This window comes from Heptranchias perlo, chromosome 5, assembly GCF_035084215.1.
Source record: "Heptranchias perlo isolate sHepPer1 chromosome 5, sHepPer1.hap1, whole genome shotgun sequence".
Lineage (NCBI taxonomy): Eukaryota > Metazoa > Chordata > Chondrichthyes > Hexanchiformes > Hexanchidae > Heptranchias > Heptranchias perlo.
The window spans coordinates 44472193-44760550 of record NC_090329.1 but is presented as its reverse complement, the minus strand read 5'-3'; the positions used below and the strand labels follow the sequence as shown (position 1 = coordinate 44760550).

Sequence of the window (288358 nt, the reverse complement as noted above, 5' to 3'; positions counted from 1 at the left end):
ACCCCAGAGAAATGGCGCAAATGCTATTTTCGTCATTTTCCCCGAGGTTTCTGTTGTTCTCCCGCCAAAGTTATGGTGGATGAGCAGGAGAACTCCCATGGGAATTTGCCCCCTTTGTATAAGAACGAATAGGTATAAAATGTTTAGAAATCCTCTCACATTTGGTCAATAAATCTAATGCTGATGTTATCGAACTGATATCCTAGAAATATAAGCTAAGAAGACAGCCATTTAGCCAGCTCCACATCAGAGCTATTTATTCTAATCCATTTCTCTGCTCTTTTCTTGTACTCTTTAATATTTTTTTCCTCAATTGTTTACTTCATTCACTCTTAATGTCACAGTCACTCAACTTCGATGGCCACCTGTGATAATTCACTCCATAGTTTATTCTTTTTCACAAAAGATTTTCTAACCTCCCCTTTCTTCTTCTAATTGTAATCTTACATTTATCCCTCTTTGTTACCGATTTACCAACCAGTGAAAATAACCTTTTACCATTTACTCTCTCAAACCCTTTTGTAATTTTGAACACTTCTTTTAACATCCCCTTTACCTACTTTACCCTCGTGAATACAGCCCTAGTTTTACAAATTTCTCATCATAGCTATATCTTTTCATCTTTCGTACTATCTTAGTGAATTTACATTATACCTTTTCAATGACTCCAATATCCTTTCTATGATAGGATATCCAAAACAACAGAGTCCTCCAACTGTAGCCTAACCAATGTCTTGTACAAATTCATCAGTGTCTCCTGCTTTTGTTTTCAGTGTCCCTATGTGTAAAAGCCAGAATTCTATATTCCCTTTTCAAGGCTTTTTCAAACTGCATTTTAGGGAATTATATATTTGGGCCTTTAGATCTTTCTGTCCCTCCATTCCACTGAGAATTTTACTTTTTAGATTATATTTCCATTCTCTTCTTTTTCCTAAAATGTGTCCCTTTTACAGTCACATATCAGCCCTAACCTGTTTAGATCTCGCAGCCTTCTGCATTCTTCCTTACAGTTTGCAATGGCACTTGGTTTGGTAATGTCAGCAAATTTTGCTATTCTTTCCATGCCCATCTCCAAATCATATTTGCATACGGAAAACAAGAGGTTCCAACAGAGATTCCTAGGGACACAACTAGCTACATCCTGCCAATCTGAGAAACATCCCTCTCTACTCCTATTAATTGCTTTCTATCCTTCTGCCATCTCTTGACCCATCCTACCACTTTACCTTTAATGTTATAGGCCTTAGTCATTCCAACAAATGACTTATTTGGTATATTATGAAATGCTTTTTGAAAGCCTAAATATATCAACACCTGCTGCATTCTCTTTATCTAGGCATTCTACAATTTTCTGGAAAACTTAGTTCAACAAATCTTATGGCCTTTTGCCCTTAGGAGTTTAATCATATTAGAATGAGACTGATCCAAACAAAAAATCAGAAGACTACTCCTGGGTCATTTTATGGTTCGATTTGAATGAACACAGAAATCATTTCACTGCACATTCACATCACTATGATAAATTGTTGCAATTGATTCATTTATTTGTTTCTTTCAAACTAATTGAACACTTACACTGTATTGGACACATAAAAACTGCATTGCATGCATACTAAAATATTGCTTTTAAATTATTTTGGCTATATAATAACATTTCTATAAAACACAAATCTGAATTATCCATGGTGCTGAATTATCCATGGTGCTGTACAACCCTGATAATATGAAAGTTGTTTATTTGTGCTTAAAAGTACAAATTATCCAGTAATTCAAATTAAGGAATAAGACTTTACCCTAATTTTATTGTTAAAAAAAATCAAATTATCCAGTAACTTTAATTAAGCAACTTTGGGTTATCAGTGGACTATATAGTTATTGGACTGCGCAATGACTGGATTATTTATAAACGACATAAGGACTAGTTGTCCTGATAACTTCAAAACCTTGACTGTCCTTCATACAGCTGATGCCAGTTCTGATTAGGTTTAGGATTCACTTTCCACCCCTTTCCTATGACAGGCCTTTAATGAGGCTTTCATCCATTTTAAGATGGAGCAAGGCACAGAGTAACAGTAATGACAGACGAAAAGTCAATTAGCATTTTTTACCAATCTTTCTCATCTGTATGGTCACTTCTGTTTTATCATCAAACTGTACACCCAGGGAAAAATATGATCCTAGGCAATGTCAAGCTTGAATTTAAAAGCGTGGAGATTGTAAGAAAAAGAAAAGACAGAGGGAAGTAAAGAGCTCCAAAATCTTGAGGTACCTGGGAAGAATGGGCCCGATATTTGTGGGAAGGCAATGATGGTGCGGGCGAACGCGGTAGTGTGAGGGAAACACAGCAAGGCCAGGGACGCGGAGGTCCTGCCGAATTTAATGGCAGGGCCTCATTATAATTTTTTTCTTCTGTTTCACGCCCGGCAACCAGTGATCGCGGGTCAGCCATCAGTCAGGGGGTATCGGTGATCGCGGGTCAGCCATCAATTGGGGGGGATCGGTGATCGCGGGTCAGCCATCAATTGGGGGGGATCGGTGATCGCGGGTCAGCCATCAATTGGGGGGGATCGGTGATCACGGATCAGCCGTCAGTTGGGGGGATCGGTGATCGCGGGTCAGCCATCAATTGGGGGGGATCGGTGATCACAGATCAGCCGTCAGTTGGGGGGATCGGTGATCGCGGATCAGCCGTCAGTTGGGGGGATCGGTGATCGCGGGTCAGCCATCAATTGGGGGGGATCGGTGATCACGGATCAGCCGTCAGTTGGGGGGGATCGGTGAGTGCGGGTCAGCCATCAATTGGGGGGGATCGGTGATCACGGATCAGCCGTCAGTTGGGGGGGATCGGTGATCGCGGGTCAGCCATCAATTGGGGGGGATCGGTGATCGCGGATCAGCCGTCAGTTGGGGGGGATCGGTGATCGCGGGTCAGCCATCAATTGGGGGGGATCGGTGATCGCGGGTCAGCCATCAATTGGGGGGGATTGGTGATCGCGGGTCAGCCATCAATTGGGGGGGATCGGTGATCGCGTGTCAGCCATCAATTGGGGGGGGGATCAGTGATCACGGATCAGCCATCAGCCAGGGGGTATCGGTGATCACGGGTCAGCCATCAGTCAGGGGGTATCGGAGATCACGGGTCAGCCATCAATTGGGGGGGATCGGTGATCGCGGATCAGCCGTCAGTTGGGGGGATCGGTGATCGCGGGTCAGCCATCAATTGGTGGGGATCGGTGATCACGGGTCAGGCTTCAGTTGGGGGGATCGGTGATCGCGGGTCAGCCATCAATTGGGGGGGATCAGTGATCACGGGTCAGGCTTCAGTTGAGGGGGGATCGGTGATCACGGGTCAGGCTTCAGTTGAGGGGGGTCGGTAATCGCGATCACGAGGTAAGCTTCAGTTGGGGGAGGGGGTCAGACATCAGTTGGCGGAGTCAGTGGGCTTCAATTGTGCGGGGTGGGTCGGCCGATCACGGCAGGGGATAGAGAGAGGCTGCAATCTCGCAACCCCCTGCTGTAAAACGATAACAGGCATGTATGCTTTGGGTTGGTGATGCGTTCCCCATTTTTTATGGTTTATCCCAACCTCTCGACCTCCTCCCACCTGTCATTTGGAGGGGGTTAATATCGAGGCCAGTGAGTTTGAGTAGGAGACTGTTGAAATCAAAATTCATCACACAGTGAGGAAGCAAAGAGGAGGAAGAACATGTGTGATGAAATATTTGCAAGTTAGGAGAAATAATAGAACATTCAGAGAAACACTGACCAATGTAGCATTGATAATATTTGATAGAAATCAAGAAGGTTGCAATAGAGAGAGAGAAAAATTGATTGCTGGAACAGAGAGGGAGATCAGCTATCAGACAACAATCTTACTGTAAACTGAAAATTGTTTGCTGTTGAAAGCTGTAACCTGCCACAGAGTACATTACAAGTCATTTAGGCAGCAATAATCCCAAAGATAATTATATCAATTAATCAGATGAATATTAATGCATTCAGCATTACTACTGCTCTGTCTTGATATAGGTCTTGAATAAAACTCAATTAATCCTACAGGCCATTCATCTGTAGCCACTATTGCATTGTTCTTTTCTCTAGTTCATTGCAAGACATGAAGCAAAACACTACTGAAACACAATTAATGATCAAATTAAGATTGTAACAACTGAAAAATGAAAGCTTACTAATAATTCTTTTTAATGCATTATTGGTGGCTAAAATGCAAATAAAGGGAAATTGTGAATTAAATCTTCCCCCATCACAATGGTAGAGCGCATTTGAATGCCAACACAGTGGGAATTAGAGAATCCCTCCTGCATCTCCCCTGCCAGTCCTCCCCATGTCTCTGTATCATCAGTCTCAGGTAGGAAGGTGTTGACTACAGTCCAGACACCTCTCTCCAGTGACCATCCTCAGGCCACTGTCTACCTGTTACTTCCTGGCTGAGTGCAGGTTTGGTAGAGTTATGTGAGCAGCTGTTTGCTCCCAGCCTGCTCATACATAAGTAGACATGGAGAAAATTATTGTAGCTGTTTGTGAAGACTGGCTTTCCAATGGCGACATTGGGTCCAAGTTTTTGATTTAGTTTGGAGACTGTTTTAAAATCCTTGGTTTTTTAGAGCCACTTCTTAGATCACACCAACACCAAAATGGAACAGCTCTGAGCAGGCATTACCTGAATTTAAGATGTTAGCCACAATTTTAACCTAACGCACCAGGCGGGAGTGGGACGGATTCAGCTTGGACGCCTGTTTTACATCCCGCCCAATTTTACGCTCCATGAACTTCTATGCAGCGTAAAATTGTGTGGAGTATGAAACAGGTGTTGTAATGCTAGGTAGTGAAGTCTATACAGACTGTCTGTTCAAATCTTCAAAGTTTGTGCTGATAAATTGGGATACAGCTATGTTATTGAAGTCTCAAAGTCAATCTGTATAAGAAATAAGCAATTCATGGGTCGGTACTAGCACCACTGCTTTTCTGGATATATATTAATGATTTGGACTTGGGTGTACAGGGCACAATTTCAAAATTTGCAGATGACACAAAATTTGGAAGTGTAGTGAGCAGTGAGGAGGATAGTGATAGACTTTAAGAGGACACGGACAGGCTGGTGGAATGGGCGGACACATGGCAGATGAAATTTAATGCAGAGAAGTGCGAGGTGATACATTTTGGTAGGATAAACGAGAAGAGGCAATATAAACGAAAGGGTACAATTCTAAAGGGGGTCCATCTCAGCCTCCTCCCGATATCCCCACCATCACAGAAGCCAGATGTGATATCAAGAAATGGCTGAGTGCACTGGATACAACAAAGGTTATGGGCCCCGACAACATCCCGGCTGTAGTGCTGAAGACTTGTGCTCCAGAACTAGTCGCGCCTCGCCAAGCCGTTCCAGTACAGCTACAAAACTGGCAACTACCTGACAATGTGAAAAATTGCCCAGGCATGTCCTGTCCACAAAAAAAGGACAAATCCAATCTGGCCAATTACCGCCTCATCAGTCTACTCTCAATCATCAGCAAAGTGATGGAAGATGTCGTCGACAGTGCTATCAAGTGGCACTTACTCACCAATAACCTGCTCAGAATGCTCAGTTTGGGTTCCACCAGGACCACTCGGCTCCAGACCTCATTATAGCCTTGGTCCAAACATGGACAAAAGAGCTGAATTCCAGAGGTGAGGTAGAGTGACTGCCCTTGACATCAAGGCAGCATTTGACCGAGTGTGGGACCAAGGAGCCCTAGTAAAATTGAAGTCAATGGGAATCAGGGGGAAAACTCTCCAGTGGCTGAAGTCATACCTAGCACAAAGGAAGATGGTAGTGATTGTTGGAGGCCAATCATCTCAGCCCCAGGACATCACTGCAGGAGTTCCTCAGGGCAGTGTCCTAGGCCCAACCATCTTCAGCTGCTTCATCAATGACCTTCCCTCCATCATAAGGTCAGAAATGGGGATGTTCACTGATGATTGCACAGTGTTCAGTTCCATTCGTAACCACTCAGATAATGAAGCAGTCCATGCCCGCATGCAGCAAGACCTGGACAACATCCAGGCTTGGGCTGATAAGTGGCAAGTAACATTTGTGCCACACAAGTGCCAGACAATGACCATCTCCAACAAGAGAGAGACTAACCACCTCCTCTTGACATTCAACGGCATTACCATCACTGAATCCCCCACCATCAACATCCTGGGGGTCACCATTGACCTGAAACTTAATTGAACCAGCCTTATAAATACTGTGGCTACAAGAGCTGGTCAGAGGCTGGGTATTCTGCGGAGAGTGACTCACCTCCTGACTCCTCAAAGCCTTTCCACCATCTACAAGGCACAAGTCAGGAGAATGATGGAATACTTTCCACTTGCCTGGATGAGTGCAGCTCCAACAACTCTCAAGAAGCTAGACACCATGCAGGACAAAGCAGCCTGCTTTGTTGGCATCCCATCCACCACCCTAAACATTCACACCCTTCACCATCGGCACAACATGGATGCAGTGTGTACCATCTACAGGATGCACTGCAGCAACTCACCAAGGCTTCTTCGACAGCACCTCCCAAACCCGCAACCTCTACCACCGAGAAGGACAAGGGCAGCAGGCACACGGGAACAACACTACCTGCAAGTCACACACCATCCCGACTTGGAAATATATCGCCGTTCCTTCATCGTTGCTGGGTTGAAATCCTGGAACTCCCTACCTAACAGCACTGTAGGAGAACCTTCACCACACAGACTGCCGCAGTTCAAGAAGGCAGCTCACCACCACCTTCTCAAGGGCAACTAGGGATGGGCATTAAATGCTGGCCTAGGCAGCCACGCCCACATCCCATGAACGAATGAAAAAAAAGGAACAGAGAGACCTACGGGTATATGTGCACAGGTCGTTGATGATTGCAGGGCAAGTTGAGAAAGTGATTGAAAAAGCATATTGTATTCTGGGCTTTATAAGTAGAGGCATAGTGTACTAAAGCAAGGAGGTTATGATGAACCTTTATAAAACACTGATTCGGCCACAACTGGAGTATTGTGTCCAATTCCGGGCACTTCAATTTAGGAAGGATGTAAAGGCATTAGAGAGGATGCAGAAAAGATTTACTGAAATGGTTCCAGAGATCAGGGACTTCAGTTACGTGGATAGACTGGAGAAGCTGGGATTGTTTTCCTTAGGCAGGGAGGGTTGAGAGAAGATTTGAAAGAAGTATACAAAATCATTAGGGATCTGGACAGAGTAGATAGAGAGAAACTCTTCCCATTGGTGGAAGGGTTGAGAACTAGAGGGCACAGATTTAAGGTGATTGGCAAAAGAACCAAAGGTGACATGAGGAAAAGCTTTTTTACGCAGCGAATGATTAAGATCTGGAATGCACTGCCTGAAGGGATGGTGGAGGCAGATTCAATCATGGCTTTCAAAAGGGAATTGGATAAGTACTTGAAGGAAAATAATTTGCAGGGCTATGGGGAAAGGGCGGGTGAGTGGGACTAACTGGATTGCTCTTGCACAGTCGGCAGGGGCTTGACAGGCCGAATGGCCTCCTTCCATGCTGTAACCATTCTATGATTCTAATTTATAGTCATTTTATGTAATGCTACTCTAATTATCATGCCATATTGTTTGGCTGTTCCCAGCTGTTGAAATTATTTTACTGTTACTTAAAACTCATTTTTGTTAGATCATTGAGGAAGTGATTCTAACCTATGAGGTGTTCTTAAAAAATAAATAATGAATTGTTACCTCTATCCGATTTTATCCATACTGCTGGTATTAACATCATATAAACGCACAAAATGAACCAATTATCTTGTTAACACTACACATTGGACTGGCCTGAGCTAAAGTTCAGCTCTCTTCTATTGCTACCATAAAGGGTTGCACATTCTAAAACCTGCCACTGGCTGTACTTTTTCAGTACACATCAGATTGAAATCATAGAATCATAGAATCATAGAAGTTACAACATGGAAACAGGCCCTTCGGCCCAACATGTCCATGTCGCCCAGTTTATACCACTAAGCTAGTCCCAATTGCCTGCACTTGGCCCATATCCCTCTATACCCATCTTACCCATGTAACTGTCCAAATGCATTTTAAAGGACAAAATTGTACCCGCCTGTACTACTGCCTCTGGCAGCTCGTTCCAGACATTCACCACCCTTTGAGTGAAAAAATTGCCCCTCTGGACCCTTTTGTATCTCTCCCCTCTCACCTTAAATCTATGCCCCCTCGTTATAGACTCCCCTACCTTTGGGAAAAGATTTTGACTATCTACCTTATCTATGCCCCTCATTATTTTATAGACTTCTATAAGATCACCCCTTAACCTCCTACTCTCCAGGGAAAAAAGTCCCAGTCTGTCTAACCTCTCCCTATAAGTCAAACCATCAAGTCCCGGTAGCATCCTAGTAAATCTTTTTTGCACTCTTTCTAGTTTAATAGTATCCTTTCTATAATAGGGTGACCAGAACTGTACACAGTACTCCAAGTGTGGCCTCACCAATGCCCTGTACAACTTCAACAAGACATCCCAACTCCTGCATTCAATGTTCTGACCAATGAAACCAAGCATGCCGAATGCCTTCTTCACCACCCTATCCACCTGTGACTCCACTTTCAAGGAGCTATGAACCTGTACTCCTAGATCTCTTTGTTCTATAACTCTCCCCAACGCCCTACCATTAACGGAGTAGGTCCTGGCCCGATTCGATCTACCAAAATGCATCACCTCACATTTATCTAAATTAAACTCCATCGGCCCACTGGCCCAATGTATCAAGATCCCGTTGCAATCCTAGATAACCTTCTTCACTGTCCACAATGCCACCAATCTTGGTGTCATCTGCAAACTTACTAACCATGCCTCCTAAATTCTCACCCAAATCATTAATATAAATAACAAATAACAGCGGACCCAGCACCGATCCCTGAGGCACACCGCTGGACACAGGCATCCAGTTTGAAAAATAACCCTCTACAACCACCCTCTGTCTTCTGTCGTCAAGCCAATTTTGTATCCAATTGGCTACCTCACCTTGGATCCCATGAGATTTAACCTTATGTAACAACCTACCATGCGGTACCTTGTCAAAGGCTTTGCTGAAGTCCATGTAGACCACGTCTACTGCACAACCCTCATCTATCTTCTTGGTTACCCCTTCAAAAAACTCAATCAAATTCGTGAGACATGATTTTCCTCTCACAAAACCATGCTGACTGTTCCTAATTAGTCCCTGCCTCTCCAAATGCCTGTAGATCCTGTCCCTCAGAATACCCTCTAACAACTTACCCACTACAGATGTCAGGCTCACCTGTCTGTAGTTCCCAGGCTTTTCCCTGCCTCCCTTCTTAAACAAAGGCACAACATTTGCTACCCTCCAATCTTCAGGCACCTCACCTGTAGCGGTGGATGATTCAAATATCTCTGCTAGGGGACCCGCAATTTCCTCCCTAACCTCCCATAACGTCCTGGGATACATTTCATCAGGTCCCGGAGATTTATCTACCTTGATGCGCGTTCAGACTTCCAGCACCTCCCTCTCTGTAATATGTACACTCCTCAAGACATCACTATTTATTTCCCCAAGTTCCCTAACATCCATGCCTTTCTCAACCGTAAATACCGATGTGAAATATTCATTCAGGATCTCACACATCTCTTGTGGTTCCGCACATAGATGACCTTGTTGATCCTTAAGAGGCCCTACTCTCTCCCTAGTTACTCTTTTGCCCTTTATGTATTTGTAGAAGCTCGTTGGAATCTCCTTTGCCTTATCTGCCAAAGCAATCTCATGTCCCCTTTTTGCCCTCCTGATTTCTCTCTTAACTCTACTCCGGCAATCTCTATACTCTTCAAGGGATCCACTTGATCCCAGCTGCCTATGCATGTCATATGCCTCCTTTTTGACTAGAGCCTCAATCTCCCGAGTCATCCAAGGTTCCCTACTTCTACCAGCCTTGCCCTTCACTTTATAAGGAATGTGCTTACCCTGAACCCTGGTTAACAAACTTTTGAAAGCCTCCCACTTACCAGACGTCCCTTTGCCTGCCAACAGACTCTCCCAATCAACTTCTGAAAGTTCCTGTCTAATACCATCAAAATTGGCCTATCCCCAATTTAGAATTTTAACTTTTGGGCCAGACCTATCCTTCTCCATAGCTATCTTAAAACGAATGGAATTATGATCACTGGTCCCAAAGTGATCCCTCACTAACACTTCTGTCACCTGCCCTTCCTTATTTCCCAAGAGGAGGTCAAGTTTTGCCCCCTCTGTCGTCGGGCCATCCACATACTGAATGAGAAATTCCTCCTGAATACACTCAACAAATTTCTCTCCATCCAAGCCCCTAATGCTATGGCTGTCCCAGTCAATGTTGGGAAAGTTAAAGTCCCCTACTATTACCACCCTATTTTTCTTGCAGCTGTCTGTAATCTCCTTACATATTTGCTCCTCAATTTCCTGTTGACTATTTGGGGGTCTGTAGTACAATCCTATCAAAGTGATCTCTCCCTTCTTATTTTTCAGTTCTACCCATATGGACTCCGTGGGCGAACCCTCGGATATATCCTCTCTCACTACTGCCGTGAAGTTCTCCCTAATCAAGAACGCAACTCCTCCTCCTCTCTTACCTCCTGCTCTATCTTTCCTATAGCATCTGTACCCTGGAACATTGAGCTGCCAGTCCTGCCCCTCCCTTAGCCATGTTTCAGTAATAGCTATAACATCCCAGTCCCATGTACCCATCCATGCCCTGAGTTCATCTGCCTTGCCCATCAGACTTCTTGCATTGAAATAAATGCAGTTTAATCTCGACTTCCCTTGGTCTTTGCCCTGCTTTGTCAGACCATCTGTCCGGTCATGTTCTGTACACTCTCCCTTACTGCCTTTTGTTTCTGTCACCACTTTATTTCCCACTGACTTCCTGCATCGGTTCCCATCCCCCTGCCACATTAGTTTAAACCCTCCCCAACAGCACTCGCAAACACTCCCCCTAGGACATTGGTTCCAGTCCTGCCCAGATGCAAACCGCCCAATTTGTACTGGTCCTACCTCCCCCAGAACCGGTTCCAATGGCCCAGGAATTTGAATCCCTCCCTCTTGCACCATCTCTCAAGCCACGTATTCATCCTAGCTATCCTGTCATTCCTACTCTGACTTGCCCGTGGCACTGGTAGCAATCCTGAGATTACTACCTTTGAGGTCCTACTTTTTAGTTTAACTCCTAGCTCCCTAAATTCAGCTTGTAGGACCTCATCCTGTTTTTTAGCTATATCGTTGGTGCCTATATGCACCACGACAAATGGCTGTTCACCCTCCCCCTCCAGAATGTCCTGCAGCTGCTCCGAGACATCCTTGACCCTTGCACCAGGGAGGCAACATACCATCCTGGAGTCTCGGTTGCGTCCGCAGAAACGCCTGTCTATTCCCCTTACAATCGAGTCCCCTATCACTATAGCTCTGCCACTCTTTTTCCTGCCCTCCTGTGCAGCAGAGCCAGCCACGGTGCCATGAACCTAGCCACTGCCACCTTCCCCTGGTGAGCCATCTCCCCCAACAGTATCCAAAACGGTATACCTGTTTTGGAGGGAGATGACCGCAGGGGACCCCTGCACTGCCTTCCTACTCTTCCTCTGTCTGTTGGTCACCCATTCACTATCTCCCTCAGTAATTTTTATCTGCGGTGTGACCAACTCACTGAACGTGCTATCCACGACTTTCTCAGCATCGCGGATGCTCCAAAGTGAGTCCATCCGCAGCTCCAGAGCCGTCAAGCGGTCAAACAGTAGCTGCAGCTGGACACACTTCCCGCAGGTGAAGGAATCAGGGATACAGGAAGGATCCCTGAATTCCCACATCCCACAAGAGGAACATGACACGGCTGTGGGATCTCCTGCCATGACTTAACCCTTAAGTTAGCTTAACAACAACTACAATGTCAAGAGAAAAAAAAGGAAAGAAAAACTACTTACCACTCCCTTTAAGGAGTTTACTCCTTTAAATTGTTCTTAATTTAGAGAATGTTAACTACACTAGGGACCTTGATTCACTAAAAAAAAACGCTACTTCCTATAAGACCTGCAGACCTTCCCTTTCTTTTTACTTTAGTTACTGTAGATAAGGAGAAATACTCACCTGAACCTACTCAACAATCAGGTGCCTCCCCTGTGTCGTGTCCCGATCTGATTCCTGACGTCACTTCGAACTCGGTCGCAGCTCCCTCCGCTCGGCTCCTCTCAGCTGTTCTCAGCGCTCTGAAATCCCGCCTTTTATCGGACGCTCCCTCCGCTCCGCTCCTCTCACACAAGTGCTGGCAGAAACACCAATCCTGATTATCACTGACAACATCATGCAGACGTACATTAGATGAGTACCCAAACCTCTTGGTTTGTGTCATGATTTTCAATGCACAAGTAATAATGTTCAAATAATACATTGCAGGGAATCTCCTGATGCATGTGCATGTGAGGGAGATTAGGATTAATACTACTGGGTTTGAGTTACAACTTGTACAACTTGTATTTGATAACATTAGACTTTTTAAAAATTCATTCATGGGATATGGGCATCGCTGGCAAGGCCAGCATTTTTGCCCATCCCTAATTGCCCTTGACAACATGGTGGTGAGCCACCTCTTGAACCGTTGCAGTCCGTGTGAAGGTTCTCCCACAATGCTGCTAAGTAGGGAGTTCCAGGATTTTGACCCAGCGACGATGAAGGAACGGGGATATATTTCCAAGTCAGGGTGGTGTGTGACTTGGAGGGGAACATGCAGGTGATGGTGTTCCCATGCGCCTGATGCCCTTGTCCTTCCAGGTGGTAGAAGTTGCAGGTTTGGGAGGTGCTGTCGAAGAAGCCTTGGTGAGTTGCTGCAGTGCATCCTGTGGATGGTACACAATGCAGCCATGTTGCACCAGTAGTGAAGGGAGTGAATGTTTAGGGTGGTGGATGGTTGCCAATTAAGTGGGCTGCTTTGTCCTGGATGGTTTCGAGCTTCTTGAGTGTTGTTGGAGCTGCACTCGTCCAGGCAAGTGGAGAGTATTCCATCACACTCCTGACTTGTGGCTTGTAGATGGTGCAAAAGCTTTGGGGAGTCAGGAGGTGAGTCACTCACCATGGAATACCCAGCCTCTGACCTGCTCTTGTAGCCATAGTATTTATGTGGCTGGTCCAGTTTCGTTTCTGGTCAATGGTGACCCCCAGGATGTTGATGGTGGGGAATTCAGTGATGGCAATGCCGTTGAATGTCAAGGGGAGGTGGTTAGACTCTCTCTTGTTGGAGATGGTCATTGCCTGGCACTTGTGTGGCACGAATGTTACTTGCCACTTATCAGCCCAAGCCTGGATTTTGTCCAGGTCTTGCTGCATGTGGGGATGGACTGCTTCATTATCTGAGTGGTTGCGAATGGAACTGAACACTGTGCAATCATCAGCAAACATCCCACTTCTCACCTTATGATGGAGGGAAGGTTATTGATGAAGCAGCTGAAGATTGACTATTGACAATTGATTATTGAAAATAAACCTACCGCCACGCTGTTCAGACTTGATACATTCTGCAAACACTTTGTAATTTTAACAGGAACTCTTAAACGTGTTGGTATTTTCAGGATTTGGTGAGAGATATCATAAAATGATATGTTCTTGCTCCAATAAAAATTTGAATGATACTTTATGTGGTGGAAAATACTTAGCAGTTTGTTTGGACTAGGATTTGCTCCTCTTTTATAGTTTATTAAAGGATAGAGAAAGTGTCTTAGTGGAAACAGCCCATCACAAATAAAATGTTCCTTTTGTCCTGTCATTTGCCTTAAGCAATCACTGTAAAAATATACAGGAAATAAATCAATATTGGAACAAATGCACCTTGAAAGCCACGAATCCCATTAACACCACTCTGGTTTACTGGCATGTAATTATTTTATGATTTGGTTGAAAGAAGCATTCACAATATATTTTCACATAATTAATTCTCTCCTTCACTAGACCTTCTCATTATAGTAAACCACAGCAACAGCAGTAGCATTATTGGCCCATCCTGTGGACTGATGAATATCAGTGCCACATTTGTCAGACTTGGGTAATTGAATTGGTGACACAGCAATTTCTTTTTTCTTCAGTTTAATTGTAGGCCAGGGACATCAATCTCATCTTAACACTTCCTGTGGAAAGAGTTAACAAATTATCTTCAACCCTCATCTACCTACTTATTCAAACTCAGGAGTTGAACTAATAACCCTCTTGTACCTTTGAGCTTTTTCCATTGAACATTAGTCACCAATACGGCTTCCCTTCCCTAAGGCAAAGCTTTATAGCACAGTGGAATTCGGCAAGATCAGGTTTCCTGATTCTTTTTCCTGAAAAATTACTGTAATGTTTTGTTCCTCAAAACGTTCATTTTTTTTCTAATTTTCACCTGAATTTTACCTTTTTGCATTTTATCACGGTCTGACTAAAAGCCAGTTTTTTTTAATTTGAACTGGAAATCCAGCTTTTAGATAGCCAAAAGCCTGTGCTTTCCCTTCATGCCTTGAAACAATTCTGCTTCGAAGGCTGAGTAAAATACATTTATCTGTTAAACACTCAATCCAACACTAACACAAACCAATTTTTTTTTTATTCGTTCATGGGATGTGGGCAGCATTTATTGCCCATCCCGAATTGCCCTTGAGAAGGTGGTGGTGAGCCGCCTTCTTAAACCGCTGCAGTCCGTGTGATGCGTACATTAATTTCTGTAGTAAACAATTTTACAACCCCAGTCCATCACCGGCATCTCCACATCATACATTAATTTCAACTGTGTATGATCAGTTTTCTTTTTGGATTTCCACCAAATTTTTGCCTGGTTTATATTTTTCTTTTTTTTTTATTTCCCCACTGCATTAGCTAAAGACTTTGTAGGGAACTGTAATGATATGAATTACTCTGACTTTGACTTAGTCTGCCCCACTCAATAACAGGCCTATTAATCTTAGGTTTTCCAGGGATCGCTGTCAGACCTTTTTGGTGGCAGGCACATTCAAGTTTGCAACGTGAGTTTGGTATAGGCATATTGTGTATGTCTGATTGGGTCTAGAATTTTAAAGTTGGTTCTGCTAAGGGTTTTTGTTCCCCACAAGAACATTGACTGTATGGAGCCTACAAATTTAAATTGATTCCCAGTTTTTCAAACCATAGATTTGTTCTGAAACATCTTTTGTAATTGGTCAATAGCTTAGTAGTAGATCTGCAAAGATTTCCTCAATAATTATAGGAAATCAGACATTACATCCCCCTGTCACATCCAGTATATCCACTCACAACAAAAACTAATTACATGTTAAATTCATTTGGGTGTAACTTCAAGATTGAAGTATCCATAGCCACGATATATCCATGTGGGTCCTTCCCTCCCTTCTCAACCTTGGCTCAGTGGTAGCATTCTCATCTCTGAGTCAGACTGTTGTGAGTTCAAGTCCCACTCCAGCGACTTGAGCACACAATCCAGGCTGACACTTCAGTGTAGTACTGTGGGAGTGCTGCACCATTGGAGGCCTGCAATTTCCAGATGAAATGTTAAAACAAAGCCCGATCTGCCCTCTCAGGTAGACGTAAAAGATTCTATGGCATTATTTGAAGAAGAGTAGGGGAGCTCTCCCTGTGTTCTTGCCAATATTTATACCTCAACCAACATCACTAAAAACAGATTATCTGGTCATTTATTTCATTGCTGTTTGCACAAATTGTCTGCCACGTTTTCCTACATTACAACAGTGACTTCACTTCAAAAATATTTAATTGACTATGAAGCACTTTGTGACGTCCTGGGTTCATGAAAGATGCTGTATAAATGCGAGTGATTTCCTTTCCTATCCTCATCAGGCTTAATTTTTTGAGGAAACCTCAGAAAATGCGGCTATGGAACTATCCCCCTGTAGATAGAAAGGCAATTGAGGTAGTTCTAACATGTCAAGACAAATGATATTGGTTGAATTTGGGCCACTGTTAGGTCCTAAGCAATTTTACTTAGCAGGTTCTGCATTATAAAGAGGATCTCAAATTCTCTCATCATGTAGGTCACAAGAGTAGATTGCTGCATCTGAAGATCTGGGCCTGGTTTGCTGTCTCAGTTATGCTCCCCAATAATTACCATCCTAAATCTAATGTTAGCTTATATCAAAAATCATGGAATCAGTGCTTCAATAATTGGTGATGTAATTGATCCTGCTCCTCTGAGACAGTTAAAGCCTCAGGGATCACAGAATCGTACAGCACAAAAGGAGACCATTCAGCCCATCATGCCTGTGCTGTGTCTTTGAAAGAGCCATCCAATTAGTCCAACTCCCCTGCTCTTTCCCCAAAGCCCTGTTTTCCTTTCCAAGTATTTATTCAATTCCCTTTTGAAAGTTACTATTGAATCTGCTTCCACCACCCTTTCAGGCAGTGCATTTCAGATCATAGCAACTCATTGCATTAAAAAAATTCTCCTCATCTCCCCTCTGATTCTTTTGCCAAATATCTTAAATCTGTTCCCATTGTTTACCGCCCCTCCTACCAGTGGAAACAATTTATCCTCATTTACTCTATCAAAACCCTTCATAATTTTGAACACCTCGATCAAATCTCCCCTTAATTTTTTCTGCTCTAAGGAGAACAATCCCAGCTTCTATAGTCTCTCCACATAACTGAAGTCCCTCTTCCCTGGTATCGGTCTAGTAAATCTCCTCTTCACCCTCTCCAAGGCCTTGACATCCTTCCTAAAGTATAGTGCCCAGAATTGGACACAATACTCCAGCTGAGGATTAACCTTTATAAAGGTTTAGCATAATTCCTTGCTGCTGATGGATGCAGCAGAGCTGGATGAAAACTTCTCATCTGCAGAGACGCAAAGAACATTTTCCCATTAATCACGTAAGACTAAACATGCACTGCTAATGCAGAGTAGCTGCTGCAGATTCCTCGACTAAAATAAGATATGTGGTGGTAGAAACTAGCAATGTCATGACTCAGAGCAAATATACAATGTGGTGTAACACCGATTCATACATTCTACGCAGGACCCAGCTTCAATCCTTGGTCTATACAGAGTTTGTGAATCTCAGCCAAGGTAGCACTCATATTGTTACAGTTGTGCTTAGTGTTGTCAGGCTAGTGAAAGGAAAAATCAGTCAAGGTTCCTACTCCTGATTGTTATTCATCGAGCCATTCAGGTACTATGCAGGCAGGGGCATGATCAAACTTGACTGTGATGGTCCTCACTGTGAAATAGCATTCTGACATTCACTGCCTAAGCTTACACATGAAGAATGGTCACAGGTGAAGTCGTAGAAAGGTGGACCAGTGAACCCGCATGAATCACCCACCTTTGGAACAGCAAATGGAAAGAGAATAATCATTACAGGGAAAACTGGAGAAGAATCAACTAAAAGGCAAGAAGGGAGAATAAAGAAGAGAAAGATATCAAAAAGTCCACATTGCATGAATAATGAGCAGGAAAAGGTTAAATGTACGAGTGCAAGGAAAATATTATAATTAACCAGATGATATTCTCATTAGCTATTAAATGAGAGGTAGGCAAACAGCAGTTGATAGTTGTTTCATGGACGTCTGCTGAAGCTGGCGCAACAGTGGCACAATTAACACAGATAAAACCACTTAATTATGTCAGCAAGGCATTCATTAAGGGATGTTTTCATAATAATTAGAAATTATTTAGAAGTTCCATAAAAATCCAATTGAATCTCTGTGATTCAAAGCTGTTGCATTTAAAATTCAGGAACAGAAAACAGTGTGAGACAACGATAAAGATAACAACTTAACAGGGATGCCATAATTTGTGTGAAGAGTAGCCTTTAAAACAAACGGAACCAAATTAAAACACAGTAGGACAGCCTGCAGGTGATGGGTGTTATCTAGTTTCCAGGAGATTAGATAGGCAATCAAATGATCTATCTAACCTTAGAATCTCCATTATTCTTCTGTGGGAAATTGCTTTCCCTGGCATAAAACGAGAAAGAAAATCAAGCGCAGTGTGAAACAAGCTGCCAATTCACTCCGAGCCCATTTCGCGCTGATAACGAAAACCAATTTCACCCCTGTAGCACACTATGCAGTCAGTCTTCTAAGATGTTGCTCATTTGAAATTTGAAAAATATTTTGTCCTTCTCTTCCTCTGCCTCCCTACTCATCTCAAACTCTCTTTTTGTGCTTTCTACTTTTACATCTCTCTTTTTGTCTCAGTAAGCCTCTCTCACACTTCAGTTGTCTCACTGGGGTGGATCTTATGAATTACTCTTCCTGGCCCAGAGCTTTGCATGATGGGAGCGCATATAGGGAACTCAAGCAGGCATCTCAGCTGCAGGTAGTTATTAATATTGATTACTTGTCACTTTTCTAAATGGTCTTTACCTATATTGATGCGTGTTTGCTTTTGAAACGGTAAGTGGGTTGGCATCTTTTGTGCAGTACTGACATCCAAAATTAAATAAGTTATTTTAAGAAATCATTCTGATTCTTCTGGCACATAAAGGTTTTATCAACATTATTCTCTGAGAAGGCTAAGATATTCTTTTCCCACAAAAATCACTTCTTGAATTATTGTTTTGTAAATGAATTATCATCACTTAAAAAAATATTGAGGGTGAATTTCCACCAGGGTTCTCCTGATCATCTGCCATAACTTCAGCAGAAGAGCCGCGGATACTCCAGAAAAATGGTGTAAACACCATTCACCAGAACTCACGTGGCTCCTTCGCTGAAGTTATGGTGAACACGAGGGGGAATCTCAGCAGACGTTCACCCCCAAAATGATTTCAATGTGCTTAACAATTGCTATTTTTAGACACAGACCCTAATCAGATTCATGTTTCATTATTTCTGTTGATAGATTGCTATTAACTCTCAGCTGGCTGTTTAAAATACAAATTCCTTGATTACTGGTAATTATTTTTCATATGAAACATGGTATTTCAGACGTGATGCAGAAAACAAAATTAGCCAAAAAACAAAAATAAAAAGTATGTGTTTTCAACTAGATTACTTTTTGTAAACGTGGGTACTTATTATGGGAATTATAGTGGGGGGGGGGATTTTTCAATGGAATGCCCCAAGGATCAGTGTTGGGACCCCTTCTGTTGCTAATTTGAATTAACAATTTTGATTTACAAGCTCCATGCAAAGTAGTCAAGTTTGTAGATAGCACATACTATGAAAATTAAGTATTTTAGAAATGATGTCAAAATAGCCAAAGATGAAGTTGAAAAAGATAGTTTTGGACACATGGGGCTCGATTTTAAAAGTAAAAAATGGGTGGATGGGGGCGGGGGGGCATTGAAAATTGCCACCATTTCAGCCCCGCCCCCAATCTGCCTTCAACCCGCCCATTTCCAGTTTTCACGGGGGCAGAACGAGGGATGAGCGGCCAATCCGCTCTCAGGAGGCGGGTCAGGCCTTAAAACCTTTCAAGGAGGCATCAGGCCTCCATTTTTAACTATTTCCCCATTTCAACCCCGGAGGGCCGGGATTCCTGGGCCTTCTGTTTTATGCCTCGTGAAAGGAGGTGAGAAGGTCCGAGACTGCAGGTAAGTACCTAGAAAGGCACAGCCTGTGGGCCCGGAGGAGCAGAAGTGCCTCCCTCAGGCCCAACACGCCTACCTGCACTGATACCCCACACACCCCCGGATCGCGGCCCCCTGCCCGATCGTGGACTCCCAACCCTGACCCCCCGACCCCAATCCTCCCCCTCCGACCCCGATCATCCTCCCCCTCTGACCCTGACCCCAATCCTCCAACCTCAAGCCCGACCCCGATCATCCGACCCCAATCCTCTGACCCCGACCCTGATCATCCGACCCCGATCCCCCGATTCCTGTCCTGGATCCTCTGACCCCCAACCTTCCCCTTTAACAATCGCAAACCCCACGATGACCCCCAATCCCAACCCCTGTGCCCACCTATGCCCACCTATGCCCACCTGTGTCCCTTGTCTACCTATGTCCATTGCCCACCCATGCCCCTTGCCCACCTGTGCCCCCCCCGTCCCACCTCCCCTCCATGCAAACAAAGACTTACCTGCAGACTGACCTGCAGACATCCTCTCCTTGGCTGGTCTCCCATCTGACTGAGACCAGCCTGTCAATCAGCTGGTCAGTCGGACGGAAAACCGACAAAAAAAAAGAAAAGACGTCCTTATGTTAAAATCGTAAGGACATCCGGGAAACCCGTACTGATGGGTTTCCTGGCCTCAAATTGACCCCCGTGCTCCCTTCCTGGCTCCATTTGAAAATTGAGCCCATGGTGTTGAGGGATGGGAGGGGGCGCGCAGGGTGCATTCCCTGGGCCTGAATGGCGAGGCCCGAGGAGCCTCAGATATTGGGGCGAGCTGCGAAAAGTAAGAGGCAGCTCGCCCAATGAAGTGTGTTTGAAGATCGGGCTGTTAGGACGCTAGCAGGGGCCTTCAGGTAAGTGAGGAAGGGGGGCCACTATGCTGTGAGGTAGCTGTGAGTGGGGGCTGATTGGTGGCCGGGTGATCAGTAGTCAGTGCGATGGCGGCCTCTGTTATTTGAATATCAGGTGAGAAGAGCACTCTTGTTCCTCCTGGCTCCACATCCAGGTAAGTACATTTTGTAAACTTACATTGTTGGTTGCGGCTTGGATTTCCAGAGCATAGTCTCAGGGCAAACCAATCTCGCAGTGGGGGCCTCAACAGGAGTTAGGCCCATTATTTGCATATGCCTTGGGCCTCCTCATGATAATGCCGGTGGGCTGCGGGCACCAAACGGGCGATATTTGGGGCCTGACCACAGGTGAGCTCGGGGTGGGGGGGAGGCGATCAGGAGGGGGGCGTGTTGTGAGCCAGCAGCAGCTGCAGTCTTGATGTGGTGGCAGGAAGAACATGCTCCTCTTAGCTCCACATTAAGGGGTAGAAACTTGATAGCATTTTGCCCAGTTTTCGAACACAAAATGGGCATTGGATTTTGAGGTGGAACGTCCTATGTCAGAAGTGCGCATGAACTGCGGCAGTCGCCATATTGCTTAAGGCATTCCTTAGGAGTCCATGGCGGGTGCCTGAAATGAACATTGGGTTCATTAAAATATTTAAATAGGGATCCTGTGCTTGTATATGGACACTTTTGGGAAATTGGTGTCTGGGAGCATTTGATTTGATCATTCTTACGCCTGCCCAGGAAAACATGGCGGGAACACTCAGGAAACAGGCTGCAGCAGCGATATCGAAAAGGATCCTCACCTTCATTAAGGTAAGTCCCTGGATCGTCGTTTCAGGCTGCTGGGGATTATTGGAGCCAATCTCAGGCTTTTTTGACTGAGTTGGGGAAATTTTTGATACTACACAGCTGTTAGAAAACTGACTTTTGGCGGAAGCTGCCATTATTTTACTTCATTGGCTGCAGTAGTACCAGGAAATATGGTGATACACCAGGGGGAACAGCAGCAGCAGCGAAAAAGGCAGCACAGACCTGCGGATGCTCAAAGAAGAGGGCGAAGGATTCAAGGGTAAATGCAAGGAAGACTTACAGGATGCGGGTCTTCCAGAACAGAATGTCATACCTGAACATGACAGAGGGGCAGTGTATGAGGAGGCTCTGCTTCAGCAGGCAGGCAGTCACTGACCTACATCATCTGTTGTAGCGGAAAGTGGAGCCAAACACCAGGGCACGCACAGCACTGCCTGTGGCTGTAAAGAAAATGGTGGCCCTCAACTTCCATGCCACAGGATCTTTCCAGGCTGTAACAGGTGGCATTAGCAACATCAGTTAGTTTGCTGTCCATATGGCCATCAGACAGATGATAGATCCCTGCTTTACAAGGAGACAGCAATACATCACCTTCCCCATAAAAGCTGACGGTCAGGAGGAGAGAGCTCTTGGATTTGCCCACATCGCTGGATTTCCTCAGGGCACAATTGACTGTATATGTGTTGTCCTCTATTCTCCCCATCATGAACCAGCCATGCTTTATAACAGGGAAGGGTTCCATTCCCTGAATGTTCAACTGGTTTGTGACAACAGGCAGTAAATAATATAGGTCTGTGTCCGATTTCCTGGCAGTAGTCATGATACCTTCATACTGCATCAGTCCTCAATCCTCCCTGTCTGCGACCCAGGCCAGCGGGTGTCATGTGTAGCGATGATTCAATGAGAGCCACACTAGAACAAGAGCTCTCATTGAGCAAACTATGAGGATCCTCAAACAAAGTTTCTGGGGGGTGATTTTAACCCCCAGGAATGGGTGGGTTGGGAGCGGATGAGAGTTTAAAATAGTTGTTTTTTGGGTCGCGACCACAAACCCGTCTTCACCTCCGGGTTTAACATGGGCAATAAAAGTACAGGCTTCCCACTGGGAATGTAAAGTCTGAAAATTTTGAGGTTGCGACCCAAAAAAACTATTTTCAACTCCTACGCAGGGCTTCCCACCATTACGTTTGTCATCGTTGCAGCCGTTTTATGCCCGTGAAACGGGAAGAACGATGTTGGATTTCTACCCCAATGAACAATATTGACAGTTCTAAATTTCTCTTCAGAGTCCAGAGGAATTTCTCGAAATTTGCAACTTCCTTCTTTCGTGATTCAGCTTCTCTTTGTTGAACTCACTCCACTAACACACAAAGCAGCTTAGCTTGAAGGAGGTGACACTTATTCAACAACCTTTGGTCTCCAGTGCCACAGTGCGGTAATCCAAGTTTTCCCACCTTCCTCTCCTTCATCAGTATTCAGTGTTTGTAGTTCCACTCTGAGGCCCAGATCAATAACAAAAATTGAGGAGAGATTTTTTTTTTGCTGTCAGTATGTCTTTGGCTTTCTTGATGCTAGTCAACCATTTGATTTTGCTGTCGGCTGAAATGGGAATAATTCTTGTATCAATCAATTCATGCTTTAATACAAATTTACAACTACATATTGCATCAATGAAGAGTTATCGTTCTTTTAATATTGAAATGAATAATATTCTTGCACCTAAAAAGAATGCATCATAGTCACTGGTCGCAACTGTGGAAAAAAAAGCTACTAGAAATCTAAAATTATATTATGGCCCTGTTCCTTCGCCCTCCAATTTTTGGTATGTTAATAGAATGTATTCAGCTATGTACCCTAACAAGTACTACAGCATAGCAGAAAAGCTTCATTTAGTTGCATGCACTGAGGTTATGAAAAGGGTTAGGTTGGCGATCGGGAGGGGAGGTGGGCAATGAGGAGCGGGGAGGTCGGCAATCGGGAGGGAGGTGGTCGGTAATTGTGGGGGAGGTTGTCAATCGGGGGGCTGGGGATGGGAGGCTGGAGATGGGGGTTGGAGGAGGCTAAAGGCTTCCTTGAGGGGTCTGGGGGGGAGTACTCCTACTCCTCCTGGCCAACAAGGGGTGCTAAAAGAGGCAGCTCCCGCCTCCGTTTTACTGCTGAGCTTCCCGACCCTGGGAAACCCGTGCAGCACCAATTAATTTCAAATGGGATTCTTAATTGCACTGTAGGAGCATGATTTAAATATATTAATAAGCGTCCTGTGTCTCCACGGCGGGACACTTGGACGCCCACTATCCGCCGCCAAAAAAATGGCGGCACGCGTGCACAGCATGTTGGGGTCGGGTGATGTGCATTTCACTTTTTAACTGCCCTCCCAGCCCCTGACCCTCTCCTGCCCGTCCTGAGTGGGGGTTAATATCTAGGCCAACATTTCAGGTCGATGACCTTTCATCAGAACTGGAAGAAATAAGAGATTTAACAGTTTATAAGCAAGTACAGAGCCAGGGAAAAAGCGGGGGGTGGGGGGAGGAGAGAGGAAAGATCAAAGAGGAAGATCTGTGATAGTTGGTCATCGACCTGAAATATTGACCTCAATATTAACCAACCCCCCACCCCAAATTTTTAAACGGGGAATGCGTCCCCAACCTACTGTTTTTACGGCAGTGAGTTTCGGGGCATCCAAATGTCCCGCCCACAAGAGGCAGGACACTTCATTAACATATTTAAATCAGGCTCCCATAGTGCCATTGGGAGTCCGATTTAAATTTTACAGTTGCTGCACAGGTTTCCCAGGGGTCAGGAAACCCGGCAGTGAAAGGGAGGCGGGAACTGCCGACTCCACAAGGTAAGTGCCTTTCACAGCACTCCTTGTGGGCCAGGAGGAGCAGGAGTGCTCCCACCAGACCCTCAAGGAAGACTTTGGCCTCCCTTCTGCCGACCACAAGCTCTCTCTTCCCCCATGCCCCGATCGTTTGCTCCCTCCCCCCCTCCCGATTGCCAAGGACCATCCCCATGGGTTCAGGAGCTGCGGGGTGAGAAACAGAAGGAAAAAAATTATAATTAAGTCCTGTTGATAAATTCGCCACAGATGCTGCCTGACCTGCTTAGTGTTTCCAGCATTCTCTGTTTTTATTTCAGGCTTCCAGCATCTGCGGTATTTAGCTTTTGTTTTATGGAAACAAAGCCACTGGATGTGAGACCAAAGTATTCCAACATCGTTTGTTGTATATGTTGGTTTAATTCATGTGATTTGATTCATCTTGTTTATTAAAAGTTGGTTTCCCAATGTTCTCAAGTGTCCTGCAAATGGCTTTCATTTTAGTATGATATATAACTTAAAGTATAATATATAGGCCCAGAAATTCAGGAGTGCCTATTTTCGGGCATGCGGGGGAGGGCGAAGCATAAATACCCTGCGTCAGAATGGTAAGGTCCAAGGCTCCCAGATATTGGGCCGCGGACCTCATTGTAATGGAGCCAGCATGGCGCAACAGCCCACTGGCAAAGACTGGAGAAAAATTGGGCCAGCCCTCAGGTGACTGGGCCAGACGTCAGATCGGGGAAGGAGGGGGGTGAGACAACTTGGGGCCGGGGGTCAGGCCAGGGCTTGGAGGGCCTGTAGTGGCCAAGGGGTGGGGGCAGGGTCGTGATCGGGTCGGGGGGCCTGTAGTGGCAGGGAGGCGGGGTCGTGATCGGGTCGGGGGGCCTGTAGTGGCGGGGGGGGCAGAGTCGTAATCGGGTCGGGGGGCCTGTAGTGACGGGGGGTCGGGGTTGTGATCGGGTCAGGGAGCCTGTAGTGGCAGGGGAACGGGACTCTTGTTTGGGTCGGGGGGCTTGCAGTACCGGGGTGGTGGAGTCGAGATCAGATCAGGAGGCCTGTAATCCTGGGAGGGCAGGGGTTGCGATCGGGTCGGGAGCCAGCAGTCCTGGGGCGGCGGGGGTCGCAATCGGGTTGGGAGGCTGTGTTCGCATGGGGAAGGCAGGGTCGGGATTGGGTCAAGGGGCCTGTAGTCCTGGGGGGGGGGGGGTTTGCAATCAGGTCAGAAGGCTGTATTCGCTGGGAGCAGGGGGCCGGGAGCGGGTCGGGGGCTGTATTTGTGGGGGGCAGGATCGGGTCGGGGGGCCTGTAGTTGCTGGGGGCAGAGTCGAGTGGGGGGGGGGAGCAGGAGCATGGGAGTTACAGGGTCAGGGCCTGGGGGGAGAGAGATGGCTGGCGGGGGGGAGACTTCGGGGCTGGGGATCGGGGTGCCTGGAGAGTGGGCGATCGGGGATCAGGAGAGGTGGCCGGGGCGGGGAGAGGGGTGAAAGATGGGGGGGATTGGGGGTCAGTAGCAGTGGCGATTGGAAGGGTGGTTAAATGTGGGGCCGGGAAGAGCATTTCTGCCCCTGCTGGCTCCACATTTAGGTAAGTTACTTACTTTTTTTGTTGCAGGCGATCGCAAGGGTTGTTTTCCCTGTGTACAGCTGGCACCGGCTGCCTCAGGGCAAACCAATCTTGGAGAGGGGGGTCTCAAGCAGGCGTTAGGCCCCTTCTTTGCATATGTTAAGGGCCTAAAGCCTGCTTCAGTAATGTGTAAAGGACACCTCTTGTTTGTTCTTACCCATAATGGCGGGCGGCGCACTTCCGGCTGAAAGTGTGCACGAGCTTACTGTCCGCCATTTTGGGGCCTTAGGTGCAGCGCTTGATGCAATTTCTAGCCCATAATTTATACTTGGAAATTTACAGGAATAGTTCTCTTTTGAACTACTTTAGACAGGCTATTACATTAAAGTTATTATTAATGAAAACAACGGCATATAAAGTTTTACTGTATACTGGACAAACCACATATAATTTGTGGTAGCACATCCTTTTGAAAAGCCGTTTATGTGTTCAAAGGGATCATATAAAAAACTTTAATGACCAGGGACTGTTCTCAATTTTTGTTTCTTTGAGAATCAACAACTTACATCTTTAATATAGCAAGAAAGATGTAATAGATTCTTAGGTTTGAAATTCCACATGAAAACAAAATTGATAGCAATTCATGTATCCTTCCGCAAAAAGTAAATAATGATTATATTTCATGTCTGCACAGTCTGCAGTAAATCTCTTCATTTTGTTTGACAATGGTCGTATTATTTGCCATTTCATTTACGTAACATCAATTTATTTTAAATGGAATATTTCAAAAGCATAATGTTGCTTTAGAATTGGCAATTAAATAAACAGCTAGCAAGGGCTTTCCACAATGATCAATGGTATCAAGACTGAGATGAAAATTACATAGAGCGTACAGCACAGAAATAGGCTATTCAGCCCAACTGGTCTGTGCCGGTGTTTATGCTCCACACAAGAATGGATTACGCATGTATCCTGGAAGACAGGCTAACTCAATACCGAGAGCAGTCAATACAGAACAATTGGTTTACTTAATTGAAATTTTTTTTTTCTCAAAATCAATGTTTTAATTGAATTAAAATGGCCCCTGAATCTATCCACTAGCTAAGTTTATCATCATCATTGTTACTCAATGGGAAGCCTCATAAAAATTGAATTTGTGACCCTTTCCTTAAACTTTGAGACATAAAATTATGTATACACTAACTCACAGCAAATACTCAGCGTTTTAATTCTCCATAAGACCGTAAGAGATAGGAGCAGGAGTAGGCCATTCGGCCCCTTGAGCCTGCTCCGCCATTTAATGAGATCATGGCTGATCTGATTTTTATCTCAACTCCACTTTCCTGCCTTTTCCCCATATCGTTTAACTCCCTTGCTGATCAAAAATTTGTCTAACTCACCCTTGAATGTATTGAATGACTCAGCCTCCACAGCTTTTTGGGGTAAAGAATTCCAAAGATTCACGACCCTCTGGGAGAAGAAATTCATCCTTATTTCCATTGGCCATCCTGTGCTGTATATGGCCATCACGGGCTTTCTGTGCCCATTTTTGCAGCACCACATTGCCAAATAGTGGGTGCCATGACATGAGAATGCTGGAGACTGAAGCTGCTTTGGAAGTGGGCTTTGATCACTGTCTCCTGTAGTTCGGGTCTCCTGCAGCCAGATGAAGGTGAAACTGCTGGTTTTGTTAGACTGGCCAGGAGGTTTTAGTGCCTGCCATCGGTCTATCTGTACCTAATAAAAGCACTGCAGTGGCAGCTGTGTGATCTTTGCTCTGTATAGGAACACCCTTTGATGTCTCAACATGTATATACCCAGTCCCACATACATTTTGTATGTCATGATGTCACAAACTAATGACACCATGATACAATTAAGTTAAGGATGTGCAGTGGCCAATTTGTCACAGTCACTCTGCACATGCACCTCCCTGTTGCAGTCAGTTCACGAAGACCTGTGGCAGGATTTAGAGTTAAATTTAGAAGAGTGGTGCTCTTAAGCTGCTCTCCTAAGACCCAGCCTATAAAATAGAAGTATTTGTGTTTCACTGCCAGCTACTAAATGCAACTAAAATTTAATGATAAGTGTATACTGGCCTCCCAGTGAGAAGTGCTTTTACACTTTTTAATCATTTTCTCACCTCTCACGCTGCAGATATACTCCACTTTTGCATTGCTGAGAATTAGTTTCTGCCTTGTAGTAAGGCAAAAGTGACAGTAAAACTTAGAAGTCAGATTCCAACCCTACTCCGAAGTGGAATGGGACTGCCAAGGGGAAGTTATCTCACACTGCTTATGAAATATAATTCCAGTGCAGTATCAAAGCCAAGCTTACAAACTGTTCCTGAGAACTATATAAAGTTACACAAAGTTCTAAATGCTTTAAGAAAGTGGATGCTTCTGCCTGCAATCCCAAGACATTTAAAGTTTACCAGTCAGGAGTGGAGCTCTGTGCATGTAAGTAATAACACATGCCCCAAGCTCTCTCCTGACTACTAAAGTGAAATTTCCAACCTGTCAGTATAAATCAGAGACTGCCAGGCTGAAACAGATACTGATGTTAGTGATCGGAGATTGCAGCTAAGCTATAACTACAACATCATCAGGACACCTTAAAATCTAATCAAGTAGTCGTAAAAAATCAAATAGGTACAAAATTATTATTCACTTTGGTATTCCTGTATTTATTTTTATGTTTAATATTTTTGAATATTTTTATTAAATTTTGACAGCTGATAAGATCATTGGCGGAACTGAATGTGGAACCCAAGAATATGATGGAACTAAAGGAACAAATTGTTGAAGTATATTTACCAGTGTTAGTTTAGCTCTCTTTCATGGTTGTGTTCAAAATCACTTCCAAGCTAGTTTGCTTACAGATATCAGTACTCACTGTTGAAAGGGAAATTGTTTTCATGAAACTTTTTCTCAATTGTTCACAGATATACGATATGATCATATAAATCACTTTAACGCACATCATCATTCCAATGTTTTATGAAGTCATCTTGGAGAAGCACATCAACCTCCTGGGCCTGACTAAAAACTGGCTTATTGCTGCCAACTTCTTCCCTTCATTGAGGCTGGTCTCCCTAACATCACAGTTCATCATTCGTCCACACCACCACAGGAACAGCATTTCCAGATCCCACCTTGGCTTATCCTACTATCTTCCAACTCCTTCTTCACGTTTGAACACCTGACAACCTGCCACTCCTCCCATCTCTCCTTTAAGATCTCCCTTGTCAATTGCGCCCCCCCACCCCAAGGCCCTTCTTCGCCAAAATCACCTCTCTCCTATCAAATCTTAGTCTCTGCATTGAACAATTCCTCATTGTCAGTGACTTTACCCGTCAACTGAATTCTTCTTACCCCATCTCCACCAACTTCTAAACTATGCTCACCTTGCTCAACCTAATGCTCCACATTAACTTCCACAGCCACACACGTTGGTCATCTCCTTAATTGTGTCATCATCAGTAACAGTGCAGTCTTTATCATTCAAAGAGCAGTTTCTGGACACTTCCTCATCTCCATTTTACTAAACATGCTCCTGCCTGCCATTACTCCTCCATCATCACTTTCCACTTTAATAAAAATGATCCCAAGTCACTCTCAAATACCCTTTCAACATCCAACCTCCTTCTCGAAATTGCTTGTGTGGCACTGCTCTCTGGTGATCCCATTTATAACTGTCCCAATGCACATATTACATTGCCTCCAATTACTTCTCCTCTGCCTACATGGTCACCTCCAGGGAACCCCAGGGTTCCATCATTGGTCTCCTCTTATTAATCATTTATGTGCTACCCCTTAGTGCAAGCTTTTGACATAGTCATGAAAAAAAGGCACATCTCTTTCAGCTCTACTCCTTCTCCAAACAAAAGAAAATGTTTGTTGCTTATCTTTATACCTCTCAAGAGCAATAGCATTTAAACAGAAGAAAATTAGACAGGAGTGTCAAAATGAATGATAATTGTTTGCATTTTTCACCCACCCGCCTAAACCATCGTGCCCAGAGAGGCATTCATGCCTCACTTTTGCAGAGAATTAGTGGATGCACAGGGGCTCCCATTCCCAAAGGAAGCTGGGACTGTAGCTGTCACTTTTGTGCCCCCTATCTCTTCCATCTTGTGATATCATGTAAGAGGATTGAGATGCTTTTTGAGCCTTTTCAAAGCAATTTTTGAACTCCTATTCTATCATTTTCCATTGAATTATCCATATTTCATCAAAGTTTCATCAACACGCAACTTTTCATTCCTATTGCTGGGGAGCTGTAAATAATCACATAAATATGTCGACACATGAAAATTGAGTGCTATTAGCACATTATCATTCTGGAAAGATTTGCCTCATTTCTTAACCATTTAGAACTAACTTAAGCAGGTACACGAAAATTGGCTCCTTTATGTTCTTAACATCATCACATTATTTGCACAAATAAGATGTGTGAATGCCTGACTAATCATAATGCTGGATGCTTCTCCAAATCAGTATTTTATGCTTTTGGTAGTACTGCATGAAGAACAGCTTGCCAAGGTGATCAACAGCCATCGTAACCTGATTCAGTGTACCCACCAAAGTGCCATCAACTGTATCTGCAACCAGTTTTGCATCTACCATGGGGCATTGACTTCATGGGATCAGGGTCAGCTGAGAGGTCCATGCAGAGCTATGCCCTATGCTACAATGACACCTGCAGTAGATGGCTTTCACAGTAACAGTGCCAGTCAGTTATGGTCTGATAAACGTCTCCATCTCCATCCAGGCAGCTGCAGTGCCGACCTATGAAGATGTTGCCATGGCCTGGCCAGCAGGCCTTCCTCACAACCACCTCACACAGCACCACCTCCGTTCCAGCACTTATTGAACTGGGAATAAGGTGCTGGGCTACTCACTCACTCATCTGCTGACTCATGGCTGCATCTTTGGTTTGCTTTCCTTTCATAGAATCATAGAATGGTTACAGGCCATTTTGGCCTGTCATTTTTGTGCCCTCTATCTCTTCCGTCTTGAGATAGCCTGTAAGAGGATTGAGATGCTTTTTGAGCCTTTTCAAAGCAATTTTTGTCCTCCTATTCTATCATTTTCCATTGAATTATCCATATTTCATCAAAGTTTCATCAACACGCAACTTTTCATTCCTATTGCTGGGGAGCTGTAAATAATCACATAAATATGTTGACACATGAAAATTGAGTGCTATTAGCACATTACCAATCTGGAAAGATTTACATAATTTCTTAACCATTTAGAACTGAGTTAAACAGATACATGAAAATTAGCTCCTTTATGTTCTCAACATCATCACATTAGTTGCATTTGACATCGGCATGTACCGACCACCATAAAAGCGATGCTTAACTCTTCTCTAAATCCACCAAATGGCAATAATTCATCAACAATGCAAGTTTATTGCATATGTCCTCCAGGACTGGGAAAATTCCAGTCACCAATTCACCCTGGGAAGTTACTTTCCACCTTTACTGAGCTGAGCAATAATGACACTCACCAGCTGGCTAGCAACCGCCATACTGTTATACTAGATTATTCATGGCTGTTGTTGTTCTTCCTTAACCTAGTAACTAGCTTCTCATTTTTACCAAATGAATATTTTGTTCCTCTTCAGGTTTAATGCCCAGTGGTCAAAGTTCAAGAACAGATCTGGGGGAGTAAAATATTAAATGAGATCAAAATGAGTTCTACATGCCAAGTGCTGAGTAACATTGAAAACATTTTCCAGCACTGATATCTACACAAAGTACACTGACACATTTGATATTTCTATCTCCATATTAGGAAATGAGAGCCAACATTACCTACATTACATACACTGAGAATTTTACGAGGCATTAAGTTGGACATGTGGTGAATATCTTTTATTTAAAGGAGCTGCATGGCTTAATTTGGCATTATGAGCAGGAGAATTATTTACATTGTGATTCTATTCCTAACAATCTGTCAAGCAAAGATGTGTTTATGTAAAATGTTTTTAAAAATCTTATAAGCGAGCGCTCCAAGATAACACTCTACAGTGGCTTCAATCTCCTGTGATGTGAAAATGGCCCCACCCTGACAATATGTAAAGAAAAAAAATGTTGTTCTTGGGATGTGAGTGTTGCTGGCAAGGCCCGTGTCACGTTTTAGGAATCTTTTTGACCATTTTTTCACAAAAAGGATTTGGAAAGATAATTACTTTTAATAAGAACATAAGAAATAGGAGGAGGAGAAGGCCATTAGTCCTCTCGAGCCTGCTCCGCCATTTAATAAGATCATGGCTGATCTTCGACCTCAACTCCACTTTCCCACCCTATCCCCATATCCCTTAATTCCCTTAATGTCCAAATAGCCATTGATCTCAGTCTTGTATACACTCAACAACTGAGCATCCACAGCCCTCTGGGGTAGAGAATTCGAAATGTTGCATTTTTAAAAGCATAGGAAGTTCTGTGGGTTCTGCCACTCTTTCAACTTTAGCAGAAGAGCTAAGGAAACCCAGAAAAATTGAGTTACCATGAAAAGGGGAGCAAATAGAAGGAAATTACGGTGGGGAAATAGACACTGAGTTAGTGGAATATAAGATCAACTCCTAGGGGGTGATTTTAAACCCCAAGAACGGGTGGGTTGGGGCCGGGTGAGAGTTGAAAATAATTGTTTTTTGGGTCGCGACTGCAACCCGGCTTTATTTCCGGATTTAACGTCGGCGCGTAAAAGTACAGGCTTCCCACTGGGAATGCAAAGTCCGAAAATTTTGCGGTTGCGACCCAAAAAACCAACTATTTTCAACTCCCCCCCCCCGCTCCCAATTCACCCGTTCTTGGGGTTTAAAATCACCCCCCAGTCTTCAAACTCCAAAACTCCAACCATATTGTATATTATTTTCCAAAACAAACTGGCTGACATTCATACAGATAAATATGTATAATGAAGATGTCAGTTTGAGTGAAGTTTATAGCTTCTCCTTCTTAATTTCTAAATTGGATATGGGTTTCCTGAATTCCCAGGATTTCCTCAGACCATTATTGTTGATGTTTGTCCAAGTAATAATGCCAATGCCCTGAAATGCACTACATGCACGGTCTGCCCTGTCTTCAAAAGCTCAGAATAGAACTCTGTGAAGCTAGCTCTGATAAATGGCCCCTGTGACTTCTTAAGATGTGGCCTAACTGTTGCCTTTGGCTTGTTTTACTGTCTGCAATGTCTTCCTTGAGCTTCACGATTTGAACAACATCTTTCAGATCAGAGAGTTCAAAGAGAAGTTGTTTCTCTTTTCACCCAGTTTGTTACATTTGTAAAGGACAGAAAGCACCAAATAATTTTGAGTAGAGTGGGTATTAGCCTAAGTACACGGTCACAGAAGTGATGTTTTATGAGAAATCATAATCAATATAAACATTCTGTGAAATGGTGATTACAATTATATTATCTGTGGGAGTATCTCTCCTTTTACATTACAGTTAAACTTGAGAAAGCAAATAGCTTAAATAACTTACACTTAGAATTGCTTTAACAGATTTGTACAGCATGGACTGATGAATGCAGTTTTCTCAGACCTGGGGCACAATTTTAAAAGGGAAAAATGGGTGGGTTGGGGGTGGTGGGGCATTCAAAATCGCAACCATTTAAACTGGGAGCAGCCTTCCCCCTGGGCTGCTCCATGCTGTAATTTGTTCCATTGGTTGCAGCATCTGCCAGTGGAGGACTGCCCCTTTAACTAGAGAGCCTCCAGCTGACAGATCGTACTGCGCATGCGCAGCCCGCCCGACGCGCAGACCAGCAGCGCAGAGCCCCGGAGGAGCAGGTAAGTGATTCCAATTAGTGGATTGCCTGCTACGATCGCGCGGGCAACCCACTAATTTCACCGGGCGCGGAGGCCACGCACCCGAAACCCAACCCGCCGGAAACCCGCAGGCCTGCTAAAATCAGGCCCAATGTATTTGGTTGTGAAGCAAATCTTCTGAAGGAAGAGCCAAGTGAAAATGAAGAGATTCCCCAGAGAGAGGGATAGAAAATCTGAAATTCAGCCAGAGATCTTCTTGTTGATGAAGGCTCCAGAACAGGTTGTTTGTCCATCATTTTAGGTAGGAATAACAAAGGGAATAAAAACAGAAAATGGTAGTCCATCAGCATCTGAAAAGAGGAAAGATAGCTTAACATTTTGAGTAGAGATGCTTCATCAGAACTCAAATGGCAAAGGGGGCTGGAGGTTGGGTGGGTGTGTGGAAGGATAAATTAAAATGAGGACAGTACGGGTGATAATTTTACTTCTGACTCCATGACTGGAGGGAGCTACTGTTAAAGAAACCAATGTCAGCATCATTGTTAAACAGGATTAGTGAGCGGTCTGTACCAAATCTGAAAGAAAGTTTTCTTTGTAAAGGATGACTTTTTTGATTTGAAATAGTTTTAGCAAATTTATGAGGCATTTATGAGAAACTGAGACATTAAACAAAGCTCAGCTATAGATACGAGAGTGTTATAAATTTGGACCTGCTTTAGATATCTTCTCTGATTCAGTGCCATCAGGCATTACTGTAAGCAATTTCACATCCCTTTTGTTCTGGAGTTGGCTCACAGTTGCCAATATAAACTTATACAGTAATGTAACCCAGCAAATATAAAAATGTGTTCTCCCTTGACATACAAACTGGATATTCATGTCGTTGACATTTGCCCTAATATTTGATTCTCCAATCTCTCAGGAAGTAGACTCTTTAACTTTAGAGAGATGGGACCAGAACAAAACATTAAGCTGTTTTATTTCTCAGACAGAAAATGAACATAAAGAGCAACAGTTATGATTGAATTGACTTAATTCAATCAGTACAAGTTGTCTTCATGTAATAATATAAAATAATGAAGAAGTTATGCTTCCCCACATCAATGGCTTGTCTTGCTTAACTTAAATAAAATAACTTCTAACTATCCTCTTGCATCCTTACCTTCTGGCCAATAGCCTGCCCTAAAAGATTTTTTAAAAATAAACTTAATGTTTGTGTGTGATATTGTCCATATTTTATCTCTTTGTATTGCCAATTAGAGGAGAGGCCTATGCCAGACAACCACTAACAAGCATCTGGGGCCAATGACTTCCCAACGCAGTGGGTGTGAGCTGTTTAGCGATTACTGAGATAGGTTAATAAATTGTATATTGTTTTCAGTCTTTGGAGAAACAGCCTCAATGCCCCAATATTAGCATTTTAACCATCTTTTTAAAAACGTCTGTCAGTACACTTTGCTTTAAATCCCCAATGTTTAAATGTATCTCTTTTCCAAACCCTTTCTGTGGAAAAATGGTCAAAAATGTTCCAAAGCGTGACAGATCTATAGGTAAACCTCTACATTAACTAAACTGATAAAAACAGCAGTTCAGACCTGGCTGTGTATGAGCAGCTATGCTCTGAGCTTTGAAGGAAGCAGGAGCAGCGAATAGTGTGTGATCAGTATAACTTGATTAGTTTAACCGACAGAGTATTCAATACAACTCACTCACGTTGACAGCTAAACTATAATACGGGCATAACCCAATTGATAGCTATTTTGCTTAGGGGGACAGATCAGCATCCTTTCCTACACGGCCTTCCCTCTTGCCTCTCCTCAATCATCCAGCTGGATGGGACTGCCCTTGCCTGATCCCATTCTTATCTATCCAGTCGCAGCCAGAGAATCACCTGCAATGGCTTCCCTTTCCACTCCCATACCGTTACCTCTGGAGTTCCCCCAAGGATTTATCCTTGGCTCTCTCCTATTTCTCATCTACATGCTGCCCCTCGGCAACATCATCCGAAAACACGTCAGATTCCATATGAACGCTGGCGTCACCCAGCTCTACCTCACCGCCACTTCTCTCGACCCCTCCGCTGTCTTTCATTTGTCACACTGCTTGTTCGATAATCAAAAATTTCCTCCAACTAAATATTGGGAAGACAGAAGCCATTGTCTTTGGTCTCCACCACAAACTCTGTTCCCTAGCCACCAACTCCATCCCTCTCCCTGGCCACTGTCTGAGGCTGAACTAGACCGTTCACAACCTTGGCGTCCTATTTGACCCTGAGATGAGCTTCCGACCACATATCCACTCCATCACCAAGACCGCCTCCTTCCACCTCCGTAACATCACTCATCTCCACCCCTGCCTCAGCTCATCTGCTGCTGAAACCCTCATCCATGTTTTTGTTACCTCCAGACTCGACTATTCCAATGTTCTCCTAGCCGGCCTCCCATCTTCCACCCTCCATAAACTTGAGCTCAACCAAAACTCTGCTGCCCATATCCTAATGGGTCAGCCATTTAGGACTGAGATGAGGAGAAATTTCTTTACTCTGTGGGGTTGGGAATCTTTGGAATTCTCTACACAGAGGGCTGCAGATGCTCAGTCATTGAGTATATTCAAGGCTGAGATAGATAGATTTTTGGACTCTAAGGGAATCAAGGGATATGGGGATCGGGCTGGAAAGTGGCGTTGAGGTCAAAGATCAGCCATGATCTTATTGAATGGTGAAGCAGGCTCGAGGGGCCATATGGCCTACTCCTGCTCCTATTTCTTATGTTCTTATGTTCTTATAACTTGCACCAAGTCCCGTTCTCCCATCACCCCTGTGCTCGCTGACCTACATTGGCTCCCGGTCCGGGACGCCTCAATTTTAAAATTCTCATCCTTGTTTTCAAATCCCTCCATGACTTCACCCCTCCCTATCTCTGTAACCTCCTACAACCCTACAACCCTCCGAGATCGCTGCGCTCCTCCAATTCTTGCCACTTGCGCATCCTCGATTTTAATCACTCCACCATTGGCGGCCGTGCCTTCAGCTGCCTAGGCCCTAAGGTCTAGAATTCTCTCCCTAAACCTCTCTGCCTCTCCACCTCTCTCTCCTCCTTTAAGAGGCTACTTAAAACCTTCCTCTTTGACCAAGCTTTTGGTCACCTATCCTAACATCTCTTTATGTGGCTCGGTGTCAAATTTTGTTTAATAATGCTCCTGTGAAGCGCCTTGGGATGTTTTACTACATTATAGGCGCTATATAAATGCAAGTTGTTGTTGACACAGAGATAATAAATTGCTCATATGCAACTCTTCAGAATGCACATCTGTTGCAGAGTTAGTAAAAGATTATCTTATGAACTTTTAGTTAATCTGTGATGCATAAAAAATTATTAATCATGGGTTTGCTCATTCCTGGGCCCCAGCCACATTCTGTTAATTTTGCCCCAGTTGTTACTTTTCAGGGTATCCAAGATAGATGACAGCTGAGATGTTAGGTGAGCAGGTCTGTATTTATGTGGATTAATACGCTCAAACAAAATAGGCAAATTTCCTAAAACAACCTTTCTTAATTTGTTTCAGTTGATGCGGACTGACACTATGGTTGATGATTCCTACCATCTCTTCCACAAAATCCTGCAAATAAAAATTGCCATGAAGTACTTGTGCCACAAGGTGCAATACAGAATGTGCTTCTACCATTCTCAGGATGTGCTTCTACTGATAGATCAGAAGCTGCTCTAAAGTACAGCCCTTCTTATGTCAGACACAACGGGGATAGCAAGACATTCTTCTTTAGAAGGGTATATGGAGTTGTTGGGGGTAATTTTATCTTTCGGCATCGGAATACAACAGACGATATTGGATGGGTTGCCTGTTATACACCCTACCAGATTTTCCTCTCCATTTAAGTCAACAGAGAGGAAAATCAGGCGCGGTGTGTAATGGGCTTCCCCTCCGATATCACCTGCTTTACATCATCGCCGAAAGTCAAAATGACCTCCAACAACTCCATATACCTTTCTAACGAAGAATGTCTTGTTATCAAAAAACAGCAGCAGGCTTTTCAAAACCAACATATTGGTGCTTCTAATCCTGTTCATGCATCAACACCAGGCCCATCGGATTTAGAAAAGTTTTATTAATTTCTATCACCATATATGTTTTCTTGTGCATAATTCTGGGGGCTAGGTTTTATGTTAACGATTATTGCTGAATCATTCTAGGTTTAAGTCCATTCACTGACACATTTGACCGGGCTATATCATCTACTGATAATGTCTTCATGTGCAGGGCTTGATTAGTAATTTTATTACATTCCTTATAGCAACTTTGGAAGTTTTTCTCTAATATCTATAATCTCTCAAACGTATTTAGGACAAATGAAACATGATGTCAATCTGTGCAATCCTTTGTTAAATATTTGAATGAAAAAACGCATATGGCTATCTAATGAAAACTGTGTGACAAATTCACTTCAAAAATCCCTTTATCTGCAGTTTTTAAGGAGGCACTGTATTCATAGAAAAGCGTTTGCAGACAAAAAAGTTTGCCAAACACACTAGGCAGTGACATAAGTCACCACAACACATCACTGCTTCACTTGTTACAATATTGTCATGACATGGCTCCTGTGGGTTTGCTCCCTCCTAAACAATAAAAAGATTACCATATTTTTCTGTGAAAGTAGTGTCGCTTTAAATTACAGATTTTTTTACAGGTGTGAGTTCACTTTTTTTCATCAGGAATCTTCACCTTTCCTGCAGACAGCCCCAGGTGTTACAATACTGATATAACCTCAAGATATCAAGACCACTTATTTGTAATGGAGAAAACTCACCATTTATAATAGAGAAATTGCAGACACAGAAGTTTCTGAAACAACATCCAGAGAGTTTTGACAGACCACTGTAACTTGCCAGTGCTTCTGGCAATCAGCCAAATCACACATTCTGCTGTAGCACAACAAAGTAGGAGATTCTACATAGATCAAAATTAGTTTCATTGTTGCTTGTCACCCCGCTTGTTGAATGCTGCCAATGTTATTATAATTTTTGTCAATATGCTGAGTCATATTTTGCAAGTCACTATTGGCAAGCCTTCCCTCCACCTCACTCCCATGTTTATCCTCATTCTACTAGATCACCTCCTGACTCCCCAAAGCCTTTCCACCATCTACAAGGCACAAGTCAGGAGTGTGATGGAATACTCTCCACTTGCCTGGATGAGTGCAGCTTCAACAACACTCAAGAAGCTCGACACCATCCAGGACAAAGCAGCCCACTTGATTGGCACCCCATCCACCACCCTAAACATTCACTCCCTTCACCACCGGCGCACTGTGGCTGCAGTGTGTACCATCCACAAGATGCACTGCAGCAACTCGCCAAGGCTTCTTCGACAGCACTTCCCAAACCCACGACCTCTACCACCTAGAAGGACAAGAGCAGCAGGCACATGGGAACAACACCACCTGCACGTTCCCCTCCAAGTCACACACCATCCCGACTTGGAAATATATCGCTGTTCCTTCATCGTCGCTGGGTCAAAATCCTGGAACTCCCTTCCTAATAGCACTGTGGGAGAACCTTCACCACACGGACTGCAACGGTTCAAGAAGGCAGCTCACCACCACCTTCTCAAGGGCAATTAGGGATGGGCAATAAATGCTGGCCTTGCCAGTGACGCCCACATCCCCAGAACGAATAAAAAAAAACTCTTTCTGATTAATACCAGCACACTGTAGCAAGCATTAGAAAACAAGGCCTCAGTTGGTCATGTTTTCCACCTCCCTCCAGCCTCTATTCATGCTTTACCTTCCTCTTCATCCCCAACCTCTAACTGTGCTCTACCTTTCTCCTCCCCCTCTCACCATCCAATCCTGCTCTACCTTCCCCCTCTATCCCACTCCACTCTATTTCCACCCTCTGGCCTCCAGCATTGGGGTCCTCCTTTTGTCATACTCCAATTATCCCACCCCGCCCCGCCATTCTCTAATCTCATGTAACCAAATACTGCACCTGGTGTTGACCATCTTGTGCAATGCCATGGGAGATCGACTCGTATGTGTGTATATGTTTTTTTGAGAAGAGCAATGGTGCGAACACTGGCCCCTACATGTAATAATTACTTTAGACAGAAACAAATCTTGAACGTATGTAAATTTACATATAAATATATGAGAGAATGCAACTCCAATTGGTGGTTCTTCATGCTTAGATAAAGCCATCTTCTGATAATCATCTTGTAACCATAGCTTTTGCATGAAATCGTTTATTTTTACATGGGAAAGTTTTCATGTCAGGACGGGGACAGAGTGATTTACTACTGTTACATCATTCCAATCTGACGTTTAAAGTTTTTGAGCCTATGTTGCCATTTATAGCTCAAATAAAAACAACTCATCCTTAAATCTCCCTCTTTCATGGTCAGGAAACAGCTAGGCTCCACCTAACAGCTCACACCAAGGACACAGCTGAGATCACGTAATTGCAATGTAGGGAATCACATATGAAAACCTGCGTCATACATCAGGATGTAAACAGCAGTTTGTTAGCACCGCTGTCAACGGGGAGGTGAAAACATCATTGGCACCAGTGCTAAAAGAAACCTGCAATTTGCTTTGGTGTCAAGCTTAACATTGGTTTTGAACTACTGCATACATTGTTTATCCTGTAGTAACAAGTCAAAAGAGCTCATTCAATTTGAAATAGCTAAATACGTGAAAATGGCAATACCATGATGGGTGCACACTGTTAAGACAGCACAATCTTCGGGAAAAGGTTTGGCAAATAGTTTATTTGTTTGCTTTCAAACACACAGCACTGTTACATAAATTGCATCGAAAGCTCTTCTAGCTCTTCTCCCTCGCAAACAAAAAAAGTACGCCAAATAATTTTCCCCAAAGATACTTCCTCTTTAAGAACAAAGCAAGGTGAAAAAGAGAAATGAAATAAGCACATTAATAATGCAACACAAAGCTTCAGAGCCATTATTCAAAACAATGCTATTTGCTAACAGCAGGATGGAAGTGCTCCTATTGTCCCAGCTGCACACTAAAACCTTTTTACTTCAGACAAAAATGAGAACCATTTCAACCCTGTAAAAGTCCTGTTATTGTGTTTAATATGGTAATAACAGACAAGGGACACGATTTTAAAAGGGAAAAATGGATGGGTTGGGGGCGAGGGGGCAATCAAATTTGTTGTTTTTGGGAGCGGGCAGACATCCCGGCTGGAACCCGCACATTTTTGAATGAGACTCAGGCAAATTTATGTGCGTGCGTTCAGCAATCACCAGGAAGTCCCGCCCCCACTTAAATCTGGTGGGCCGATAATTAAAGGAGCAAATCTACTTCATTGAGGTACTTAAGGTAGTTTATTGTTTGTGTATTGGATAGTTAAAAAGATCTTAACATTGCCTGGGCCGCTTTCCCACAGCTTCCGATTCACGCCTGCTAAAACTCAGCGGGAAGGACCAGGTCAGTGAAAAATAAACTAAATAAATTAAATAAAATTACATTTCCCATTGCAAACAAATTAAATAGATGTACTTTAAAAAACAATATTGCCTGGAACCCCTCCCCCACTCTGATCCTGATGTCCGATGTGTGCCCTCTGATCCTGATGTCCGATGTGTGCCCTCTGATCCTGATGTCCGATGTGTGCCCTCTGATCCTGATGTCCGATGTGTGCCCTCTGATCCTGATGTCCGATGTGTGCCCTCTGATCCTGATGTCCGATGTGTGCCCTCAGATCCTGATGTCCGATGTGTGCCCTCTGATCCTGATGTCCGATGTGTGCCCTCTGATCCTGATGTCCGATGTGTGCCCTCTGATCCTGATGTCCGATGTGTGCCCTCTGATCCTGATGTCCGATGTGTGCCCTCTGATCCTGATGTCCGATGTGTGCCCTCTGATCCTGATGTCCGATGTGTGCCCTCTGATCCTGATGTCCGATGTGTGCCCTCTGATCCTGATGTCCGATGTGTGCCCTCTGATCCTGATGTCCGATGTGTGCCCTCTGATCCTGATGTCCGATGTGTGCCCTCAGATCCTGATGTCCGATGTGTGCCCTCTGATCCTGATGTCCGATGTGTGCCCTCTGATCCTGATGTCCGATGTGTGCCCTCTGATCCTGATGTCCGATGTGTGCCCTCTGATCCTGATGTCCGATGTGTGCCCTCTGATCCTGATGTCCGATGTGTGCCCTCTGATCCTGATGTCCGATGTGTGCCCTCTGATCCTGATGTCCGATGTGTGCCCTCTGATCCTGATGTCCGATGTGTGCCCTCTGATCCTGATGTCCGATATGTCCACTCTGATCCTGATGTCCGATATGTCCACTCTAATCGTTGTTCCCCCCCCCAATTTCTATCTTAACTGCCGATAAGGTCTCTTTCTCTCTCTTCCCACCGCCCCCCCACCCCACCCCAGATGTGTAGCTCCTGTCGGCAGCCAGCCTATCAATCAGGCTGGCTGCCGGGCGCGAAACCCAAAAGAGGCTTTTATTGGCCTCATTCGCAAACCGCCTACTTCCCTTCCGGATTTGGCGCCCGCTAATCAACATTCCCCCCACCCCCTGGACTCTTCCCGCCCGCATATTAAAATTGTGCCCCAGATGTCTAAATACAGAAACTGGATTGAATATAGTACCAGATAAAACTGTGCTGTTCCCTTGGTATTCCTACTTTAAATGCACACTCACAAAGTGATGCTTGTTCTGCACTGATATGAACATTTATCAGAAGGGCACATGTGATGACTATTTTCATTATATCACGACCCCTGTTTAAATCAACAATGACCTCTAGTGTTATTGGATGATTTATATTTTGGACCTAATTAAATGCTTTTGAATCTGAATGTATCATAGGAATAAGTTAATTATAAATGCATTTACAAAGCTCAACCAACTGAAAAGTAAATTACAGTTAGTCAGTATAACTCATTAAAAAGAACTCATAAATTTCACCTGTTTTTTATTTGCTATTTAAACTTTATGACAAATGCAAGTAAAAAGATTTGTTAAATTACTTGTGCAGAGTTCAGTTTTCATTGAGAAAAACATACACTTGAAGAACTGATTTAAGGCTTCATAAAAATGTTAACACCAAATTAAAAGGAATATCCGCCTAGTAATTGGATCGTGCCGGAATCCGCACTTCCGGTACGGAATGAGCGCCTGCATGCCGTCTGCTATATAGGACCCTTAGGTGCCCGTTTTACGCATGTAAAAAGGACGCAGTGCGATCCAATTCCCAGGCCTTCTTTTGCCAAAATATTTTACAATACAGTCTGAATATGGGAAATCTTGTTCTGTAATGCTTCTGTCTTAATTGGTGTGTTGGTCAGTATGTACTAATCTATAACAGCCCCTGCTCACTTACCGTATCTCTCAGTGTATTGCCAGTGATACTAACGTAACATTTGTGATAGTTAACAGAATGTGGAAACTTTAATGATCAAAAGTTCGCATTTTCCTCATGGTATTAAATCCACTGGATGTTGACTAGCACACTACCTAAGCCGATTATGATATTTTCTGAATTTGTTTTGAGCATGAAATATGATCTATAAATCATGCTTAATTGATGCAAAGTAATGTTTTATATAAAATTTTATATAGCAAATCATCAGTGACAAGGGAAAATATATGATATTACATTTTATGTAGTAAAATGATGAAATTAGTAGTTAATGTCATTAGTAACTTATATGGCTCAATTTTAAAATGAAAGTTCAGGTGCGTTAGGGGCGGTGGGGGGGGCAAAGAAAATCGTGATTTTATTTGGAGTGGGCAGGATTTCTGGCTCCAACCCGCTGAAGAACGTGTACCACCCAGTGTCATCTGGGTGCGCACACCGTTCCTGAACCTGGAAGTCCCGCCAGCTTGTAATATTTAAAGCAGCAAATGTGAGGTACTTAAGATAGTTTATTTTTTGCCTTTTGCACAGTTAAAAAGATTTTGACCTTAACTGGGAGGCTTTCCCATGGCTTCCGATTGACGCCTGGTGAAACCGGGCGGGAAGGACAAGATCAGTGAAAAATAAACTAAATTAAATAAAATTACGTTTTGCATTGTAAAAAAATAAATAAACATACCTTACAAACGATGTCACCTGCACCCCCACCCCTCCGATGTCCGATGTCACCTGCACCCACCCCTCCGAGGTCTGATGTCACCTGTACCTCCCCTCCGATATCTGATGTCACCTGCACCCCCCCCTCTGATATCCGATGTCTTCCCCCCCATTCCGATCTTTGTCGCCACCCACCCCCCCAGTCTCTCTCCCAATGGCCGATGAGGTCTCTCTTTCTCCACCCCCTCTCCCTCAGATGTGCAGCTCCTGTCGGCAGCCAGTCTGTCAATGAAGGCTTTAATTGGCCTCATTAGAGTTGCGATCGCAACCTGCCTACTTCCCTTCTGGGTTTGGCGCCTGCAAATCAACCCCCACCTCGGACTCTTCCCACTGGCATATTAAAATTGTGCCCACAGTCTTAGATAAGGTGCATCTCTTGATGATTAATTTTATTGAAATGAACCTTCAGTAGGCCTTCACTAGGCCAACATTCTTTGACTAAAAAGGCACATCATGTGAGGCTGACCCTACAATTTTAATAGACAGTTTCCTAGAAGTAAATGGAATTAGGGGTTACGGGGAGCGGGCAGGAAATTGGACATGAATTTAGATTTGAGGTTAGGATCAGATCAGCCATGATCTTATTGAATGGCGGAGCAGGCTCGAGGGGCCGATTGGCCTACTCCTGCTCCTATTTCTTATGTTCTTATGTTCTTACAATGCCATTATCTTGACTACCGGGGCCTCTAAGGAGGTCTGACTGATGATAGACGTCACCTGCATAACGTCAGATTCCACATGTACATTGATGACACTCAGCTCTACCTCACAACCACCATCTCTTTTGACCCCTCCACTTCCTCTGTGTTGTCAGTCTGCTTGTCAGACATCCAGTCCTGAACGATTAGAAATTTCCCCAATTAAATATTGAGAAGACCAAACCATTATCTTTGGCCCCGGCCACAAACTCCATTCCCTTGCAACCGACTCCAACCCCCACCTGACCACCGCCTCAGACTGAACCAAACTGCTCACAACCTCGGTGTCCTTTTTGACCCTAAATTGAGGTTCCAACGCCATATGCTCTCCATCACAAAGAGTGCCTACTTGCAGCTCCGTAACATCTCCCGTCTCCACCCTGCCTCAGCCCATCTGTTGCTGAAACTCTTGTACAACAATAACAACAGTTGCATCGAGATTGTTGAAGGGCAGACAGATTGACCTGAGAGAGGGCGAAAACCTGCTTGGCTAACTGAATAATATAATAAAAGAATATTATGTTGTTAAGCAGCTGATGTAAGATAAATGGCACAGCAGGCATGATATATTCTGATCTTTTTTGGGTAACTCCCTCTTTCCAATTGATATAACTTAGCAGGGTGGGGGAGGAACTCTTGTGTTCCTGTATGTCCTTTATGCTGCAGTTTTATTGCAACGAGTGATTTCACACTGGTTCAATTTTAAGAATGTTGCAAGCCCACAGGACTGAGCAATACTGCTCTCAAATCAGGGCAGAGCAAGCTGCATACTTATTGTTTTACATACCCATGCAAGAGTTCTGCTTGCCAGCACCAAAATAGCAATAGGACGTTTAGTGTTGGTAAAAAGGTCGGCTGCCCTGCCTGCCAGAAACAAATTTAAAATTTGGGACCTGTTTCAAATCTGCCTCCACCACCTGCCCAACACCTCCTCCCCCCAACAGCCACATTCATTTCTGGTCGCTGCTCCCGGATATAATCTTATCTCAAAAATAGCCGATGGTATTTTCAGTGCTCACAGACAATAGTTTCATTTATTTTTGACTTTAGCCCATAGGCCCAACAATATAACATGGTGTCTTCCTTCCCCTTCACATTCCTCCCCTTCATCTGATGTGGATCCAGCTCTCCTCTGGCAACCTTTGATTATCTCTCCCAATCAGGGCCTCTAACTCTCTTCTGTCCTTTAACTTTGGTCGACTTTACCCCTCTCCCCTCTTTCCCCAGCCTTCAGTACTGTTCTGTCTTTCCTCCCCCCCAGACCTCTAATTTAGCTCGACCGCCCAGCCCCAGCCTCCATCCTGCTTTACCTTCCTACTCCCCTGTCCAATCTCTAACCCAGCCTCTGACCCTGCTCTACGTCCTGCATGCCCTTACCCAGCTCTGTCTACCTCATTTCCCCCCCCCCGCCCCCCAGCATCTAAACCTTTTCTGGCTCCCCTTACCTTCCCTTCCCCTCCCCGGCCTCTTACTCCAATCTACCTTCTCCCCCTTGCTTCTTCTGGCCTCCAGTGTCACAGTTGTCCCTCAGCTCTGGTCCAATTAATCCCCGCCATGTAACCCTACTTGATCTAAAGACTGCACTTGGTCTTGATTCTCCATGTGCAATGCCATGGGAGGTCAACTACTAAATAAATAACTCAGTGCATGCAATATAGTGGACAGGCCAGACCTGTAGGAGAAGAGCAGTTGACAATCTATAAGTGCATAAATTTTTTGTCCAATAAAGAACATGAGTGATTGGCATCAAAGTAGTCAGGGGCAGAACTAAGGTCAAAGGGTTAGGGGGGTCAAAGTCTAGATTTTGGCTGATGTGACACAACACAACCACGATGATTCCTCCAACATCACATTGCCAATTGTATCTTACTCAAAACCGCAACATTCGGGAGTTTAATAGTTAAGTGAGTAAATTATTTACAGTCAGTTTTGGTCATGTCATGACTTTTAAGATTAGCCAACCTCAAAGTGATTTGGGGGTCATGACCCCCACCTGACCCCCACACTGGCTCCACCACTGAAAGTAGCAATGTGCTCAATTGCTGATCAGGTTTAGACAGAATTCAAGGTAGTTCAGGGGAATCTGGGGTCCTCAAACACCTAAATCTGGCCTTGCGTATTTGGAGTAAAATCTAAACCTGAATAATATTTCTGGCAGAGCATGAGGAAAGTGACTAGTAGAATGGCAGGAGGTTGACTCCAGAACAGTAATGAAACACATCGAGGTAGAAATTGGTCATCGTTGTGCCTGTTTTCCGAATGACCAATTTTTCAAGGCTATGGCCTGTGCCCCAAGGACACCTGAAAAATGTTCATATTGGCCTTGGACAATTTTCAGATGTCCACGGCGGTCGCCTAAAATAGGCGTTAAGCTCCTTGTATAAACTAATGAGGGCCAAACGCCTGTCTTGGAACCACTTAGCGAAATTGGGCTGCCCTGAGCGGAGCAGATGGCTGGCGCGGGTGCGACCTAGCAAGCGTCTGTCACCAAAAAGGTAAGTTTACATTTATTTTTAATTCGTGTGGAGCCAGGAGGAGTAGGAGTGCCCATCCTGGCACTTACCTGAGGGCTGCTGCCCGCGAGGCAGACAGCCCAAAATTGATTTTCTGAAATGGGTGAGCTGCCTGTGAGGCCCAAGGCCCAATTTTGGGTTGGCCTCAGGCTTGCTTGTTGAGATGTGCAGCTGCGATCCTGGATCCAAAAACAGGTGCAGATGAATTTCTACCCCATCTACTTTAATAAATATACATTGCATAAATAAACAATCCCTTCGATGTAATTATTTAGATTGTTTCTCCTTAGTTCCCAAGTTCATGCTTTAATTTGCAAGATGGTGATAGAAACATGTGATCTGCAGCACCAAGTGGAATCCTGCAGGTGCCCTTCTACAGCTGGATTTACACAGGGAGCTAGGTGCAAATCTGAGTAAACAATGGGCCATAATTTTCTGTGGCTTGGCATTTAATGGTGTCTGCCGTTGGTTAGACTTGCCCTTGCACATTTAGGTTTTCAAATGTTTTGCGTGGCAAGTTGCTGGAGGAACTCGCGATGGAAACATCGCAGCGAGGGAAAGAGGGCATCTGGGACCTGAGTGAACAACTGTGTATCTCCTTAACCATTCAGATTGCAGGATTGTGAAATAAACAGCGCATGGACTGAGAAAGAAGTGTGAATTAGAGTGGGTGAATTCAATGTCAAATCAGGTACAGAGAGAGAAATAAAGGGAGGGAAAGAAAGATTGGATTAAGAGAGAGAGAAAAAAGAGACAGAAAGGAAAAGTAAAAAAGCAAGTTTTTAAAATTTAAACTTTTACATTTTTGAAACCTCCGACAACAATTAAAACCTGAAGGAATGAGACTCCAAACTTTTAATGGTTCATTTTCAGTGCCAGAGAGGTTGACTGGCAATAATTAACACTTATCACACCATTAAAAGGGTATTTACACCAAAATGGATAAGACTTAACTTTCTGTGGTGAGTTTAGTTTATATCCACCGTGCAAATACAGGAACATCGCACCACTCAATGCATTTTAATGGTGAGGCAGACAACAAGATGTCATTTTCGTGAAGCTAACGGAAGACCAGCGCAACACAGACCTTTGGATATTTGAGTTTAACCGTGCATCTGCCCCTCGCCTGAAGTTGCTGTACCGTTTGTGCATAAATAACAGTGAGTGCCATTAGCCTCACTGTTATTTTGACAGGAAAATCTGGGCCATCAAGAATTTGTTATTGTACTTTCAATTTTCTCTTGATTTGCTATATGGTAGATGATGGTAAATGGGAACCTGATTGGTATAGAGTCATAGAATTATATAGCACAGAAGGAGGCCATTCGGCCCATCGTTTCTGTGCCAGCTCTTTGAAAGAACTATCCAATTAGTCCCACTCTCCTGCTCTTTCCCTAAAGCCCTGCAAATTTCTCCTTATTCTACAATGCATTGCAAATGTCTGACTATACGCCTGACTTTATGCAGTCAGTTACATTATCTAAAGATGAAAATCACATCTTCCAACTGCATTATTTCAATTGCAATATCCTGACATTAAACACTGAAACAAGCAGTGGTGGCATGCAAGATTCCCAAACTGACAAAATCACTCGTTTACTGGTTTTACAAAAAATCTCATGCCCATCCCAAATACTGGACTGAATCCCACTATTTTAACACTGCAGATTCAAGGGCACAATGTGAGGAGACTATTTACGTGTTTGAGAAATCTTTTTTTTTCATTCCAGCTCCCAATCGTGTTCCTGACTGGTAATGAGCGCCATCTGCTGGTCATCATCTGTACTCTTGAACAGCTGACAACTAACTGAGCAACAATAGATATGAAACATAGGGCTCGATTTTCGGACGTCCAAGACGGCGGGTTCGTGGTGGGGAGGTTCTGAAAATCGGGGATTCCCGGGGCGGGTCCGGAGCCCGGCTCCAACCCACCCACTTCTGGGTTCCCCAGTGACGCGCTTAGATGCGCGCGCAGCCCCCGCATGTGGGACTCCCGCCGGCAATTAAAGCCGGCGGGATCCCACTTAAACCAATTAATTACATAGTTCAGGTTGTTTGCAGACCTGATTGACATGATATTTTAGGAGGGGTGGGATTTTCAACTCAACTGAGACTGTTTCCCGTACTGGGGGAAACACTCCCAGTTGAAATGGACGTGTTGCAGCCACCAGCCCGTGGCAGCTGCAAAGGTCCATTTGACAGGTGGTGGGGGGGAGACCCTCACTCATTGCAGGAGGCCATTCTGTCACTTGGGACAAAGTTTGGCCTCCACCACCCTCCTCCTAACAATAAAATTCACCAACTTGCATCTCAACCCCAGTGTGCAGATACATTTACCTACCTTGCATACCCCCTCAAACGTACATCTGCTGGATGGGGGCCGCCATAGCTGCAGTCATGACCTCCCTGCAGGACGAACAGCATCACCAGCCTCGCCGGCCACGCCGTCCACCTCTGACACGTGGAGCTCCGCAACATAATGCTGTGACACATCCACCTGCACAGCAGGAGGGAGGGCAACCGCAGAGAGAGATGCGTCGCAGAAGGCACGACCCTCGCCACAGGGTCCACAGACCGAGGATCAGCTTCCTGGACCTCTTTGAGGAGCAGTGCATACAGAGGCTCAGAGTCACTCGACATGTAGTCGTGGATATCTGCAGCCTCCTTCACGTCAAGCTGCTCCCAGCTGGCCCAAGCACCATCTTCTTACCTGTCGCTGTCAAAGTCACCACTGCCCTCAACAACTTCTCCTCCGCATCCTTCCAGGGTGCCACCGGGGACATCGCCGACGTCTCTCAGTCGTCTGCACATAAGAGCCCTGCAAATATACCTACACCCACTCTGCAGTGACACAATGGGTGGCATCAGTTGTGGGTCTTCATAGTGATCCTCAGGAAAGGGCATTATTGCACAAACCAGACAAGATTCGCAAAGACGTGGCAGTAGTGGTGACAATATAATATGTAATGTGAGTTGATCAGAAATCAAATATAAGTAAAAACCATGACAAACCCTCAAACACCCTTGTACATCCCCTTCATGCTCACAACACGTTTGCCTTACGCTTCCTACTGCACATATGTGATGCATGCCCTGTGGCTGCTGCACAGGTAGTGGCAGGTTGAGTGAGGCTGACCGTGAAAGAGATGCATGAGAGGGTGAGTATGAGATAGAGCCATGAGATTGTATGAGGATTGGGTTGAGTGGTAGTGGCGGGATGAGTACTGGCGAGGTGAGTAAATGCAGGTAAGATGAGGATGAGGTTTGAGTGGGTGTGAGGAGTGATGTGACAGAGTAGTGTTGGCAGTGCAGAAGGAGATGTGGGGTGGGGGCGGTGATGTGGCAGACGGAGTGTAGGGGAATGAGTAAGTTTACTCACTTCGGCGGACCTACTTAGGTCATTGCAGCGCCTCCTGCACTGTATGCAGGTGCAAGATATGTTGGTGGTGCTGGTGACCTCCTCTGCCACCTCGAGCCAGGCCTTCTTGGTAGCAGAGGCAGGAAACTTCCTCCCATCCGCCGGGGAGAAGATCTCTGTCCTCCCCCTCCTCCTCACTCCATCTAGTAAGATCTGGAGTTCGACATCATTAAACTGGGAGCAGCCTTCCCCCTGGGCTGCTCCATGCTGTAATTTTGCCTATTTTCTACAGCATTAGTCAGTGGAGGACTGCCCCTTTAAATAGGGCTCCTCCAGCTGACAGCCTATGATGCGGCTGTGCAGTCTGCCCGCTGCGGAGCTTTCCCATGCGCCCTGTCGACCCCCCACTGCCAACCCGCCTCCCTCCTAAAATTGAGCCCATAAACTCAGAATTAAAAGGTAAGTGTCCCTCGCTATACGTAATGTCAGCAGTTTTACACCACCAATCAACTTATGTAAAATGGTCTTTCTAAAATCACTTTCTCTGGGATACCTTTTACTTCAGCAGAGAAACAAAACCACTGTCAACTTCAATGAACTTAAAAAAAAACTGCTAGGAAATGTGCCTCTTAGTGAAACCAATCTTTATACCAAAATGTTCATTTGAAGACTGATGCAAGGCAATTCAGTTTGATGATATGTGACTATTTTAGCACAATATATTAGGAATTTTATTTAGGTTTTGGAACTGGTCCCTAACAATCAGACAATCATGTATTTTATGCTTTAATATTAATTTGGCAGGTCATTTTTTGGGGCTTTTTATACATTGTTTATTGGGTGACTGAATAACTTCAAAACCATAGACAATCAAATAAGAGGCACGTGTGGAATATATTGTAGCAGCTGCAACGAATCTTATTCCAATTTGTTTCGAATTTTATTTGAATTCCAGAGGATAGCCTTTTCCTGACCCTTTAAAAAATATGGCAAAGAATTCGATCTACGTAAAGAACAATCCACTACAACATTGTCAAGGCATCTGAATCCAGAGCTTAGATTCAGCTTCCATAACACTGCAGTCATTTCCTTGCACAGCTTCAGTTAAGACTGTGGCAGGGAGCCTACTTTTACTGCTTTGTCAATACCGCTGTTGAGCTGACCACCAAGAGGTGGTTCATCCACCTTCCCCTGGGTGAAACCTTCTGACCTTTGTTTGACGGTTACTCTGGTTGGAAACTTTCCACTTGGGGACGACAGGTACAAAAACAGAAGCCTCTGCTCCTGAATAGGACAGATTAAAGCACTGTTCTTACCTGCTTTGAATTTTTTGAGCTGTAGCATGTGTGCTTAAACAACTGAAGCTCAATACTGCCTTGAGTCCATAAAGGATGGGTATAGTCTGAAATGATCAAATAGTACGTAAGATACAATGGTCCCAGTGCTGTGGGGTGAATGCTATCGGTGAAAGAACACGGGCCATGAAGATGTAGAAAAGGATGGAGTATTCTAGATGTTGTTTAAATAACCTCAGGGAATTGTTAGTACAAACCTTTCCTCGGGTGATGAAATGGGCTGGGTAGAACCTATGATGGGGTACATTGAAAATGATCTGGGGAAAGAACAGGCTCAGATGGCTGAATGATATCTTCTCATTCTTAAGTCTCATGTTTTCTTATGATCTGAAAACTCAGAAACATTTCAACAGATTGAATATAAAGTGCATAAATTAAAAGAAAACATTAATTTTCATCTTACTAAAGGTCGATGGAACAGCCATGGAAATTTGATTATTTTAAAGTGTTTTTTTGAGGGGAAAATAAAATAAATGGGACACATTGAGAGATAAATGTTTCCTATTGACAGTACTTACTTGGAGAATTACCTTCTCCTTTAATTTGATTTAATTTGAGGAATGCACTATCCTTAACCCTTATCACATCCATTCCACCATTTTGAAATGATGTAAACATGGTAGTTAATTGAAAAGTAGTGGCAATATCCCCAAGACAGTTACAGAGCTTTGTGGAATTGAACAACTGCCTGCTAAATTCCAAAGGAGCTGTCAGTCATGCACATAACTTTAAAAAATCACACAGTTGTTTATATTTGAATTGTATGGCTTCATCCCTCCCTCAAGGTATCTGCTCATAAACCAAACTAACCAGTAGTCCTTACAATATTGTATGGTGTTAGTTTGGAATCTGATTCTGAATGTAGCTGTGATTGTAGAAGGAAGGAAGGATTGAGGGAGGTAAGGAGTGCCACAGTTTTGAGGTCCTAGGATCAGAATGCAGGAGACTGTATGACGTGTTGTAATTTCAACACAGTGGGGATATAGGGATGAGAGTGTGTAAGGTGACATAACTGGAGCTTAAAAGGAACAAGAGAGGAAAGTTGAGAGGAACAGTGATATAACAAAATAGAGAAAGCCTACAATGAGGGAAAGAAGGATCTCCTAGCTGAAAACAAGCTTTTTCTTTTCTTCTGTCCATGAGTGTGAGAGAGGTGCTCAGACAGCTACTCCAGATAAGGGAGCAGTATTCAACTTATGAGGACCAGAAGATAGGGCTACTGGAGACTCAAGAGGTCAGCATTTGTGACTTATTTTCAATTATGTTGTTTTTGCCAAAGTTCATTTACAGATGTTATGAGCTAAGATGCACTTGGCTTCAATGCTGTGGGTCTTTTACGCATCAGTTACTTCACAACACAGATAAAAGGATTAGAGCAAAGGGAGCAGCTGGGCCAGGGGAAAAGAACACAGAATTATCTATGTAACTTAAATTGTGAGTTGCACTGAAATACATTGTCACATGACTTGCATACCAAACCATCATGACAAATGTAATACAGGGATTTCTGCCTTTTTTTTCTATATAACTCACCTTCTAAAAAAAGTGAATTTAAAATAAAATTGCTGGACTATAACTTGGTGTTGTAAAATTGTTTACAATTGTCAACCCCAGTCCATCACCGGCATCTCCACATCTAAAAAAAGGTTTAGCAAACGGTGTTCCACAAAATGAGTATCTCTAAGTTCAGGATAGATATGTCAATGTTGCAAACACTTCGACATATACCCTGTGCATAAAACTACTGATTAATTGGACTTCATTCTAACATGAGGCAATTCTTCTCAGAGAAACATTCAAGATAAACATTTTGCAGTAAAATCATTAAGTCAGTTCCTTTCGCAGTAGCTGTTACTGCGGTTCTGTATAGCTTTAATTCAATTTTTGATGGAGCTATATACATCTGACTTTGCAGAAAAAGAAAGTATAATGAAGTGTATATGTGAACTGAACATTTGTTTGGGGAAATAAACTGGTAACATGGGACTTGCCAATATGTTAGGTCACAATGACTTTATTGATTTTGCCGTTCAAATATCAATACTGATTTGTCATTGACCTTCAAATATCTTGCCCTAACATCCTAGTCACATAATTCTAAGGACTAGGATTTTTTTTTTAACAGAGGGTCTTCTATGGCACTGTTATGATTTTATGAACTCCTTTTCTTTTATTTCAAATGTTCATCCTGTCAGAATGTGTGAGTCAGCCTGCACTGAGTTGTTAATAAAAGTGAAGCAGAGAAAGCAGGTCACCAGTGTAATTGGTTCCATGAGAGGAATTAGCTGAATTGGGCACACAGGCCAATTCCCACCACAAAGCGATCCAATAGGATCACAGCTGCCCCTCACCAGAAGCACTGGAACAGCTGCAAGAGGAAGAAAGAAAGGTTGAGGCAGCTACGTGTTACAGTCTAAGGGCAATTTTCACCTGCCTGCCAGCTCATTCACGCTGAAACTCAGGGTGGTCTGTAGATGAAAATTTTAAAAGAAAATCTCCTGTTCGTTGGCAGCCCGATGCCTGCCTGGTTTAAGTTTCAAGTGGGCCTCAAAATGGGTGCTCAGCGATCTTGCCTGAAACAGGGGGACCCTTATTTCAATATTTAAATTGGGGTGCTACGTTGGTTGTTTGACACTGACACCACTTTCATGTACCAATGGGTGGTGCGTGTGCCACATACGCTCCACCCAGTGGCACACAGTATTGAGTGGCCTAACCAGCGGTCTTTAAAGGCACCACTGCAGGCCACTCAAAAACAGTTCAGTTTCAGATTTAAAAGTGATTTATGTGGGGTCAGTGGCCCCCTTAAAAATCGGTGCCCATGATGCCCGACCCTCCGTGGCCCACCTCTGGGACCGCCTCCCCCGTCCCCTCCTTTCATCTACCTGCACTGACTGGGCACCACACTGGACCCGCTGGACTGTTGTCCATCCCTAATCGGTGATCTGCTCCAGTTACATGAGCAGCTCACCAATGGCATTGACTGCTCCTAGGCCACTTGTCAGGTGCTGGGCTATCATAGATGTCAGCGAGGTTGCCATATGCACCACCGATGCTGCAACAAAGAAAACGTTTCTATAATGTTCTCACAAATGAGGGCTGTGGGCTCCAGAATCACAGTTGTCACACATCTGTGGAAACTGACCTCAGTGCCTGCACATGGGCATGATGTTCCTCAAACTTTTCCTTTCAGTATCTATGAGATCTGGATCCCATGAATTCAAAGCCAGGGGAAACCTATTCCTTGGCTTCTGCTGGGAAGCTGGCACATCCTCACCCACTCCCCACCCCTTCAACTCCCTCATGTACTCTATGATTCATCCAGTGCCACATCTTCATTGACACTAACTACTTCCCTTAGGTCAAAGTACTTGAGCTGGTGTGTGGGAGTGAGAAAGCTGGTGATACAGGAGGTGATACGGAGGGGGTTAGGGCACAAAAACATAAGGCAGGATCTTGACCCAAGAACCCTTACCTGGCTTGCTCCTTAACATCCTCATTTTCTATATCATCATCATAATCTACCAGGAAGAGATTCCTTCCCTCGGTCTGCTCCTGCCCACCATTATTTTCCTCTACATCATGTTCTACTGCCTCCACTCTTTTGCTGTGATGCAGAAAAGAAGGGCAGAAGTTCAGAATAGGTGAGCATAACTCCTTAAGATGAAGGAGACAGTGAAGGTTGAGGAGGATTATGGCTGACTTCACAAGGATGCCACAGTGAATTTCTAGGTCAGCATCCAACAGCCTGCGGCCTGCACTGTCCCACCAACTCTCATGGCTTGAGTGGAGAGCTTAATGGCCTGCTCCTTATAGGGATTCAGCCCTCTAATGTCTGGTATGCCCCCTCCGGTCCCCTGCCTTTCAAAGGCATTGTGCACAAGGTTCACCTGCAACATGGTTCAGTGCATAGGTGAGAGCTAACATGTGAGGATGTTTCCCAGGTGACATTGGAAGAAGAAGTTTTAAGCTTGCACATGTAAGTACTTCCTCCCAGGGAAGCTGGCAACATCTCTTGTAAGATACAGAATTAATGAACCCCTGAACCACAGTGGAGTGTGAAGGAATGACTTATGCAGCTAGTTATTTTAGAGGTTGAGAGATGAAGACAATTCGCCCTCTTAATTTTGCAATATCTAAGTCCAGTTTGAGACTTAGATATTTCAAAATTAAGAGGGCCAATTAGAAATTATGCTTAGCTTTAACTTAGACAGTTGTCTACCACACTGTCCACCAGCGTACTGAGAGGCAACTTAAAAAATACTTAACAGTGTCCCAGACTATTCCAGATAATCTAGTTCTAGAAACGATAACCCCTAGTTAACTTCACTATTCCTTTCAATTACTGTCAATATGCTGCTCTAGTCAGCTCAACCTGTGAAAGGACACTAGAAAGCAAAAAGGATCACACTGCTAAATGTCAGGTTGAGACATACGTATAATGTGGGAAGAAATAAACAACCTTTTCGTGAAAGAAATTGCAAATAGCCCAGGATGGAACTGTGCTTAGCAGTGAGAGGGGAACAGAGGGTACCTCTGAAACTGACTCTGAACTTCACATATACCATGCATCGCTCCTCTCTCAGCATAAATCTCTCAGAGAGATAGTCACCTTGAAAAAGGAGGTAAGTCATAGCATGTGAAGCATTGACAACAAGGGCACTAGGAATGGTGGTAAAGTAAAAGGGAGAGGCAATAAGGTCGAAGTGAATTGCAGCATAGGAGAGGCACCAGCGGTAAGGTGAGATGATTCAGCAGCAAGATTGAAAATACACTTCCCTGCACTAGGAAAGGGGCTGATCTGTGAGCATGTGGCAGCAAGTCGGCAGAACCAGGTGTAAAAAAGTCTTTTCATAATCTCGCGAGATCTAATGGCCAATGGAAAAGGCCAACTTTGGAAATTGTGCAACAAAGATCTAGTACAACTAAGCGTTCAGTGAGACAAGAACTGGATCTACTTTTCAGGCTGTCCTGGTCCTTTTGAACCTGTAGAAAATAGATGCTCCTATGTGTTTCTATGTTTAACTGTACATCCATAAATAGTTAGGAACTCTGTAATTAACCGAAGGGTAATCTAAAGTCCAACATTGCCCACCATTATGCGTTACTAGAGCATGCAAAGATCACTGAAGCTCTGAACTTTTATTTTACTTTGCTTTAGGTATCTTGTACTCATTCCTCCCTCCTCCCCCCACCACCATCACCATCACATCCCAGCAGCAACATAAGCCAACCATGATATTTTTGTAAATACCAAGGGCTAGAAATACCAAGGGCTAGTGTCCGTTGTGTAGGCACCATGCGGCCTCCTGAAGTTCCAAAATGGCATCCGGGATGCGCGCGCATGCTTCTAGCATGACGTGTGCTGGACGCCATCTTGTTAAAGGTGTTTGCGCAGGCGCAGAGAATGAAACAGCATGTAAAGTAAGGAATTCAGTGTGCTAAGCTGATTTAAAGGGATAGACACCATTTTGGCACTTAATGCTGCAGCCAACGACCACAACCAGCTAAACATGTCCTAGACGACATGGAGGACCCCCACCAGCGCTATTTAAAGGGACCATTCAGGATTTACAGATTAGTTTCTGGATTATTGCTTCTGGCTGCTGATGCATTTGTACCTGTTTTTGGAGGTCTTCTATGCTTGAATACTAGGACTAGGGGACCAGGGGACATAATCTAACATTTAGAGCCAGGACTTACAAGAGTGAAGTTAGGAGACGCTTCTACGCGCAAAGGGTGGGAGAAGTTTGGAACGCTCTTCCGCAAACGGTAGGTGATGCTAGCTCAATTATTAATTTTAAGTCTGAGATTGATAGATGTTTGTTAACCAAGGGTATTAAGGGATATGGGGCTAAGGCGGGTATATGGAGATAGGTCACAGATCAATCATGATCTTCTTAAATGGCGGAACAAGCTCGAGGGGCTAAATGCCACTGTCACTCACTGCCTCCTATTATGTGCCACCTTCTCCTTCAAGAAATCGGAACATGTGTCGGTGAGTGTCCTGCAGGATGTTTGGGTGATGTGCCTGCCATGGTTGAATAGCTGCCAGTCTGTGCGACCTGTGACTTGTGGATGTGTGGCTTGCAGCAGTGGTAATGTGTGAGGGTGAGAGGAAGCATCTGATTGAAAGAGTTGAGTATTGATTGAAGGGATTTGTTGGTACGTGGGTGATGGGAGGTGTAGTGTGTGGAGCAGTGGATGTGGCTAGTGGTGCAGTTGGTAGGAGATGCCACTTCACAATTGACCTCACTCACCTTGACCACTTGTGTCAAAACATTGAACTTCTTCCCGCGCTGCATCCATGTGCGTGGTGCCATGCGCCTGGCATTGACTTCGTCCCCTATGGGGGGAGCACATGTTAGGAGGGCCTCTTGCCCTCCTGCGGATGTAGGATGTCCCTCCTTCTGTCCACCTCTTGCACCAAGGCCTCTAGTGCATCAGTAGAGAACCTTGGTGCATGCTCTCTCGCAGGCCTAGTACAAACTCAAATCGGCAGATTGATGGGGTCTGGTGTGCAGATTGGAGAATGTGGGATTTAGTAGTGCACAGCCTTTATTCAATGTTTTAACATAACTCAACAGTTTGTAAACATAGGGATGAGACCTGCATCTGTGTTTCTCGTGTGCAATGTCTGATCTCCGTTCAGACTCCGTGCAGACCTGTATCTTATTTTTTGCAAATAAAAGGTGGAAGCTTCCTTTAAGAGGTGCAGCCTGCCTTTAAGAGATGCGAGCAAGTCACCGGAGATTTGGGCCCCCCAGCTGGTGAGAAGTGGCGAGAACGGAGAAAATAGAGAGACGAACACAGCCAAGCCTCCACGCTGCGCATCAATCAGGTAAATGAAGTTGCAGCATCAATCTAGCGTACTGGCTGCATCAGTACCGCCGGGCGGAAGCGAATCACGCACTGCGATGCCCGTGCCCAGATTCGGGGGTTAATCAATTTACCCCCCAAGTCTTCCAAAAGCTCTGAGAGTAATCAATTGCACCCAATTGGTTCTTAGACAAGGTGCACACACTGAGACCTTTGAGATTATGAAACACTTCTGTTCCATGGCCATGCATGCAGTCTCTGATACCAAGTGGGGAATTTTAACCCCCAAGGTCGAGTGGGTTAGGGGCGGGTGGAAAGGTAAAAATGTAAAACTTCTCAAACCTGACCCCAACCTGCCTCCAACGTGCCTATTTCCGTTTTTAACGGAGGCACGTTTGGTTGTGTGCAAGTAACCTGCTCGTCAGAGGTGGGTCGATGATTATTATCACATGAGGTGCATTTGAAGAGATTTCAACAGGGATTTGAATTTAAGGCCTCCATCACGGGTTTCCCGGGGCTCGGGAAACTCACCGGTGAAACGGAGGTGAGATTGAGTGGCACTTCATGTTCTGATTGCCGGATGTGAATAAAGGCTCAGTGCTTACAGCTGCTTTCTCAGTTCCCTCTGGCAAACATCTTGCAGAGAGTTCTTGCGATCATAGACATGTTTCAGAAGTTTGGAGGTTTTCAGACGGCCATCAGGATGGAGGGGGGGTGGGCGCCATGGGTGCTTTCGATAGGACATCGGACGAGGAAGACAATCACCATCCACGGCAGCAACGTCGTGCTGTGGTAAGATCCGCAGGTGCACAAGAGAGAGGTGCACAACACAGATATGGACAACACGGATCTGGAGAATGGAATGGAGAACAGCAAAGAGGGGAACAGAATGGAGAACAGCAAAGAGGAGAACAGAATGGAGAACAGCAGAGAGGAGAGCAACAGAGGGGCTGAGGTGGCAGGAGGCACTACCCACATTAGAGGGTCTGCAGACAGAGGCTGCGCTCCCTTGTCCTGTCTGAGGAGCAGTGCTTACGCAGGCTCAGATTGAGCCGGCAGGTGGTCACAGACATCTGCAGCCTACTTCAAGGAGAGCTGCCCCCTGCTGGACCTGGTGGCTGCACATTGCCCGTTGCAATGAAAGTCAGCACTACCCTCAATTTCTTTGCTGCTTCCAGTACGCCACCAGAGACATCTCCAGGGTCTCTCAGTCGTTTGCACACAAATGTATAAGGCAGGTAACGGATAGGTTGTTTGCCAGGGCGTCCACTTATGTGAACTTCTCCCGTGACAACAATAGCCAGATCGAGCGGGCAGTTGGTTTCAATTTCACACACGTGGCAATTCGAGGATCACCACATGAACCAAGAGTTTTTATCAACTGCAAGGGATTTCATTCCATCAATACACAGCTGGTGTGGCACCACAGGAAGATGTTCATGCAGGTGTGCCAGTACCTTACAAAGTTGCTGCTGTACCTCAATCATTCTCATGCTCAACGATGGCCCCCAGGGTTCAGCATCTGTGTCCAGCTGAGCAGAGCTTGGAGAGGAGTGCGCCCTCTGAGGCGGATTCTCCACAGCTCCTCCTGCCACCAGTGTCTGCTCGTGCACACTTGTGAATTGTGAATCACCAGGTGAAAACCCAACTAACTGTCTAACAGGACCCACCAAAGTGCTAGTATTTGCAATGGTGCATAGCTGTACGTTCTGGAAGGTGCACCCTCAGAAGGAATGAGGTCCTCTGAGGGATCGTCATCAGGAAAGTCCACAGACTGTTGCTCTACCTGTGAAGGCCCTGGAAGACAAAAGAAATGGATATGAATTAATCCTGGCAAAGTAACAATCTTGACAATCACCATACTCAGGTTTCTCGTTATTCAGTAATTTATGATTTAAAGTCAGTATGTGTGTCAGAGATATTTTTAATTCTGTCACCAGGCATCTGTGAGTTCCCAATCTCTCCAACTCCAATTGACAGGGACACAGATGTGCCACTTATCTCCATGGCCTCCTCCTCCGCATCTGTCAGCTGGACTATTTGTGGTGGGCCACCTCCAGTCCTCTCCCTCTCCCTTGTATTTTGCGCTCTCTTCTCCTACAAGGGGCGAAAGAACAGAACTGTGAGTGACTGCAGGTGATGTATTCACCCGATGGATGCAGTGCATTCGGTGAGGGTGACTATCAGACAGATGCATCACATTGCTTAAGGATTGAGGTGAGTGGCAGCGGTGGATGGATAAATGGGGAGGTGATGAAGTGCATAAAAGGTGAAGGGTCGTTCTGTAAAATTTAAGTAGGTATGAGGAGTGATGTGATGGAGTACTCTTGGCAAGACAGAGTGAGAGTGGGGGTAGGTGATGGGTGTTGTACATCACAGGATGTAGGTGAATCAGCAACTGTACTCACTGTTCCTGACCTGGTTAGGTCACTTAACCGCTTCCTGCACTGCATCCAAGACTGGGGCACTGTGCTCCTGCTGCTCACCTCCTCAGCCACCTCCAACCTCGCCTTCTTGGTGAGAGCAGCAGATTTCTTCCTCCCATTGCTGGAGAAAATTATCTCCCTCCTGCTCCTCACTGCGTTCTGCACTGGGATCAATAAATCTGGTTGCTGGCCCTGCTCATCCTGAATCCAGCTTCACTAACTCTCACCGTCTCCTTCCAAAAACTCCTGGCTCCTCCAAATTCTATTTTTGCATTGGCCCTTTAAATAGTTGAGTTGAGATCGCGTCATGCGGGTGTTCATTACGCCCGCTGTCGCAGCTTGGAGAAGTGAAACCAGGAAGGAAAAAGCTAATTAAGCAATCAAGTTGAAATCGGACATTCCGACCCCTAATTATATTCTGGGTCCACCCCCCCTCTCCCCTGGCTCGGAGCATACCTTTGCATTAATATTGCGGCCCAACTGTACAATCACAAACTCTGGTTGTTCATTTTGATGGGTTAGCTCATGACTCATGCATACTGCACATGCATTCGCCCACACAAGATTACAGGAGGTGGATGTCGATTAAATACAATTGTGCCTGGCAGGCTGTTGTAGGATTGTGTGGGTAGTGCATTGTTTTTGTGATTTATTTTCTCTTTATTCTCAATTGGGCAAAGGATACAGCTTCAAACCTTGGCTAATGATTCTCCCCTCTCAAAGGCATTAACCATCCTAATTTTCCCATTGCTAAAAGGCATAATGATATGCACCACACTACTCCATTAATGTTCAAGAGTGTCTGCAATTTTAGTTAGGTGCTTAAACCAAGGTGGCTGTGAGCTATAATATACTCCACCCTAACAGCAATCTCCAGGTTCCCAGATATTACACAGATTCCTGTTTGACAGGAAAACCTACTTAAAATTTGACCAGCAAAAGGAAAAATAATGATTAAAATCAGAGTTTGAGACCAACCACTAAAAAGAAAAACATTCAGTATCAAATAAAAGATTTACCTTCTTTATAATTCTCCACATCTAATGGCCTTTAGGGAACGAAACCTGCCGTCCTTATCCAGTCTGGCCTATATGTGATTTCAGATCCACACCAACGTGATTGACTCTTAACTGCCCTATGAAATGGCCGAACAAGCCACTCAATTGTATCAAATTCCTACCAAAAAGAATAAGAAGAATAAAACCGGACAGACCACTTGGTTGCGACGTGGGCATTGAATTCAGACATGACAAAGGCAGACCCAGCCCAGTCGACCCTGCAACATCATCCTCACTAACATCTGTGGACTGGTTTGGAGAGCTGTCCCACAAATTAGTCAACCAACAGCCTGACATTGTTATGCTCACAGAATCATATCTATCAGCAGACATCCCAAACTCCTCCATTCCTGGATATGTCCTGACCCACCGACAGGACAGACCCACTAAAGGAGATACAGTAGTTTACAGTTGGGTGGGAGTGGTCCTGGGAGGCCTCAACATTGAGTCCAGATCCCATGAAGTCTCATGGCTTCAGGTCAAACGTGGCAAGGAAATCTCCTGCTGATTACCACCTACTGTCCTCCCTCAGCTGATGAATCAGTACTCCTCCATGTTGAATATCACTTGGAGGAAGCACTGAGAGCAGCAAGGGCACAGAATGTACTCTGAATGTACTTTAAGCCCACCGACCGAGCTGGCCGAGTCCTGAAGGACAGAGCTACCAGACTGGGCTTGCGGCAGGTGGTGAAAGAACCAACACGAGGGAATAACCTACTTGACCTTGTCCTCACCAACCTACCTATCTCAGATGCATCTATTCATGACAGTATTAGTAGGAGTGACCTCATGGAAACGAAGTCCCGTCTTCACACTGAGGACACCCTCCATCATGTCATGTGACACTACCACAGGGCTAAGCGGGATAGTTTGAGAACAGATCCAGCAGCTCAAAACTGGGCATCATTGAGTTGCTGTCAACTGTCAGCAGCAGCAGAATTGTATACCATTGCAATCTATAACCTCATGGCCTGGCATATCCCTCACTCCTCCATCACCAACAGGCCAGATGACCAACTCTGGTTCAATGAAGAGTGTAAAAGAGCATGCTGGGACCATCATCAGGGGTAGTAGAAAATAAGGTGCCAATCTAGTAAACCTGCACCACAGGACTACATGCATGCTAAACAGCGGAAACAGCATGCTATAGACAGGGCTAAGCAATCCCACAACCAACGGATCGGATCAAAGTTCTGCAGTCCTGCTGCATCCATTCACAAATGGTGGTGGGCAATTATGGAATTAATGGGATGAGGAACATCCCGATCCTCAATGATGGTGGAGCCCAGCATGTGAGTACAAAAGACAAGGCTGAAGTGTTTGTAACCATCTTCAGCCAGAAATGCCGAGTGGATGATTCTTCTCGGCCTCCTCCCGAGATCCCCACTATCATAGATGTCAGTCTTCAGCCAATTTGATTCACTCACCACGATATCAAGTAATGCCTGAGTGAACTGGACAAAGCAAAGGCTACAGGCCCCGACAACATCCCGGATGAAGAGCTGAAGACCTGTGCTCCAGAACTAGCAGCCCCTCTAGCCAAGCTGTTCCAGCACAACTACAAAACTCACATCTACCTGACAATGTGGAAAATTGCCCAGGTATGTCCTGTCGATAAAAGCTGAACAAATCCAACCCAGCCAATTACCGTCCTATCAGTCTACTCTCAACCATCAACAAAGTGATGGAGGCAGTCCTCAACAGTGCTATCAAGAGGCACTTATCACCAATAAGCTGCTCACCGATGCTCAGTTTGCATTCTGCCAGGACCACTCGGCTCCAGACCTCATTACTGCCTTGGTCCAAACATGGACAAAAGAGGATTGCAGAGGTGAGGTGAGAGACTCTGCCCTTGTCATCAAGGCAGCATTTGACCAAGTGTGGCATGAAGGAGCCCTAGTAAAACTGAAGTCAATGGGGATCAGGGGGAAAACTTTTCAGTGTCTGGAGTCATACCTGTTCGCTGATGATTCAAAAGTGTTTGGCTCTATTCGTTATTTCTCAGCTAATGAAGCAGTCCGTGCCTGCATCCAGAAAGACCTGGACAACATCCAGGCTTGGGCTGATAAGTGGCAAATAACATTCATGCCACACAAGTGCCAGGCAATGACCATTTCCAACAAGAGAGAGTCTAACCGCCTCCCTATGACATTCAATGGCATTAACATTGCCGAGTCCCCCACCATCAACATCCTGGAGGTCTCCATTGACCAGAAACTCAACTGGACCAGCCACATAAATACAGTGGCTACTAGAGCAGGTCAGAGGCTGGGTATTCTGTGGTGAGTGGCTCATCTCCTGACGGCCCAAAACCTCTCCACCACCTGCAAGGCACAAGTCAGGAGTGTGATGGAACAGTCTCCATTTGCCTGGATTACCACCAGACTGTTCACAACCTCAGTGTCCTATTCAATCCTAAGCTGAGTTTCCAACCCCATATCCTCTTCATCACAAAGGCTTCCTATTTCCACCTTCATAACATTACCCGCCTTCACCCCTACATCAGCCCATCTGCTGCAGAAACCCCCATCCATACCTTTATCACCTCCAGACTCAACTAGTCCAATGCTCTCCTGGCCAGCATCCTACCCTACACCCTTCAGCTCAACCAAAACTCTGTTGCCCATATCCTATCCCTGAACAAGTCCAGCTTATCCATCACCTCTGTCCTCATGACCTATATTGACGCCCAGTCGCACAAGGCCTCAAATTTAATTGTTATCCTTGTTTTTAAGTCTCTTCATGGCCTCACCCATCCCTATCTCTGTAATCTACTCCTGTCCTATAGCCCCTGCCCCAAACTCTCCATTCCTCTGACTCTGACCTCTTGTGCATCTCCCCCAGCGCCCCACGATTGGCAGCCACGCCTTCAGCTGCCTAGGCCCCACACTCTGACATTCCACCACCTCTCCACCCCCTCTCCTAATTTAAGATCCTCCATAAAACCCATCTCTTCAACCAAGCTTATAGTCACCCAAACCAAATACCTTCTTCTTTGGTTCACTGCACATTTTTTTCTTTACTCTTCTGTGGAGCACATTGGGATGTTTTTTCTGTGTTATAGGTGCGATATAAATGTAAGTTGTTGTTGTTGGTGGAAAAAAGATGCAGCGGAACAATTGGCACAAACACTTATGAAAATCCAAGTGCCAGCAACTACTCCCCGAAAGTGAATAAGAGCGGTCAAAAAAATGGCTGAAATAAACTTACCTGAACATGGCAATGCCATTTAAATGAATTTCTGTATACTTTTGATAATCTAGTGATCCTGGATACATGGGGATCCTATTTTACATGGGCATAATTATGAATGGACGTCTCTGCCCACATTTTAATATTTAAATTAAGCTCTCATCTGTCTTCTTCAGTGGCTGGAAAATGTCACTTGAAGTAACGTGGGTAGAGATCCAGGTAACAGAGTAGCTTCCCCTGCCCAAAAACAAACTTGGGACTTCATGCTTCACACATTTGCATTGCCATTTAATTTCATAAAGTTCAATATGCACTGGAATACACTGCCTGAAAGGATAGTGGAAGCAGATTCAATAGTAACTTTCAAAAGGGAATTGGATAAATACTTGAAGGGGAAAAATTTACAGGGCTTTGGTGAAAGAGCTGGGGAGTGGGACTAATTGGATAGCTGAGCTATCAATGGAATCCCTCTTTCACGATTGCCCAAATGTCCTCCTTCTGAGCTGTATGATTCTATGATTCCATAAGCTTTAAGCACTCCACTTTCTGTTGTTTCACCGGTGAGTGATTATTTAAATTGTTAATCCTTTCTGTTTGTGCCTATAAGAAGGATAGATTTATAGATGTGCTTGAGTAATCTCTTTAATATATACAAGGGTTACATGGCCAAGGAAAAGCAAATACTTCTGTTAGAAATTTATTTTAAGTATTTAAATCAATGCCTCTTTGTGTTTTCAGGACATTTAAATCCCTTAGGTGTTTTCCATTATTTCCTGCCAATAGATAAATGAACGGATATTAGTGCAAGAAGATTCTGGAGTGTAATCCTTTTCCTTACATTTACAAAGAATAGTATTTTATGTCTTGACTGTTTACCAAGTGGGAATTAGTGAAAGCAGGTCAAAAGTTAAATATCACCATTTCGCAGTACAACCTGGCTGAATATGCAGCAGGACAGATATTTCATAGGTCATCCCAAGAGTCCACTTTCAGCTGTACAATACCTGTTTTTGAACTGTTTCCACATAAAATTTAGACAATTTAGATTTGCTTTTGTTCATTATAAAAATACAAGACATTTCAAATAAACAAACGGTGTTGGTATTTATAGCATTGCAAATATTTGGAATGTAAAATCAACAACCACAGAAGTAGAAAAAGAAAACTAAAATGACAGTGATCATTCCTTTTTTCATGGGAGTGGTCATAGAATCATAGAATGGTTACAGCACGGAAGGAGGCCATTCGGCCCATTGAGCCCATGCTGGCTGATTGTAAGAGCAATCCAGTTAGTCCCATTTCCCTGCTCTTTCCCTGTAGCCCTGCAAAGTTTTTCCCTTGAAGTATTTATCCAATTCCTTTTTGAAAGCCACGATTGAACCTGCTTCCACCACCCTTTCAGGCAGTGCATTCCAGATCATAATGTTCATTGCATAAAAATGCTTTTCCTAATGTCGCCTTTGGTTCTTTTGCCAATCACTTTAAATCTATCTCCTCTGGTTCTTGACCCTTCCGCCAATGGGAATAGGTCCTTCTTATTTACTTTACCTAAACCCTTCATAACTTTGAACACTTCTATCAAATCTGCTCTTAACCTTCTCTGCTCTAAGGAGAACAGCCCCACCTTCTCCAGTCTGACCGTGTAACTGAAGTCCCTCATTCCTGGAACCATTCTAGTAAATCTTTTCTGCACCCTCTCTAAGGCCTTCACACTCTTCCTAAAGTGCGGTGCCCAGAATTGGACACAGTACACCAGCTGTGGCCGAACCAATGTTTTATAAAGGTTCAACATAACTTCCTTGCTTTTGTACTCTATAGGGGTGATTTTAAACCCCAAGAATGGGTGGGTTGGGGGCAGATGGGAGTTGAAAATAGTTGTTTTTTGGGTCGCAACCGCAACTCGGCTTTATTTCGGGGTTTAACGTCGGCGCAGAAAAGTACAGGCTTCCCACTGGGAATGCCAAGTCCAAAAATGTTGCGGTTGCGACCCAAAAAAACAACTCACCTGTTCTTGGGGTTTAAAATCACCCCCCTATGTCTCTATTTATAAAGCCCAGGATCCTGTATACATTTTTAACCGTTTTCTCAACTTGTCCTGCCACCTTCAAAGATTTCTGCACAGGTCTCTCTGTTCCCGCACCCCCTTTAGAATTGTACCATTTAGTTTATATTGCCTCTCCTCATTCTTCCTGCCAAAATGTATCATTTCGCACTTCTCTGTTAAATTTAATCCGCCCATTCCACCAGCGCGTTTATGTCCTCTTGAAGTCACTGTTTACTACTCTTCCAAGTTTTGTGTCATCTGCAAATTTTGAAATTGTGCCCTGTACACCTAAGTCCAAGTCATCAATATATATCAAAAAAAGCAGTGATCCTAGTGCCGACCCCTGGGGAACACCACTATATACCTTCCTCCCGTCCGAAAAACAACCGTTCACCACTACTCTCTGTTTCCTATCACTTAGCAAATTTCATATCCATGCTGCCACTGCCCCTTTTATTTCATGGGCATCAGTTTTGCTGACAAGCCCATTATGTGGCACTTTACCAAATGGCCTTTGAAAGTCCATGTACACAACATTAACCACATTGCCCTTATCAACCCTCTCTGTTACCTCATCAAAAAACTCAATCACGTTAGTTAAACACGGTTTGCCTTTAACAAATCCATGCTGGCTTTCCTTTATTAATCCACACTTGTCCAAGTGACTATTAATTTTGTTCCGGTTTATCGTTTCTAAAAGTTTCCCCACCACCGAGGTTAAACTGATCGGCCTGTTGCCGGGTTTATCCTTGCACCCTTTTTTGAACAAGTCTCCAGTCCTTTGGCACCACTCCCATATCTAAGGAGGATTGGAAGATTATGGCCAGCACCTCTACAATTTCCACCCTTACTTCCCTCAGTAACCTAGCATGCATCCCATCCGGACTGGGTGACTTATCTACTTTTAGTACAGCCAGCCTTTCTAGAACCTCCTCTTTATCAATTTTTGGCTCAACTACCACCTCTTTTACTGTGACTTTGGCAGCATCTTCTTCCTTGGTAAAGTCAGTTGCAAAGTATTAATTTAGTATCTCAGCCATGCCCTCTGCCTCCATGCGTAGATCTCCTTTTTGGTCCCTAATCGGCCCCACCCGTCCTCTTACTACCCGTTAACTATTTCTATGCCTGTAGAAGACTTTTGGATTCCCTTTTATGTTAGCCGCCAGTCTATTCTCATATTCTCTCTTTACCCCTCATTTCTTTTTTCAGTTCTCTGTACTTTCTATATTCAGCCTGGTTCTCAATTGTATTATCAACCTGACATCTGCCATACTCCCTCTTTTTCTGCTTCATCTTGCTCTCCATCTCTTACATCATCTAGGGAGCTCTGGCTTTAGTTGCCCTACCTTTTCCCCTCATGGGAATGTACCTAGACTGTACCCGAACCATCTCCTCTTTAAAGGCCGCCCATTGTTCGATTACAGTTTTGCCTGTCAATCTTTGATTCCAATTTACCCGGGCCAGATCTGTTCTCAACCCACTGAAATTGGCCCTCCACCAATTAAGTATTTTTACTCTAGATTGCTCCTTGTCCTTTTCCATAACTAATCTAAACCTTATGATACTATGATCACTGTTCCCTAAATGTTCCCCCACTGACACTTGTTCCACTTGACCCACTTCATTCCCCATAAAGGACTTGTTCAATCTAAACCTTAATGAAATTGATTAGTTTAATCACCTGTGTTATACCATTGCTCTAAATTGGAAGGCGCAGTGTTGTTCCTCTCGAATGAATGGTGGGTGAATTTGAGAACATTAAATTATATGGAAGCTTCAAATGAAGCCTCCAGGTAAGCCTAAACAAGATTTTCCTGCTGCTGTTGTTGCAGTTATCTATGGTCCACGATTTTGATGTATTGAACCATTTGTTGGGTGTGCTCAGTGAAGTTAGATTTGTGAGCCAATTTACTGGTGTGGGCAGCAACAGAATGGTTTTTGTGATCTAACAGATTGGTTAGGTATAATATCTTTCCAGCATTTTCCATTTTTATTTCAGATTTCTAGTATTTTTTTCCTTTTTATCTCTCCTATTCTCTTGCTTTTTTCTGTGTATCTTTCTGATGCCTTTAACTGCCTTAAATATTTTCCCACCAGTTTATTCTTTTAATGCCCTTATATTACCTCAGTGAGATGACCTTTGTATATAAGCCATTGGTTTTCACCTTTTCAAAAAGCCTATTTTCTGGTCATTCAACCCACTACATCCTCTCGGTGACAGGAGTCAGAGTTCCTGATTCATGGGTCCATATGTTGTTCTCTGCTCCTTTTTTTTTGTTCTGTCCCATTTAATTACCAGTTTCCAGCTCTGATGATAGGTCTACACCTGAGATATTAATCTGTCTTTTCTCATTGCAGATGGACCTATTGTAAATCCAGCAAATTTTATGTTTTTATTTCAGATTTGCAGCTTTTACCTTTTTCCTTTTATATATGGCTGTGATCGTTCTTGAAGATGATTTACAGGCAACGATAATCTAAAAAAATAATATGATTCTTTATGTCAAAATAAAACCTACTCATCCTTACTACAGAAAAAAAATTGGAGTTGCATCTTGCCATATCTATTTGTATCCTGACAGACCTTGTCATAGTGTCTCTGTGATATCCATAAAAGAGTTAATCCCTGTGAATGGTCATCTCATTAATGAAGGATTCCACAGCAGAATTACATTTCAGCAGAGGCTGCTTTATCTGCTGCTCTGCAACCATAGTTTCAGTGAAATCCTTTCATTTTGGTGTAGAATATTAATGTGCATAATATATTTGTATTCAATTTCTGCTTGGCTGGAAAGCCCACAGATCGGAACATAGGTTCTTCACAACAACTAAAATGAGTGCCTAGAAATGTTGCAAAGCTCTATGGTGCAAAGGCCTAATTGTTAGTGATTCTTTGGATTCCCAAAAGTACCTTTTCTTCTTCAGCAGTTGATAATTCATTGACAAGTTGATCACTGACGGACAGAGGTTAATCTGGTGAATAGCATGGAACTTCTGTTACTCGTGAACTAAGGGAGGAATATTACAATAATATATTAATGGAATTTAAATGAATCTTCCATTATTATTAGCAGACTCTCCAGGCACCTGATAATGTAATTTTGAAAGCTAAAGAAAAAAAATGTAATAACTGCTCAACTAATGTCACTGTCAGGCTGCAAATTATGAACATTAAATGGAATGATGTAATATTAGGACAGGTGTCCAGATTAGGATTATCAGGGTTAAAATGTATGTGATTCTGTAGGTTCCATCTCCCATTTCTCTCCCCTCTCCCTGAAAAAAGATCACCACTTGGCCCCAACCTTCCAGTCATTATAGACTAGAAATTATTGTGGGTGACATTAATGCTTGAATGATTAACATCTTTGTCTGATTCCTTTGTCTCCTATTTTAGCAGAGACATTAACCCATTTAAAATAAATACATAAGGCCTACTTTAAAGTAACAACACAAAGAAATACCATATGAGGGCATTAAGCGTTCATCTGCTAATATTGTCGTCAGTAATTTATAGGATTGACCATTGACCAGAAACTTAACTGGACCAGCCACATAAATACTGTGGTTACAAGAGCAGGTCAGAAGCTGGGTATTCTGTGGCGAGTGACTCACCTCCTGACTCCCCAAAGCCTTTCCACCATCTACAAAGCACAAGTCAGGAGTGTGATGGAATACTCTCCACTTGCCTGGATGAGTGCAGCTCCAACAACACTCAAGAAGCTCGACACCATCCAGGACAAAGCAGCCCGCTTGATTGACACCCCATCCACCACCCTAAACATTCACTCCCTTCACCACCGGCGCACAGTGGCTGCAGTGTGTACCATCCACAGGAACTCGCCAAGGCTCCTTCGACAGCACCTCCCAAACCTGCGACCTGTACCACCTAGAAGCACAAGGGCAGCATCCCGACTTGGAAATATATCGCCGTTCCTTCATTGTCGCTGGGTCAAAATCCTGGAACTCCCTACCGAACAGCACTGTGGGAGAACCTTCACCACACGGACTGCAGCGGTTCAAGAAGGCGGCTCACCACCACCTTCTCAAGGGCAATTAGGGATGGGCAATAAATGCTGGCCTCGCCAGCGACGCCCACATCCCATGAACGAATAAAAATAAATTATAGGATTATAGTTTGTGCTCATAATGTAACTGCACTAGTTACAATCTGCGCTGCCTTGAAGCTAAGGTCAATCCCATTGGCCTCTATTTTAAACCCCCCTCCCCCCCTCCCCCCCCACCTCCGATGGACAGGAAAATGTTGGGTGGAGGGTTAAAATCTTAAAAATTGAAATTCTGCCTCCAACCCACCTCCAAACCACTGCATTCCTGGCTGCTATAATATTAACAGCAGCGATTCAGGCCCTGGACGAGGCTCCCGCTAAAAGCACGCAGTGGCCTACTTTAGATTCAAACGTCGCGGCTGTAATTTTACGGTCCATGCAGAGGGAGCCCCCACACAGACACATGGCAAGAGGAGCCGACTGGCCGGAAGAGGCCCAGGTAAGTTTCAAAACTTTCCCTCTCTTTGAACTCCATGTGGGCCAGGAGGAGCAGGAGTGTTCCATCGAGGCCCCACCAGGAATCCAGTAGAGATGGCTATCATTCTAAAGGTGCTTTATTATCTACTTTACACTAATAAAATTGAATAGCCAGCCACCATTCATTGTCCAGGTTCACATGTGAGCAATGGCCCCATAGAATCTGTGGTATTATACCCTGGCATGAGTCATCACCTTCAGAAAAGAGGAGAAAACTTGCAATGAAAACCAATAACATTGGTCTCCTTTTATAAGGGAAATAAACTGAACATTTAAAGGCAATTCATTTAAATTGAATTTTTTTCTTTTTTTGTTATTATATTAACATTCGTAGGATAATAATGCACCATAGAAATCTATTCTCCTGGATCCTGATAGTATGTATTTTGTGTTCATGAAGGTGAAGATGTCATTGCTGCACAAAGCAACAAATATCAGCATTGAGCATCCCAAATTTAGGTATACATTGGTTAGGTACATCACTGGAACCCAGTGCGATATTTCCATCTAGTACACTGACTAATCTTGTAATAGTTTGAGGGAGGCAGCCAATTTAGAGATAATTAATTTATGGGTTTTTTTTTGTTGTGGAGTTGCATGCATTAGGATCTGGCAAAACATTGGGGATGTTTTAAATTTAAAAGCAGCCCTCCTAATTAGTATTTTTCAACCATATGAAAAATGATCAAAGATTACATGCAGAAAATATTCTGGCAGTGACTAAAAGAACCAGCTGAAGTCCAATCAGCATCAAGAATCAAACTGAATAGAGTATATTTGATTGGGTAACTGTGCAAGACCATTTTTATCCTATTATTGAGAAAGATCATATAACTCATGGGTGATGAACTCACAAATTAGCTACAGAAGCATTCCGCAATGTGGGATTAAATCAGGTTCATGTCCAGATGAAGCACTGGGCCCAGACAAAATACACCTGAGTATTAAAGGAAGTGCAGATAAAAATTAACAACAGTTTACCTGACACGTTTAAAAAATTGTTACATTTATGAGAAATTTCTCAGGATTGCAGCTGGATAATGCCATTTTTTAAAAGGGAAAAAATACCAATAGTCAGTTTAATATAAGATGTAAGGAATATCACTTCCTCAAAGAAGTTGTGATGTGGAGATGCCGGTGATGGACTGGGGTTGACAAATGTAAAGAATCTTACAACACCAGGTTATAGTCCAACAATTTTATTTGAAAATCACAAGCTTTCGGAAGCTTTCTCCTTCGTCCTGACGAAGGAGAAAGCCTCCGAAAGCTTGTGATTTTCAAATAAAATTGTTGGACTATAACCTGGTGTTGTAAGATTCTTTACATTTGTCAAAGAAGTTGAGAAGATTTGAGCAGGAGTATCTGCCCTTTCAGAATCTATGTTGACTGCCGTTTACTAATTAATTATTAAAGAAATATTCCTCAAATTTACACCTGACAATCAATTTCATAATTTTACATGTAATAGAAGTGAGACTATTGGGTCTATAGTTACTTGTGTCTATTTTGTTGCCCTATTTGAATATGGCATCACACTAGCCTTTTTAAACTACTGGTATCTTCCCAGTGCCCAGTAACTCCCTCGTGACAATTGTCAATGCCTCACAAATCTCCTCCTAGTCTCCCTCAGCAGTAGTTAAATACCATCTGTCTCTAGTAATGTATTTGTTTTGAGCCCTTTCAGTCTATCCAGGGCTTCCATCTCATTTATATCAAAGTAATTGATTTATTCAGGTTATTGTTTGTGGGGTGGGGGGGGCACGTTGTTTATGTCTTCCCATGTTAAAACTTGGAGGAAGTAATCATTCAGAATATTTACTATTTTGTGTTCATTCTCAGTTTGGAGGCTGTTTGCATCTTTCAGTGCTGTCACCTCTTCTCTGACTGCCCTCTTACTGTTGTAGCACTGAAAGAATTCCTTACTGTCATGTTTAGTCACTGCTGCTCTGCTTTTTTTTAGTTCTCTCTTTGCCCCTCCAATCGCTCTTTTAACTAATTTCTATATGATCTTATGTTCATTCCAGTGACCCTCTTTCCCTTTATAATTACTTATAGTATACATATTCCAGTAGGAACATGGAAATCAAGTATCTCATGGAACTCAGTAACATTGAATTACACTAGTGGTTGTTTAAAAGACACATATAATATTGCTGTGCATGTTTGCTAACTCCTAAGTGAAAATACTGAAGTATTTTTGTTTTGCACTCAAGTTGATTATTTGCTCTGAAGCAAAAGCCTCACTGAGTTATAAGGAAACAATCCAAGCAATGGATTCAGATAAATGACATAACAAGGGAAATTCCAAGTGGTTTACATTCATCTTCTTTTCCTGAAGATTGGATTACTGCTTTAAATTTGCTAAAAGGTACTTGTTATAATATCTATAAGGTTAGGAATTTTGCTGACAGATTCTTATCATTGCAGATACACATTACTGTTGCCATTTGAAGATATTACGAGGCATAAGATCCAAAGTACATTGATATTACATTGCAGGACCTAGATGTGCAGTATTAACTGGTTAATTTGAGTCAAAATTCACCTTCTTGAATAGATTATAATTAAATACCATATCCATGACAATGCATTTATATTGTGCGTTCATGACTGTGGGTGATCTTAAGTGTAATTGACTGCATAGGTGACTAGGTATGTGGGTAAGAGACTGCCTAATTGTGTTGATGGGTGAAACTAATGGGTGAACAACTGTGGGCTGGTGAAACGTTGACTATGGCTGATTGTATGGATGGCTGAACACTGAATGCAGGGGGGTGGATGGGTGAAAGGCTGTGTGGGAGAGAGTGTGTATGACTATGCAGTGGAGGTGTTTGGACTGAATTTTATTGAATTCATTTTGTTTTGTTACGGTAATATTATTGACAGAGAGGTGGCCTCGATAGCTAGTTCATCTCCAAAGGACAAGAAGCAAAGTCATATAATATCTATTTAATATTTATCTATATTATATATTAACATTCATAACTGGGTCAGGACATTAGATTTCAAAATATTTTGAAAACACTATGAGAAAATTCATTATTAAAGGGTCCACATTTGCCTAGAATATTTGTCATGTTTGGATGTGGTGCTATGATTGCTGTTTCAAATATTAAGTGCTTTGCTTGTGAACAACCGTTATATGACTGTCTCCCTTTATGTACATCTGTTCTACTTCTATCCCTCTTAAAGCAAAACCAGGTCAGTAAGAGCTGAAAATATTGGAAGACTGGAGCCTTGATACCATGAGTTCCACCAGGACCACTGGGCTCCAGACCTCATTGCAGCTGTGGTGCAAACATGGTCACAAGAGCAGAATTGTGAGGGTGAGAGTGACTACCCTTGACATCAAGGCAGGATTTGACCGAGTGTAACACCAAGGAGCCCTAGTAAAACTGATGTAAGATCATAAGACCATAAGAGATAGGAGCAGGAGTAGGCCTTTCGGCCCCTCGAGCCTGCTCCGCCATTCTTCTAAACTCCAATGAGTATAGACCCAACCTGTTCAATCTTTCCTCATAAGACAACCCTTCCATACCTGGAATCAACCTAGTGAGCCTTCTCTGAGCTGCCTCCAATGCAAGTATGTCCTTCCTTAAATAAGGGCTCCAGAACTGTACGCAGTACTCCAGGTGTGGTCTCACCAGCACCCCGTACAGTTGTAGCATGACTTCCCTGCTTTTATACTCCATCCACCTAGAAATAAAGGCCAATATTCCGTTTGCCTTCCGGATTACCTGCTGCACCTGTATGTTGACATTTTGTGTTTCATGTACGAATTCACCCAGATCCCTCTGTACCGCAGCATTTTGTAGTATTTCTCCATTCAAATAATATTTTGCTTTTTGATTTTTCCTCCCAAAGTGGATGACTTCACATTTTCCCACATTATATTCCATCTGCCAAATTTTTGCCCATTCGCTTAACCTGTCAATATCCCTTTGCAGACACTTTGTGTCCTCATCGCAACTTGCTTTTCCCCTATGTCAATGGGGATCAGGGGGAAAACTCTCCAGTGATTGGTGTCTTACCTGGTGCAAAGGAAGATGGCTGTGGTTGTTGCAGGCCAATCATCTCAGCCTCAGGACATCTCTGCAGGAGTTCCTCAGGGCAGCATCTTAGGCCCAACCATCTTCAGCTGCTTCATCAATGACCTTCCCTCCATCATAAGGTCAAAAGTGGGGCTGTTCGCTGATGATTGCAAGGTGTTCAGCTCCATTCGCAATTCCTCAGATAATGAAGCAGCCCAAGCAAATTTGTCACACTGTAATTACACCCTCCCCCAGTGGAGGCAATACACCACCAGCACTGGCAGGATGGTGTAATAACAACATCAAAGAAAAAACTTGCTTTTCATGACCTCAGGATGTCCCAAAGCGCTTCACAGCCAATGTGAAGTGTAATCACTGTTGTATTTTAGGGAAACACATGATGTTTATACAGGTAGTTTCTATTATAAATGTGGACATAGGAATTTATAATGGAAATATAAAAATAAGGACAGAATGTATGATTTTAAAATGGGCACTGAATTACATCTGTGCACCTGGGTTCAAGTCTCACCCACCTGTGAGCCCGCTACACCTGAAAATTATACTTGTTATTGACACCCTGTGTGCAGTGCCATGGGTGATTGATTAGTACATATGATAAATATAAATGCAATTATCTATCTAGCGTCACCTCTTGGCCTCAAATTACAGCTCCATAGTTCACCAAACTGCTTCTCAAAACTTGCTTGCCTTCTCTACCATCGCAAGACATGCTTAAAAACAAGTATATAACAAAAAGATTGTTGCCAACATGAAGAGTTCTCTGGAATGGAGAAATGCCAACATACAATCTACTAACCTGTACGTGCTATCTTGCATTCCTGTAGCATGTCTTGGGAGGAATGAATTGTATATGCATGAGCTCCTCAAAGAAAAAAATCTTACTTTGCTAGCAATGCCAAACTTCACACATCCATGCGATAGAAATAAAAACACAAACAATGGCTCTGGACTTGGAAAATGTGCGTAGAGGAAGCAAAGTATCCTTTATTTCTACGAGTGGACTTAAGCATGTAATGAGCTTGCACAAGTTATGAACATCCCTGGAAATGACAGTATGCCAAAATACTTTCCCTGTAAATTGAACCAAGAGGAGATCCTATTTTAAGTTCCAAGGAAAGGCTGGAAACCATATCTGACACAGCAGCTGAGTTCCAGCAAGCAGGAAATAATAATGGACTTAAAACTGCAATCACTGGGTAGGTACAGACAGAAACCCTCTATTATTACCTCATTCTATTACCAAATCATAGTGGCTAACTAGAATAAGGGTCATGAAGGCAGAGTTAAAATACGGTGGATCAAGCAGAGCAAAGCCAAAATAGGATCAGGGCTCCTGTCTAGTCCAGGATACAAAGAAATCATAGAGCTAAGCCGACCCAGATGTTGTATTCTAATCAGATTCAGCATCAGGGTTGAAACCCACAGCAGTGGCCTGCACTATGCACTAGAGACATGATTAATGTGGTTATAGTACACTGTACAAATGGGGACCATGTTGTAATTAAAATACTTTTTGCTCAGATTGGATGCATGGAACTAAGGTACAGATCAGAGATCTTCTGCATGCAAGATAAGTGTTTAAAGTGCTTTGTTTGAATTAAGAGATGTGATTTTACTCCAGGTTAGCATTTCAACTGACAAAATTGATTTATATTGTATGTGTGTATGTTGTGCCTATTGCTGCAGCCCTATTTTGTCTTAATAAATAGCTTTACAATTACATTTTCTTTAAGTTTAGTAAAAAAAATGGGTTTCCTTATGCTTTGCATTACTTACTCCATCAACATGTTCTTTTAATTTATATATATATATTCATTTTTGTTATAGATTGGTCGAAAATAAAATGTCTAATTTGCTAAAAGCAAAATATTGCAGTTGGTGGAAATTTGAAATAAAAATAGAAAATGCTGGAAATACTCAGCAGGTCAGGCAGCATCTATGGAGAAAGGAAAAAGGATAGGATAATGTTTCAGGTCTATGACCTTTTATCAGAAATGTTTGATTTGCTCTTCCTTATAATAGCAGATGAATGCCTTAGTAGTATTCATAACAGCCAATTAAATCCTGATTAAGAACAACACAAGCTATGATCATAAATCACTTTAAGGAATTTTATTATCAAAAGAGCTGTTGCTGCACACCGCTGCCACGAGATGGTGCTACAAATGAATACTCAGCCCGCAGACGAGCTGCTCTGAGCAGGACTTTGGGTTTTTTTTTGGCAAAATAAAAAGCACTTCCACAATATGTCAGTGTTGCTTATTAACACGTTACGTTCTGCTCCACATGATTGCAGCAGAAAATTTGATAACTAGGAAGGAAAAAAAATTGGTGCGACCGTAATGCCGTCCAATCAATCAACCCCCCCCCCCCCCAACCCCCGAAAGACTCGGGGCGTGTAGTTCTGCCCCTTTTGATTGATCTGCGGCTGGGTGCTCCGTTATGGAACTCCAGTTCCCGGGGACCCTGCGGGCTGTCAATCAGAAGGGCGGCTCGTCCAATGAGGTGCGCGCTAGGCGGATCCCCGGGCCGGGCTCGCGCACTGGGCTCTGCTGTAGCGATTGGGGAGGGGGTGAGAGGCACTCGGTGCAGCACCGTTAACAAGCAGCGAGAGGGAAACCAATTCATGGCCACCCGAATATACAGAGAGACGCAGACCTAAAACACTGATGGTTTCAACGTGAGACTGCAAGGGAATATAAACAGACACGGGTAAGGGTTTTTTTTTTTATCTTCCACACACCCCCCCCCCTTTTCTGCTCCATCCCATTTGAAAAATGCCCTGTAGTGGGAAAGGAAAGTAGTGATTAACAGCGCAGAGTCCGCTGTGTGAGAAGAAGAGCCGGAGGAATCCGCTTTTTGAGGCTTGCTGGCACGAAGTTATTGATGAAACTGCTCCGGGGAAAAGTACATTAAGTAGGCATTTGGTTCGTAGACTAAGAGGTGGCTTGGGCCACTTACCCAGTGCAGCCGCATGGTTTTCTGTGCCCCTTCTTCGCCTCGCCCCCCCCCCTCCTCCCCCCATTATTGTTGCCTCTACTTTAAGTTTTATGAGAGCCTTGAGCGCGTTCAAATAATTTTTTTTAACTTCTGCCCATTATGCCAGATTTAAATCGGAACAGTATGGTTTCATCCTGCGCACTGGTATGATGAGCATTGACATTGCTCCACATCTTGACACGGGGAAGGCCGAGAGGGATGGCAATGCATTGATCTCATTTTGCCACAGTGGCATTTCTTGTTGCCTGGAGATTAGCAGAATAGTTCAAAGCTGATCTCTAGTGTATCCAGCAGTGATATTTGTCACATTGAAATGAATATAGTTTGAAGACTTCTTTTAAAAATGGGTTAATTGTGGCACAAAGATTTGGGCAAATAATGTTGTGCGACAGCAGCACCGGCTCTGCTTTGCAGTGAGGTAATTTGAACAATGTTATCTTGCTTACATGTGCTGGGTTACACTCTTTTATGTGGTCAGAGGCCTTCTGGTTTCCTTATATTTGAGGTGTCACTGAGCTATGTGCTATATGTGTGCAGCGGTCTTCTGAGTTTTGGAGGAGTTGTGCTTAGTGTGCGTCCTGTTTCAACCAGCTGCACACAGAAATCTAATTGCAAGTGAACATATTCTGTTATGAGGGGGAGGAGGTGGGGATGGGGAGATCGGATATGCTGGCAGTTAGATTAAGTTTATGGTGCATTGTCAGTTTCAGCTGTTATATTGGAGCAAACAGCATTATTGTGCAGCGAGCTCACTACCCCCTTTATTGAAAGCATGATTGGCGATTTTGATTTTTTTTTGTGCTGACATCTGTGTAAATTCATCACTGGCTTGATATATTTAACAGTGTATGTATACTGCCTTTAATTTAGAATTTGCTGTAAATTTTGTTTGGTAATGCTCCTGTGAAGCGCCTTGGGACGTTTTACTACGTTGGAGGTGCTATATAAATGAAAGTTGTTGTTGTAAATGAGGATTCACTATAGTCTTTCCTGCATTCATTCATTTATTTGCTTCTCCATTCAAAATGTCACCATGTAATTAAGTTTTTTTTGAAAAAATCTTCCCTTTACTGCAGCTTTTCTACATCCCTCCATCACATAGTCACTTTAATTTCATCAACTCTTTCAAACATGATTTCACCATATTTCTTTGTTATCTTTCCTCATTTAACCAGTTTCAACCTGTGTGGCTTCCATGTGTATCCCATCAATCCGAAAGGACTTTTCCTCCATCCCAGCTACTCCTGTTAGGTTTGTCATTCTCACACATACTAACATGTCTGCCTCTTCTCATTATCATTTGTACCTCTAATTCTTCATCATCGCTACTTCATTCATATTCCTTCTTTGGAATGCTGGTCTCATTGTCGATTTAAACTGAACCTGGGGAGCATGTTTGTTTAGTTGAAATCACTCATTGTGTAGTAATAATCATACCACATGTAATAATATCTCCATGGAGATAAAATGCCAATTGAGATCAAGGGAGGGGGGGGGGGGATTTACAGTAACATCACTGCTTTGCGAACTGTTTGTGAAATTAGATCCTATTTAAACCTAAATGTACTTTTACTATTTTTATTTACTTACCCAACCCCAAGTTTAAAAAATACACGTTTAAAAATGGTGGAATATGATCTATATCTCCCTTGTGATGCTGATCATTACTCAAATATGACTGTTTATTGCCAATTCATGGGATGTAATTCTTATCCCATGGCTCCTTGTTATGCATCTTTTATTCTACTTTGCTTAATAAGCTAATTCAAACATCTGAATTGTTGTTGTAATTGTTTGCAGCTTTGTGTAATGTTTTCAAGCTCGACCTGAATAATGACTATAGAGTAAACAAATTATCGGACCAGTGACTTTATTATTTTTTTAAGTACCTGTGTCTTTACACGTTGGGGGAAAAAAATCAGAAAATAACACCTTGTTTAAAGGCAAGTCGACAAATAGTGTCAAAAATTGCCTATTAGCCAGCAGTATGAGTATAAATGATTCCTTGGATAGCACTGAGAAGTAGGATGTTATGTTTATATTATAGGTGACTGAATTTAATCTAGATAATTTTGTAGAAATCTATTGCATGTTAATTACATTGTTCAAATTTGTATACTGGAAGAAGCTTTGGATTACATATTTGATTTCAGGAAATGTACTGCAGTAAGAGGATTCAACAATTTACGTTGTTGAGATATGTTCTGAGAAGTCTGTGACATGTTACTTTTAAAAAAAAATCTGACCTGTTCGATTATATCTTGTCAGACAAGTTCACTTCATTTTTTGGCACATTTCCCACAGATATTTGCCTTGTTGTGATTTTTTTTTCTTTTAAGGACGAGCACTCTGGTTCTCAACTGCACCATCAGCTAGTGAGCAAAATGCTGATGATGTAAATGTCTTCAATTTTGCTTTGGCATTACCTTCCCAGCTGTAGTGCAGCAACATTCTGCCAATATGTTAACATTAAAATGCTCACATGGATAATAGAAATAAATAACAGGTCATGGAAATTATTGGCATTGCTGATAATTTTTGAAACTGCTTTAAAATTTAATTTATAGGTTTTAGTATTGTTCAATATTATTTAACTCATCAATATTTTCTACAACTGCACATCCATTCTCTACAACCGTAATGCTAGTGGGTTTTTCTGTATCTATCATGCTGGGACAGAGAACTGTTTAAATGAGGACAGTTGGCTTATTTTGTATGGAAAAATAGGTTATTGTGGAAAATCCTGGAGGTAGGTTAGGTACGTAAGATATCGTGGAACAAGGAAAGGTTATTTGGCCCTATGAACCCATTTCTTTCACAGACAAGGTACTCTGTCCAACCCATTTAATTTCTTGAGGAAACGTACCAGAAAGCTTTCCGTTGCCCCACAAAAGGTAAATCAAGCAACCTGCAAAATGCCTCTCTAACCTTACACTATAAGCCTAAAATCAATTTGCTCTTTGGTATGACATTTTGCATAATCCCAGCATATTGGGAAACATCATGTACGACACAGCATTTTATTAACGCCATCTACTGATCATTCCAACCTGAAATCCAGTCCTTTTTTTTTAAAGCTTAACGTTAGCATAGCGTTTAATGTTTTATCCAATATTCATTACTCTGTGAATGCAAAATATTCTAATCTCATGACTGGAGATGCTGGAAATCTGAAACAGAAAATGATGGAAACCACTCAGCAGGCCAGGCAGCATCTGTGGAGAAAGGGAAAAAAGTTAACATTTCAGGTACAATCCTTTGTCAGAACTGAATACCTGAAACCTTAACTTTTTTTTCCATTCTCCACAGATACTGCCTGACCTGCTGAGCAGCATTTTATGTTTGTGATCCTAATTTCAAGTCTTGTTTGAGGTTTTTTAATTTTGTACTTTTTAAAATTTTGTGCTTACAGTCGAAGTTAAATAATTTGCTTGAATATGTATATTCTCCTTTCCTCTTGATATTTTAGAACCCGGATCTTGTTTTTGGTCAGTTTTTTTTTCTCCAGTGAAATAAGTTTAGTTCTGTTGGCCTCTCTTCACAACTTAGAATTCAAAGTCTAAGAACTATCCTTTTTCTTTAGCTCACCAGTGTTCTCCCTCCTCCTGAAGGTGTTGATTCCTTATCGAGATTTAGTGCCTTGAGCATCTTCAACATCTCATCCGCATTGCCATTATTCCTATGTAAACGCTGACAGCAAGTATAGGCAGGCTGTTTGACTGCAGGGGGCATCATGGATGAGTACGTGCCTGTCTTCATCTAACGTCCTCCAGCAAGGGTTGCTGGATAGCAATTAGAAGTTGGATCAATTTTCTCCTCCCCTAAACTGGGGTGAGAAGGCCAGTTGTATTGCCATGACTGCTGCTCTGGCTGAGATCAATTAACTTGGCACAGACCAGAGATTGATTCTAGGATCTTCCTGGGCCTTTATGGCTCAGCTGCTCGCAGGTTAAATTCTTTCAGCAATCTGAGAGTCTAAGAATCATCCTCGTTGCTCTCGCTGAATCCTCCCAGTGTCATAAATGTACTATTCAAGGTTATATGTTCAAAATTTCACGAAGTGTCCAAATTTGGAAAATTCTGATGATTACACAGAATTAACAGCACAGAAATGGTCCTTTTTGTCCAACTGGGCTATGACTGTGTTTGTGCTCCTCACGAGCCTCCTCCTATGCTACTGCATCTAATCCTATCTGCATATCTTTCTCCCTCATTCACTTATCTAGCTGCCCCTTAAATGCATGTGTAATGTTTTAGTAAAATGCCCTTGGAATGTGTCCTAGTAATATAGCCTTGTTGATAACTTCGCATTGACTCTATACTTTTAGTGAGCCACTAGAAGATCTTCCTTAGAGAGGGTGCAACGAAGGTTCACTAGATTGATTCCTGGGATGAGAGCGTTCTCCTATGAGGAGAGATTGATTAAAATAGAGTAGAGAAGAATGAGAGGTGATCTCATTGAAACATAAGATTCTGAGGGGGCTTGAAAGGGTAGATGCTGAGAGGTTGTTTCCCTTGGCTGGAGAGTCTACAACTAGAGGGCATAGTCGCAGGATAAGGGGTCGGCCATTTAAGACTGAGATGAGGAGGAATTTCTTCACTCACGGTTGTGAATCTTTGGAATTCTCTACCCCAGTGAATGCTGAGTCATTGAATATATTCAAAGCTGAGATAGATAAATGTTTGGACTCTAAGGGAATCAAGGGATATGGGGATCGGGCAGGAAAGTGGAGTTGAGGTTGAAGATCAGCCATGATCTGATTGAATAGCAGAGCAGGCTCGAGCGGCCGTATGGCCTACTCCTGCTCCTATTTCTTATGTTCTCCCGTGGCACTGCAAATGGAGAGTCAAGACCCAGTGCAGACTTGCGGTTAAGTAGGGTTATAAGGATAATTGGACCAAGGCGCCCAGACATAATTCAGACTCCATTTTGAAGTCATGCATTTTGCCCTATTTTAAAAAAAAAATTCTATTATAAATTCCTTTGTCCACATTTATAATGGAAATTGCCTATGTAAATTTTTTACGCTATGATTACCCCCTCATCCAAGAGGTGGTACTGCAGTCCCTCCACCAGGGAGCGGGGAGAAAGGTGTATCTTTGAAGTTAGCCGTTTTAAAGTTACATATATCTGGCCCCACGGTCTCATTATTTCTGAAACCCAGATTCTGTTGAACTTGATTTTTATGTGGTTGCTGTCCATTTAAGGATGCCACAACTTCCAGTTCTTGTATGTTGCCTGTGTAAATATATAAATTGGTTAGAGGGGGGAAAAAAACCTAGATCTGCAAGCAAGACCCTAAATGAAATAAAGTTAAGAAACAAGGAAGAACAGATGTAAGAAATCTTGTAGGGAGAAAGAGGAATGGGCTTGCTGGACCAAATACAGGAACATACAGGAACATGCAGAAACATGCTGAAAGGTTGGTCAGAGGGGCAAAGAGAGGCATGGAATAAAGCATTGTCATGGACACAACCAATAGTGTTAAATGCTTTCATTACTTCAAATGTAAGAGGGCGCTCAGAGAAGAGGTGAGAACCATTAATGATTCCCTGAGGCTTCAACAGATGATGAGCATAAGAGAGTTCGTATTTTGTGTGATTACTTCCTCCAAATGTTCACAAGGGAAGATGCAAGTGGCATGCCCTCCCTAAGCAAAATTGATGATTGATCTAAACGAGGTGGGAGTCTTAGCCTAGCTGAAACAGCTCAAAGTAAATAAATCCCCACGGATGGATGGTCTTTATCCCAGAACGTTGGAGAAGCCACGCAGGAGATTTGGGTGTCATTATGAGGGAATTACTAGGGAGGTAACAGTAGATTGAAAGTAGGTTAATCGGTGCCCATTTTCAAAAAAGGAGATAAAGCAGAAATGGGCAACTGCAGACCTATTAGTCTTACCTCAATACTGTATAAAAATATTGGAATTGATAATCGGGAGTAAATTTGAGGTTTACTTGTATAATCGATCAAAAGGCAGTCAGCATGAATTCAGAAGGGAAAGATTCTGCCTTGACTTCTTGGAAGAAGTGATATCCCAAGTCTACTCTACAAAGACCTACTGTGTGGTATGCCTTGACTTCCAAAAGGCACTTGACAAAGTTCCACGTGAAAGGCTTATTAATTAAGTTGAAGCTATGGGGATTCCTGGAAAATCTTTAAAAATGGAAAAGAAATTGCTTGAAGGGTAGAAAATAACTGGACAATGGGTACTTGTTAGAGGAGGTGTGAGTGCGTGCGAGATTTGCAAACGATGCCAATCTAGGATGTGCAGTGGATTTGGACGAAGTCTCTCAGAAATTACAGAATGTGTTGGACGAAATGTGTATGTGGGTAGAGTGATGGCGGATGACATTTAATGCAGACAAATTTAAAGTACCGCACATTGGGAGGAAAATGGGCAGCATGTACTCCAAGAATGGCTTTGAAATAGGTACGGATAAAGTTTAAAGAGAACCGGGAGTCTCAGTAGACTCGATGGTCAGCATGTCTAATCAGGGAATGTAAGAAAGCTAAAACAATGGTAAACCTTGAGTATTACTTTGAATGAAATTGCAAGAGTAGAACAAGTGGACATAGGTTCAATCTCGTAAAAGGCAAATTAGGACTGATATCAGGAGGTTCTGCTCAGAGTGATCAATACATGGAGTGTACATCGATAGAATAGTACAGCAAGAACTCTGGAATTATTAAGTAACATTAAGATGACACAATGAGGGGCATGTAAGGTCTTTCTGGATGGATGCACTAAGATGGGTCAAATAGTTTTCGTCATCCATAATTATCTTGTGATATACATTTCTCCTATGACGGTAAGTCAGATGAATTGTTTTATAAGGACAGGAGCATTATATTGTGCAAAATAGAATGTAAGTGTGTGTCTCCTTAATGTTGGGAGGTGTAATTGCCTTGCATTCTTGGAATGAATGGTGGGTTCACTTGGAGGTCAAGTTGCAGATGACATCACTAGCTTTCTTTGGTTGACAGGTTAATTAAAAAGTTGGAGGTATTGTGGAAGCAGTATATTCGTGGAGAGAGAATTGAAACACAGTATTTTAAAATGGTTTTGCTTCCATGAGAGTCAAGTTCAGGAAGAAAAAAGCATAAATGATCAAAGTTGTAAGAGTAATTGCTTTAAAAAGTTGAAAACATTCCTACATTTACAACTTGCTTGGAACTGTTAAATTGTTTTAGTTTGTTTTAGCTTCTCCATAGTCTGTTAGAGTGCTTGGGAAAGTGGAAGGATGAGCTTGGATTGAATTATATGGGAAGAATGATCAAATCTGGGGGTGGAAAGTACTGTGGGTAGTATTGGGGTAATTGGAGAAGTGAGTAATCAACTTGAGCAGCATGGGGTAGTAAGAATTTGTTTGAAGTAAGTGGGTAATTTTGGAAGGAGTGTTTAGTGTATAGGTGAAGGGTACTGTGTATAGGCGTAGTGAGTAGCTGAAGCGGTGGATAGTGAGTACGGGGGAGAGGGTAGCTGAAGGGGGAAGAGAGAAGTTTCGATGGTAGCTAGTGGGCATGTGAATAGTTTGTAGATGGGTGGTGGATGTACGAGGTAGTAATAGATATCAGTGGGGAAGTTGACAGAGGCCAGAATGTGGCATGCAAGACAGGTAAACCTAGCAATTTGAAATAAATATAAATGGAGAGGTTTAGCATTCGGTGGACAAAGGGCTATGGAGGGCTGGAGAGAAGAAGACCTACGTGGACCGAGAAAGCCATCGAGGAGTGCAGAGGGAGCATTGCCAAAGTGGATACTGGCAGCCATGGAGGAAGAGCAGGGCTGAAGCAGCTGGAAATACATAGTGGAACCAAGTAGATATGAGAGGGAACCAAATGGAAATAAATCAATTTAAATGAGGAAGAATGGAGAAGGAGAAGGTAGAGATAGCAGGGCTGAAGCAGAAACGGAGTTGAGGAGCGAGATCAGTGAGGAAGCAGAAAGTGCTCTTTATTCGCAGAGAACACGCTTCACCCAATTTAATGAGTAAAATAATAGCTTTTAATAGGCAAGCAATTAACAACTTAGGTTCGAAAAATGGGATTTCTCCAAATAAATTATTATTTATGGGTTGTTGCTGATAGGTCCGTCCAACTTGTTTTTTTATTTTTGAACTTGGCAAGGATTATTTACAACTGAGTTGTTTGCTAGGCCATTTTAGAAGGCATTAGGAGTCAACCACGTAGTAGGATTGAATTCACTGGTAAGCCAGGCTCCCTTCCTTGAAGGATATTAGTGAGTTAGTTGGGTTTTTATGGCAATCCAGAACCATTCATGGTGCTATTTCACAGTTTATTGAATTAAATGGTGAGATTTGAACTCAACCTCTGGGTTGCTGGTCCAGTACTAGAATCACTAGAATACTTGTTGAATGCAAATATTTAACTCTTCAGCATTTCTTATTAAAGTGCATTTAGCAACGTTTCTTAAAAATGTAGTAAGTGAACTTTGAAAGACTGTAAGTACACTGAATTACCTAATTTATTGGTTTAAAGTATTGAAGTACAGGAAAAATAATATAAAAATACAACTTCGGTATGAATTTAAAAGCTCAAGTTATACTTGATGTTCGTAGTATCTTAAACTAAAATAAACCTCGTGCTATTATACTTCAATACCATTTTGAGACTTGTAGCTGCTTACATTGAAGTAGGATGGTAGATTTGAATTTGTCTGTTGCCTCCATGTTGCACATATGTCCAAATGCCAGTTAAGTTTAACATTGATAAAGAACTGATGGAGTGCTCTGCAAGGAGTAGTCGGCTCCTTATTAACATGAAAAGGGCAAAATCATGCTTCAGAGTTTGCTTTGCAGCGGTTGCCTTTACACTTCACACCCGAGTTGTAACAAGTATGAAACCAATTGGCATTGACACAAAATATGCAGGTATCATCAGTATTGAGGTAAGACTAATCGGTCTGTAGTTGCCCACATCTGCTTTGTCACCTTCTTTGAAAATGGGCACCAATTAACCTATTTTCATTCTACTGGTACCTCCCTCCCTTCCCCTGTCCTAGCCCTGAACTCGCACCTTTCTCTAGTTTCTCTCCTATCTCTCCATATGTCCTTTCTGAGCTCATCTTGACCACGAGACCCACCTCCTGTTCCCTTGACCCTATTCCCACCAAACTACTGACCACCCAAATTCCTTTCCTGCCCCCATGTTACTGATATTAATGGTTCCCTCTCCTCGGGTACTGTCCCCCTCCCCTTCAAATCTGCCGTCATCACCCCCCCCCCCCCCCCCCCCCACCCCTTCAAAAAACCCAACCACGATCCCTCTGTCCTTGCAAACTACCGTCCAATCTCCCTTTCCTTTCAAGTCCTTGACAATCTTTTCTGCAACTCTATGTTTGAACATAAGAAATAGGAGGAGGAGGAGGAGGAGGAGGAGTAGGTTGTGCGGCCCATTGAGCTTGCTCTGCCATTCAATAATATCTGGCTGACCTTCTACCTCAACTCCACTTTCCCACCCTATCTCCATATGCCTTGATTCCCTTAGTGTTCAAAAATCTATCGAATCCCTCCAATCAGGTTTCTGCCCTGCCATAGTACTGAAACTGCCCTTATCAAAGTCACATCACATCCCATGTGACTGTGACCATGGTGAACTATCCCACCTCATCCTTCTTGAACTGTCTGCAACCTTTGACATAGTTGACCACACCGTACTCTTCCACCGCCTCTCCACTGTCGTCCAGCTAGGTGGGACTACTTGCCTGGTCCCATTCTTATCTGTCCACTTGTAGCAGGAGAATCACCTGCAATGGCTTCTCTTCCTGCTCCCGCTCAGTTAACTCTGGAGTCCCCAAGGATCTATCCTTGGCCCCCTCCTATTTCTCATCTAATTGCTGCCCCTCGACGACATCGTTCAAAAACACATCAGATTCCACATGTACGCTGACGACACCCAGCTCTACCTCACCACCACCTCTCTCGACCCCTCGTTTGTCACACTACTTGTCAGAGTGAAAATTTCCTCCAACTAATATTGGGAAGACCGAAGCCATTGTCTTTGGTCTACGCCGCAAACTCCGTTCCCGAGCCACCAACTCCGTCACTCTCCCTGGCCACTGTCTGAGGCTGAAACAGACCATTCACAATCTTTGTGCCCTATTTGACCCTGAGATGAACTTCCAACCACATTTTAAAAGTACTGTGTCAGCATGATACAAATGAAAACAAATCATCAAAATCATGTATTTTTAAAAAAAGCCCTTCTCAACCGTATGATATTTTCTGTGTGACATGTATACAATTGAGCCAAGCTGAAAAACAAGTGAACCAGAGGGTTAACAAGCATTTTCAACTGGTATTCTTTGGTCTAATTTTCATTTTATTCTATTTATTTATTGAATTAATTGAGCTGAATAATTTAACTATAATTTTTCAAAATGTGTGGAAATACAGCAGCACTCCTATGGAGTCACGCAGACTAGGAATGTTCCAGGTTCAATCCCTCATCTGCACCGACTTCGCTGATTTGAGCTGGGTGGCATTGGAGGCGCTACAGTTAGCTTCAGAGTCACTTGCCTAGGATTTCTTATTTATTATAGAACAAAGAGATCTAAGAGTACAGGTTCATAGCTCCTTGAAAGTGGAGTCACAGGTGGATAGGGTGGTGGTGAAGGCATTCGGCATGCTTGGTTTCATTGGTCAGAACATTGAATACAGGAGTTGGGATGTCTTGTTGAAGTTGTACAAGACATTAGTAAGGCCACACTTGGAATACTGTGTACAGTTCTGGTCACCCTATTATAGAAAGGATATTATTAAACTAGAAAGAGTGCAGAAAAGATTTACTAGGATGCTACCGGGACTTGATGGTTTGACTTATAGGGAGAGGTTGGATAGACTGAGACTTTTTTCCCTGGCAAGTAGGAGGTTTCGGGGTGATCTTATAGAAGTCTATAAAATAATGAGGGGCATAGATAAGGTAGATAGTCAAAATCTTTTCCCAAAGGTAGGGGAGTCTGTAACGAGGGGGCATAGATTTAAGGTGAGAGGGGAGAAATACAAAAGGGTCCAGAGGGGCAATTTTGTCACTCAAAGGGTGGTGAGTGTCTGGAACGAGCTGCCAGAGGCAGTAGTAGAGGCGGGTACAATTTTGTCTTTTAAAAAGCATTTGGACAGTTACATGGGTAAGATGGGTAAAGAGGAATATGGGCCAAGTGCAGGCAATTGGGACTAGCTTAGTGGTATAAACTGGGCGACATGGACATGTTGGGCCGAAGGGCCTGTTTCCTTGTTGTAAACTTCTCTGATTCTATATGCGCTCTATTACCAAGACCGCTTACTTCCATCTCTGAAACATCACCCGCCTCCGCCCCCGCCTCAGCTCATCTGCTGCTGAAACCCTCATCCATGCCTTTGTTACCTCTAGACTCAACTATTTCAATGCTCTCCTAGCCAGCCTCCCATCTTCCACTCTCCATAAACTTGAGCTCATCCAAAACTCTGCTACCCGTGTCCTAACTCGCACCAAGTCCCGTTCTCCCATCACCCTTGTGTTTGTTGACCTACATTGGCTCTTGGTCCGGGAACACCTCGATTTTTAAAATCCTCGTCCTTATTTTCGGATCCGTCCATGGCCTTGCCCCTCCCTATCTCTGTAACCTCCTCCAGCCCTACAACTCTCCGAAGCCTCTGCGCTCCTCCAATTCCTGCCTATTGCGCATTCCCAGTTTTAATCGGGCCACCGTTGGCGGCTGTGCCTTCTGCTGCCTAAGCCCTAAGCTCTGGAATTCCCTCCTTAAACCACTCCGCCTCTCTACCTCTCTCTCCTCCTTTAAGACACTACTTAAAACCTACCTCTTTGTCCAAGCTTTTGATCACCTGTCCTAAGATCTCCTTATGTGACTCAATGTCAAATTTTGTTTGATAATGCTCCTGTGAAGCGCCTTGGGACTTTTTACTACGTTAAAGGCGCTATATAAATGCAAGTTGTTGTTGCAACGGAGATCCTTTTTATAGTCTTTAATCAAACATTTTAGTTATGTAGGTACTTTATTGTAATGTGTCTTCCAATATTAAGTTTGTCCTACCAAACCCAAATTGACCAATAAATAGACTTTTTAGTAAAAGAAATAAATACATTTTGGATGTACAGGGCTAAGTTCCAGCGTTGCCTGGGAAAGTTTAAAGGCCGGAAAGAGTAGACTTTGTTCTACCGTAGCTCTAATTTCTAAGCATGGTGTGTTTGAAAGGCAGCGACAGTGTGAATAATTTCCGAAGTTTGTAGTCTCCGTTACAGGGCTCAGGTTTGATGTGAGCCTTCTGCTAAATACTGAATTGTTTTCAGTGTTGTGAGCCAAGCTTTAGCATAGAGCAGGCACTTCCTTTGAGGGCCGCGGTTGATTTCTCAGCATCCCTGCATTCAGTCCTAACATTGCCATCGGTCTTCCTTTGATTCTGATAACTTTGCTAAGAACATTTGCTAATGATACAGCAGCTGTCAGCAAATTTGTACTGAGTTCAAAAAAAATAAAATTTGAGCCCAAGTAGGTGACCGTGTCAGTTCCATGACTGATTTCCCTTATGTAATGAAAGCGTTTGATTATATTCTTTGTGATTTGGTGTTTCCTCTTTCACAGTGCTTTGTCTGAACTACCCGAGCCTGTTATGAGTATAGTATGCTACTTCCTTGTCTGATGACTGAAAGATGGCCTGTACTCTTAAAAGTAAAAAACTAAGGTGGCTTCATGACTGGAATAGAGATTTTGATATTTATTTTAGTTTTGAGGAGAAAGAGTGTAAATAAAAGTTAAGATGTACACAGTCTATAGAGGACTAATCATTATTTGGTTTCCAAATGAAAACTATTCCAGCTATGACTTACTTGACTATGTGCTGAGACATTGTAAGCTCTAGGAACTTGTTTAATGTGCCCTTATGCTTTATTTTCATATTTTTTTTGTAATAGCTCATTATTGTTGAAAATAAATGAAGTCATTGTTTAATCCAGGATATTGGTAAAGCAATATCCAGTGTAAGTGCAATGATGGTAACTATCAGCAGATTTTACTGCAGTAAGGACAAAGTAACAAACCTCTCTCAACATCTCGAAAAAAGGTTTGTGAAAGTGATAAAATACACTAAACTAATTGCAGGCCTCCCATTCTTTGTGGGACTAAGGGAGGAATTTGTTTTTAAAACTGTCCAAAAAAGATAGCCTTGGTGTGTAACTGGTTAATTGTCCTCCGGAATCTGAGAGATGCATGCTCTGAAATAAAAACAGAACATGTTCGAAATACACAGCAGGACTGTTGGCATCTGAAAAGAAAAATCAACATTCTGGGTGGAGTTCTTAGTTGTGGTAACGGTGTGAGCAGTTCACGAGAATACTGTGTCATACAAGAAGCCTATCTCAGCCCTGAAGCACATTGGCTTGAGCCTGATTTTTTTTTTATATAACTTATCGGCTGCCTGTTGTGGTTTACTGTACAATCTGTTATGAAGAAATCGTCAGACATATTTGCCTCACATTTAAGACCAGCAAAATTGCATGTAAATGGGAAAATTGGCAATTATATTATTGCAAGAAGAATTTGTCATTATTCATGATCCATCTGCTTCAACATTTTACCGGTGTGAGCATTTCTAATTGGGCAGTAATAAAGCAGCCAATCTGATGGAATATGGATGATTTTAGATGCAATTAAATGACAACGTGCAAAGTATGTGTGATGCACCAATTATTTTATTTTGACAGTACTTTGCTTTCAGTTTCGTAGTATAAGTCACTTGAAAGCCCTGCTCACATTGCAAATGACTAATGAAGATTGTTGTTCTTTACTGTGGTAATATCACAGCAAACATCATTGCCATCATTGTTTTCCAATATATGTTTTCTGAAGGTTGCAAATATGTGGAAGAAAGTAGCAGTTAGGCCTGAAATTGATTGTCATAACTGAGAACTACCAGTGGAATGTGACCTTTGTGCTTTTGTGCAGCAATTCTTTACTGGGGAGAAGTTTTTGATTTTCATTGTGTCACTAGGCTTATTCGTTTATTCGGATAAATTGCACCTAAGCCGGTATGTGTGATATACTTTTTGTTCAATACTCTTAAATCATCACCTCAAATTACTTATACCACCATCAGACCTAAAATCACTAGTATGACAATGTAGGAGTTCACTGTTTCCTTTAGGCATTGCCTACCTACTGCTGTGTTTCACAATTCAAGTGAATGGACATTTCAGACATTTACACTGCTTTACTGAAATCCTAGTGACAATACAGGATTGGTTCTTATGTAGTGAAGCATAATACAGTGAGTTGAAAAGGGTCTGGCCCAGGTGGATTGGAATCAAAGATTAGGAGGTAAAACAGTAAATGAGCAATGGGAAGCCTTTGAAGAAGAGAGAGGTTGAGTACAGACTAGACACATTCCCATGAGGGGGAAAGGAAGGGCATCCAAAGCTAGATCTCCCTGGATGACTAAAGATATAGAGATTAAAATGAAACAGAAAAAGGAGGCTTATGATAAATGTCAGATTCACAATTCAGTGGAGAACCAAGATGAATATTAAAAAGTACAGAGAACTGAAAAAGGAAAAAAGAGATTGTATGAGAATAGATTAGCGGCTAACATAAAAGGGAAGCCAAAAGTCTTTTGTAAACATATAAATAATAAAAGGGTAGTTAAAGGAAGGGTGGGGCCAATCAGGGACCAAAAAGGAGATCATCTTGTGGAGGCAGAGGGCATGGCTGAGGCACTAAATGATTACTTTGCATATGTCGTCACTAAAGAAGAGGCTGCCAATGCCACAGCAAAGGAGGGGGTAGTAGAAAAATTGAATAGGATAAAAATAGATAGAGGAGGTAATAAATAAAAGGTTTGCAGTAGTCAAAGTAGAAAAGTTACCCTGTCCGGATGGGTTGCATCCTAGGTTACTGAGGGAAGTAAGGGTGGAAATTGTGGATGCTCTGGCCACAATCTTTCAATCCTCCTTGGATATGGGCGTGATGCCAGAGGACTGGAAGATTGCAAATGTTACACTCCTGAGAGGGATAAACCTGATAATTACAGGCCAGTCAGTGGTGGGGAAACTTTTCGAGACAATAATCCGGGACTAAATTAATTGGCACTTGGAAAAATATGGGTTAATAAATGAAAGCCAGCACGGATTTTCTAAAGGCAAATCGTGTTTGACTAACTTAATTGAGTTCTTTGATGAAGTAATGGAGAGGGTTGATGAGGGTAGTGTGGTTGATTTGTGTATGGACTTTCAAAAGGCGTTTGATAAAGTACCACATAATAGACTTGTAAGCAAAATTGAAGCCCATGGGATTAAAGGGACAGTGGTAGCATGGATACAAAATTGGCTAGGGTGCAGCAAGCAGAGAGAAGCGGTGAACGGTTGTTTTTCAAACTGGAGGGAAGTATTCAATGGTGGTCCCCAGGGGTCAGTATTAGGACAGTGAGGAGGCAGTAACAGACTCCAGGACAGACACATGGCAGATGAAATTTACCGTAGAGAATTGTGAAGTGATTCATTTTGGTAGGAACAATGATAAGAGGCAATATAAATTAATTGGTACAATTTTAAAGGGAGCGCAAGAACAGAGAGACCAGAGGGTGTACAAAAACAAATCTTTGAAGGTGGCAGGACAAATTGAGAAGGCTGTTTAAAAAGGTATGAGATCCTTGGTTTTATAAAATAGAGGCATAACTGTATAAAATCAAGGAAGTTATGCTAAACCTTTATAAAACACTAGTTAAGCCCCAGCTGGAATATCGTAGCCAATTCTGGGCACCACACTTTAGGAAGGACGTCAAAGCCTTAGAGAGGATGCAGAGGACATTTAGTGGAATGGTACCAGTGATGAAAGACTTCAGTGATGTGGACAGACTAGAGAAACTGGGATTGTTCTCCTTAGAGCAGAGAAGGTTAAGGGAAGATTTAATGGAGGTTTTCAAAATCATGAAGGGTTTTGATAGAGTAGATAAGGAGAAATTGTTTCTAGTTACCGATCCTTCTGTAACCAGAGAACACAGATTTAAGGTGATTGGCAAAAGAACCAGAGGTGACATGAAGGGAAAAAAAATTATGCAGTGAGCTGTTATGATCTGGAATGGTGGTAGAAGCAGATTCAATAATAACTTTCAAAAGGGAATTGGATAAATACTTGAAAGGGGAAAATTTGTAGGGCTATGGGAAAGAGCAAGGGAGTGGGACTAATTGAATCGTTCTTTCAAATCCCGTACAGGCATGATGGGCTGAATGGCCTCCTTCTGTGCTTTATCATTCTATAATTCTATGAAGTGTATGGACAATTCAGACATTTTACATTATGCTTTACTGAAATCCTAGTGACAGTACAGGATTGGTTCTAATGTTGTGAAGCATACAGATGCTGCAACGGCGGTACTGGCATTGTGTATTCATTGATATACCAGACTCCTGGTGTAAAGTATTTGCCATTTATTTTCATGTATAAACAAGAGATAAAGCAGCAACGACCTTGGAACTCTGTCTACTGTACATGAATATATTTTTAAAAGGACCCACAATAGTTCTGTATAATGTTTTGCAAAGTGTGCTGCACTCCCCTGTGTCGGTAACATTGCACCTTACTTGTCAGGGTGTGCATATAGAAATGAAAGAAAGTTTGACAGTTATTGGAAATGTTGTGCTCACAAGCATCTGGAAACACTTTCATGTATTTAAAGAAGCAATCTTTTTTTCTTCAGCTTGCAGATGTTTAAGAATTTGGTTTCTACAGAAATGTGGGGAAATAAAGCCTGAAAATAGAATGAAAAGCTTCTAATTTGTAAAATGCTACTTAATCTCAGTGGTTTGTCGGATGGAATATCTGCCCCTTTTAACTTTGAGAGATTATTTTGAAAGTAAAACAACATATGCATTATCCTTAAAGCTGAGTGGCAGGCATCAAACTCAGCAAATGTAGACAGTATTGCTGTTTCATGTACACTCCTGTACAGATCCATCTCAATGTTTTTGCCATCTTTCTTTGTTAATACAAGTAAAGATCAAGTAATAGTGTAGTAATTTCATTCATTGGTTGCTGCCTGCAGTACATACAAACAGGATATCTGAGATGCAGCAGATTTTAATGCCATTGCTGCATATGTGTTTTCAGTAATATTCTGGATCCATTGGTGAGGTACGGATTGGAGTGGAGAAATCAAGCCATCCTAGCCTTTTCCCAACACTGAGTAAACTCTGAATAGCAAAAGTATTAGGGAAAAAATGAAACATCAAAATATTCAACTTTTTGAATTTAGTTTTATTAGGTGAAAGTATTGTTGACCGGAGGTTACAGGTTACGGTTATTGACTTAGCACAAAGAGGAGAAGAGTCAATTCTCTCTCAACTCTCAATTCGCTTTATTCACGCCGTTAGATCATGTATAAGCTATATGTATGTCTGGTTAGATATAGACATGCAGTTTGCAACAGGTTATACAGTTTTATACTAGGATCTAAACTCACACCCACTAGGTTTCTCTGACACTCCGAGTGGTCACAGAATATAAAGGATAATACCCGAAAAGGAGAGCTGACGCTCGCCAGGCGTTCCGTTCTCTCTCTCTCTCTCTCTCGACGTCGTCTCTACGTTCCTGACGTAGGGTCTTCCACTTCCGCGATGGTTGGTCTCCGGAGTCTTCGCTCTGGCTTCACGCCCCAGATTCTTCATTCTTATTCCGAATCTTATCTCTTCAAGCTGTGCTGTCTCTCTCTCCCGTTGGTTTAGGCTTGCTTGCCTAGTCTGTGTCTTCTCCTCATTGGCTCTGTCCCAAGGACTTGGGTAGCATTACCTCATTACTCCTTTTCTAAATAAGGACTTGTGTCTTATCACATCTCCTTTTTTGTCTTTCACAAAACTTAGCTAATTCAAACCGGTTCCAGCCAGCTCAGGCCAGCGACTGAACTCAGGTTACTTCAGTTCAAAAGTTGCTTTTGCCTGTGTGTCAGCAGCTGGGAATCTCAGTAGTTTCTGCAACCCCTGGCAACAGTATCTTGCACAGAAAAACAGGTTTGTGGCCCTATGAGAGAGATGCCATCTCAGACCTATTCAGGCTCGTTTGTCAGATGGCTAAGTGGGCCGTTTGGTGTTGTTTTGAGCCATACGAAACAGGAAGGTCCAAGGATTGATCCCTGTTCTGTGCTAAGTTAGCTGACCTCAGTCAGGGAAGCAGGTAGTGAGACTCCAGAGCCAGCTTCAATGCTGCTCAGTTAGGGAGAGGAAAATCAGCTCTTGATTATTATCCAGTAACCATGCAGCAAAGTGTACATGTGCGAATGTCGGGTGAGAACATGATCGGGCTTGATATCACACCTTCACTCACTCTGGGGTCCCACATAAAGAATAGCAACTTGGGTAGTGACATACTAGAGATGTGTAGGTTCCTGTGGAACCATCTGAGCACATGTCACCACCATCAGGAGAAAAGCAAATTTGAGGAAGGATGATCTATTCACACTTCCTTTTATGTCTTAAGATTAATGAAGAAAAGCATGCTGGCTGTTTGTAATTTCAGGACGCTGGACTTTTTTCAGGTTTGCATTAGAGGAAGTTCCTGCAGGAAGAGACCATGGATACAATATTAAGGAGCGGTGTGTGCGAGTCACAGCAATTTCTGACCCAATATGTCATTGGATTTTACTTTGTGTAATGTGATTTCTTTACAGAACTCACTTAGTTCTTACCAAGTAGACATTCTAAATTCTGAGATGGATCCAAGATGTCAATAGTGCTTAAAGCTTCACGACTCCACAGTTGCTTAAAAAATGTTTCCATCGATGAGTAATGGCAAGTAGGGACTACAGAGAGGCATCGGTTTAAAAATAATAATTTCTATCTAAAGCCATGTGTTCTGAAGGTAGTCACAGTTTTCCATTAAATGTTAATTTCAGGTGTAACACACTGCTTGACCTCCTTTCTACACCTGGGGTTTCTTTTGTCATACAGTCAAACACAAGGTGTAGAGCTGGTCGGAAATTGTTGTGATCTGATGCTGAAAGAACATTTGAAGTGGTCTGGCTCTTCAGCTCTTTCCTGTGCATTGGAGAAACTATTCGGAGCAGATGCGGCTATAAAACATCAACAGGTATTTCTGTCGAGTTGGTAAAATAATTGCTGTGCAATTTATAAATTTCTTTTCAAAACATCTTACTAAACAAGAGTAGTCTGTTTAAAGTACATTTGGGTGGGGTGGGGCAGATGCTGACTCGCACAGCGAGTTAACATACTACTTTCAGCTGAGTTATCAGTTCAAATTCATTCTAGAGTAATGGTGTGAAAACTATGGTGGGGAGGTCCTATGTCTCAACCTAGTTCTTTGTGGGCATGTGCATACAGCACAGAATTTCCCCTAATTTGGCACTAAAATTGGTAAAGGACAGAAGAATGGCTGATGTGAGGAATGGAAATGACACGCTGCATTATCTGGCGCTCATGCTAGATAGGAGATCAAATTGGGGCACTGTGCAGTTTTCAAGTATTCTTGACAATGCAGCTGATTACTGTACCTTCCCCAGTGGCTAGTGAAAGTCTACATAAGCCAGCAAGAGCATAATCACTTTGCTGCTACGTATAGAAGAGTTGAGTTACTCATTTCACTGGTGAACAGTCCTGCACATCCAGTCATGAATGGTGGTGGACAATTAAACAACTAACAGGAGGAGGAGGCTCTGTAAACATCCCCATCCTCAATGATGTCTTTTGCACGTGAGTGCAAAAGACAAGGCTGAAGCGTTTGCAACTATCTTCAGCCAGAAGTGCCGAGTAGATGATCCATCTCGGCCTCCTCCCGATATCCCCACCATCACAGAAGCTAGTCTTCAGCTAATTCGATTCACTCCACGTGATATCAAGAAACGGCTGAGTGCACTGGATACAGCAAAGGCTACGGGCCCCGACATAGTGCTGAAGACTTGTGCTCCAGAACCAGCCGTGCCTCTAGCCAAGCTGTTTCAGTACAGCTACAACACTGGCATCTACCCGACAATGTGGAAAATTGCCCAGGTATGTCCTATCCACAAAAAGCAGGACAAATCCAATCGGCATTTACTGCCCCACCAGTCTACTCTCAATCACCAGCAAAGTGATGGAAGGTGTCGTCGACAGTGCTATCAAGCGGCACCTGCTCACCGATGCTCCGTTTGGGTTCCGCCAGGACCATTCGGCTGCAGACCTCATTACAGCCTTGGTCCAAACGTGGAAAAATAGAGCTAAATTCCAGAGGTGAGATGAGAGTAACTGCCCTTGACATCAAGGCAGCATTTGACAGAGTGTGGCACCAAGGAGCCCTAGTAAAATTGAAGTCAATGGGAATCGGGGAAAACTCTCCAGTGGCTGGAGTCATACCTAGCACAAAGGAAGATGGTAGTGGTTGTTGGAGGCCAATCACCTCAGCCCCAGGACATTGCTGCAGGAGTTCATCAGGGCAGTGTCCTAGGCCCAGCCATCTTCAGCTGCTTCATCAATGACCTTCCCTCCATCATAAGGTCAGAAATGGGGATGTTCGCTGATAATTGCATAGTGTTCAGTTCCATTCGCAACCCCTCAGATAATGAAGCAGTCCGTGCCCGCATGCAGCAAGACCTGGAAAAAAATCCAGGCTTGGGCTGATAATTGGCAAGTAACATTCGCGCCAGACAAGTGCCAGGCAATGACCATCTCCAACAAGAGAGAGTCTAACCACCTCCCCTTGACATTCAACGGCATTACCATCGCCGAATCCCCCATCAACATCCTGGGGGTCACCATTGACCAGAAACTTAACTGGACCAGCCATATAAATACTGTGGCTACAAGAGCAGGTCAGAGGCTGGGTATTCTGCGGCAAGTGACTTACCTCCTGACTCCCCAAAGCCTTCCTACCATCCACAAGGCAGAACTCAGGAGTGTGATGGAATACTTTCCACTTGCCTGGATGAGTGCAGCTCCAACAATACTCATGAAGCTCGACCCCATCCAGGACAAAGCAGCCCGCTTGATTGGCACCCCATCCACCACCCTAAACGTTCACTTTTTTTCACCAGCAGCTCACAGGTGCTGGAGTGTGTACCATCCACAGGATGCACTGCAGCAACTCGCCTAGGCTTCTTTGACAGCACCTCCCAAACCTGCGACCTCTACCACCTAGAAGGACAAGGACAAGGGCAACAGGCACATGGGAACAATACCACCTGCACGTTCCCCTCTAAATTACACACCATCCCGACTTGGAAATATATCGCCGTTCCTTCATTGTCGCTGGGTCAAAATCCTGGAACTCCCTTTTTAACAGCACTGTGGGAGAACCTTCACCTCACGGTCTGCAGCGGTTCAAGAAGGCAGCTCACCACCACCTTCTCAAGGGCAATTAGAGATGGGCAGTAGATGCTCTCCTTGCCAGCGACGCCCGCATCCCATGAACGAATTTTAAAAAAACAGAAAATATCACTGCCTTTGATGATAAGCCCTTTCATCATTATGAAGTAAGTGTTAGCCTGGCTCAGTTGTTATTGAATCAAAACATTGCAAGTTCATGTCCCACTCCACTACTTGAACACATAAGATAAACTGGTGGGTCATTGCAGTACTGGGGGAGTGCTACGTTTTTAGAGGTACTGTCTGTCAGATGAAATGCTAAATCAAGGTGCAGTCTGCTGGTTCCTGTGGTTCAAGTGGATGCCAAAGATCTCATGACACTATTCGAAGACTATTAGCAAGCTCTCCTGGTGCCCTAGCCACCATTCCTCCCTCAAACAGCACCACCAAAAACAAGCTAACTGGTCTTTCCTGTTTGTGGAATCTTGCTGTGTGCAGTATGGCTGCTGTGTTCATCTATACAACAACAGTCACTGTGCTTCAAAGTAATCAATTGTCTATGAAGTTCTCTGGGATGTTCTTAGTGAGAGCTATGATAAGGTCTATATAAATGGAAATTCCTTCTAAGGGTGCAACCATGGTGGGAGAGGGGTCATTTTCCTCGCCTTCCCCAAATGATTTTGTGATGGATTATGTCCCCCCCCCTCCTCCCTGTTCCAGATCTCAGAAATTGCCCCTTGATGTTTCTCTCTCCCCTCACCCAACTCTTAATATATGATTGTGTCTCTGCCCATTGAATCCATCTCTGTTGGTGAGGTGTATGACCTCTGGTAGCAGCACCTTCTTTATTTACATTGCTGGCTTGCAAGTGGGTGCAAATTGTCAAAGTAAATGCAGCATTCCTGCCATTGGCCTTGCTCTACCACACCTGACACTGGGTGCCTGAAATGGTAAAGTGTTGCATTTGCCAACACTAACGGCGTTCACCATGATGACCATGTAAATTAGCCAAAATAAAACACATGTTAATGAACTTTTCTTGATGCGCTGGTCATACAGAAGCTTATTCCTCTAGCTCAAGAGTGTCTAAACTTTTTTGATTTTGTGAGCTACATAGGTTCTACATGGATCCTTGTGAGCTGCATATAAAGTTTAAATCAATGTTCCCATCATTTTTAATGTACTTCAAGCTGCAGATTTTAACAGATCTAGGTGTTCTGATATAGGATTTATCCACCATGAGGCAACAATACCACCGACATCCTTATTCACACCTCCACAGCCAAGAAATTAGAACAGGACAAATGGGAAAAATATAAGTGCAAATAGGCTTTGTGGATCAAATTGACAGGGTTCATGGGTTCGATATAGCTCATGGCCTGTAGTTTGGACACCCTGTTCTAGCTGGTTGAACATGAAGTGCACTTATGATAATGACTGTGTGAGAGTGTTAATAATGGGGCAGCAGGTTTCAGGTGACACTTTGTCAAAACCATCTACAGCCTACTCACTTCCAGTAAGAATCAATTTAGCTTTTACTGCTTTAATGCATAATTAATGTGACAAAGTGATTACAACACAGTAGGAAGTACATTCAGTTCGTCCATTCCCAAATTTTGTTAGTAATTAAAAGGAGAGTTTTCTCACTTTTAGTTCTGTTCTAGATAAAAGCAGTAAATTCCATTTTCAATCTATTTCATTGCTGGATCTTATTCTACTCCCTAATTTTTTTAATAAAATAATCAATCTCCAATAATAACATAAAAGTGGGCTGTAATGGGTAGGGATTAACTTTTTACTATTTGCTTTTTTTTGCAAACATATTAAAAGGATGAGAAAAGACAATCAGATCCATCACACTCCATCTCGCTAACTATGAAACCTTGCATGTTCGCCTACCCCCTAACAATGCTATCTCCTGGGATAGGCAGAAACCCAGAGGAGGGGCAGGGGGAGGGGGGGAGGAAAGCTGGGTAATTCCTCTCTGATTCCTAAAGACGATAAAGCAGCTTGCATGAGACCTTGGTAGCCCATAAACTCCTCATGGTCACAACTATTCCGTTGTATAACTCTTCTTTCAGGAGCTTATTAAATTCCCTCTTAATTAACTGCAGCAAATTTTACCCAATGCATGTGTAAGTAGTTTGTTCCAGAGGGCGTTAACTCACTGTGAAAATAAATATTTTGTGCCATCTAACCTAACTTTTTGCCTCCAGTTTTTATAGGATGAATCTCTAATCCTACCAACCCTTTCCATCTCAAATAACCTGTCTAACCAGACTAAGTCGAAAGCTTTCATTTTAAAATCCTTAATCATATCCCTTCTATGCTTGCTTTTCTGCAAAGTAAATAACCCTAATTCTTGGAGTCTGTTCTCTCAATTTGCAATCTAAAGTTAACTTTCATCCTGGTCGTCATCCTTGGTTACTTCTCCAGCATCTCAATATTTATTCATTGTGCGGGCATCAAAAGTGGGCATAATATTCCCAAGGGCAGACATACCAGAGGCTTATATAACTTCCCAAGTGATTATAAATCACATCTTAATAGCCGCTGGACAACAGATGCCAAACTCACGCGCCTATAATTACCAGGGTCTGATTTCTTCCTCATAAATAATGGGACCGCATGAGCCTTCCCCCAATCCATGTGTACCAACCCAGACCTCAGTGTACTATTGAATATATGAGCCAGTAACTCACATAAGACATCCTCCATTTCCTTTAGCACTCCAGAGTAAATGAAGTTAGATCCAGCAGGACTATACCTTCAAACGCACTAATCTAAAACCATTTCTAAAAGTGGTTCAGTCTCGACAAAAGTCCATTAATAGAGAAACTGTTTTTATTTCTTAATTAGTAGGGAAATGCACCTTTGTGGGAACATTCCAAATATCTGTTGTACCAGTGGAAATGGTTGAGTTTATTAATTAAATGAATGGGTTGGAAATGATTGTATCGTGTTTAATCTTCCACTACATCACTTCCGATGATCTCTGCTGGTGAGAGGTGCAGGTTTCAAACGATAGCGAGTAGCATCAAAAGTTCCCCAGAGTGTTGCACTGCTTCATAGCCATTGATTGTGTGTTGTTACTCTTATTAGGAGGAAGGGAGCATAAGGTTTTGTTAGATATTTAAGCCATGGAGTAACATGTGGGTTTCCACCAGCAGTTTCTCACATGGTGAGCTTACAATATCATCAGTCTTGTGTTGGAGAGGTATGGAGGCTGGGTGCAGTGTTTGGCTCTTGATACCAAGACACGGGAAATCTCTTTTCTAAAAAAAAGAGACTTTGGAAGGAAAGAAAATCATATTAAGTGCTTAACAGGATAGAGGGAATTCTGTGCCTTGTGATACTGTAGTCTCAAGACAACCTCACTTGTTGCACTACTAATTTATGAATGCCTCATAGACCCCTGGTGTATGAGAGTGTTGACGCTGTTCTTTCAAAAATAAGAACTCTTTTCGACCTGCGTTATAGATTATTTATTGCTTTTTCAAAGATTGGTAGATTTTTTTTTCAAGCTGTATTATGTCTGGATTGGATAGCTATGCAGACCTGGCTTCCATCTTTAGGTGAGCTCCTGCTGGTTCTTGGTTTAGTTAATTCCCGGAGCGGAAGCGCTTATCTTTGATGGGGAGATTGAAAAGATGTAAACTCGATTAATCCTAATTCTATCATTTCGTTCAGTTTGGAGTGGACATGCCAGCCTTGAGGTGTGGCCCAGAATTCCCCCTTGCACCTGGCTGAAGGAGGAAATGTGAAGGTATGATGGCATCATGCAAGAGGTGGTGGGAGGGGTGGGGGGCACTTACGCAATCACCATCTAACCTCGTAAGTTTTTAGATGTCATGCATAGAGGAAAAACCTTGTTCAAAAAATCTGAGTCTCTCCAAAAGTCAGCATATAAGTAGCCTTATACAGAATACTTTAATCCATGTGTGTAGATTCTAGGTTCAGCAGTGTATATGTTCTCAATAAGCCAAGATCTGAATGAACCCACTGGGCACACCTTTTCACTGTTAGATCATATTTAACCAATTGCAATTCATAACTATGTTCAACATTTTTATTGTGATTAAAAGAACTGAAAAACATTCATGTAATGACAGTCCTGCAGAACTTTTTCTTGCGAGAAAGAGCTGCTTTTATTTGAGGCAGTCGCAGTTTGTTTCTTAATTACTGATTGCGAAAGTTGTTGTTGTTATGCATTTTGTTCAGAAAGTAAATTTCTATGAAATGTGCCAGAAAAATACTCCACCGAAGTTCAGTATTACAGTCGGTGTTCAGTCCAGCAATTTATTTTCTTTTTATTAACGATATTAGGTTTTCTTAATAAAATGCCAATTTATTTATTATGTCATTAAATTTGGTACGTGGGGCACGTGTTTCATTGAAAACTGTTAAGTATCTGCACTACCTGTTACTCCTGTACGTGGTGCTGTGGTAGGCCTTTTCTTTGTAAAAGATGTCACGTTGTGTGACGCATAATAGCTGCTATTTTAGAGTGACAGAATATAGCTATGTAATTGCACAATCTATGATGTGGAGATGCCGGTGATGGACTGGGGTTGACAATTGTAAACAATTTTACAACACCAAGTTATAGTCCAGCAATTTTATTTTAAATTCACAAGCTTTCGGAGGCTTCGAAGGAGGAAGCCTCCGAAAGCTTGTGAATTTAAAATAAAATTGCTGGACTATAACTTGGTGTTGTAAAATTGTTTACAATTGCACAATCTAGTCACTGATTCCCACAAATCACTCAAATTTTCTGAACATTTTTAATCTGCCATTTTTCCTCAGTAACTGAAATTTCTAATGTCTAAAGTAAAGCTTTAAACAAAATAAAAATACATATTTCACAATAACATGATTAAGTTTGTCCACTGAATTGTCTTTTAATGCCTTCATTAAAATTTTTACTTGGAGGCCTCAGTTGTTCACGAAAGCCTGCACTTGGACTTGAAATTATAATCCAGAGCTGCGACGATATGAGCTGAATTTGGATTGTGCAGTCTGAGCGTGTGCAGTGTGCTTAATTTCCCAGGTTGCATCAGTACCATTCAGTCAGCTTTACCGATTGGATATTTTTCTTTATCTCCTAGTACTTTCTGCCCAGTAGCTTTTCTTCAATTAATTTTGAATGCAAGATGACAAATTTCAAAAGCTTTACTTAAAAACAAACTATGACTTTTGTGTATGTGAGGGAAAAAAATTACACTTCTGATTGTGTACCTGTTAGAGCTTTAGTTTTGTGTTCTATAAACTTCAAAATGTATATTTAGCTAAAGACAACATACTTTTTTCATGTACTGTTGCTTCCTTTTTCCACAAAAACACCAGTTCAATTTTGAAGCCAACTGATTATCTCACCTGTGTCCCGTTGACACTTCGAACTATTCAGTGCTAATGGATTATACTTGTGAGACAGTGATTATGATGTCTAACACCTAATGAGACAGAAAGGGAGTGAGAGACAGGCAAACCGAGACAGGCAGGCGGGCACTTTTTCAAACTTAATTTTAAAAAAATCAAGTTGAATTTTGAAAGCAAAAAACGACTGTGAGGGGAATGGATAGGAAAGTGGGGTGGCAGGAGAGGAGTGAAACTGTTTGACGGCGAGGCTACCTTCAGTCTGTCAGCATTCACCCGTGAAAGGAGTGAGTGGGATTAGTGGATGGAGAGATACGGGTGAGGTGACTGTCGAGGGATCAAAATGGAGGTGAGGATACAGGGTTAAGTGGTTATTCAAAGATGAAGAGATGAAGTAATGATAGGAGTGAGGGGGTGGTCGGAAGGGAAATAGGGAGTGGGAAGGTGATGGGGTAGAGGACGTGATGGGAGGGAGGAAGCACATAATTGGGGAGGGGATGGGAAAAGAGCCACAGAGGGCCACATTTTCCCTTCAACCCCATCCCAAATGCAGCCTGCAGCATTTGGTGGCTCCTTTCCCTGCCACACAAATCAATACCGGCTTCCATCTCCAAGGGGGAAAAAAAACTAAGTGGACAGAGAAAGAAGCAAAAAGAAGAGTCTTGGGGAGAGAAGCAGAAGAGGAGAGTATGAGAATCAGCAACATAAAGACATCAACTTCATTTGAGTTAAACCTGCACCTAGTCACTATATCTTCTTAAAATAAAGCTAACCTGTTTCTGGATCTTCTCCCCCACTCCCACCCTTACTACTCTACTGCCCATATCCTATCTCGCATCAAGTCCCACTCACCCATCTCTATACTGTCCATGCTGACCTACACTGGCTTCTGATTCCCCAGTGCCTCCAAGTTAAAATCCTTATTATCGAGTTTAAATCCCTTCCTGGCCTCACCCCTCCCTATCTCTACCTTCTCCAGTCCCATACACCCCCCCCCCCCCCCCCCCCCGCCCCCCCATCAAGAACTCTCCATTCCTCTGACTCAGGCCTCTTGTCCATTCCACCCTCCTTTTGCCCCATCATTGGCAGCCCTGCCTTTAGTCGTCCAAGTCCCACACTCTAGAATTCCCTCCCTAAACTCCTCCACCTCACCAGATCTCTCTCCTCCTTTAGGATCCTCCTTAAAAACTGCCACTTTGAACAAGCTTTAGTCACTCCTAATATCTCCTTCTCTGGTCGATGTGATTTTTGTTTGATTATGCCTCTGTGAAGTGCTCTGGGGTGTTTTTCCATGTTAAAAGTGCTGTGTAAATGCAAGTTGTTCTTGTTGTGGTTGTTGATGTCACTATTTCTCTCTAGATGGACGTTCTTGTAAATTGGCTGTGTTTATACACACAACTAATTCTGTAACCAGCTTGATCATCTGATTTAGATAGCCAAATATGATCTATCCAGCCATTTATAAGATCTAAGAATTCAACTGTAACATTGAGTAATTTTGAAGATAAAAGTAATAAATTCCCCACTGCCATTTAAAGGTTTTGTAGGGTAACCAATTTTCTGCAACAAAATATTTTTTTTATTCGTTTATGGGATGTGGGCGTCGCTGGCGAGACCAGCATTTATTGCCCATCCCTAATTGCCGTTGAGAAGGTGTGTTGAAATATTGCTCAGATTTCAACTGTATGTGATGATTACCTGTATTACTATGTTGTTTGGCAGAGAGATTTGTATAAAAGGAACAGATGGAAGATGGGTGCCTTTTCTAAAATTGTTATATTTTAGCTAATTAATTATTCATTTTCTGGTATTGTGACCATAGAAGTGCTAACAGAAATGAAGATTGCTGAGAACTTTTTTAAAAAAAACATTTGTCTAACAGTGCAATATGTTGCTGTCATTTTAAGGTAATCAGCAATAGATTATTATAATGGAATAGTTCTGTGAACCCAGCAACAAACTTCTATACTGCACTGTGTGGTTGCAGGCACTTTTTTGTTAAGTATGTTGTAGCAGGAATAAATTGTGCTTTTGCTTACTTGTTTCTGATAGACATTCTGTGACTGTGGTATGTTATCCATCATTGTTCTCCTCGACCTCTCTGTAGCCATCTACACAGTTGATCACATGATCTTCCTTCAGTGCCTCTCTTCCGTTGTCCAGTTCCTTGGGACTGCCTTTGCTTCATTGCAATCTTTCTTATCTGATCATAGCCAGCGCACCTCCATCAAGCTTCTCTTCCCACTCTGGCACTGTCAGCTCTGGAGTCCTCCAAGGAATCATCCTGAACACCCTCTTCCTCGTCTGCCTGCTGTCCCTTGGCGACACCATCTGCAGACATGGGGTCAGCTTCCACATGTACATTGACAACATCCAGCTGTACCTCTTCACCACCTCACTTGACCCCTCCACTGCCTCTGTGCTGATTGTTTGTCCAACGCAGTCTAGGATGAGCTATGACTTACTCCAGCTAAACCTTGGGAAGACCAATGCCGTTTCTTCAGCCGTGCCATCAACTCCATCTCCTTTCCTGGTCACTCTCTTAGGCCGAACCAGAATGCTCGCAACCTTGACATCCTGTTCGACCTTGAACTGAGCTTCTGATCCATATCCTCTTCATCACAAATACTGGCTATTCCCATTTTTCTACATTACCAGTCTCCAACCCTGCCTCAGCCTAACTGGCACGGTATCACCATTGGTGGCCATGCCTTCAATATACTGCTCTGGAATTCCCTTACTACACCCCTCCTCAACTGTACCTCCTTTAAGATCCTCCTTAAAGCCCATTTCCATTTTGGTCACCCTTTTAATAGCTCCTTCTTTGGCTTGGCATCCATTAGTTTCTTGCATCAAGCACCATGGGATATTTTTCTGCATTTAAAGTACAATGTAAATGTGGTGATAGAATTTGGGTTTACTCTACATGATTGCAATACCATCAGTCCATTTTTTAAATTAAGCCTCTGTGGAGTGCTTTAGAAGTTTTTTACATTAAAGGCACTATATAAATGCAGTTTGTTGATGAGTGCTGTGGACAGTTCTGGCATCCATATTACAAAAAGGATATAGAGGCACTGAAAGTGCAAAAATGATTTATAAGGACTGAGAGGTTATAACTATCAGGAAAGATTGAACATGCAAGGGCTCTTTGATCTCAAAGATAAGGCTGAGGGGTGACCTAATAGAGGTCTTTAAATTATGAAGAGGATGGATAGTGTAGGCATAGAAAAGATGTTTCCACTTGTGGGGGAGTTCAAAACTAGGGGACATAAATATAAGATAGTCACTAATAAATCCAATAAGGATTCAGGAGAAACCTCTTCACCTAGAGTGGTTAGAATGTAGGACTTGCTTCCACATGGAGTAGATGAGATGGATAGTATAGATGCATTTATGGGGATGCTAGAGAAGTACATGAGGGAGAAAGTACATGAGGGAGAAAGGTATGTTGGGGCTAAACGAAGTAAGGTGGAGCATAAACAGGGGCATAGACCAGTTGGGCCAAATGGCCTGTTTCTATGCTATAATTCTATGTTTTGTTTTATTCGTTCATGGGATGTGGGCGTCGCTGACGAGGCCAGCATTTATTGCCCATTCCTAATTGCCCTTGAGAAGGTGGTGGTGAGCCACCGCTGCAGTCCGTGTGGTGAAGGTTCTCCCATAGTGCTGTTAGGTAGGGAGTTCCAGGATTTTGACTCAGCGACGATGAAGGAATGGCGATATATTTCCAAGTCGGGATGGTGTGTGACTTGGAGGGGAAGGTGCAGGTGGTGTTCCCATGTGGCTGCTGCTCTTGTCCTTCTAGGTGGTAGAGGTCATGGGTTTGGGAGGTGCTGTCGAAGAAGCCTTGGTGAGTTGCTGCAGTGCATCCTGTGGATGGTACACACTGCAGCCACAGTGCGCTGGTGGTGAAGGGAGTGAATGTTTCGGGTGGTGGATGGGGTGCCAATCAAGCGGGCTGCTTTGTCCTGGATAGTGTCGAGCTTCTTGAGTGTTGTTGGAGCTGCACTCATCCAGGCAAGTGGAGAGTATTCCATCACTCTCCTGACTTGTGCCTTGTGGATGGTGGAAAGGCTTTGTGGAGTCAGGAGGTGAGTCACTCACCGCAGAATACCCAGCCTCTGACCTGCTCTTGTAGCCACAGTATTTATGTGGCTGGTCCAGTTAAGTTTCCGGTCAATGGTGACCCCCAGGATGCTGATGTAATATGTTTTTGTTGCTGTGTGTGTTTATTTGAGGGGCTTTTATTGCAGTGTTTTCACACTGGGGTTTACTCTGGCCGCTTTCAAGGCTCAGATTTCTTCATGCCGCACATTATAAGAGGATGTTTTTGGGCAGGCGAGCAGCGGTTCATAATAAGCCACCGAGAAGTGCCAACTGCATAACAGTGCTCACAAGTTAGTTTGGCCGTGACACAGATGTAAAGATCTGATTCCCAATGTGTGTGGTATTTATATAACTCAGATGATTCATTTTCATCAAATTTGTACTTCATTTTCCCTGTCATCCATCAATTTCAGCTTGACTTACCAGGCACGGGTGTAGTAAGAGACTATGGAGTGATGTACATGGTGACATTGAGTGAAACTGCCTTAAGTTCGCAGAAGATATGTGATGTACCTTTAAAGAGGAAGCATGTTCTACTGAACTACCACATTCCCTAAACAGTATAAAGGAAGGTGCCTGTATAATTATTGTAGTCTCTCAGAAACTCTTGTTGCTTTGTATTATGCTTTACAACTGTTGGTTAGAGGCTGTTCCAGAGCAAACATTTTGTGGAGTACTACTGTTTTTTTTTTAAATGAGGATAGTGGATTATTAGTTGCTTTATCATAGGAAACGCTGCTACGAGTAGGAATCCAGAAAAAGGCTTGGTCCTTGTGGTAGTTATTGGTAGCTTCAGTGTCCTACACTTTCTACTTAGTGATGGTAAATTGTAGTCACCTTTGCAGAGAAAATCAATCTTTTTTTTCTTAAACTATTGAGGCCCAAATCTAGTGCCAGCCATTGTATTTGATGAGATAGCTGAGTCTGTGTAAGACTTTGACCTCTCCAACATCAAAAAGACATGGCCAGGCTCTTGGGATTATCACTGAAAAAGTACTACAAAAGTTGCTTGTGCATAAGCGGAATCTCTATGTTTATGTCAAGAACACGAGCTGTTCTGGTGCAATATTTTGTAGTGATCCAGGGCGACTGCAGCAAAACTTCAGTGTCCTTCCTGCATGTGGAACCTTGTTTACTGGAATGCCAACCCTTTTATATAAAAGTTTAAATGCACATTTAGGCATCGCTTACTGAATTTTGTGTTGGGCTGTAGGAAATCCTCGTCTTGCCTGTTGGTGCCGAAGTTTCACTTCTTAGTCATTCTGTGCTATCGGCATCTGTCTTTTCTATTATTGCTCCTGGCTGTATCCTGTTGTTTTTTTAAAAAAGTTAAAACTAAAAGTCATATAGAGAGGGCATGCATTCTTCCACTTTTTTTCCCCTTCTGAATTTGAGCTAACAATCACATTTGAAAATTTATCAAAAATCAGATTTTATTTTAGGAAATGAGTAAAATCTGAAAATTTGAACTGTTTCAGGGTACAGTTTGATTCAATCTGCTTTTAACCCATTCCAAGTAGATGGATATAAGATTAAGACTGAAATCACTTTGTGCTATTTACATCTTGTGACTATCAGCATTTTGGTGTAATTCAAACTTATGATATGACTCAACATGTTGCAGATGTGGTTTGTTTAGTCACTGGGGAAATCCTTTATGGAAGTTCAGAAATTTTGAAAAAGGAGGAATAAGTTAGAAATCACTTTTTAAAAAAAAACATTCATTTGGTTCCATGTCTTTTTTTGCAGAGTAAGTGTAACAAGCTGCTTTTGCATTTACAGTTTAAATGTTGTATATTTGACAAACATGTCTAACAAAGGTGGAAAAAAAATTCTGCGATTTTAAAAAGAAAACCACAAATGCTGGAAGTCTCATACAGCACCAATGCAGTCCAATATGAAGTTTAAAATTGCACAGCACTGAATCGCTGGACTGATCCACTTGTGTTTCTGCTGCGCGCTGCAAGAGCAGTAGTGCTGCACTGTGTATAAAAGCTTCCTTGGTGGGAAAACTAGTTCTTTGGGTTAACCAAAGGCGCTGCTTGGCAACCACATCTTTTGTTACAACTATACAGTGACAAAAAGCTTTTTGAGCCTCATAATCATTGCCTTCAGAAGCCTACCATTGTATTGTGGAACAGTAATAAAGATAGTAACTGCAACACAAAGTACGCAACAAATGCGGCTGGGTAGCAGCTTATGCAATGGCCCAGAAATTCAGAACGATTTTCTAGTCTGCACTCTCTTTCTGAAGAATAGATTTGATAATGATTTATGGCTGTAAAGACCAAATAACAACTTGACTCTAACTATCCCGAAATAAACTGGCAAGAGGAGATCGGTAAAGGAGAATAGGGAATGGAGATTTTACAATGTGTGCAGAACTCCTTACCCAGTATGTAAAAAGCCCAACAAGAGAGAGGAGGCACTGCTGGATCTAGTAATGGGACATGAACCAGAGCAGATAAGAGAAGTAAGCAGAGGGAAACATCTAGGTAATAGTGATCACAACATAATAAGGTTTAAGATAAAGATTCAGAAGGACATGAGTAAAACAAAGACCAAAGTTATAAATTGGAAAAAGCTGATTTTCAGGGGATGAGAATGGAACTAGGGAAAATAAACTGGAAAAATTTATTGTTGAACAAAGAAATAGAACAGCAATGGGAAACATTTAAAACAGTGATCAGTAGAGTCCAGGAGAAATATATCCCACTAAAAAGCAAGAATAAACTAGCCAGTAATGATACACCATTGATGAATAAAGAAATAAGGGCAAAATTGAAACGAAAGAAAAAAGCATACACTAAGTACATAGACAACAAAGGAGAGGATGACAAAAGAGGTTAGGAACATAGGTTAGGAAAGAAGTTTTTAAAAAAAAAACAATTAGGAAGGCAAAGAGAAACTACGAAATTTAATTATCAAGAAATAGTAAAGTAATCTATGGCCACAGTAATAACAGAAGAAAAATCAGGATAGGGATAGGGCCACTAAGGGATACACAAGATAAACTCACAGGTAATGACAGCGAAATGGCAGAAATATGAAATAATTACTTTGCCTCAGTATTTACCAGGGAGACTAACATGGTGGGCATGACATTAGAAGAAGAGATCAAAAAAGATATAAAGACATTTAAGATAGAAAGGGGGGAGATCATTAATAAACTAATCAAACTTAGAGGATCTAACCCTTGGTCCGGATGGCTTGCATCTACACACATTAAAAGAAGTTAGGGAAGAGATAGCAGAGGCTCTATTACATATATATAAAAATTCATTAGAAAAAGGATAGTGCCAGAAGACTGGTGGACAGCTAATGTGATTCCTATATTTAAAAGGGAGATAGAGCCAATCCAGGGAATTATAGACCAATTAACTTAACGTTTGTGGTAGGAAAGATAATGGAATCCTTACTCAAAGATGTAATAGAAAAACATCTAGAAAGCAAAAATATAATAGCGTAGTCAGCATGGATTTCTAAAGGGAAGGTCATGCTTGACCAACCTTATTGAATTCTTTGAAGTAACAAAAAGGGTCGATAAGGGTAATGTAGTAGATGTAATATATTTGGATTTTCAAAAGGCCTTTGATAAGGTACCTCATAGTAGACTCATGACTAAGGTCAGAGCATGTAGAGTCGGGACAAGTAGCAGAATGGATAGCAAGCTGGCAATAAAACAGAAAACTGACAGTAGAGGTTAAAGGTAGTTCCTCAGACTGGCAAAAGGTAGAAAAGAGAAGACTGAGGGGTGATCTGATCAAGGCCTTTAAGATTATGAAAGGGTTTGATAGAGTAGACGCAAGTGGTAACATCTTCTCCAGGAGGGAGACCAGAACTATTTTATATTTTATGGCTTGTAGTCACTAATAAATCCAATAGGGAATTCTGGAGAAACTACTTTACCCAGATATGTAACTTGCTATCACAAGGAGTAGTTGAGGCGATTAGCATGGATGTATTTAAGGGGCAGCTAGGTAAACACATGAGGGAGAAAGGAATGGAAGAATATACCGACAGGGTTAGATGAAGTAGGGAGGGTGGAGGCTCGTGTAGAGCATAAAAACCGGCATAGATCTGTTGAGCCGAATAGCCTGTTTCTGTGCTGTACATTCTTTGTAAGTTATTTTAGATTGTTGCTGCAGTGTTACAAAACATGGTATATGAATATCACTTGTAAAACCTCCTTTTGTTGCACACTTTCCAGGGTGCCCTCAGTCCTGCTCTCTGGAACGCTCTCTGCTACCTTTTTACCCACGCTCCACAAAAGCCACCTCAAAACTTGTCTATGTCCATGCCTTCAGTCATGTCCCCAAGCTTTTCTACTGTTCCTCTGTGAAGTGTGTTGGACATTCATTACATTAAAAATGCTATTTAAGAACATAAGAAATGCAAGTTGTTGTTATACTGTTACTTTGGTATTGATCTGCAACTAAAACCACTTGGCATGGATGTGAAAGTTGCAGTCTTGTATATGGAATAGATTTAAAAAGGAATACCATTGTATAAAAGTAATAGTACTGTAACTGCCTCATTGTGTTCAGCACAGAATATATGTTGCACAATACGGTGTGTTTTGACATTCTTGAGATCCCGTTCAGTTATTATCAGGACTATCTAAACTGAAATTGTTCTCTTCAACCAATTATTGGTAGCTGCTCAGATTCAGGCACAATGCATGTACTCAATTTTTGTTTTTTGCACATTATGGCAGGAGTTCTGCATTAGACATTTGCACCAGTTTGAGACTAGTTTCTTAGTTCACAACCCAGCCCATTTCTTGAACTGTGAGCTTTCACTCTGAATGGCAATTAGAGTAAATAACTTCACGGTTTTACACTTCATTACATTAGCTGCAAACACATCTGTAACTCTTCTATATAAAAAAAATCTTTCTCTGCTCTGTTGGGTCCAGTGTGGATGTCAATTTTGTTTAAGCATCCAGCCAAAACATATACTCCTCCAACACAGTTGACTGTTTAGAATGTGAAATCACTATTCCCACGGGCACTTTGCCTGAAAGTGACCAGTACAGTTATGACTAAAACAAATGTTTTTTTCAAACTAATATTTAGTATTTTGGATAAATGATCAAGCCTGGTAGTACCCTGGAACTTTTGTTATCAGGTTTACAATAAGGATTATTGTTTGAGAAAGAGAAAGATGGATGCAAAACAAATATTTTGTTGAATGAAGTTTAATTTATCTGGGAATAAAAACAGTTTATGGTGTTAATAATATGTGGCAAAGTTGTCTTTCATTGTTTACTCTGATAGAAGTCAAGGAGGAAGTAGATTTGTTTTCTGTTCAAGGTAAGCAGGAACAGGAGCAAACGATTAGCAGGATCATGCAGTACATGGGAACACTAATACTTCTGCAGTGATGAGACTTGCCACTTAATGTAAGTGCAAAGCAGCTCCTATGCAGGAAGCAAAAAATGTCCATTGTTTTATTTTCCTCCACTCTCTTCCCTTCGATTCTCTTTTCTGGCTAATCAAAGTCCATTCTTCATGTGTGAGCTGTGATGATCTATTTGACTTGGAGGCTATCATAGGCCAGTATGACCCTGATCTCACTCAGCATGCACATTTCCAGCAAAAGTTACTGGATAGTCAAAAATCCTGCAGTTTTTTTTTTCCCTCTTTCCCTCCATAAATTGGGGATGTTGATGCCAATTAATACTGCTTTACTGATGCCTCAACTGAGAATGGCAAAGTACAAACGAAGGATTGAAACTGGAACTTTCCTGATCAGCCAGTACTTTAAAAAAAAAATTGTCCTTGTCTGAGTGGAACGACATCAGCTCTCATGTCATAAATTCATCTCACATATTTCTGATATATCAGTGAAACCTTGAAGTTTAACACTCTCAGATTGTGATCTGTTGTGAATATTCAAATTTAGTTGGATTTAGATTCAGATTTAGTGAGTCTGGTTGCATTCCCAATTTGTGTTCTCAGCTGCACAATGCTTACCCATTTGGATCATAGTAACCCTGTGAAGGTTCTTGGTATATACCAGTGTGACTTTTCGACACTAATTGTTTATCCTTACAAGTGTGTTCTAGTTTGTTGAACTAGTGCCATTTCTGTTGCAGTTGAGCTCTGCTTCTACTATAGACCCCTGTCAACTGGGAATTAGATTGAGATTCTCCAAATGTTTTCATGTGACATTAAGCAATTATCTAAGAAATTAAATTTTAAATAAAAAAAATTGAAAATGCTGGAAACACTTATCAGGTTAAGCAGCATCTGTGGAGAGAACAGATGACAATGTTTCAGGTCTGCACACTTCCACAGAATAGAAGGATTTTACAGATGAACAGATTTAAAAAGAAACAGAACAAAAAGAATAGGGGAGCGAAAACACAGAAACACACACAAAAAGAAATGAAATTGAATGACCTGTAAAATGCTTAAGTGGAAAACAGGCGATGGTTAAATGGCAAAGGTGATATTAGCATGAGACATCGTGAGAAAAATCCAAGAAAAAGAAGACATTTACAAGACACAGACAACACGTGAATAGCTGAAGGAGGTGGGTTGAGAGGCAGGTCAAAAAGGAAGCATGTAAAACTGGCAAAGTGAAGCAGAGTGCAGCTGCCCCAGGAGCCTGGGGGTGGGGGGGGGGCGGAAAAGCATGTTGACACCATGGGTGCAAGCCACCCCACCAGCATGGTGCTCCGACAGAGAGTCCTTGCCCCAAACACCAGCATTTCCCCCCTCTCCCCCCACACCCCTAGAAACATTTGTATACCCATTTCCAGCACTTCTTGCTGAAGGGAAAGTGGGAGCTATAGTTAAGGCCTGAAGTTGTTAAGGATAGCGGGCTGCAAAATGACCAGTAGAAAATTATGGTGCTGTTCCCTGTGCTTGTGTTGAACTTCATTGGAACAGTGATGGAGGTCAGAATGGGAGTGGGACAGGGAATTGAAGTGTTAAGCAACAGGAACTCAGGGATTTTAATCCAGTCTGTCTCAGTTGGATTTTAATTGAATTATCTCAGGAGTGAGAGGACTATATTCAAATTCAGTATTCTACCCTGTCTCTTCCAAAATGTGAAATTATAACAATACAGAAGGGAAGACAGTTGAAGAATTTATAATGTAAACAATTTTACAACACCAAGTTATAGTCTAACGATTTTATTTGAAATCTACAAGCTTTCGGAGGCTTCCTCCTTCCTCAGGTAAATGTCAGGAATTCCTCGAAGCCTATGCATTTATAAATCAGAGAACAATACATGGTGATTATAGACTGCCCCTGCAACTGCCCGTTGCCAAGGCAATCACCGTGTTCAGACAGAGAGGTGTCACCTACAGAACCCCCGAATATACATTCAACAAAAAAAACAAACAGGAAAAAAAACAGGGAGAGAGAGAGGCAGAAACATGCGGAAGGCAGAGAAAGCCAGCAAATGACCCGTTATATTAAAAACAGATAGCTTTTGTTTGCTGGTGGGCTTACGTGTAGCGTGACATGAACCCAAGATCCCGGTTGAGGCCGACCTCGTGGGTGCGGAACTTGGCTATCAATTTCTGCTCGACAATTTTGCGTTGTCGTGTGTCTCGAAGACTGCCTTGGAGTACGCTTACCCGAAGGTCGGTGGCTGAATGTCCCTGACTGCTGAAGTGTTCCCCGACTGGGAGGGAACCCTCCTGTTTGGCAATTGTTGCGCGGTGTCCGTTCATCCGTTGTCGCAGTGTCTGCATGGTTTCGCCAATGTACCATGCTCTGAGGCATCCTTTCCTGCAACGTATGAGGTAGACAACATTGGCCGAGTCACAGGAGTATGAACCATGCACCTGGTGGGTGGTGTCCTCTCGTGTGATGGTGGTATCTGTGTCGATGATCTGGCATGTCTTGCAGAGGTTACCGTGGCAGGGTTGTGTGGTGTCGTGGACGCTGTTCTACTGAAAGCTGGGTAATTTGCTGCGAACAGTAGTCTGTTTGAGGTTGGGTGGCTGTTTAAAGGCGAGTAGTGGAGGTGTGGGGATGGCCATAGCGAGGTGTTCGTCGTCATTGATGACATGTTGAAGGCTGCAGAGAACATGGCGTAGTTTCTCCTTCGGGTAAGCGTACTCCAAGGCGGCCTTCGAGACACACGACAACGCAAAATTGTCGAGCAGTAATTGATAGCCAAGTTCTGCACCCATGAGGACAGCCTCAACCGGGATCTTGGGTTCATGTCACGCTACACGTAAGCCCACCAGCGAACAAAAGCTATCTGTTTTTAATATAACGGGTCATTTGCTGGCTTTCTCTGCCTTCCGGATGTTTCTGCCTCTCTTTTTTTTCCTGTTTGTTTTTTTTGTTAAATGTATATTCGGGGGTTCTGTAGGTGACACCTCTCTGTCTGAACACGGTGATTGCCTTGGCAACGGGCAGTTGCAGGGGCAGTCTGTAATCACCATGTATTGTTCTCTGATTTATAAATGCATAGGCTTCGAGGAATTCCTGACATTTACCTGAGGAAGGAGGAAGCCTCCGAAAGCTTGTAGATTTCAAATAAAATTGCTGGACTATAACTTGGTGTTGTAAAATTGTTTACAATTGTCAACCCCAGTCCATCACCGGCATCTCCTCATCATGGCTACCATCGACACCACAAACTGCCGGCTCACAGTGGAAAGGATATCCAAAAAGATCGCGCATATAGACACAGACATCAAGTTTTTACAGCGCTGCAAGAAAGCAGACAAGATCCCGAAAGGACTCCAGATCACGAACCCACTCAGGTCCACATACAACTCTGATTACGCTGAGAGACTCTGCCGTCGTACCTCTCGCACACGCCGCAACCTCGAAACTAAGATAGAGTCCATACTCTCAACCTGTACGCAGGACACAGCAGACCAGCTACGAGATACCGCCAAACAGACGAGGCAACGAAACTACGCTGCCTACATGAAAACCAAGAGCAGGAAGCTTGAGAAACTCAGCATCACCACCAGCATCGACCAAGCCTCCCCTGGTACCACGGTTGCAACCACAGGGAAGTCTATCGTCAATTTGTCCGACCACACCCTTCAACCAGACGAAATCGAAGTTCTCAGCCGAGGGCTCAATTTCTGCCCCACTACCAAAATGGACCCCGTTAGTCTCGCGGCGGACACAGAGGAATTCATCAGGAGAATAAGGCTCCGGGAATTCTACCACAAACCCCAAGATTTCAACAGCGAACCCAATGAGACAATTAATGATCCGGAACAGCAGACAGAGGGATCCGCGGTACAGCAACCGAAGAGGAAAGAGTCAAATTGGACTCCTCCGGAGGGTCGCTGCCCTCAGCTTGACATGTATGCCCAAGCTATCAGGAAATGCGTCAATGCCAGATTCATCAGGCGCACTCAGAAGACAGTCCAGAATGTCACCCGAGCACAACGCAACGCCATCAACGCTCTCAAGACCAACCGCAACATCGTCATCAAACCAGCGGACAAAGGAGGAGCCATCGTCATACAGAACAGAACGGACTATTGCAAAGAAGCATACCGACAACTGGACAACCAGGAACACTACAGACGGTTACCCGTGATCCGACCAAAGAACACACCCACCAGCTCAACAAACTGATCAAGACCTTCGATCCAGACCTTCAAAGCATCCTGCGCACTCTCATCCCACGTACTCCCCGCGTGGGAGACTTCTACTGCCTCCCAAAGATACACAAAGCCAACACACCCGGACGTCCTATCGTATCAGGCAACGGAACCCTGTGTGAGAACCTCTCTGGATACATCGAGGGCATCCTGAAACCCACCGTACAGGGAACCCCCAGCTTCTGTCGCGACACTACAGACTTCCTACAAAAACTCAGTACCCACGGACCAGTTGAATCAGGAACACTTCTCACCACGATGGACGTCTCGGCACTCTACACCAGTATCCCCCACGATGACAGCATCGCTGCGACAGCATCAATACTCAACACCAACAACAGCCAATCTCCAGACGCCATCCTACAACTCATCCGCTTCATCCTGGATCACAATGTCTTCACCTTCGATAATCAATCAGTTCTTTACCCAAACACATGGAACAGCCATGGGGACCAAATTTGCACCCCAATATGCCAACATTTTCATGCACAAGTTCGAGCAGGACTTTTTCACTGCACAGGACCTCCAACCAACGCTATACACCAGATACATCGACGACATTTTCTTTCTATGGACCCACGGCGAAGAATCACTAAAGAGACGACTACACGATAACATCAACATGTTCCATCCCACCATCAAGCTCACCATGGACTACTCCTCAGAATCAGTTTCTTTCTTGGACACACAAATCTCCATCAAAGACGGGCACCTCAGCACCTCACTCTACCGCAAGCCCACGGACAACCTCACGATGCTCCACTTTTCCAGCTTCCACCCTAACCACGTCAAAGAGGCCATCCCCTATGGACAGGCCCTGCGAATACACAGGGTCTGCTCAGACGAGGAGGAACGGGATGGACACCTACAGACTCTGAAAGACGCTTTGGTAAGAACGGGATATGACGCTCGACTCATCGATCGACAGTTCCGACGGGCCACAGCAAAAAAATCGCATAGACCTCCTCAGAAGACTAACATGGGACGCGACCAACAGAGTACCCTTCGTCGTCCAGTACTTCCCCGGAGCGGAGAAACTACGCCATGTTCTCCGCAGCCTTCAACATGTCATCAATGACGACGAACACCTCGCTATGGCCATCCCCACACCTCCACTACTCGCCTTTAAACAGCCACCCAACCTCAAACAGACCATAGTTCGCAGCAAATTACCCAGCTTTCAGGAGAACAGCGTCCACGACACCACACAACCCTGCTACGGTAACCTCTGCAAGACATGCCAGATCATCGACACAGATACCACCATCACACAAGAGGACACCACCCACCAGGTGCACGGTTCATACTCCTGTGACTCGGCCAATGTTGTCTACCTCATACGTTGCAGGAAAGGATGCCCCAGAGCATGGTACATTGGCGAGACCATGCAGACGCTGCGACAACAGATGAACGGACACCGCGCAACAATTGCCAAACAGGAGGGTTCCCTCCCAGTCGGGGAACACTTCAGCAGTCAAGGACATTCAGCCACCGACCTTCGGGTAAGCGTACTCCAAGGCGGCCTTCGAGACACACGACAACGCAAAATCGTCGAGCAGAAATTGATAGCCAAGTTCCGCACCCATGAGGACGGCCTCAACCGGGATCTTGGGTTCATGTCACGTTACACGTAAGCCCACCAGCGAACAAAAGCTATCTGTTTTTAATATAACTGGTCATTTGCTGGCTTTTTCTGCCTTCCGGATGTTTCTGCCTCTCTCTCCCTGTTTTTTTTTCCCGTTTGTTTTTTTTGTTGAATGTATATTCGGGGGTTCTGTAGGTGACACCTCTCTGTCTGAACACGGTGATTGCCTTGGCAACGGGCAGTTGCAGGGGCAGTCTGTAATCACCATGTATTGTTCTCTGATTTATAAATGCATAGGCTTCGAGGAATTCCTGACATTTACCTGAGGAAGGAGGAAGCCTCCGAAAGCTTGTAGATTTCAAATAAAATCGTTGGACTATAACTTGGTGTTGTAAAATTGTTTACAATTGAAGAATTTATAGTTGTTCTTCAGTGTACTACAGTGGAAGTGGATGTCTTCTTGACTGCCATCAGTTCTGGCCTGCATTGAGTTTATAGGAGAGTCAACATCACCGATTATTTGGTGATGTTGACTCTTTTTCTCCCCCCACCGCCCCCCCCCCCCCCAGCCGCTTCCATGGTAAATGGTTCACTGTTACAAGATTATTACACCTTGAAATTAATCCAACAGCTAATCCACTCAAAGTGGCAGGTATGTTAAAGGTAGTTGTGGTATTTGACTGTCTGCAGTACACTGCCTGTGCTGTTAGGCTTTTGGGCCAGCATTAGTAATGAGGGGAAAGTAAATTAAAATGAAAAGTAGTCATGGCATTGTGGATTTAGTTTCCTTTCATCTTTTTCCCCCTTCTCCCCTCCCCCAAATGCCATCATGCTGTATTGCAAACTCAGCCACAACAGGAAGCTTTATTGACTTTGAGAGTATGGAGACTGGAGGCGTGGGAAGCGGTTGAAAATGTTGTCACATCATCTGATCGTTTTGTGGGAGAAAACGTAGAAAAAATACAGGAAGAAAATGCTGACACCTACAGTAGACGCAGTCGACGTATGGCATGTCTTCGAGTCAGAATTTAGTGACCAAATACGTTTTGAATATGGAGAGCATGAAACTCGGTTTGAGCATTGATAAGAACTGATTGCTCATATTTGAAACTGCAGCCTGGCATATATCGCTTCAATCAAAAACAGGATTAATACCAAGTAGTCAGAGCCCCCTTCTTGGAGGCTGACTCACTAACTTCACAACAGTTCCCTGCAGATGACACGGTGGGTGGGTGCGCATAACCATCTACCTGTTCCCAGCAGCAGAAGAAAAGTCAGTGTTTCTGCATAGGTAAGATAGCCTCTTTGCACCATTGTCCAACTGCCCTCCCTGTGGCAACTATAATTTTGATGTGTGTGAAACTACTGCGCCAATATGCATAATTAGACAAGCCAACTCCTGTCAGATGTGTCCTTTTGCGGATAGCATGTTAAAATATACAACAGCACCAGCGTGTGATTTTTTTTAAAAAACAGATTCATTGCACCTCTGCCATGAGAGAGCTGCTGTTTTCTCGGTAGGGATACTGAATGGACGGCAGCTTGCAGTCTGACCCTGATTCCCAGGCAGCACATGATATGTTTGTTTGCCTTTGTTGCTCCAACTGATTTGGATTGAAGTGGAAATCTACTGATTTAAGGAAGTCATTCTCTATTTAGTTCAATGCAATGAAGCCTACATTGTGATTTTTAAAAAAAATGCATGCATTCCTTCATTTTCCTTTTGGTCTACAGCAACATTGAGTGTAGAATTATTGTAAGCCTATTGGTATTAACTTGTCTTCTGCAGTCATAACAGAATTGTATAGCTTAGTGTTTTATTTAAGAGATGTTGTTGCAGATTGGTAGTAAAGGCAATATTATGTGAACTTGTAAGCCTGCACTTTAATCTAGGTGACTGACCACTATAGTAAAAACTTTTTTTCCTATATCTTTTACTTTAGCCTTTTAAATGGCCTCACTGTGCATTCAGGCCATTAGCCACCTCGTTATTGGCATTCAGATAGCGATTGGAGAGTGAGAATGACCTCCCAAATGGTGGGGTGACTGTATTTAAAACTGAATAAAAAATGTCGACACATTTTAAGGAGGCAATGGAAGAACTATAAGACTAGTTTGATTATGTCAGTTATATAGTTAATAAACCCAACTGATTGCCAGAAAAGATAATCTGTGTGACATTGCAGTCTAGTATCATCTCTGCTGTATAATTCTTATCCTAGTTCCTATTGTGTGGATCACAGAAAATATTGTGTGGACTCGTGATTTGTTCTAAACTAACAGAGTCTGAATTACTGGATTTGCATTTGCCTCTTCACCAAATATTTGGTTATTAAGAACATACAACTGAAATATTTGTAGTAAAGAAATATCATAGTTTCTATATCAGCTACTGGCCTAATCTCATGTTACACAAGCAGGGGCCTTGAAACCCCTAATGGTAAATTAAAAACATTAAACCAAAAACACAAAATATTATTTTCCTACATATTATAAAGGATAACACACTTTAGAGGGCGTTCTAACACCAGTGCACATGGGAGTTGAGATGATGTTTGATAATCTGTTCGAGTTGATGGCATCTCAAGTATAAAGGACCCACAGAGCCTTTTGATTTGTTAGAGAGCATCAAAAAACTGAGATGATGTCACCATTGGCAAATGTGAAGCTTGAGCATTTTGACATTGTTTTTCTGAACCCTGAGATGTATTAGTTGTTAGCATATATGCGTATACATGAGATTTTTTTTTACCATTGTGTACTGTTCATTTTCATAATTTTGCTAATGAAGGTATACCAAATCGTTCGTCTTGACTTTTTTTTTCTCTTTTTTTACTCCCAATTTCAATGGTGACCTTTGGTTTTTGCCATAAGTTTGTACAGAGAGAGTACACAGCAAGATGGCACCCAACATGTACCTAGTTGGAGGTAGGTTGCGGAATTGGGTTGGGAGAGATTGTCCAGGAGCTGGTGCTGTGCTCAAAAATGATGGAGAAACTGGGGATGAGGCCAGGAGGCATAGGAGGAGGCTGGATCCTGTGGTTGGTGTGTGGGATGGAGTGAGCAGAAGTGGCAGGGACTTGAAGAATGGGCAGGCTCGGGTCTGACAGCACTTGGGGTGAGGAGAGAAGACAGCTTGAGGGAGAGACACAGAGTGAACAGGCAGGGGCATAGGGCCTATGCACAACATGGGGTGGACCTTTTGGCATGCATTCTACTGAAACTCTGTGCATGCATTCTGGTGTCCGGTGCTCTGCAAAGTGGCTCCTGGGATTTAGAGTCTGGACCCTGGGATGGGTTTTGCTTTTTTAAAATAATATAGTGAAGGCCCAACTCATGGATCAAAGTTCTAGGATCTGAGCAGAAGGGAAAGATGAGTGAGGCTTGTGCATTGGAAAGTTGTTGGAGACCTTTTCAAATCGAATTAAACAGTTACTTGAAAAAAAGGGAACAATTAAAGGATATGAGGAGTGAGCAGAAGGGATTATACTAAGTGGTTCATAGGGAGAAAAACTTCAATCCTCCATCCTCCCACTGTTCGAATTTTGTCCAACTCTTGCATGAAAAAGTGCACTTGCCAGACGTTTTAAAAATTTGGGGCTTTGCCGTTTCGAAAAGGAGAGCCTCGTGGGCCGTTTCTAATTTTTTTTTTGAGAGCTCCCAGTAGTTAGGCAGTTACTTCATGTTGCTATAGTTTGAGATTTGAGCACCAGTGGCAATAGATACTTTTAAAATACTTGAGGTGAGCATTAGTAGTCGAAGGCCAACATATTTACAATCAACAAAGCAAAAAGTAACTTTGGTGCCAGAAGTTGTGGAGGAGATTGCAATCCCTCTCTGCTCAAGACAGATGTGTTGAAGTAGCCTTTGTGATCTCATTATCTTCGTTACGAGGAATGCACATGACATCAGCTTAACTAATAGGGCTCACTATTGACTGGCACGAGCTCAGTTTGTTAACTCAGGGAATTCATAAACATTCAATACTTGAGTTGTTTTGGAGATCTGTCAAACAATGATGGCAGTGTCGCAGACTGTGCAACTTCTACGATACATTACCATTTTAAATTTTTAAAAAAATTTCATTTCAGCACAGAACCTGAACGCTGTCCAGTACAGCTGGTAGTGTTGATTGCTGACAGTTGTTTTTAAAAGAAAGGTCAGTTCAGTTAGGCCACAAAGTGGATATTGCTGCTTCATGGAAAACTAGAGAAGTAAGTACTTCTAGTGTTTACAAAATCCTTGTGCTTAATTTCAACATTCAAAATTTGATGACGCTAGAAATGTACATGCAAAAATGTCTCTATAAACAGAAAAGGTTTATTAGTATGTATTTAAGGTTTGTTGGAGCTAATGTAAAACAGAAATGGTCTGAATTGAAATGTGTAGCATTTTTGGTCCTGCTAGATTGAGGAGCCTGATTATTGGTATTGAGACTTCATTATGTTTCTGATATGACACTGAGTAATCTTTTCTTTAAAAAATATCTACTGCTGTATTTGTCCTCTTCTTAAATCTCATTTCAGTCAGTGAGATAGCTGTTTCCTTCTGCCCTCCCTTTAACTGACACAAATTATTTGGAACATTTCAGAGAGAGCGTCATTACAAGTATGACTAATATGCTTCATACTGCATTTAAAAATTGGAAAATGGGTAACAAGAAAATTTTACAAACACAGTGAAAGCAGACATGAACATTGCAGTACCAGCCAGTCCATTGGCAATAGGAGAATATTCAGGATTTTTCTGCTTCAGTGAGGAGTTCATAGACAGACTGGTGAAATGGTACAATTTTAAAGGGGGTGCAGGAACAGAGACCTTGGGGTACACATACACAAGCCTTTGAAGGTGGCAGGACAAGTTGAGGAGGCTGTTAAAAAGGCATACAGGGTCCTTGGCTTTATAAATAGAGGCACAGAGTACAAAAGCAAGGAAGTTATGCTAAACCTTTATAAAACACTGGTTAGGCCCCAGCTGGAGTATTGTGTCCAATTCTGGGGACCACACTTTAGGGCAGATGTCAAGACCTTAGACAGGGTGCAGAAGAGATTTACTAGAATCGTACCAGGAATGAAAGACTTCAGTTACATGGAGAGACTGGAGAATCTGGGGTTGTTCTCCTTAGAGCAGAGACGGTTAAGAGGAGATTTAATAGAGATGTTAAAAATCATGAAAGGTTTTTGATGGAGTAAGTAAGGAGAAACTGTTTCCAGTGGCAGAAGTGTTAGTAACCAGAGGACACCGATTTTAAGGTAATTGACAAAAGAACTAGAGGCGACATGAGAAAAAATTTTTTTACACAGCGAGTTATGATCTAGAATGCACTGCCTGAAAGGGTCATAGAGTCATACAGCACGGATAGAGGCCCTTCGGCCCATCGTGTCCGCGCCGGCCATCAGCCCTGTCTACTCTAATCCCATATTCCAGCATTTGGTCCGTAGCCTTGTATGCTATGTGATGGAAGCAGATTCAATAGTAACTTTCAAAAGGGGATTAGAAAAATACTTGAAGGGGGAAAATTTGCAGGGCTATGGGGAAAAAGCAGGGGAGTAAACCCAATTGGATAGCTCTTTCAAAGATCCGGCATAGGCACGTTAAGCCGTAAGGCCTCCCTCTGCTGTTCCTTACCTAAGGAAGGATTTACTTGCCATCGAAGTGGTGCAACGAAGCTTTGCTGGATTAATTCCTGGGATGAGAGGGTTGTCCTATGAGGAGAGAGTGAGTAGAATGGGCCTATATTCTCTGGAGTTTAGAAGAATGAGAGTTGATCTCATTGAAACGTATAAAATTCTTAGACTTGACAGCGTAGATGCTGAAAGGCTGTTTCCCCTGGCTGGAGAGTCTAGAACTAGGGGTCGTAGTCTCAGGATAAGGGGTCGGCCATTTAGGACCGGAATGAGGAAAAATGTCTTCACTCAGAGGGTTGTGAATCTTTGAAATTCTCTACCCCAGAGTGCTGTGGATGCTCAGTCGTTGAGCGTATTCAAGATGGAGATTGATACATTTTTGGACACTATTGGGATAGGGCGGGAAAGTGGAGTTGAGGGAGGTGATCAACCTTGATCTTATTGAATGGCGGAGCAGGCTCGAGGGGCCGTATGACCTACTCCTACTCCTATTTCTTATGTTCTTACGTATCGTTCTATGATTCTGATATACTGAAGACAAAATCTAAACCGAGGTAGCTTTTGTTTTCATTTCTAGTTCCTCTTTAATCTGAGATTTGTTTCTGGTTAAAAAGGAAACATTTAAATTTGTTTTAATAGAAATAGGTGATAAGAAGAAAGACAAGAATAATGAAATAAATAAAATAGACAAGTAGTGAATCTATTCTAAGAACAGCAGATTTAACAGCTGAAAAGAATACTCTTCATTGGTGGTCTTTGCCAACTTACTTTTCTTTTCCTAATCTTTTATCTCCTTTTTCTCTTTGTGGCGAAGGAACAGGCATTTTCATTTTTTTTAAGAGGCATTTTGTGCTCCTGTGGTGCAATTGCTCACTAAAACATGTCCATTTTCTCTGAAAAGGAAGGGCTATCTTCATAGCCAGTAAGGATGAAGAACCACATCATTTTCACTATAATATATTCTGAGACATAGGAGGAGTAGACCATCCAGCTTCTTGAGCCTGTTCGCCATTCAATTAGATCATGGCTGATCTGTACCTCAACTCCATTTACCTGCCTTTATATCAATTTATATATGCAGATGACATAGAATTCCAAGTATTGCTACCATTCACTTATCAAATACTGGGTGTACATTACAATTGTCAAGCCAATGTTTTGTACAGTAAAGCTCCCTGTAACCTCCCCACCTATGAGCCGTAATCCCAACCTCAAAAAATCACTTGCTGTACCAGTTGACATTTCCATTTCCCACACCAACCATTCATATGTTTCCTGAGTGAGATTGCCAGTCAGAAGTAGCTTTGTGCTGTGGGCCAACACTCACTCGGAACCCTGCTCAGGCTGCTCAAATTCGTTCACTTATAGTCAGTATAGAAGAGACTTTCATCGGACCTTTCTGGGGTGAATTTGAATCGAGATTGCAGAGGTGAAACAACAGTTTGCCCGCTCACTGCACCCAGTGCTAATGACTTTTGATTCTGAATCTCAATTATTGGATTTAGGTAATAGCAGCTTAATTTTCAGATTTTTCACGACAGCAACAACCTACAATTATATAGCGCCTTTTAAGTTAGGAAAATGTCCCAAGGTACTTCACAGGAGCATAATCATTCATTAATTGATACCAAGCCAAAGGAGGAGATATTAGATGGGGTTATTAACAGCTTGGTCAAAGAAGTTGGTTTTAAGGAGGGACTTAAGGAGGATGGCGAAGCGGAGAGGTTTAGGAAGGGAATTCCAGAGCCTAAAGCCTCAGGTATGCCAGTGGTGGGGCGAAGGGGTTGGGGGATGCACAAGAGGCCAGAATTGGAGAAATGCAGAATTCTTGGAGGGTTGTCAGGGTGGAGGAGGTTAGAGATAGGGAAGGGTGAGGCTATGGAGGAATTTGAACAAGAGGATGAGAATTTTACATCCGAGGTGTTGATGGACCGGGAACCAGTGTAGGTCAGCGAGAACAGGGGGATGGGTGAGTGGGACTTAGTGTGGGTTAGAATATGGACAGCAGAGTTTTGGATGAGCTGCGGTCTGTGGAGGGTGGAAAATGGGAGGCCAACCACGAGAGCACTGGAATAGTTGAATCTGGAGGTAACAAAGGCATGGATGAGAGTTTCAGTAATCGATGGGCTGAGGTAGAGTTGGAGACAGGCAAGGTGGAAGGAGGCAGTCTTCGTGATGGACGGTAGATGGGTCGGAATTTCAGCTCTGTCATATAGGACGCCGATGTTGCGAACAGTCTGATTCAGCTTGAGGCAATGGCCAAGGAATAGAGTTTGTGGTGGTGGCTGAAAGCACTGACTTTGGTCTTCCCAATGTTTAATTGGAGGAAATTGTTGGGCATCCAGGACAGGATGTTGGACAAACAGGCGGTAGGATGATGAATCAGTCCTCCTCCATGTTGAGCACCGTTTGGAGGAAGCACTGAGGATAGCAAGGGCACATAATGTACTCTGGGTGGCTCACCACTACTGACCGAGCTGGCCAAGTCCTGAAGGACATGGCTGCCAAACTGGGCCTGTGGCAGGTGGTGAGCGAACCAACACGAGGGAAAAACCTACTTGACCTCGTCCTCACCAATCTACTTGTCGCAGATGCATCTGTCCATAACAGTATTGGTAAGAGTGACCACCGCACTGTCCTCGTGGAGACGACGTCCCGTCTTCGCACTGAGGACACCATCCAACGTGTTGTGTGGCACTATCACCGTGCTAAATGGGATAGATTCAGAACAGATCTAGCATCTCAAAACTGGGCATCCATGAGGCGCTGTGGGCCATCAGCAGCAGCAGAACTGTATTCCAGCACAATCTGTAACCTCATGGCCTGGCATATTCCTCACTCTACCATTACCAACAAGCCAGGGGATCAACCCTGGTTCAATGAGGAGTGTAGAAGAGCATGCCAGGAGCAGCACCAGGTGAACCAAAAAATGAGATGCCAACCTGGTGAAGCTACAACACAAGACTACATGCATGCTAAACAGCGGTAGAAACATGCTATAGACAGAGCTAAGCGATTCCAGAACCAACGGATCAGATCAAAGCTCTGCAGTCCTGCCACATCCAGTCGTGAATGGTGTAGGCGATTAAACAACTAATGGGAGGAGGAGGCTCTGTAAACATCCCCATCCTCAATGATGGCGGAGTCCAGCACGTGAGTGCAAAAGACAAGGCTGAAGCGTTTGCAACCATCTTCAGCCAGAAGTGCCGAGTGGATGATCCATCTGTCTCTCCTCGATATCCCCACCAACACAGAAGCCAGTCTTCAGCCAATTCGCTTCACTCCACATGATATCCAGAAATGGTTGAGTGCACTGGATACAGCAAAGGCTACGGGCCCCGACAACATCCCGACTGTAGTGCTGAAGACTTGTGCTCCAGAACTAGCCGTGCCTCGAGCCAAGCTGTTCCAGTACAGCTACAACACTGGCATCTACCCGACAATGTGGAAAATTGCCCGAGTATGTCCTGTCCACAAAAAGAACAAAAAATCCAATCCGGCCAATTACCGCCCCATCAGTCTACTCTCAATCATCAGCAAAGTGATGGAAGGTGTCGTCGACAGTGCTATCAAGCGGCACTTACTCACCAATAACCTGCTCACCGATGCTCAATTTGGGTTCCGCCAGGACCACTCTGCTCCAGACCTCTTCACAGCCTTGGTCCAAACATGGACAAAAGAGCAGAATTCGAGAGGTGAGGTGAGAGTGACTGCCCTTGACATTAAGGCAGCATTTGACCGAGTGTGGCACCAAATAGTCCTGTTAAAATTGAAGTCAATGGGAATCGGGGAAATCTCTCCCTTGGCTGGAGTCACACCGAGCACAAAGGAAGATGGTAGTGGTTGTTGGAGGCCAATCATCTCAGACCCAGGACATTGCTGCAGGAGTTCCTCAGGGCAGTGTCCTAGGCCCAACCATCTTCAGCTGCTTCATCATTGACCTTCCTCATAAGGTCTGCAATGGGGATGTTCGCTGATGATTGCAGAGTGTTCAGTTCCATTCACAACCCTTCAAATAATGAAGCAGTCCGTGCCCGCATGCAGCAAGACCTGGACAACATCCAGGCTTGAGCTGATAAGTGACAAGTTACATTCGGGCCAGACAAATGCCAGGCAATGACCATCTCCAACAAGAAAGAGTCTAACCACCTCCTCTTGACATTCAACAGCATTACCATTGCCGAATCCCCCACCATCAACATCCTGGGGGTCACCATTGACCAGAAACTTAACTGGACCAGGCATATAAATACTGTGGCTACAAGAGCATGTCAGAGGCTGGGTATTCTGCGGCGAGTGACTCCCCTCCTGACTCCCCAAAGCCTTTCCATCATCTACAAGGCACAAGTCAGGAGAGTGATGGAATACTCTCCACTTGCCTGGATGAGTGCAGCTCCAACAACACTCGAGAAGCTCGACACCATCCAGAACAAAGCAGCCCGCTTGATTGGCACCCGAAACATCCCCCCCCCCCCCCCGGCAAACATCCCCCCCCCCGCAAACATCCCCCCACCACCACGGCTGCAGTACGTACCATCCACAGGATGCACTGCAGCAACTCCCAAACCCGTGACCTCTACCACCTAGAAGGACAAGGGCAGCAGGCACATGGGAACAACACCACCTGCACGTTCCCCTCCAAGTCACACACCATCCCGACTTGGAAATATGTCGCCGTTCCTTCATCGTCGCTGGGTCAAAATCCTGGAACTCCCTTCCTAACAGCACTGTGGGAGAACCTTCACCACACGGACTGCAGCGGTTCAAGAAGGCGGCTCACCACCACCTTCTCAAGGGCAATTAGGGATGGGCAATAAATGCCGGCCTCGCCAGCGATGCCCACATCCCATGAATGAATTTTTTTTAAAAAGGAGGGTTGACAGAGGTGGTAAGGGAAAGCTGGATGTCGTCAGCATACATGTAGAAACTGACATCTTGGGTTAAATTTTAACCCGGAACTAGGAAGATTGTGGAGGGGGGGGGGGTGGATGGGGGAGTCCCTGACTGGAAGGACGGGTTTCCCAGACGTCCCTACAATTTTGACGTAAGGATGTCTTTTAATTTTTCTTTTGTTGTTTTCCCACCTAACAGACCAGCCAGATTGACAGGCTGGCTCTCGATCGGAAGGGAGAAGAGCCAGGAAGCGGATGCCAGTAGATAAGTCTTAGATGGGGGTGGGAGTTTGGGTCATGGGACATCGACAGTGTCATCGGGGGTCGGGTCAGGAGTCATCCGGGGGGTTCGTCATGGGTCATGGTCGGGGGTCATAGGGTCGGAGATGATTTGTGGGGGTGGGGGTCGCAGCAGATATGCTTGTTGAGACTGGGGGAAACACCCTGTTCCTCCAGGCCCACGAGCTGTGCAATAAAGGCACTTACCCGCTGAGCTGGGTCTTCTCGCCGCCTCTTGCGTGGCGTGAAGTAGAAGGGCCGGGAATCCCAGCCCCCAGGAGTTAAAAATAAAAAAGCTGTCAAAATGGAGGCCCACAACCTCCTTTTAAAAGCTTTCACTGTCGACCTGCCTCCATTAAAACCGGAAGTGGGCGGGTTGGGGTCGGGTTTTAGTTTTTTTTCAATTTTTACTTTTCCACCTGCCCCCAAGCCCCCTGTTCGTGGGGTTAAAACTTAGGCCCATGTGTTTGAATAATGCCACTGAGTGGTTTCCCTCGACAAGCATTGGCCAAAATTGAACAATGTCACTGTCGTGCTCCACTTGCCACTGTTGGAAATAAAGGAGTTGTGTAAGTGGAGGTACTTCACCACAATGTTCTGAAATTACACTTGTGTAACAGAATCATGCTGGTCGGGGTCCACACACATTTGCAATAGTATTTCTGTACGAATGATTGACTGTGACGAGTGGTTAGTTCACCTTTGGTTTCTTCCCTTTAAGTGATGTACTGTCAATACCAAATTACTCAAATGTTCACTTGATATTTCACTGACCATTTTTAGCAGAAAATCAGTTGTACATTTTAATTCTATGGTAATTGTAATTGGAGACCATTTTTGCCATGACTGTTCCCATAATGAACTTAACTGTGCGTGAACATCTATCCAATAGCGATCATAACATGATCGAGTTCAATGTAGTGTTTGAAAGGGAAAAAAGTGAGTCAGCTGCTAAGATTCTAGACTTGGGTAAGGCCGACTTCAATGGGATGAGACAGAGACAGAGACTGTCCACAGTAAACTGGGGAAATCTGTTAGTGGGTAAAATGACTGATGATCAGTGGGAAATGTTTAAAGAAACATTTAACGTGATACAGAATTGGTTTATACCCCTGAGGGGCAAGAACTCTACTTGCCAAAAAAAACAGCCATGGACAACTAAAGAGGTAAGGGACAGTATAAGACATAAGGAAAGGGCATACAAAAAGGCAAAAAATGGCACAGATCCTGGTGAATGGGAAAGATACAAAGATCAACAAAGGGTCACAAAACAGATAGTAAGAACTACAAAAAGAGAGTATGAAAAGAAACTTGCAAGGGATATCAAAACCAATACGAAGAACTTTTATAGTTATATTAGGAAAAAGAGGGTGGTCAGGAGCAGTGATGGTCCCTTTAAAAACTGAAAGTGGGGATATTGTCATTGACAATGGGGAAATGGCAGACATGTTGAATAATTACTTTGCGTCAGTATTTACAGTAGAAAAAGAGGATAGCATGCCGGAAACCCCAAGAAAACTAATATTTAATCGGGACAGGGACTCGATAAAATTAACATAAGTAAAGCAACAGTAATGAAGAAAATAATAGCACTAAAGAGTGACAAATCCCCAGGACCAGATGGTTTCCATCCCAGGGTTTTAAAGGAAGTAGGTGAGCAGATTGCAGATGCCCTAACTATAATCTTTCAAAGTTCTCTAGATTCAGGAACTGTCCCTCTAGATTGGAAAATTGCACGTCACTCCACTTTTTAAGAAAGGATAGGGTGACTGAACACCTCGAGAATTTTCAGTTAATCAGGGAGAGCCAGCATGGATTTGTGAAAGGTAGGTTGTGCCTGACAAACCTGATTGAATTTTTTGAAGAGGTGACTAAAGTAGTGGACAGGGGAATGTCAATGGATGTTATTTATATGGACTTCCAGAAGGCATTTGATAAGGTCCCACATAAGAGACTGTTAGCAAAGTTAGAAGCCCGTGGAATCGAGGGAAAAGTACAGACTTGGTTAGGAAATTGGCTGAGCGAAAGGCGACAAAGAGTAGGGATAATGGGTAGGTACTCACATTGGCAGGATGTGACTAGTGGAGTCCCGCAGGGATCTGTCTTGGGGCCTCAATCATTCACTATTAACGACTTAGATGAAGGCATAGAAAGTCTCATATCTAAGTTTGCCGATGACACAAAGATTGGTGGCATTGTAAGCAGTGTAGATGAAAACATAAAATTGCAAAGCAATATTGATAGATTAGGTGAATGGGCAAAACTGTGGCAAATGGAATTCAATGTAGACAAATGTGAGGTCATCCACTTTGGATGAAAAAAGGATAGAACAGGGTACTTTCTAAATGGTAAAAAGTTAAAAACAGTGGATGTCCAAAGGGATTTAGGGGTTCAGGTACGTAGATCATTGAAGTGTCATGAACAGGTGCAGAAAATAATCAATAAGGCTAATGGAATGCTGGCCTTTATATCTAGAGGACTGGAGTACAAGGGGGCAGAAGTTATGCTGCAGCTATACAAAACCCTGGTTGGACTGCACCTGGAATACTGTGAGCAGTTCTGGGCACCGCACCTTCGGAAGGACATATTGGCCTTGGAGGGAGTGCAGCGTAGGTTTACTTGAATGATACCCGGACTTCAAGGATTAAGTTACGAGGAGAGATTACACAAATTGGGGTTGTATTCTCTGGAGTTTCGAAGGTTAAGGGGTGATCTGATCGAAGTTTATAAGATATTAAGGGGAACGGATAGGGTGGATAGAGAGAAAATATTTCCGCTGGTTGGGGATTCTAGGAGTAGGGGGCACAGTCTAAAAATTAGAGCCAGACCTTTCAGGAGCGAGATTAGAAAACATTTCTACACACAATGGGTGGTAGAAGTTTAGAACTCTTCCTCAAAAGGCAATTGATACTAGCTCAATTGCTAAATTTAAATGTGAGATAGATAGCTTTTTGGCAACCAAAGGTATTAAGGGATATGGGCCAAAGGCAGGTATATGGAGTTAGATCACAGATCAGCCATGATCTTATCAAATGGCGGAGCAGGCACGAGGGGCTGAATGGCCTACTTATGTTCCTATGATGTCTGGTAAGAGAACAGTGTATGAAGTTTGGTTAAAATCTAAAGCATTTTTAAGTTAATTAATCAGCACGTCAGCATTTGTGGCTGCACATCCACTATGCATGACACAGGATTGTCACTATACTTACATTTGAGAGGTAGCCCCTTATGAAGTGTACCATAATTTTTCAAGTAGAACTTGCATAATTTTACATTCCAAAATCCATGTCCCTAAAAAAAAAAATGAATGGGAAGAGTATTTATTATACGTTTTGCACATTGTGTGAAAATTGTGATCGTTAAAATGGAAATATTTTAATTTCTGTTAGTTATTGAGATGACAATTATAGTGGTTTTTGAGATGAAATGGGTACAAAAGTTGTTTGAAACTGCTTTTCCAAATAAATAACTTAAGTTTCATTGTCACTGGAATATGGAGAAAAATCTCAAGTCGATATGTTGTAATGTTATAGATGTGATGTACTTTTTGTGTGATATTCTTAATGCATCACATTAACGTGACAGACTTGTAATCACTGGTATTTAGCTTAGTATTAAAAAGCTCAAAATCCTCTTTCCAGACATAATGACTGTTTAGATATTTATGTGGATTTCCTATCTTCTGCAAATTAGTAGTAGTTGTTTGTTCTGAGACTACATGTGACATCTTGGGACAGATTTTCCTCCATTAATTAAAATTATTGAATGGTATTTGTGATAAGTACCAAGCTCTTACCCCTGGGTGCTGAAGAGTAAAACTTACTCTCCGCTTTTTCCACATGAGAAATGAAAATGAGTTTGAATGAAAGTTGGATGGGTTGATTTTTAAAACTGCGGTGGGAACATAGTCGCTATATGGTATTTTGTCCAAATTACCAGGTAGGAGCTAGAACAGCCCAATTTGCAAGGTCTATTATAAATATATTTTACAGCATTTTTACATGATGAAAGTGGTCCTGGGGATGGTACTTGTGAAGATGTGGTCTCCGTGTGCCACTCTCCCCTTTCCGCCAGTATTCTAGTTCAAGGATAGGGACCTATGTTTCCCAGAGCTAAAAGGGAAGGAATCCAGTTCTATGCTTTTAGGTTTAATTGGAAACCCGATGATAGCTTTCAAGATGTGCAGAAATGTGCGTCTCAGAAGAACAGATCATTTATAGTAGAATGCCATCAATGGTGAGAATATTGTAGTATGCACCTCATCAGCAAAAAAAAACGCATTGGGGGAAGTTCTTGTATATCTTAGTGACTGTTGCTCCGTTCCCTGCTGACTGTCAGAGAACCAGAAACTTGCGCTGGAGATATAGTTAGTAGAGAAACTCCATTTGATCTGCACTGAAAACTAAGGTCTTTGTTGCAGATAGAACTAGGAATTGCAGTATTTTTCTGTTAACAAAGATGTACCGACTGGCAAGGATGCTTCACCTGGTTAATTTTGTGACTTAGTAATCATGCGTTACCATAATGCAGAAGAAAATAGAATTTTATAATTTTAATATCAAGGAATTTGAAGGTGTTCTTTAAATTGGTGAGTCTTTGTGCTGGAATTTATTTACTACTTTAACTTCTACCAGCATTTATGTCTTCCATTTCTGTTCAGTTGGACTTTATAGTCCAGAAATTGAGAGACTTTGCTTTTCGTGCAATTTCAATCGATGGAAACGTAGATTGGACAAATGGGCACATGGATCAGTTTGCCCAATTTGCGGCACTCCCAATTTCCTGGCTATTAAAATCAACAGCTGGAAAACCAGGAGTGCCACGAGTTCTCAAGCATTTTAGCGGGTGGCAGGAGCTTGCAATATCATCATCATGAGTATTGTAATACTCAAGTGGCATTCACTGAGCATTGTGGCTCTGGTTTGTGTCTGGGGTGGGAAAAACAGCCAGAATGACAGATCACACATGAATTCGAGTCGGGGGTAATATTTTGCAAGAAGAATGCTTTTATTGAAATGGTTGAATGGTCAAAATTATGTTCTTGAGGGGGGAAAAAAGAGGGTTTTATCTGAGCAGTCATGAAGTTTTTTCTGAATCAGGATGATGCTTGCACAGGCTACTATACTGAGAATCCTACTCTTTCATGTAATCATGTATTTTAAATTAAAAATGTTCACTTTTTTTGCGGCTAAGTATGGAAGTAGGAGAACTGTTCAATAGCAATGGTTCTTCTCCACCCACCCCCCCCTTCCCCGTTAATGTAACGCTGATGATTCTGGTACTTCAGTTGGTATTTTTTCTGCATTTTGAGTGTTATCACCAGTGAATCACAACCCACAGAATTATTCTACTGTTGCTTTATGTTGAAGATGAATACAGCACTGCAAAAGAAATATGAAGTTGGGCCTGAATTGTGTGGATGAGGTCAAACAGAGCTGGCATTTAAATGGTTGATATGTGGGAGGCATATTGAAATGCAGAACTATATGAGAATATGATGCAAACAATGAATGGCTGAATATGCAAGCAAGTGGTGGTATGCATGTTTCACTTCTGTAAGTTGCTGTGTGTAGAGTGTCCTCAATAGTCCAATTGATAAGAAAATCTGTGATAGTTAATATTGTGTAGGAAAGCTTTCAGCAAACAAATAGAAAGGTTGAGTAGAGTCTACTGTTTCTCTTCATTTATCATCCCCCCCCTCCCCACACCCACACACACATGCACAGTATATTTCCCTCAAGCATGTTGTCATGGAAACAGTCACATTTCAGCAGGTAATTGAACATGGATTTTTTAGAAAAATATTCCTTTAAGCTGTTTCTGTACATAGGAGTTGCATTGTGGGTGGGCTGGGAGATGTGAACACAAACACATACAGCTTAATTCAGCTCGCTGGAAAGGAAATGGTCAGCCATTGTGGTTCTCAGCAACTTCCTTGTGTCTACGACCATATAAGATTAAAAAGTTTTTTGTTGCTTGAATTTTCTCCAGAATTAAGCTGCAGGTCACATTATCAGTGACCAGAGTGAGGAGTTATATTGTACATTTTTATGTATTGCATTTCAAAGGCATGCGGTAAGAGGATTTTTTTGATTCTCTTTTATTCCCCCCCCCCCACCCCCCCAAAAAAGGTCCATAGACCTGCAAAATCTGTTTGACTGTTTTAATAGCTCACATTATGAAGTGAAACTAAATCAAAATACTCCCGAGTACTTTTTATACCCGATTTGAAACTGCACTGGAGTTAGATTCCTTGTCATTCCTAAAATTGTGTGAGCTTGCCTGCACAGGGATATGTCACCACTCCTCTCTGGTGTTCGGACCTGACTGGAATTATATTCTCACGTTTGCGATACTGAGATTGCATAAATTGGGAGAAGTTAGTAAAACTGGACTTGTTCTCATTAGGAAAAGAGGAGACTTTGCAGTAATCTAATGGAAGTTTGCAAAATTGTGAAGGGATTGATGAAATTGATCTGGGCAAATTTTCACATTGATTATTTCAAAAACTAGAAGGCATGTATCATTTAAAAATATTAGGAGTAATTTGGAAATTTATACAGAACTATTTTGAACAAAAGGTAACTGACATGTGGAATAAGATATGATTTAAGTAAATAGGTTCAAGAGACAACTGCATGTTATTTCTGGAGAGCAAAAGGATTGAGGGGCCTAGTGAAAAGACAGGGAGGTGGAACTGAAATGACCTAACTGAGTAGAAACCAGGCTCGATAAGTGGTCTCTGCTCACGTAGCTCATTTCATCCAGGGCAGCAGCTGGGGGCGCTACAGTTGTCTTTGGCGCCTGGCCTAGAGAGCGAAACCCGAGTTTCCACTCCTCATTGCTATCCAGTGATTCCTGCTGGAAAGTCCATGTGTATGGATGTTGGTTGAGACAGGATTGGGCTCAGCTGTACTGTTCTCTGTGGTGAAATAACTTGCTAACGCACTCAGTCTAAGCTCAATGTGAAGAATGGCAAGGCACAGGAGGGCAACTGCTGGCTGTATATCTCCGCATATGTCAGAATGAGCGGAGATGATTTGGGGAAAGATTGAGGTTTCAGTGGCCTTTTCTGTTTCTGTGATATAGCCAGAGTCAAACACTACAAATTCTCTGTCGTACAAGTACTCACCCTTTTCAGTATATTTGAGAGACTTCTTTGCAATGTCAGATGTCTCTGGATTAGATCTTAAGGGGGTGTGGAACTGGAACAGCCAAAGAGTGCAGTGAGCTGCAGTTAAATGAAAGAAAAATCTATAACTGTCACCTCCTTTGGTTTATGATTCACTGATAATCAGTCAGTTAGCACATGCAGAGTTTTTTTAAAAAATAAGTGAAAATATTCCATTGAAAAGATATGGATAAAACCATGATAGAGCCTTGTATAATCTTGTAATGTTTGGCTAAATCTTCTCTTAGTGTGCTGGTGATTTCCTATTTATGAATCACATTGGGCATATTGTAACACATCTGCTGTGGTTGGTCATTGTAAACAAATGTTACCAACTTGAGGGCGACTGTCTCACAAAGCAATGTGTGTTAACTTCTTTTTCTCCGTGCAACATCTCAGCTCCTACATAAACGACAGGGGTCAAGAAGAAGTGCTTAAAGGTTTTGTAAAAACATACTCACAAATGTACCTTTTTATAGGTTGCGCTTGTGCTGCACATGTGTTGTACCACAATCTGTGATTTTTCTAGCCTTCGTTTGTATTGCTGATGGATCATTACTCTTCTGAATAATGGAATCATGCTCATAAAAGCCCAGGCATTGCTGTGGTCTAAAGCAGATTGTAAACATGACTATATCTTATTATTTTAGCAACAGCTGGATACTGTTAGCATAATTTAATAGTTAAACCCTGTTCCCAGTACATGAGACATCCACATAGCAGGAATGACCATGCTACTCTTAACTATATTAGCACACGATTGGGAATGGTGCCATTATATTTATTATGGACCAGGCGCTGTAATCCTGATGTTGGCGATGGAGTGGAACTGCTATCAGTGGAATAGCTCCTTGGGTAATTCTGCTCACCATTATATACTTCAGATTGATGATCGCAATAATCGTCTACACTTGCAATGCAAGGGGCTGAAATAAAGCACACCAAAGGAGAAGATGCAGTGATCAGAGTGAGATTATGAATCTGTTTATATTTAATTGCCTCTGAGTTGATCTCTGCATTGCAACTTAGAAACAACTGCACATATGTAAAATGCTTTTTAATTTTGTGTCTGTGGTCTTCTCAGATGTCTGGGAAAAGTCTGCACAAATCACCAACGCAAAAAATGCTACGCTGACCTGTACGTGATGGTTGAAAAACGGTGGAATGTAGCAACCAGTGCTACCGACAGACATTTATATTCTTCATTATTGGGGGTGGGGGAGCAATGAAATGTTTTTCAAGGTACATCTTTGTGCCCTGAATTAACCACCAATTATCCATATGAAAAGGGTATTGGTAATAGTCTGCTCAAACTTGAATTGCAGGTTCTGCACAGAATGTGGAATGAATATACGCAGTGGATGTGGTATACATGGATTTCAGTAAGGCCTTCGATAAAGTCCCCCACAGGAGACTGGTCAAGAAGGTACGAGCCCATGGAATCCAGGGTGCCTTGGCACTTTGGATACAAAACTGGCTTAGTGGCAGAAGGCAGAGGGTGATGGTCGAAGGTTGTTTTTGTGACTGGAAGCCTGTGGCCAGTGGGGTACCACAGGGATCGGTGCTGGGTCCCTTGCTGTTTGTGGTCTACATTAATGACTTGGATATGAATGTAAAAAGTATGATCAGTAAGTTCGCTGATGATACAAAAATTGGTAGGGTGGTAAATAGCGAGGAGGATAGCCTCAGTCTGCAGGACGATATAGATGGGTTGGTCAGATGGGCGGAACAGTGGCAAATGGAATTTAACCCGGAAAAGTGCGAGGTGATGCACTTTGGAGGGACTAACAAGGCAAGGGAATACACAATGTTTGGGAGGACCCTAGGCAAGACAGAGGGTCAGAGGGATCTTGGTGTGCAAGTTCACAGATCCCTGAAGGCGGCGGAACAGGTAGATAAGGTGGTAAAGAAGGCATATGGGATACTTGCTTTTATTAGCCGAGGCATAGAATATAAGAGCAAGGAGGTTATGATGGAGCTGTATAAAACACTGGTTAGGCCACAGCTGGAGTACTGTGTGCAGTTCTGGTCGCCACACTACAGGAAGGATGTGATCGCTTTGGTGAGGGTGCAGAGGAGATTCACCAGGATGTTACCAGGGCTGGAGCGCTTCAGCTATGAAGAGAGACTGGGAAGATTGGGTTTGTTTTCCTTGGAGCAGAGGATGCTGAGGGGGGACATGATTGAGGTGTACAAAATTATGAGGGGCACAGATAGGATGGATACGAAGGAGCTTTTTCCCTTCGTTGAGGGCTCTATAACAAGGGGGCATAGATTCAAGGTAAAAGGCGGGAGGTTTAGAGGGGATTTGAGAAAGAACTTTTTCACCCAGAGGGTGGTTGGAGTCTGGAACTCACTGCCTGAAAGGGTTGTGGAGGCAGGAACCCTCACAACATTCAAGAAGCATTTGGATGAGCACTTGAAATGCCATAGCATACAAGGCTACGGACCAAATGCTGGAATATGGGATTAGAGTAGACAGGGCTTGATGGCCGGCACGGACACGATGGGCCGAAGGGCCTCTATCCGTGCTGTATAACTCTGACTCTATGAAAGGATGCATCACTGTTGCCTGATGGCTTAGTGAGTAAGTACATCATTTAGTATGGTACTGAACCCTGAGGATCAGGTCCTTAGATTGTCCCTAATCCATACTGAATTAGTTGATCTCAGGGCAATGGTGGGGCAGTACAATTCATCAGTAATCCCAGGCTAGGATTGGGTTTTGCAACACCAGGTATTAGTCCAACAATTTTATTTGAAAATCACAACTTGTGATTTTCAAATAAAATTGTTGGACTATAACCTGGTGTTGTAAGATTCTTTACATTTGTCAACCCCAGTCCATCACCGGCATCTCCACATCAGGATTGGGTTTGGCTGTGATGCACTTCATGGTGAAATAGTCTCCCAGCACTCACTCCCTAGGCTCTCATGCAACAAATAACTACTTGGGCAAGGTATGAGTATTGCTGATACCAGTATTCCAGTTTAGTTAATGCCTTTTAGGAGAAAATATAAAAAAATACGCTTAAACGGATCATAATTTTATTAATTTAAAGTGATTTTAAAAAACAGAGAACTGGTTCTAAATTTTAAAGAATATTGCTTTTTGTATTTGAAAGTGTTTAATTTTTTGGGGGAGGGAAACAATAAGTATTTATTTTTGTATGTGTGCCTTGTGCAACAGGTGTGAAACTGTTTCTTTTGAGAGATGATGTGGAGATGCCGGTGATGGACTGGGGTTGACAATTGTAAACAATTTTACAACACCAAGTTATAGTCTAACAAACTTATTTTAAATTCCACAAGCTTTCGGAGGCTTCCTCCTTCCTCAGGTGAATAGTGTGAGAGAGATACTAAAAGCACAGTGAGCCAAGAAGTGGTGGAAACAAGATCCATTTGTGTTTTGAGCTAAGGCTTGCTGTATTTTAATTTACCCAGCCAATAGTCTGGCTAAAGGTTTTGCATTTCTTGAATTATATTATTGCACTGTTGTGATCTCAGATGAAATGCAGTATGTCTACAGTAACATACCATGCCTGTACCAGTTGGTTCAACCAATTTAGTTGCTTTAATTTTTTGTTGATTTTATTATATCGCATGAAAGTGGTTCCATATTTGACCTGGGGCCAAATTCTACTTTATTTGCAGCTGTTTAAAACCACCAGCATCATTCATTCTTTTTCTTTCGGCATCACATGGAGCTCTGCCATGTTTACTCTGCTAAGATCACCTTAGTGACGATGAAGGCATGGATCACACTTTCTGAAATGTGTAATAGTAATGGTGTATTGTATTGCTATAATGCTGCTTTCTATATTACAAGACAAACTGTTCCTGTTTCATGCTAACAAGGAGACTCCCAGGCTAACAACTCCCCACTGAGTTCCTCTTCTCTGCAACTCCATCCATTGCCATCCTTTCCCCTCACCGCCCCCCCCCCACCCCAAGTCTTCTCACCCCGATTGCTTACAACACCCTACCCCTAATAACTGATATATTTTAGCTCAATCTACAAGTTCAGGTGGCCTGTATAGAGTACATTGCCTACCCACCCAACTTTTTTATTTTGTGCTTTTTTTTTTGATGGCTGGAACCCTGCTCACATTTGATTTCCAAGATTCCTCTTCCATCAGGATTGCGTTCGGGTTAGGGTTGAACTACACTGTAAGCCTGGCTGATGTGCCACCACTCTTAAATAAGCTTAAATTTGCAGTCCACAATGCCCAGATCCCACTGCAGCTTTTACCCACTAGGCTTCTGGACTACATCCAGTGTGCTGATGGCTTCCCAGCTTTGCTCTGCTGCAACATGGGATCCTGAGCAGAAGTACACTGCCCATTGGCCAAAGACCAAATCCCATTTCCCGTTTCTAGGCTTTACTGTGACCTCCACTTCGCTGCTGCATTCAACAGGACAATTCTCTGCTGGACTACCTCTATTTCATTATCTGGTCTACTTCTACTAACTTCTGGTATGTCCCCTTAAGTCTAAAGGACGGAGACTTGAACAACTGGTTTAGCCATTCATCACCAGATCTGAGTGGACCACATAAAGTGCTATGTGTCCTGCTCCCCTCTACCAAAACTGCTCCTGGAATGCAAAGATAACCCCCGGCTTCTCTTCTCCACGACAACTTAAACCCCTCTCCCCTGCCCCCTCCACCCTTATCTTCAACAAATGCGAGGAGTTCATAGACTTCTTTGTCACTAATTATGAGGCCATCCATCAGCTGCCTCTGCAGCTACCCTCCCTCTAGCCCATCAAGCCAAACTTCCACTAAAGTCCTTGAACGTGTTGTCGCCTCCCAAATCCGTGTCCATCTTTCCCGCAACTCCATGTTTGAACCCCCTCCAATCAGGTTTCCGCCCCTGCCGCAGCAGTGAAGTGGCCCTTTATCAAAGTCACAAATGACATCTTATGTGACTGTGACCGTGGTAAGCTATCCCTCCTCATCCTTCTTGACCTGGCTGCAGTCTTTGACCACACCATTACTACCTATCCAATCAGAGTCACAGAATTGCTTGCAATGGCTTCTCTTCCCACTCCCCCACCATTACCTCTGGAGGCCCCCTCCTATTTCTCATCTGCATGCTGCTCCTCGGTGAGAATTTTCCGAAAACCTAGATTCCACATGTATGCTGACGACAGCCACTCTACCTCACCACCACCTCTCTCGACTGCCTCTGATTTGTCACACTGCTTGTCCGACATCTGGTACTGGATGAGCAGAAATTTCCTCCAATTAAAAATTGGGACGACTGAAGCCAATGTCTTTGGTCCCCATCACAATCTCCGTTCCTTAGCCATCGACTCCATTGCCCTCCCTGGCCACTGTCTGACGCTGAACCAGACCGTTCGCAACCTTGGTGTCCTATTTGACCCGAAGCTGAGCTTCCGACCTCATATCTTCTCCATCACCAAGACCACCGATTTCCTTCTCCGTAACATCACCTGTCTCCGCTCCTGCCTCATCTGCTGAAAACCTCATCCATGCCTTTGTTACCTCTAGACTTGACTGTTCCAATGCTCTCTTGGCCAGCATCCCACCCATACGCTCTGTAAACGAGAGCTTATCCAAAAGCACGTTCCGTTCATCTATCACCCCTCTGCTCGCTGACCTACATTGGTTCCTGGTCCGGAAAAGCCTCTTTTTAAAAAATTCACATCCTTGCTTTCAAATTCCTCTATGGCCAATCTCTGTAACCCTCAGATCTCTGCGCTGTTCCAATCCTGACCTCTTCCATATTCCCAATTTGAGTCGTTCCATCATTGGCGGCCGTGCCTTTAGCTGCTTAGGCCCTAAGCTCTGGAATTCCCTCCCTTAAACCCCTCTGCCTCTCTACCCCTCTCTCCCCCTTTAAGACTCTCCTTAAAACCTATCTCTTTGACCAAGCTTTTGGTTACCTATTTACTTATGTGGCTTGGTGTCAAATTTTGTTTGATAACGTTTCTGTGCAGTGCCTTGGGGCGTTAAAGGCGCTATATAAATGCAAATTGTTATTCTGTTAACTCAATTTCCATTCTTCCACTGGGCCTTTTCACTCTATGCTGGGCAAGCTTTGATCTGCGTTTGCAGGTTTCCATCCTGCTCTTGATGCAGCTCGTTGAATCATCCTGGGACTCTTTTGTGTGAGTTTTATTTTGGCATTTATAGATTGCACTGGGTTGTTGTGAAAATAAAATCCATGCAAAGGCTGTATCAGTAATATACCTCATTAGCAGGCACATTACAGGTGCAAATATTAATACCTGTAAAACAGCTCCTTGGCTCCCTCCAGCAAAAAAATTATTCATGCAAGTTTACAGCCTTTTTGCTTGCTTTGCTCTTTTTACAGCTTCCAGTTTAAGCCTACTAGCTGCTATGCACGATCCTTATCGTTGTATTTCACAATCAGACAAGCCAATTAATTCTAACTCTTGGTCCCCATGATTCTGAGATCCAGTACTCATTTTTACTGCTGTTTGCTTCTGGTAATTTGTGATAAATTTAGACTTAGAACAGAATGTTTTTGGTTTGTAGGTGATAGTTATCCCACTTTAACTGCCAACTATTGTTATAGTTTGGGCTTTCTCCCAAAACTCTTTGTTCATGCTTACAGCAACATGGCAGCAGGCCCACGCCTCCTGTGAATTGAAACTTATATGCCTCATGTGGAGTGAATGGGTTAGCGTGCAACAGGATTAACAATGCCAATAGGTGGAATAGCAGCATCCTGACAAGTCATGTGTTTGAAGCTGAACTACAAATATTGTTTATTGTAAGGAATAAATTTAAACAGAATCAACGTAGATGAGCTGCTAAAGAGTAATACAGGACTTAAGTTTCTTAAAGACTAGTTGCCAGTTTGTCCGGTGAACACTGATTCGCTGTATACCTTCAAGAGAAAGCTGGACCAGTTTCTGGCTAGGGAGGCGATCACTTCGTACAAGAGGTAGGTACCCTGTATTATAAGTCAGGGTCAATGTGGCGTAAAGGGGTTGGAGAGGAAGTTTCTAGATTTTGTTCCTAATTTGCCTGGGTTTTTATCTGATTTTTCGCCTCTCCCAGGAAATTACATGGCTCCGGGTGGATAGGGAGTGTCGACATGAAGATGCAAACGGCATCGCGACTGTATGGGCAGGCTGGCTGGACCAATTGGTAGTTTCCTGTCCGACACTTTTGTATGTTGTATGATCTTAAATAGAACTGATATGGGCGTTTCAGCTCCACTTTGCTGCTATGATTATAGAATTGCAGTTTGGCTAATTGAATTAAAAGGAATAATAAAAGGCAGTAGTAAATATACCTGGTCCAGATGGTCTCTGATGTTTCAAGATCAAAAGTAGGCTCATCACAATAGGCAAATATCTTTAAAGAAAATTGATGTTTATTCTCAACAGCCCGATGATAAATATTAATTATATTTACCATTCTGAGTGGAGGGAGAGCAGAGATCTGTCCCAGCTGATCACTAAGTTTGTGATAATAGCCTGTGGGAATTTTATGTTCTAGTGAGCAACTCCCACCCCCACCTCAACCTTCGTGAAATGTTATTGATGACCAAGCCATTGCATGCCATCAGATATCACCAGAAAGAATTTCTGGAGACAGTACACCTTAATGGCACAGACAGAATACATATTTGCTAATTCCGCAGCAACAGATTGTAGAGGTTAGAGGGAGAGTTAAAGTGCTGAGCCTGAGTCAGGGCCATACTTACAGATGGAATCAAGGTGTTTGGATAAGGGATAGCAGGTGGAAAAAAGCACAATGTGGGTAGGTGTGGGAGTCAGTTGGCTTTTAATAGAAAGCCCATTGCCAATGATGCAGAGAGAAGTCCAGGAAAAGAAGGGATGAATCAGTGATAGATTACAGAAAAGTGATGGATGGATGGGTGGGAACTGGAAGCATAGTTAAACTTTCAAGATCAGTGCAAGAGCGGGAAGTGATACCGACATAGTCATCGATGTAATGGAGAAAGAAGTCAGGGAGAGAGGCTGAATAGGTTTGGAACAAAAAGTGTTCACCATACAAAAGGACAGGCATAGCTAGGACTCGTCGTGGGGTGGGGGCTGGAGGGGAGGCGGTGGGTCCAGTCCCTTAACAACACCTTTTATCTGGAGGAGGTGAGAAGTTAATAAGAGAAGTTGTTCATGGTGAGAATAAATTTAGCCAGATGAAGGATAGAAACTGTTGGGGGCTGCTGTTGAAGAAAGAAATGAAGAGTCCAGAGGTGAAAATGCTTTGAGTTGATGGATAAAGATTGAATGTAGATGGATAAAGAATGGACAAGGGAGTAAGGATAGAGTAAAGGTAGCAGGAAAATAGTTTGTTTCTGGCTGCTCTTGTCCCATCAGTCAGCTTACCAGGACAGAATTCTGTATTTCCAGCATTTTGTTTTTATTTCCGATTTCCAGCTTTTGCAGTTTTTTTTCTTGTACTAAATAATATTCCATTCCTTTCACAAGAAAATTATTCATATTTGATAAGGGGTGTGTTTGTAGCAAATGTTCAGGAGACCAGTGGCATGATTTTAAATGGGGAAAAACAGGTGGATTGGAGGCAGGGGGTAGTAAAAAATTTTAAAAATCTAAAACTCTTCTCCAACCCACCTGCTTCTGGTTTTCACTGAGGTGGTATGAGGGGTGGGAGACCAACCCCGCCCTTAGGAGGCCGGTCAGTGAGTAAAAGCTTTCAAGGAGGCTGTGAGCCTCCATGTTGACGTTTTTTGTTTTTAACCCCTGGGGGCCAGGATTCCCGGGGCTTCTACATTGTGCCACGTGAGAGGAGGTGAGACAGCCCAAAACTGCAGGTAAGTGCCTTTATAGCATCCCCCACCCGTATTATCTCCGACCCCCGCCCCCCACCAAATATTGCATTTCACCATTCATATCCGTGTAACAAGATTTCATCTGTCACTTAGTCAAGTTTTTTAAGTTACGCAGGCTTGTTGTCTGTTCATCTCCTTACAACACATCCAGCTCTGATTATTTTTATTTTTTAATGTTATCTGTTTCTAACATCAATCATTTTGTTTTGAGAAAACAATTTTAATCTCAATGCTGTAGCCTGCTTAAAGCTCCGACATCCAGTAAGTAATCAGAATTTCCAAACAATGGCTATTTGAAAGTATTTGACCTATTTTGGCAATCCCTGTCCCTCTTAAAATTAAAAATATTCTCTCCAGAGTACATATTTTAATAAGCCTTTTAAAGTCCTCCCACATATTAGATATTTTGTTTTCTTTTCTGGGCTACCGCATTATTCAGAAATACTGCAGTTCTAGTGACACTATGGCTAATAGAGTCATAGAGTTATACAGCACGGATAGAGGCCCTTCGGCCCATCGTGTCCGCGCCGGCCATCAGCCTCTTATTAGTTCCCCCACTCTGGGCAGGAGGGGGTCGGGGGGTGTTAAAACCCACATAACCTGACCCCAACACGTCATGCACTTGCCCGTTGCCATTTTTCGGCAGCGGATATCTGGGCATCTGAGCAGGAGTGCTCCTCACCGAGGTTCCTCAAGGAAGCCTTCGGTTTCACCCAGCCCCAATCTCCAGCCTTTCCCCCAGCCCTCCTGATCGTGGGCCTCCATCTCCCCAACCTTCCTGCCCGCTGGCCAGTCTGCCCATTCAGCTGGCTGCCTGGTGGGAGGCGGACCTACAAGAGGCAAGTGAGGCCCTGGTTTTGAGATCGGGAGCACCTCCATGTCCCCAGCCTTGCCGGGTGCTTTGGCTGATTTCTGCCTCACTCACCCCCTCCCCGCCTCCCCGTAAATATTGGGACCCGTGTAATTATACACCAATATTGTACGGCTCTTTGTTTCCATTTTTTGCGCAACAAGGTAAGAGATGTTAGTGTTGAAAGTGAAACACTTCCCATTTCAGCCACCCAATGACTGCATCAAACGCTCCCAAGTCAGGTATAATACAGCCAGATGCAGGGTAAAGCTCCCTCTTCTCTGCCTCAACGATTCTCTGCCCCAGAGGTCCCAACCTCTGTAAATCACCCCATACTGCACCAGGGTGACATTTTTCCCATATCCCACACCAGCCACTTAAGGCCTGAATGAGATTGCCATTTATTGAATTAGAAACAGTTTTGTTCTGTAGGCACTAGATTAAAAATGTTAATCTCATTTCACATAGCAACAACCTGCATTTATAGAACACTTGTAGCATTGAGAAATGTCTGCAGCTACTTCAGAGGCGTAAGGAAAAATAGACGGCAACTTATATTGGGGGTAATCAAATGCTTGGTCAAAGAGGTGCACAACGGACTGAAGGCGTAGGAACAAAGTTCAGGTGGGGCTTGCAGGGTTTGGGAAGGTTAGAGATGGAGGGATTTAAAGCCAAGGACAAGAATTTTAAATTTGAGTGATTGGCGTATTGGGAGTCAATGTAGATCAGCGAGGTCAGGAGTGATGGATGAGGGGAGAGGTATAGAAGTATCAGAGTTTTGGACAAGCTGCAGTATATGCATAGAATCATAGAAGTTTACAACATGGAAACAGGCCCTTCGGCCCAACATGTCCATGTCGCCCAGTTTATAAAACTAAGCTAGTCCCAATTGCCTGCACTTGGCCCATATCCCTCTTTACCCATCTTATCCATGTAATTGTCCAAATGCTTTTTAAAAGACAAAATTGTACCCGCCTCTACTACTGCCTCTGGCAGCTCGTTCCAGACACTCACCACCCTTTGAGTGAAAAAATTGCCCCTCTGGACCCTTTTGTATCTCTCCCCTCTCACCTTAAATCTATGCCCCCTCGTTATAGACTCCCCTACCTTTGGGAAAAGATTTTGACTATCTACCTTATCGATGCCCCTCATTATTTTATAGACTTCTATAAGATCACCCCTAAACCTCCTACTCTCCAGGGAAAAAAGTCTCAGTCTATCCAACCTCTCCCTATAAGTCAGACCATCAAGTCCCGGTAGCATCCTAGTAAATCTTTTCTGCACTCTTTCTAGTTTAATAATATCCTTTCTATAATAGGGTGACCAGAACTGTACACAGTATTCCAAGTGTGGCCTTACTAATGTCTTGTACAACTTCAACAAGACATCCCAACTCCTGTATTCAATGTTCTGACCAATGTAACCAAGCATGCTGAATGCCTTCTTCACCACCCTATCCACCTGTGACTCCACTTTCAAGGAGCTATGAACCTGTACTCCTAGATCTTTGTTCTATAATTCTCCCCAACGCCCTACCATGAACGGAGTAGGTCCTGGCCCGATTCGATCTCCAAAATGCATCACCTCACATTTATCTAAATTAAACTCCATCTGCCATTCATCGGCCCACTGGCCCAATTATCAAGATCCCGTTGCAATCCTAGATAACCTTCTTCACTGTCCACAATGCCACCAATCTTGGTGTCATCTGCAAACTTACTAACCATGCCTCCTAAATTCTCATCCAAATCATTAATATAAACAACAAATAACAGCGGACCCAGCACCGATCCCTGAGGCACACCGCTGGTCACAGGCCTCCAGTTTGAAAAACAACCCTCCACAACCAACCTCTGTCTTCTGTCATCAATCCAATTTTGTATCCAATTGGCTACCTCACCTTGGATCCCGTGAGATTTAACCTTATGTAACAACCTACCATGCGGTACCTTGTCAAAGGCTTTGCTAAAGTCCATGTAGACCACGTCTACTGCACAGCCCTTATCTATCTTCTTGGTTACCCCTTCAAAAAACTCAATCAAATTTGTGAGATGATTTTCCACTCACAAAACCATGCTGACTGTTCCTAATCAGTCCCTGCCTCTCCAAATGCCTGTAGATCCTGTCTCTCAGAATACCCTCTAACAACTTACCCACTACAGATGTCAGGCTCACCGGTCTGTAGTTCCCAGGCTTTTCCCTGCCGCCCTTCTTAAACAAAGGCACAACATTTGCTACCCTCCAATCTTCAGGCACCTCACCTGTAGCGGTGGATGATTCAAATATCTCTGCTAGGGGACCCGCAATTTCCTCCCTAACCTCCCATAACGTCCTGGGATACATTTCATCAGGTCCCGGAGATTTATCTACCTTGATGCGCGTTAAGACTTCCAGCACCTCCCTCTCTGTAATATGTACACTCCTCAAGACATCACTATTTATTTCCCCAAGTTCCCTAACATCCATGCCTTTCTCAACCGTAAATACCGATGCGAAATATTCATTTAGGATCTCACCCATCTCTTGTGGTTCCGCACATAGATGACCTTGTTGATCCTTAAGTGGCCCTACTCTCTCCCTAGTTACTCTTTTGCCCTTTATGTATTTGTAGAAGCTCTTTGGATTCTCCTTTGCCTTATCTGCCAAAGCAATCTCATGTCCCCTTTTTGCCCTCCTGATTTCTCTCTTAACTCTACTCCGGCAATCTCTATATTCTTCAAAGGATCCACTTGATCCCAGCTGCCTATGGATGTCATATGCCTCCTTTTTGACTAGAGCCTCAATCTCCCGAGTCATCCAAGGTTCCCTACTTCTACCAGCCTTGCCCTTCACTTTATAAGGAATGTGCTTACCCTGAACCCTGGTTAACACACTTTTGAAAGCCTCCCACTTACCAGACGTCCCTTTGCCTGCCAACAGACTCTCCCAATCAACTTCTGAAAGTTCCTGTCTAATACCATCAAAATTCCCCAATTTAGAATTTTAACTTTTGGGCCAGACCTATCATTCTCCATAGCTATCTTAAAACTAATGGAATTATGATCACTGGTCCCAAAGTGATCCCTCACTAACACTCTGTCACCTGCCCTTCCTTATTTCCCAAGAGGAGGTCAAGTTTTGCCCCCTCTCTAGTCGGGCCATCCACATACTGAATGAGAAATTCCTCCTGAATACACTCAACAAATTTCTCTCCATCCAAGCCCCTAATGCTATGGCTGTCCCAGTCAATGTTGGGAAAGTTAAAGTCCCCTACTATTACCACCCTATTTTTCTTGCAGCTGTCTGTAATCTCCTTACATATTTGCTCCTCAATTTCCCGTTGACTATTTGGGGGTCTGTAGTACAATCCTATCAAAGTGATCTCTCCCTTCTTATTTTTCAGTTCTACCCATATGGACTCAGTGGGCGAACCCTCGGATATATCCCCTCTCACTCCTGCCGTGATGTTCTCCCTAATCAAGAACGCAACTCCCCCTCCTCTCTTACCTCCTGCTCTATCTTTCCTATAGCATCTGTACCCTGGAACATTGAGCTGCCAGTCCTGCCCCTCCCTTAGCCATGTTTCAGTAATAGCTATAACATCCAGTCCCATGTACCCATCCATGCCCTGAGTTCATCTGCCTTGCCCATCAGACTTCTTACATTGAAATAAATGCAGTTTAATCTCGACTTCCCTTGGTCTTTGCCCTGCTTTCTCAGACCATCTGTCCGGTCATGTTCTGTACACTCTCCCTTACTGCCTTTTGTTTCTGTCATCACTTTACTTCCCACTGACTTCCTGCATCGGTTCCCATCCCCCTGCCACTTTAGTTTAAACCCTCCCCAACAGCACTGGCAAACACTCCCCCTAGGACATTGGTTCCAGTCCTGCCCAGATACAGACCGTCCAATTTGTACTGGTCCCACCTCCCCCAGAACCGGTTCCAATGGCCCAGGAATTTGAATCCCTCCCTCTTGCACCATCTCTCAAGCCACGTATTCATCCTAGCTATCCTGTCATTCCTACTCTGACTAGCCTGTGGCACTGGTAGCAATCCTGAGATTACTACCTTTGAGGTCCTACTTTTTAGTTTAACTCCGAACTCCCTAAATTCAGCTTGTAGGACCTCATCCTGATTTTTACCTATATCGTTGGTACCTATATGCACCACGGCAACTGGCTGTTCACCCTCCCCCTCCAGAATGTCCTGCAGCCGCTCCGAGACATCCCTGACCCTTGCACCAGGGAGGCAACATACCATCCTGGAGTCTCGGTTGCATCCGCAGAAACGCCTGTCTATTCCCCTTACAATCGAGTCCCCTATCACTATAGCTCTGCCACTCTTTTTCCTGCCCTCTTGTGCAGCAGAGCCAGCCACGGTGCAATGAACCTGGCCGCTGTCACCTTCCCCTGGTGAGCCATCTCCCCCAACAGTATCCAAAACGGTATACCTGTTTTGGAGGGAGATGACCGCAGGGGAGCCCTGCACTGCCTTCCTACTCTTCCTCTGTCTGTTGGTCCCTCAGTAATTTTTATCTGCGGTGTGACCAACTCACTGAACGTGCTATCCACGACTTCCTCAGCATCGCAGATGCTCCAAAGTGAGTCCATCCGCAGCTCCAGAGCCGTCAAGCGGTCAAACAGTAGCTGCAGCTGGACACACTTCCCGCAGGTGAAGGAACCAGGGACACAGGAAGGATCCCTGAATTCCCACATCCCACAAGAGGAACATGACACGGGTCTGGGATCTCCTGCCATGACTTAACCCTTAAGTTAGCTTAACAACAACTACAATGTCAAGAAAAAAAAAGGAAAGAAAAACTACTTACCAGTCACCAGCCAATCACTTACCTGTTGGCTGTGACTTCGTGCCTCCAGCAGCTGCAGCTGAAATAAACTAAAGACTTAAAAAAAAAAAAGACGGTAAAAGAAACCCTCACTGGCAGCCAGTCAGCTCCTCCCCTTGTGCTGACGTCACTTTTGATTGTCTTACCTCGCTCCTTGAAGCCCTGAACTCTTTATCGCTGATCCGGCGCTCCGACACACCGCCCCCGACTCCGGCGCACCGCCCCCGACCTCGGGCGCACCGCCCCCGACCTCGGGCGCACCGCCCCCGACCTCGGGCGCACCGCCCCCGACCTCGGGCGCTCCGATTGAGGCCTACTCCCCGGGCCTCGCTCTTTATCGCTGATCCGACGCTCCGACGCAACTCCCCCGACTCCGAACAAGTCCGCTCCTTAACTCAGGCGCTCCGGATGATGGGAAGATGGCAAGGAAAGTATTGGAGTAATGGACTTTGGAGGTAGCAAAGGCATGCTTGAGGTTTTCAGTGCTGTATGAGCTGAGGGTCGGGGTGGAGATGTTGTAGAAGTAGGTAGTCTTTGTGATGGAGAGGATATAGGGTCAGAAACTGGGCTAAGCCAAACAAGATGCTGAGGTTGCAAGCAATATGGTTCACCTGTAGCTGGGGAGCCATTGGCGAGGGAACAGAAATTGTGGCGGGAACTGAGGACGATGGCTTCTGTCTTCCCGGTGTTTAGCGTGAGGAACATTCGCCCAATCCAACACAAGATGCCTGACGAGCAGCCTTGACTGCGCAGAGGCAGAAAAGGAGTTGAGAGAGGTGGTAGAGCTGAGTGTTATCGGGGTAAATGCGAATGGTGTCTCCAAGGGACAGCATGTAGATAAGGGAGAGGAGGTGACTAACAGTGGATCCTTTGAGGACCCCAGAAGTGACATTGCAGAAGTAGGAAAGGAAGCTTTTGCTAACCAAATTGTGAGGGATGTTGGTGCTGGGAAATTATAGTCCACATCAAACTTTCCTCGTTCATCTATAGCACAGGGCAGATGCAGAGTAAAGCGCACTCTGCTCTGCCCCAACAAGATATTTGACCCCGACTTCAGGGCAATACGCTTTAGTGTACCAGCTATCCTTGTGGTTTCTCAGTGAGATTACCAGTTATTACCAATTTAGAGGCAGTTTTGTATTTTGAGTCCTGTACCCATGAGGCTGGCCAAACTCTTTTGACATTGGAATTTTATGGCCAGGAGAGAAAGACTTGAGAGTGAGATTTCATCTCATTAATCTGGGTGAAATCAAATGCAGATCCTAGAGGTAAAAAGTCAGTGTGTTAATCCCCTATGGCATCCAATCCCTCACTTCAGATACTTGTTTTCTAGCGATGTGAAACTTCAACTAAAAACTATCCCACCAGACCTAAAAATCAGTGAATTAAACATTTCTCCAGGGTTTAAATAGTTCTGGCCTATATGTCATCCATTGGTGTAATGAGGAAGAATTGACTTGCTGTAAAAGAAAAGATATTCTCAACCTTTCTAGTAATGTTTTTGTTAATTCACCCAGTTTTGAAGAATATTAAAATTGAACATTTTGAATAGCAAATAATTTTTCATGCAAAAATAATGAGTATTAAAGCTTTAAATAAAACTGTAGGTGGCATATTAACTATGATGAAAGATGTTTCTTCATGCACACCATAATAAAATGACATCTTGGAGTTATGCTTTAATATCTATGGCAGTAAATGCTATTATATTGGAAAGGATGATTATTGCTGAAGACTACATCTTGCAGCTGCTAACTCATGAAATTCAAATTAACCTCAATGTAAACCAGCTTCAGGGGTTTCTTCATGGATCACTTTTAGCTGTGAGCCATTGTGGGTGGATTAGAGTGGATTAATTACAGTAAAATATACAAGAAGTGGTGAGTGCAACTGCATCATACATGATTTGGTTAAAATGTTTAAATGGCTCCTGATCCACAATTCCTTTCCCCAATACACAGTGTTGTCACCTTAGATGTGATACATAGGGAAGGCCCAGTGGAGGTGAGTAACTGTCCCAGAAAAGAAAAATTCTTAAGTAAAGTTCAAACTCATTCTCGCATACCTTCACATTGTTGGTTCAAAAACATTGGAGCCCCAGAATCCGTTTGTTTTCCTCGCCTCTAATGGGTCAGAGAACAGTGGGATTGAATGTAGTGAGACGAAAAGTAGTATCATAAAATCATACAGCACAGAAAGAGGCCATTTGGCCCATCATGCCTGTGCCGGTTCTTTGAAAGAGCTATCCAATTATTCCCACTCTCCTGCTCTTTCCCCATAGGCCTACAATTTTTTCTCTTTCAAGAATATATCCAATTTCCTTTTTTAGTTACTATTGAATCTGCTTCCACCACCCTTTCAGGCAGTGCATTCCAGATCATAACAACTCACTGTGTAAAAAAATTTCTCCTCATCTCCCCTCTAGTTCTTTTGCCAATTACTTTAAATCTATGTACTCTGGTTACTAACCCTCCTGCCAATGGAAATAGTTTCTCCTTATTTACTCTATCAAAACCCCTCATAATTTTGAACACCTTTATTAAATCTCTGTCTTCTCCGCTCTAAGGAGAACAGTCCCAGTTTCTCTAGTTTCTCCACGTAACTGAAGTCCCTCATCACTGGTATCATCCTGGTAAATTTCCTCTGCACCCTCTCCAAGGCTTTGACATCCTTCCTAAAGTGTGGTGCCCAGAATCGAACACAATACTCCAGCTGAGGGCTAATCCCAGTGATTTATGAAGGTTTATCATAACTTCCTTGGGGAAGTAGGGAATAGAAAACCTATGAAAACAGCATACGTTTTTCAGGGGACTGTTTGCTGTGCTTTCATCTCTAGGAGCTGGGTTAAATCCAGCCCAAACCAATGGGATAAAATATTCCTCTGCAGCAGCTATAAGGGCCCTATGTGAATTGAGGTTGGACAGTTGCTGGTGGAGATGGAACCAGAGCACAAAACTGACCAAATTTCAACTTTAATTGGCAATCTCACTCAGGACAGAGAAGTTTTTTGGAGAAGAAGAAACACTGCACTAGTATGATAGGGATGTTCTTTTGAGGTTGCTGAACAGAGCAAATTGGCTTTACACTGCAGCTAACTGAACTACTTAAGCTGAGAGTGCTTGATGCTGACACTGGGTGAGAAAATGGGAAAGTGTTCTATTCCTCAACATTAACATCCCTCACCTCGAATATGACAATTTGCCAAAAAAGATAGTGGGGGTTAAATTCGATAATCCCCGAATCCGGTTGCATTGTGCGATTAACTCGCACCTGATTGTTGAGATGCAGGCAGCACATGAGATTCGTGCTGCCTGGTCATTTACCTGATATCTGCAAGCAGCCAGGCCTAGCTGTGCTGTTGAGTGGCTGCTCACCGGTGGGGGTGGTGATATCGCGCGAGTGGCTAGCACCTCCTTAAAGGCAGCCTGCACCTCCTTAAAGGCAGCCTGCACCTCCTTAAAGGCAGCCTGCACCTCCTTAAAGGCAGCCTGCACCTCCTTAAAGGCAGCCTGCACCTCCTTAAAGGCAGCCTGCACCTCCTTAAAGGCAGCCTGCACCTCCTTAAAGGCAGCCTGCACCTCCTTAAAGGCAGCCTGCACCTCCTTAAAGGCAGCCTGCACCTCCTTAAAGGCAGCCTGCACCTCCTTAAAGGCAGCCTGCACCTCCTTAAAGGCAGCCTGCACCTCCTTAAAGGCAGCCTGCACCTCCTTAAAGGCAGCCTGCACCTCCTTAAAGGCAGCCTGCACCTCCTTAAAGGCAGCCTGCACCTCCTTAAAGGCAGCCTGCACCTCCTTAAAGGCAGCCTGCACCTCCTTAAAGGCAGCCTGCACCTCCTATTTGCAAAATATAAGATATGGGTCCGCATGGCGTCTGAACAGAGATCAGACATCGCACATGAAAACACGGTTGCTGGCCCCGTCCCTATGTTTACAAACTCTTGTGATGTTAAAACATTGAATAAAGGTTGCGTACTACTAAATCCCACATCCTCCAATCTGCATGCCAGACCTCACCAATTTGCCGATCTGAGCTTGTGCTAGGCCTATGAGAGAGCGTGCACCAAGGTTCTCTGATGATGCACTGGAGGCCTTGGTGCAAGAGGTGGACAGGAGGAGGAGCATCCTATATCTGCATGGGAGCAAGAGGCCCTCCAGATATGCTCATGAAGCAGTGGGAGGCAGTAGGGGACGAAGTCAGTGCCAGACGTATAGCATCACACACGATGCAGTGCAGGAAGAAGTTCAAAGCTTTGACAGAGTGGTCAAGGTGAATGAGGTATCCATCAAGTGGCATCGCCTACCAAATGCACCACTAGCCACATCCACTGCTCCACACACTACACCCCCATCACCCACATTACAACAAACTCTTTCCATCAGTACTCAACTTTTCCAATCAGATGCTTCCTCTCTCCCTTAGGCATTACCACTGTTGCAAGCCGCACACCCACAACTCACAGGACGCGCACACACTGGCAGCTATTCAACCATGACAGGCATATCACCCAAACATCTTGCAGGACACTTACTGACACACGTCCCACTTTCGTGCAGGAGAAGGTAGTGCATAACAGGAGGCAGCAAGTGGCAGTGGCTCCATGGAACATGAACCTGCTGTCCTCTCTCAGGATGACAGCATTCCTGTCCCACCCCTGCCACTCTGCCAGTGCACTTGCTATTGCCTGTCAGCTAGCCAGCCCACTCCCTGTAGAGTATTGGAAGCATTATTATAGGAACATAAGAAGCTAGGAACAAAAGTAGGCCATTTAGCCCCTCAAGCCTGTTCCACCATTCAATGAGATCAATGGTTGATCTGTGACCTAACTCCAAATACCCGTCATAGCCCCATATCCCTTAATACCTTCGATTAACAAAAATCTATCAAGCTCAGATTTAAAATTAACAATTGAGCTAGCATCAACTGCCGTTTGCAGAAGAGCATTCCAAACTTCTACCACCCTTTGCGTGTAGACGCATTTCCTAACTTCACTCCTGCAAGTCCTGGCTCTAATTTTTAGGCTATGTCCCCTAGTCCTAGTATTCAAGTATAGGAGACCTCCAAAAACAGGCACAAATGCATCAGCAGCCAGAAGCAATAATCCAGCAACTAACCTGTAAATCCTGCATGGTCCCTTTAAATAGCGCTGGTGGGAGGGGTCTTCCGTGCTGCTTACAACTCGTTCGGCAGTGTGAGTTTAAGACCGTGCGTTGTTCAAAAACCATATCTGTCCCTTCAAATCAGCGTTGCACACTGACCTAATCCATATTCTCCTTTACATGCTGCCAACGTTCATTATCTGTTTGTGCGCAAACGCCTCTACCAAGTTGGCGTCTGGCGCATGTCATACTGGAAGTGTGCACGCGCATTCCAGACACCATTTTGGGTCCATAGGAGGCCGCTTAACGCCTACAAAATGGGCAATATGCGGCCCAATTTATTGCCAGTGAACCCTGGGAATAAATGTATAAGAGCTTATAATGACATGTACAGATAAGTTAGATAGATGGTTGAGATAAAAAGAGATGCAGAGAGATGGGAATAGGGTGGGCACTGAGACTCCTACTTGTGTGCAGGATAAACACCTACAAAGACTGGTTGAGCTAAACGGCCTGTTTCTGTGTTGTATTTTCTATGTAATGTAATTTATAGACTGCACTTTCTTATCCCAGATGCATGTTTATCTACTTTGGTGCTATAAACTCTGATGGAGTTCTACTTCTAAACATGTTCTTATAATTATCATAATATACTGTTCTGGATAAAGGGATGTTTGCTTTGTGTCATGAATTTCAACTGAGGTGAAAATATTCTTCCACTCTTACAATCGTCTGCAGTTACCTGTGCCATTTTTGAAGTAGGAATACATGATACATGTGCTGGGCAATACTGTTGTCTAAGATATAATCAGGCTGAATAAAACATGAGTCAGTATATAATTTCCATTTCCTACAGTCATTTTGAGCCATTCCTTTTATATCTTAAATACTCCATTTTTGTTTCCTTGGCAATTTTCTCTCAAGGCTTTGAATCCTTGCTTGAGTAGAGTTCCACTGGTACCAGAAACTTGTCAGGCAAATGTCCATCATTCATTGGGAGGTCAGATTGTAAATGTGGCAGATACTCAGCACAGGAAGTGTCACACTTGAGTCAGATCATGTCTTTACTTGACATCCACACATACATACTTCCAAAGAACAAAAGCTTTGGCAACGTTCCCCCTCTCTAGCCAACGGATGCTGAGTCCAGTTGCAACTCCTTTGTCTGTGATCAGGTAACCCAGCACAGACTACGTTTTTAAAGAGGAATTCCAACAGAGGCTTAGTGAGGAGGTAAAATCCAGTTTTGTGTATATAATTCATCTGAAGGTGAGGTTCTAATCTCAGCCGGCTTCTAGCAGAGAGGTACTTCACAAATTGGGTATTTTCCTCAGGATTATTATGGTGTTAATCCAGGCTGCTGTCAGCAACTTCTACTGGTTGGATAGAGTGGAACATTGGGAGAGTAATGAGAACAGATTGATTATCATTTATCTCTGTGGGGTGTGTCTATGATATCCTGGGAATACAAAAAGTAGAGAGAAGATAACTAGGAAAGGGAAATAAGTAATCGGAAATGCCAGCTCTAAGCGATTTCATGCAACCAATTCTCTGTTGATGTGCTTGCTAGTTTATTGCTTTCACTACAAATAGTTTCAAATAAAGAATACCCTTCTACCCATTTGAACTAATCCTTCTAGAATACCAATTGTACCATTTTTCCATTATAGGATCAAGAGTCCTGGCTTCAACCAACATGCTGGCAACCCTTTCCAGCTGTTGATCACCCCCTGTGTTTCAAAAAAAAAAATTCCTGGTGTCTGTTCTAATCGTACTCTTCACAACCTTGAACTGGAGCCCTGTACCAGCTGTGCCTTCAGCTATCTAGGCCCTAAGCTCTGGAATTCCCTCCTTTTAGAGACTCCTTAAAACCTACCTCTTTGACCTCACCTGTGTCAATTTTTGTCTGATTACGCTCCTGTGAAGCACCTTGGGACATTTTCCTATGGTAAAGGCACTATATAAATTCAAGTGGTTGTACTTTGTCATATCTGAAAGTACTATTCGATTTTACTTTCTCTATCCTTTTTACTGTCTTTTATATCTCTGAAATGTCCTCTTTGAGACTTCATTTTTGAGGATGAAGAGCCCAAGCTTAACTCGCTAACTGGGCATTCACCTTGTTGCTGTCCTCTGCATCTGGATAATCTAAAACCTGGATATGCTCCTTATGTTGTGACAATCAGAACTGTACACAGTACTCCAGCTGCAGCCTGACCAGAGCACTGTACAGTTCATGATGCTCTAGTCATGGGAGTACCATCACCACAAAGACTGCAGTGGTTTAAAGAGAAGCCCCACCACCTTCTCGGTAACTAGTGATGGGAAATAAATGTAGCTTTGCCCACATCCCGAGAACATTTTTTTTAAGAAAACCTCTCAAAATTTAACATCAATTCATTTGGCAATAGAACGCAGCGTCGTGCCAGCTTTTAGATACAGTAACTTTTAGATGTCTCAGCAGGGTACTCTATATTTTTAGCTTTCATGTTCATAATCCTTTTCTGAGGTTCAGCTACAGGTGTAGGGAACAAATTTTTGTTTATTTGAAAAGATGAAAATCTCTTATGTCTGCTAGCTTTAAGACTTTTATATGAAAACAATTTGCCAGTCTCACTCAGTTGCCTAGTGAACTTGGGTCTCCAGCACAAAATTGCTCCTGTTTGGCATTAAACTGGAAATTTCACTCGAGGACAACTCGTGACATTGTAGTGCAGTCGGCCATACTCGTTTAAAATTTGGGGCTAAGGCTTATAGCTGGAGAAAAATAGAGGGAACTAACAGTTAACAGTGTTATACCTAACATGGAAATGCTTGTTGTTCATAGACGTTCAAAGAGGAAAAGTTTTCCATTTCCAGCACTCTCATCCTTCATGATGAGTTACCAAGCTTTGAAAAGTGCAAGCTGATTGCCAAACAGACAATTAGCTGTTCATGCAGTTACTTTGCAGACAGTTTGCACTTTACACAATTCAAAAGTAGTCTAACAAATCAAAGCTACATATTTTTAGGTCAAATGCAATAGAGTCTGTATCTAACAAATGGAAGGGCTAGGGTTTTATATTTGGTTTGCAGATGGACAGGAGGGAGAATTGTCAACTTAAAGAATTTACAAATCAGTATTTCATTGAATTGACGTCTAATTTATTCCCAGTTCTGTTTCAAATTCTTGCACTTGACATTAGTAAAGCAATTAAAAGATTTTCCTATTATGTTATTTTCCTTTCAGTTGCTATATAGAGCAACACCCATTAGGTATTGTAGGACAGTTAAACTCCATAGCAACTAACGTTACTCATATTGCATTTAGACCTAACATTGCAGGTCAACAATCCCTTTTAAGGAAACCATATTTATTTCTGCCCTGTTAGTCAAGTGAGAAAGGGAATTTGTTTTCCTTTCTCACCTGAAATCTTCTGGAATTTAGCTTCTGCATTGGTCCAACAAAGACATGGCACATGCTACTCTGTACTCTGTCCTCATTCAAGGACCAAACTAGCGACACAAAATCTTTGTTCCTTATTCTTCATTTGTGCAACGAGATACGTTGTAGTCAATGGCATTATTCGGTGCTGGTGTACAAGTGGGCTGTATGAAAGAGAAGAAAGAACTTGCATTTACGTAACGGTTTTCACATCCTCAGGATGTCCCAACATACTTCATTACCAATTAATTGCTTTTGAAATGTAGTCACAGTTTTGGAAGCAAACCCAGCAGCCAGTTTGTGCACAGCACAATCCCATGACCAACTAATCTGTTTTGATGCAGTTGGTTGAGGGATAAGTGTTGGCCAGGGCACTGGGAGAACGCCCCTTCTCTTTGGACAGTACTGTGATATCTTCTACATCCACCTGAACAGGAAAACAAAGCCTTTGTTAATGTTTCATCCAAAAAACGGCACCTCCAACAATGTAGTACTCACTTAGTACTACACTGAAGTGGCAGCTTAGATTACGTGCTCTAGCCATGTCACTAATTTTGACCAATTTCTTGGATAGGTGAGTTGGCGAGGTTCTACTCTGTATTGCTGTATTCTTTAAGTATACATTTTAAATTAGTTGCTTTGTGATACTTTGCAGTATAACATACTTTCTAGATCGGAGGGTGTTCATACTGTACCTGTGGCCCGAGGCCTGGCATTCTGGTTCTTGAAGCCAGTCAACTCGATTCTATTTGTAGTTATCCTTGATTTTTATCTATTTGAATTTTGTGGGCCAAGAGGTTTGGAAAAAGTTGTTTTTAGCAGTCTTGCCTCATTGGTGATCAAGTGTTAGAAACCGATCTAGTTGTTCTGATTTATCAGCAACTTCAGATATTTGCAAATTAATGGGAACATGGATTTAAACTCCATGAGCTGATGATGTTGCCTGCACACAGCACTGCTGACCAGGTACCAGCTCATCGGCATCATTTTCTGGTGCACTGAGCCTATTGCTCAAGATGTACTAGGTTGCAATCTTGAGTGCCAGCAATCAGTGAAGTTAATTTTCTGACATGGGTGCGAGGGGGCATGGGGCAGGAGTGCTGGGCGATGCACTGATTGTCGGAATTTCTTTTTCCATCAAACTATTCCGCCATTCCAAATGAGCCCTGTGTGGCTGGAGTGCTGCCATGTTGGTTGTTGATCATATTGCCTTGGTCTCTTGTGTTGATTGTTGTCCTGTATTTCCCAGTTTGACAACTGTGCATATAGGACATTGCAATGTTATTTATGTTAACACGATTTGTAGTGAAACCTGAACAAGCAACAAAAGGGAAAACTCACCTTTCTCCCCTCCACCCCCCAAATGAGATATGTTAACTAAATCTTGTTATTGCAGCTAGCAGGATTTGATTATAAGAGTAAATTTACTTTTGTGTAATTACACAAAATGCAGTAAAGTACAGTTTTAGCTGACAATGTGTGTTAATGCAATATTTAATGCATTGCACATGCAATCATAACAGTACCATAAAAGTAATTTTCCGACATTGCGCTTCTGGTGGAAAGCCTCACCTGCTGAGTGCATGTTGGAAATTTGGGCAAGCATTGACCACAATTTTCCAAACATTTTAAAATTGCATCTTATCTGTAAACTGGGATATGTGTAATGTGGGTTTGCTGAGTTGAAGTAAATAGTATTAGAAACGTCTTACCATGACACAAACATTCTCATATTCAGAGAGATATTTGGAAGGAATACTGGCGTAGAAACTGAAAACCCTCTGGAGAGATCTTGAGCATTTTGCCAAATGTATTAGTCTGTGAAAAAATGTACCTATGCTCTTGACTTTCTGTTGCCTCATGTTTTATCTTAACTCTGGATCTTAGTATATCTGTGCAATAATGGAGAAATTAAATTTGGCCAGCAGCAAGCAATTTTTTTAAAAAAATGCATGCACTCAAGTCCGTTGGAGGCAAATGAGATTTGTACTTTAGCGCTTAATAGTAGTGTTCGTTGGAAGGGACTTTTTATTTTTTCAGTGCTGTAGCTTTAGAAAATAAGTCAAAAGGTTTTTACTGATGATGACTTGAGGTCCATCTGTGAGGTACAAAAAAAACTTGACATCACATTGCTGCATCTACTTGTTTGGGCCATTTATCATTTTGTACCTTCAGAAAATTCAGGTGCTGGCCCAGATTAGTGTGTTGATGTAGTAAAACCAGTGGTGCACATCTGCCCTTAATCATGTCTTTTTTGAGTGAGCCAGTAAAATCTTGTACTGCTTTGTAGTAACAGTCATCTTATTATGGAGACCACATGTGAATTAATCCTCAAAGAATACTCTGAGCTTCATGCAGAGAATGCCTTCCAGTGAATTGGAGAAGAATCTGACCTGAGATGCGAAGGACAAGTAAGGGTGAGGGAAGAAGAAAATATGTTTTTTTCTTCTTCCAAGTATGGTACAGCACAAAGGTTACAAATTACAGTAATAGTCAGCTTATTATGTAGTCAGAAAATGTGTTTTCAACTTAGTTGGTTACCTAAGGTACATGATGCCCATACACATCTGTCCAAAAGAAAACCAAAGGCTCACAATACAAAACATAATATTGCATTCTCAGTTGCACAGCAATCAAAGCCACTGATTTGCAATTGGAATTCAATCCTTAAATCAGCAATTAAGATCTCAAAATCCAATGTAATAAAAACAGAATTTGACTTATCCAAGAAGCACAAATTAATGGCTCAGATAATAATCTATAGTGTAATCTTACAAGTTGCTTTTCTAATTGAAAGGAATTCTTATATACATGTAAGTCTATACAGCAAGAATGTTATCTGTAAATCCTATAGCCTGACAATATTTCTGATCACATGCAACCATTTAAAGCCTGAAGGGATTTACTTGGATTTTCTAAATGTTCATAATTTGTTCCTGGTGAGATGCAGCAAAGTTTGCAATTTTCTCCCCCACATCAGCAAATTTTAAAAAAAATAATGGAAGCATAACCTGCTAATCTGCCTGGAGTTTAAATTTTCCCAAGCCCTGAATTTCTGTTTTTATTACATGCCTCAATAAACCCTGACCCTTTTGATTGTCCAGTTGACTAAAATGCAGGGATTTCCTGAGTGATGCAGATGTTTATAATGTTTAGAGTGGGAGAATTTGCTTTCTCATTTGATGCCATTTTCAAAAGTAAAAAAAAAATTGAATTCTTAACTCAAATCGTAACAAAATATTGTAACTATTTCCAGAACATCGTTTATATAATCTTGTATTTGTCTTGGAACTCAAATCCAAGTTGTGTACATGTTTGACCTCTGTGATGGGTGATTTCTTACTCCTTTTATAGGGTGCTGCACCAGAGCAACATTCCTTGACATCATTGACCCAAACTACTTCCTGACTGACCGAAGTTCTTCTGTTTTTTTTTAAGCAGCAGATTTATAAGGTGCCTTTTAATAGTACTGTGGGACTGCAGGTATCAGTTCAAAGCCACCTCTCATCCTATCTGAGAAAAAGGTGTGTGTGTGTGTGTATAGTACCTTTATTATGTGTCTCAGAAATGTCTCAAAGATCTTCACATAAAGTGAATTATTTTGGTGGAGGGGGCTTGCGGGGCCATATGGCCTACTCCTGCTCCTATTTCTTATTTTGAAGCACCATGACTGTTAAGTAGAAAAACAGGCAACCGTTTTGCAAGTTCTACAAGCAATAATGAGATGAATGACCAGTTAAAATGTTTTTGATATTGGCTGAGGGAGTATTGTCGACTAGGAGATTGGAAGAGCTACCTGCTCTTCAAATAGACCAATGGAATCTTTAATGTCCACCTAAATCACCAGACCAAGTTATAGTCCAGCAATTTTATTTTAAATTCACAAGCTTTCGGAGGCTTTCTCCTTCGTCAGGTGAGCGATATTTCTGATCACATGCAACAAGCAGATGAGGGAAGGCACTTTGGCACTTTGACACTATTGTGTTGAAGTGTCAGCCTAGATTATGTGCTCAAGTCCTGGAGTGGCGTGTGATTTCACAACTTTCTGACTCAGAAGCAAGAGTGAAATGTGAGAAAACATTGAGCTATGCCTCATGTGAACCAAGTGTGAAAGAGCACACAGCTGGAAATGCAGCAAACCAGATGTCGTTCATTACAAATAGTCTGTTACTGGCTGGGGATTGTTTATACAGAAGCAAATATTTAAAATGACAGTCTGTTGCCTGCTGCATGCTAAAATTCAGCCCTTCAGTAAGTTCAAAAGCAGGTTACCAAGAAAAATAAAAATACTGCAAAACTAGAACATTTAGAGACCAGTAACTCAAGGTCTGTAAATATTTAATATTAAAGGATGAAATCTTCCCTGGGCTCGAGCCGATTTGTACTAATAATTGTACTGTTGGTATAATTTGATGCAAGTTTAGGTCCAGTGAGGGCACCTTCTCCAGTACAGCAAATGGAGTTTCTCACTTCTTTTGTTGTAATATTGCCCAGAATGCCTACTCAATTGCAGAGAACTACACAAAAGAAGAAACTGTCAGTGGCTTTGAAGACTGTTTGTACAAGTACTATGTGAGTTAATGCTACTTTTTTAAAAAAAATAATAAATTGAGTATGTGTCTGTGAAAGTAAAGTTGACATGCCTAGAGTCTGAGGGATTTGTAGAGCATTTAGAGGTTACTTAGTTTTGACAGTTCAGTATAGATAGGACTCACTTGATATTGTACTGTACACAATACAGTATATTAATAACCCTGAAGGACTTTGTAAAGAGTAACTGAAACCTTGCAAGAAAAAGATAAAATCTGATTTTTTTTTCCCCTATCAGTGTATTGTAATCGGCTCTGTATTGTAAGTGCAGACTGTATTATATGTAGATTCATTTTAAAATGTAATAGTGTTGATTTAGGGATGAAAGGTGCTATTTTTCAAAGTGTGCTAATCATTATATTCAGCAGAACATGGATTGCTGCTTATTTCAGAAGAATTGACTGGTTGAGTTTACTGTACAAGTATTTTAATATGTTGGCATTCAATTTTAAAAATACTAAGTGTCTTGTTTCAGGTTGAAGACTGAGTTTTTCTAACCTTTCCTCATAACTTGGTCTTCTGATGTAGGGGAGCAGCCTTGTGACCTTTCTCTGCACTACAGTATTAAGAGTACGGCCTGGTCACGTCACTGTGCAGCTCCAACATGACTACCACTTTTGTGATCTGACAACTGCCTATTTCTCTTAATTCAAAGTCGCTTCATTCAAATGATCTGATAATTCAAATTTTAGCACTAAGTTCTTTAACACATGAAACAACTTTGAATTTATCAGGATTAGAACTGTATATCTCTGCATTCTTTGTTTTGCTGATTGCTGCTCCGCAGTGATAGGGTGAGGCAAGTGTTGAGTATATTAGTATTTCCTCTCCTGGCCTCTTCCCTAGCTAGTCTCACATCATGTATTGAACAAGTATGTCCCTCACTTTTTCTTGTAATTTGTAACACCTTGAACCTACCTGTTATGAATTTCCACCTGGTAGCATGCTTTCCAAATAGAAGATGTTAGTTCGACCTGCCTTTCCTAATCTGCTTGCTGTATTGAGTTTCATCACTTTTTACTAGGGTACAGATGGAAGACTGCAGGAAGCCATATCCTCTTGAATGGAGCACAAACTGATGAACTAGCTCACTCTGTCTCAATTGCACCTTTCGCTGGCTATTCATGGAGCACATTGACGGGCATTGGGAAGTCAGCTATTCTGAACAAAAGCCCAAGCTTACTTAGCACTGATGTGGAGGGTAGAAGGAACGGCTCACCACATACAAGTCTGAACCAAAGCTTTAATACATTGATTTACATAGAATTTACAGCACAGAAACAGGCCATTTGGCCCACTGGTCTATGCCCCTGTTTATGCTCCACGCGAGCCTCCTCCCACCTTACTTCATCTAACCCTATCAACATATCCTTCTATTCCTTTTCCCCTCATGTACTTACCTAGCTTCCCCTTAAATGCCTCTATGCTATTTGCCTCAACTACTCCATGCGGTAGCGAGTTCTACATTCTAACCATTCTCTGGGTAAAGAGGTTTCTCCGGAATTCCTTATTGTATTTATTAGTGACTATCTTGTGTTTATGGCCCCTAGTTTTAGATTCTCCCACAAGCGGAAACATCTTCTCTACGTTTACCTTATCAAAGATCTCTAGGTCACCCCTCAGCCTTCTCTTGAGAAAAGAGACCCAGGCTGTTCAGTCTTTCCTGATAGTTATAACCTCTCAGTTCTGGTATCATTCTTGTAAATCTTTATTGCACATTCTCCAGTGCCTCTATATTCTTTTTGTAATATGGAGACCAGAACTGTGCACAGTACTCCAAGTGTGGTCTAACCAAGGTTCTATACAAGTTTAACATAACTTACCTGCTTTTCAATTCTTTTCCTCTAGAAATGAACCCCAGTGCTTTGTTTACATTTTTTATGGCCTTGTTAACTTGCGTCGTTATTTCTAACGGTCTGTGAATGTTTGCTCCTAGATTGCTTTGCTCCTCTACCCAATTTAGACTCTTATTTTCCAAGGACTCTTATTCTTCCAACCAAAATGCACCACCTCACGCTTATATTCATAGTTTATATTTGAAAAACACCTGAGTTTTCGGTTTAGATTTCAGGTTTCTTGATTCTCCCTCACTGGCCTGACCGCTATTAAGATCATTGGGTTGTTAGAGATTTTTAATAAGCAGGTCTACCAGAATAGAGTTTAAAAACTTCTTTGGTGTTTACAAACCCCGATCTAGAATTTTAAAAAATACAATACAGTCCTCCCTTTTGTAATTTACTAAAAGTACCCATTACCCTGTTACATCCTACCAGCTGCTTTTTCATAAAGCTTCTTACGCAAAGACAGAATCCTTATTGTTTTCTTGTTACAATTTTTGTTAGTCAGCTGGGTGTCTACACCTGCGGGAACCAGTCACCATGTTTCAGTCTCCCAAGTCAAGCTACTGAGAAATCTGTGTCCACCTGCATTGTTTCTTTTTGCTCAGGATGGAGTGCACATACTTGCAAGAACATGTCCCACTTACCCAATTCCAGAGAGCCTAAGTACAGGCTGACAAGTGGCAGGTAACATTTGTGCCACAAGTGCCAAGCACAGATCATCTCCACCAAGAAAAGACCGAATCACAGTGCCTTATGTTGAAACTTTTTAAGATGAAGTGACTAATGATTTACCATGTGGGGATTTTATTGTCTGTTGTGCTTTTTGAAATGAAATGAAATCCTGTTATTGTCACTGCAACTGATCAAATTGACCATGTTATGAACCATTGTAATGACGCACATTCTTGTCAACATACCGCAATATAGTACGGTATGGCTCTTGTATGGAGCAGTGTCATACTTCACTACAGGGTAAAATAATACTTGGAAGTAATCTTTTTTTAAAAAAATTGTATAGCGAATATTATAAAATGTTTTTTCAATAAAATTGCCCCATGTTGTCATGCTGGCGAAATATTTTACTTTGTTGTAAAATAATCCTCTGCCTTTCAAATAAGGCACATTTGCATGAAAAATACTGAACACCATAATTATATTTAGTGGCAATAATTGAAGATAGGTACATGAACTGCAAAACTCTGGGAATTTTTTCAGTGAGATGGAAGGGAAACATAGGCTGGGTGGGAGCTCTTGAGACTTCGATAGTATGAACCACTTGAGTTTCAGTATCTTTCAATTTGTGTTTCGGCAATGCATCTTTACTGCTTATTGTACACTTTAAGGTCCACTGTGCCTATCAGCTATAGTTCTCTTTGTGTACCACTGAAGCTATAGGAAAGAGGACAATGTGATGACTATATTAGTAAGAAATTTAGAACATTTAGATTTTTTTTTTATCCTCATAAAATGTTATCCCTGCTCTACCTGAAGGTGTTGACTCCTTGCTGGGCTACGGTCTCATGGATTCATAGACGTACTCCAGTACCTTACCTAAGTGCTATTATTCCTGTCTTTGCCCTGACAGTGAATATTGATCAGCTAATCCACCACAGGGGACATCACAACAGCAAATCATTCTGTCTGCATATAAGGACTTGCATAAGGGGTCACTGGATAACAATTAGGAACAGGAGCTCTGGCCATTACTGTCATTGGCAGTTATTTCACAACGGCATTATTGGCTCATGAAAATGACTCTATCCCTAACTACACACTGTATTGAGTGATTATTAAGAACATAAGAAATAGGAACAGGAGTGGGCCATGCGGCCCCTCGAGCCTGCTCTGCCATTCAATAAGATCATGGCTGATCGTTGACCGTAACTCCACTTTTCTGCCCGAGCCCATATCCCTTGATTCTCTTGAGTCCAAAAATCTATTGATGTAAGCCTTGAATACACTCAATGACTGAGCATCCACAACCCTCTGGGGCAGAGAATTCCAAAGATTCACAGCCCTCTGAGTGAAGAAATTCCTCCTCATCTCAGTCCTAAATGGCTGATCCTTTATCCTGACACGAAGCCTCCTAGTTCTAGTGAGGGGAAACAACCTCTCAGCATCTACCCTCTGTTAAGCCCTCTCAGAATCTTATATATTTCAATGAGATCACCTCTCATTCTTCATACTCCAGAGAGTATAGGCCCATTCTACTCAATCGCTCCTCCTAGGACAACCCTCTCATCCCAGGAATCAATCTAGTGAACCTTCGTTCACTCCCTCTAAGGCAAGTATACCCTTCCTTAGATAAGGGGACCAAAACTGTGCACAGTATTCCTGGTATGGTCTCACCAAAGCCCTGTACAATTGCAGCAAGACTTCCTTACTCTTGTATGTCCCCTTGCAATAAAGGCCAGCATACTATTTGCCTTCCTAATTGCTTGCTATACCTGCATGTTAACTTTCTGTGTTTTGTATACAAGGCCACCCAAGTCTCTCTGAACACCAACATTTAATAGTTCCTCACCTTTTAAAAAATATTCTGTTTCTATTCCTCCTACCAAAGTGAATAACCTCACATTTCCCCACATTATACTCCATCTGCCACTTTTTTGCCCACTCACTTAACCTGTCTAAATCCCTTTGCAGACAATTTGTGTCCTCCTCACAGCTTACTTTCCCACCTAGCTTTGTATCGTCAGCAAATTTGGATACATTACACTCGGTCCCTTCATCCAAGTCATTTATGTAGATTGTGAATAGCTGAGGCCCAAGCATTGATCTTTGTGGCACACCACTAGTTACAGCCTGCCAATCTGAAAATGACCTGTTTATTTCTACACTCTGTTTTCTGTCCTTTAACCAATCCTCTATCCTTGCTAATATATTACCCCCTACCCCATGAGCCCTTATCTTGTGTAACAACCTTTTGTGTGGCAAAACTTTATCAAATGCCTTTTTGAAAATCCAAATATACTACATCCACTGGTTCCCCTTTATCTGTCCTGCTAATTATATCTTCAAAAAACTCCAGTAGATTTGTCAAATAGCATTTCCCTTTCATAAAACTATGTTGACTCTGCCTAATCATATTATGATTTTCTAAGTGCCCCGTCACTATGTCTTAATAATGGAGTCCAGCATTTTCCCGACTACTAATGTCAGGCTAACTGGCCTGTAGTTTCCTGTTTCCTCTCTCCCTCCTTTCTTGAATAATGGTGTTAAATTCGCTACCCTCCAGTCCACTGGGACCGTTCTAGAATCTAGGGAATTTTGGAAGATCACAGCAAATGCAGCCACCTCTTTTAGAACCCTACGATGTAGGCTTTTAGTCCCATTAATTTCTCCAGTATTTTTTCTTTAATATTAATTACTTTAAGTTCCTCACTCTTGTTAGACCTTTGGTTCCCCACTATTTGAGGCGTGTGTTTTTTGTGTCCTCTGCTGTGAAGACAGATATAAAATATTTGTTTGATATCTCTGCCATTTCCTTATTCCCCATTATAATTTCTCCTGTCTCAGCCTCTAAGGGGACCCACGTTTACTTTTGCTACACTGTTCCTTTTTACATACTTGTAGAAGCTCTTACAGTCTGTTTTTATATTTCTTGCTGGTTTACTCATTCTGTTTTCTCCCTTGTTATCAATTTTTTGGTCATCCTTTGCTGGTTTCTCAAACCCTCCCAACCCTCAGGCTTACTACTCTTATTGGCAACATTATAAACCTCTTTTAATCTAATACTATTCTTAACTTCTTTAGTTAGCCATGGATGGATCACTTTTCCCGTGGAGTTTTTATTCATAGAAACATAGAAAATAGGAGCAGGGGTAGGCCATTCGGCCCTTCGAGCCTGCTCCGCTATTCAATATGATCGTGGCTGATCCTCTAACTCAGTACCATATTCCCGCGCTCTCCCCATATCCCTTGATGCCTTTTGGAATGGAATGCATATTTGTTGAGAATTATGAAATATTTCTTTAAATGCTCATCATATCTTTTAATCTAATTTCCCAAGTAACCTTAGCCAACTCTTCCCTCATACCTATGTAATTGGCATTGTTCAAGATTAAGACTCTAGTTTCGAACTTAAGTACGTCTCTCGAACTCAATGTGAAATTCATTATATTATGATCACTCTTCCCCAGAGGACCCCTTACTATGAGATTACTAATTAACCCTGTCTCATTGCACAAGACAAGATCTAAAATAGTCTGTTCCCTGGTTGGTTCCATGACGTATTGTTTTAGGAAATTGTCTCGAATGCATTCCATGAACTCGTCCTCCAAACTACTTTTGCCAATTTGATTTGCCCAGTCTATATGAAGATTAAAGTCTCCCACGATTATTGCATTACCTTTGTTACAGCTAATCTTATTTCTTGATTAATATTCTGTCCAGCAGTATAACTATTGTTGGGAGGTCTATAAACTACTCCCACCAATGTTTTTCCGGCTTTTATTATTTCTTCTCTCCACACATACTGATTTTACTTCCTGATCTTCTGATCCAAGATCGATTATTGAAGCATTCCAAGGCTCCCAGCCACAATTCAGGGTGTAATTTTAACCTCACACATCCAGCTGGAGACTGACTGGTTCAGATTGCCACCCTGCCCCTGTTTTACACCTTGCCTGATTTTACTTTCCATTGTAGTCAGTGAGTATTGTATCATAGTAGGTACAGCACAGGAGGCGGCCATTTGGCCCACCGTGGCTGTGCTGACACTTCGAAAGAGCTATCCAATTAGCCCCATTCCCTTGCTCTTTCCCCATAGCCCTGTAAATTTTTTCCTTTCAAGTATATATCTAATCCCCTTTTAAAAGTACTATTGAATCTACTTCCACCACCCTTTCAAGCAGTGCATTCCAGATCATAACAGCTCGCTGCGTAAAAAAAATGTTTTCTTGTGTCTCCTCTGGCTCTTTTGCCAATCACCTTAAATATGTGGTTTTCCTTGCATTGTGATTCTTTTCAAATGTTTGGTCAACTTCAGTAGTCCAATAAATGATTTGAAAAGAACCAGAATGTGAAAATAAGTCGTGCAAAACAATTTGCATTACTAAAGCTCTCCTGGTATACAAAACATCACCTTGGGGTGCTGTACATAAAGGAGGACCATGAACGGGAAGGAGAAAAGACGGGAGGGAACAACAGTGATTAAGAAAGGGGGAGAAGTGGAGGAACAGACAGAGAAGTGTTTAAGGTGGCTTTTGAAAGTGGGGAAAGTGATGGTGAGACAAAAGGAGGGAGGTCCAGAGGACAAGGAAGATCGCGGCTGAAACATACCCACGGTTGTAAAGTGGGAGAGGGGTAGAGGGTGCATACAAGGACATACAGCTGGAGAAGATTTCAGATATAAAGTGGGTTTGAACATGAGGGCAAAGGTCGTACAATTAATCTGTTGGGGTACAGGAAGCCAGTGGAGAGGCTTCTCTGCTCTCCTGACCAGCTGACCTGTTTGCCCCTCTTGTTGATCATGGTGCTCTTACCTCCTTTTCTTCCTTGAAATACACAAAGCACAGTTGACATTCTGGGGCCAATGCTTGGTGAGGATATCTATTGGTCTGGGGTACTGTGTTCATTTTTAGCTACCGAACCTCAGGAAAGATATATTGGCCTTGGCAAGGGTGGAGCCCAGATTCACCAGAATGATACCGAGGCTTATAGGGTTAAATGGTGAGGACTCGTTGCATAACTGGGAAAGGGGAATGGAGATTTTACAGTGTGTACAAGACTCCTTTCTTACCCAGTATGTGAGAAGCCCAACAAGAGAGGAATCACTGCTGAATCTAGTAATGGCAAATGAACTAGAGCAGGTAAGAGAAGTAAGCATAGGAGAACTTCTAGGCAACAGCGATCATAACATAAGGTTTAAAATAATTGAGACATATAAGAAAGACAAAGATCAAAGTAATAGATTGGAAAAAAGCTAATTTTGAGGGGATGAGAATGGAACTGGGGAAGGTAAACTGGAAAAAAAATGTTGACAGAGATAGAACAGCAGTAGGAAATATTTAAAACAGTGATCAATAGAGTTCAGGAGAAATATATTCCTTTTTAAAAAAAAAAACGAGAACAAACTAGTCAATAATGCAACACCATGGACGAATAAAGAGATATGGGTGGAATTGAAACGAAAGAAAAAGGCACACTCTAAGTACATGGACAATAAAGGAGAGGATGACAAAAGGGAATACAAAGAGGTTAGGAAGGATGTCAAAAAAATAATTCGGGAAGCAAAGAGGAACTACGAAAATAAATTATCAAGGAATATAAATAGAAACAATGAAGTATTCTCCAATCACAAATAACAAAAGAAAAATCAGGATGTGGATAAGGCCACTAAGGGATGCACAAGATAAACTCACAGGTAATGACAGCGAAATGGCAGAAATATCAAATAGTTACCTTGTCTCAGTATTCACCAGAGAGACTAACAAGGTGGACAAGACATTAGAAGAAGAAAATCAAAAAAGATACAAAGACATTTAAGATAGAAAGGAGGGGGGGGGCGATAATTAATAAACTAATCAAACTTAGAGGATAAAATGCGAGGTCCAGATGGATTGTATCCATGCATTTAAAAGAAGTTAAGGAAGAGATAGTAGAGGCACTATTACGTATACATAAAAATTCATTAGAAACTGGAACAGTGCAAGAGGACTGGCGGACAGCTAATGTTCCTAGATTTTTTTGTTATTCGTTCATGGGATGTGGGCGTCACTGGCAAGGCCAGCATTTATTGCCCTTGAGAAGGTGGTGATGAGCCGCCGCCTTGAACCGCTGCAGTCCGTGTGGTGAAGGTTCTCTCACAGTGCGGTTAGGGAGTTCTAGGATTTTGACCCAGCGACGATGAAGGAACGGCAATATATTTCCAAGTCAGGATGGTGTGTGATGTGGAGGGGAATGTGCAGGTACAGGTGTTCCCATGTGCCTGCTGCCCATGTCCTTCTAGGTAGTAGAGGTCGTGGGTTTGGGAGTTGCTGCAGTGCATCCTGTATATGGTACACAATGCAGCCACGGTGTGCCAGTGGTGCAGGGGGTGGATGTTTAGGGTGGTGGATGGGGTGCCAATCAAGCGGGCTGCTTTGTCCTGGATGGTGTCAAGCTGCTTGAGTGTTGTTGGAGCTGCACTCATCCAGGCAAGTGGAGAGTATTCCATCACACTCCTGACTTGTGCCTTGTAGATGGTGGAAAGGCTTTGTGGAGTCAGGAGGTGAGTCACTCGCCACAGAATACCCAGCCTCTGACCTGCTGTTGTAGCCATAGTATTTATGTGGTTGGTCCAGTTAAGTTTCTGGTCAATTGTGACGACCCCCCCCCCCCCCAGGATGTTGATGGTGAGGGATTTGTTGATGGTAATGCTGTTGAATGTCAAGGGGAGGTGATTAGACACTCTCTTGTTGGTGATGGTCATTGCCTGGCACTTGTCTGGCGTGAATGTTATTTGCCACTTATGAGCCCAAGTCTGGATGTTGTCATGGACTGCTCCATTATCTGATGGGTTGCGAATGGAACTGAACACTGTGCAATCATCAGCGAACATCCCCATTTCTGACCTTATGATGGAGGGAAGGTCATTGATGAAGCAGCTGAAGATGGCTGGGCCTGGGACACTGCCCTGATGAACTCCTGCAGCAATGTCCTGGGGCTGAGATGATTGGCTTCCAACAGCCACTACCATCATCCTTTGAGCTAGGTAGATTTAAAAAGGGAGATAGAACAAGTTCAGGGAACTATAGACCAGTTAGCTTAGTGTCCGTGGTAGGAAAGATAGTGGAATCTTTACTCAAAGATGCAGTAGAAAGACCTCCAGAAAGCTAAAATATAGTAGATTAGACAGCACAGATTTCAAAAGGGAAAGTCATGCTTGGCCAACCATATTGAATTCTTTGAAGAAGTAACAAAGAGTAGATAAGGCTAATGTAATATATTAGGATTTTCAAAAGGCCTTCGATAAGGTACCACACTGTAGACTCATGACAAATGGCAGAGAATGTGGAGTTAGTGGACAGGTAGCAGAATGGATAGCAAGTTGGCTACAAAACAGAAAACTGAGAAGTAGGGGTTAAGGGTAGCTACTCAGACTGGCAAAAGGTGGGAAGTGGTGTTTCACAGGGATTGGTGCTGGGACCACGGCTCAAAATTTACATTAACGATTTGGACTTGGGAATTGGAAATAGAATTTCAAAATTTGTGAACGGCAGGAAATTGGGGGGTGTAGTTAAGACAAAGGAAGAATGTGTCAAAATGCAAGAAGACATTAATAAACTTGCAGGATGGGTGTGCAACTGGCAAATGAATTTCAATATCGATAAGTGTGAGGTGGTGCATTTTGGTAGGAAGAATAAGGAGGCCACATACCTACTCATGGAGGCAGAGGGGATAGCCATGGTACTAAATGAGTACTTTGCACCTGTCTTTACCAAGGAAGAAGATGCTGCCAGAGTCTCAGTAAAGGACGATATAGTTGAGATACTGGATGGGCTAAAAATTGATAGAGGTACTTGAAAGGCTAGCTGTACTTAAAAGTAGATAAATTACCCGGTCCAGATGGGATGCATCCTCGGTTGCTAAGGGAAGTAAGGATGTAAATTGCAGAGATACTGGCAGTAATCTTCCAAACATCCGTAGATATGGGGGTGGTGCCAGAGGACTGGAGAATTGCAAATGTTACGCCCTTGTTCAAAAAAGGGTGTAAGGATAAACCCAGCAACTATAGGCCAGTCAGTTTAACCTCAGTGATGGGGAAACTTTTAGAAACAATAATCTGGGACAGAATTAACAGTCACTTAGACAAGTGTGGATTGATTAGGGAAAGCCAGCATGGATTTGTTAAAGGCAAATCGTGTTTAACGAACCTGATAGTTTTTTGATGAGGGCAATGCAGTTGATGTGTATATGGACTTTCAAAAGATGTTTGATAAAGTGCCGCATGATAGGCTTATCAAGATTGCGACCCATGGAATAAAGGGGGCAGTAGCAACATGGATACAGAATTGGCTAAGGGACAGGAAACAGAGAGTAGTGGTGAACGGTAGTTTTTTGGACTGGAGGAAGGTATACAGTGGTGTTCCCCAGAGGTCAGTGCTGGGACCACTGCTTTTCTTGATATATATTAGTGACTTGGATTTGGGTGTACAGGGCACAATTTCAAAATTTGCAGATGACACAAAACTTGGAAGAACAGTGAGGAGGATAGTGATAGACTTCAAGAGAATATAGACAGGCTGATGGCATGGGCGGACAAGTGGCAGATGAAATTTAACGCAGAGAAATGCGAAGTGATACATTTCGGTAGGAAGAATGAGGAGAGGCAATAGAAACTAGAGGGCACAACTCTAAAAGGGGTACAGGAACAGAGAGACCTGGGGGTATATGTGCACAAATTGTTGCAGGTGGCAGGGCAGGTTGAGAAAGTGGTTAAAAAAGCATACAGGATCCTGGGCTTTATAAATAAATTGTAAACAATTTTACAACACCAAGTTATAGTCCAACAATTTTATTTTTAATCCCACAAGCTTTCGGGGGCTTCCCCCTTCCTCAGGAGGTGTGGAAATGACATTTTCGAATCCTTCGCATTTTATGATCATAGAACAATGCCTGGTGATTACTGCCCGTTGCCAAGGCAATCACAGTGAGCAGACAGAAAGGTGTCACCTAAAAAGGCCACCGAATATACAAACCCCCCAAAAAAAGAGAGAGAGATAAGGAAGACAGTCAATGACCCGTTATATTAAAAACAGATAACATTTGTTCGCTGGTGGGGTTACGTGTAGTGTGACATGAACCCAAGATCCCGGTTGAGGCCGTCCTCATGGGTGCGGAACTTGGCTATCAATTTCTGCTCGACGATTTTGCGTTGTCGTGTGTCTCGAAGGCCGCCTTGGAGTATGCTTACCCGAAGGTCGGTGGCTGAATGTCCATGACTGCTGAAGTGTTCCCCGACAGGGAGAGAACCCTCCTGTTTGGCGATTGTTGCGCGGTGTCCGTTCATCCGTTGTCGCAGCGTCTGCATAGTCTCGCCAATGTACCATGCTCTGGGGCATCCTTTCCTGCAACGTATGAGGTAGACAACGTTGGCCGAGTCACAGGAGTATGAACCGTGCACCTGGTGGGTGGTGTCCTCTCGTGTGATGGTGGTATCTGTGTCGATGATCTGGCATGTCTTGCAGAGGTTACCGTGGCAGGGTTGTGTGGTGTCGTGGACGCTGTTCTCCTGAAGGCTGGGTAATTTGCTGCGAACGATGGTTTGTTTGAGGTTGGGTGGCTGTTTAAAGGCGAGTAGTGGAGGTGTGGGGATGGCCATAGCGAGGTGTTCGTCATCATTGATGACATGTTGAAGGCTGCGGAGAACATGGCGTAGTTTCTCCGCTCCGGGGAAGTACTGGACGACGAAGGGTACTCTGTTGGTTGCGTCCCGTGTTAGTCTTCTGAGGAGGTCTAAGCGATTTTTCGCTGTGGCCCGTCTGAACTGTCGATCGATGAGTCGAGCATCATATCCCGTTCTTACTAGGGCGTCTTTCAGCGTCTGTAGGTGTCCATCGCGTTCCTCCTCGTCTGAGCAGACCCTGTGTATTCGCAGGGCCTGTCCATAGGGGATGGCCTCTTTGACGTGGTTAGGGTGGAAGCTGGAAAAGTGGAGCATTGTGAGATTGTCCATGGGCTTGCGGTAGAGTGAGGTGCTGAGGTGCCCGTCTTTGATGGAGATTCATGTGTTCAAGAAAGAAACTGATTCTGAGGAGTAGTCCATGGTGAGCTTGATGGTGGGATGGAACTTGTTGATGTTATCGTGTAGTCTCTTCAGTGATTCCTCACCGTGGGTCCATAGAAAGAAAATGTCGTCGATGTATCTGGTGTATAGTGTTGGTTGGAGGTCCTGTGCAGTGAAGAAGTCCTGCTCGAACTTGTGCATGAAAATGTTGGCGTATTGGGGTGCGAATTTGGTCCCCATGGCTGTTCCGTGTGTTTGGGTAAAGAACTGGTTATTGAAGGTGAAGACATTGTGATCCAGGATGAAGCGGATGAGTTGTAGGATGGCGTCTGGAGATTGGCTGTTGTTGGTGTTGAGTATTGATGCTGTCTCAGCGATGCCGTCATCGTCGGGCCACAGCGAAAAATCGCGTAGACCTCCTCAGAAGACTAACACGGGACGCAACCAACAGAGTACCCTTCGTCGTCCAGTACTTCCCCGGAGCGGAGAAACTACGCCATGTTCTCCGCGGCCTTCAACATGTCATCAATGATGACGAACACCTCGCTATGGCCATCCCCACACCTCCACTACTCGCCTTTAAACAGCCACCCAACCTCAAACAAACCATCGTTCGCAGCAAATTACCCAGCCTTCAGGAGAACAGCGTCCACGACACCACACAACCCTGCCACGGTAACCTCTGCAAGACATGCCAGATCATCGACGCAGATGCCACCATCACACGAGAGGACACCACCCACCAGGTGCACGGTTCATACTCCTGTGACTCGGCCAACGTTGTCTACCTCATACGTTGCAGGAAAGGATGCCCCAGAGCATGGTACATTGGCGAGACTATGCAGACGCTGCGACAACGGATGAACGGACACCGCGCAACAATCGCCAAACAGGAGGGTTCTCTCCCTGTCGGGGAACACTTCAGCAGTCATGGACATTCAGCCACCGACCTTCGGGTAAGCATACTCCAAGGCGGCCTTCGAGACACACGACAACGCAAAATCGTCGAGCAGAAATTGATAGCCAAGTTCCGCACCCATGAGGACGGCCTCAACCGGGATCTTGGGTTCATGTCACACTACACGTAACCCCACCAGCGAACAAATGTTATCTGTTTTTAATATAACGGGTCATTGACTGTCTTCCTTATCTCTTTTTTTTGGGGGTTTGTATATTCGGTGGCCTTTTTAGGTGACACCTTTCTGTCTGCTCACTGATTGCCTTGGCAACGGGCAGTAATCACCAGGCATTGTTCTATGATCTTAAAATGCGAAGGATTCGAAAATGTCATTTCCACACCGCCTGAGGAAGGGGGAAGCCCCCGAAAGCTTGTGGGATTAAAAATAAAATTGTTGGACTATAACTTGGTGTTGTAAAATTGTTTACAGTTGTCAACCCCAGTCCATCACCGGCATCTCCACATCATTTATAAATAAAGGCATAGAGTACAAAAGTATGGAAGTCATGAATCTTTTTAAAACACAGGTTGGACCACATCTGAAGTATTGTGTCCAGTTCTAGGCACCGCACGTTCGGAAAGATGTGAAGGCCTTAGAGAGGGTACAGAAGAGATTTACGAGAATGATTCCAGGAATGAGGGACTTTAGTTACGTGGATAGACAAGAGAAGCTGGTGGTGTTGTCCTTTGAGAGAGACGGTTGCGAGGAGATTTGATAGAGGTATTCAAAGTCACGAAGGGTCTAGATAGAGAGAAACTGTTCCCATTGGCAGAAGGGTCAAGAACCAGAGGACATAGGTTTAAGGTGATTGGCAAACGAACCAAAAGTGATACGAAGAAAAGCTTTTTTACACAGTGAGTGGTTAGGATCTGGAATGCACTGGCAGAGCGGGTGGTGGAGGCAGATTCAATCATAGAATCATAGAATTATTACAGCACAGAAAGAGGCCATTCGCCCCATCGAGCCCGTGCCGGCTCTTTGTAAGAGCAATCCAGTTAGTCCCATTCCCCCGCTCTTCCCCCGTAGCCCTGCAAATTTTTTCTCTTCAGGTATTTACCAACTTCTTTTTGAAAGCCGCGATTGAGTCTGCATCCACCACCAAAGTTTTTCTTCATGTCGCCTTTGGTTCTTTTGCTAATCACCTTAAAAATACCCATGAACTATAGCCTTTGAATATTCAGTCTGGCCATTAGAATTCTAGAATGAACAAAAACTTGTGGGCATGGCCTTCAAAAGGCAACTGGTTAAGTACTTGAAAGGAAAAAAATTGCAGGACTATGGGGATAGGGCGGGGGAGTGGGACTAGCTGGATTGTTCTTGTATAGAGCCAACAAGGACTTGATGGGCCGAATGGCCGTCTCCTGTGCTGTAACCTTTCTATGATTCTATATTGCTTGGATAATGGTCTAAATGGGGTAGAGGAGCAAAGGGATCTCTGGGTACATATACACAGATGTAAAAGTAGCGATGCAGGTTAATAAGGCCGTAAAAAAGGCAAACCAAGCACTGGGGTTCCTTCCTAGAGGGATAGAGTTGTAGTAGAGAAGTTATGTTAAACTTGTATAGAACCTTGGTTAGGCTACGCTTGGAGTACTGTGCACAGTTATGGTCTCCATATTATAAAAAGGATATAGAGGCATTGGAGAAGATGCAAAAACGATTCACAAGGATGACACCAGAACTGAGAGGGTATACTTATCAGGAAAGACTAAACAGGCTGGGGCCCTTTTCTCTAGAAAAGAGAAGGCTAAGGGGTGACCTTAGATAATGAAAGAGTTTGATAGGGTAGACATAGAGAAAATGTTTCCACTTGTGGGGGAGTCCAAAACTAGAGGTCATCAATAAAAGATAGTTACTAATAAATCCAACAGGGAATTGAGGAGCAACTTCTTTATCCAAGGAGTGGTAAGAATGTGAAACGTGCTGCCACAAGGAGTAGTTGAGGCAAATAGCATAGCTGCATTTAAGGGGACACTAGGTAAGAAGGAGAAAGGAATAGAAGGGTATGCTGATAGGGTTAAATAAAGTAGGGAGGGAGGAGGCTTGTATGTAGCATAAACCAGTTGGGCTGAATGGCCTGTTTCTTTGCTGCATTCTCGATGTAACTTGTATTCCCGACCAATATTCCTTGGTTTGTATTCCCTTGAATTTAGAGGGTTGAGGAGTGATCAAATCCAGGTGTGCAAAATGACTCCTCTCCTTCATTCCACTTTTTTTTATTCGTTCATGGGATGTGGGCGTTGCTGGCATTTATTGCCCACTTAACCTGCCTGCTTCTGCAACCTCTCACTCACGACTCTAAGTTAAAATCACACCCCAAATAAAGCCTCTCCTGCCTGGCTCCTACACCAGACTCATCCCCTTCATTCCACTTGCCTGCCTCCAAGTTAAAATGATAAAGGGATTTGATAGGGTAGATATAGCAAAACTATTTCCTCTGGTGGGGGAATCCACAAGAGGGCATAATCTTAAATTAAGAGCTAGGCCATTTATAAGTGAAATCAGGAAGCACTTTTTCACTCAGTGGAAAGTGGAAAGTGGAAATCTGGAACTCCCCAAAAGGCTTTGAATACTAGCTCAATTAAAAATTTCAGGGCTCAGATTGATTTTTGTTGGGTAAGGGTGTCAAGAGATATTCGAGCAATGGCAGTTAAATGGAGTTGAGGAACATATCAGCTGTTATCTAACTGAATGGTGGAACAGGCTTGAAGGGCTGAATGGCATTCTTTTCCTATGACCCGCTAAATGGATCCACCTGTATAGGTGGATGATCTATTAGAGGTCATCTAACATATCTTCTGGACCCTTTGGTGAACCTGGTTGCATTTCTGGAACATCGTCAACATATTTCTGCCCGAGGACTATAAAAGGTCAGCCTTCGCCCATATACCTTACCCTCGTCAACCTTCTGAGCTGCCATCTTAGCTTTATCTGAGAGGTGTAACATTTTGAAATACCCGATTGAACCAAAGCTCAATTTCCTTCACCACATATATTCTGTTGCCAAGACTGCTTTCTTTCACCATTGTAACATTGTCTACCTCCAGCTGTACCTCCTCCACTACTGCTGAAACTTTCATTCACCTCTGGATCACCATTTCTCAAATACTATCGTAACTGGCCTCTATCTTCCACAAATTAACAACTCATTCAAAATTCCTCATCTGAACAAAATACCACTGTCGCATTCTTCCTGCCCGTGATGAGCTCCATTGACTCCCCATGCCCCATTGAATTGATTTTTAAGATTCTTATCCCCACTTGCGAATATTTCCATGGCCCTCACCTACCTCAGTATTCTGTTAAGGGACATCATCGGTTTCTATGGAAGGGCAGGCTATATAGGCCAAATGGCTGCCCTCATCTGTACTTATCTTTGTGATCTGTAGCCTGACACGCACCCTTCGCTCCTCACTCTCACTTCACTATCGGCAGCTGCTCTTTCATCTGTTACATCCCTGCATTCTCAAACTCACTTCCCAATCCCACCACCTTGCCATCCTTCTTTCAAAAGCCTTAAAAAAAAAGTCACCTCTTCAGCTGGGCTTTCAACTCTTAATGTCTTTATCATGTTTCCCCCTCCTGCTCAGCCTCCATTTACTTTTCTGAGAAGCACCTCAGGATGTCTTTTCATACAAGAGCACTATAGAAATGTAAAGTTATTGTAAATGAATTGATCTGGAAACTTTTTTCTGCTTGCATTTCCTTTGCTCTGATGCTAAAGATCTTTCAGATGATTTGAGTAAGGGAAGACGATACTGCTGGCTCCTCTATTGGACTTGGAAACGGCAGTTCTCTGACATACTGCCATTGTACATCATCTCTTCGATCTCATTACTGCATAAAGAAGGATCAATGTTCAGCTATCACTTACCAGTGTAAATAACATGATTCCACAAAACCTGACGTAAGCGGAACTTGCTGGGTTTGTAAAAGTCAGTGGCAGAAGATGTGGCTTTTGACTTTGCTTTCCAACCTCATTGATCTTTTCTGTGGATATAATTCAATTAGTGATGAGCTGAAAGACATGGTTGCCATTAAACCCCAATGCCTCACATCTGCCTAAATCTTTCCTACTGTTTTAAGATTAAAATAATGCTTAGAGCAGCTAACTGGCTCAGTGCCTTCTTTAAACATTGCAATACAGGTGCTCACAATTACAGTTTACCTTTTCAAAATATATTATTTGGCCAATTTTGTACTGTTAGAAGAGCCACAGTGCCGATAATTGTTCCAAATCCTCCTTCAACTGCATGGAAGTTCGGAGCAGGAAGATTTGAGTTGGGCAGGATACTCGTGGCAGACGTTTTTTGGGGGCTATTATTTTCTCCTACCTGCTGTTGAAACTAACCTGCAATCGTAAGCAAGTTAGTTTGGCCACTAGGAGGGTAAAACTACAAAAGTAGAGAGAAAATTAAACATACTTTTGAAAATTAAGTATGAAAGAACTAGGTCTGTGTTCAGTAGACAACATTGTGAAAATATGACATTGCTCCAGTCCTTGGCATTGGAGAAACTGAATTCACATCCTTGATCTATTTTTAGGTAAAATGCTGCAGAGTTCTGAAATGTGTCATCTGGGTGACCCAAATAACCTACATCAGAGTTATTCTGCATACAGCAGAATTTTAACTATGTGCAGTAAGTTTCCCTGAAATTGGTAATGTTAGAACTACGAAAGGCTTTAGTTTCTAAATGTAATTTTCCCTGAATTTATGTAGGTATTTTGTGCTTTTTAATTCTTTTTACTGTAGTAAAACATTATTCTTGTGCTTTTTGTGATAAATGTTTTCCTGTTAAACATGTATTGTATCATAATGCATGTTTAACAGGAATATTGTTCAAGCAGCAAATAATTAAGCAGTTTTATGACAAAAGAAAATATTTTTTATTTGGCCAGTTACTAACCATCATGTAAAGGCCGTATCTTTCAGGACTTTGCATGATGGACATGGAAGGGTCTGTTTCCAGAACATTTGAAACATGGAGGAAGTTCCAGAGAAGTCTGGTGCTCCAAGAACATAATTTAACCAGAAAAACAGTAACATCAGGCCATGGAACAGACCAATTTTGCTATGGTACTGGCACGAGTAACTCAGTGAAAAGTTGAATCTGCTGATTAAATTTAAATGCAAGACTATCACATGAAAGGTTATCCAGCATCATTGTCAAGTACAATGCCAAAGGTTGCATGATTGGGGAGTGGAAAAGTGGGTTGAGAAGTGCGGCATCAGCAGAGAGCAGAGAAGCACTGGTCTGCATGAAAGCTCACCAATTGAGCTGTTTCAAAAGTGATCTATAATAGGAGCCCGTGATGAAACTTCTTCAACTGATTGATTATACTGGTAAATAGAGCTCTCAAAACTGGTATCCGGAAACAAGCTTTCACTGCAGGTGGTGGAATGAGGAAGGCCACTGTAGCTAAAGCGAATGACTGGGTGAGCAGTGCTTGGAAGCCTGTGCCTTCAATATTCAGTGTCAAGAGAGTTGCAAGGGCTAGAATAGAGAAACTAGCAGAGCTAACCGAGTCAGACTCCAAATCCAGTGAGAGTGACTTTTAGAGGAATCGCAAAAGCATCTGGTGTGGAGGATTCTACAGAGAAGTGCTCTGTTGAGGACTGGATTGAACTGTTTCAATCAGTGACAGTGAACACTGAGAGACTGCATTAAGTACTGATCCTTTGTACAGTTGTGTTACTGCTGTTGCACTATATATTTTGTGTTTGCCTTGTATTTCACTGTTGGGAGTGTAGCTCGCGAGTGAAAGCATTAATGTTACCTCTCGTAGTATAATGCAAATTGTGTTTGAAAAATGTTAGTCTAATATTTGTCGGTTGACAATATTGTGCTGTATTCTGTGCCACCTCTCCCCAAAATGGGTGCACACATTATATTCAAATGTTCCTTAATTGTGGTAAGTTTTACAGAGGGAAGAGTTCCATTACATGCAGTGTGTAGTATGAAAAATTACAACAGGAATTGTGCGTGCCTTTATTTAGTTTGGAAGCTCCATTGAGAACATGTTCTTGTTTCAAGCTGTCAAGACAACAGCACTGCAGGTTTTGAATGGTTTGGATAAGTTGAATGATTACCTGGGAAGATGCCAAGTATAGGATGTACTGTGGTAAAACCAATGTTAATGGTAAGCTGATATTTTGTGCTGTGTATTACTTTCAAAAGGGAATAAGATAAGTACATCATGGGGAAAAACTTGCAGGGCTATAAGGGAAGAGCAGGGGAGTGGGGTTAATTGGATAGCTCTTTCAAAGAGCTAGCACAGGCACAGTGGACCGAATGGCCTCCTTCTGTGCTGTAAGATTCAATTACTTGATCTGCCATTGTTTAAAGTACATTGTCACCTGACTTAGCAATGTGATAGCATTGGGCTTGCAGCCAAGAAATCTAAATTCCAGCCTCATTAGATTTAGGAGTCTGTGTCAGGAGAGGGTATTAGTTTCCCAGTGTTGATTGCTCATCCAGTGGAATGAGGAGAAACTGGCTTGGAAAAGGGGCTTCTTGCATTGCTCAAATGTACCTTGCAATGAATTGATATTTTCCATGGAAATATCTTCAGGGGAGACTCCCGAACAGCAGAATAGCATGTGGGAGGGTAGTTCTATAATTACATTTTGGAATGTAATTATAGAACTACGGTGATGCTGTATTTTATTGCAGCTGTGTTACTGCAGGTGAAATTACTCTTGGGTAGATTTGATAAAAATTCAGCTTGTATACTACATGCCAGGATAGAAGAAACCGTTTGCTTAAAATTGTTTTGTGCTGAATTGTGGTTCTGTTAAAATTTGCAAGGTAGTTGATATTACCAAGTCTGATTATTATTTTTAAACTTAAGTGCCATATCTTTAGAAACTGCATTGATATTTTTCTTGTATTCCCCGGGCCTACGAATTATTTTTCTTTCACCTTTAAATCCTGGCTCCTCAGCACCAAGTACTTTTCCCACAACTTTATTAATAGAGGCATAGAGTACAAAAGCAAAGAAGTTATCCTAAACCTTTATAAAACACTGGTTAGGCCTCAGATGGAATATTGTGTTCAATTCTGGGCACCACACTTTAGGAAGACTGTCAAGGCCTTAGGGAAGGCGCAGACAAGATTTACTAGAATGATACCAGGAATTTAGTTATGTGGAGAGATTGGAGAAGCTGGGGTTGTCCTCCTGAGAGCAGAGAAGGTTAAGAGGAGATTTGATAGAGGTGCTCAAACTCATGAATGGTTTTGATAGAGTAAATAAGGAGAAACTGTTTCCAGTGGCAGAAGGGCCAGTAACCAGAGGACACAGATTTAAGGTGATTGGCAAAAGAACCAGAGGCGACATGAGGAAACATTTTTTTTAAGCAGCAAGTTGTAATGATCTGGAATGCACTGCCTGAAAGGGTGATGGAAGCAGATTCAATAATAACTTTCAAAAGGGAATTGGATAAATACTTGAAGGGGAAAAATTTACAGGGCTATGAGGAAAGAGCAGGGGAGTGGGACTAATTGAATAGCTCTTTCAAAGAGCTGGCAGGACTGACCGAGTGGCCTCCTGTGCTGTACTATGATGAGCTCTACCAATGCTGTTCTGCCACTGAACATTGGGAGGTGTGAAAGATTAGCCCAGCTTTACTTGACTTTCAGTTTTTGCCAACTGTCTTGTTGGGAAATGCCTTCTCTGTGCTTTATGCTTACCATTGACAATATGCCTGAAATGGCAACTCATTACTTGGTAAGAACATAAGAAAAGTCAGATGGAGAAAAGGCTATTTGGCCAATTGAAACATATTCCTCTAGTGCATGAATATTTCCTCTTAGTATCTAACTGTATTTTGAATAACCTCAATGTTTTTGCCTTTATTACATTCATTGGTAGACTATTCCAAGCACTTAAGTTTTTTTCCCATGTTAATCTGTTCTAAATTTGCTTTTTCATTTGTCTTCTGGTCCTACTTTCTTGGCTTCCTTTAAATCAAAATTTAAATTCAGTCTTCTCATTGTACCCTCAATGCAACTGTGGCTGAGATTCGCTAACTCGTCACCAAGACCTAGGATCAAAATTGAAACCTTTTACACTCTACAGCTCAGTACTACATTTTACCATACAAGTTGGTGCTTTTCCCTTCTGAACCATCGGGAAAGCCCAATATTTACATTTTCAAAGTACTTTTAGAGTAAATATTTAACAGGAGAAATACTGTAGGACTTATGAGATTGAAGCTACTTCAAATTGAGCCACTAGAAATGGGTTACACTTGAAAATTGTGTCACGCTATGGAAAGGTAAAGATTTGAAAGGTTTCTTGTAAATTCAAGTAATGTACAGTAGTAACATGCATACAGTGTCAGGGCTGCTCTTATATAAAACATTTCAGTTTAGTGCCTCACATTTATTGTGTTGTGAGACTAGAATTCCTAATATTTAACTATGCAGACATTATGTGGCAAAGTAACATCAAACAGTGTAGTCATTAGTTGACATGTTTAGGGCTGGATAACCTAGCACTAATAATGGATTGAAAAGAAATAAATCTGAAATAATTTGATTTGACCATATCCTGCTGTATAATCAGATGCTTCACATACTTATCACAACCACTGTTACAACTAGTCTTATTAAGACATAGGTTTTCAAACTGTAACCCACAGGTACCCAGGGTAGTCTGTGAAGGACTTTTTCTTCATCTGAGGCCTGGCATGCTGCATGTATAGTGTCTTGAGAATTTTGTATTCTATATTTTATTTCTGTATTTTCCTGTATTGGTTGACTTACTAGCACCTTACTTCTGTTGCTGCATACTTATATTAAAAAAATGTTGATTCTGAAGTTTTAGCATTACTTTTCTTTGGGTAGCTGACTGTGTTTCACAAGTTAAGATGGAGTTCCCTGGTAATGTGACAATATTTGCAGGGACTTCCCTCACATGCAAAAGTGTGCAAATCAGTGCATTAAGGATTAATGTAATCTGTTGTGTTTGCACATTTTTTAAAAAGACTTCTTTCCTGACAGCCCACATTCATTAGGGTTGACCCTTACCTTTCCTTTGGCACAGCGATCTACGTGCAGTGGAAGCCCTGATGGCGCACACTGCGTAAAATTTTGTGAATGTGACCCTTCATTAGTCATAATCTAATATACAAAGCATCACACATGATTTCTTGATGTACTGCAAATACATGGTTTCATAAGCATAATGGACAAGGTTTGACTATTGGTGACTCCATTAATGACTTAATTTTGAGTTTATATATTTAAGCATTTGTAAGTCTGTCCTGCCTCTTCTCTTCCCCCTGCCCCCCTCCCCCCTCTGCCCTTATTGTACGCAGAGGGGAGAAGAGAAATCTAATGCTGTAACTGGAAAACTCAACGCATGGCATGTTGATGGAATATGTGAAACACTCCGACTCTTTGCTTAAGCAACCTCTGGGGAATCCTGGATGTCTGCATGAAGATGTTAAGCTAAAGACCAGCTGTTAAGGCTATATTTTATCAACTGTTGAACTCTTATCTGAGATAAGGGGTACTGTCCATTTATAAGCCAGTCTGTTGTGGTTTCAAGTCCATGAGTACAGACTGTTCTCTTTACCTATCAAAATATTCACCTCTTTGTTGTAGTTGTCCACACTTGTAATACTAAACATAAAACAGCAGAAATGCAAAGGCCAAGTTTCAGTTCTTTGTTATGGTGCCTATTACATTTTTAATTCCCTTTGCCACAAAATGGAATGAGTTGGAGGGATGTAACTTATAATGCTTCCTCTCCACATGCGAACTTCAGGAATGCAGACTGATCAGATTCTTTTGAAAACTTCATTTCACTAAGCTACCGTGTCAGTGTTTTGCACGTTGGAATGAATGATATAGACAAGAGGCACTCCAAGGTCCTACAGAGAAACCGTTAGGAGATTGTTAGATTAAAGTGGTAAGTGAGTGCTATTGGGGATGCTTCCAGCTGCTCAGTCAATGATTTTTGTAAAACTGAGTAATCTTGTAGTTAAAGGTTAATAGCAGAGAAGGAATTCATTATGTTGAAAATTGAACTGGTTCTTTGAGAAAGCTTGAGCTGTTTAACAATGGTGGGCTGTGCCAGGATATACAGGGACTAAAAAATAATACCCAAGTTCGTAATAAAAACAAAATGCTGGAAGTACACATCAGCATCTGAAAAGAGAAAGGACAGGTTAATGTTTGAGGTGTAAAACCTTCGTCAGAACTGGAAACCGGAAGATAAGCAAGTCCTCTCATAGGACTGATAAAAATGAAGATGGCTGGACCGGGGTGGGGAAAACAACAGCTGGTAGAAGTCAAGAATCACAGAGAAAAAGTTAGGAAGTTAATATGTTGAATGGTCAGTCAGTGGGTTTTCTTTAGAAAGACTGGAGTGATGCAGTGCAAAGGCATTAAAAGGACACAAGTATGAAAATAGCTAAGTGAGGCAGTGAAAAGACACAGGAAAGATGCACAGATGCAGCTTCTAAAATGGATGGGATGAAATGAGAGGTGGATGGGAAAAATGGGCAAGATAATAAGGGAGAACAATAAAATCTAAATTTTTAAAAATCCTTGTTCAGACTGAAGTGCTGCAGAGAGCTTGTGTTATGAAGAATCTGACTTTAGGAACAGAAGAGGTAAAGATAAATGAGCAATTAATAAGGGTCATTATAGTATGACTGTTTTTGTATTAATATAAGAAACAAGGTAATGGACCCCAGGGTGGAATTAAAAGGTAAATATAATTAGTTTAATAAACACAGTTAAGATGAGAGGTTCAATATTAATTTCATATAGCTGGGTTAAATTGTTCAGAATGGATAGATGGCAGTCCAGAGGTAGTATAGAGGAAGGAGTAGTTTTACCAAATAAGGGAATCCTTGAAATTTATTGAGCAGGTGTAGATCCAATATGGTTTGGGAGAAAATCTGACAGAAAGGAAGGAAAACTGATCAAAGAAAATTGTTGATCACCTGAGCAAAAGAAGGAAGGTGACTGGGAGAGATTTAATCAAGTGAAAAGCTACACCATGTAAAGGAAGGATTGGGGGAACAGAGGTTAGTGGTGATTGATGGCGCAGGAAGTATATCACATTTTGTAATACTCCGCTGTACAGATCAGGAAGATGCCAAAGTGTGTTCATTGTGCTGAGTTTGTGGATCTGAGCTGGACCACTGACGGGAACATTACAATTAACCTTGTGGTTCCTAGGCTATAGAGATTAATCATCCAATGGTTGAATTCCTGCTTGCAACCCAGTCACCCCACTTAAAAGTGTGCATGTGCGGACAGGCTTGGGCTAAACTGGACTTATAGCTTGCCGACATTCATCGAGCTGAGCGCTGATGAAATTCGTCCGGTGAAGGTAGGGAAACTCAAATGGCAGCCAGAGCTTGGGTTGCTACTTGTGACTCTTTTAATTGGCAGTCTAATACTATCACTAGCGCTGCTAATCTGCCTCCTGATCTTCAGTTCTTTGTGCTGGTTGTGTGGGCCACATAATAATGACTTCTGTCATTGCCATTTGGCACTCTTCAATTATTATTGGCTCAGGCACCACTGCTTCGGAGTCCACAGTACTTTGATCAACAGGAAAACACATTTTGAAAGTAAATGAAAGAACAACGCACCATCACCAGTGTGATATCCTGTAGTACCGTATGCTTTCATGAGGTAACTTAAAACGTATGTGCGTACTCTGAAAAATATATTGGGTACAACAACAAAAAATTCACAGTATGAAACTAAAGTGAGAATTTAAGTGACATATCCAGAACTAATGGGCGCTATTTGCACTGTACTGTTGTCGAAATCCAGGCGATACTCATTTTGTTCCACAATTCTGTTCGCACTTGTGAATAATATTGAGAAAATGACTGAAGATATAGTACATGTCACATGAGAAAGTAGTCTGATATTTTAAAATGCCAACGTTTATGCATGTTGCACACAATTTGGAATACATCCCCAGGATAGGATTCTTTTAACTATATAATGCTCACAAAATTGGTGTGGTTTCTGTGCACATTGAGCTACAGTTCATGTTAGACTGAAGTAAAGAAAGAATTGTCTTTTTGGATATGTCTGCAATTAGTCCTACTGAGCAGCCTGCTCTGTCCTGAAGGACTCTTCAGGTTGATCTATGTAAGGGTGCCATTGGTTTTGGAACTCTTTCCACTTCAAAAGTCAAAAGATATCTTTAAAATGTACATTTTAAAATTGTTTACACAATGTTTCTTGATAATTGAGTACAGGAAAAGAAAATTTCCTAATGAAAGTTTTCATAAGCCACAAAAGGTCTGTGCATTTTGCACAATTGCACAGAGTGCTATTAAAAAATTTCCTCAGCTGGGATTTAACTGAGTAAAGTTAATCATTTTTTTTTTTATTTGCAGATTTCAGCCAGCAAATTATTTAGATTTTAGCTGCTTTTGGAAGTCCTTCACTGACCAGTCAAAAGGTAAAATCCATTTTATAGTTGGTGGTTGTTTGTAGTTTGTGTAGTTGGTTTTACTCCTTTTGTTTTTCAGGGCGATTGCAGTTTTTAATTTTAACAAAACTTTACTGATTGTGAAATGATGGTCCACAAAGCTCAATGCTGGGGCATAAATTTGTACTTGTACAAAATTGCACAGCTATCTGAAATTCATTAATTTGAAACTGCGCACAGCCTTCACTGCACAGCATGCATGATTCCAAATGCAGCCTGTTTCCGTTTAAGGGTGTTGCTAATTTTGTAGTTTCATACACATATTTTAGTAGATTATTTCTAAAGTGTGTTCTGATACAAAAATTTAGGGAGTGCATGATTCAGTGCTCTGGCTAGTTATTAGAGTTTAGAATATGATATTTACATTGCCACAAATGTAGAATATCCTGGAGTTTTTTCTTTTTAATCAATATTAGAGTTTTATGTAGGAGTGAAAGAAAAGCTGTAGTATTGTAAAGCTATTGTAGAGAGTAACAATAATGTTGTAGAGCAATACTAATTATAGAAAGTAACTTTTCAATATTGATGTTACTCTATTGTAGAGTAACATTAACATTGCAGAGACTGGTCCTGATATTGTGAGTGAGTAAAGTGTAACAGTAATATCATAGAGCTAGCTAATATTGTGGAAAGTAGCACTGTAATAATTTGGAGAGTAATGCTGTAATATGTTAATTAGTCTGTTATGTTGCATGATTAACACAGACCAGTGCTGGGTTCTGGTCTGTGGTGTCACTTGGTTAGTAGGGACCAACCAGATCCCAGAACTGGTCCGTGCTAATTACATAACACAGAAGACCAATCAAAAGCCCACAAAACCATACAAAGCAGCCAAGTTAGACGTGGCATCTCCAGGTTATTTGATGTAAAACGATTAAATAAAGAAAGGAGTTTGCTGATGAAAATAGTTGGGAGCTCATTGTAGGCCTAACTGAATTGCTGACTAGCTTGGTTTCCAAGTGCATAGTTGAGGAAAGCAAACAGAAAGCAGTGCCGGATAGCAATTAGGCCAGAAGATGTGCAAATATACAGCAAATCATGACACAGCTGTGAAATGGAGAGAAGGAGTTAGATAAAATAAAGTATCAGTGAAATGGGATATGTATTGTGCTTATCGGCAGGAGAAAAAAAGATTGAGGCAGAGGGAGTGAACTGGTGTAGCCAAGGACTGCACTACTGATTACGCCCACTAGTAACAATGGGGAGATATAAGAGGCCATTATATATAAATCCATGAGCAATGCCATGGGAGATTAACAATAGCAGTTGTAAGTGTCTAAGAAGGATTGAGACAGCAAATCTATACGTTAAATGACCCTCATTTCTCCTAAATGAATTGGGGGGGAATTTAAGCTTTGATGGGAATTGGAGAGAATTTTAGCTTTGGCAAACATTAATTATCCAGTGTAACTGTGATCCACTATATATAAATGCCGTAGAACGTGTAAAAGTGCAAGTATTTCAAATGAGTTTAGTGAGGCAGATGATTTTTGTACAACAGGTGTGTTTTGCTAAAATTGTCTCTATTATTTTGGCTCTATTAAGCTATAGTGTAACACTCTCAGTAAACGATCTTTACTCAAACACATGGCTTGCCACTTGCCGAATCCGTCAGTCATGAATGTTTTTGTTTTATTTTTGTAAACTTTTTTTTTTACGTGGTTCAAGCAACTGCTGCTATTGAAAAAAAAATTGAGTTTCTTCACCAGCTGGTTGAGCCAGTTACTGAACAAGATCGGCAATGTGACGGATGGTAGAAAGTGTTGTGTACCTTTTTTTTATATTGTGCAAAAAACTCGATTAGGTTGAAAACGTTTTGTTTGACAGACATAGCTGATATACAGAAAGGGCAAAGCATAGCTTATAAAAATGTGCTGCACACAATATATGGTGTAAAGTCGATTGGAACACGTTTCTAGTTGAGTATCTGAGTGGCAAATAAAAATAATTTGTGTTTTGCTCTCGTGTGTATGTTCGTGGTCATCAAGGTGAGGCATGTCAGCGCAGCGGTAGTGTTTTCCCACCATCAGCATCAAGCATCCCAGGTCAAGTATATAGCACAGATTACATTCAGAACAAAGTTTTGTCTATTCTGTGTTAACTGTGCTTTAGCCCCAGTATCAGAAGAGCACCCACTACTGCCCCACTTCCCACAAAGTCCATCCTGTGACCTTTGAGTGAGATTGGCAGATTTGCACCAATTTGTGCTGTGGGGCCACACTCCAAAGAAGCTGGGTTGAGACTGGGCAAACTGATTTTTATTTTCTCCTCCTTTGTCCATGGAATTTTATTCTCCCTTTCCTTCTCCCAAGGCATTCTCCTCTTGATGAGATACAGTTCTAAAGGCGCTAGGCACCCTCCAGTATTATCCAGGTTGGCATTCTTCTTGCGAGCTTAAACGGTGAATGTTAGCAGGCTAGTTGACCACAGGGGTATCATGGTCAAACCCAAATCTTGTCCTCACCCAAGGTCCACATTTCCCACATGTGTCTTTGGACAACAAACAGAAATGGGAACCATGGCAATTTTAACATCCCTACTGGACCCCTGTTGACATCAGCTAACTCAGTACAAATCAGTGATTCGAATCTGGTTCCTTTCTCTCTCTATGGTTCAAGTACTCGCTGTCTTAACCAACTGAATAATATATAATCCTTGCAGCCATCAGAGAGAGGAGAGGGACTTAAATTCCATCAGCCTAGGCTGAACGTGGGCCCTGGTCACGGAAATGGAAAAATTACTACGCAAACCTACGCTACCATCCTGTCCCCAAATTGGGTTATGATTTCTTGGGAAACAAATAACGTTAATGACATTTTCCAAATCAGGAGTGTACAAAACATTTCTATATTTAGATATACCTGCTTTAAAAATGAACAGATGAAAAAGGATTTTTTCTGTCTGGTGATTATATATTTATTAATATATAATACACATTTCATATTACTGGTAAATGTTTCAATATCCAATGAATTCATATTAAAACATACAGTAGACTGAAAAACTAATCATATTCTATTTTAGCGTAACTGTGTTTTGTGCGATAGTGATAAATGTATCTCTTATGTAATCATATTGGTGCAGAAACTTATTACTGCAGTGTGTGTTGAAACATTTTACTGCTGTATGAATTGCTAATGGAATCGGCACCTGATACACTGCTTCAAATTTGCATTTAGCAATATATTGTGGACTGTGATGACCTAATGATTTATTAAATTATAATGTACGGTATGCATTTGTGATCAGAACTGTGATACAATAAAGAAGTATCTTTCTCTTTTTCCAGCACATACAATAAGAAGTTGTTTTTTTCTGAAAAATTGTTTGTTGCTCTGACTTTAAACTATTATATTTACTCTTTTAGTCACTATACCATAGGCTGGCATCAATGCCAACAGATAACTGCTGTCTGAATTTGGTGTCTTTTATTTAAGTAAAATTATATATTCTATAAATCTACTTTGAAACAAGGCTGGAATAGTGGATTCTGAGAGCATTTAAATCAGTCATCTGTAAATCGTACAGTATGCAGTGTGTGTATCCGGTCTTTTATATTGGCACACACCAGTTTAAATAGACAATTATTTACCATGTACTGCCGTGTATTTACCATAGCTACACAAGAGAATGTGGCATGCCATCAAGTATCCTCATGATCTGATACTTCTGGTGAGAGTACAAATCATTTTATAAAGTGCGTCTTAACATTGGCAAATAGACCAAACCGTTCAAGAAACAAATTTCAGAATACACCAGATAGCATATAACACAACAGAAAATCAGGTTTTGGTTTTGCCAGAGCTCAGTCACTGGTGGAAGCAATTTGTATCAGTTACCGTACTTGAAATTTGATATTAGGTTAGAACTGAGCTGCAAAGCAGCACAATGAGAATATTGCAACTTGGCTTGAATATATTTGTGATTTAAAAAGCATAGCAGAGACCAATTAAATGAAATTTTGGTTTAAAGTGCCTATCTGATGAAGTTTGATGGATTAATTCAGTACAGATTTGAGATTTCATAACTGAAACATTGATTTAGTTCAGGAATCTTGGACACATGTCAGCTGTTAAACTGTTAATACCATACATCTGCCCTGTGGGTTGTGTCTTGATACCTATAACAGTGCTCAAGATTCAGGGAAGACTGAGAGCTGAACAATCACAGCTTAGAAGCTGCAGGTCCCAAAATCATTTTCAAGAAAGTCTGAGAACCTTTCCCTTTTTTAGCTACTACTGTAATTAGGCTTAGAAATGCATTTTTTAATACTTTTATTTTTAAATGATTACCACCACTCCTGGCTCTCATAAGCTGTTGCATGTCAAGTTAGTTCCATCGCAAGTTTCTAAATTCTTAGTAGTGATGTTGTAGGACCCTGTTAATACAGAATAAACCGATTTTCATGGTTGTAATGTACTGCAACTGTAAATCATGAAGCCAGAAACGATCCAGTGATAGGAACCCCAATCTCCATTACAGTCCTGACTGTGCACGCACAAGACCTCAATCTTCAGATTCTAAAATGCACCCTACTTATTGCTACTAGATTTTAAGTATAAAAAATGGCAAATGTAATGAGCACTCTTCATTTATTACTTTTATACACTTTATATATTAGTTTGTACATTAGTTTTCAGCATTGAATACCGGTGAGGACTGCAATCTGGAGCATGGCACCCTGGGGCAAAGGACTGCATACGGGGGCACAGTGAAGTGTAGGAATGCAGTGGTTATAGGGGATTCAATAGACGGAATCAGACAGGTGTTTCTGCAACCGGCGATGTGAGTCCAACATGGTGTGTTGCCTCCCTGGTGCCAGGGTAAAGGACATCACTGAGAGGGTGCAGAATATTTTGAGGGAGGAAGGGGAACAGACAGAAATCGTGGTCCATGTGGGAACCCATGACCTAGGAAGCAAAGGGGTTGAGGTCTTGCAATTGATGAGTTTCAGGAGCTAGGGAGGAAGTTTAAAAAGCAGGATCTCAAAGGTAGTTATCTCTGGATTACTCCCAGTGCCACACGGTAGTGAGTACAGGAATAGTAGGATAAGACAGGTTAACGCATGGCTGGAGAAAAGGTGTGGAGGGAGGGCTTCAGATTTCTGGGGCATTGGGTCCAGTTCTGGGGCAGGAGGGACCTGTTCAAGATGGACATATTGCACTTCAACAGAGCTGGGACTAATGTCCTCATGGGGAGGTTAACTAGTGCTGTGAGGAAGGGTTTAAACTGATTTTGACAAGGGTTGGGCACCAGGATGAAACATTGGGGCAGAAATTGCTTGCAAAATAACAGTGAGCTCACCATTGTTAGTGGCGAAATCAAGGAGCAAGTTCCAGTGTTTGCACATGTGCAGTGAAACGCGGAAATCCAGAACTTGCGCCTACTGGTTCACCGGCGAGATGACAGCTTAGAATTAAAGGGATATTGCCAGCTGCAATCAGGGAAATCATTGAAAAAGCACCAACTTGCTCATTTGCCCAGCTGGAAAGTAACTAATATCGCCACAAAACAGGTATGCTTAAAAATACAAGTAAGTTTCACTAGTAAGTCTTAATGACTGCCAAACAACTAAAAATTAACTTATAAAAATGTGGAGTCTCATTAATCCTTTTAATAGTTTTTGGTCATTAAAAAAACGTTGTCTCTGTCTCTCTTATTTAATTCAGTTATTTCTTACCCTCTCTTTTCGCTGTCTATAATTGTTTTTACAATGATTTTAACGTAGTACCTTTCACTTCCTGGCTTTCACGTTCCAAGCCTGCAGACACAGTTAATGCAGCCTGTCAAAAATGCTGCAATCTGGTCGAGGGGAGAGTGTGATCCTCCCGCTTCTCCCACAGGTCCTAGCTTCTCTTGAACTGACATTGGGCTCTTCTATGCTTCCTTTTTGAGGACGTGCGTGAAGTAAAGACCGTGGAAGTTAGTGGGTTAGTGCTTGCCACTATGGAGTTGGTTCGACGCTCTGAGCAATTTCTGCCCCAGTAGAGAGGAGAAACAAGGTGCAGAGGACTGGAAGAGACAAATAGCTCTAGAGTAAAGAATAGTTCAGGAATAGGAGGTATTCAGGAAAGATAGGGGAGGAAAGAAAGGAGGTGGGGTGGCAGTGTTGATCAAAGAAACTATAATAGCACTGGAAAGGATGACCTAGTTGAGGGGTCAAAGATAGAATCTATTTGGTTAGAATTAAGGAACAATAGAGGAGTTATTATACTACCGGGTGTATACTATAGGCCACCAAATAGTGGGAAGGAGATTGAGGAGCAAATTTGCAGGCAAATCAAAGGAAGATGCAAGAACTATGGAGTAGTGATAATGGGGGACTTCAATTATCCCAATGTAGACTGGGAGAGTAACAGTGTAAAGGGTAAAGAGGGGGGAGGAATTCCTGAAATGTGTACAAGAGAGCTTTTTTGATCAATGTGTTTCTAGACCAATGAGAAAGGAAGCAGTATTGGATCTAGTTCTGGGGAATGAAGTGGAGCATGTTTCAGTGGGGGAGCATTTGGGTAACAGTGATCATAATATCATTAGGTTTAGAGTAGTTATGAAAAAGGACAAGGAACAATCTTAGCCCTCCTTCAGTTAATTTCAGTGAGTTAAAAAGGGTTCTGGCCCAAGTGGATTAGAATCAAAAATTGGTGGGCAAAACAGTTATTGAACAATGGGAGGCCGTCAAGGGGGAAATGGTTCAGGTACAGAGTAGACACATTCCCACGAGGGAGAAAGGAAGGATATTCAAAGCTGGAGCTCCCTGATGACTAAAGATATAGATTAAAATTAAACAGAAAAAGGACGCTTATGACAAATGTAAGATTCGTAATAGAGTAGAGGCGATCTAAAAAAGGAAATGAGAGGCAAAGAAAGAGTATGAGAATAGATTAGCGGCTAACATAAAAGGGAAGCTAGAAGTCTCTCATAAACATATAAATAGTAAATGGGTAGTCAAAGGAAAGATGGGGCTGATTAGGAACTTAAAATATGATCATCTTGTGGAGGCAGAGGGTATGACTGAGGTCCTAAATGAGGATTTTGTATCTGTCTTCCCTGGAGAAGAGGATGCTGCTAATGTAGCAGTAAAGGAGGTGGTAGTAGCGATAGTGGATGGGATAAAAATAGTTAAAGAGAAGGTACTTAAAAGGTTGGCAGTACTCAAAATAGAAGAGTTACCTGGTCCGAATGGGATGCATCCGAGGTTACTGAGGGAAGTAAGGGTGGAAATTGTGGAGGCTCTGGCCACAATCTTCCCATTCTCCTTAGTTATGAGGGTGAGGCCAGAGGACTGGAGGATTGCAAATATTACACCCCTGTTCAAAAAAGGGGCAAGGGATAAACCCAGCAATTACAGGCGAGTCAGCCTAACGTCGGTGGTAGGGAAACTTTTGAGACAATAATCCGGGACAAGATTAGTTGGCACATGGAAGAGCATGGGCTAATAAATGAAAGTCTGCATGGATTTGTTAAAGGCAAATCGTGTTTGACTAAGTTGATTGCGTTCTTCGATGAAGTAACGGAAAGGGTTGATGAGGGTAGTGTGGTTGATGTTGCGAATATGGACTTTCAAAAGGCGTTTGATAAAGTACCACGTAATAGACTTATTAGCAAAATTAAAGCTCATGGGATTAAAGGGACAGTGGCTGCGTGGATACAAAATTGGCTAAGGAACAGGAAACAGAGAGTAGTGGTGAACGGTTGTTTTTCAGACTGGAGGGAAGTATACAGTGGTGTTCCCTAGGGATCGGTATTAGGACTACTGCTCTTTTTTTTAATCTATATTAATGACCTGGACTTGGGTATAGTTTGCAGATGACAAAGTTTGCAGATGACACAAAACTCGGAAATGTGGTAAACAATGAGGAGGATAGTACCAGACTTCAGGAGGACATAGTCTGGTGAAATGGGCAGACATGTGGCAGATGAAATTTAACGCAGAGAAGTGTGAAGTGATACATTTTGATAGGAAGAATGAGGAGAGGCAAGATAAACTAAATGGTACAATTTTAAAGGGGTGTATGTACACAAATCTTTAAAGGTGGCAGGACAAGTTAAGAAGACTGAAAAAAAAGCCTATGGGATCCTTGACTTTATAAATAGAGGCCTAGAGTACAAAAGCAAGAAAGTTATGATGAATCTTTATAAAACACTGGTTCTGCCTCAGCTGAAGTATTGTGTTCAATTCTGGGCACCACACTTTAGGAAGGATGTGAAGGCCTTAGAGAGGGTGCAGAAGAGATTTACTGGAATGGTACCAGGGCTGAGGGACGTCTGTTTTGTGGAGAGAATGGAGAAGTTGGATTTGTTCTCCTTAGAACAGAAAAGATTAAGGGGAGATTTGATAGAGATGATCAAATCACAAATGGTTTTGACAGAGTAAATAAGGAGAAACTGTTTCTAGTGGCAGCTGGGTCAGTAACCAGAGGACACAGATTTAAGGTGATTGGCAAAAGATCCAGAGGCGACATGAGGGAAAAAAAGTTGACGCAGTGAGTTGTGATCTGGAATGCATTGTCTGAAAGGGTGGACGAAGCGGATTCGGTAGTAACTTTCAAAAGGGAATTGGATAGATACTTGAAGGGAAAAAATTTACAGGGCTATGGGGAAAGAACAGAAATTGACAGTGTCTCTATCCCTTTAAGACATTGTGACTTTGGACATGTTTTATGTACACCAGGTAATTAACTATGGTGTATAATTCTACCCTTAGGATAACTGATTTGATGTCGCCCCACCCCTATATCCCTCTCATCATTAGCATCTTGTCTTCAGCTCCTTGTTGATTTGTGCAAGCACATCAAACAACTGAATATACACATGTAAACTGGTTCTATATTGCTCTCATTCAGCGCTAATGCTACTGGCTTTCTAACGTAGGCTTCATGCAGATAACACCACCAAAGTAAAGTTGCCAAATTTGCTATGGCTAGGCAGACACACTTTTTAAAAAAAAAAGTGCCTGCGAGTCTGACAGATTTACTGCTCAAGACCTGCTGTTGGGAGCCAATGGGATGGAGTACAATATAATAGCAGCTTTAGTCTTAACTTTCTGCATAAATCAGCTTGCCGTCGTGAGCGATGGTTACGTATAAAAGTGAAAAGATGAGCAGTATAGGTGAGTTGGCGTTAGATTTCACCAGCGCTTATTAATTCATTTTTATTCAGATCTTAGACATGTTTAGTGGCAGTAAAAAAGTTACTATGTACTTGATGGTGGGTTACAACAGTCTCAATCTCCTCAGATCATTTAACAGCTCTGTGCTTTTAATGTTGGTGCAGAATTAGAGTATGAGATAATACATTACTACACATCCACTGTCTGTCAGATTTTAAGGAATGTGTTTAGATGGTTGAAACGCAAAACAGCAGGTCTTTAACCTCTGACCAACGAAAATTGTGTAGCGGGAAGACAGCAAAGAAATTCAATATTTAAAGAATTAAGTAGGGTTGGTTAACTGCTGCAGGGTGTCTGGAGGTTGGGTCAGACCAGATAGCTGAAATTCAGCATCTAAAATGTTGTATATTTAAGCTCATTTTATGCACTTTATCTCTGAGACTAGTTTTATATTGGGGCATAATGACAAAATTTTAATAGTGATTAGAGAAAGGATTTTCTCTGCGTTAACAAAGTCATTTTGAACCTTATGGTGAGAAAGAACAACAGGTGTGGAATAGGAAAGAACCCTTGGCCTTGTGTATAATACACAACAGCTGAAGACCTTTGTCTTTATCAGGTGACAAAAGGCAGCTAACAATCTTTCCAAAACAGTCAATAATCGCAATTAAGCAAGTGGAAAAACTCCATGTTGAAATTTAATTGTTCTGCCATTATAACCTGACAACAAACTTGTAACTAAATTTATTTTTCCTCTCCAGTCTTGAAAGATGCAACTGCTAAATCTACTGTGTGATTTCACCCAACTTCTATTTTGAAATTCTGATCAAAAATTGTTTACCCATGCAGAGAAAAGTGACTCTTGCAATTGAATTTACCCATTTATAGCTTGAAATAATAATCAGGACAGCTCCATTTAATCTTCCCATGCACATTCATAATACTGAGCCTGGATTATTTATTTGGGCCTCCTTATATCCACAGTATTAATCACTGTTCAACTCATGGAGAAGTATTCACTTACATAGTAGATGAAGTCGGCTTTGGCATAAGGATAGTGTGGTACGGAAACATGTGAAAAGGCCACTTGGAAACACAACCTTACGTGCACACTGATGTTTGTAGTGCCAAAGCAAATTTCCAAATTCCAAAAACTTTCATTGTCACGTTTTTGGATTTTAATGCTAGATAGTTCCTTGGGTTCAGCATCACTGGCCTCTCCTGTAAGCAAACCTCCTGTAAACCTGCCCAACATCTAGGTGAATGTAGTGAGACCCAGGACTCAAACAGAGAACTCTTGTGCCCCTGTTAACTGGAATGTATTAACATACCATCACAGAAGCTTCTGACTAACCCTCTTGCCACTAGCTTCAAACTGACTGCTGTCTGGTGGCAATTCACCTAAGGTATAACTCTCAAGTTTATGTTAATCAAAAACTGTATTTCTCGACACCAGTAGATGGTCAGCTATTCACAGGATTCAAAATTGTGTTTGTTCACCCAAGTATATCTGCCAAGCAAACATGTACTATAAACAGCCCCACAGCATGCTTCTATTTGAATGGAATGGCTTGACCCATTGATCAGCAATCAACCTACTCATAATATCAAGGCCTTCCTGAACAATGTTTGTGCCCTTGAGGTGTATGTGTCAGTCTGAGATGTGTATATTGTCAGCCTGCAATAATGGCTAGCAGTAACCAATTATAGCAAGGAAGAATCTGGTAAATAATACGTCATTGACAAAAATGTGTCATTTCTGCCACAATATGCACACTAGATGAAGCCTGTTATAACCTGAGGATTGTGTGGTGCAAAAATGTGTTAAAAGAATTTGAAAAATCAATTTTGTGTGTGGCAGTGCCAAAAGAAATCCCCAGACTCCAAAGACTTATATTTTATGTCACAGTCCAATGTTTAGTTTTCACACAAGCTATTTTTAGTAACAAAACAACACAAAAAGCTAAAATGTATAGTTTTTCTACTGATGTAATAGCTATATCTTGTTTTGGGGAGATTATTAACTGACTTTTTTCATTCTGCAGGGTTCAAGATGGTTGTTAACCTACATAAAAGTATTGTTCTATTTAATCACTATTAACACCTTATTTATAATTCTAATTAAAATACCTGTATTTATATTTCTAGATTCTGATGTATTAAGCAGCAGCACATAGCTGTGTAACAAAAAAGCTGCTTTCTCCAAAGCTATTGGCAGGTAGGTGAAACTTTTTTTTTGTATGGGCTATTCAGTATTAAGCACTATGTTGGAACATGTTTGTTTCCTTTGAGTTACATTGTAGCACTAGTATAACTAATGGGGAAAGTGTGGTGTTTATACAGAATAAATTACACACACTAACCACTCGAGTACACAGATCTTTTGTAAATTCTCATCCTAAATAAATGGCCTGCTAGTGTTTTCTCTCAGAAATTACAATTTGTCGGTTACTATAAACTAACAGGAGTTACGTTTTAAAACGTAGTGAACCATAGTGAATGTCTGTTACATGCATCTACCTCGTGACTTATAGAATACTCCAATGCCTGAAATGACAGATGTCTATCTGGCATGCTATGTACATAATTACTATCTCAACTCCAATCTATCCTGTACTCAAGGATGTGTACTGCACTCTAACAATGATGCCCTTACCACCTGCTTACCCATTTGTGAACCTCAGCCGTTATCTGCAACCATTGTCTGGAAGCGGGCGGCTGAGTAAATACTTGAGTCTAACCCACCAAGAAAATCATCTCTTTTGTTCCAAAGCTTCCCTTCCTCCAAATGGGGAAGATTTGCATGTTCCACAATCTGTGATGCGCAGCCATCGTTTTTCAGAAATGATTCACAATTACATACAAGTTTGAAGGGCTTGTTTCGTTCATGATTTTTAAAAAAAATCCTGTTACTTTATAGTGTCTGACAAATTGTAATTTCTGAGACAAAACACTAAAAGACTTTATTTAGGATGAGAATTTACAAAAGATCTGTGTACTCGAGTGGTTAGTGTGTGGAATTTATTCTGTATAAATACCACACTTTCCCTGTTAGTTATACTAGTGCTACAATGTAGCTGCAGGCAGCAGTGCTGCTGATGATGTGAGAAATGTACATGTTTTGTAGTCGCAGGAAGTTCTGAAATTGAACAGTGTCACTTGTTCTTAGTAATGTTAGCATCCTTACTGCTGTATGTCTGAATGCAATGTAAGTTTTAGCAAAGTGTCACCATAGTTTAGTTTTTGAATTCAGCTTTGCCTTCCCTTGTAAACAATCATCTGAGAATTATTTGAAATTCTGATTGCTCTTATTAATACAGTAATAATGCCACTGAAATGTTCAGAAGCTTTATTACTACTTTAGAATGTTCAAACATAAATTGAGGTTCTAAGCACCCTATTATAGGAAGGATTATTGAGCTATGTAAAGGATATAGCACAAATCCACTAGAATGATACCAGGAATGAGAGGTTATTGTTATGAGGAAAGGCTTGAATTTTTTTTTGCTGAAATAGAGAAGGCTAAAGGAGATCTAATAGGGGGTTTCAAGACTATAAGAGATTGTTAAATAGTGAAAGATTGTTCCCACTGTTTTGGCAGATCATAATGAGAGGGCATAGACTGAGCATTTTCACTGGAAAAACATAGGGGAATGTTCGAAGAAATGTTTTCTTATTAGGAGTGTTTTACCACAAATGGCCATAGAGAAGGAGACTGTAACATCACTTAAAATGGAATTGGCTAAGTGTTTAAAAAGGAGGAATATGAAAGGATACAGGGAAAAAAACAAGGAAATAAGATGGAATGGATCGACCTAATTGAAGAATAAGCACTGGTAAATGCTCAAGGACCAATTGACCTTATTTTGTGCTTTGATTTTGATGATGCTGTACACCTTTTAAAAATAATTTTAAAAACCTTTTTCCTTCCCCAGTTCTCTCTTCCTTCATCATTTCTTTTCTGATTTCCATATATAGGCATTTATTTCATATTCTTTTCTTACTAAATTCAAGATCGTTCATTCTTTCTACACACCCAGCGTCCTGGTGTTCATTGTAGAGCTGGGACCCACACCGATTAAAATGTTATTGGCTGAAACTGGTTACAAAGACTTTTTTCAGGCAATAAAAGCCACAACATTCAAGTTTGATCTGGTTGCATCATTAGGGCACGCAATGGTTTTCAGGCTAACATTTTACACTACACATGCTCAAGAAGATAATTCATGCAAACCTCATGCAACAGATTATGTTCAAGGATTAACAATAAATCTGCACACTTTTTTTGTTGCATGAGTGCTTTGGTAGTTCTGAAAGGGTTGATATATTTAGATGTTTTCTTAAATAAACACAATTTTATTTCTTATCACTTTTCCCTACTTGTATCCTTTGTTAAAAGCATGATCCCTTATTGAGTTATGTGAAAAGTTGCTCTTCAGTATTGACAAGTGGCCATTATTCAGATGTGGCTCTTGACTGTGCAGAGTGCATCAACTGTAAACCTGACTGTCCTCACCTGAGGTCCATGCATACACATTTCAAACAAGGATCTCAGGATAATAATTGGGAACAGGAATCCAGGCTGTTTTCTTTTTTCTTTCACAACTCTGGAACCCTGAGACCTGTCCAGTGCTGTGTAAGTGGTAGAACAGTGATTTTACCACGCCTTGCTCAGAACAGCTGATCTGATCTGTATGTCTCAGCTAATCACTGAACTAACTCTCTAAGCCACCACGAGAGCTGCACACAATACTTTGTTATATTTTTCTATATTGATTTATGACAACATTGTAAATGTGTGATTCAAAGTGAAGCCACTTTACCAGTGGAACAATTCTAGGCATCAGTTCAAAAGCCCTTTTTGTACTTGCACATTTGTTCAGAACTCATTTATGTATTAATGATTCCCTGTATGTAAAGATGCGGAAGCGCTTGAAGATGTTGTTACACAACCGGAGTTCTTTACATGCCGTTAAAATTTTATGACTGGCTTGCTTATAAAGGCAATATTGGTACAGTTCTAACAATGTAAATTGTCAATTCTTGTTAGAAAAGACCAGCACTAAGAAATCAAAATTGGTTACCAAGAATTGGCACTTAAATCTATACTGACCTCTGGTAGTCAAGTTTGGTACCGCAGCCTGTCGGAGAAAGATTTTTGAGGGTAAATTGAACGTGAATGACTATTTTACTGAGAATCTGTTGTAGATAAAATTGGGTTTTATTTATAAGGCAGTAATTTTTATAGGCATTAATTTTTATGAAATACTTGTAAGAATCATTGTATATTTGCTTGAGGTTTTTCCTTTTGAGGGCATCAAATTCTCTCTTTTTCCTTAGCCCCTGTTATCTTCCTCCCACCCACCCCACTGCAGTGCACCAACTAAGGACAAGCAGGTTACTTTTCACCTACGCCTTCACCACTGTTGCTCTGGCCAGCTGCTGGTAGGTAAATGAGTGATCAGGACAGCTTTGCTACCGTCTGTCAAAGCAGGGCAGCTGATATCAATAACTCAACAGAATAAATGTTATTTCTATCCCTCTGTGGTTCTGCATATTTGTGCTCAAGTGTGTTTGCTCAGTGTGCTGCCCTTTGCATGTGTTTTAAACAGTTTTTTAAAACAAGGAGCGGGTTGAAGAAAATGTTTATTGTTGGTTAATGTACACTGTTTGGTATCGATGGACATGCAATCAATTTTTTAATTCATGACGTGTGGACTTGTAGGGGACATGAAACAGAGTAATGGTCTAACATAGAATTCATCTATAACAAGCCATCAGGTTATGAAAGTCCATTTGAACATTTTATCAAACAAAATTGAAACAATTGTTTAGAATCCAGGATATCTCCAAATCATTGTTAGTGTAGCCACTTTGCATCATTTCTCAACCTAGTGGATAGAATTGTTATCTCCATTGTGCGGTGAGATTAGAATGAAAAGAAATGCACCTTTAAGTTCGTTACTGCCATTAAATAGATGATAACAGGTAGTGTAAGTAAATTACAGGACAGTAGTCTACTTAGAATTCAGATGATGCCCTAAATTGTGAGAGTCAAGTGTGAGCATCATCTGAACTCCAGGATTAAATTTGTGCTTTAAATTCATTTAGAAGTGTCTTTCTGTAGTATGATGGTTATCATTGCGCTGCAGATTATTATATTTGATATAGTAGGTATTCTAATACTATTTGAAAAGTTAATGTTGCAGGACATATGATCTAATAATTTTTATGCTATAAACCAGAATGTATTTTAGATCACATGACTGCAATAATACACTGTTATTTGTAACCAGATTGTACAGTAAGATTGAGTTCTTCAAGGTGTTGCTGCGAGCCTCCTCGTTAGCAATGGCTGTGATGCAGAACAATGAAGGGTTCATAGTCTGAGTGAAACTGTGCATCTGCCATGCGATTTACAACTGTTCTCAGCCAGTCAAACACTTCCTTAAGGCTTAATCCAATCGATATTGCAGCTGTCGGTGCTACAGAGGCTCTTCAGTTTCTGAGGTGAAATGGGAGTCACTTCATACTTGCTCTCAGTATCTTATGGCCTCCTGCTGTGGCCAGATTATTGTCTTGTTTCTTAAGTACTCTGATAATCAATGTCCACTTGGTATCTGGCAGGTTAAAACATGCTGCACCCATCTTACTGTAACTCAGAAATAGAGATCATCAGAAAACCACCTTTTGTTTCTTTTTCTCTTAAAATGCAGAAGTAAATGTTTTCTATTTGCATGCTTCAAACCAAGACCAACAACTACTTTCTCTAAAGTGTATAAGTGAAACGTGTTAAATTGTCCTACATTTAGTCCTCCCCAGAGAAACCTTTTTCCTCTTGTGTAATGTTGCTCTATATATATATATATTAAAAAAAACTACATTAGTTTTTGACCAGCTGTTTTGTACTGTATGCCCCAAATTTGCAGGCTATTATTAAGATGTAGCATCTTCCTTATAGTTAGTCATCTCTCCATTTGTTTTTTTCGCCTCAAGCTTGGCAATATAATTATAATTTATACTGGCTAATTTCAATCTAGAATAATTGCTCTCAAGTGGCCAAAATGTTAAAATACTTCTAGTGATAATCATTGCAACTTTCCAAACTTCTGGATTAGCTCTGCATTTCTATGTTGTAGAATACGCATCTTTCTTACATTATAATAAAAGATAATTTATTTACTTTTACATATAGAATTAAAGAACCTGCATTTATATCGTACCTTATCACATCCTCAGATATTTCAAAGCACTCCATAACTAATGAACAACTGGTCACTATTGTTACAAAGGCAGACACAACAGCCAATTGCATACAGCACTCTGCAAACAGCAAATTAAATGAATAACCAGTTAATCTTTTTTTCTGTTGGTACTGGCTGAGGAAGAATGTTAGCCAGGACTGCGTATCTACCTGAAAAGGTGGACAGGACAGTGCCTTGGTTTAATGTCTCATCCAAAGGATGGCACCTCCAATAATCAGCACTTCCTCAATAACGTACTGATTGTCAGCCTGGAGTAAGTGTGCTAACATTTGAGCCAACAGCTGAAGAACTAGACTGCTATCTTACTGTTATTTCCATCAGTTTTACAATAATTTAACTCAAAGTGCTGAGGATTTCTTCGATCAATATGAATATTTCATGTACCATCAATACCATGACTTAAGTTGGAAACCGATTCTTCACAATGTACGTTCTTTGAAACTGCCACATAGTGAAAAGTATGTACACAAAAATGTTACTTGCCTGCTATTTGAGGGCTTAACAAATATAATTTGCCTATTGAGTCAGTTTCCATGCTCCTGTGCTTTTGTGATGTACTTTTTTTATTAGCTTGCAAGTTTTCAATTTACAAACAAAAATTACCTTTTTAAACCAAATTGGTGGAGCCGCTATAAAATATTAATTGAGGAAACGTCATTCGACCCATCAAGCCTTTTCCTTCCAGAGCCAAAAGAGGCATATGAAATTGCTGGATGTGCATGTTGTGAAATCGTGGGCATGCTCTCCACAATTTACTACTCATTAATTTTAATGGAAAGAAAATCATTATTTCCCAATTATGTATTCCTGCTGAGAAATCAAGCATCGAGAAAAGGATGACAGTTCAGTTAACAATTCTATGTTTTGCTGAGAGCTGGATTATGATGATGGCACAGTAGCAGATGCTGTATGCGTTTTGGAATGCGAGGAAGGTGTTGACTTTCAACTGGGAGAATACAGTGATCAACACTGGAGTAAGGAGAAGCAATGGCGTGAATGCAGGAAGAGAATGTGTTACAGCAAGTAGGTTTGGTAGATAAGATATCTGCTTGAAGATATCAAAAAAAATTGATGGAACAGGTCCCAGTTGGAAGGCCAAAGCTAAGATGATGGGATTGTATTTGGAAGACCTGAACGAAAGAGTGACTACGGGCAGACAGTTACTGGAGTTGGCAGAGGAGAGAGTATGATTGAGGTTTTCTGATGCCATTAGCAGCCTGGTTATAACAACTGACTGCTGATCTTCCAGCATTGGGCAGCAGTGCAGAATTTGAGGTTCTGCCCCACTTGGTTACCAATGTGAGCTGCTTGGGCAGGGAGTTGCTGAATGGAGCCCAGCTGTTTCCTGTAGGAGGGAAAGAAATCAGTACAGGATGTCCTCACTAGCAAGCTGCTGCAAATCTTTTGGCAGCCGGCCAAAGAACAGGATTGGTAGTGATCTCAAATCAGGTCACTCATCCACCTTTCATTGGCAGAAACTTGGCCCCTGAAGGATCTGTGAAGAGAAAATATCGAGGAAATCCAAAGAACATGCTCCTTCATTCAAAGTTTTATTTAAATGCAGTGTGTTACCTTCATATGACCTATCCATAGTTTTGTAAGTACTGTATTCAATAGTAAACAGCCTTTTTTCTCCTACGATTACTGTGAACCACTGTTGCCTAATTGCATTAGGTCGAGAGTTTAGATCATCTTTGCTTTTTTCTTTCTTTAGTTAAGCTTTTCTTTTATGAAAGAAACAGTTATGTAGTTAGTAACTCCACCCCCCACCCCAGTTGCATATAACTTTTGTCTCTGTTACTGTTCAGAAAAAATGCAAAATTGTTTGCTGTTGATCCCATACTGTGAATGAATTGACTTTTTACATTCTACCTCTTGACTGTTCAATCATCCATGACGCATAGTTCTATTTATCACTAGACCTGGATCTTTTGTACTTGAAGCTCCACTAATCTTCCGTTCGTTCGACAAGCTACCTGATTAGGAGCAAAAGTTTAGCAGAATTGAGACCCTCAAAATTCTGTTATGCAGTTTATTTCATTGCTATTTAGGTCAAAGTATTAAGATGAAAAAAACACCCAATTAAATTCCCATCAATTATTTATCGGAATATCAGTCCGAACCAAAAGATTTTCCGAACCACTGGGATAATCTCTTGTAGTGCAACAATGTGATTATAAAGAACAGTTGGTTTTCCATTAATATTGCACTATGTTGGGGTTCTATTTTTTGCTATATTAATGAAAATATTGAAACAAAGTAAACAAAACAGAGAACTTTGTCGTCATATAAGTCAGCTGAAGGGATCCCAGCCTTTATGGATGAGGAAATATATGCTTTTAAGGGAGCATGATGAGGGAAAGGATGAGCCTCAACACCAACCCCATGACGACATGATTTATCATCTTTACAATTCCTATATTTTCTCCTTTTCAGAGTAAAAGATTGCTGAAATTCTAATACATGTGATAAGATACCTGAGTAATAGCTTTCAATAGCTTTTGGATGAAAGGGAAGTTGGTATGATTTCTCCTACCTCCAATTTCTGCACATTGAGTTAATGAACTTCATGCTTTGGTGACTTGCAGTGGGCAGTCATCAGACAGTGTCATTTCTTTTGCCTAAAATTATCTGAGTGGAAATTTTATCTGCAAATGTATGCATTTTATGAATGTGTATGGATCTTTAGTATTACACATAAGTAGAGCAAAAGATTTTCACTGGTCTACACAATAGTTTTTTATCCGTATTGGGCCAAGACTTGGATAAGCTTGTCATTAAGCAGAGCATTAAATTGTAGAATGCAGCTTGCTGTTGTTTCCTTCTGGTCAGAAGCCCCAAAGTCAAGTTAGAGTAGTGGTTTTGAAGTTTCCTGTACGGAGGATCCCCTGCAACTATTAAAACGCTCCTGAGGACTTCTGAAAAGCAATGTTAGCTATCCGAGGAAAAACATGACAGAAAACATTTTATTAGTATAGAGCAACAGAAATAACATACTAGAAATTGAATATACACTGAATTGTATAGAAAGAAAATAGAAAACAGAATTCTCACATGAAGTATGCCCAGTCCCAGAAAAACAGCTGATGAACTATTAGACACCCTGGCTTTAGAAATCTGAGAGTTAGAGGCAATTCTATTCATTCTATGGCTGCTTCATACTTGACACTATCTGTGAGATAGCTACTTGGGGTAAGTTACTAAGCACTGTTACAGTCCCCACCGCTTATAGCGGGCACGTTCTGTGAATGCGATTTGCCCGTTGCAGGCGATGGCCGGTATAACTCAGCAGCTTTAACAAAATTAAAAATCATTGCACGAGTAGCATTGATAGCTGGAAACAGTTTAGACTAACACTTATTAACCTAAACGTTTGCCAAAAAGTCTTTTAAACTCTTTTATCACCTCCATAGGTGGACAGAAAATAAAAGAAGCATTAACTGATTGTGATCTGTTCTGTATGTTAAATTATAAATGAAGAATAAAAAGATTTCCTGTAGAAGATTTTATGCAAGAATAACCAATTGATCAACTTCAATACGTGCAGTAGTTTTATGCAAGCTTTTGCAGAGTCTTTGCGAGATTACCAGCACTGTTTTGAATCTGCAGCAGTAAATCACTGTCACTTTTAATGCCTTACGCTCTGAGCAATATGTGTGCCCATCGTTTGTGGTCACTTATGCGTGTATGCTTATATACTGTCATCATTCTTGCTGGTTCCCGGCTGCCTTCTTCACTGAAAAAAAATATAAGGTATGGTTCAGAATTGGGTCTTGTATGTAAAAAAGGGAATAGAACCTAAATGAGATGGCTTTATATGGTGTTAAAGTCTTCGGGACCCTACCGTTACAATTAACCGATGGCTGCGTTTATGCATTGGTTACTAGTCTCTGAAACTGTTCTGCATCCTTATGGGTTTCATTCCTACATATAGTACTGTTGATTAATACATTTATTAATGTATCAAAAAACGTAGTGCCAATCTTCATTTCCTGATACTGGAACAATACAGGCGCAGTGATCTATAAGTGCTCTGCGAAACAAATTGATGCTGGTATTTCCTGTTGGTCCTCATTACCAAGGAGAGAGTGAGCATCAGTGCTACAACAGATGCTCTATCGGTCAACAACAACTACTTGCATTTATATAGCGCCTTAAATGTTGTAAAACGTCCCAAGGTGCTTCACAGGAGTGATTTTCAAGCAAAATTTGACACTGAGTCACATAAGGACATATTAGTACAGGTGACCAAAAGCTTGGTCAAAGAGGTAGATTTAAAGGAGGAGAGAGTGCTTTAGAAGTGGAGAGGTTTAGGGAGGGAATTCCAGAGCTTTAGGGCTTAGGCAACTGAAGGCACGACCGCCAATGGAGCGTGGAGCGATGTAAAATTGGGGATGTGCAAGAGGCAAGAATTGGAGGAGCGCAGAGATCTCGGAGGATTGTAGGGCTGGAAGAGGTCACAGAGGGGCGAGACCATGCAGAGATTTGAACACAAGGATGAGAATTTTAAAATTGAGGCATTTCCGGACTGAGAGCACAGGGGTGATGGGTGAACGAGACTTGGTGCACGTTAGCATACAGGCAGCAGAGTTTTGGATGAACTCATGTTTATGGAGGGTGGAAGATGGGAGACCGGCCAGGAGATCATTGGAATAGTCAAGTCTAGAGGTGACAAAGGCATGGATGAGGGTTTCAGCAGCAGGTGAACTGAGGCAGGAGCGGAGATGGACGATGTTACGGAGGTGGTCTTAGTGATGGAGCGGATATGTGGTCAGAAGCTCATCTCAGGGTCAAATAGGATGCCAAGGTTGCGAGTGGTCTGGTTCAGCCTCAGACAATGGCCAGGGAGAGAGATGGAGTCGGTGACTAGGGAACGGAGTTTGCGGCGGGGACTGAAGGCAATGGTTTCGGTCGTCCCAATATTTAGTTGGAAGAAATTTTTGCTCATCCACTCTGCACATCCTGAGAGGAAGTCCTGGTGCTGCCTAGGTCTTGAAGGCAGCAGCGATGTTAAAGGGGCAGGTCAACCAGAAACCCCATGAGATACTTTCTTTTAAAAAAGATAGTGGAGGCAGGACTTTTATAGTGTCAGCTTTTGATGAATTGTAGTAAGTGTGTCATTTTAATTTGTGTGCCTCTGCAATCTGTCTTACTAGGGATATGGTAAGAGCACCGATGTGCCAAGTCGTAAGCGGAGAAACAGGAAAAGCAAGTATGGGTGTGAGGAATGGTGGTGTGGGAATGGGAGGAGGGTACTGGTTTGATTATGAGGCCTCTAACATGGAGCAGTTGTAAGGTGAGTGGAAGGGACATTATTTCTCTGTGATAAGGAAACAATGGCTCAGGAGAGGTTTAGATGAATAACTTTAGTCGCTGACAAGGGAGCTTTTGTGGTTGTTTGTTCTCATTTGCCTCTAAATAAGCCATATCGCAAAAAGGAGGGAGAAAAGGTATGGCAGAGTACCGAATGTGGCCTTCATCTCTAAATGTAAAGGACTAGCGGCATGTCTGAAACAAGCATGGAAGCAGCAAAACCATTTCATATTCAGAAAGCCAAAAATAAAACCCTCTTTTCACAATACCAGCCTGTTGCTTAAGACAGATAGCACTGAAACAGCAGCCCTGGAATCAGTAGTGCCAGGCTTTTCTATAAGTGGTTGACCTTGAACTGCACCTGATGCTATTGGAGGAAATCTGAGTGCAAAGGCCTCTGGACAATCATTTACATGAAATTTACATTGCTGTGCCCTCTTCAGGTACAGAGGTCGGAAGAACCATCGAGAAAAGGGAGCAAAGGATTTGTATTTTCTCTGGGTGCTCTGAGAGCAGGGGCAGAGGAAAATCAGCTTCATATTTTCTAACTTTTTTTTCTGAAGCAGCTGGCTTTGTAAATGTGGAGGGGCCAACAACTGCAGGTGCAGTTACTGTCGAGTCATCTTGGCTATACCTGTTAGTACCATGGGACCTGTACCCAGACATGTCAGAGGAGACCTGTCTTCATTGCCTCTACTTTACAAGATGTGGAGATGCCGGTGATGGACTGGGGTGGACAAATGTAAGGAGTCGTACAACACCAGGTTATAGTCCAACAGCTTTATTTGAAATCACAAGCTTTCGGAGCTTTTCTCCTTCGTCAAGTGAGTGAATGGTTCCGTAAAGGCACAGCATATATAGTCAGAGAACAATGCCTGGTGATTACAGATCATCTTTCCAACTGCCCATTATCACACCTCGGCAGAGAGATAGTCACAGCAATCAAAGGAGTGGATGGTGTTCAGACAGGTTAGTCAGGGAAACCTTGCATCCAAGAATACTGAATACACAAGGGGTCAGATAACAGAGAGAGAGAGAGAGAACCGAAAGGCAGAGAGAGAATGACCAGTTGTATTAAAAACAGATAACTTTTTTTCGCTGGTGGGTTACATGTATCGTGACATTGGGTTCATGTCACGCTACATGTAACCCCACCAGCGAAAAAAAGTTATGTTTTTAATACAACTGGTCATTCTCTTTCTCTCTCTGCCTTTCAGTGTTCTGTCTGTCTGTCTGTCTGTCTGTCTGTCTGTCTGTCTGTCTGTCTGTCTGTCTGTCTGTCCCCTTCTGCATTCAGTATGCTTGGATGTACGGTTTCCCTGACTACCCTGTCTGAACACCTGTGACTATCTCTCTGCCGAGATGTGATAACGGGCAGTTGGAAAGATTGTTCTCTGACTATAGATGCGGTGCCTTTATGGAACCCTGCACTCACCTGACGAAGGAGAAAAGCTCTGAAAGCTTGTGATTTCAAATAAAGCTGTTGGACTATAACCTGGTGTTGTACGACTCCTTACATCTACTTTACAAGGCAGCACAGTGCCGTCAACTGCACAATGAAATGCACACAACACCTGGATCAGGATGGCTCTTCTACATTTTACTTCTTCAGGAACAGCATGAAGCTTTCATGTGACCAGGTCCTTCCAAACCGTCACAGGAAACATGCCACATTGCAGTCTACAGCGCGCACGTATATCAATAAGGTGACAGCTGCTATGTTAGTCAGGGGGCAAAACTTTTGTTACTTCTCCTATGAGAGGGATGCCTCAACTGGATAGGGTGCACAACTTTCACTGGGTGGCAGGGGTTCTTCAAGTGCAAAGAGTCACACGTGGTACCCATTAGGCATCAGTGCTCTTCATGAAGAGCAAAGGTTTGCACTCAATGTTCAGGTGGTAGCTGACCACAGAAACATCATCGTGCATGTTGGTGGTTATTATCAAGGAAGCCATAGTGCCTTCGTTGTGCAGCATTTCATGGTGCTCATATTATTTGAAAAAGAAGAAACACTTGGTGAATAGCTCTTAAGGAAGAAAGAAAGGGCTATCCTCTGTATCCATGGTGGCTAACCCCACTGAGGAACCCTCTAATAGCAGCTGCTCCTCAGTTTCCACTTATACCTTCAAGAAAAATGTGCCATGCAGATTCGGCACGATAAAAGAGTGCGCGCAAAAGGTTTGTGCCATGTTTGATTGGCAAGCACAAGAAATGTGAGGAACATGCTCACCTTCATCTTGCTCCTGATACCAGCAATCTTGTTCCTCATTTGGTGCTGCTCTAAAATATAATAAATTTTGAAAAAATCACATCAGAAGCATTTAGTCTCTCATATTTAGGTATTGTCCTCAAACCATCATCTTTGAGCATGCCTTTGTTTTCCCCAATCTGGCTTCTCCATTCTCCTCTCCCTTTCTCCATGCTCAGTGTCCACTATATCACTTTCCTTTATTGCAAAGCACTTGAAGCTCTCTCCTTGCGTATAAAGAGTGCTATGTAATTGCATATTGTTGTCGTGGTACTGTTTTTAAACTTGAAATTCCCAGGAGTACAAAATTGTAAAAATTCATATGCAATGAGATTGCTTTTAAAATAATTCTTGAGGCTGATTTTCTGAGTACACCCTGCAGGCAAGGAGCCTCGCCCACTGGCCGCACATGTCAGGAAGTTGTGCATGCACTATCCGCGATTTTCCATCCATTGATTTCATTGGAGAGATAATTGCAGACAGTGCGTCAGCAGCATGTACTTGAAAATTGACTTTGTGTCAGAGTAGTAGACTGTTGTGAGACACAGCTGAACGCTTTGGGCCCCTCATGCATGCTGTCCTATCATGTGGTTTATATGTATATTTTAACGTCCTGCAGATGGCACTGTTTGACTGTTTTAGCTGCACAACTTGATAAAAGGTAATTCCACCGGAACAAGTAATTACATTTATGAACAAATGTCTGAAATGTTGGTCTGTGACTGCTACAGAGGAAGTCTACTGAGTAACTTTACTGTGCTGCAAAAAACGCTGCTCAATGTTCACTTTCATGTATTTATTTAGCTTTCTGCACTTACCCTGACAATCAGCTGCTGCATTTGTAATAATGTGGCTTTTGTAGCCCAGTGGATTCTTCAGTTATGAGTACGTTAACTTCTGTTTGCCATGCCCTGTCTTTTTAGTAATTAATTAGTTCAATACTGACAATTAATTTAGATTTTAAAAAAAATATTTAGGGAAGTAATGTGTCATTATTGTTGCCTAGTCTGAGTGGTTTCGGCATTAATGTATTTTCAATAATGAAAGTCTAAGAAACTTAAGTAACTGTATAGTAGAAAATGTATAAAAATGTAAAGTATTTTGAGTGTGGTTTTATTCTGATGGGGTCCATTACCCTGCAGGGCACATTTAACCCTTCTACGTATCATTAAGACAAGTGATTTGGTGTGACAAAATTCATGGGCAGTTTGAGGGAAATGGCTTTAAGCATGGACAGTTGCAGATGACATTTGTCCTGCGCACCCATTGAGTCGTTCCCTTCATCTGCAATTCAATTTTAAACAGCAGCATGTTTTAAAGTATTCTGCCTCTCTCACAGGAAGTTCCCAGCTGGTTACTGTAACAATTGTTCATGCAGTCAGCAAGCACAGCTTAACACACTGCTTAGAGTTTGAATTCAAGTGTCGGTAAGCACAGTACGTGCTGACTGTGCGAACAGCTGTTACAGTAACCAGATGGAAACTTCCTTCACTCTTAGGTGGGCTGACAGAGACACAACACTGGCACTTTAAGAAAGACTCCTGATTAAAATGTCACTGAATAGAGAAACTGGCAGGAAAGGTTGTTCCATCGGGTGAAAATTGCAGGATTTGACAGTCAACAACTTGCATGCCCTAGATACCAGTGCTGCTATTTCTTTAGTTACTTCAGGTCAAATTATGCAATGCAGAAGCTATATTGCTACTGGATTCAATTTTATTTCCTCCCCATTCCCCCCCCCCCCCACCATCTCCCAAACTGGCATTTCATTCTTGGATATGGTTTCATGGGTGTCGATAACCCTCTGGTACCTTGTCAAAATGGTTATTGTTCATGCACAAGACTAAATGGTGAGTGTTGGCGGGCTAACTGACAATAAAGAACATCACAGTCAAGTGTGTTTAATTCTATCTTCACCCAACCTCCACACATTCAAACTTTCCAGCCTTTGCATTGGACAGCGATAAAGAGCAGGAACCATGGCTGGTTTCCTCAACTCTTTCCCCCAGCCGATTTTAGTGTCTGACCAGTGCCCCAGCCAGTATCGCCTAACTCACCACAGCCCAAGGATTTAATCTGACTCTTTACCATCCATATGACTCAGTACCACACGTGATGCATTTACCCACTGAGCTATTACATGGGAGAGGGGCATCAAGTTCATTGTTGCCTTATGTTTCCTGTGTCAAGGGAAGAGATGTACAGTGCTGTTCTGAAAAGTATGTCATACATTTATAACCAAATAAGAATTAAGGTCTATTCTCCAAGCCTAATGTACATATTTAAAAAGACGTGCATAAGTTAACGCTGGCTAGCCACTAGAGAATCAGTCGTTATCTAATGATAGTGTGCAGCATCCATCTTTATATAAGTTTAAATTTGAATTAAAGCAAAAGTTTTCAAAATTACTTGGAAACGAGTTGTTTTTCTGGATTAAAAGACGAGCTGTAGCATATGTCCACGTTTTTTGCCTTTGTGCGATGCATAGGTGTGTACCGGTGAGCCTTCCGAGACGCACACACTGTTTAAATCAACATTCTTATTAATTTCCAAATATCAGAAGCTGCAGGTAATAACAGATCTTTGAATTCTGATTTAGGATTTATTCATCAATGACTAAACGGCATTAAAAACATCCCTTTCCAAAGCTCTAGGCCCAGGATATTCAAAGAGGGCAATCCAGCAAGTAAGAAATAGAAGAGCAAATAGAACAGAGTTGCCTGGGCCTTGTGGGCTGGATTGCTAGGGCTCACAGACTGGATATGGCCCACAGGCTATATTTCTGGACATCCCTGTTGCAATTGAGAATCAATGTGCCTGAATTGAGCTTTCCACCATCCTTCACATCAGAGATTGAAGTTGAATAGCCTGCATCCCTGATGGCTAAATAGACAGCCTGGTGTGGTGCTGAGCCATAGGCCAGGAATGTCCCATGTTTGTTCCATGTTCTCTGCCAAGTTAGTTGATCACAGCTGGGGAACAGTAGTGACACTGCATTTGGCCTCAACACCTCTGGGCTAGTGAGGAGAAAAAGCAGCCAGAGTTCTCACACCTGATAACCCCCTGCCAACAAGTGGCCACATGTGAATGCTGGGTGGGGCCAGGATCAGGCTGGATGGGGAAATGATCAGGCTTGGCCGTGGTACCCTCCTTCCTCATGATCCTCCCGAAACCTCTCCACCTCTCCATCTCTCTCTCCTCCCTTTAAGACACTCCTTAAAACCTACCTCTTTGACCAAGCTTTTGGTCACCTGACCTAATATCTCTCTCTGTTGCTCGGTGTCAAATTTTGTCTGATAATGTTCCTAGAAGCGCATTTGGACGTTTTACTATGTTAAAGGTGCTATATAAATGCAAGTTGTTGTTGATCACCCCCAAGGGGGTCAAAAATCCTACCAGTACTGACATAAGCCTTACACCTGAAGAATAGCCACTTGAATGAGGTATCGGAGGGCTGCCAGCACCTGTGAAAGTATACCTCATCATGAGTTAGCATTTACAGGAGAGGCGGGGGATAATCTGTACAGCCTTTTCTTTTGTTATTGTGCAGTGTTTTGAAGCTATGTTACTAAGGTGGTGGAATGGCCTCACACAGGGGATGTAGTGCTGAAGCTGTTAAGTTGGAATCCTCAAAATGCACTTCTGCACAGTATGGAGCTTTATTTTGTTCACCTAATCCTGCAATATGGTTAGCTATCCCCAAGCAAACTGACATTGGAATTCATCCCATCTCTGGACATAAATAGCTGAGCTACTGTAAAACTAAATATTGGCACAAAATAATTTGTGGAATTTTAAGAAGTCCTTTGGATGCCAAATTTAATTTAGCACTGAGTGAGAATGTTGTAAACCAAATATTTTTTATAATCCTCATGTGGAGCTTGAACACCTTTTGAAAAACTGAGCATGATAAATAGCGAGCAAATATTTTCATATTGGTGGAGTGGACCTGGCTGGGTGACTCTCTGAATCCTGGCATTTTGCTCGATCAGTACACATACTTTTTCTGTTCTCAGAAAGGGCCATCTTGATCCAGCTTCCTCAACAGAATGTTTAACCTTGATGACACAAAAGCTGCTCTGGTGCATTGAGCTGCAAACCATTTTGGTAAATGAAAGAATAGCAGCATTGTGTTGGCACGTAGGGCATTTTATATCTTTTCATCGGTTGTTCACCCACCACCCAAAGTGTATAGGCTGAGCCAAACAGAAAAAAAAACTAAAGCAAAATACTGCGGATGCTGGAAAGCTGAAATAAAAACAAAATGCTGAAAACACTCAGTAGGTCAGGCAGCATCTGTGGAAAGAGAAACAGAGTTAATGGGCGTCATTTTAGCACCCGCTATCGGGTGCGTTGCTGGCAGGGGGGGGGCTCAAGTAACACCCATGACAAACCCTCAGACACCCTTGTGCATCCCCTTCATGCTCACGACACGTTTGCCTTACGCTGCCTACTGCACATATGTGATGCATGCCCTGTGGCTGCAGCACAGGTAGTGGCAGGTTGAGTGAGGCTGGCCGTGAAAGAGATGCACGAGAGGGTGAGTATGAGAGAGAGCCATGAGATTGTATGAGGATTGGGTTGAGTGGTAGTGGCGGGATGAGTACTCACGAGGTGAGTAGGTGCAGGTAAGATGAGGATGAGGTTTGAGTGGGTATGAGGGGTGATGTGACTAGAGTTGTGTTGGCAGTGCTGAAGGAGATGTGGGGTGGGGGCAGTGATGTGGCAGACGGAGTGTAGGGGAAAGACTACGTGTACTCACTTTGGCTGACCTACTGAGGTCATTGGAGCGCCTCCTGCACTGTATGCAGGTGGGCGATATGTTGGTTGCGCTGGTGACCTCCTCTGCCACCTCGAGCCAGGCTTTCCTGGTGGCAGAGGCAGGCCGCTTCCTCCCACACGCCGGGAGGAAGATCTCTGTCCTCCCCCTCCTCCTCACCCCATGTATTGATACCTGGAGTGAGGCATCATTAAACTGGGAGCAGCCTTCCCCCTGGGCTGCTCCATGCTGTAATTTTTGCTATTTGTTGCAGCATCTGTCAGTGGAGGACTGCCACTTTAAATAGAGTGCCTCCAGCTGACAGACCTTACTGCGCATGTGCAGCCCGCCCGACGCGCAGATCAGCAGTGGGGAACCCGGAGGAGCAGGTAAGTGGATCCAATTAGTGGATTGGATCCTACAATCGCGCGGGAAACTGACTAATTTCACCGGGCGCGTTACCCACGTGCCCGATAGCCCCCTCCCTGCCGAGAACCCGCAGCCCTGGTAACATCGGGCCCAATGTTTCAGGCCAATGACCTTTCATCCGAACTCCTGTCTAGAAGTTTACATTACATAGAATTATATAGGGGCTGAGTGGGTAAATGCACTACATGGTGTGGTGCTGATCCACACAGATCAGAGTTTATCTTATCAGCTGAACTCAGCGATTGTGGTGGTGGAAACAGTGCATTTGATTGAAACAAAAAAGCCTAGGTGAGATCTAGTTGTTTTCTAGACCTGCTGTACATATCTAGTAATTTATGCTCTGTAAACCAGCCGATGTGATTCTTCCAAATAGATGTAAAATCCTGGATCCTTTTCAACGAATTACAAGGCCAATATCGAACTGAAGCATTTAGACGGTATATTATTAAGTGACTTCTGCTTGGAAACTTCATGTGTGAAAAACCCCGTCTCCCCTTCTCGCGGCTGTGGTTTGATATCATACGTTAAGATTGGCTACCTTGTTCTTGGTGCCTGTGAAGGTATATCCCACAATGAATAAATGATTTCAGGACAGGAGGGGAGAAAATGAGACTGGGTGAATCATGCAGTGGTTTTGAAACTTTTCAGTGTGTTATGCCTCCATGGGCTCCTTGCAAACATTGACACACATCCCCCGCCACCGCCCCCCCCCCCCCACCACCTGTCCTCACTACCAAAAGACAGTGTGAATTATCCAGAGATTAATGGCACCATCTTTGTAGAAAATGAATTTTATTTGTATGCAGCAACAGAAATAGAATGCTTCAAAATCAACAAATATGGGACAATACAGAAATCTGATGGGACTCCTAGGATTCCCTCCTACCTCCCTTAAAGTTCAAAGGCCCCAGTTTTAAAACTACTATGTATGTGGCCAGGTGATTTATGAGTGTCCAGTTATTTTTGTTTTGACTGTCGGCACATAGACTGGTGATTCATTGGCCTGCGAGCAGTACAACTGTGTAACTTAGCAGACATGAAGTACAGTTATGACTCAGAGTGATGAATAGAGCGGTCCATCCCCCATATTGGCTAAGTTTGAATCCAAAGAAAGTATTACACCATTATGTTTGCTCCGTCAAGGACCTTGCCTATCTTATGAAAACAGTCCGTCAGGAAACAGTACAGTACAACTCTTGGGGTAAGTTGTAGGCCTCTAAGGATCATGAACCCTGATTTCAATGTAGTGATAGAGTAAGCTAGAAATGACAGCTGTGGAATTCTTTGCATTCCTTCTTATGGGTATTAAAAAAAAATCATAATCGGGAAAATGAAATGGAGCAACCTTTTTGTCTGCCAACACTCACTGCTGGGGCTCACACATGAAGAATGGTCACCTGGGCAAAGTACTGGAGCCTGTGGAATCATAGCACTGCATGAACCACTGCTTTCATGAGGGGTGGGGAGAATTTGCTATACTGTAGAAGATCTGTGTAAATCTTTGGCATTTTTACATTAAGTATAGATGCATAGGCTGTTGGTGATATTTCATTCTGAGCATTACCAAGCGATTCATCGATCCTTTCCAAATGAGATGCTCAGTGAATTCCGGGCGTTATTTTGTGCTGTGCAGATCATGGTCATTTGTTTTTTTGTTTCCTCTGCTAGTAGAATCAGCATGCAAGAATGTTTTGGCACTGCTGTGGAGGGGAAGGGGATTAGTAGTAATATGCCATATGCAGCATGATCAGCGCACTATAGTCTCTGCACCTCTTCTGTCTGGAACAGTGCAAAAGTGATGCTTCACCAGTAATAGGCAGCTTTCAGACACTTTGATTACTGTGCACCAATGTGAGTGAAATACTGGTATATTGCTTAATCATATCATGGAGTTCATAGAATCATACAGCACAGAAAGAGGCCTTTCGGCCCATTGTGTCCGTGCCGGCTCTCTGAAGAGCTATTCAATTAATCCTATTGGTGGGGGGAGGGAGAGAAAGAGAATGGCAGCAACACTCACTGGCCTCTCATGACAGTTTAACTCTTAGAAGAGTTGATGTAAGTGCAGTTTGTAAGGTATTAATGGTACAAAATGACTGAGTTTGCCTACAGTCAGTGCATTTTTTTCAACAGCATAAGAAGGCTATATAAATGCAAGTATTTCTTTTTAAAGATGATCCAAAGTAATCCAAAGCTACCTGTTAAAGAGTAACTGCTGTTGTCTTAGCAGACAGCGCACACTATAATTTTAGCATGACACTTATGTAAGGTTAGGCAATCCAACAACTTACAGTTCTGTAGTGGGATGAGTTTGCCCAGAACCAGAGGAGCATAACATTTTGACCACCTTGCTCCAAGTGAGAGAATTTCCTCCCTGCACATTGACAATAATTCTACTATGTCAGAAGCTCATATAAACCAGTTAATTAATACTCATTTGCACAAAATCACATTTGTATTGGAATTCCTTTACTAAGCAACAGAGATGAACACTGACCCTTATGGATTCTATTGTAGTTGTGGTGTGTGGAATTTGTATGATGCATTGGAAAAGCCAATAAAGTTATGTTAATTATTTTCCGGAGGCCTGAATAAAATCTCACTGAACAGAAGAATATTTTCAGCCAAAACTTACCAGCGATATTTCCTTCTAAAATTTGGACGTACACACTTTTATGCTTATTTGCTATGAAGTACCATCCTCTTCAACTCGTGGGCATAGGTTATAATTGTTGATGAAACTTCCCGAGTTCAGTAGTCACCTTGAAACCTTACCATGTTGAACGTGGTTATTTTGTTAAAGGCAACATGTATAATAGTTTCTCTTCCACTTTAATATGATCGGATGACATGAGTGCTAGTGCCAGATACTGTTCACAAAATATTACCATTTAAATTCTGCTCAGCGTCTAATGATTGACAGTTTTAATGTGCTTCGAACAAAATGCTGTAAGAAATATGAAGTAAAGTTTTATGAAGACCAGTGCAACAATGTAAATTATGGTGTTCTTCATTTATTAGGAACTGCTACTGGTGGAAGAGCAGAATTTACCAGTTTCACTGTGCAGTGTGCACATTGCGAAGCCAAAATTGATCTGCACTAACTGCAGCTGTGTAGTGTATTTTGAGTGTGAACTGTTCCTGCAGGCACCTACAATACACACCCAGGAGATGAACACGACACAATTTTTAAACTTTATTTTAAAAAAAGCCTCTAGCAGAAGCATTTATTAATAGAGATATAACAACTATTCATATAAAATAATTAGTATAAACATGTTTGAAGGTTTACACTCTCCCTTTGATGTACTCCCCATTTATGGAACATCCCTGGACAGTGTTAGCTCTGAATTATCATTCAATTTATTGCATTTATGTGCAATGATATTTCAGTGTAATATTTAAATATTTGAAGATTCTTGGTTAAAAACCTTAAAGTTGTGTGTTCAAGACATTGAGCAACAGTATCTCTACAGTTTCTTGTGAAATCATGTGAATGTGAATATTCCGTGTAGTGAGACTAACTAGTTTCCAAAAGCACAGGATACTGAGTACACCTACCTCCAAAATAGTGAAGTAGCAAGAACTCTTGAGGGCTAGATGGCTAGATTGTATCATGCACAAATGGCCCATTGTCCACAAACATTGGTAAGAGTTAAATTGTGGATTCTTCTGTGTTTCTGTCCAGGTAAACTAGGAAATCCTATAACATTGGTGCCTCATTCTTTACATTTTCTGTGGGAAGTTACTGGATCATACATAACGTTTGTTTGCACCCTGAGATTTTTCTTGTGTCACAAGCATTCTGTCTCCTATACGTTGCCATTTGGTACTACATTCAAAATGCATTTTAATGTCGATCTCACCATTTTGTTTAGTTTCTTGTGTTAAAATTCCTCTTACTATGGTGTTAAGCCATAACAAGTTTATTATTGTTTTCGGAGAATTTAATGCTGGTTGACACTTTTGAAATATTTATTTATTAACAGCTGGTTCCTTGGTTTCACAATCATAGAATCTTACAACACTGAAGGAGACCATTCGGCCCGTCGTGCCTATGCCGGCTCTTTGAAAGAGCTGTCCAATTTAGGCCCCAACTTTTTCCCCATAACCCTGCAAGTTAGCCCTCAAGTGCATGTCCAATTGCCTTTTGAAAGTTCCTATGGAATCTGCTTCCACAGTCCTTTCAGGTAGTGCATTCCAGATCCTAACAACCCTCTGTGAAAGAAATTTCTTCATTTCCCTTCTAGTTCTTTTGCCAGTCATTTTAAAGCTATGACCTATGGTTACCGACCCACTTGCCAGAGAAAACCGTTTTTCCCTACTTGCTCCATCAAACCTCATATAATTTTGAATACCTCTATTAGGTCTCCCCATAACCTTCTCTGCTATAAGGACAAAAATCCCAGCTTCTTCAATCTCTCCACATAACTGAAGTCCCTCATCCTGGTTGTCATCCCGGTAAACCACCTCCTTACCCTCTCCAAGGCTTTGACATCCTTCCTAAAGTGTGATGGTGCCCAGAATTGTACACAGTAGTCCCGCTGAGGCCTAACCAGTGATTTGTAAAAGTTTAGCATGACTTCCTTGTTTCTCTATTCAATACCCCTATTTACAAAGCCAAGTATCCCATATGCTTTCTCAGCTGCCTTATCAACTTGCCCTGCCACCTTCAAAGATTTGTGAATATGCACCCCCAGGTCCCTCTGCTCTGTTTCCATTTCTATTTGTTGTTTTAATTTGTGAACTTGATGTTTGTATTATAATTTCCATGCATTGCATTTGAATTGTCAATATTTGGAAATAAAAGTCTACCTATTTCCAGTTTGGTCTTAATTAGACAACAAGGCTTAAATATTGGGATGAGAGCAGCCCCAGGACATGGCTGCAGGAGTTACAGAAAGATGCAAGAATTATAGAGTAGTGATTATTGCGAAAATTGAATTCCCCCGTTTAGACTAGGACAGTTACAGTGTAAAGGGCAAAGAGGGGGAGGAATTCCTGAAATGTGTTGGAGAGCTTTCTGCAACAGTGTGTTTGCAGCCCAGTCAGGAAGGAAACAGTGCTGGATCTAGTTCTGGGGAATGAAGTTGGGCAGGTGGAACATGTTTCCGTGGGGGAGCATTTAGGGAACTGCTCAAAATATGTGATCAAAATATCATTCAGTTTAGAATAGTTATGGAAAAGGACAAGGACAAGGAACAATCAAATGTTAAAAATGTTTAACTGGAGGAGGGCAGATTTCATTGAGTTAAAAAGAGATCTTGCCTAGGTGAATTGGAATCAAAAATTGGTAGGCAAAACAGTAATTGAACAATGGAAGGCGGAGGGCTTGGTTTGGGTACAGAGTAGACACAGCCCTATGATGGGGAAAGGAAGGGTATCCAAAGCTAGAGCTCCCTGGATGACTAAAGATATAGAGATTAAAATGAAGCAGAAAAAGGAGGCTTATGATGAGGCTCATAATACAGTAGAGAGCCAGGCTGAATACGGAAAGTACAGAGGAGATCTGAAAAGGGAATGAGGGGCAAAGAGAGAGTATGAGAATAGATTATAGGCTAATGTACAAGGGAACCCGAAAGTCTTTTATAAACATATAAGTAGCAAAAGGGTAATCAAAGGAAGCGTAGGACCAATTAGAGACAAAAAAGATGATCTTGTGAAGGCAGAGGGCATAGCTGCGGCACTAAGTGAATATTTCGCACCTATTCTTCACTAGAGAAGAGGATGCTGCTATTGTAGCAGTAAAGGAGGAGGTAATAGCGATATTGGATAGGATAAAAATAGATGAAGATAAGGTACTTAAAAGATTGGCAGTACTCAAAGTAGAAAAATCACCCAGTGCAGATGGGATGCATCCTAGATTACTGAGGGAAGTAAGGGTGGAAATTGTGGAGGCTCTGGCCATAATCTTCCAATCCCCCTTAGATTTGCGGATGGTGCCGGAGGACTGGAGGATTGCAAATGTTACATTCCTGTTCGTCAAGGAGAGGGGGATAAACCCGGCAATTACAGGCCAGTCAGCTTAACGTCAGTATTGGGGAAACTTTTAGAGGCAATAATCCCGGGACAAAATTAATTGGCACTTAGAAAAGTATGGGCTAATAAATGAAAGTCAGCATGGATTTGTTAAAGGAAAATTGTGTTTGACTAACTTGATTGAGTTCTTTGATGAAGTAATGGAGAGGATTGCTGAGGGTAATGCGGTTGATGTGTATATGGACTTTCAAAAGACATTTGATAAAGTACCAAATAATAGACAAGTTAGCAACATTAAAGCCCATTGGGGTTAAAAGGACAGTGGTAGCATGGAGATAAAATTGGCTAGGGTACAGAAAGCAGAAAGTAGTGGTGAATGGTTGTTTTTCAAACTGGAGGGAAGTATACAATGGTGTTCCCCAGGGGTCAGTATTAGGACCACTGCTCTTTTTAATATATATTAATGATCTGGACTTGGGTATAGAGGGTATAATTTCAAAGTTTTTAGATGACATGAAACTTGGAAATGTAGTAAACAATGTGGAGGATAGCAACAAACTTCAGGAGTACATAGACAGACTGGTAAAATAGCCAGACGCATGGCAGATGAAATTTACTGCAATGAAGTGTGAAGTGATGCATTTACACAAATCTTTTAAGGTGCAGGACAAGTTGAGAAGGCTATTTTTTTATATAAAAAACATGGGATCCTGGGCTTTGTAAATGCAGGTAGAGAGTACAAAAGCAAGGAAGTTATGCTAAACCTTTATAAAACACTGGTTAGGCCTCAGCTGGAGTATTATATTCAATTCTGGGTACCACACTTTAGGAAGGTTATCAAGGCATTAGAGAGGATGCAGAAGAGATTTGCTGGAACGAAAGCAGGGATGAGGGACTTCAGCTGTGTGTAGAGACTGGAGAAGCTGGGGTTGTTCTCCTTAGAACAGAGAAGCTTAAGAGGAGATTTGATAGAGGTGTTCAAAATCATGAAGGATTTTGATAGACTAAAAAAGGAGAAACTGTTTCCAGTGGCAGAAGGGACGGTAACCAGAGCACACTGATTTAAGGCGATCGGCAAAAGAGCCAGAAGCAACATGAGGAAACGTTATTTTACGCGGCGAGTTGTAATGATCTGGAATGCACTGCCTGAAAGGGTGGTGGAAACAGATTCAGTAGTAACTTTCAAAAGGGAATTGGATAAATACTTGAAGGGAAAAAATTTACAGGGCTATGGGGAAAGGGCAGGGGAATGGGACTAATTGGATCGCTCCTTCAAAGAGCTGGCACAGGCACAATGGACCGAATAGCTGCCTCCTGTGCTGTACCTACTATGATACTATGAGTTCCTCGGGGCATTGCCCTTGGTCCAACCATCTACAGTGCTTCATCAGTGACCGCCACTGAACTCAGTATCCACCATCGGGTGCACTGTGGCTGCAGTATGTACTATCTACAGGCTGCACTGCAGCAACTCACCAAGCTTACTTTGACAGCACTCCCTAGCCCTCTCACCTTTACCACAAAATTGCAAGATCTTGGGAACATCCCCTCCAAGTTCACTTTCATGCCATCCTGAATTGAACATATATCAGTTGCTTCATTGTCACTGGGTCAAAATTTGGAATTACCTAACTAATTGGGAGCAGCATCAGCACAAGGATTGTAATGGTTCAAGGAGAAAGCCCCCTTTCTCCCCCCCCCCCCCCCCCCCAACCACCTTTTCAGGGCAACTAGGAATGGCAATAAAGGTGGCTTGCCAGCATTGCCCACATCCCAAGAACAAATATTTTTTTAAAATCCTGCTGCTTATATTTGGTACTGTTGAACAATATATAATCTGATAGCATTTGTATGTCTTGATTAGGCTTTCTATAGTTGCTGTATTATTTTATGTCTTAATTTTTTTTGTGTTCTGTTCTGTCCTGATAGCCTTAAGATCTTAATAACTGGTGTTTGCAGTTTTCCATCCCTATGGGTTATTTATTGTGGTCTGGTTAAGCTTTCCTTTAGTTCTGTACTTTTCATGTTTTTGTACTAGTTGATTTTCTTTAATCTGTGCTAGTTTGGGTTATGATTGAACTTGTGATGTTGTCAGGTACCTTTTTTTTTCAAGGCCCTGTTGTGTGAAGTGTTCTGTTTGCAATCTGTTTTGTAGGCCTTATCAATTTAACCTGTTTCACTCTTGTAGCATTATGCTACATTATCGTGTGATGCAAATGTCTTGTATAAGTTCAGCTATTTTCTTTTTTTGAAGGCATGCTCAGGCTATGGTATGGTTCCACTGGGACTGACAACTTTCTAGTACCTTACCCAGATAGCTATTCGGGTATGAGCTTACATGGTATTGTGAGATTATCACTATTGTGAGGTCATCACAAACAAAGCCTGAACTTATCCTTACCCAAAGTCTGTGTGAATGCATTTACACTTTCCAGCATGGATCAATGGATAGTAAATAGAATAAATTATTTTAGCTGTCCTTTTTTTTTCCTTGCGCTCTTCCTAATACAGCGAAACTAAGCTAATTATAGAGGCTTATTCCAATTCAATTAATTGCAGAAAAATCGCACCAATTCAAAATCATTGGTCTTTTTGCTGATGACCGAATCCTCCACAAAATCTTAGCTCCACGTCTGACAGGTATATCTTAAAGGTATATACCTCCAATGCAAGGAGTATAGTGAATAAGGCAGATGAGCTGAGGGCACAGATAGACACGTGGCAGTATGATATCTTACTATTACAGAAACATGGCTTAAAGAGGGGCAGGAATGGCATCTCAACGTTCCTGGTTACAGGGTTTTCAGACGAGATCAAGAAGGGGATAAAAAAGGAGGGGGGTGGCAATTTTGGTTAATGAAGCAATTACAGCTGTGAGGAGGGGTGGTATGTTAGAAGGATCATCAAATGAGGCCATTTGGGTTGAGCTAAGGAACAAAAAAGAGGCAGTCACACTACTAGGAGTGTACTATAGACCCCCAAACAGTCAGAGGGAGATAAAAGAGCAAATATGTAGGCAAATATCTGGGAAATGCAAAAACAATAGGGTAGTAATAGGGGATTTCAATTACCCTAATATTAACTGGGACACAGTGTAAAGGGTATAGAAGGCGCAAAATTCTTAAATTGCACTCAGTGAACTTTTTTAGCCAGTATGTAGCAAGCCCAACAAGAGAGGGGGAACTTCTGGATTTAGTTTTAGGAAATGAGGCTGGGCAGGTGGAAGGAGCATCAGTGGGGAGAGCATTTTGGTGGTAGTGATCATAATTCAGTTAGTTTTAGCATATTTATAGAAAAGGACAAAGATAGAACAGGAGTTAAAGTTCTCAATTGAGGAAAGGCCAATTTTACTAAGCTAAGCAGTGATTTAGCAAAAGTGGACTGGAAACAGCTACTTGAAGGTAAATCAATGAGCGAGCAGTGGGAGGCATTCAAGGGGCGCAGAGTAAACATGTTCCCACAAAGAAAAAGGGTGGGGCTGCCAAATCTAGAGCCCCCTGGATGTCAAGGAGCATACAAGGTAAGATAAAGCAGAAAAGGAAAGCTTGTGTCAGACACAGAGAACTCAATACTATAGAAAGCCTAGAGGACTATAAAAAGTGCAGGGGTGAAATTAAAAAGGAAATTAGGAAAGCAAAGAGAGGGCGTGAAAAAATATTGGCATGTAAAATCAAGGAAAACCCAAAGATGTTCTTATAAATACATTAAGAGCAAGAGGATAACTAAGGAAAGAGTAGGGCCTATTAGAGACCAAAAAGGTAAACTATGTGTGGAGGCAGAAGATGTTGGTATGGTTCTTAATGAATACTTTGCGTCTGTCTTCACAAAAGAGAGGGATGTGCAGACATTGTAGTTGAGGAGTGTGAAATATTGGATGGGATAAACTTAGTGAGAGAGGAAGTATTAAGGTGATTAGCATCTTTGAAAGTAGATAAATCAACAGGGCCAGATGAAATATATCCCAGGCTGTTAAAAGAAGCAAGGGAGGAAATAGCAGAGGCTCTGACCATCATTTTCCAATCCTTGCTGGATACAGGCATGGTGCTGGAGGATTGGAGAACTGCTAACGTTGTACCATTGTTTAAAAAGGGAGCGAGGGATAGACAGAGTAATTACAGGCCAGCCAGAATAGATTCCAATAATTTGCCCTCTGTGGTGGGCAAATTATTGGAATCTATTCTGAGGGACAGGATAAACCGTCACATAGAAGGCCACGGAGTAATCAAGGACAGTCTGCATGGATTTGTTAAGGGAAGGTTGTGTCTGACTAACTTGATTGCATTTTTTGAGGAGTTAACTAGGAAGGTCGATGAGGGTAGTGCATTTGATGTAGTCTACATGGATTTTAGCAAGGCTTTTGACAAGGTCCCACATGGTAGATTGATCAAAAAAAGTACAAACCCATGGGATCCAAGGGAGAGTGGCAAGTTGGATCCAAAATTGGCTCAGTGGCAGGAAGCAAAGGGTAATGGTCGATGGGTGTTTTAGTGACTGGAAGGCTGTTTCCAGTGGGGTTCCGCAGGGCTCAGTACTAGGCCCCTTGCTTTTTGTGATATATATTAATGATTTGGACTTAAATGTATGGGGCATGATTAAGAAGTTTGCAGATGATACAAAAATTGGCCGTGTGGTTGATAGTGAGGAGGAAAGCTGTAGACTGCAGGAAGATATCAATGGACTGGTCAGGTGGGCAGAAAAATAGCAAATGGTATTCAATCCGGGGCAGTGTGAGGTAATGTATTTGGGGAGGGCAAACAAGGAAAGGGAGTACACAATAAATGGGAGGCTATTGAAAGGTGTAGAGGAGTGAGGGATCTTGGAGTGCATGTCCACTGATCCCTGAAGGTAGTAGGACAGGTAGATAAGATGGGTAAGAAGGCATATGGAATACTTTCCTTTATTAGCTGAGGCATAGAATATAAGAGCAGAGAGATTATGCTAGAACTGTATAAAACGCTAGTTAGGCCACAGCTTGAGTACTGCGTACAGTTCTGGTCGTCACATTATAGGAAGGATGTAATTGCACTAGAGAGGGTACAGAGGAGATTTACGAGGATGTTGCCAGGACTGGAGAATTTTAGCTGTAAGGAAAGATTGGATAGGCTGGGGTTGTTCTCCTTGGAACAGAGGAGGCTGAGGGGTGATTTAATTGAGGTGTACCAAATTATGAGGGGCCTATTTCCCTTAGCAGAGGGGTCAATAATCAGGGGGCATAGATTTAATGTGATTGGTAGAAGGATTAGAGGGGAGCTGAGGAAAACATTTTTCACCCACAGGATGGTAGGGGTCTGGAACTCACTGCCTGAAGGGGTGATAGAGGCAGAAACCCTCAACTCATTTAAAAAGTACCTGGATGTGCACCTGAAATGCTGTGACCTACAAGGCTACGGACCAAGTGCTGGAAAGTGGGATTAGGCTGGGTGGCTCATTTTCGGCCGGCATGGACACGATGGGCCGAATGGCCTCCTTCTGTGCCATAAATTTTCTACGATTCAATTCTATGAATATAAGCAGCAACCAAATCATTGCTGGCAAATACAAATAGAACTAGGCTATGAACTGATGAATGATATTTCATCTTTGGCATTGAGGACTAAGTTTGATCATGCTTTGACCCACTCTTTCTTACAAGAGTACAGGACTCTTCTGTTAAAACCATCCAGCTCCTCAGCTTGGTCATCACTGATGTGGCAAATAGGACGTAACAACCATAGCTGGGGAAACTAGTAGAAAATCAGGAATTCTCAAGTAAACTCTGTTCTACTCATCACAGTTGGCAAACCCATCTGACAATGTAAATATGCCCAGTGATAGAGTAATGTAGCCATGTTTGGCAGAATGCAAGGAAAACTCATTTCCTTTTCCTGGTCGAAAGTAATCAATACTAGTGGACTTGGTGAAGACTCTTATTAAGCGTGAGTCAGCAAGGGAAGTCTCACATACATTTTACTAGGATTCAGTCTCAAAATTCACCCCGTTTCTGCCTCTGGCTGCACTCTTGTTATGTTCCTAATATACAAAAACAAATGTCCCTCAGCATCTCCTGCTGTTCCAACAATTAAAAAGACGTTCTGCCAGAATCTTGCCTGCAAAGATGAAGTCATGACTTTTTGTTATAACTTATTTTATCTGACACAACTATTTGTTTTAATTTGCAGAGACAGAGCATTGACTTGCAGCTGAATTTTCATTTTGCCTAATCCACTGTCATTAAGTTTAGGTGTAAGTTTAGCAAAAGAGATATCCTGACTGCCTTTTGACTAATCCTGAAATTCAAAAGATGCATTTGGTGATGATCTCAGGCAGCTGGCAGACTCGACTTGGTAATTGTGCTCTGAGCGTAACAGCAGCAATAAAAGGCAACGGAATGGCATCTTGTTGCCATTGGAAACACTGTTACTATGCTACCTGAGTATCTATTTTCTTTCATTGTTGCTGCATTTTGTGATTCATATTGTAGATAATTGGCTATTCTTGTTAAAATCAGTACAAAAGAAATAGGAATTATAAACCAGCACACAATGGAAAACTTAAGTAAACTCCTGAAATATGTTGTTTCACAAAAGAAAAGGTACTAGTAGAATAGTAAAAAATGAGAAGGCAAAACAAATCCTTCCCTCTCTCATCAATAATAATAATGGTAATCCCCTCCCTCCTTCACCCTGCACATTCATTTTATGGCCAAACATTAGTGGACTCAACAGAAGCAAATTAGGAAACTCTTTCAGTTTTTTTTTGGCTGAATCTCTGAATTCCAGCCTTGATTTCGTGCATGTTTGAAATCATTGTGGAGACATTTTTCCTTTGAAGATAAATAGTTACATTAGTGGCTCTTTTAAGCCATCATTATTGTTACTGTAGCATAGTCAATAGGCGACACCAGGTGCAGAAATAAAAACAGTTCAGTATTGTATCTTCAGGAGTACCTGCTATAACTGATGTAAATCTTACCAATAGCTGCAAATGCAACAACTCTCAATGATCGTTCAGGATAGCGCAGCATGTTAATATTAGTCTCCAGATTGATGCACAGCTGCAGCTTTCCACAATTTCAGGCGTAGTTGTACAGCATTTACTTTGTGGGTAGTTTTCTATATCTGCTGCACTCTTCATATTTTTCTGACCTATACTATATAGTTACTGGAGTAGTGTAAGCTGATAGATGACATATATGTTTTGCAGCAAAATAGAGCTGGAATTAAAATTTCCACTTATCTTGGTTTTAGAGTTAAAGAAGGTGCATTTGCTGCAGGAAGAGATGGATTGGATTTTATTGTTCTTGAGCTTGTTTCTCCTGCATTGAGGTTGCCTGGATGAAGTAAAGGTGAAAACTCTGGAAACTTTACTCCATTTGCACATGAGTGAACATGATAGCCTTGGCTCAGTGGTAGCACTCTCATCTCTGAATCAGAAGGTCATGGGTTCAAGCCCCATTCTGGAGACTTGAGCACAAAATCTAGGCTGACACTTCAGTGCAGTACTGTCAGAAGTGCCGCCTTTCGGATGATACATTAAATCGAGGCCTCTTTTGCCCTGGGGTGGATGTAAACGATCCCATGGCACTATTCAAAGAAGAGCAAGGACGTTCTCTCCAGTATCCTGTTCAATATTTATCCCTCAACGAACACCACATCTGGTCATTATCTCATTGCTGTTTGTGGGATCTTGCTGTACACAAGTTGGCTGTATTCTCTATTTTAAGATCAACCCCAGATTCTCCAGTCTCTCCACGTAACTGAAGTCCCTTATTCCTGGCACCATTCTTGTAAATCTCCTCTGCACCCTCTCTAAAGCCTTGACATCTTTCCTAAAATGTGGTGCCCAGAATTGGACACCGTACTCCAGCAGGGGCCTAACCAGTGTTTTATAAAGGTTTAGCATAACTTCCTTGCTTTTGTACTCTCAGCCTCTATTTATAAAGCCAAGGACCCTGTATGCCTTTTTAACAGCCTCCTCAACTTGTCCTGCCTCCTTCAAAGACTTGTACGTACACCCCCAGGTCTCTCTACCTGCACCCCCTTCAAAATTGTACCATTTAGTTTATATTGTCTCTCCTCATTCTCCCTACTAATATGAATAAGAAAATATAAAACCTTATTTTGTCCTCTTCCCTTCCTTCAAATGCATGTACGTAAGCATATTATTTGTGCAGCACCAGGTTTCGCAACATATTGTGGGAGAGAGGTTTGTGAAATAGAAAAAGTTCTGTGCAGCAAGTCGTGCCAACATTGTGTTCATTAGAATCTGGTTGATACTAATAGCAGTAATAAAACTGTATCTTAAGAGGAGATATTTGAGGAAGTTGCTATATAGCTGCAAATGCTGGATCAACATAATGATCAACTAGCTATCATGTTGACTACATTTAAAAAGCCATTGTCGCTCTTTCGAGTTTATGGAGCAGGTCCAGTTTCCAGAACAACATGCTCTAGAAAAATGCTTTAAGAGACGCAATATTGGCTAGTAGGGAAGTTTAGGCTGCAAAAGATGCAGTCAGTACCTACTGTGTTATAGACTTCTGCGATGGGGATTTTTTTTGCAAACTATTCTAATATATTACATATACTTGAATGTAGGTTACATGTTTTAAGCACAAAAAGTCAAAATTCAAGTTGTGGCCTATATGCGAGTAAATATGGAACTTTAAATTTGTTTTGCGTAGATACTTGGTGAATCTATTTATATAACTATATATAATAGACGTCAGAGTAGGAATTCTGTCTGACTAAAATGATACCTGGATATTTGTATGTAAACCTACATTTCTTAGAACATGTTTTTACTGTATTTCATTACATTGTGTTCCATCAATAGATTCCTTTTTTCTCACAGTAAATAAAGGGCAGAAATTACTACTGGTGGTATTACCACGTGTATCTAACGTCTATCATATTTCTGCTGTTTTAACGGTGGCAGTAGCACATTTATTTTAAAAATACTGGAGAGAAGAATTATATCTAAGTACATTAAGTGATCATACAGTCATATCGTTAACAGTGATTTCTATCTTCAAGTTCAGAGTGCCTGCCAGAATATACAGTGACTTCAATTACCAAATTTTCACTGGAATAGAAATTTGCCTCCTGTTCTCCAGCAACAACCTGGTCACCCTGATCAGAATGTCAACAGCTCTTAATTTAAATTGTCATTCTGACCATGATAAAGATGTTGGAAATGTTTTTTAAAAATCTGTACATGTGCCAACGTAGTGTGGTGGTGCACGCATGGGTTTGTTTTCAGAAAAGCATTTTCATGTCTCTTTATTGTGTGCTGCCAGCAGAAAAATAAGCTTATTGTAAAAACTGGTTTTCTAATGTCATTCAAGGAATGGAGCCTGGTACCCCTACCTGGTCTGGCTCACAAGTGACTCCAGTCCCACACTATGCAATTAACACTTCATGCCTTCAGGGCCATTCGGGATGAGCAGTAAATGTAGCTTTGCCAGTGTTGCCCACATCCCAACAACAAGTTTACAAAAGGTAAAAACAGTTAAAGGTTCTTAAGTAGTGACCAGATTTTTTTCTTCCTCTGCTTCTATGTTTTTTCCTTTTCACTTGGTTCACTGACAGGAGATAATCCCACTGCTGGCATTCTGGCTGTGGGCCACAGCACACGAGGGATGGTGTTTACGCTTAATGCAGAGTCAGGTAAATCCAACTGGCTTAAATTTTAGACATAAATCTAACCTAATGGAAGCAGTGAAGAACAGATACTGACAGGCCAGTGGAATAGCAGCTAACGATGCAATAATACATTGTGACATATCATGCTGGCGCATGAGTTTGAACTTAGCCCAAGTCATACATTTCTCACTGGTCAGCTTCAGGGTGGCAATGATGAGTGTTTGAGAGTAGTTTGTTCACCTCTTTTGTTCACAGATGGTACATATTCATGGTGTGGTAGACCAAAACAAGGTAGAGCAGAAATATGACTGTAGAAAACTACCAACCTGTCTGTCATAGATAACCTGTACCTTTTGTCACAGGAGTCAAGGATGCTTTGGTTTATACACTTTATCTCCTGTGATGTCTGTTCTCCTCTTTCCATTTTTCTTCCAAGGAAGAAATAGACTTTTACTATTGCTTACAAGAGATGCTGCAAGCAGTTAGCATTTTTGGTCCCAGTTCACACAGCTTTTTGAGCTGGGATCTAAATGTCCATTTATTCTGGGATAATGCCAGTGGCTCAATCAAACATTGTGGATTATGCCTTTTGCACATGCGTGATATCTTGGAGCACATGCAGACTCATAAGCTGCAATGCTTTATTGGGCGAGAACGTTGTGCTCACAAGTAATGCTCCCAGAAGGGTGACGAGAAGAAATAGAATCTGGAAAGCAGAGCCTCTCACTAAAATCCCACTTAATTAAGATATTCGTGCTGAACTTTAATCTTACCACAGCATATTAATCAACAGGATGTGAAGAGACTAAACCAGGTACACAACGCATAATGAAGACTGGTCCCATTAGAGCGCAGCTTGCATCTCCTGCATCAGGATATCATTTTAATAATCACTTTTAGAATAAATTTAAAATTGTCCATAGAAATATCTACTGGGAATTGCTGAGCTATTCACAGATTTCCTTCACTGTTATAATCTGTGTAGTGCAGATTTTTGAAACACTCAGTTCTGTCTTCACAAAGTGCAGACTTGATTCTGTAGTCAGATATCATTCGCCTCATTTTATAACCCTGTTGTACTTTACAAAAGCCAAATATCACAGGCTGTTCATGCTGACCTGAATGTAACGTGATTTCCTCCGAGACTTGTAGTGTGGCTTGTCCGAGAGGGTGGACAGAATTAAAGCACAAATTACTGATTACCATTCAGTTGGTGCAGCTTTTTATTTTTAATCAGTGGTTCTTTGTGAGCTATTAGTTTAAAACGATGGTTCAGCCTCACAACTTGCTGCAACTGCATTGGGAATTTTAGAACAACTGTTCATTTCCAATCTGAGCAGCTTTCTAGCTAAGGGGAAAGGGTAGTGTGCAAACCCACTGCACCACCTAATCTCCTGAGTATTTGGCTGTTCTTTGTCTTATATCTCAATCCTATTACAGTTATGAACTTAGAAAATGCACTGTTTAAAGTATGCAGTTTATTGGTTTCTTGTTTTTATTCTGAGCTCCTGATTTCATAATTAAGAATTTCAAACCCCTGAGCTAACTTTAATATTTTAACAGTATAGAACATTAAATTTGTCAGAAGCAAGATCGTATAACCGAGACATAATGTGTGTCTGACCTCAGTTCATGGTGACTTTTGCTGATCCTTTTGTGAATCTTAAAGTCTGCCCAGTTATTAGCCTTGGAATTTTGAATGTAATTGATAATGTGCCTTCCTAACCCACTTTTGTCATCTTACCTATGTGCATCCCTTTTATAATTCCTGCCTGCCCAGATTTATCTACCAGTTTTAAATTGTTATCCATCCAAATCTATTTGAATAATTTAGTCATCACCGAGTAATGGTGGGGAGAATGAGAGATAGTCCGGTTAGAGGTGAAGGAAAAGCATCATTTTACAGACAAACAAACTGGATTGTGGGGAATGTGGTCCAAAACACTAATAAAATCTTGAAATCCAATGTAATAAAAGGAATTTAACTTCTTCAATCGCCTTCAGTGCAGTACTGAGGGAGTGCTGCACTGTGAGGGGTGCTGTCTTTCGGATGAGATGTTAAACAGAGGCCCCATCTGACATCTCAGGTGGACATAAAAGATCCCATGGCACTATATCGAAGAAGAACAGGGGAGTTCTCACTGGTATCCTGGCCAATATTTATCCCTCGGCCAAAGTCACGAAGACAGATTATCTGGTCATTATAACATTGCTGTTTGTGGAGCCTTGCTGTATGCAAAATTGGCTGCCGCATTTCCTGCATCTTAACAGAGACTACACTTCAAAAGTGCTTTGTTGGCTGTAAAGCACTTTGGGACGTCCTGAGGTTGTGAAAGATGCTATATAAATACAAGTCTTTCTATCTTTGAAGTAGTGGCCGTGCCATAGGCCTTTATTCAGGGCTGTTTTTCATTTGTATGTTGTGTTTTGAGTGGTCAGCTTATTTGAAACTGTTGTCAGCTTTCCAAAGTTTTCTAGGTTGGCGTGTATATGCCAGGGCTTAGATTTGAAGTGAATTGCTTGGCGTGAATTTGTAATTTGTATCCACTCAGAATTTCTATGCCAAACGTAAAAAAACAAAATATGAGGCCCAGCTGAGTGCTCAAATGGGATTGGCTCAATTCATAAATTCCAGCTAGCAGATTCAATGCTCAAAAATTCTTCTGGCTGTAATCTTGCCTATTCCAGATCTGCCGAGCAGCAAGTAAATCTAGCAATAGCAAGGGAATGTATGTGGCAAGTCCACAGCCGCTAACTACTGCAGTCTTTGCCTCCTCAAACTCTGACCCGGCAAAGCTAGCAGTAAAACTCCTGAGCTTGGTATCACCAATAACATGAACCTCCAAAACAGCCCATGACAAGGTTCACACAGGACTGATGAACTAAGACCTGGACCCACCCCTGGCCCTACTCCAGTTGACCAGGCCCAATATCTGGAACTAACTCCAGTGGTGCATTCCTAAGCCTCAAAACCCACTGTGTAAAAATGTTTCTCCTGCTCTGTCCTAAATCTATTTCATTTAATCTTGTATAAGTGTCCTCGCGTTCAAGCTCCACTCCAGTTACTCGAGCACAAATCTAGGCTGACACGTCAGTCCGGTACTGAGGGAGTGCTGCACTGTCGGAGGTGCTGTCTTTCAGGTGAGATGCTAAACTGGCCCCGACCGCCTCTTCAGGTGGATGTAAAAGATTCCATGGCACTACTCAAAAATGAGCAGTGGCGTTCTCCCAGTGTCCTGGCCAATATTTATTCCTCAACTAACATATGTTTTTTTAAAAAAAAGAAGCAGATTGTCTGGTTATTTATTTTATTGCTGTTCGTGGGACCTTGGCAGCAATGTTTCCCTACATTATAACAGTGACTACACTTCTAAAGTTCTTCATTGGCTGTGAAGTGCTTAGGGATGCCCTGGGGTCATGAAAGGCTTTCTAGACCCCTCAATCATTGGAAACAATCTGTTTCTAGCTACTCAGTCCCACTCCTTCATAATTTCAAATACCTCTGTCAATTGCTAATTTCCCCCATTTGCACTGAATGTTCCTGCTCTTGCATTCCCTGACCTCCAGATAGTCACTACTCCTTTCTCTACCACTGTCAGTTCCCTATCTCTCAGCAAGGGACTACCCTCTGAAACCTCTTGTTCCCAGAACCTCACTTCATCCTTGATGTTTCAGATTGCCTCGTGTTCTGAGATCTTGAACTCAAGTAATTTCAGTTGCGGACACTTCTGCATATGTTCCTGTCCGAGTTAACATCTGCTGCTCAAAACTCCCACATCCTATAGGAACCACAAGTTACAGTCTCTTCCTGTGCTGCCATTCTTACAATAAGTGGAAGCAGCACCCAACGCTTCCAAATTTAATGGCACCAGTGACAACAGCCCCATAAAACATGTCCATGATTTTTGTTTACTATCATTTTCCTGATTTTTGCTATGACTAATTCATAGTTTCCCCAAAAACATACCAAAGACAGAATCACATCCTTAATTATATACTGATTTTTTTTTTCTCAGCACTTTTCATTTTATTTTTAAAAATATGGCTGCTATAATCTGTATTCCTAATAATATACAAAATGGTCCTGATCAATCCAATATGATTATTTTTGTTTTTTTTAAATTGGTGATAAATGCAGTAATTGTGTTGGACTAATTGTGTACCGTAAGTCTATGTTTGTGGGAAGCAGTTAGTATAAAATATTTTAGTTTTTGTTTGAAGGATATTTAAGACTAAATGTTTTAACGATATAATTTTGTTTTCACTTTTTTTTTAAAACTTTGTTAATTTACAGCAACACTTATTAAATGTTCTAAATTATTTAATGTTCATTTAAACTATGTGTTCCATTTTAATCAGGTTGCTGGGATGGGTAATCTGCTTAAGGTCCTAACCAGGGAGATTGAAAACTATCCACATTTTTTCCTGGATTTTGAAAGTAAGTTGTACTGCCGGGCAGCAACGGACTCTAAGCCTAAGCTTCAGCTGTTTTAAATCAAACCCTTCACACAAAATGTGGTTGAGGAACAAAATACTTCTGGAAATCATTCACTTCTCCCAACAAAGCAAAGTTGATGGCATATTTCCCCTCAAAAGTCTTTAATATTCACCACATAGTGCATCTTTCTCTTCCCTTTCTTCTCTTTCAGGAACCAAATGGGGAATCTTCTAAAAGTTCTCACTTGCACAGAGTTTGATCAAGGGCCAAATTTTTTTCTTGACTTTGAAAGTGAGAATAGACTCTTGCTTGGCTTTTACCTTAAAACCACTCTGCATGTGCTTGTAGAATAGAAGACATTGGGGGTGTGAAAGGAACTAAAACGGTGTGGGTGTCTGCAATTACTGCACCTTCCCTAAATCTGTTCTCATATTTGGCAATTGCTTCACATCCACTTGACGCTCTAACCAAGGACAGTTATAGAGCGTTCTAATATAAAAGGAACCCAAAACACAAAGTTTGGTAAAGTTGCTATTGTGGTTATGGTCATTTGGTCTGGGAAGTTAATCTGACTCTATCAGTTTTGCTAAAGCTACCAAATTAAAGGCTTAGCATTTGGGTTGTATCCAATTAAAAGTATCTTCCTTCCATTAAAATTAGCAATGTTTTCACCATTGATTGGATATGTGATTTTAAACAGTTCCTGGCTTTCATCCCATTAAATAATTTGCTATGCAGTAGACCCTATAGTAATTCAAAACTTCGACATTTTTTTTGCTATAATCCATTTTATTGTCTAATTCAAAGATAGATATGATTAATAATCTAGCTATGCATTTTGTGAAATTAGTCCATACATTTTGAATTGGTAAGAGGATTAATATGTAGGAAAGTATTGTATGAACTCAAAGTTGGATAACGATCGTTGATTTACATCAGACAGATTTTAATATATATTAAAAAGGCCATAGAAGTAGTAGTAGTAAAATTTAGTTCCTTGCATGCCCCTTGGATGACCCTATGCAATGCATGATTTTTCAACTGGGATTTTTAACTCAATTTTACAGTACTGCATTATAACTTAGGTTGATACCTTTAGAGTATGTCCATTCTAAAAAAGCCCTCAAAATGTCTAATATCAGTGTGGAAAAATGTGTTCAACAGTGAGGCTTGCCACTTGGATTTGCTGTTCCTCATTTACTATTGTATGTTTTTATCAAATTATTTTAGGGATGGCTCATAACAATTTAATTGAAGCTTCGTGAAAACTTATTAGATGAGATGTTCAATGTGCAGTTTCTAATCTAGTAAATATAAATTTAAACTTTGTTGTGCTATTTGTCAATATCCATTTACAATAGGTTTGGATGTAAAAGTTGGATTCCTATCAATGTTAAGTTAATTTTTCCACTCTGATTATGTGAATCGACTAGCTATTGAATATTTCTGCATGATTTTAATGCACTGTTGGTTCTCTTTGTTAGCTAAGTACTGTACAGTATATGGTGATACTTTGCAGAAATCACTCATCACAGCACCTGTGGCTTGATGTTTTATATAACCTAGAGTAATTTGAAAGGTTCTTTTTGTATTTTAATAGGATAATGTACAGCTTCTAAATTTACCTATACTTACAGGAACCTCAGTACTATCCCTACAAATTTCTCAAATGTTGCCCTACTTTGTGTTGAAATTGTATTTACACATTATAGTGCTTATTTCACTTGTAAACCACACCCACTGGAACATTGATACAGTCTGTTGCGCTCTCAAGCAATTCTAGTACAATGATCAATTCCTTTCAATATTTGCAAAGCTGAATATTTTGTTTAACCTCATTGTGTAGCATTTGTTCCAACTGGATAAAAGAAAGCAGAAAGATGCCATTAGGATGGCTTGCTTATAGGGTCTTCATGTCTGCTGCTTAACACAATGCAAATTTCACTTAAACCTCATCAATTTAGCTTTTTATTGTTTCATAGATGATGTAAAGTTGATTATTTAAATATATATCCATATACTAATGCATGCCTAGTTGCCTTGCGGGTGGATTTTACAGATTGGGCTGGTTCCTGAAATCGTTTTTTTAAAATATAAATTACATAGATTAACAAAATAAAAATTAATAAAACAACATAACACTGAGGCCTTGGCAGGAAACTTGATACTCTGGTGTAGGTTAATGAAAAGTTACTCATTAAATTAATGTTCAATTATTATGTTTAAGTACTTATTTACCATTGAGTCTGGTGCTTTTCATCTATCTGATTGGAGAATGAAGGGTGCAGATTGGTCCTAAGGCAGGCCCAAGGCATGGAAGGAACGGATGCATGCTGGGTCTGAGGGTGTGTCCAAGGGATGGTGGGAGGGAGTGGGTAGCCAGAGATTGGGGAAAGGGGGAACTCTCACAAGCTGGCAGTTGAAGTGTTTTATATCGATCACGTATTTTCTAATGTTATCTTGGGCTGGCTGAAGAGGATGTTGACAGGAACTGTCATGGCAGCTATACCATTTTTGGAAGAATTTAATTGATTATTATTGTTCCTTATCTCACCTATCAGAAAAGGGTCTTTTTTTTAATCAAACCTGGTAAGATAGGGAGCTACAATATCACGTCAGAGAAAGATTAATAATGTAATTGGTGATGTATGTCGTTAAGATAAGTAAAAGAGAAGAAAATTACAGACATGGGCACAACATTTTTTTTAATGAGGATTTTTAAAAGCTGTTTAAAAATGCCACCATTTTATTTTATATGATTAAATTACTGCTCTACTTATATTCAGTGTTATCACCATATACTGTACACAGTTACATACTGCAGACAGCTAAAACCTGAGATGACTTCCAACATATTTCCTGAATATTTCCTTCCTATCAATGCCGCTTGTGCTCTGCAAAAGCTTTCCTTTTTAACATGTGAAAAGATTATTTGACTTTTTAAAAGATATTTTAAGTGGCTTGATGATGCATATTTACAATAACTAATTCTGACAATGTAATATCAATTTCTAACTTTCTGTAAGGGAGGGAAAACTGTGAAAGGACTATTCAAGCATGGGTCATGGCAGGAGAGCAGCACTGATGGCCATGTCTGCAGACTTGACTATCCTGCTCACCCAAATGAGGTGGGCATGGGTAGGGGAAAATATGCTCCCAAGTGTTTCATATAGTATGGAATATTTTGTGGTAATTTGCACATTGCTGGTATTCTTTTCCACTGGTGTGAGTTATCACTGTAGGAATTTAAATAATTTGCAGTGTTCATTATCTCTAAACCTTTGATAGTATTATTGAACGGAACATTACTGAAACTACCCTGAGTATAATACATGTTGCATATTGACCAAAGAGTTATCATGAAAGTCAGTTAGCTTCCAATTGGGGGGAAAACTCTAAATTCTATTAGTTGGTTAGCTCCACACAACTGTACATGGTTACCGCTTGTAACAAGATTTTACAGTAAAGTTTGAGGCCCTTGTGCCGTCATCAGCTGCTGTAAAACAAGGCACGCCATTTACACACTGCTGACTTCAATCCAGTAAAAATATAATTAGTATAATTGGTTACCTTTACCACAAATCTGGCTTGGATCTTGTTGCATAACTTGAGCTGTTAGTGCTAAGCTGTGTACTTATTTAAACTTTTACTATTATAAAATGAATTGAATAAAATCTTTAGCTTACACACTGATGACTGAGAGGAATAAAAGACATTTTGTGAAAACTTAATGTGAATAATTTCTGACCAATAGAGGTGTCTGCTGACAGCTACATACCTTTGAACAAAAGTCCTACCGTGCAGTTTCAGTAGTCCAGACCGAGAGCAAAAGTGGACCTATTTCTGGCTACTATATCTAATATATATTGGCTACTATATATAATATATATTAATAAGAAAATGGAATATCAAAGGTATTTCTTCACTCTTTCTGACAGTGGTTTTAGCAATGTAAGTAGTGATTAATTAGTCTAAATTTATGTGAGGGTAGCATTGATCTACTTAATATCACGGGAAACTAATAATTTATATTACCTGCATCTCATCGTTAACTGAAAGGAGATCCAAAGGGACATATTTGCATTTACTTTATCTAAATATACATGGTGTAAATGTTTAAAATCCCTATATACTCCAGCCTATACTACTTTACTCTTTTACTAAACACATGCTGCAGCATAACAGCATTTAATTCAAAAATCACCTAAAGCATTCTTGTTGGAATCCAAGTGAATCTTACTCTTTATAAATTCATCTTCGTGTGAAATTAAATGTGTAAGGAAGCTCGCTTCATTTGACAGTCAATACTTCTCATTTTTGCATAGATGCACAACCTACAGATGGAGAGCGGGAGATTTGGAACCAAGTGAATGCGGTGCTGCAGGATTCTGAAAGCATCCTAACTGAGCTGCAGGCTTATAAAGGGGCTGGGCAAGAGATAAGAGATGTATGCTAGTAACATTCATTCATACAAATGTTGTTAACTTTGAGGGTGAAAGTGCAAAGTGTTAATGATTTCTTTAGATTTCAGTAAAGGTTAATTGCACCATTCTGCTTTTATATATAGGACTGTATTTCTACAGAAAGCTGTGGAATGCATCGGCTTTTTATTTGACTGAATTTAGAAAGCTATGCAGCCTGTTTAAAAATACTCATCATGTAATATGAAACATCTGAAGTACTATGACTCCATCTGTCCACAGAGAAATGTGATTAGAATTATTTATTAATGATGTATATCTTGGGAAAACATTTAAGTACATTAAACTAACAATGGCCTTTTCAAGCATCTAATGTATAGTCTAATGCTTTATAATCAACTGAAGTTCTACTGTTGGGAATAAAATGGTAACATTGCCCATATTTTGAACTTAATATAAAAATTTAATGTGGACATTAAAAACAATGGACAATGTGTAAAGCTGATACTGTCATTATATGGCATTTTAAGGTATACTTCTTGTAAAGTATTGGCATGAGTTTTTATAACCAAAAGTCCCAGAAGTGTAATTCCTGTTGTGCAATATAACTTTTTTTCCAGGCAATTCAAAACCCTGGTGATGGTCAGCTGCAAGACAGAGCATGGAATTCAGTATGTCCACTAGTTGGGAGGCTTAAGAGATTCTATGAATTCTCTATAAGATTGGGTAAACACTTTAATTTTCTATTATTTTTAGTGTCTATGCCAGTCAGGGGAGGGGAAGCTCTGCTGCCTACTTTATTTATCTGATGTTACCTAGAATGCCACATTTACTTTGCAGAGTTGCCTCCAATGGTACACGCGCCATCAGACGCAACCCTCTAAACCAAACTAAGTAACATCGGTGCTGTCAGATACACCAGAACTCTCCCGGGAAGCGGGTTTTCTGGGCGCCAGCAGTGACAAAGGTAAACAGCTGCCACCGGTGACATTTGGTTCAGGTTTTCCATTTCGAGTCTGCAGGCAGACCCCTCAGTCCACCTATGCAAGGCAACAATACACTTTCACATTGCTAGTCTGTACAAGTCTTATTCCCGACAGCAGGGAAGATCCTAACCAAATTCACAAATAAGCTGCACCTAAGATTCACGTGCATTGTTGATTTAAAGTTGCATTGGTGACTTCAGACAAACCACGAATCTCACGTGTGCAGTTTTTCCTTGTTGCTAAATCTGCTCAAAGTGGAGCTGCGGATAACCTGGTTTTCTAATCATGGCTATTGCTGTAGCTCATTCATTATAATTGCTTAGTTTTAGCTTGTAGTTAGGAAATTCAAGCTTTTACTATTTTTTTATATGTTCTCTATACAGAAAAAGCATTACAAAGTCTTTTGGAGTCTTTGACATATCCGCCTTATACGCCAACCCAACATCTGGAACGTGAACAGGCTCTAGCCAAACAATTTGCAGAAATTCTGCATTTTACTCTCCGCTTTGATGAGCTTAAGGTTAGAAAGCATTACCTCTGTTCAGAAACTCAAAATGTAAAAATAATGTTGTTAAATTACAATATCCTTTTGTTTTCCTAGATGAAAAATCCAGCCATCCAGAATGATTTTAGTTATTACAGACGGACAATTAGTCGTAACAGAATTAACAATATGCATGTGAGTGAAAGTATCTTGTAAGCCAACATGTAATTAGTAAAATAGGTTTACATGGCTTTGAATTTAATCTATGCTCTTTTTTTGTTCGAGCAGTTAGATTCTGAGAGTGAAGTAAACAATGAAATGGCCAACAGAATGTCCTTATTTTACGCAGAAGCTACGCCAATGTTAAAAACACTAAGTGATGCGACAACCAAGTTTGTATCAGAGGTATGTATGCCAGATCAGTTACTTTGTGATTTAGTAATAATTGCCTTATTTTAGATTATCACCTCATCTGAGCATTGACGGTACTTTTGTCGGTGTAGAACAATGAGTTTGTTATTAGCCCATATCCACAAGTACAGGAAATATGCAGCTATTAGGAGTGCCACATGACATTATGACACCATACCTCCAGGTGGCACGCCAAATTGCTGCACTAGGGAGTAGTTGAGTGAAAATTCTTGATTCAGCTGGGTTTTTATGTGTAGGGAGGAGGATGGCAAGCAAGATAATTCCTAGAAAGAGGAATAAAGGGTGAATTAATGGATGAGCTATTTCGGGTTGCTGTTAAGTTTTTAGCAGCCAATAACAGAATGGTATAGAAGATCACTCCCCCAGGAAATATTGCAGAGGGTGAGAACACCTTAAAGGAGAAGATAAATAAATTTGTTTATAATCTATCATACTCTCCAAAACATATACATTTTTAAAAAAAATTTAAAACCAAGAAGCACAACTACATAAACACACCTTTTTTAAAAAATTAATAAATCTGTTCTTTTTAAGTAGATTTATTAAACTGTAGTACATTTCTATACCTATACATTTGTTAGAGTTAAGATTCCTAATATGTTTAACAGCATCTGATCTAAATTCTACTTATTTAGAAAGGTGATGCTATTTTTTTTTACAAGAAGTGTTGTGTATTTGTTTACAAGGCTACAGCCTACAGGTGCCTGTCTGTGGGAATTGACTTGTGTCAATGAAAAAGAAAGATTTTGCATTTAAAAAGCACCTTTCACATCCTCACGATTCCCAAAAACACTTCACAGCCAATCAAGTACTTCTGTAGTACATTCACAGTTGTTATGTAGGCAAGCACAGCAGTTGGTTTGCCCACAAACAGCAGTGAGATAATTGTAAACAATTTTACAACACCAAGTTATAGTCCAGCAATTTTATTTTAAATTCACAAGCTTTCGGAGACTTCCTCCTTCCTCAGGTAAATGTTCAGGAGCTCCTTGAAGCCTACGCATTTATACATATAGAACAATACATGGTGTTTACAGAATGCCCCTGCAACTGCCCGTTGCCAAGGCAATCACCGTGTTCAGACAGAGAGGTGTCACCTGCAGAACCCCCGAATACACATTCAACAAAAAAACAAACAGGAAAAAAAACAGAGAGAGGCAGAAACATCCGGAAGGCAGAGAAAGCCAGCAAATTTGCTGGCTTTCTCTGCCTTCCGGATGTTTCTGCCTCTCTCTGTTTTTTTTCCTGTTTGTTTTTTTGTGAATTTAAAATAAAATTGCTGGACTATAACTTGGTGTTGTAAAATTGTTTACAATTGTCAACCCCAGTCCATCACCGGCATCTCCACAGCAGTGAGATAGATTACCAGATAATCTTTCTAACAGTGTTGTTTAAGGGATTAGTGTTGGCCAGGAGGACTCCCCTGCTTTTCTTAGTGTAGTGACATAGGATATTTTAGATCCACCTGACCAGACAGATGGGGCTTCGATTTAACGTCTCATCCACAAGACAGCGCTTTCAACAGTACAGCACTGAAGTATCAGCCCTAGATTATGTGCTAAAGTTCTGAAGTGGGACTTGAACCCACAACCGTCTGACTCAAGCAATTATGCTGACACTGAGCTTCATTTGTTATTGCCAATGCTTTCCTGTATATCCGCTCTCTTTGTAAATCACTTTGAAGCAGCATACAAAGAAACCACCGATAATTTCAGCCCTGCTAGATCTTTTGCTAACTGCTGTTTGGTTACATTCTTCTACCGTGTAACTGATCACAACATTTTGTAACAGAGTAGAGCAACTGAATCATTCTCAAGTCCACTCAGGATTCCCTAAATTTCCTTATTTTGCATGACTCTGCATTTTAACCCTCATTAGCTCTCCAGTGTAAAGGGATAAGAAAGACATTACATTTAGCTTAACAGGGCATGGGAGTTTATAGTGAAGAGTCTATTCAGTTCCTGATGCATACATTTTCTTTCTGCTTATATAAAAAAAAATGTTTTACAGTATGCTACCTGTAAACAATGTCTACTGCAGTGGGCACTGCAATTAAGTCCACCTTATCCGGAATGCCATGCTGAAAATCCCCTTTCTTAGACATGCCAGTGCATTTTAATTATTTCCCCATCAATCAGAACATGGGCAGCACTTACAAAGCTTTGATAAGTCCTCAAACTGCTGCTTTGGATGAGGCTAACTTAATGAAGTTACTTAATGTTAACGTCATATGCTGTGTGTTTCTAAGAGGTTATTTGCAGCTGAGATAATTACAAACTTGGGGGACTTGTCAGGCTCATTACCATAATGTCCAGTTCTGTTTGTTTGATCTTAACGTCCAGGATTGGAATACTTTTTAAATCATAGCTAGTAATTTCAGTAAATCTACTGTTTTAGTTTCCTTCCATTTCATCCTGACAGGATTTATATCTGCCGGTGAAAATCATACACTTATTTTAGCTACAGTAAATGTTAGATTAGGTCTATCACATCTGTCATTTTTCTCATGTCTATTGGGCCTCAATTGAAAATATTTTATGTTCTCAGTGATTAGGTTAAAAATTGTATTATCGTCCACATGCCTAATAATGTGGCAATCTTTATTAGAAGGCAGAACAGGTATTGTAAACAAAATTAATAAGCAGGAAGAAAGAACCCACTGCTGTGAACTCTCATTATAAAAGTATAGGCTTTTCTATTTTATATGTGCTTAACTGCAAATTTTGGAAACAGAGCTGAAATTTAACAAGAAATGTTAGCATTGGCTGTTCAACGTGTGTTCAGAGTATATTGGGCCAGCCAAAACTGCAAACTGTGCCCCCAAACGGATAATAGACAAACTGGTAGACATCTAGTAATGATTCAGTCCGACTCAAAGCAATGGGGAATTAAGCGTTTTGACTGTTCATAGCTGCTGATATTAGGACTCATGTCATTCATAATAGTCCAGCAGCCATATGAAAATAGGGAAAGCTGAGTACCACAATGGTCAGTGAATGCTTATCTTAATGCACAATTTTCAGGATTGTAGGTGGATTCTTGTGTTTTAAAATCTAATTGTTCATTTTTATATATTTTAGAACAAGACTCTGCCTATAGAAAATACAACTGATTGTTTAAGTACAATGGCTAGCGTATGTAAAGTCATGCTGGAAACACCGTAAGTATGATCCAGAAATAGAAAGTATTTTGTATTTGCAAATTATTGTGGCATCTCTATATTGATTAGCCTTACTATTACACTTGAGATCCCACAACCTGTTTTATGCACTGCCTATGGCTGTCTCTAAAAGAGAAACTATGTAAATAGCAATGCTTCCACGACAGATATTTTGTACATCTCCCAAAGATCAGGCCAGAATTTGCTGTAGCCGGTGAACAAACTTAGACTTGCCCTTGCCCATTTAATTTCCATGGGACTTTGCACTGGAAGTTGCTGTAAGTGGGAGATGGAAATGGCATGGTGCCCTTTACAGGGCATCTGGGATCTGCGTGAACAAGGCATGCAACTGTGTATCCACTTAATCAATCAGATTGAAGGATTGTGAAATGAACAGCGGAGTCTGAACCAGGAAGTGCAAGTTAGAATAGTGAATTCAATGTAAATTCAGGTACAGAAAGCGAAATGGAGAAGGAAAGAAAGATTGGATTAAGAGAGAGAAAAAAGGACAAAGAAAAAGTGTATTATTATTCAATACTGTAAATAAAGTTTTTTAATATCACTTTCAAGTTGTATTTTTATGATCTTTTTCTTTTTAACTAGGGAGTACAAAAGCAGATTCACCAATGACGAAACTCTGCTGTTCTGTATGAGAGTGATGGTGGGCGTCATCATACTTTATGATCATGTACACCCAGTGGGAGCTTTTGCAAAAACATCAAAAATTGATGTAAGGAAATATATATATGGGGGAAAATAAGTATCACTATTGTGCCGAGCAAGAACGAGGAACAAGAGTGCAGTACAAGGCTGTCGAGTTCCATTGGGTCTTAAAACACACTGTCATCTTCAGTGTTGATTTTTATTGATACCTGTTGCCTCCTTTGCTTCCATCTGATTTATGAGATTGGAAAATGCTGGTTTTTATCCTGTCAAACCTAGATAATTAGTGATCGTTTCCTGACGGCAATATCGACCATATCCCTGTTTTGCATTCTCTACATCCATGAACATTTCCACTGCATCCTTCCTGGTCCAAAAGTAGCCAATTTCCCTCATTGATCTATTTTACGTGTTTATTAATAAACCAAAGCAGATATATCAATTGATGAAATTTTCTCACCTAGTGACATTGTCCAGTTTCCCCATAGCCAGCTCTCTGATTGACATCGTGATCTTTACTAGTCATTTAGAGACTGAATATAAAACAAGCAAGGAGCATCCCAATTGGTAAGGTGGATACAAGACTCCTTTTTTTTCAATCCAGGCTCTTAGTTTACAATCTTGGTGCTATTTGGAGTGGTTGGGTGATGTAGTCTGGTTTCTGTCTGTGCCCTCTCATTAGACAGCCATATCAAGAAACTGGATTCCAATTAACTGAGTGAGTCTGTGGTGCAAGTACTATGCAGACAGGAATAGTCAGTGCTAGGCCTATGAGACTAATCAATACCAGTTGCACCTATTTTAGGAGAAAATACTTTTTTTTTCTTAATTACTGTTTGATTTTCTGCTGAGTCAACACCAGAACAAACAGCTCCATATCAGTATTCAGGCGTCTCTGTTGGTGGATTGAAAAATGGATTATCAAAATAAACTGATCAGAAGCACAAGCACCAACCTCTAGCTATAAAGTATCACTAACGATACATTCTACAAGAAGGAAATGTGACTTCAACGGGGAAGAGTAGGAAAAACAACAACCTGGAAGTTTTTGTGGGGTAGCAGAAAGTAAAGACTGAATTTTACACTTCGAAATTTTCAGTTAGGAGTCATTTACATCAAAAATGTACCTAGACCCTTATGAAATTATTCAGTGGTATTGTTGCTCCCTGATAGCTCTCTAATTTATCAGATGGAGACATTTAATTAGTTTTTTTTATTTGTTCATGAGATGTGGGCATCGCTGGCAAGGCCAGCATTTATTGCCCTTGAGAAGGTGGTGGTGAGCCGCCTTCTTGAACCGCTGCACTCCGTGTGGTGACGGTTCTCCCACAGTGCTGTTAGGAAGGGAGTTCCAGGATTTTGACCTAGCGACAATGAAGGAACGGCGATATATTTCCAAGTCGGGATGGTGTGTGACTTGGAGGGGAACGTGCAGGTGGTGTTGCTCCCATGTGCCTGCTGGGCTGGCCTTGTCCTTCTAGGTGGTAGAGGGCGCGGGTTTGGGAGGTGCTGTCGAAGAAGTCTTGGCGAGTTGCTGCAGTGCATCCTGTAGATGGTACACACTGCGCTGGTGGTGAAGGGAGTGAATGTTTAGGGTGGTGGATGGGGTGCCAATCAAGCGGGCTGTTTTGTCCTGGATGATGTCGAGCTTCTTGAGTGTTGTTGGAGCTACACTCATCCAGGCAAGTGGAGAGTATTCCATCACACGCCTGACTTGTGTCTTGTAGATAGTGTCAGGCAACATGCAATATAACAGATACTTGGGGCACTAATGTCAGTAAATGTCTGATGCTATACTTGTTACACACCTAGTTTCCTGTCAAGTCCACCAAACAGACTGAATTACTCTTTGAAAGAAAAATATTCTTTTATCCAGAAACTGGTGAAATCCATTGTTTTGCCAAAGGCAAGAAATAAAATTTTGATTTGTCAACTCAAATTTTATTTGATAAATTTATAGTAAAGATTATTTGCATACATTCAAATCATTAAATGGAAATCCAGATCATTAACAGGAAATGGGTGATTCCCATTGGAGATTTAGGTGAATTCTGAGCTTCGTGTTATAGCATTTTAATGGGATTCTCAGAGTGCACTTGATTTGAGACAAACTCTTTGAAGGGATGGATGGCTTACATTCTTTCAGCATTTCAGCATATCAAAGACTATAATAGGACATTACATACACTAGCAGCTTAAAGAAATAATAGTATAAAACTTCACCAGAGCAAAATAAAAAATATATTTTGTATTACTTATCGTGATCATTAATGAAACTAACGTCTGCTTCTCATTGCATCTCAGATGAAAGGATGCATAAAAGTTTTGAAAGAGCAGCCACCAAATAATGTGGAAGGTCTTCTGAATGCACTCAGGTAAGATCTATTTTTTTCCCAACCAACCAGATAATGTTTTATAGTTATTGCTTTTTTTAAAAAAAATCAATATTACTGCACACGTGTAAAATTTATCTTACTACAAAATGAGTGCAGTTTGCTTTATCTTCGGTTGCTTTACAGTACACATTTAATATCTAGTCAGCTCCACACAGTTTCAGTCCTGAGGCATAAAAATGATCAAGTCTCAATCTTTCATCATACATAAAAAGTACAGGTACTTTCATCCTGTTAAGCTCATGCCTAGCTACAAGAAAAGTAATTGTTCATTCCAAACTATTACAATCAATAGAATTCCTTTGTAGCAAATGAACCTTCCTTTGAACAGATTCTTAAAATCATTCATACTATGTGCTCTAACTTAATACATTAGAAATGCACACGTGGTTTCAGAGTGAGAGTTTCCATATCTTTCCCGTTTCCACATTTTTCATCTGTAAAGGGTAGCTTAGGATGCACTCCTTTAGGCTTTCCATGATTAAGAACATACTGGGGGAAACACTGTGCAGCCACAATGGCCTTGATATTAACCCCCCCCCCCCCCCCATGATGTTTGGTGGGGGGGTTAAGCGCTTAAAAAGGTGAAACGCGGCCCCACCCCGATGCGTAGGCGCCTGCTGCCATTTTTACGGCGGCGAGTAGCATACCATGCGAGTGTCCCGTCAGGCTCCCACAGTGCAATTGGGATCCTGATTTAAATTTAACTGCTGCCAGCCGGATTTCACAAGGCTCGGGAAAGCTGGCAACGAAATGGAGACGGGAGCTGCCAGCTCCAGAAAGTAAATGCTTTTTGTAGCACTCCTTGTGGGCCAGAAGGAGCAGGAGTGCTCCCCTGGCCCTTGAAGGAAGCCGTCGACCGATCGCAGCCACTCTTTAGCCCCTGCCGCGATCAGCGACCCCCAGTCCCCGATCTGCAGCCTGTCCTGTGATCACCCCCCGCCCCCCCAGTCCCCGATCTGCAGCCTGTCCTGTGATCACCCCCCGCCCCCCACCCATTCCCCGATCAGCAGCCTGCTCTGTGATCACCCCCCGCCCCCCCAGTCCCCGATCAGCAGCCTGCTCTGTGATCACCCTCCGCCCCCCACCCAGTCCCCGATCAGCAGACTGCTCTGTGATCACCCTCCGCCCCCCACCTAGTCCCCGATCAGCAGCCTGCTCTGTGATCACCCCCCGCCCCCCCAGTCCCCGATCAGCAGCCTGCTCTGTGATCACGCTCCGCCCCCCACCCAGTCCCCGATCAGCAGCCTGCTCTGTGATCACCCCCCGCCCCCCACCCAGTCCCCGATCAGCAGCCTGCTCTGTGATCACCCTCCGCCCCCCCAGTCCCCGATCTGCAGCCTGCCCTGTGATCACCCCTCCCCCACCCTCCCAGTCCCCGATCTGCAGCCTGTCCTGTGATCAACCCCCCACCCCCCTCAAACCCAAGCCCCGACCTGCAGCCTGTGATCCCCTCCAGATTGAAGGGGACCCTCTTCCAGGGTCCCCGGCAGCAGCCTCTTGTCAATTTGGCTGGCTGCTCGTCGGGAAAAGGAAGGAAAAAAAATTCTAATGAGGTCCTGCTGTTAAATCCCGCGTCCCCGACCTTACCGTTTTTCCCCCGCAACCTCCCCACCTCCCCGTAAATATCGGGGCCAATGTGCTTTTTGGTGGAGGCAAAGTTAGGGAGTGGCTCTCTGTTAGTGGGGTACGTCAGAGTTCCAAAAGCATTTACAGGTTGAAGGAGGGCAGGACATGTCTTGTTGGATGAACTGGTATTTGCTTGAAAGGATATGGGTTGACCCATGTGTAACAGTTAGTGAAGTTCGGTGATGGATTACTCTTACCAGGTTTTGAACCCACTTGATGGCTTCTGGTGTTCACCGATGTGCCATATTGTGGAATGTAATGGACATACTGTGGGGCAGGCAAATTGTAGACTTTCCCCCAGACTGTGAAGCTAGTTGTCCCAATATACACTCCGTTTTAAATGTAGTAGGCACTTACTTTTGATGAATTTTTCTGCTCATCAAGATGAAGGATGTTTGTGCATGGAAATGGAGCACTTTCTAAATTTAGGTACCCATTGGCAGCATTCCTCACTCCCAGGACTAATATTACACATGTTAGACGCAGAACAGAATTCCCAGCACTCTGCCTTAGCAGTGTTTCTTGGTTTGTATTCCCTTAAGTTTAGAAATGAGGGGTCATTTAATTGATGTGTTTAAAATGATAAAGGAATTCGATAGATTTTTGTTAAGTAAGGTGGGGGGTGGTATCAAGGGATTTGGAGCAAAGGGAGGTAAATGGAGTTGAGGTTCAAATCAGCCATGATTTAATAGAATGGCGGAACAGGCTCGAGGCCCCTACTCCTGTTCTTGTGTTCCTTAGCTCTGACCTCAGAGGGACATCCCTGCTATGTAGTATGCTACTTTCCATTTTCAGAACAGCCATTTCTTTGCTAACCCCTTTAATTGAGATTATTCAGTTAGCAGCAATTTTGTGTTGTGTTCCATTTTCACTAGAAATGGATTGAAGCAGCTCAAAATCATGCATTTGGGCATAAATTGCACCTGAAAATTGTGCTGGCGCATTTTACGCCGAGTTTCTGCTAAAATGCACTGATGTAATCACAAATGTAAAATCTGCCATGAATCCATGCAATTTGACAGCTTAACGTAGGGTAATTGTTTCTTTATTTTTGATTGCAAAAAAAAATATTCATTGCATTTAAGAGATGCATTTAAGAGTGGTAACCTGGTCAAGTTTTATTAATACAGCTGAAAATGGGTTTATCACTAAAAATAAGCATTTTTAATAAAGGTGTCCAGTCATCTGCCTGTGAGTAACCTGATTTAAAATCACTGAAAGTGACTCAAAAAATAAACTATACTGATGCATTTACTACTTTGGTGTACACAAGTCAGTTTCTTAGTAAATTAATATTTTTTAATATTTAAGAATGTTTAAACCGGGCCTACCTGTACCTTTTGCGCCTAAGAAAACAAGCTTAATTTTAAAACCCTCCTCGAACGGCCGCAGGCGGGCGCAATGAGCAGAAACTCACCATCCTCGTTTTGAGCGTAAATTGAAGTTCTGCGATGTTTTGCGCTGATTCGGCCGGATTTTTTTTTATTCGTTCATGGGATGTGGGCGTTGCTGGCGAGGCCGGCATTTATTGCCCATCTGTAATTGCCCTTGAGAAGGTGGTGGTGAGCCGCCGCCTTGAACCACTGCATTCCATGTGGTGAAGGTTCTCCCACAGTGCTGTTAGGAAGGGAGTTCCAGGATTTTGAGCTCGTGATGATGAAGGAACGGCGATATATTTCCAAGTCGAGATGGTGCGTGACTTGGAGGGGAACCTGCAGGTGGTGTTGTTCCCATGTGCCTGCTGCTCTTGTCCTTCTAAGTGGTAGAGGTCGCGGGTTTGGGAGGTGCTGTCGAAGAAGCCTTGGCGAGTTGCTGCAGTGCATCCTGTGGATGGTACACACTGTAGCCACAGTGCGCCGGTGGTGAAGGGAATGAATGTTTAGGGTGGTAGATGGGGTGCCAATCAAGCGGGCTGCTTTGTCCTGGACGGTGTCGAGCTTCTTGAGTGTTGTTGGAGCTGCACTCATCCAGGCAAGTGGAGAGTATTCCATCACACTCCTGACTTGTGCCTTGTAGATGGTGGAAAGGCTTTGGGGAGTCAGGAGATGAGTTACTCGCCGCAGAATACCCAGCCTCTGACCTGCTCTTGTAGCTACAGTATTTATATGGTTGGTCCAGTTAAGTTTCTGGTCAAAAAGCCAGCTTGGTTTGCAACCATTCTCCTGAGATGAAAGAACAGTGTGGTAACCCATTGTGTCCTGAGTCTTTGCTGTAGGCTTAATTTAGAATCATTTGGTATTTACATTTTAGGTGTACATGCATCTAACACAGCCAGAATCTATTTGAACTTTCAAGAAAGTGTTGATAAATTTTGTTTAGTGTTTTTTCTGTAACACATGGAAAAACCTGTTATGATTAAAGTGCCAACATCTATTCAGATTAAAGTAAAATCTGAGAGAACTATATTGCATTGTTGTATGCTACTGTTTATTTATATAGGGCAGTACTTCCATAGGAAGAAGAGGAAAAGCTACATTTAAAAATTAACATTTTAGTCCCCCTTGCCCCAAAGATAATGGGCATATCCTCACAGTAACAACTGAAAATCTTGTCATACCAGACAACCGTCCTGTTTACCATGGTGGTTGGTTTGTTCTACAACATGAGTATATATTATTCAATGTTTCATAGGTACACCACAAGACACCTGAATGATGAGTCAGCATCCAAACAGATTCGAACCATGCTTCAGGTTCAGTAACTCCTTGGGCAAGAGGATCCCTGTCCTGACCTCAGAAGATGTACATGTTTACATAATTTAATACAAGTTGGTGTTAATACTTATTTGTCTTATTTACCATAACCATTCCCTCCTCATCATTTAACGTATGAAGAAAGACCTTTATAATAAAATTGATGAATGGCAATTTTTTTTATTTTTACATAGCATAATATGAAGCATACCTGCAGCCTTATATTTGATGTTGCAAAGTGCAGTTTGTTTTTTGGCAGAATTGATGTACAATGCTGTTTTGCTCCAGTATGAACTTCTCTATATAACTATAAGACCGCGGTACATCTGCAAATCTCATTGTAAATTTTACTAGTATTTTAGTGTCTTAGCATTCAGGGAAACAGTTCTTACTGTGACAAAGATCAACACACAAGCTTGCTGATTTTTCAAATTGTCTTATACATGTTTGGTTAATCAGCTACTATAGGCATAGATCATAGAGGTCTGCATATGTGGTGGTCATGTTTGTTTGAAAACATGCTTTTGGGCTTTGAAGAGATGGTATCTCTTTTGCTGGCCCATAACAAGGAATTTAAGAATCACTTTTACACCCTCCTAGCTTATCTGTACTTTTAAAAAAAAAATTGAACGGAATCTGAAATGTAAAAAAGGCCGTAACATTAAAAAGCCGTACCATTTTAACTGGACCATTTCTGTGCTAACATTTCAAATCAGACCATTAAAGAGTTACAGATGATTTTCTTTTCTGAACCTCACAATGCGTTAATATGTAAGTCTAGTGTGGACTTGATGGGCATTATATATATATATATGTTAATTTGTGCATTTCCCATTATGTGCACTTTCCGCTAAAAGAAAGGGGAATACAATACACATGCGAAAAGATAAATATACTTGATAAGCAACAGGCAACATTGGTACAAGGTTACATACTCTATAGTGGAATGTAATTTCAGTCATTGCCAAATATATACTACAGACTGATAACTCAATCTTCTGTCCAAATTGTATTATATAGAAGAGTATGCAAAGTATTCAAAACATAATTGTAATGATTATGGGAAAATATTAAAAAGAAATCTGGAATAAATAATGACATCGCCAAAAAAAAAGTAACTGTGGGGGGAACAAAATAAAGGGAAAGGAGAAGGATTAAAAAAAATCTTTAAATGAAATGATATAGCCTATAAAAAGAGGGTCTGTTTCTTTAACTCCTTCATTGGTACAAACCTATATTTCTATTTCAACATATTTTTTATACAAGCAATAAAATTTCACATGTGTTGCATTCTATGAATGAAGTGCACATAAATAAAATGCAATTAAATAAGAATTATAACAAAATCTTACCATACCTCTTCTGCAGATAGAGGATATGTCACAGCAACAACCCATGTAGTAATATTTGTTTCCATAAATGAAGCTGAGTGAATAACTTACAATTGATGAAGTCATGACTGGTCAGCATCACGTGTGAAAATATAAATTATAATACATGCGTACCAATGATGCATTCTATTTATACCACAGGTATCCATTGTTAAATTTAAAAAATAATTTTACCTTCTCTCATTTGATTAACAGTGGCAGAAGAGACTTCTAAGGCTCCGTATTTGCTCATGAAAGCTGGCTCTCATCTCCTTGAAGAGGTGACTAGCCACATCATGAACTCAGTCAAATATCCTTTGGGGCAAGTAAGAGATGCCTACCCCAAGCATTATATTTTACTTATTTGTTATAGAACATTTGAGATTCTAACTCAATGGCCCTTTGTCCTCCTAAATATATTTTTAAAATAAGAGCAAAGTCAAAGTTCACAGATTTGATTTTTATTGGGAATCTGGATGCTTAAACTCTATTACTGTGAAGTATTGTATATGTATATGAAGCCCCTCCATTACATAAAGAGTAACTTCCAAAGAGTCTAGGGTTGGAGTTAGTTGTGTATTGAGATTTTAAAGATTTTGACTTTTTTAAAACCCAACTAGAATAATGAGTTACAAAGCTAGAAATTTATAATCATTTGCATGGCAACAAATGTTGTTATTGGGAAAACAACAGCAGAGTTGCCTGGACCAAGACTGGATAGGATAGTAGTTCCAGTCCTTGCAGTTAATATTGCACACCTGTGGAGCTGTGAACATATTCTCATGGATTATTGCCAACACCTCTGGTACAAGTTAACACTTGTATAAATAGCTGACAGAATTTAGTGACAAAGTGGCCAGCAAAGAGGTTAAATCTGATTGCATCCTTGGGCAAAACCTGGCCATATTAGGTGCATTGAAAGCTCCGCCACTACAATTTGAGATGGTTTAACATTGACTAATTTGAGCCAGATATATCTGCTACTGCAGTATAAGATGTCAAAAAGGATCTAAGTATATTGTAGTATTAGAAATACATTGACACAGGTTTAACTGTGATGTCAGATTCAAGAAAGTCCCTTTTAAACATACATATTTTGCTTGTAAGTCTATATAGTCTCAATTCCAGTACTAACAAAATACAACTATCATAGCATTTCTTTTGTAGTGTGGCCTTTCATTAATTGCAGAGTTAAGAGCACAGTCTTAGAAAGTCAGCATCTTTTGTGAATCCATGATCAACACATTATAGTATTAAAGCATTAAGTTTCAGGGGAATTAATTTGCAGAACTCTGTATGTTTGTGAATGGTATTTTGAATGCACTGGAAAATGGAAATATGGCTTCAATGTATTCCCCAAAAATGTAATACTGTCACTTTAAAAATGTGTGTAAAGTTGGGCTGGAGATCAGGCCTTTTAAATGGCGGCGAGACACTTCAATTCCATAGTACTAAAACAGTGTTCATCCTATGTGAGATTTGCTATTTTATTTCACTATGATTTATTGTTGCAGTTTAATAAGAGTAATAAAAGCTTTGATATTGTTTGTGACACATTGTATATTGATCTGTATTTTGAATTCTAATTTAAAACAGATTAAAAACAATGAAAAGTCAAATAGTCTTTTACTGCTGTTCTTCCTTAAAGCAGTATTATTGCAAGTGCCATAGTAGATGGACATTTTTCTTTAAAAGCCATAATTGTGCAGGAAATTTGCTCATTCAGAATTTAACCAACCTACTAAAATACTGGTTTGACCAACTGGATTTTAAAAATCTGCCTGTAGATTTTATTCTTTTTGCGGAGACCGTTACCATATTCTAGTCTAATGCAACTATTTGCTTTGTTTTGTACATTATGTATGTGTGAAGTGAAAATAAAACTATTTGGTGCATTTTGTGTTCTAAATGAACTAAAAAGTGGTTGGTGTTACATGTACTGCACAGAAGAAATATTGGTAGCTGGGATTCTAACTGCAGCAATAATCTGATCGGCAGTGATTCTAAAACCTGTGTGAATTACTTGCAATCCATCAGGAAAAACAGAAATACTGGAAATGAACAGCAAGTTGGTCAGCATCTGAAAGGGAAGGAGTAGGTAAAGTTCCAAGTGTGACTGAATATATTTTGAGCAAAACCTAACGCAGCCAGATATAGAGGTATAAATTGGACCACATTGCGCATTTTGTGTTTGTAAAATGGGCCCACCGAGGGCCAATTTCGGTGAGCAGCATCCTACTCCCGATCAGCACCGGGGTACCAGTGTCGCCATATTGGCTTAGACAGCTGCCCAAGCATCTGAAACCGGCGTTAGGTCCCTCACATAGGCCCCCCAATTCCATAACGCCTGTTTCAGGACCCCTGCACTACATTGTTTGGCGTTGAGCAGAGCTGGCTCCGCGGCCTACTCCTCAGGATTCTTCAGCAGTTGCTGCACCCTAAGCAGCAGCACCCGCCAAAATCCTTAAGTTTTTTTTTAAACATTCCTGTGGAGCCAAGAGGGCTGCAGCTGGCCTGTCATCGGCTCCCTTCCACTTATCCTTCCATCCCTCTCCCAGGACTTACCTTAGGGCTGCTGCTGGCGAGGCAGGCAGCCCTAAATTAAAACCGTACAATGGGAGAACTGCCTCTGTGGCACAACAAGCTCAAGCCCAAAACCCCTTTTTTGGATGGGCCCCGGACATCCCGTTTGGGATGCACGCTGTCTGCACGCTGTTGGTTCTGCGCCCGAAAACGGGCTAGAACCAATTTTTACCCCATAGCCTTTCCATTTTAGCACTCTTGTGCTTCTAAGTAAAATCTCTAATAGAAGGGAGATAAGGATAAACCAGGCAACTGGAGACCAGTTAGCCTAACATCTATTGTGAGCAAACTCTTAGAATCTTGAAATTGATATAAAATTAGTGAGTATTTAGAATGTATGAGTTAACCAAGAGCAGCCAGCACAGATTTGTTAAAGACAAGGCATGTTTGACAAATCTAATAGATTTTTCTTTATTGCAGAAGAGATTGATATAGATATAGATAGAAGGAATACAGACTTTTAGAAGGTATTCAGCAAGGTGTCTCACAGGAGGTTTGTTCAGGCATATAGCATAAGAGGAACTGTTGCAATAAGGATGGAAAGTTGGTTGACGGACAGGAAACAAAGGATTAGGGTTAATGGGTGCCGCTCAAATTAGAGAGTGGTTGGAAGTGGGGTACCCCAGGGGTTGATACGGCCCTCTGGTTCGGCTGTTCATTGCCTACTACAATTAGGCAAAGTGTGCACGGCATGCGCTCCGCCAGTTTATACCTGAATTTTGCAGTCGCTACAAGAAGAATAAGAACAATGCAAAAAAACCCAGATGGACCACTCGGCTGGGACCTAGGCATTGAATTCAGACACGACGAAGGTACACCCAGCCTAAAGTCCTCCTCACTAACATCTGGGGACTGGTGCCAAAGTGGAAAGAGCTGTTCCACAGATAGTCAAACAACAGCCTGACATAGGTATGATTCTGTGAGTATGACTATAAGCCAATTCCTGGCTATGTCCTGTCCTACCAGAGCTGGGGTCCCAGTTCTATACGGTAGGGTGGGGGTGGCCCTGGGAGGTCCTCAACATTGACTCAGGACCCCATGAAGTCACATGATTTTTCAGGTCAAACATGGACAAGGAAACCTCCTGCAGATTACCACCTACAGCTGATCAATCAGTCCTCCTCCATATTGAACACCACTTGGAGGAAGTACTGACAGTAGCAAGGGCACAGAACATACTCTGGATGGGGGACTCCAATGTCCATCACCAAGAGTGGCTCGGTTGTACCGCCACTGACTGAGCTGGCCGAGTCCTGAAGGATATCGATGCCAGACTGGGCTTGCGGCAGGTGGTGAAAAAACTAACACAAGTGACCTCGTCCTCACTGATCTACCTGTTGCAGATGCATCTGTCCATGACAGTATTGGTAGGAGCGACCAGCGCACTGTCCTTGTGGAGACTAAGTCTCGTCTTCACACTGAGGACACTTCTCATTGTGTCATGTGACACTACCACCGTGCTCACTGGGATAGATTAAGAACAGATCTAGCAGCTTGAAAATGGGTGCCAATGAGACACTCAACCATCAGCAGCAGCAGCAGCAGAATTGTATACCACTGCAATCTGTAACCTCATGGCCTGGCATATCCCTCACACCTCCATCACCATCAAGCCGGATGACCAACTGTGGTTCAATGAGGAGTGTAGAAGAGCCAGGAGCAGCACAGGCACACCTGAAAATGAGGTGCTAACCTGGTGAATTTACAACATAGGGCTACATGCATGCTAAAGAGTGGAAGCACAACCAATGGATCAGGTTAAAGTTCTGCAGTCCTGCCACATCCAGTCACGAATGGTGAACATAAGAAATAGGAGCAGGAGTAGGCCATACGGCCCCTCAAGCTTGCTCTGCCATTCAATCAGAATTGGGCTGATCTTCGACCTCAACTCCACTTTCCCGCTCGATCCCCATATTCCTTGATTCCCTTGGAGTCTAAAAATCTATCAATCTCAGTCTTTAAATATACTCAACGACTGATCATCCACAACCCTTTGGGGTAGAGAATTCCAAATATTCACAACCCTCTGAGTGAAGAAATTTCTCCTCATCTCAGTCCTAAATGTCTGACCCCTTATCCTGAGACTATGTCCCCTAGTTCTAGACTCTCCAGCCAGAGGAAATAGTGTCTCAGCATCTATTCTGTGAAGCCCTCTTAGAATCTTGTATATTTCAATGAGGTCACCTCCCATTCTTCTAAACTCCAGAAAATTTAGGCCTATCCTACTCGATCTTTACTCATTGGACAACTCTCTCATCCCAGGAATCAATCTAGTGAACCTTTGTTGCACTGCCTCGAAGGCAAGTATATCTTTCCTTAGGTAAGGAGACCAAAACTGCACATATGGTAGTGGACAATTCAGCAACTAACAGGAGGAGGAGGTTCCATGAACAGCTCAGTCATCAATGATCGTGGAGGCCAGCAAAAGACAAAGTTGAAGTGGTTGCAACCATCTTCAGCCAGAAGTGCTGAGTGGATGATCCTTCTCTGTCTTCTCCTGAGGTCCCTACCATCATAGATGCCCATCTCAAGCCAATTCATTTCACTCCACATGGAATCAAGAAACGGCTGAGCGCACTGGACACAGCAAAGGCTGCGGCCCCGACAATATCCCAGCTGTAGTGCTGAAGAACTGTGCTCCAGAACTAGTTGCCCCTCTAGCCAAACTGTTCCAGTACATCTACAACACTGGCATCTACCCAACAATGTGGAAAATTGCCCAGGTATGTCCTGTCCACAAAAAGCAAGACAAATCCAACCTGCCCAATTATCACCTTATCAGCCTACTCAATCAGCAAAGTGATGGAAGGAGTAGTTAATGGTGTTAACAAGCAAAACTTTTACTCATCAATAATCTGCTCAGTTTGGGTTCTGCCAGGACCAATTGGCTCCAGACCTCTTACATCCTTGAAAACCAGCAAAAGTGCTGAATTCCAGAGATGAGGTGAGAGTGACTGCCCTTGACATCAATGCAGCATTTGACCGAGTACCACACCAAGGAGCCCTAGTAAAATTGAATGGGGATCAGGGGGAAAACTCTCCAGTGGCTGGAGTCATACCTAACACAAAGAAAGATGGCTGTGGTTGTTGGAAGCCAATCATCTCAGCCCCAGGACATCATTGCATGAGTTCCTCAGGGCAGTGTCCTAGACCCAATTATATTCAGTTGCTTCATCAATGACCTTCCCTCCATCATAAGGTCAGATGTGGGGATGATCGCTGATGGTTGCACAGTGTTCAGCTGCATTCGCAGTTCCTCAGATAATGAAGTATACAGTTAGACCTGGACAACATCTAGGCCTGGGTTGATAAGTGGCAAGTAACATTCGCCCCACACAAGTGTAAGGCAATGACCATCTCCAACAAGTGAAAACCTTACCACCTCCCCATGACATTCAGTGGCGTTACCATCAAAATCCTTGAGGTCGCCATTAACCAGAAACTCAACTAGAACAGCCGTATAAATGCCATAGCTACTAGAGCAGGTCAAAGGCTGGGGTATTATTCTGCGATGATTGGCTCACCTCCATACCACCTACAAGACACAAGCCAGGAGTGTGATGGAATAATCTCCACTTACCTGGATGGGTGAAGCTGCAACAACACTCAAGATGCTTGACACTATCTAATACAAAGCAATCCACTTGATCGGCTCCTGATCTATGAGTCTAAACATCCACTCCCTCCACCACTGGTGTACTGTGGCTGCAGTGTACACTGCAGCAACTTGCCAAGACTTCAATTGCACCTCCCAAATCCGCGATTTCCACCACCTAGAAGAACAAGGACAAGGGCAGCGGGTGAATGCGAGGGCCATTACCTCCAAGTTCCCCACATTCGTACACCATCCTGACTTGGACATTTGTCGCCGTTCTTTCATCATCACTGGGTCAAAATCCCAGAACTCCCTACCTAACATCATTGTGGGAGTACCGTCAGCACACCGACTGCAGCTGTTCAAGAAGAAAGCTCACCACCACCTTCTCGAGGGCAACTTGGGATGGACAATAAATGTTGGCCTTGCCAGCGATGCCCATATCCCGAAGATGAATATCTTTTTAAAAATCAGCGTCCTTCAAACAGCCTAGAAGTCCAATTTGCATATTTAAACTTGTCTAGATCTTATACTTTAGTGACTCCACCACCAACAATGCCAATTATGCTGTTATTCCTTTAAAATTAATATTCAAAATTCCCATTCAGCCACAAAATAATGATCAGCTTTAGCATTAGCAACAACACCGTGCAATTATATAGCGCCTTTAACGTAGTAAAACATCCCAAGGCGCTTCACAGGAACGTTATTAATGCTATTATTGGAGTTCATGTTACATGGAGTAGCCAAGCTCTGCTCCTGCTGGTGCTCAGTACTAATATTGTCTGATCAGGTCATCAAAAACATGTGACAAATATCTATTTAGTTTGGATTAAAGAGTGTAATAGTGCCATTGAAAAGTGACAGTCCACAGCTCCCACACTCAAGTAGCACTTCTACGCTGCAACCTGTTGAATTAAGTATGTACACTCTCGCGTGTTGACAAGGCTATTTTTCGATAAAGAAACTTGATAGTTGTTAAACTGCTGCTGACCTTTGGTTAGCTGCTGCAAACAAAATAGCAAAAAGGTTATTTCACTAAAAAGATAGCAAATAAATTGAGATAACTGAAAATGTAACATGTTACTTTTGTTGTATTTGTAGGATACGCTTGTTCCACCTTTATTAAAACCTCAAATCTTTTTCAATAGATTGCATTCATTTATTGTCTAATGTCACTTCTTAATATCAGTTCCTGGATAATTAAATGTAATCACACTTTGGCTAAATCAATTAGATGGGTGTTTACAAATCCCTCAAATTGGTCACTTTGTCAAAATCCCCTCAAAAGAGTTGGCTGAGTATGTCATTGGGATATAGCACAATCTTTGAGCTGATCCAACGTTTCGACAGTTATCAGAATTTGGAGATTGTATTACGACTTCAACAAAGACTGTCATTTTGTGCAACACATGTAATCCTCCATTTTGTTATGTTTTGAAGGACAAATTTTACCTTCCTTCCAGTGAATGGTACTTGGTCTTCGCTTAATGGTTCCAAGGTCCAGAAATCACAATGTGAAGGATCAGGGGCATTAATTTGTGTCTATCAGCTACATGGGAGTTTGCACGCTTGCTCGATTGTTGAAAATAAATAGATTTTTGATATGTTTACTCATTTAGGGAATGTTTAATCTAGCATAAGGACCCAATGGCCTTATCTTCAAGTATTCATGTAAAAAGCAAGTTTAAAAATGCTTATTGCGAAGTGAAAAGCCTGGTATCGAAACATGACGTTTGAATGCTAGTCGTTAATTCTTAGCATTCACTGGGGAAGGAGCAGGAATAATGGTGATTCGAGCTAAAGCCAAGTCTGAAATCCCTTGTTTCAAAGAGCACCTATGGAATGTCTGCAAAGCTCTGTTTACCTGATTTGGGAGGTTGGCCATAATTGATAAGATTTTGAATGTTCGTATTATTTCTAAGAAATTGATACGCATTTCAGTAGGTTTTTAAAAAATTACAGCATTATTTTAATAATTGATAAAGTGGACAAAAAATTTAATATGTGCTTCATTCTCTGAATTATTAATCTCAAATCAATATAATGCATCCCTGTATAATGGAAAAGATTCACATTCATTATTATTGTTAGAGGCACTGTCAATGATCTAATGACCAAGCAAAAAATGGTAACGATTATTGTCTTATAATCTATTTAGATTATAAAATTCGTGCATCTGCACACACTCCTTGTCTCCTGTTTCACACTCTGACGTCGCACTTTGTTGATTGGCTGGAAGTAGAGCAGGAACAAATCAGAACTGAGGAGGTAGGGAATGTGAGGGGTCTTGACAGGGTAGATGCTGACAGGTTGTTTCCCCTGGCTGGAGAGTCGAGAACGAGGGGCCATAGTCTCAGGATAAGGGGTCGGCCATTCAAGACTGAGATGAGGAGGAATTTCTTCACGCAGAAGGCTGTGAATCTTTGGAATTCTCTACCCCAGAGGGCTGTGGATGCTGAGTCATTGAATATATTCAAGGCTGAGATCGATAGATTTTTGGACTCTCGGGGAATCAAGGGATATGGGGATCGGGCGGGAAAGTGGAGTTGAGGTTGAAGATCAGCCATGATCTTATTGAATGGCGAAGCAGGCTGTATAGCCCACTCTTGCCTCCTATTTCTTATGTTCTTATGTATCAATTAAAAGTGAAGTGGCTAGAAAATAATCAATGAGAAATAATTGAATGCCAAGTGACCAGTCTGGATAACATCACTAATAAAAAATAGAAGGCAAATCAACTTGTTCGAAGTGACATTTTTCTCCTCATCCTGATAAGAGATAAAAATATGTTTTCTAACATAATAAAAACATGTAGAATACATATTTCACAATAGAATATTGTCTTTCATGCCTTTCAGTATTATTAATGGTGTTGGTACGGTAGCATTGTGGTTATGTTACTGGACTAGTAATCCAGAGGCCTGGACTAATAATCTAGAGTCATGAGTTCAAATCCCTCCACGGCAGCTGGGGAATTTAAATTCAATTAATTAATTAAATAAAATCTGGAATTTAAAAAAGAAATGGTATCAGTAATGGTGGCCACGAAATTGCCGGATTGTCATAAAAACCCATCTGTCCTTTAGGGAAGGAAACCTGCCATCCTTACCTGGTCTGGCCTATATGTGACTCCAGATCAGAGCAATGTGGTTGATTCTTAATTGCCCTCTGAAATGGCCTAGCAAGCCACTCCGTTGTAAAATCTCGCTTAAAAAAAGTCATAAGAATAAAACCGGACGGACCACCCGGCATCGGACCACTAGGCACCGGACACGACAAAGGCAAACCAAACCCAGTTGTCCCTGCAAAGTCCTCCTCACTAAAATCTGGGGACTTGTGCCAAAATTAGGAGAACTGTCCCACAGACTAGTCAAGCAACAGCCTGACATAGCCATACTCACAGAATCATACCTTTCAGCCAATGTCCCAGACTCTTCCATCACCATCCCTGGGTATTCCTGTCCCACGGGCAGGACAGACCGACCAGAGGTGGCGGTACAGTGATATACAGTCAGGAGGAAGTGGCCCTGGGAGTCCTCAACATTGACTCTGGACCCCATGAAATCTCATGGCATCAGGTCAAACATGGGCAAGGAAACCTCCTGCTGATTACCACCTACCGTCCTCCCTCAGCTGACGAATCAGATCTCCTCCATGTTGAACACCACTTGGAGGAAGCACTGAGGGTAGCAAGGGCACAGAATGTACTCTGAGTGGGGGACTTCAATGTCTATCACCAAGAGTGGCTTGGTAGCACCACTACTGACCGAGCTGGCCGAGTCCTGAAGGACATAACGGCCAGACTGGGCCTGCGGCAGGTGGTGAGCGAACCAACACGAGGGTAAAACCGACTTGACCTCGTCCTCATCAATCTACCTGTCGCACATGCATCTGTCCATGACAGTATTGGTAGGAGTGACCACCGCACAGTCCTCGTGGAGATGAAGTCCCGTCTTCGCACTGAGGACACCATCCAACGTGTTGTGTGGCACTACCACCGTGCTAAATGGGATAGATTCAGAACAGATCTAGCAGCTCAAAACTGGGCATCCATGAGGCGCTGTGGGCCATCAGCAGCACCAGAATTGTATTCCAGCACAATCTGTAACCTCATGGCCCAGCATATTCCTCACTCTACCATTACCAACAAGCCAGGGGAGCAAACCTGGTTCAATGAGGAGTGTAGAAGAGCATGCCAGGAGCAGCACCAGGCGAACCTAAAAATGAGGTGTCAACCTGGTGAAGCTACAACTCAGGACTACATGCATGCTAAACAGCGGAAGCAACATGCTATAGACAGAGCTAAGCGATTCCACAACCAACGGATCAGATCAAAGCTCTGCAGTCCTGCCACATCCCGTGGTGAATGGCGGTGGACAATTAAACAACTAACGGGAGGAAGAGGCTTTGTAAACATCCCCATCCTCAATGATGGCGGAGTCCAGTATGTGAGTGCAATAGACAAGGCTGAAGCGTTTGCAACCATCTTCAGCCAGAAATGCCAAGTGGATGATCCGTCTCAGCCTCCTCCCGATGTCCCCACCATCACAGAAGCCAGTCTTCAGCCAATTCGATTCACTCCATGTGATATCAAGAAACGGCTGAGTGCACTGGATACAGCAAAGGCTATAGGCCCCGACAACATCCCAGCTGTAGTGCTGAAGACTTGTGCTCCAGAACTAGCCGCGCCTCTGGCCAAATTGTTCCGGTACGACTACAACACTGGCACCTACCTGACAATGTGGAAAATTGCCCAGGCATGTCCTGTCCACAAAAAGCAGGACAAATCCAATCCAGCCAATTACCGCCCCATCAGCCGACTCTCAATCATTAGCAAAGTGATGGAAGGTGTTGTCGTCGACAATAACCTGCTCACCGATGCTCAGTTTGGGTTCCGCCAGGACCTCTCAGCTCCAGACCTCATTACAGCCTTGGTCCAAACATGGACAAAAGAACAGAATTCGAGAGGTGAGGTGAGAGTGACTGCCCTTGACATCAAGGCAGCATTTGACCGAGTGTGGCACCAAGGAGCCCTAGTAAAATTGAAGTCAATGGGAATCAGGGGGAATACTCTCCAGTGGCTGGAGTCACACCTAGCACTAAGGAACATGGTAGTGGTTGTTGGAGGCCAATCATCTCAGACCCAGGACATTGCTGCAGGAGTTCCTCAGGGCAGTGTCCTTGGCCCAACCATCTTTAGCTGCTTCATTAATGACCTTCCCTCCATTATAAGGTCAGAAATGGAGATGTTCGCTGATGATTGCAGAGTGTTCAGTTCCATTCGCAACCCTTCAGATAATGAAGCAGTCCATGCCCACATGCAGCAAGACCTGGACAACATCCAGGCTTGGGCTGATAAGTGGCAAGTAACATTCGCGCCTGGCAAGTAACATTCGCACCAGACAAGTGCCAGGCAATGACCATCTCCAACAAGAGAGATTCTAACCACCTCCCCTTGACATTCAACAGCATTACCATCACCGAATCCCCCACCATCAAAAACCTGGTGTCACCATTGACCAGAAACTTAACTGGACCAGCCACATAAATACTGTGGCTGCAAAAGCAGGTCAGAGGCTGGGTATTCTGCGGCGAGTGACTCACCTCCTGACTCCCCAAAACCTTTCCACCATCTACAAGGCACAAGTCAGGAGTGTGATGGAATACTCTCCACTTGCCTGGATGAGTGCAGCTCCAACAACACTCAAGAAGCTCGACACCATCCAGGACAAAGCAGCCCACTTGATTGGCACCCCATCCACCACCCTAAACATTCATTCCCTTCACCACCGGCGCACTGTGACTGCAGTGTGTACCATCCACAGGATGCACTGCAGCAACCCGACAAGGCTTCTTCGACAGCACCTCCCAAACCCGTGACCTCTACCACCTAGAAGGACAAGAGCAGCAGGCACATGGGAACAACACCACCTGCACGTTCCCCTCCAAGTCACTCACCATCCCGACTTGGAAATATATCGCCATTCCTTCAACGTCGCTGGGTCAAAGTCCTGGAACTCCCTTCCTAACAGCACTGCGGGAGAACTTTCACCACACGGACTGCAGCGGTTCAAGAAGGCGGCTCACCACCACCTTCTCAAGGGCAATTAGGGATGGGCAATAAATGCTGGTGTCGCCAGCGACGCCCACATCCCATGAATGAATTTTTAAAAATTAATATTCCTACTTGAGGCTTAACCTCTCTCAAATGCCTGGACTTGCAACTGACATTTTTCCCAGAGCTGTCACTCTGCCATAACTATCAATTTCACTTGTGCCTATGACCAGGATCTTGCTGTTTGAGCGTATGTAGTACAGGTACACAGGTATGAGTTACTCAGTGCAAGTGCATCTTTCCTCAAACTGTGTTGTTTTGCTGTTTTTCCAAATGATTTGAAAACAAGCCAGAGAATTAATTTTAAATGTTTTTTCAAATAAAGTTGCAGATTTAATCTATTATCAAATGCTTTATTTTTACTTGAGAGAGATTACAGCATTGGTATTTCTGGTGTTTTCTGTTTTTAATCCAGATTTCCAGCATTTGCAGTTTTTCCTTTTTATTTTGATTTAGTATTTGTTTAGGAGATGCTGGGTTTCCTGGTGCTCGACCACCAGACAGAAGGAGGACAGGCCACAATTCCTTTGAAAGTTAGCTACACATGTTCCTTGGTCTAAATCTATGCCACTTGTGGCTGCCATGTATCCTCCCCTAAAAAGCACTTACTTAATATTCGAAAGGCAGCTGCATCGTTGAACTGGACAGAGAACTGGTGGTATTTCAAAACCAAGACGCTGCTTGATTGAGACAGACCTCTCAGCATTTCTGTCTGCTCATAAAAGGTGATCTTTTGGGCTCCTCTTAATCTTTTCTGCAGTGAAAACAAGCTCAGCTCTGATTCTCTCTCCATAAGTCCCAAAAACATTGTCATTACCCTTCTTTGAATTCTCTCCAATATGTTCTTTTAAATATGTAAGGAATCTTACAACACCAGGTTATAGTCCAACTGTTTTATTTGAAAATCACAAGCTTTCGGAGGCTTTCTCCTTCGTCAGGTGAGTGTCACGAAGGAGAAAGCCTCCGAAAGCTTGTGATTTTCAAATAAAACAGTTGGACTATAACCTGGTGTTGTAAGATTCCTTACATTTGTCCACCCCAGTCCATCACCGGCATCTCCACATTCTTTTAAATATATTAAGTGGCCAAAATAGCAAACAATATTCCAAATGTGGCCTGAACAATGAGCTACGCAAGGTTAAATAGCCTTTTATGATTTAATCAAACACCCTTAATTCATCACAGTGCTTGATAAGCCTTACTGATGATGGCCTCAGACATAGGTGCAAGACAAATGTGTTTTTGTGTGAACAGGTTATTTTGTTTGGTTTTCTATAGGGTGTTTAAGCTATTACTTTACAGCCATAATTAAATAGAAAGTTAATTTTTGTTCACCCTTGCGTTTAGTCTCGACAAACTGGTTGAACCACAAGGAGGGGAAAATATCAACCGTTTGCCCAGCAAGCACAATTCTTGATTACAAGCAATAACGAACCTTCAGAGCAGTTGATTGAAGTGTGTTGGCTGATTGATGGCAACCAAAGACTGTACACAATGCTTCACAGCCACTTGCCTGAGTATTGATGTATTTCATGAGCCTAATGTCGCATTCTGTGTTGATGATAACTAGCAAGTGAGACATTCTTACTTTCCAGATCTATTTACATACATAGCTATCGTTAACTGTAATCTGGTACAGCTAACAGTAATTTCATTCGCTTTACTTAACAAGCTATTTGTAGGTTATTATCAGTGCTGACATATGCTGTGTATGAGAAACATTTTGCTTTGAATGAGGGCAGTAATGCTTTCTTGTTGGGTGAGGCAGCATAGTTGACCTCAGTTAGTCCACTTCACTTTCTGCCACCTCGGTTTACATCAGCTCTAAATAAAAGCAACAGTCAGAAAACTTTTTGGTCAACATTTTATTCTCTAATGCCTTTCTTCCTCCATGCTCTCATGCTGCTGGAAGAGTTAGATGATCTGACCACAGACATCTTGACCACCACCAGTGTGTCTCCGCATTGGACAACAGTGTCAGTTTCATGTGGCAGTGCTCTGCTCCATGAGGCTCCATATAATGGCTCAGCTTTGAACCATTGCAGTCCTCTTGCATGTGTCAGCTAAAGCTAGAATGTGAATCCGTGCTGTCTGAATAGGAGTCAAACACTGGGCTTGTGAAAGTAGTGATTGTGTTAAAGTCTTAATGTGATAATGCAGAAAAAGCAATAAGTGGCATCAAATGTTGCATTGTCAGCATGTTACAAGTGATCTCAGACGTTCTCTGATTTTCTTCCAAAATTGTGCAGAGCTACAGATTGTTGATGGTTTGCTGTAACTACTGGGCAGGGAGACCATACTTCATTCACTTAATTCTACATTTATAATAAAAAACATGCTGTCGAACTAGTAAATGGAAATCAAAACTGTGTTAAAGTAAGCAATGCAGCTCCACCAGATACTGTCCTTCACCAATCCCCAGCAACAGTTGTTAGCTTGGCATTGTCATTATTACTTAGGTTGTTTCCACAGCGTCTCACCAAGTTAACAACATTCACAAAATACGGAGAATGAAATCATTTAAATTTTTGTGACGAGGATTCATTGGTTTAAATTTCCCTGTACCGAAAAACTAGATTCTGAAGAACTTAGACTGTTTCACAGATGTGGTTTTGAGCCCCAAGGTAAGAAAACTAAACTGTTTCACATGTCCTTTTTTAAATTCAATGCAAGTCGAGCTCATATAATCAGCTAGGAATTCTCTCCTACGGCAACTTCTTGGGCTATTTTTGTTCACAGAGAACATATGTTAGTCTTTTTTAAAGTGTCAGTTTGGTAATTGAGAGTGATTCCTTTGCAGATGTAGTATTGTCTATTGCTTTTGAAGTTTATTCCGTAGTCCGCTATTGTTCGACATAAATCTGGTCTGAGTAATGGAGCAACATTGCCATCAGCTGAATTGGGCCAAGCCTCTCGAACACTGACACGACTGCTCTGCCTAAATGACCATTTTCTATGTCTGTAGTCAAATCCTGGTAAACACACAACATGTCTGTCAGGAAATGTTATGTTTGGGTTGTGACTACGCTTGGATCAGGATTTCTATGAAGTGGGATTAAAAACGGATCTAAATTGCAGATCTTTTTACCACAGCTCTTCTAATCATTCATTCTGCAATTCAATATAAACAAAACCAAGACTAACCACAAGAACATATTCTTTTGTAATTTGATTTTTATTAAGTTGTTCAGTAAAGATTTTAATGAACAGTAGATATCGTTCTTCATGTAACAAGTATGTTCAAGTTCATTTTCGTAAGTTGAGTTGTTTTCTAGCATCTTAGCAAGTTAACAGCATTGACTGGATACAGCTACAGAAATAGTGTTAAACTTTGTGTTGATGATAACTACAACGTGAGACACTCTTGCTTTCCAGATCATAGAATTTTACGGCACGGAAGGAGGCCTTTCAACCCATTGTGCCTGTGGCGGCTCTTTGAAAGAGCCATCCAATTAGTCCCGCTCCCCTGCTCTATTCCCATAGCCCTGCAAAGCTTTCCTTTTCAAGTATATATCCAATTCCCCTTTGAAAGTTACCATTGAATCTGCTTACACCACCCTTTCAGCTCACTGCATTAAAAAATATTCTCATCGCCCCTCTGGTTCTTTTGCCAGTTATCTTAAATCTGTGTCCTGGTTACCGATCCTCCTGCCAGTGAAAACAGTTTCTCCTTATTTACTCTATCAAAACCCTTCATAATTTTGAACACCTCTATTAAATCTTCCCTTAACCTTCCCTGCTCTAAGGAGAATAATCCCAGCTTCTCCAGTCTCTCCGTATAACTGAAGTCCCTCGTCATTCTGCACCCTCTCCAAGGCCTTGACATCCTACTGAAATAATCCAGGTACTGAAATAATTTTGAAAATTTTGTTACATCACATGAATAAATGAAGAAAACATTGAAAGGAGTAAGTTCTGTCTCATCCAACTTGAACAAAGCGGCCTTTTACATATTGCAAATGTGGCCAACTTATCTTGTGCAACTCTATCAAAACCCTTCATCATTTTGAGCACCTCTATTAAATCTCCACATAATCTTCTCTGCTCAAAAGTAAACAATCTTTAGAATACAAACTTCTTTTGTAAAAAGGTGTTTTGGTGTGAGCATTTTGTATTTAGGGAAAAGTATAAATTTGCACGGAGTTCCTCTGAAATAATCTATCCTTCAATTTGGTATTCTTACTAAAACTGGGACACCGCATCAGAGCCAGGGCTTCAGCTTCAATCAGAACTCTTTTATTCAAAATGTCCCTTTCCGTGTTTTATTAAGTGACCCATTAAAGTATTCATGACAGCCTTTTACCAGGAAATCTTAATTTAATTTTACTCCATTACCTAATTGTATCAACAGGTAGCACAATCATTCACTTCAGTCCTATTTTCGTACTATGCAAAATAAAAGTCAAAGACCTTTTTTTCATTGCCCCAGTGTTGTTCAGAATAGCTAATGTTGTTATACTTCTAAAAAGATGTAACATTATGTAATTCTGGCTCATCTTTCAGATGTATATAAGTGGAAGCTAAAGCTGACCTCTGCAGGGCAAATACATTCCATGCCATACATGGCTTAGTTCCTGGACTTGATTTTAATAAAATGCGGTTTGTATACTTCAGATATGACCTCCACTATGCCCGATTGATGGCAATCAATCACGCCACAAGTGCCTGTATATTCCCAATCTTTGCATTTTTCCCGAAGTTCTTTGGTTTTTTGGTTCTCTTTCCTCTTGATGTTTGTGGGGGTTTTTTCAGTATCATTCTCAGTATGTAGTGTTTCTGTTAAGCATAGCTCTGTTGTTTCCTTTTAATTCCTGCTTCTAGTGGGTTTTTTTTAAATTACAGCTCTGCTATTCATTTTTAGCCTGGCTCTGTGTTCATGTTTTTTTTAACTGACAGTTCAACTATTTACTTGCTATCTGTTTGTTTAGAGCCACTCCCAGTATTTTTGTTCTTAACCACATCTCTTCTGTTTTTAAGTCCCAGTATTTCTGGTTCTTGTAGCCTTGCTTCCAGTCTGGGGCTTCATTTTAACTCCCACTCCTGATTTTTTTTTAATTGCTACTGCTCTGCTCTTTTCAGTCTACTGGCCTTTTTAAAAAAAATTAAAACTTCACTCACCATTAAACCTCCCACGACTCCTGTCCCAAATTCTTATATTTATATCTGACTCTTTTTTCCCTCTCCTCTCTGTTTTCACTCCCCATCCTCTTCATCATAACAACCTTAAATTCTCTCTTTCCTACTCAGACCTCATGCGACTGACAATCAACCCACCAGATCCAAATTCTCTGGCACCCCCTAACTTTCCTTCTGAAACTTTTCAACACTTCATGTCATTCAGTTTTTACTACCCACTCACCATTACAACCTTTTTATCTACTTACTGCTAACTGTTTAAGTCTGTTTCCTCCTTTTCCCTTCGCTAATGTTTCATACCTCCCTATCATCGAAGTGTTACACCCAACCTGCCCCTGCAACTATCATGTGTCCAACTTTACACTTAGATTGAAAAAACTGAGAAATTTACACTCATACAAATTTAAAATGCTATTAAATCATTTATATACGAAATATTCCATTCAAATTGTATTCAATATTTTGTGCACATTATAGAAAAAATATTTTACAAGCATTTACACCAATATTTGTTGAAACCTACAATTATATGAAAACTTTCTCATTATGCTATTTTATCTGTTTGCAATTGGCAACTTTTTATTTTTCATTAAACCATTTAAGACTCCTGACATTATCAAGCAACACAACAACAACAACAACAACTACTACTACTACTACTACTACTTGCATTTATATAGCGCCTTTAACGTAGTAAAACATCACAGGCACGCCACAAGGCGCTTCATAGGAATGGTATCAGACAAAATTTGATACTAAGTAACATAAGGAGATATTAGGACAGGTGACCAGTTGCTTGGTCAAAGAGGCAGGTTGTAAGGAGCAATCTCAATGGCGTAGAGAGAGGTGGAGAGGTTTAGGGAGATATCGTCTGACTTCCTGTGTGCAATGTCACGGGAAATCGACTAATATTATTAAAAATGTTTATGTGCACACTTCCTGTCCAGCTTCTTGTTGTCATGATTTTTGGTCACACTTTTATATCAACTTTTGAAATTGAAATTACATATATAATCACTTAGTTGCCTGTAATGATGTAATTGCAGACTGTGACCAGTAGGTGGTGGTGTGGATCACGTTTTTGAAATCTCTCTCCGAACTGAGTAACCATTTTGTTTATGAAAAGACTTATATTCGTCTACAGATTGTGGGTCACACCACGAGCAATTTACTAGTAATAGTATTAATATAATAATGCTAACCTCACACTTATTACTAAACTGATAGAAAACCATTTTAATTGGAATGTAGACTAGTAGGTTGTGTTTACTTCTGAACAAATAAGGTAAGATGATGGGTCTGCAATTCTAGTCTAGGCCAAGATGCAACTGGACTGGATCTCCAGTCAAGGGACTGGAAACTGGAGCAGAACTAGATTGAGCCTAGATTCCACACCACTTTACAGCTCCAGCTATTTTCCGTTAAGGTGGCTCCTATGTCAAGGAGATGTGTAGGGGGGGAGTTCATGGGCATTTCCCCCCTCTATGCACTTAAAAGGCCTTGGCAGAACTCATGCTGGCTGAGAGCTGGCGTGAGTCCTTTTGAAAGAAGGGATCACCTTCTGTCTAGAGGCGTAATGGCTCCATTTGGAGCCGAAGACTGGTGCAGTTTATTTTTATTTTGCCCAGAAGGACCTGGGTGCATCTGATCGACTGTGAGTCACAAAATCAAAATACGGTGGATGCTGGAAATCTGAAATAAAAACAGAAAATGCTGGGATACACTCAGCATGTCAGGCAGCATCTGTGGAGAGAGAAACAGAGTTAACGTTTCAGGTCGATGACCTTTCATCAGAACTCTGGGTCTGTGGATCACTGTGCTTTACAAGGCCTGATTGGGTCAAGTGCCACTGAAATACCCATGCGGGCAGCCTGCCCCAGCCATGTAAGTGACTCCCTCCCCAGCATCAGCATCATTTGTGAGAATATGTCCCCACAATTTTGGATGAAACCTACGACCAACCGTGGATAGGGATTCCTCTCTGCCCCTCGTCCATCAATGGATCAGTCCCCATGGAATTTTGAGCCCAATGATGCTGGTTTGCACTAAGGATTTTTTCAGGTGAAATGATGATCACAATGTAGTCAAAAAATTTCATGGTCATACTGATTAGCATACTCTTTGCCAATCGAAGAAGGAATCACATTTATATTTAACTTTGTCCAAGGCGAAGGCTGATTATTCCATTTGATTATTTTCTTCATGGAGGGATTATTCAAGAAGCCTTATGTCTATTGATCGCTATCCTTGATTGTTCCAGTACATTATTTGCCACAACAGATGCCTTGAAGTAAATAGTCAGGCAGTGTTGCTAAAATGGATTTCCCCTTTCTTAAGGATGTGGATAAAATGGTTTTTCGTTCCTCAATATTGTGTTCCCCCCATGCTTCATATTTTTAATCTGCATAATGATTTGTTTCTTTCTGAACTGTGTAAGATTTGGAAGATGTTCTGTGGTAACATATCTCTGAGAATCAATGGGCTCGATTTTACCAGGCCTGCGGGTTTCCGGCGGGTTGGGTTTCGGGAGCGTGGTCAACACGCTCGGTGAAATTAGTGGGTTGCCCGCGCGATCGTAGCAGGCAACACACTAATAGAAATCAATTACCTGCTCCTCCAGGGTCCACGCTGCTGGTCTGCGCTTCGGGCAGGCTGCGCATGCGCAGTACGATCTGTCAGCTGGAGGCTCTCTAGTTAAAGGGGCAGTCCTCCACTGACAGATGCTGCAACCAATGGAACAAATTTCAGCATGGAGCAGCCCAGGGGGAAGGCTGCTCCCAGTTTAATGATGCCTCACCCCAGGTATCATCAGATGGGGTGAGGAGGGCAAAGACAGAGATCTTCCACCCGGCGGGCGGGAGGAAGCGGCCAGCCTCTGCCACCAAGAAGGCCTGGCTCGAGGTGGCAGAGGGGGTCACCTGCGCAACCAACATATCGCCCACCTGCATACAGTGCAGGAGGCGCTGCAATGACCTCAGTAGGTCAGCCACAGTGAGAACACGAAGTCTTTCCCCTACACTCCATCTGCCACAACACTGCCCCAACCCCACATCTCCTTCGGCACCGCCAACACTACTCTGTCACATCACCCCTCATACCCACTCAAACCCCATCCTCATCTTACCTCCACCTACTCACCTCGCCAGTACTCATCCTGCCACTAACACACGACCCAATCCTCATACAATCTCATGGCTCTATCCCATACTCACCCTCTCGTGCATCTCCCTCACGGCCAGCCTCACTCAACCTGCCACCACCTGTGCTGCAGCCACAGGGCATGCATCACATATGTGCAGTAGGCAGCGTAAGGCAAATGTTTCGTGAGCATGAAGGGGGTGCACAAGGGTGTCGGAGGGTTTGCCATGGGTGTTACCTATATTGAATTTCAGAGCAACAAACAGCACACATTATATTGGCACCACCACTGCCATGTCTCCGCGAATCCTGTCTGTTGTGTCCAATAATGCCCGCTCCTGGGTATCACTATGAGGACCCACCACTGATGCCACCCATCGTGTTACTGCAGAGTAGGTGCAGGTGTATTTGCAGGGCTCTTCCGCGCAAACGACTGAGAGACATCTGAGGTGTAGCCGGCTGCACCCTGGAAGGATGCGGAGGAGAAGTTGTGGAGGGCAGTGGTGACTTTGACAGCGACAGGTAAGCAGTTGGTGCTGGGGCCAGCCAGGAGCAGCTCAGCATGAAAGAGCCTGCAGATCTCCACGACTACATGTCGAGCGAATCTGTGCCTCCGTGAGCACTGCTGCTCGGAGAGGTCCAGGGAGCTGCGCCTCGGTCTGTGGACCCTGTGGCGAGGGTAGTGCCCTCTGCGATGCGTCTCTCTCTGCGGGAGCCCTCCCTCCTGCTGTGCAGGTGGGCGTGCAACAACCCCGTGTTGGGGGGCTCCACGTCTCTGCGGCGGACGGCGTGGACTGCGAGGCTGCTGGGGCTGGTCATGCTGTTCGTCCTCCGAGGGTGTCCACGCACCACCCATCTGGCAGGTGTTGGTCTGAGGGGTTGTGCAGGGTAGGTGGGTGGTTCCTCGGACTGGGGCTGCAGTTTCGTGTCGGTCTGTCCTCTGGCTTGGCTGGGGGTGGTGGGGCCAGGGGTTGCCCTATGTGACGCGGTGGCCTCCTGCGTGGGTGAGGGCTCTCCCCCGTGGGGTGCACCTCGGCACCTGCCACAGGCTGCTGGCTGCAACACGCCTGGTTGGAGAGAGACTGTTTCCCCCAGTGTGGGAAACACGCTGCGATGCAGGTGAAATCCCACACTTCCTCTTTTGACAGCTGATTCAGCTCATTAACTGACCTCAACAAGCAAGGTAAGTACTCTCAAGTGGAACCCCGCTGGCTTTAATTGCCTGCGGGATTCCCACCAGCGGGGGCCACGCACGCAGCCCCGCACGTCATCGGGGAACCCGGAAGTGGTCGGGATCGCGGCGCGACCCGGTCACGTGACCTCATATCAGGATTTTCGGGCCCCCCCCGCTGGAAACCCGCAGGAAACCCAACCCTAAAATCGAGCCCAATGTCTTAAACAACCATATTCACAAGTTCCTCCAAAACAGCCACTGAAGGTGATTACAAGCTCACAAATGATGTTGATGTTGTTGGCCATTTATTTCATGACTTTGATCGACATTATGCCCAGCAAGGTCACAAGTTCAAGTAAAATGATGGACATCACGGTCCTTGTATTGTTATAGAATTTCCACCATTAACTGCGACAATTGACTGCAACTAACAATGCAATTGAGACTCTGCTGCAACGTGCATGTATGCAGGTATCATGTGAGTATCAGATTAGGCTCAGTTGTGATGCCAGTCGTGATTGAATAGCTGATGATTCTCTGTACAGATTTGTGAGATAATTTGGGTGAAGTACCAGAGGGCTGCCAGAATCTATTGAGGTATACCCCAGTATGAATCAGTGCCTGCAGGAGAGATTTTTGGTGAGGGAGGTTGAAGGGGCAGGAAACCATAGACCAGGAAGGTCCCAGGTTCGATCCCTACACTGTTCAAAGTTAACTAAGCTCAGCTGGCTAGTAGTATAGGCACTACATTTGGCCTCAGCATCCCTGAACTAAGGAGTGAAAAAAAATCAGCGAAGGATTCCTGTTACTGATTGCTATCCATTGACTCTTGGGGGAATGCGCATATGTGAATGTTGGGTGAGAGTAGGGTGGGTTCGATTGTGATGTTGCTTCCTGCTCCTCTGATCAAATAGTCTCCCAGTACTCACTGTTCAGACTTACACATGAAGACGTGCTATATGGTGAGTTACCAGAGGGTTGCTGGTGCCTGTGGAATTTTATTGCAGCATGAATGAGAAACAGGAGCAAGGGGAGAAAACTGGAAACAAAAAAAAATATTGAATACTGTGAAAATTGCCAGCCACAAAAATATGTTAGCCTGGGAAGTGAAACCTGTAAAACTAGCTGAGGTGCCGGGAATTGAGGAAACAGCAGCATTAAAAATAAGGCAACTTCTGTTTTAAACTGTATACTGCAGTTGATAGTTTGAAGTGGTCTGAACTCCGTTGATGAATGGAGAGTGAAAGCTGAGCTGCAATTCTTATGAAGATTGTTTTATTATTTTCATGTCTCTTCATTTGCAGTGATAGGGTAATAGTTTCTGAAATATTTATGGTGGCGGGGGGCTAATGCACACCACCTAATAGTTTATAATCTGGAAGCTTTTGTAATCCTAAATTAAAAGTACAAACTTGGTATCCATTCGTAATATGAACTTACTGGCAAACCACCTTGTTTATATCCAAGACTGTGGCTACCTCTAACTAAACAGCTTATAAGGGACCATTTAAAGACACTTACCTAGTCGAACGTAAGCTGATGTAATGGCAAATTCCTGTGGAACATAAAAACTGTGGCTCAGTAACTCATAGGTGGTCATATGAGGCCCAGCCACTTCCTGTTTGGAGACCCAGGGAGGAAAATAAAACTGTAGTAATGGTGAGAAATGCATGATAAAAATGACTCTGCTTGTGTAGAGAACGGCCCAGCACCTTATATAAAAAAAACATTTCAAGTGTGGACCATAAAAGAAGGTGCCCATGGTGTCATTAAACCTTTTTTTTTCTGTTAACTTCAAGAGCTAAGTAATGATTACTCGTTTCCTCACCAAGGTAATGCTCAGTTTATCTTTTACAAACTGTGGGTATTAACAGTCCCCTCTTTGTTGGCCCAATTATGAATTCCAGACCACTGAAAATTACATCTCACCAGCATATCATTGAAAAACATTCTTGTTTGCTTAGAGCAGTCCTGGTAGTTCAGTTCTTAGCAATGCCAACTCGCCATGCTGCAAAACAGTAGGGCACACATTTGTCTCAACGTTTCCCAATTTCAATCAAGCTGTCTTGGAGAACTGAGCCAAGGTGCTTCTCTACATCAAGGAAAGGATGAATGCAGGCTGTTATCATGAACATATATCTATATTTTTCTCATGGTAGAAAACCTTACAAAAGGTCAAGTGCGTAAACTGATAATTAAATCTGATTTTTAAAATTCTATTTGAGACATGCATATCCTTGATGGTAAAGAGTGCAGTTGTAGTTTCTGTCCACAGGAAGGGAAATATTAGTGACCCTGAAAACTACTGAGAAATCTCACTGATTTCCATGGCTCTTAAGGCAGTTCTTTGGATTGTGTGGCACATATACGATGCTTTGGAGGCCTATAGGAAAAATCAGAATAGAATAGGCTGTATTTTGGTCTTGTGAGGAAAGTGTAGAGGCAGGTTATGTCTTTATATGAGATTGCAGAGCATTGTATAGCCCACTTACATTGCTTTCATTGTTTTGTGTAAGGCTGCTGTGGCTACCTCTGTAACTTAGTGCCTCACAAAGAAGTTGGAAGCTATGGGAGTACCTGATCAAATCTTGGATTTTATTTTTGGATGCGTATTCCAGGTCCAAGATCTGTATAACGGTGGATGGATGGTCGTTGAACCTATCTCTCTCAAGAGGCATGAAGCAAGGTTATCTACTGCCACCCATCCTATTCAATATCTTCATCAGCGATGTGTTGGATGGCCCGATATTGTCTGTTCCAGGCATTTCTGAAAGAATTGTGGCACTTCTTTTTATAGTGATATTGTATTGTTGGTGAAATCACCTGTGGATCTGTTGAATTCCACTTAATATCTTTAGTAGTGAACAACCAGTGGAAAATGGTGTTGGTTGCCACAAGTACAGTATTATGGCTTTACATTGCTCATGAGGAGATCTCAAAGATATTGAATTGAAGACACAAAGGACATTTGTCCCATTTGTTCATTTGTATTGACGTCTGAGGTTCTGGGGATGGTAACTTCAGACTGGACACAGTCCTTTGGAGCTACACTGAGAAGGGGTAAAGGGTACTTTGATCTGTCTTGCCTTTCTTCAATGGCAGCAAAGTCCCAAAAGCAGCTTTAGCTTCTGGCATATAAATATGTGTCCAAACAGTTCTCTTTCATCGTTCAGAATCCATAGGCATGCAAGAGAAAGGCTTCCTCTGGCTCATGCACAACCCAGTCAATTACCACTCCAGCCTACTCCAAATCATTAGCAAAGTAATGGAAGGAGTCGTCAACAGTGCTCTCAAGCAGCATTTATTCAACAATACTCTGCTCATCGATGCTCAGTTTGGGTTCCACCAAGACCACTGGGCTCCAGACCTCATTGCAGCCTTGGTCCAAACATGGACATGAGGTGAAGTTGCAGTGACTGCCCTCGACATCAAGGCAGCATTCGACCAGGCTAACTCATCATCAACTGCTTAATCTAGGTCCTCATGTGACAGGCTTTGGCAAAGAGGAGTGACCATCATGAGGCTGACCCCCTCTCCGGGCTATTCAGTGACACTCAGCGTCAGTGCCATTCCTCCCTGTCTCGCTACCTCTCTCTCCTCCTTTAAGACGCTTGTTAAAACCTACCTCTTTGACCAAGCTTTTGGTCACCTGTCCTAATGTCTCCTTATGTGGCTCGGTATCAAATTTTGTTTGATAACGCTCCTGTAAAGTGCTTTGGGACGTTTACTATGTTAAAAGTGCTATAGAAATGCATGTTGTTAAACTTCCCCCCTCTCCGAGTGCACCATTGTACATCTAGATATTGGGTAGTGAAAGTAAACTTCTAATTGTGAGGGACACAGGCCCACTTATGGGAGATGTTAACCCAAGAGACTAAGGCAGACCTGAAATCTGTAATTCTGGGTTATACCACCAACAATCAGTGGGATTCCCACTTTCTTCGAGACAGTGTTTAACAGCAGGCATATGCTCCTGCACATGTGCGGCAATGCTTCGAGTTTGAGTTTGTTTGATTTGTTTCTCCTGGCCACAGACACTCAAATCTGCTTAACAGCGCAACCTAATGGCCCTAGGGGATGTCAAACCCGTGTTACTAGGTATGTAGAGCAGTTACAATGCACGTCATGACAAACGTTGGTTTCTAGGTTACTGTGCTAGCTCCAGCTGCTGTACTGAAGCTGTCACAATGCTACTCCAGTATCATACTTGGTCTATATTGTTGCACATAGAAACGAGCCCAGTTCATTTCTACAAATGTTTATGGCCTTTTCTTTTGCTATCCTGAATGCAAAGTAGTCAGGTTCAGGGCTTTCCTATTGGACTTGAAGTTATGACATCTTTCACTTCAGTACAGGATTTCATTGTGTGCTCACTGCTCACTTCAATAATAACCCAGTGTAATGCAGCAATAAATAAACTGGAAGCAACATCCTTTTTATTTTTAATGAGAAAAAACATATTCAGATAAATAATAGCAGTATGTTATATGTTGCTGAGTATTATTGTGGCATCCATGAAGGTGGTCTCTGGCGACTGCTGATTAAAACCATTTTCACCAAAGCATTTTATCCGATTAGCTGCGCTGTAGTAAGTTAATCACAGCAGTGAAGGCGAACCACCAGATGACTGCAGTCATCTCTACATGCTTAAGATCTGGTGTAGAATAAAAGGAAGACAAAATCATTAATGAGTTGTCTTGGCAAATTATCAGCACGTTTCCAAAACTAGACCTGAACTGAAGCACCTAGTGCACATGATAATTGCTCAGTGCAATGTGCATTTCCCATGGATTCACTTCTGCAGACAGTTCACACGCCATATGCCTGTTTCTAACACATACTGTCAAACTAGATTCAGCAATGAGCACAGAGAGGATTAATGGACTATTTTTACATAATGTAAGGCGCCAAATCCCCAGCAACACTGTGGTCATTCCCTGTAGTGTACAGATAAGCTGGGCTTTGTAGTAGAACAAAAACAGCTAAAAGCTTCCCCTATGAGTATAAATTATAAATATACATCGAAAGTGTTTATGCTTTAAATGCAAAGGCGGAGGATTCTTTGAAGTGAGCGTGTGTTTTTGTGATGTACACTCAGCAAAAACACACTCTCATTTTTACCAAATGTCAAAAAATATCAACAGCACAACACAATGATTTTCCACTGATTCCCCTCGCAGAGACTTTGTGCAGCAACCTGCTGAACCAGGCATACTAGAGAGTTACACACAATACATGTAGTTTAGTTCTTACTTATTCCCAAACAATGATTCTCAAAAAAAACGTCTATTATCCGCTGAAATCAGACCTTGAAATTCTTTCCAAAAAAATTCAATTTGCTCCAAATTTTGGTGTCAAATTTGCCATAAAAGAACGGCTTGACGTCTGTTCATTTTCACCCTATAGGAGGTCATAACATTAGTAGAGAAAATGTTCACTATTTTCATCAGCTTACATTTAACATTGATCCCATTTAGTAGCCAATGTTTCTGTTTTATTTGGGTTGGCTGGCAAGCAAATTATTTTAAGATCAAATCATGATATTTAAATGTACCAATTCAAAATTTGGTGCCAGGGGGACCCTATTGCACACCAAATTGAAGATTATTTGCTGATCGCTCCAAGGCAAGTCCCGAAGAGAAGCTAAGCACAACTTGTCATATTCATGGTGGTTTCCTACAACTTAATAAAGTTTTGATTGAAAATGCCAGTCCTGTCAAAGGCAGCAGCATGGTGCTGAAATGTTTTACATGGAGGGGTTAATGTGAACTTGAGTGTGAGGTCAGACGTGATGAGCTGTGACAGTCCCAGCGCTGTCCCAGCTGCACAGACACCGGCACCATGGCCTCATTTGGCTGGTGGGGCTTTATATCCTGGGAACTCTAATGTCACCCACCCCAAACCCCCTCCCCTCCCCCCCGTCGGCCGCCTTCAGAGTCTGCACATTTACCAAATGCTACGCTTTTATCAAATTATCTGCTGCATAGGCAGACAGCTGTGTTATTAATCACATTGACGTCATTTTCAAGCCATTTTACAACGCTATTTTCATATTTCTGTCTGCAAAAAAGAACTGTTCATGAGTAACAGGAGACATAAAATGCTTGTATTTGTTTTACTTTACACATTGTATTGATTTTGTAAAATTATTTTTTTCTAGAGTTTTACACTGCGTATGTGGTGGTGTTATTTTTCCTACCCAAATTTACAGGAGCTTGCATAGACAAAATAGGGTAGAATTTCCTCTTCCCTGCATCTGTTAGGTCATGTATCTGTCCACATTACATTGCCCTGGATTTCCTGTGGCTTCCCTGATGGTGTAACTAGGCTTGCATCTCTGTCAGCCGTGGCTCAGTGGTAGCACTCTTGTCTCTGAATCAGAAGGTTGTGGATTCAAGTCCCACTCCAGAGACTTGAGCACATAATCTAGGCTGGCACGACTGAGGGAGTGCTGCAATGTCAGGGGTGGAATCTTTCAGACCCAGGCCCCGTCTGCCCTCTCAGATGGACATAAAAGTTCCCATGGCACTATTTGAAGAAGAACAGGGGACTTCACCTGGTGTCCTGGCCAATATTTATCCCTCAACCAACATCACTAAAAAAAAACAGATTATCTGGTCATTATCACGTTGCTGTTTTTGGGACCTTGCTGTGCACAAATTGGCTGCCACATTTCCTACAACAGTGACCACACTTCAAAAGTACTTAATTGGATGTAAAATGCTTTGGGACGTCCTGAGGTCATGAAAGGTGCTATATAAATGCCACTTGCTTTCCAAATTTTTTCTTCACCGAGTGTATCTATTTAAATGAGCTGGAAGGAGACATTCCAGGCCCCCACCTCATTCTTCCTGTACACTTGTTGGGCAATGACCTGTTCCCAGACCCACACAGACTGGAAGGTCTGCTAGCGAGCTAGAAGGCCTTGATATCAGTGGCTGTCTCCTCCTAGGCACATTGGACCTCAGAAAGATCTACTCTAATGATCTGTTAGCATAACTGCACATACTGGTATAGTAGTGTTAAATGCTTCAGGATCAGAATGATACCAGAGATGTGAAACTATAGTTACGAGGAGAGAATTGAGATATTAGGATTAT

At 42.1% G+C, this 288358-nt stretch overlaps 1 protein-coding gene across 8 annotated transcripts; it reads left to right on the top strand.

The window, feature by feature from the left end:
- The first annotated feature begins 78126 nt into the window (after window positions 1-78126).
- On the top strand, window positions 78127-261403 carry LOC137321724 (CYFIP-related Rac1 interactor A). 8 transcript variants are annotated; one of them, XM_067984299.1, is made up of 14 exons: window positions 78127-78301; window positions 192026-192090; window positions 203378-203447; window positions 206605-206674; window positions 241205-241283; window positions 245609-245730; window positions 246325-246430; window positions 247074-247210; window positions 247292-247369; window positions 247463-247579; window positions 250687-250766; window positions 251370-251496; window positions 253734-253804; window positions 258083-261403. In XM_067984299.1, the coding sequence occupies exons 5-14, from the start codon at window positions 241214-241216 to the stop codon at window positions 258150-258152; spliced, it is 978 nt and encodes a 325-aa protein (XP_067840400.1). In that variant the 5' UTR covers window positions 78127-78301; window positions 192026-192090; window positions 203378-203447; window positions 206605-206674; window positions 241205-241213; the 3' UTR covers window positions 258153-261403. The 8 variants fall into 8 exon arrangements, with proteins under 8 accessions (XP_067840400.1, XP_067840398.1, XP_067840402.1 ...); XM_067984297.1 differs by having other exon boundaries at window positions 206570-206674; XM_067984298.1 differs by lacking the exon at window positions 78127-78301 and adding an exon at window positions 78420-78505 and having other exon boundaries at window positions 206570-206674.
- Window positions 261404-288358: the final 26955 nt, after the last annotated feature.

Coding starts and splice junctions, on each gene's coding strand:
- LOC137321724 (XM_067984295.1), top strand. CDS start 241,502: ATGGGGAATCTTCTAAAAGTTCTCACTTGCACAGAGTTTGATCAAGGG. Junction 241,575..245,608: donor TTTTTTTCTTGACTTTGAAA/GTGAGAATAGAC, acceptor ATTTTTGCATAG/ATGCACAACCTACAGATGGA. Junction 247,211..247,291: donor TCCGCTTTGATGAGCTTAAG/GTTAGAAAGCAT, acceptor TTGTTTTCCTAG/ATGAAAAATCCAGCCATCCA.